At 34.9% G+C, this 243793-nt stretch overlaps 3 protein-coding genes and 1 pseudogene across 6 annotated transcripts in view; 2 read left to right on the forward strand and 2 right to left on the reverse strand.

Moving 5' to 3' along the window:
• Window positions 1-31758, reverse strand: part of STPG2 (sperm tail PG-rich repeat containing 2) — a 444557-nt gene extending 412799 nt beyond the window's left edge. Inside the window, exons 1-5 of the mRNA XM_033106649.1 lie at window positions 31650-31758; window positions 25379-25491; window positions 19501-19665; window positions 8848-8960; window positions 5922-6033 (exon numbers count right to left, since the gene is read on the reverse strand). Of these exons, the coding sequence (XP_032962540.1) occupies window positions 5922-6033; window positions 8848-8960; window positions 19501-19665; window positions 25379-25491; window positions 31650-31758 (612 nt within the window). The remainder of the gene's footprint in view (window positions 1-5921; window positions 6034-8847; window positions 8961-19500; window positions 19666-25378; window positions 25492-31649) is intronic.
• Window positions 31759-36297: 4539 nt separating this feature from the next.
• LOC117022094 (PCI domain-containing protein 2-like) lies at window positions 36298-37724 on the forward strand (annotated as a pseudogene).
• A 57025-nt stretch (window positions 37725-94749) lies between these two features.
• On the reverse strand, window positions 94750-112875 carry LOC117022095 (myosin heavy chain IB). The gene is made up of 3 exons (XM_033105758.1): window positions 112827-112875; window positions 112213-112771; window positions 94750-95002 (listed from the first exon to the last, which is right to left on the reverse strand). Exons 1-3 carry the CDS (start codon window positions 112873-112875, stop codon window positions 94993-94995), a joined length of 618 nt encoding a protein of 205 aa, XP_032961649.1. The 3' UTR covers window positions 94750-94992.
• RAP1GDS1 (Rap1 GTPase-GDP dissociation stimulator 1) lies at window positions 112665-241804 on the forward strand. Of its 4 annotated transcripts, none has more exons than XM_033106321.1 (15): window positions 112665-112877; window positions 141534-141641; window positions 162443-162565; window positions 167580-167705; window positions 194714-194860; window positions 207474-207602; window positions 213306-213431; window positions 221002-221145; window positions 221617-221748; window positions 222924-223058; window positions 224011-224136; window positions 224905-225044; window positions 227915-228041; window positions 232065-232193; window positions 241125-241804. In XM_033106321.1, exons 1-15 carry the CDS (start codon window positions 112874-112876, stop codon window positions 241250-241252), a joined length of 1824 nt encoding a protein of 607 aa, XP_032962212.1. In that variant the 5' UTR covers window positions 112665-112873; the 3' UTR covers window positions 241253-241804. The 4 variants fall into 4 exon arrangements, with proteins under 4 accessions (XP_032962212.1, XP_032962213.1, XP_032962214.1 ...); XM_033106322.1 differs by having other exon boundaries at window positions 224908-225044; XM_033106323.1 differs by lacking the exon at window positions 194714-194860 and having other exon boundaries at window positions 112684-112877.
• Window positions 241805-243793: the final 1989 nt, after the last annotated feature.

A 243793-nucleotide genomic window follows, 5' to 3' on the forward strand; every position in this document is an offset into this window, starting at 1 on the left:
AGAATTACTGGATGCTCAGTACAGACAAGTCTGATTGTTAAACACTCTAAGGGCCTAGTCATAGGGGAGGACTCCACAGTGCTGATTTATCTCCAAGAGCTCAACGAGGTTCTCACAGTAAATACTGGAGAAAAATTCCCTCATGCTTCTTGCAGGGATAGAGAGAAAGGAACCATTTTTAAATACACTAGAACAATCTATTTCTTTTAGCAAGTTCTGCTTTCAGGAGAATCTAACTAACCAGAGCCTGCCCTGCTGGAATATTATCAGTTCCTAAAAGATCTGAGGAAGGGAAATACTCAACTCCAGTCACCTCTAGCCTTCCATATAGTATAAAGAAAATACTCAACTCCAAGCCACACCAGCCATCCTGTCTTCCCCAACAGGAGAGAAAAAAACTGAAAAACACTTATGAAGTTCACAGTACAGAGGCAAGAGCTATCTAAAAGACTGAGAACTAATCATAAGACTGTAGAATGCTGCCATCCCCACACAACTGACCACCACATTTTAAGAAATATTTAAAACTTTTTTCTTTACCTCATGTATCATATCAATTGCTATAGATTAAATATTTGTGTTTCCCCAAAATTCATGTTTAAACCTATTCCCCCAATGTGATGGTATTTGGAGGTGGGTGCCTTTGGGAGTTGTGTTAACTCAGGAAGGCAGAGTTCTCATGAATGGGATTAGTGCCCCTATTAAAAGAAAAAACAAAAAATAAAACAAAAACAAAACAAAGCCAAAATACAAGACAGCTTCCTTGCCCCTATTACCATGTGAAAACACACCAAAAATATAAACATCTACCAACCAGGAAGTGGGACTGCAACAGACACTGAATCTGCTGATGCCTTGATTTTTGGACTTCCCAGACTCCTAAAACTAAAGGAATAAATTTCTCATGATTATAAGCCACTCAGCATATGGTATTCTATTATAGCAACCTGAGCAGACTAATATATCCAGTTATGAAGAAAAATTACAAAGAATATTAAAAGGCAAAAAAACTAGAAGAGACAGTGCAAGCATCAGAATCTGGTATAGCAGGGATGATACAATCATCAGACTGGAAATTTAAAACAAGCATAATTAATATGCTAAGGGCTCTAATGAATAAAGAAGACAGAATGCAAGAACAGATGAGCAATGTAAGCAGAGAGATGGAAATCCTGAAAAAGAATAAAAAAGAAATGCTACGGGACAAACACATCATAAAAGATATGAAGAAAGCCTTTGTAGGTTTATTAGTAGACTGGACATGGCTGAGGAAAGAATCTCTGAGCTTGAGGAAATATCAATAACAACCTCCAAAAGTGAAAAGCAAAGTGAACAAAGACTTCAGAAAGCAAAACAGATTATCCAAAGACTGTGGGACAACTACAAAAGTGTAACATACACATAGTGGGAATACCAGAAGGAGGAAAAAAGAGAGAAAGGATCAAAAGAAATATTTGAAACAATAATAACTGAGAATTTCCCAAAATTAATGTCAGATATCAAACTACAGATCCAGAAAGATCAGAGAGCACCAATGGCCCAAAATAAGGATAAATACCCAAAAACTTACACCTAGGCATAACATCTTCAAACTATAAAAAATAAAAAATAAAGAAAAAATCCTGAAAGACGTCAGAGGAAAAACACCTCCTTGCCTAAAGAGAAACAAAGAATTATATCTGCAAATAAAAACAGAATGGAGTGAAATATTTAAAGTACAAAAAGAAAATAAACAACCTAGAATTCCATAGCCTGTGAAACTGTCCTTTAAAAGTGAAAGAGAAATAAAGACTTTCTCAAACAAAAAATGAGAGAATTTCTTTCCAGTAGCCCTGCCTTGAAAGAAATGTTAAAAGAAATTCCTTAGCGAGAAGGAAAATAACAGGACAGAAACTTAGATCTGCATCAAAGCAGTTATAAGTGAAGGTAAAATAAAAATTCTTAGTTTTCTTATTCTTAATTGATCCAACAGATAACAGATAATATGCTCAAAATAATAATAGCAACAATATATTTGATTATGTATTTCTATATATATATCACATATAGGCTTATGTATGCTTATATATAAGTGAAATGAATGACAGCAATGATACAAGTGACAACAGAAAAGAATTAGTATTATTTCATTATTACAAAATTCTCATACTACCTGTGAAGTAGTATAGTATTACTTAAAAGTGGATTAGGATTAGTTGTACATCAATATTAAAAACTCTAGGACAAATTCTTAAAAGTAAAAAAAAAAGTATAGCTATATGCTAAGGAAGGAGGAAAAATGGAATCATATAAAATGCTGAATTAAAACCACAAAAGGCAGAAAAAGAGTGGACAAAAAAAATAGTAACAAAGAAAAAGGTCATCAAATAGAAGACAGTAAGGAATATGGTAGATATTATTACAACTGTATCAATAATTATTGAATGTCAATGGTCTAAATACACCAGTTAAAAGACAGATTGTCAGAGTGGATCAAAAGACAAAATGCACAATACAAGACTTATATATTACAAACCGCAATTATCTCTGCACCAACCTAATAGTAGTCTTATTATCTATAAGAATCCCACTTTAGCTTATGTCGACATTTGCCATAGTGCAGCAAGATTCCAAAGAAGCCCATCCAGGACCACCCTGTGGAGCTGGACTTGGTGCAATGTACAAGCAAGGGCCCACTGTGCCCCACTGGTTCCCACTTTGCATCATGGTTCCAGGGATGTCTGATAAGCTCTTGCTGACCCTTGCTCAAATATTCTTAGGTATCTAAGAATCTTTGTGGGATTTTCTAAGGAAAAATTTCCTTTAGGGGATGAAGCAGTCCTATACGGAAACCCACTGCATTTGGCTTGTCCAGAGACATGCGTACAAAAATGGGTTTCCCCTAAAAGTTTGAGACCACATTATCTGACCAAAAGTTTCGTTGTCAGTGCATCCTTTGGATTGATTTATGACCAAAAGGGGGAACTCTGGACAAAAATGGGAGTTCTATGGAAAGTAACCTCACAGTGTGATCTAATCATAAATTCCTAATTGGGCAGGTCATGGTAGGTAGTCACACCCTAGGCATATAACTTTTTTAGTAAAATGTTTATCTTTGTCTTAAGCAAGCCCTTTTTTGTACATCTAGGTTAACACACCTTTGAAATGCCTCTTTCAGACTCCTCCTTCTAATGTGTGAACCACCCTTTCACTCCCCTCCTTCTATGACGTAATCACCCTCAAGAGAGCAAATATTCTTAACTATCCAGTGATCCAACCCCCCACCTTGCTTTCCTCCACGTTCATGTAATCTTCCTTACACCCATCTTTTTTCAAATGCATGAAAGAAACTGAAAAACAGTTCTTCTCCAGAGCATTTGAGATCTTGCTCTCTGGCATATGTCATCAGTTTGACTCAAATAAACTCTTATAAAAATTTTAAAAAAAGAATAATCCCACTTTAGATATAGACACATACAGATAAAAAGTAAATGGATGTAGAGAAGCATACCATACTAACAGTAATCAAAAGAAAGCAAGAGTGATTACATTAATTTTAGACCACAGCAGACATCAAAAAGTTATCAGGGATAAAAAAGTCATTACAAAATGATAAAAGGGTCAATTCTCCAAGAAGACATAACAATTCTTAATGTATATGTGCATAACAACAGAGCAGCAAACTATGAGGCAAAAACTAATAGAATTGCAAGGAGAAATACATGAATCCACTATCACAGTTGGGGATTTCAAAACCTCTCAGAAGTGGACGGACCAGCAGACATAAGGCCATCGTTAAACTCAGTATAGCACCAGTAACGTTGATATAATTGATATCATTTATAGCATTAAAAGCATATATAATCTAAGTTTCCACCTTAGGAAAATTAAACAAAGAATAATTAAGGAGAATAAAAGAAATAATAAGAATTAGTACCGGGCCAGCCCGGTGGTTCAGGTGGTTGGAGCGAAGTGCTCCTAACGCGGAGGTCACCGGTCCAATTTCCATATACGCCAGTGATCTGCAACCTCTACAGCTAAGATTGTGAACAACAGCTCTCCCTGGAGCTGGGCTACCGTGAGCAGTCAGAGCTTGGTGTAAGTTGCTGTGAGCTGCTGTGTGCCACCGCAGGCTGCTGTGTGCTACCGTGTGCTGCCATGAGCAGCTGGTGGCAAGCGTGAATGGCTAGCTGCCAGTGTGAGCGGCCGGCAACCATCAAGAGCGACCAGCAGCTGGCGAAAGCTGCTATGAGCGGCCGACCAACGACTGGAAACCGACTGCCTCAGCGGAGGGAGGGGGAGTGCAAGGCTCATAAAACAGCATGGGCCAGGGAGCTGTCCCCTACACAACTAGACTGAGAAACAGCAGCTTGAATAAGAGTGGAGTGGGCGAGGGGGGAAAAAGAATTAGGGCCTAAGTCAATGAAATTGAAAATAAGAAATGAATAGAGACAATCAATAAAACCATGAGCTAGTTCTTTGAACAGATCAATAAAATCTATAAACCTCTAGCAAGGCAAACTAAGAAAAAAAGATAGAGGACACAAATTACTAGTATCAGAAATGAAAGAAGGGACATCACTACAGATCTAATAGACATTAAAAGGATAATAAATGAACACTATGAACAACTCTATACCCATACATTTGATAGCCTAGATTAAATGAACAAATTCCTTAAATGAGTTCAAGGTACCAAACTCACATAAAAAGCAACAGATTATCTGAATAAGCCTATATCTGTTAAAGAAATTGAATCAATAATCTTCCCAAACAGAGAGCACCAGGCCCAGATGGTTTACTGGCAAATTCTACCAAATACTTAAAAAAGAAATATAAATGCTCTACAATCTTTTTCTGAGGGATACAAGCAGAGGGAACACTTCCTAACTCATTCTATGAGGCCAGCACTACCATAATACCAAAACAAGACAAATACATTACAAGTCAACTATAAACCAGTATCTCTCGTAATTCTAAATTAACACTTTTTCATCCTGTTTGAGATTTATAATTGTTATTCTGTGAAACCAACTGTACTATATTATTCTGTTATTGTGTGCTTTTCTAATATTTCCATAAACAATATTTTTCATTGCTGATTAATATTCAGGAGACGACCAAGGAAATCAAATGCAGAAAAAATTCTTAATGAAATAGTATTGATTTTTCAACCAAATATCATTTATCCTTACTCTTAATGGGTCCATTTTTAAAATGTTATCCTAGAATCTTCAAGTTTTTAACTTCAAATATAATATACTCAAAGGAATTAAAATCCTGGGCTTTATTTGCCTACAAATTCTAAATAAGTAAACTGAAACATAAACACACAAAAAAATTTAATGGAAGAGTGGGCCTTATATTAATAAATACACACTATCCAGAACAAGGAAGATGAAAAATCTTACTAGGTACTACACCAAGAATATTATGCTTGGTTCTGGTATCGTATTTTTTGTTTTGTTTTGCTTTTTTGTTTGTTTTTGTTTTTGTTTTGTTTTTTTTAAAGAGAGAGATTCACAAACTGAAGAGATCCCTGTTCAGTTAAATAATGAGAACAGTCAAAGATATTTTGAACATATTTATCCATACTAGAAAGGATTTACAAGGAGATTAAAAAGTCGTAGGAAAAGAAAGAATAAGTAGGCAACAGACAGGTAAATTTAAGTCAGTTTAAGAAGGAAAATTGTAAGAAACAGAGTTGCCCACTACTGAAATAAGAAACTGTAGGATTAGTGAGTTCTTTATCACAAGAGGTGTTTAAGCAGAGACGGTAATCACTTGATGGGGATTTTAAGCAGAGTTTCTTCCACAATATTCATTGAATGACAACTAGCTAGTTACCAGGCACAGTAGATCTAGGAGTACTTTAACCTTGTCGTAAGATTCAATGATCTTAAAATTTAAAAAGCAAATGAAATAGTTACTTTTCAACTTACCTTTTTTTCCTCCTGTAATATTATTACTTCGTAAAATCGTGGTAGATGTGAGAAATAAGTTTTCTGTTGATCTTTCTTGATGTTAATATTTTCATAATGTGGTGTCTTTTTCCTTTAGAAAATTAAAAAGAAATTGAGTTCTCAATTTCAAATGCATAAATATTTAAACAAACCAACAAAATATTTTTACACCAATATTTTCTGCTTAAAAAATATGCAACAAAAACATTATCTGGATGTATTAGGCCAATGTATTCTAAATTTTATAGAATATATTCATTTATCTTGGTTAGTTCTGCATTTTCCAATTTAGAGCATTATAATGAACACATTCTAATAACGACTCCAAAAAGAAAAGAAAATAGAAGATTTATGTCATGAGTTTACATAAAAAGCTACCAAAAGTTTCCTGTATATTCTATTTATAATAAAAAGTCTTTAAAATTTCAAATTGTTTAGTATTTCAATTATTACTAATATAATAGGGAAAATAGCTCTATGCTATTTATATCATAAAATAATCAGGAAAAGAGCATAAAGCAAGATCTTTGAAAATGAAGGGGAAGCTTCATTGAAATTCATACAACCTCAAGAAAGAATAAGAAACTAAATAAACAGTAATTAAGAGCCCAAGCTTTGGAGTCAGACAGCCTGATATGAATCCCAGCATTGCCACCTACTAGCTGTGTAATGTTACACAAATTACCTAACTTCTCTAAGCATCAGATTAGATTCCTCACCTGATTGGAAACAGTAATAAACAGTTCTCAAGGTAGTAATGATTAAAGCAGATAATAAGTGTTTAGTGCCATACATGGCCCATAATAAGTTCACAATAACTGTTAGCTATTATTATTATAAGACTTATATTTAAATCGGCTATACTGATTATCTACTATTTTCTTCTATTTCTTAAAGAAAAATTTTTTTTAAATCTCACATTAAACATTTCCAGTGAACTATCCTGAACATAAGCAGACTAAAAAGCAAATAATATTAAAGAAAAATATAAAGACAAATGCTCAAGTTGCATAATTGCAATTATTTTCTTTGACATTGCCATGATTTACATACTCATTTAACATCTTACTTCACTGTTAAACACTAATTTCACTGATTTTTTTTCACACAAAATTCAACAAATAAATTTGTTTTCAAAACCTCGAATAGTTCTACGGATAACAAATTTATATTTGGGACATCAGAAAGGTCATATATCATTTAGGTTAATCTTTCCCAGAGATCTGTAAGCTCATCTTTCCATTTACAATGGGCAAGTATCTCTACTTTACACTATATCAAATCTCCAAGAATAATTCTGACTTGACCCAATAAAACAAAAGTCAAAAATTTTTAAAAAGGGGTAGAAAATGTCAGCTGCCAGAAGAAACCAAGACAACTCCAAATAAAAGATACAAGACAGCAAAGCCAAAGAGCAGAGAAATAATGGAAATGGTAATAACTGAAGTAGTCTGGAATGCAATTCATATGGATAGATTCCTAGAAGCAAAAATAAAAATACAAATAAAAGAAGGCAAAACACAGGGAAAATGACAAAGATCAAAAAGAAAATAATATTAAAAAATAGCAGAAGAACGGGAATGGGACAGGGTTGAAAAAGTAAAGGTGCTTTAGAAAAAAAAAATACCACGTAAAATCAGAGCAACATGATTAGATAGAGTCCTGGTTATGCCTGAGGTACTCAGTGAGAAGTATTGTAGAATGGATGGAAAACAATCATCATCAGAACTACATACATTAAAAAACATTAATTTTGCTTTATGTCAATTAAACCTCAATAAAACTGGCAGGCAGACAGACAGACAGATAGATAAGCAAACCAGCGCAACTGAAAGACAAGAAGGATAAAATTTGAATCCTGTATAACAAAAGCATATGTCAAGGGGATGAGTAGAGTTAGCACATTTAACAGACTTTGTTTTGTTTGGAAGAATGACAAAGATATTAAGTTTAGACCCCATTAAGCTAAATATATATTTAAAGTTCCAGTATAACTACCAAAAGAATAAAAATACAAGGTGGCTATCCCATATTAGGAGAATAAAAAAATGAAAGGACAATAGAATAGTATATAAACTCTCCAAAACAAAGGCCATGTTTTACTCTTTTTATTCTAAGTTACTAAGTTTAGCACTAGCACATAGCAAGAATTCAAACAATGTTTGTTCAATGAATGAACAGTAGCAGGGGAGTCCAACAAGAGTCTACTCATAAGTCATATCTACCACTGGTATGTAGATATTTCTGAATCTGTCTAACAAACTACTTGGATAGGTAATCACTATGGGACTTCTTGTGAGAAAACTCATTCTGTGAGAGAGAAAGAATCAGGCAGACAACCTGGACCTTGATCAAAAAGAAAAAAAGAAAATTAATGATGAAATGGATTGGTAGTCTAAGAACAACATGGTATTTGTTACTCAATTTTGTCTTCAATGGACCCAAATCTAAGGCCTTACTGTATGAGTAGGAGAAACTAAAGACATAGTTATTTTAGCAGAAATGTATTTCCTAGTTAAATTTCATTAATATTACCTCCAATCTAATGTTACAGCTCTGATGCACACCAAGAATGACTTCTAAGTCTAGCCCTGCCACTTAATAGCCACATGATCTGGAATATGTTATTTATTCTCTTTGACCCTTGCATTTTTCACTAATAAAATAGGTACAACAATAGTAACTACACAGAGACTTGTGGTGATTAAATGAGGTAATATATGTAAAGCAGGTAGCATAGGATCTAGCTCACAAAAAACAATAGTTTTCATATAGGTTACTCCAAAACATACTACTTCTTGGAGATTTTATACTGATTTTTCCTTTCATATAGCATAGATTAGTCTAAATTGTTAGAATATAGTCAAGAATTATATTAAAGGCATACTTTTTATTTTTTACTTACCGAACTATATCATACTGTCCAGGACCAGGCCCTGACTTTATAGGTAACTCTAGTCTTCCCAAAGAGTTGCCAAAATGTATTCCCTTGTATTTCAAAGTTGCATTAGAAAAATCCTATAGAAAAAAAAAAGTGAAGATGAGAGATAACTTAAATAAGCTATGAAACTGTTTAATTATATTTAAGTCTAAATCTAAAGCAAGGATAACCTTAGGTAAGGAGTTCCACTAGTAAATGCTAGTCTTCCTTGAAAGATCTCAAGGTAAGTTATTATTGCTATGCCCCATTTCACTCCTATGTCTGCCAGAATTCCTAGAGAAGTACCTCTAGTTTTAGCATTTCCTCTCCCGGCAGTCCACTTAGCAATCTAAAACCTTAAGGGCAAAGAAAATGAGCTACTCAACATTTTTTTAAAAAGAGGGGGACAAATTTTATGATTTAGGGAATGGGAAAGCCTACTAAAGATGACTTAAATTAAACAGAAATTATATTAATTTCAAGAAGTTAAATTAAATTTCAAACATCATCAACAGATATTAGATAACTTCTAATTACCTGATATTTAAAACTATAACATTTCAAAGAGTAACAAATATATGACAATAAATTAAATACTACCATTTCATTTTATTACTAATGTTGAGGTCAAGATCAGTCTTTTAATGCCAAAGAAATTACTCATGACATGAGAAATCAATCATCTTTCCTTTACATCCACTATATAGATATCAAAATTAAGCATGATCCATTAAAAAGTTCACTTTAGAGAAGTTAGAGCACCTGGTTTTATTAAAAACCCATAAAATACATTAATATAATTTAGTAAAATAAATTAGTATAAGAACAGTAGCTTCCCTTACAAAAGTTCTCTTCTGTTGACCCAACTACATTCTAAATTGAGCAATCATTTAAGAATGTTTTAAAATAAATTCATCTTTTAACTGATGGTAAAAGGTAAACTCTGGTCTATTTAATTCATTTTTAATTCATATTTGTAAAAATACACTTTTAAAATAAGTTTTAAAATAAGTTTGAATTATTAAAACAATTAATATGATACTGAATAAAATCCCCATAACATAAATTTATAGTTTAACTGCATAAGTGTGTTAGTTGTTCTAAGTAACCATTACTATTCAAGAACAGTGGAACCAACCTCTCTCTATTACTATTATAAACTATAATAAAGCAAATAGCAATATTTGTCATAAAAAGTATAATTCCAGTTTAAAATGGTTAATTAAACCTGTATCTGCCCCACTCCCACCAAAATATAAAAAGTGTATAAAATAGACACAAATAATCAGTGCTAGAAACTAAGACAAAGTGTCATTCACATTCCAAAACTTTGAGGAATTTCTGAAAAACAGAGCACAGCAGAAACTAGAACCAGAAAAACACTTCACTGCATGTAAAAAGAACCTCAGCTGAACCTTATTAATGTCCCCAGAAAGACAAAAATAGGAAATCGGATGGACTCTTGGTAATGAGTAGGGAGCAATCTCGAAACTACTAATACCCTTAAATATTTGCACCAGTGCTTTGACATGAAGTGGTAAAAGAGAATACTAACACCCACTCTCTTCTTGGCATGGGTGACCGGAAATGAATGAAGCACTGCCATTAGCTCCTAATGAGGACAGACTTTCTAATTAGAAATGCACCACTCCAGAAAGCTTTGGGATGCCACAACAAAACACAAAAAGAAGCTAGCACAGCACTAAAATTCCCTACTATGTGAAAATGTGTGTTACTTCCTAGAACTTACCACTAACAACTAACTAGCCCTCGGATGTTATCAAATGCAAACACAATAAAACTAAACTTTCTCTTCCACACCACCTGATCTTAGAGAATTAAACAGAGGCCAACACAATCTGTCAGAACTTAGATGTTTGCATAGAGTGAAGAGAGACCTTTGTTGATTCTTTTTTTCATAGATGCAATCTCATAGAGAAATGGAATTATAATTTCTCTGAAGATTTCTCGTGTTTTGATTTTAGTAAATCTCCTTGCTTGTTCCTTGCTTTGGATGGTGGAGAATGTTAGAGCTGAGAGAAACAGGGAGTTACCAGCTATGTCCAAGTAAGATTCAGACATATTTTGGAATGTCTGGTGAACTAATAGAGCAAACTGCCCGACAGTGAATGTGAAAACTAATCCTATGGAAAGCAGCTAACCATGACCCTCGCCCAGTAAAAAAATCTTAGTGTCAGTGCTAAATACTATTTTCTGCTGACTGAATTTGTCTCCTAACAGACAGTCCCCAGTGGATTTCTGCCTGTGTCCTGCAAAGTGCAAACAGGCTATGATAAAAATCTAAAAGACCTGTTTCATTAAAACACTGGTAAAAATCAGCACCAGTTTTAGAGTCCTCTAAAGGAATATAACAAAAGGAAGGAAGAGTATTGTTCTCCGGGCTTCACTCAGCTCAGCATGCAGCGTTAGCTGTGATGAGTACACTGGTGGAAATGCCCAGCAGAGAGCACCATCTGGCAAGAGACTGAGATGACTGGTGGAGGAGCAGCTGTCTCAGTGGAAACAAATTTGTTCAGGAGCCTGGTTGTGACAGCCTCTGGGGGCTTCTAGAAACTCGGAAAAGGGAACTTTGCAGAAGGTGGTGGTGCTCTACCACAATAAGAGGAGACAAAATACATATTTGTGTTATTAACATAACTGTGACTCTCTTTATACCCACAATTTAATGAAGCCTGCGAAAACTTGTTAGATAAATAAAAAGTATTAATCCTTATTTCCACTAGGAATATGTCCAGCACTGTAAGTGGTCTCAATATGCTTATATTAATTGATATGCAGATCTTTTCTAATGAATTGCACCACAAAGAGCAGAGGGGTATTTTCCTCTCTTCACTATGGACGTTTAGGTTTAACACACTATGAAACTACAATACTATCAAACACTATATCAAAGTAAGATATTAGTAGCAGTAGTGGTAGTAGTATTAATACTATTATAAGGAGATTGTCTGTCTAGTGGATACAGGATTCCCAAACCCAGACCTCTGTCAGTCCTAGAACAGAGCTATGAATAAAAATTAAAAGAGCTATCCTACCAGGCTCTATCACACATAGAGCATACACTACTTTGGCACTCTTGAGTTCAACACAAAAGGAAATAAGGCAATAGGCTCATCCAAAGGCTTTGGGTCTGGAGTGCAGAGAGAAATGCTATAATACCTAGCAGAGTAGCGTAGAAAAATGGCACAGTCTGACATGTCCAGCAGAGCAGCAGATGGTAGTAGAAGAGTACTGGAAGAAACCATGGCACCCACTAGAGTAGCTGAAAAGCCTCCTGTTCCTTTGGGTCAGTGGCAACTCCAAAGACGGCTGCACCCTGTAGAGCCTCAGGAAAAGAAAGAACAATACTTTCTCTTGCTAAACTAAGTGTTCTAGACTACCTTTCAAATGGAATTACCTAATATAGCCGTGGATTTTAAAGTACACATACAGTTTTGATGGAAGAAAGAACAAAATTTCTCATTTGTGTTGTACTTTATTTTACTTAGAAATGAAGCAGAATTTTATAATCGTGCAGATTTTAAGTATAATCACTAGTGAAGTACACAGATGTAGAACTCTGTTCTAATATAGCCATGTTAGATATTTTATATATTTCAGGCAGAAGCATATCTAATATATTGACTTACTATTATAGCCTATAGGTTTGTAAAAAAAGAAAATCAATATTTAAAACAGAGCATTTTTATAAGTCATCTTTTACATCATTCTTTTATAGCCAAAAAAATACATGTTAAGGTTTTATATTAATTCTTTTAACACAGCATTTCAGGACCGTGAACAGAATTATGTCCAGGAAGCTCTCTTTGGGTTAATTTACATTATTGCAATTTTGCTATTTAATTTACATTATTTAACAATTCTTAAGGTAACCCAGTAGAAGGAAAGATTATGCATATACATACACACACACCATTCAAGACATTAGCAAAATCTTTTTCCTGTGTACACACTAAAATTTGTTTTATTTAAGTCATGAGAATTGAAAAGCACTTAACTCGCTAACCTCTGCAGTACTCAGGTAAATGTTCCATCTGAAATTTAAAAGTCTTTAAAAAATACAGACAGAAAATGAATAAATTGATGCACTCTTAGCTCTAAATCACACTCTTTATGTCAAGAAGTGTTGACAATATCAACTTCAAGGTCATTGTCAACTTGGAAAATCATTAGCAAATAAAATATGACTTAATTGAAGCAAACTCAGCATGGATCTGCATTATTTTAAGTGAATGTTGGAATATACCTTGAAGAAGAATTACTAACTGTCACTCCCAGTGACAATAAAATGAATGAAGAAACAACTATGCAACTTTTCCCCCAAGTCTTTTCCATAATTAAATATGAAAGTAGAATTTATGAAGAATTAAAAGTCGCAAAGTGCATCAATTTAAACACTAATGGACTGCTTTCCAGTGTGGCAGCACACAGGTAATTCTCAGCATGTTATCATTAGCAAACATGTCAGTGTCATAATTCCAACTGCAAACTTTGCTCTGAAAAGTAAATGTATAATGATACTGCTAAAGCACTAGGGCTCTTCTAAAAAGAGAGAGACAAGCTAGATTCTACAAATCAAAATGTTATACAAAATAACTTATAAATATAATTTCTTTTTACAGATTAAGTACAGCTAAAACTTATTATTTGTTGGTTAGAGTCTTATACAACTCTTAATTTCAGAGTTGCTTCTATATTTAAGCTATATAACTTCAGCAGATGTTATTCACCAGTTCAGGGAAGAACCACAATAATTATCCATGTATTAGATTATTTTCTTAATTTTCTATTAATATTCACATCTGGAATCTGAGCACACATATAGTATTATCTCAAAAAGCATCTAGAGAAAACAGAATTATCAGAGGTTTGCATGAGGTATGAATTAACATTACTACAGTATCAACTTCACAGTAGTCAGTGAGGAAACTGTTTTTTGCTGTAGGGAAAACAAGAAAATAAGCTTTTGGCTACTGAGCTTTACTTAGTTCTCTCAAATTCAAAAAGGAGATTTCAAAAAATATCACAGTTCAATTCAAATTGAACTTTGTGGGATCTTCTTGAATATTAACAACTATGTTTTTAATTTACATATAAATCTATGTTTTTAAATGTTTTTTTAAATTAGATGTAGATTTTTATTCCAATAAATACAAGTTGGATTGACTCAATAATTACTGAATTAAGTCATCAAATAAATTAACCTATTAAAATTATGGAATAAATTTTCTTCTTGTTTCTATCTTCTATGTATAATAGTTTACCCAAAAAGAAATCAAATTTTATATGTCAAAGTAATGCTTATTCACATGTGAAAAGGTTTTGTACATCTAGGGAAGATTGGAGGAATTATTCTGGCTTTCTAATAGGTGACATATTATTCCAAAATTAAGAAATGGTATATATCAAAATATAATTTTAAAGCAAGAATACCATTTTGATATAAGTTAACAGTAATGAGAGAATTATTTAAGCCATATCTTTTCATTCTTTGCATGTATCATAATTTTTGTTCAATATTAGACCTTTAAAATGATATAATGTGGCAACTCTGGAAATAAGACTCTCCCCCACCCCAAGAGCGTTTTTTGTTTGTTTGTTTGTTTGTTTATTTAGTGATTTTTCCTACACTAATGCATTAAATTCTGTATTCTTTGTCACGTGTGTCCACTGAAGTCTCAGGCTGGTTAGCTGAATAGTCAGGTAATGGTTGGATAGAGGTTTCCTTAAATGCCTGAACCAATAAATCTCCAACCTTCGCAGAGGAGCTCTGTGCATGTGTTGAGGCACACCTTCCACACACAAATAGGTAGTTTAAAGTCTGCCTTAGCCTTCACTTCCTGCTTGTGTGGAGCCTCAAAGTCACCTAGAAATAAGAGCTTTGTACCTTCTTAAGTCTGTTTTCCACAGTGATGGGTTAGCAATTCTGCAACTGCTCTCAGTGTTTTATAAGATTAAGCAAATAAGTAAACATGTTGAGGATAATGAGAACCAGGTTTTTCACTGTGGGAGAAGAGAGTTCAAATATGGAAAAGGAAAAGCTAGAATAAACCTGTACTGTTCAATTGAAATTGGAGGTATTAGTATAAACTCAAAGTGTTTAATAGACAGACAGAGAAGAAACAAATATAGATTTCTAACTCTGTCCATTGAGATGGCCTAGAACCAGTGACACCCAGGTAGCAATGCATGTACCTAGTACACTGATCTTTTTTTTTTTTACTTAAAATTTATTGGATTGACAATGGTCAACAAAAGTACATAGGTTTCAAGTATACAATTCTATAATACATCATTTATATATTGCATTATGTGTTCACCACCCAGAGTCAGTTCTCCTTCTATCACCATATATTTGACTCCCTTTACCCTCTTCTACCATCCTCCTCCCTGCTTTCCCTCTAGTAACCAAAGACCTAAACATAAGGCCTGAAACAATAAACCACATAGAAGAAAGTATAGGTACTAAACTTATGGACATTGGGTTCAAAGAAGATTTTATGAATTTGACCTCAATGGCAAGGGAAGTAAAAGCTAAAATAAATGAATGGGACTATATCAAACTAAAAAGCTTCTGCACAGCAAAAGAAACCATCAACAAAACAAAGAGACAGCCAATTGCATGGGAGAAGATATTTGCAAACACTGCCTCCAATAAGGAGTTAATATCCAAAATATATAAGGAACTCATACAACTCAGTGACAGAAGTCAAACAATCCAATTAAAAAATGGGCAAATTGCTTAATAAAAATAATAATATATACCAGATAAGAAAAAACTATAGGAGTTCATCATCACCAAACCAGTATTACAAGAATGGTAAAGGGATTTCTTTAAGAAGGGGAAAAAGAACATAAATATAGACAATAAAATCACAATAACTAGGTACCTATCAATAATCACTTTAAATTTAAATGGATTAAATACTCCAATCAAAAGACATAGTGTAGCTGAATGGATAAGAAAACAAGACATGCAATCTACAAGAGACCCACTTCAGATAGAAAGACACACACAAACTGAAAGTAAAGGGATAGAAGAAGATATTTCATGCAAATAGAAATGAAAAAAATAGCTGGGGCAACAATACTTGTATCAGACAAAACAGACCTTACAACAAAGGTCATAATAAGACACAAAAAAGGACATTTCATAATGATAAAGGGATCAATCCAACAAGAGGATATAACTCTTATAAACATTTATGCACCCAACAAAGAAGCACCTAAATATATAAAACAAATACTGATGGACATAAAGGAAGAACTTGACGGTAATACAGTCATAGTAGGGGACTTTAACACCCCACTGACACCAATGGACAGATCTTCCAGACAGAAAATCAACAAGGAAATAGCAGCCTTAAATGACACATTAGGCCAGATGGAATTAATTGATATTTTTAGAGCATTTCACCCCAAAGCACCAGAATATGTTTTCTTTCAAATGCACATGGAACATTTTCCAAAATGACCACATTAGTCAACAAACGAGTCTCAATAAATTTCAGAAGACTGAAATCATATCAAATGCCTTCTCCAAACACAATGGTATGAAACTAGAGATCAATTACAAAACAAAAAAAAAAAAAAAACTGAAACTGAAAAACACACAAACACATAGAGGCTAAATAACATGCTACTAAACAATGGATGGATTAACAATGAGGTCAAGGAAGAAATCAAAAGATACCTTGAGACACACAAAAACGAAAACACTATAATCTATGAGAAACAGAGAAAGCAGTCCTAAGAGGGAAATTCATAGCAATGCAGGCCTACCTAAGGAAACAAGAAAAATCTCAAATAAATAACCTAACCTTACCCTTAAAGGGACTAGAAAAAGAACAGCAAACAAAGACCAAAGTGAGTAGAAAAAAATAATAAAGATCAGATCAGAAATAAATGAAATAATAGAGTTTTAAAAAAATACAAAATATCAATGAAACCAAAACCTTGTTCTTTGAAAAGATAAACAAAATTGATAAACCTTTAATCCATTTCATCAAGAAACATAGAGAGAAGACCCAAATAAATAAAATCAGAAATGAAAGAGGAGATGTGGCAACTGACACCACTGAAATACAAAGGATTATAGGAAAGTACTATGAACAATTATATCAACAAATTGGACAATCTGAAGGAAATGATAAATTCCTAGAAACATACAATTTTCCAAGACTAAATCAAGAGGAAACAGAAATTCTGAACAAACTGATTACAACTAATGAAACCGAATCAGTAAACAAAAAACTGTGCTGGCATGGACGTGGAGGAAAGGGAATCCTCATGCACTGTTTACGGGATTGCAATGTGGTAGTCACTATGGAAAACAATATGGAGGTTCCTCAAAAAATTAAAAATAGAACTACCTTATGACCCAGTAATTCCACTTCTATGTATTTATCTGAAAAAATCCAAAACACTAATTCAAAAAGATGTATGCATTTCTATATTCATTGCAGCACTATTTACAACAGCCAAGATATGGAAGCAGCCTACGCATCCACAATAGACGATTGGATAAAGAAGATGTGGTACATATATATTATACAATACACTATCACTAGGCCATAAAAGAGATTGAAATATTACCATTTGCAACTACATGGGTGGACCTATAAGATATTATACGAAGTGAAATAAGTCAGACTGAGAAAGACAATTACCATACGATTTCACTTATATGTGGAATCTAGAGAACAAAATAAACAAACAAAACAGAAACAACTCATAAATACAGAGAGCAAACTGATGGTTGCCAGATAGGACGTAGGATCGGAGGCTGGATGAAAAAGTTGAAGGGATTAAGAAATACAAATTGGTAGTTACAAAATAGTCATGGGGTGTAAAGTACAGCATAAGGAATATAGTCAGTAATATTGTAATAATTATGTATGGTGCCAGGTGGTTACTAGACAAATCAGGGAGATCTCTTCATAAATTATATAAATGCCTAACCACTATGCTATGAACTACTACACCTGAAACTAATACTGAATGTCATAATAATAATAATGTAAATGTATAGGGAGAAAAAAAGATAAAGCAAATGTGATAAAGTGTTAACTGCAGGATCTGAATGAATGGTATCTAAGAATTCTTTGTATTATTCTTATAACTTTTCTGAAATAGTCTGAAACTATTTCAAAATTTAAAAATTATTTTTAAGAAAGAAACTTACTAACTAGAAGCAATGGATGAATTAGATTTAATATATTTATATGGTTAAATCTAGAAAATACAACAAATGAAACAGTAAGCAATCTACATACCAGACGACACCATTTACTCATATTTTTTAAATCATACAACAATATATATATTGTTATTCATGTATATAATAAAGATTAAAGTTTACTTTGGCAAAAGGAGAAGAATGAAGGGAGGAAATTGAGTACAGTAATAATTAATAATATATTTATTTTAAAACATAGCTAATTCAAGATTGACAAAAGTTTATTTGTGTTATATGTAATGGAGGGTACATGGGTATGTTATTATGTTTGTACTATTAAATGTGTAACTATGAGTATATAAATTACAGTAAAAATATTTTAAGAAAAGAAACTTCACAATTCAATAGATCTAAGATCCAAAAATGCTTCGGTATACCTACTGCCTCAAATCAAAGGGTTTTGGAAAGTGCTTAAGCCAAAGCCCAAAAATGGAGACATGTACAAACAAAAACACTGTAGAGTATTGAGAATGAAGGTCAAGGCAAATCCTGAGAGCACCTATTCTTATTCTTTGCCTAATGTGTCTCATCAGCCTCTCCTTAAACCTATGCTTACTTTTTGCCATTTTTCTCACTTAGGATTACTTCTTCCAGATCTCATAAAAACATAAAAACAAACAAGTTCAAAGCACTGTGTACTTCAGTCTTGTAATTAAGTAAAACCAGATATATTATCTATCTATGTTTATTGTCTGTATTCATGGATAACTCATGTATTTCAACTAGCTGAATAAAATCTTGGTTCAGCTCTGGCCAGGTTTAAAATTTAAAGCCTGGATGAGATGGATTTGATGGATTGTGTTTGATATTTTAATAAGAGAGAAGCTCCTTATGTTTTTTATAATCATTTGTGAAATAAATAATACACTATCAGACCCAAATTCTTTTATAAATAAAATGTTCTCTTTCACTTTCCAATTCAGGAAAAGAATATCTGTGTACTGAGTATGATTACACAGTAAAGCAGAGACTTCTACTAAGTTAAACCTGTTTCCTCTTTTTCCTAGACAGAGTTGGACTATATTTCCCAGCCTCTTTGCACTTGTGTATCCATGTGACAACATTAACTCCCAGGCTTGGCCTACAAAAATCCCCCACTAGCAGTCCTCCATCCTCTTTCCCCTTCTGCCAGCTGGAAGCAGATGACACCCCAGTCCTGGGGGATGACAGTAACACAAATAGAGTGAGCTTGAATCTCTACATGGAGAAAAAGTCTCTTAACAAGGAATGTCCAAATGAATGAGGAAAAACTAATTTCTGTTGCATTAAGCCACTAAGATTTGGGGGTCTATTTGTTACTGCAGTTAGTGTTCCATTAACTAAACACACATAATCATAAGCAACCTTTCAATTGCCAATATAAAATGAAGTCTACTTACAAATTGAGGTTTATAGTATGCTGGACCGAGTGTGCTGTCACTAGCAGGTGGAAAACATTTCATAATACTGTCATCCTCATTAATATGATAACCACATGACCGTCCACAAGAAGGAATTGAAGGAACATCAACACTTCTGGAAGCTGAAGGTGTCCTTGAAATTTTCTGTAAGAAAACACATTATTTATTCAAAGGCAAGAGGAGAAAAAATAAAGAATCAAATATTAAAATTTACTAAAAAGCAACTATTAAATATTGACTTAATGAGTTTCATAACATAAGCCAAAAATGTTTGTTCTATAAAAGTAATTTAAGGGAATAATTTAAGAATTCAAGTCTTACCTTATCATATAACCAAGATAATATACACCAGTACTATTATAGCTACCTTATGAGCCAATATAAATAACTAAGCCAAGTGAGAGAGATTCCAAGTGAGGAATCTCTCTCACTTGGCTTAGTTATTTATATTGCTTAGTAAAACTAGTATCACTGATTCTGAAAACAGGCATTCATTCCTATAATCACATCAAAAATCAACAGTCCAAACTAGTTACTTGTGCTATACCATCATAGTATCTGCCAGGCAAAAACAAACTTTACATTTCCTGTAATATTTCCTGGCTTCATTTCTTCCCAGCTCCTGACCTATTTCCATATTACTGTTGCCCTTTATAAATATCCTAATTATGCACACTATGTGGCGAGGAAAATGTCTGTGATATAATGCTGAATGGAAATAAAAAAAATAAAACATAAAATTGAATTTAGGGCTATGGCTATGTAAGTTATGTGAATGTATATATAAGTATATAAAGTCATATACATATGTGATTTAATACTGAAAGAAGCTAAGCAAAAATTAATTCAATATCAGTGTTAGAGTCAGGAGTTTAGGGAAATTTTTTCAAAATTTCCTTTAGTGAAAAATATTTTATAATTTAAATAAAAACAGGAAGGAGTACCATATATAAGAAATACTAGAATAAAATATATCAAATAAAATACAAACAAATAAATTAGTTATCTGGAAAATTCTTTATTAAAAATACATTGATCCTCTACAGTTTCTAAATAAATAGATAGATAAATGCTATAGTTGAGTTCACACATGCCCAATTAATAGCATAATATTATGCTATTAGCATATTATCATTAGCTGAAAATGTTTCTATCATTAGAGACAATTATTAAGTACTGTCCCTAATACTTATTGAGACTGATTACCAAATTAAAACAGGAAAGTATCGAATGGCTTCCCCTCCACTCACTACTTTCAAAAATTATTTGCATGATGTCAAGACTTTCCAAAATGTACCCCTATCTTCTTCTCCAGCTTCTATGTCTACTACTCTCCCTTAGATCCTATACTCCAAGTATTCCAAAGAACTTTGTTCTTCTCTGAACATACCACACCATTAAATACTACAACATCGTTATTCTTGTGGTTTCTCTGCCAGAGTGTTTTGTTCTGTGTTTTTCCATTTTTTCTAACTACTTAGTGAATCCTTCTTCAAGAGCCAGCTCAACTGTGCTATCTCTAACCCCTTCTAAAACTCTCTTGTTTGGGCTACTAGTGACCACTTTATTATGATGTATGTTTATTAAGATATCATTTCATCAACTTTTTGGTATTGAATTTCATTCATTACTTTCCCATTAAAATTATAGATCCCAGGGAGCAGTGATTTGTCCTCTACATATTATCAGTGCCTAGCATTGTCTGGTACACAGTCACTCAAAAAAATGTCCGATAAACCCTTGCATTAGTAAATAAATATTTACTTTGTCCCTACATATGAAATAGCTATTAAATACACTTATAAAACTTAACCTCACTGTCATTGCACTGACATTATTCAACTGAGTACTGAACCCTAAATTATGTCATCCTAAACACAAAACTAATCCAAATTTAATTAATATGAGCTATGTGAAGGAGTTATGGCAAGAGAAGACAAAACCACTCAAAATAAAGCATGACCAAAATCTGCTAGATTATATTATTTATTTCAAAAGAGTAGGCCTTTGGTGCAAAAATTATTCATTTATATAACACCAGTATAACTTTCCAAACAAATTACCTGCTAGTTCCCTATACAAGTTCTTCTTTCCAGTCAAAATAATCTCCTCATTGTCCTCTGTGAGATCCCACTTCTCTATCTTCACTCGTGTAGCTCTCTATGCCCAAAATGCATATACTTCAAAGCCAACTTCCGCTATAAATCCTCTACAAATTATACTTCCCCATAACACAGTAATGCTCCTTTAAATTCCTATGGCATTTAATTACACAGTCATTCATTTAGCACCTATTTCATTTTGCAACTGTCACATATCATCTCGGTAGCTATCTATGTATTTTTCCCATCTAAAATTCAAGCTCTTTTTATTTCAGGAATCATGTTTTAAATTTCACTGTTTTATTAATAGTGCTTAAACAGAGTTTCCTGTCTATCTATATACATATACAGGTAAACCATGTAGGTGGTTTGTAAAATCTCCCTTACTTTCTGTTCACCATGGACATTGGAAGTGACTATAGATTTATCAAAAGCAAAAAATAAGTCAGATGGTAATACACTTAAAAGCTAAAGTTTATAAAAATGAATATTCAATTTATTATAAAATAACTACAATATGGACACTAACAAACCTACGAATTTTTATATTAAGGCTTTTTAAATGTACTTAACATCATATAAAACATTGAGCCTTTTCTCTTATTTTATTTTAACTAAAAGAAGTGTCATTAGAAGAATACTTTAAAATTGTAACATACTGATTGAACATGCGCTTTAGCCTTTAGTACTTTTCTCTTCGTGATACCTAATGTTCCAGTACAAGACTGATCATAGCTTCCTGGTCCTGGACTATTGGAAATAAACTTCGTGAAACGTTTCTCCCGGTTTTGGAGACTCTGGCCTCCTTTTATAGTATACTAAATTGGAGAGAAAAAAAAATACAAAATAATTAAAAGTACTTAATAATACCTATTTAATAAACATTATATATTAATATGAACAAAAAGTTTTAAAACCCAGCCTGAGAAAGTTAAGGCTCTTGATTGAAGATATAGCTTTAGTAAAAGAGGGTAAGAGAAAATGACGATAGCTGTCAATTTTAACTCCAAACTCAAACTAAAATTGAGTGTACTTAGAACACTGTAAGGGAATGCAAAACAGTTTTAAAACAGGAATCAGTGGCATAGGAATCTCCAAGGCTGTGGAACAAGAACAAAGAGTGCATGTTTACAGGCCCCTGGGGAATTTATACCTCTGAGATGAGCTAAAAATGCTGATACTCATATTGCAAAGAAAAAAAGCCAAACTTCTAAGCTTGGTTAGGATTAATTATTTTCATGAATAACATTCTGGTCATTTCTAGGGATGTAGGCCTATTGGCAACAGCTGGTTTTATGCTCAGATTAGTTTTGAACATTGTTTATTGCAGAAGAGGCACTGGAAAAAATCTTCCATGGCTCTCCTCCATGCCACATATCTGGATTCTCCAGAATCAGAAAATTATCAACTGGCTAGTAGCCAGTTAATTCAGATAAAAATCCATCATACTAGTTTCTATAAACAGTCATAGTGCAATCATTCTAAAGATGATACATAATAACAGTGGTTGGCATTTGATTGATCAGATAAGATTTTTTTGTCATTATTTACCAATAGACCTTTCACATGGTGTGCACCTGTCAGTTGTTCACAATCACTATTAACTGAGCCTGTCTCTAATATGCATCTTATTCGGCTTCATTCAGCTTTTAAGACATACACAAAAGAGGTTTTCTTTTTAAAAATGAGTGAAATTACATTCATAGATAGCCAATTCACTACTTGATTACTATTTAAATAAGATCAGAATTCCTGTGTTTAAAGAGATTGCATCTATAATAATAGACTTTAATGATTTTGCAAAAACAATTAACATTACAAGTTATGTAAATAGTTCAATCGTGAAAAAAAAAAGGCTTCCTCAATTTTTCAGTCTTTGAAAAGCCATTACTGTGGTCTCTATGATCTTACAATTCAAATTACAATTTGAATTTATATTAAATACTTTAACAGAAGATAATAAAATTAATCTAATGTAGGTGATTTTTTTAAAACTGTGGAACTAACCAGAAGTTTTTTTCAGATTTTCATTTCATAATTACCAATTATTCTCATTTTATAAGCGGTTACAAAAGGAACTGCATATGTATCAGATAAGTGACCCAAAATAATATTAACAAGTAATTATACACTTTATATGAAAACCAATGAGAAAATGGTCTAACTACCTCTTGAGTATTGTGCTTTTGTCTATATACTATAGTTATTTGATGAATTATTATATTGTCAGCAACCCCTCCAACACTACAGGGTCAGAGTCTCACCTGAAGCATGAGACCAGATACTGTATCACATATGATATCCTATCATTCAGCTCTAAGGAGGGGTATCTCTTGGATCAAAAATCAAACCTAATTTGGACACCTTTTCCTAGGCCTAGGTAATAAAAAATATGAAAGAAACTACTTGTCTACACCCAGAAAAGAGATTCCCAGGTAATAAAAATTATGAAAGAAAACAGGATCAGAAAACATAACTAAAATTTGTACTGACCCTTTGCAGCAGGAATCATCCTAGGAAACAGGAGAACAGAACAAATTCTGATTTAATAACCTAATTATATAACTATCAAAGGATCAGAAGCCTGCACTTTGTAAACTTGATTCTTTTGTTTCTTTTATTTTTTTAATTCCTTTATGATGCTTTCTACTAAGCAAACTTCCTTTCGAAAAAAGTTAATATGTTTCAGATATGCTAAAAGAAACAAAGAAAAAGTGAATTTGCCCTAACTGGGCAAGAGTGGCAAAAGCAAAAAGTATACCCCAATCCCACCACTGACTTTGGAATGGTGGTGGCAACCATAATCAAAGTGAAGTAACCGTAAGAGGTACAGAGAAATAGAGAAGACCAAATTGGGGTACACAGTTTCAACTCCTAAATGTTCTGCTTTATAAAGTTTCAACTATTTTGTATTTTACCATGTCGGAAGGCTCTTGCAACTACAACCCACATTTAGGTTTTTTGGAATTTTGTTTGAAGTTTCTAAATAATATTTACTAAGTCTTTGCTGATAGAAAGCAACATTTCAACCTATGCTTCCAAAAATAAATACATACATACATACATACATACATACTTGCATTAATTTCCAGTGTTATCCCTTTAATTATTATCCATATTAATTATTTACAGAATATGTAAACTATGTAACATTATAAACATGTTTCCTAATTCATCTATTGAAAATGAAATGGACTGTATTTTTTAAACAGTGTAATAAATTCACTGGAAAGGGTAGAAGATGATATTCATAGTTATGAAGATATTAGAGTTACATCCACTATTCTGAACATGAATGGACCATTGAAGATATTCTGATAACAGATTCCTGAGACTGTATAGATTAGGAGACACATAGGTTAATAGCAATAGCTCTATCTATAGAGTGTAGTACACAAACCAATGCCTTCACTCTATGTCCATCTCTCTTCTATATACCTTGACCAACCGGACAATTTTCATGAGCCGTAATTCATTTAGTAGTCTTATTCTCCCATTCAAGAGTCTCAAGGACCATGAAGCATGTAATAATATTTTATGTATTACAGAATATGTAGAATAATGAAAAATACCCAATGAGGCAACCAACATTGAACACATTTATTTTCTCTTATTCTAATTACAAAATATAGATTAAAAGGAAAAAGATGATGTGAAGGGAAAATAAAATATGAAAATGGACATGATAGTCTATTAAAGGAAGAAAGCATGACTTTTATTAACTTAGATAATTATAATAACTATTATAAATTTACCTGTGCATCTGAAACATTATAGTATCCTGGACCTGGAACAGCTTTCTCAGTGTTAGAAGCAACTGTAAAAGTACTTTCTCTGGCAGCCAAAGAAAGGAATGGTGCATAGCCACCTATAAAAGTAAAATCATGTCACTGGCAGATAAGATTCCAATGATTTCAAAGGAAAAGCATTCAAAATATATAAAATCAATTTAGTAACCTCAATTGATGAGACTATACTATCAGAACTAATGGCTAGACACAGAAATTGTTGCATTTTTAAAATTCTGATGTAAGAATGGAATGTATATTAAAATATATTAAATATAAGAAGTTATAGAACTGGATTTACTAAACAACAGAAAAAATACCTAAAGAAAATAAAAACAAAATAAAAGTTATTTTTCTTCTAAGCATATTTGGTTAAGATGAAAATGGCAATTATAGTATTTCACTGATAAAATATTTTCATCTTCAGAGAACCACTGTTTTATATTTTGGAATAGCATCTATTATTTGCAGGCAATAGCATATGTAAATTATTTCTATCTAGGCTGTCTCAACTCACTCAATGAAGGCAGGGAAAGAAGAGAAACAAAGAACAAACAAGATAAATAGAAAACAAATAGCAAGAGAGTATATGTAAACACAATATTGATAATTAAATTAAATGGAAAAGTTCTAAACACCCCAATTAAAAGGCAGAGATTGTCAGATTGGATAAAAAAGCAAGACCCAAATTTATGCTCTCTACAGGAAACCCTCTTAAAACAAAAGACACAGAGGTTAAAATAAAAGGATGACAAAGATATACCATACATCCATGAATCAAAGAAAGCTGTTGTGACCATATAAAAAAATCATACAAAGTAGATTTTAGAACAAGGAATACCAGAGATAAGAGAGACATTTCATTACTATAAAGGGGTCATTTCATCAAGAGGATTTAATAATCCACAAAGAAAAGCAAGGAAATAACTGGCATAAAAATCAAAATAGTGCTTACCTATAAGGGAAATGGATAGGGTTATGACTGAAAAGGAAAATTTGGCAATGTTATATTTCTTGACTCGAGTACTTACTTCTTAAGTCATAAATTTATATTTTATGTAATTTTATGTGTATTTCATGTCACAATTAAAGATATATATACATCTATATATTTTTTTTTAATTTAGGTTCATAGTGACACTGAGGTAGTATGTAATACGAGAATGAATAAAGCTAAGCTCAGGCTAGTTTTGAGGCTGCTGTTATCAGAACATAGCAGAGATTCTAACTGAATCTACCCACCTAAACAAATGGAAAATTAATTGCAAAATACTGAAATTTATTTTTTGAAAAAAAACTACATAATAGCCACATGTATTCGGAAAGCTGGTACTCATAAAATCTTCATTGAAGTTTTCCAAAATTAATTATATGGAATCTTTCATCAATAGGCTAAAAATTTATATGAGATATTGAGCTCAAGTAAAACCATAAGAAAAGTAAGGATTTATAGTGATAAGCTCCATGAGAGAAGAAAATTTTCTGTTTTATTCATGGCTGTATACCCAATATTTACACTTAGGGTGACACCCTGTCCTAATCACCCAGGAAACAAGACTTTTAGTGCTAAAACCAGGACATTCCCAGATAAACCAAGATGGTTGGTAACCCTATCATACTGCCATGGCTATTAAATAATAAATATAGAATTAATAGACAATATTCTAAAATACACCTTGTCGTGCAAGACAGCATGCGGGGTCTCTGGTCCCGCTTCCCACATAAGAACGCAGGATATGGTGAGGCCAAAAAGGAACACCCATGGAGCCATAGGTAGGGGAGTCACACCACTATATTCTCGCTGGCGGCTGGGTTGGAGACAAAGGAAACAGGAGCCACACAATTCTCAACCCTCACTGCGCCGCTTGCAGGCTCAGCCACCATCTTCTTGCTAGCCCCCATTTTCTGCTAGCGTAGCCATGGCAGTTATATTCGTGGCCAATGGCTCACTGGTTATAGCTGATGGCTAACTAGCCACAGCTGATGGCCATTTGATCCCAGTCGATGGCCATTTACTACCTGAGCCAGCACCTTTCTATGTGAGGCCGAGAGCCTGGAAACTGCTTTCTGGGGCTCTGTCCCCACACACCTTTAGTCATTCATTCACTAATATCGAATGCTTTATTATGTGTCAGACAGAGGCAGTGAGGGTACAATAATGAATAAGCTAAAACCCTGGCCTTGAATAGTGGGGAAGCCAGACAAATACACAAATAATTACACTATAAACAGTGCTAATAATTAGTAAGATAAAAAAATATATCTTTTTTTTTTTCTGGGGAATTAGGATTGAAGGAGTGTAAAACAAAAAGCTTTATTTGGGATTTATGGATATGTTGACATGTAGAGTGCCAAATACAAATGATAAACTGTCGGGTAGAAAGAAATTAAGACTACACGAGAGGAAAAAATTTGAGAAGAAAGAAGTAAGTTCAGTTTGGAATATATTGAGCTTGAGGTGCCAACAGCAGTAGATAAATCAAACTGGGATAAAGTAATAAAAGTCAATTCTGAGAAAGAAGGGTGGGCAGCATGTGATTAAAAGATAAGTTTCATAGCCACAAAACAAAGAAAAGAGCATTCTTTGTATAAAAGCAATAACTAGATTTTTAAAACATATGCTCATCTTCAGGAACATCAACATACAGAACAATTATATATATATTATTTAAACTTAAATAAAGATAGACTGCATTCCGAGGTGATCTCCCTAAGTTCTGATTGGCTAATAAGATAAAATCATTATTTTTGGCATAAGTACAAGACCAGAGACAGCTCATGCCTCTGTGGCAGATAAAGCTAACTGCTCTCCAATCAGAGAAGAAATCTGGGAAAGAATATATTTAGGAGCTGGTGTCACTGAGCTTAGATAACTAATATAGAACCAAGATAACTAACGTACAGCTAATGTGGGATATCACTTATTATGAAAATCAAGCTCAAAAATCAATGAAATATTCTTTAGCCCAGTAATGCCACGAGTAGTCACATTATTAAAAGGATTATGTTTTTATCATATTTTACCAGGCTGTTGTCTCTGGAGAAAACTTGCTTTGATGAGATAAGACATACTTGCTGCTCAGATAATTATGAGAATATTAGCAACAGCTCTCACTAATCTGTAATTGGAATATCCATTATCCTTCCCACTCAGGAAACCAAGGCAGCTCAGTTCTGTCCCTTTCAGGCTGCAAATCCTAGGAAAAAAGGAGTCTCCCTGACCCAATGGCCAAAAGCCACGGCAATGAAGTTTGCAAATTAGGTGGAAAGAATTTCCTGAGGAAAATGTGAAGATAATACAATGCAGGATTGACGAAGTATGTCATAGTAAGAGAGGAGTGGTAATTAGGGAAAAGAAAGGCTGGGAATAAAGATTATTTGTTTCTTTCTTTTGAAGATCTAAGAAATTAAGTTCCTCTCCTCTTGTGTAATTCAAGGTAACAACTAAGTTATACAAAGTCCCAACATCTGCTCTTTCTACATCATACTCTATAAAATCTACCTGACCCTTAATTGAAATAACTGTGTGTACCTCTAAATAGTCCAGTGTGTTACTGATTTAAAGAGAGGTAAGGCGGAATATACCTACAAGAGAGATAACAGCTACTTTTAAACTATCTTGCCAGGGAACGCAGTAGGGAAATGACTAGAGACACCTGTACCTTTCATCAGTTATCAGCATGTTATCACAGAGTATTGCTAAAAACAGGGATCTATAGGATGCAGCTGCTCAAAGTTCTCAAGCTTGGAATTTTCTAGTTTCCTTCATACAAGGGAGAGTTCGATAAAACAGTAAAAGAAGGGCCTTGCAATATCCTATTTACTGCTCCCTAAACAGAGTTCACACAAGTCATGTTGTAAAAGTTTTTATTCTGTTATGTGTTGCTCATTAAAATTTTTAAACTTTATTTCCAGAATTACTGTGTTTTTGTTTTATTTAAGTAAGTACTCATCTGTTATGGCATTGAGCTAAAAACAGAATAATTGAGTAAAGATCCTAGTTATTGCCCTCAAGAAACTCATTTTAGTGGGGCAGCCAGATGAGTTAACAGATAATTACAATATAGAATCAAAGTGCTATGAAAGAGTCATTAAGGAATCAAAGAAGAAAGACTTGAGAAAGAACAGTGAGAGAACAACTTCATTTTACCTGAGTTTTGAAGAATAAGTAGGAATTAGTCAGGTGAGGAAGGAACAGAGAGCAAACTGAGCAAAGGCATCAGCAGGTACAAAGGCCTAGAGGTGGTTAAGCATGAACTTACAGAAGATGCAAAGTTGGAATTGCTGGTATATAGATAAAGTCTTGGTGGAGGTGTGACTGCCTGGAAAGATGAGATAAAGCAGGAGACCATGTCAGGAACAGATAATGAAGAATCGTATACACCATGTCAAGGAGTTCAGATGTTAACCTTAGTGTTAAAGGGAAATTTTTAAACAAATGACATCATTATATCTTAGAAAGATCACATTAGCCATAAGATAGAAGTTGGATTGGAGACTGAAATAGAGAGAAACCAGAGCATTTTATTGGTTTATTTCAGAATAGACATAATGAGGACTCAACTAAGACAAGGGCAGTTAAATGAAGAAAGGGAACTAATGTGAGAGATAATGAGAAGATAGAATCAATAGGTCTTAAAGATCAATGGGAGTGGTCAATCAGAGAAGGAGTTGAGAATAATTCCAAAGCTTAAAGTTTATAATTGAGTGATATAATTTCAAAGGAGCCAGTAACAGTGGGGAAAATGATGGGTTCAGACACTTGGAATTTCAGATGCCAGAGGTGGAGAAGTGCAAAAAAGTAATTGATAATGCAGAGGACTTAAGATAAGGAGAAAGCTCACCCTAGAGATATAAATTACCCATATCTTTAAAGACTTTTTTCTGGGAGTCTTCAGAGTCAGAATATGGACAGTAGTTGAAGCTATAGATTTGAATGAGCAAGTACAGAAGCAACAAATAAATAATGGAAAGTACAATATATAAACATTTAATAGATGTTTAGGAAAATTAAAACTTTTAAAGAAAACTATGAAGGGTTGGGTTGGAGAGGGGGGAAAAATGATTCCCTGATTCAGCATTTAACAAATGTTTATTTGGTCCTAACCATATATCAGGCATTGTTCCAAGACAATAGTTGGGAAAAGAACCAGGAAAAAATTATGTTACAAATAAGAGGGGGAGAAATATTTCTAAAAAGAGAGTGCTACAATAAAATAAGGATTGAAAAGTATCATAAGTGGAAGCATTTGGGTGGTCATTGGTAACTAATAAATTATTAGGGAGTTAATGCTTATAACAACTCAGCTGCATTAAATAAGCTCCAAGAGTACTGATATTGATGTCAGATGCTGAAAAGCCATAAAACTGAAGATTAAAATAATAACAAATGACAAATTTGTACTCCACCCATAGAAAACTAAATCAATCTAATACCCAAATCTGATCAGTCGGTCAACAGTAATGGATCCTGGCATTTGTCTAAAAATACAGACATAGCATAGAAATAGGGAAAATGCAAAGGAAAAACTAATTTGGATGATATTAAACTCCACGAAATCATCAGATTAGACCAAGCAGAAAGCAAATTGGAAGTATTTATTCAATTTCCCCTAAGTCAGTAACTGCAAACAAATGAGAACAAATAATTATTTAAAGTATCCATTTCCATTCCATCTCCCAAGAGTATAGCTTTTCTTTACAGAATGTGGGATGAAGGGGCACTTATTATGTTCAAAGAGAACATGGGTTTGGTCACATAGCAGGCATCTATTTGGAAAAATACATGGCACTATCTTCAAATGATGTTGCAAAATAGAAATATAAAAGTTACATTTTAGTAAATAAATGTGTCTCTGGCGAATGGTAGGAAAGGTGTTTGCAGCAGCCAGGATTACAATGAAGAGACAGCAGGCGGTAAGAAGTACACAGGATTTGGAGACTCATAGTCAACAAAGCCAGGAAATCAAAATCTTAGATCTGATCTATAGAACTGAAAGTATGATGTAGACAACCATTGTAGAATCAGAAGTCCAAGTCATATGCTTTCTGGCCTTGTGATACGGGACAAATGATTTTACCAGTTCCTACCTGTAAAATAAGAATTTTCCTTGCCTGCTTCATGTTTTGTTATACATACGAAGTGGTACTATTATGTTTAACCCACAAGCACAAGGAAGCGGTGCAGGATGAAAGTGAGGTGCCTGTCACAGAGGGCTTGCCTTTCATGACATCTTACCTGTTGCCTGCTGCTTCAGGAAAGGTACCTGGTAAGATCCAGGACCCACATGATCCTCAGTACTGCCACCTTCAGCCAATTTGAGCGAGCGGGGAGCCCGATCATACATAACGGCCGGAGGGGCTGGGGCGGGGTGGGGCGGAGCGACTGGAAAGGAATAAAAGCACTGCGGCTAGAGGAGGTGGGCAGCAAAAGGAAGCCGGTGACAGTCTGTGGAGGCGCGGGCAGAACCGGGGGACTGTCTCCCCACCTACTTATGGGTGTCAGGTTTACCCCAGATCGAGTTATAGCCCTGTGGTAAAGGGGAAGAAAGCGCAACCAGAGTTAAGACATCCCAAACATCTGTTCCCCAGCGGAGACCCATGGCGCTCTTCCCAGACAGGACATTAAAGAATAGGCGCCATCACTCTGCTTCCGGCCCTGACTCCGCCCATTTCTCTACGCCACGGAAGTTTCCGGGAGAGAACCAGGAGGGCTCGTCCCCCGCCCAGCCCTTGGAGCATGCGCATCGAGCCCTCGGGGCGTGCGCTCCAAGTCGTGAGCGCTCCTGCTTGCTGCACCTTGCACTCGCTAAACAGCAGGTCCTGGACTCGTCAGAAAAGCTCATTTAAACGAGTTAAAAGAGTTATGGCTAACTTGACTCCAAAAAATGAATTAGGGCGACTGGGAAGAGACTAGCAAAACCTGAAAGAAAAGAAAAGCCTTCGCGCGAAGCAGAGCCTGGGTTGTGCCAGCTCACCCCCTACTCCTACTACAGCTACACTCGTATAGAGTATCCCACAGATAGTCCAAACTGTGTAAGAGGAACTCAGAATGTGCTAGTGACAAGCATCTGGGAACGAAGAAAGGAGAGTAGAAGTTCACCAAAGAAGCGATGCAAGTGCAGGTAACTGAAAGCTGCTTCTGTTGTTAGATGCCAGGCTACAGCAACATTGATTCATCACTGTTTATAAAGCCCAGTGAAGGTCCTGTGAAAGCCTAGACCACCCCACTAAACCAATGAGTCTCCTAACCTTAGGCAAAAGGAACCTGGCTTCCGCATAGGTCTTAAGGAGTCTGTCGGAATCCCTGTCAGAATTGTTTCAGGCTGTTTTTTCAGCAAGAATCCTATCCAGATTCTAATCATCCTTTGAAGGATTTAAACACATCCCGTCTTAACCATACCTTGCCCCAAATGAACAACAGTACTTGAATTTGTCCCTACTACAAATTTTTATAGTATTTGTAGAACTCTAGAACACGATTTGCTACTCAGTTCTCATTACTCAGTGAGTCATTAATTGTGGTTTAATTGTTCCTTTATGTGTTAGAATGCTCTCCATACAAAAGCTGTATATACAGAGGGTGCCCAAAAAAATGTATATACATTTTTAAGAAAGGAAAAATCTGTATTAATATATACTGATAACAAAAAAAATGAATAAAAGTCATGTTTGACTTCTGCAATTACAAGAGGTGCTCGAAGTGGTTACCATCAGCGTCCAGACACTTGTGATTACGGCGAATTACTGCTTGAGCAAAGCTGACCAAAGTGTTAACATCTCTTAAAATGTGTATACATTTTTTATAGAAATGAAAATTAATGGTAATAAATCATTTTGCATGTAGCAAAATCAACTAAAAATACCTTTTCAGCGTTATTAGCTGTCACATAAAATGATAGGCATTCAAGCTAAAATGGTAAAAAAATTATTTTTACATAGTAATTTGAAGCTTAAAGTATATTTTACATTCAGTATTTTATTTAATATAAATTTATGTTTCTCTAAACTGTAGAGACTTTAATATGACTGTAAGATCACCAAATTTCATGAAATGTGTTCAAAAACAATACCATGTTATCAGTAACCATCCTTTTTTTATTTACATTTATTGAACACCTGTTATGTGCTAGCTCTGTGTGAAGTACTCTACATGAATAATCTAAATCACTTCTCACATAACCCATAAGGTAAATTATCTATTACCATAAGGTAAATCTATCTATTTACATGATGAGGTTCAGAGCTATTAAATTTCTGTCCAGTGTCACATAACTAATGAATGATGGAGCTTATTTAAAGCTAATCAGTTTAACTCTAGAACCTGCTTTCATGTGCATTATGAGGGAAGTGCCCCAACTATGTTCTACTCCCACATTCAGCGATTTTTTTTTCAGTTCTTATTTAAGCTTGACTGCATTTTTTTATGCATCTAAAAATTAACTTCTAGAGGTAGTCCTTCAGATGTGGTGGCCCCTTGATGACAGGAAACAAGAATGCTGTACCCTTCTGCTCCACATCTTTATCTTTGGCTTTTATTCCTTAGATCACTCCATGGTCCAAAAAGTATCTGCTGGAGTTCCAGCCATTATAGGCAGCAGGAAGGAGAAATAAAAGTATGCCCCCTTCCCTTTCAAGGAGACTTCCTGGAAGTAATGCACAAAAATATGTTTACATTTCATTGACCCAAACTGTGTCAATAAGCACACCTAGCTTTAAAGGAGGCAGGGAAACACAGCCCATTTTGTGGTACCAGATTCTATTTGTAAAGAGAAGGGAGTCAGTTTAAAGAAAAGCACCCTTTGGTTTCTTCTACAATCACCCCTTTGGAAAACCTTCCCCTCTCTGGTTTCCAAAACTATACCCTACTCTCCAGGGTCTCATTATACTTTCTGACACCTGCTAATTTGGGCAGGTCATGGTGGGTAGTCACACCCTAAGCCCATTACTTCTTTAGGGAAAGGTTTTTATGCAAGCCCTGTCCATTATTCTTGTGCATTTAGGTTAACACACCTTTGAAGTACCAGAAGTAATACCTTCAAAGGTATAACAACCCTCAAGAGAGCACATAATCTTGTTAACTATCCTGTAATTCAATTCCTGACTTCCTTTCTCTCACCTTCATGTAATCTTCTTTAAGTTCTTTCCTCAATTTCAAATGCATAAAAGAAGCTGCCAATTGCCACTCTGGGAAGCATTTGAGATCTTGATTCCTGACAATTGTTGTCAATTTTGGCTAAAATAAACTCATAAAAATTCTCTACAGGTTTGGACGTTTCTTATATTGTCATGTACTTGGCATCGTATGGCCAGATTCCAAAGACGCCCATCCAGGACTACCCTGCACATGTGGTGCTACATACAAGCAAGGGCCCACTGTGCATCACTGGCTGGCTCCCCGCTTCACACTGGGTGAATCTGGGTGAGCTTTCTCTTGGAATTCCAGTCCTCCTTGCTTTAAGTAGCAGGCTATGACTTTATTTGAGCTGTTCTTAGAAAATCCTTGAGGTGGATAAGGGTTGAGATGACCTAGGCAAAAAGGGGGGGAAATGGGTGGCTACTATTTTTTATACTATTTTTTATAATTACAGCTTTTTAACTGGATTACTTACTGAGTCTGAATAAAATCTTTGCTGGTTAAATGAGAGACTGAACTCTCTTTAGCTTTGAAAGAGACAGTTTCCCCAAGCCAAACAGCCAACGGGGCGACAATAGTTGTTACAGATCCCTGAATCTGGAGTGACAGAGATAAGTACCACGAGGTGTCCAGTGTGGTAATGCAGCTAACTCCAGAGAAGCTGGTGAGAACCCCAGGGAGAAGGGCAGGATGCCCCGGAATAGGTTTATCACGAGAGAGTGGCCTATACCTTGGAAAGCATCACAGTTCCGGTGAAGTCTGCTAAGCTCTCACTGGCCCTTGCTCAGGTATTCTTAAGTGACTAAGAATCTTTGTGGGGTTTCTTGAGGAAAAATTTCCTCAAGGGCATGAAGCAGTCCTATAGGGATATCCACCGCATTTGGCTCGTCTAAAGACATGTATGTAAAGGATGGTTCTCCCTAGAAGTCTGTTCAGACTCTACAGATCGCAAAATTAACATGGGAAATTGTGCCTCTGAGGTCAACAATACCCACAGCAGTCAGCCTTCCATTAATACTAAGATGGCCAAGATGAGGATCCTTTGATACTTCTAAATTAATCTTTTGCACGCATAATTAGAAAAAGCTAGCTATAATATTAGATAGAATAAATGGAAAACATATTTAGCTGGTCTCTCAAAGCTTCAAAAATAGGATTGCAGTAAATGGATCAACCTATAATGTCATTTAGGTGTTCACCCAATTCTTTGAGGTATTAAAAATGGCTGTCCTCGTGTGCTCCAATGTTCATTGCAGCTTTGTTTACAGTGGCCAAGACATGGAAACAACCAAAATGTCCTTCGATAGATGAATGGATAAAGAAGTTGTGGTATATATACACAATGGAATACTATTCAGCAGTAAGAAAAGATGATATAGGAACATTTGTGACAACATGGATGGATCTTGAGAGTATGATGCTAAGCGAAATAAGTCAGACAGAAAAAGCAGAGAACCATATGGTTTCACTGATATGTGGTATATAAACCAAAAACAACAAAAGAACAAGACAAACAAATGAGAAACAAAAACTCATAGACACAGACAATAGTTTAGTGGTTACCAGAGGGTAAGAGGGGTGGGGGGTGCGAGATGAGGGTAAGGAGGATCAAATATATGGTGATGGAAGGAGAACTGACTCTGGGTGGTGAACACACAATGGGATTTATAGATGATGTAATACCGAATTGTACACCTGAAATCTATGTAATTTTACTAACAATTGTCACCCCAATAAATTTTTTTAAAAAATGGCTGTCCTGCCAGCAGTGGGTGCCATGGTGGCTCACGTCACTATAAACCAATTCCTGCAGCCGGTCTATGAAACAATAGACACCAGAGATGGCGCATTCTGGGCAGAGCTGGTGTCTTTCCAGCATGCTCATGTTGCCAACCCACCCACGGCTTCAGTTGGCCTCTCCAGAAGAGAAATGTCAACAGGTTTTGGAACCCACTTGCGATGAAATGTTGCAGCTCATTTATGGTGCACTTACATGGTGAGGATCCACAACTTTGTAGAGGCATACAAATCCCAGACTGTCATCATGCAATCATTCCTGCGGGCATTTCAGATCCACAGGGAAGAAAACTGGGCTCTGCCTGTCATGTATGCAGTAGCACTTGACCTTTGAGTATTTACCAATAATGCAGGTCTGCAGTTAATAAAGAAAGGAAAAAGCAAAGTCAGGGACATGTTGGAAAAAGCAGCTGAATTGTTGATTAGCTGTTTCCACGTCTCTGCCAGTGACATTTGCACTGGTATAGAGGATTCTGAGAAGTGGGGGATGCTGTTTCTGGTGAATCAGTTATTCAACATTTACTTTAAGATCAACAGACTCCATTTGTCTAAACCCCTAATCAACCATTGACAGCTCAAACCTGAAAGATGATTACAGCACTGTACAGAGGGTGACACACAAGTACTATGTTGGATGAAAGGCCATGTTCAATAATGACTAAGCAAGCCAAGGAGTACTTGTCCTTTGCCTTTGAGCACTGTCGTTGTTTAAGTCAGAAGAACAAAAGAAAGATTCTGATATAGTTACTTCCAGTAAAAATGATATTGGATCATATGCCAACCATTGAATTTTTGAAAAAGTATCATCTCATGCAGTTTGCAGAAGTAACCAAAGCTGTAAGGCAATCTCCTTCTATTAAACAAAGCTCTGACAAAGCCCAAGACCTTTTTTATTCACTGTAGTATCTTCCTTATCCTTGAAAAGCTGAAGATCATCACCTACAGGAATATTATGAAGAAAGTATACTTGTTACTCAAAACACACCAGTTATCTCTGGATGCTTTTCTAGTTACCTTGAAATTCATTCAAGTGGAAGACACGGACATTGATGAAGTCTGGTGTTTTCTGGCCAACCTGATATACGTGGGTTGCGTTAGAGGCTGTATATCATATCAGCATCAGAAGCTAGTCGTCAGCAAGCAAAACCCATTCCCTCAGCTGTTTACAGTGTGTTGAACATATAAACAGTCCTGAGAAGTGTGTTCCTCTAGTTTTGCATCGTGCTGATGAAATCAGTCCTGTGCTGTGATTTTATTCTCTGCAGCCGGAATCTCTTTAGGGCTCTTTTCCCAGGGAGGCACACATGGACACCTCGAAATCTCCGTCATCACTCATAACTAAATGTTGACCTCACAGAGACCTGAAATTCCTTTCTCAGACTTTCCCTTCTTTGGCTCTGGAGTGTTGATGAAACATCTGTGAAGGAGACTTTGTCTCTCAGGCAGCTATAGTTTACTTGTTCATAAATGCATCTTTGTAACTTTCTATAAAACTATATAAAAAAGGCATCCTGAATTTTTTAAAAAATAGCTGTCCTTATTTTAAAAGGGAAAAGATCATTTGGAACTTGACTTGTCAATGACAGATATAAATTACAAATGCCTCTAAAACAAAATTTGGATCCAACTATTTTTTTACAAACTAGTGCATTTCTTCATGGCTAAAAGGTCTCTGTGTCTGTCTGTGCATGTCTATATACATATGTTGTAAATGTGAGGTAATTTTCTACCTCCAGATGGTATTATTAAAATTAATATAAAGGTAAGTGCTTGTGAAGATTGACTATTCTAAAATTTTCAGAAAAATAGAAACTAACTCCAATTCTTTTTAAATTCACATGATCTAAGATTAATCCTTAGTACATAAAAGCTAGTTCAAGTTTGTTGATTTAAGTAGAATAGACATATTTTTTGAGTTATTGGTATTATATTTTACCCAGGTTTTACAAAAATATGTCCATGTTTATAATTAACTTTTATGTCTAGGAAAAAATGTTTCTAGGTGTTATAAAATGTCCAAGCGAAAGAATGCTAATTGGTTACTTCTTAGTTTTCATTAGAAATTGAGGTTTTAAGTGTTAAAATCTCAATATATGTAAGAATAACTTTGCAGTGTTTCAGAAGGGCCCCTGTAAAACCCCAAAAGATTTGTCTTTGGGGCGGACGGGTGGCTCAGTTGGTTAGAGCGCAAGCCCTGGGCAACAGGGCTGCCAATTTGATTCCCACGTGGGCCAGCGAGCTGCGCCCTCCAGAACTAGAATAAAGTCAGTGAGCTGCCACTCAGCTCACGCGTGGCCAGATGGCTCGGTTGGAGTGCGTCCTCTCAACCACAAGGTTGCCAGTTCGACTCCCGCAAGGTAAGGTGGGTTGCACCCCCTGCAACTAACAACGGCAACTGGACCTGGAGCTGAGCTGCGCACTCCACAACTAAGATTGAAAGGACAACAACTTGACTTGGAAAAGCCCTGGAAGTACACACTATTCCCCCAATAAAGTCCTGTTCCCCTTCCCCAATAAAATCTTAAAAACAAACAAACAAACAAACAAAACGATTTGTCTTTTATGTTAAATTGCATGAGAAATATTGTAAAATAAGTGATGAAAGACTTCAGGGTGTACTGTATGGGTAAACAGTGATTGTAAATTAAACAAATAGTGGGACTATGAGAAACTCAAGACAGCTGCTTGGTTCTTCCAGGCTCCCTGGCATATGCCATTTTTCAGTTTTTATGTTCCTTCATGCATCACTGAAGGAGAGGTTAGTCATTGTTGAGACCCAAATTACCTTGAAGACCAAATGGAAGAAATACATCAAAACAGAGAACAAAAAATGTGAAAACACAGAAATCAAGAGGAAGAGATCAGAGATCTGGAAGATAGATCCACAAGAACTAATGTGAAAATAATTCTAGAAGCAGAAAAAGTAAGAGAGAGAGGAGAGGAGACAGGAGAGGGGAGGGCAGGGGAAGGGAGGGGAGAGGAAAGGGAAAAGAGAAAGAAAGCAGAAAAATCCTGAGAACAAGACCTGAATCTTCAGATTAAAAGAATTAAGATTGAGTTGAGATTAATGAGAAATAACATACGTGTAGATATATCTGATCCAAAAATTTCTTGTGGAAGAGACAGAATAAGTTATCTATAAAGGGAAAGGATTAGAATGAAGTCAGCGTTCTCATCTTCAACACTAAGTTGGTATAAAAAGCAAAAACATATGCACACTACTAAAAATAAATAGTGGATGGAAACCAAAGGAGCCTATACCCAGTAATAATTTCGTTCATCTGTCAAGGCATAAGTAAGATATGTGTGGATATGTGAGATTTAGAAAGTACTACTTACTGTTCACATATATACCAAATTAAAAAGATTCAAATTAAAAGATTCATGAAGTGGCTCTAAAAATGTACCAAAAAAGAAATGATCTACACGAAAAGCCTCAAGGTAGGACACAATAAAGAAGAGAAGAAATTGTGTTGGTCAATGAAAGTTTTCTAACCAATATACCATTGTTTATATTTAAATATAATAATATGCAAAAAAATGGCCAAATATATATAAAATATGTTCTAAGTAAGGACCCTAGAAACTAAGAAGATGTAGTAAATAAAAAACTAATAATAGTCTGACAAATTATATAGAAAAAAGTAGGAATTGGGGAAGCTGGAGGAAGAGGTGACACAGTGTTCCAAAGGTCATGGCTGATGAGGAAGAGAAGAAAAGAATAAAGAAAATGAAAATATTCTAAAGTCTTACCTTGAAGAGTTACTAAAAGAGAAACACAATGTTCCTTTGTAAGAAAAATATCTTATTTTCAAGTAATGATAAAGAAATGTGTCTCAGTTGCAGCACAGGAAAAAGTGGTAACCAATAACAAAATAAAAATCTTGCAATAGGACTTCCACATTAACAACAAAAGAAAATGGAATGAGTAATTACTAGATCAAGCCAGCATAAATGAGGGGGGAAGAAAGAACAACGTAATATAAGGACCAAAAGTTAAGTTAAATAAAATCAAGCATATGAGTTACTGCATTAAGTGTGAAGCATTAAATCCACCCATTAAAGACAGAGACTGTAATTACACATGAACTTCATTTCCTTAGCATGCATTCTGCTTTAATCCAATCTATAATAGTTTTGTGTAGCCTCACAGAGCTGTGACTCACTTGTATTCTTTTCCTAGACCTTCCTACCTGTATATATACTGTATGTCCACCCCTTTTAAAAATGGAAAGTATGTGGGTATTGAGGTCCAAGTCTCATGTGGCTCAACTTATAAATTGTTGATAAAACTGTTAAGAACGTATTTATTTACATTTTTAAAAATGCATTGTCTTGCATAATGTCCCAAAGGAGTGAGCTTATTATAGTTTTAAAAGATTCTCAATTGTTGGAATTCTGTCTCAGCATTGTACAGTATTTTACTAAGTATATGTGGCTATATTTTTTCTGATATATATGTAGACCACATTAAACTGATTTGTAGTTCACATTGATTAAATAAGTCTTCTGACTACAATCTAAGTACATTAAAAAATTAAATATTTATTCAGCCTTAACAAAGGAAATACTGGCATATGCTATATGGGTGAAACGTGCGGGCATTATGTTAAGTGAAATAAGCCAGCCACAAAAGGACAAGTACTGTACGATACCACATATCTGAGATATCTAAATGAGTCACATTTATAGAAACAATGTAGAATGATCGTTGCCAGGACCTGGCAGAGGGGGAAATGGAGAGTTGTTTAATAGATGTAAAGTTTCAGTTTGGCAAGATGGAAAACTTCTGGAGATCCATTGTACAATAATGTGGATGTACTTAACACTACTGAACTGTACTAAATGGTTACGATGTAAAATTTTGTGTTATGTGTTTTTTACAATCAAAAATAAATAAATTAATTATCTTAAGTTACATGAGTGTTTGAAATCTCAAATGCACTTAATGAAATATACTTTTTTTCATGGTTGTAATATAAATGATTTGTTGATAACCTGTCTTTACCTATGTAAAGGAAATTTCCACTGAAGCCCAGTAAAAAATGTAATAAGTATTTATTAATTGTCTACTATGACCAAGACATAAGAAGTATACAAAACATTTTTATATGTAGATATAGAGTTGTTGACACAAATCCTAAAAATATAAATTAAATAGCAACTCAACATACAAAATATTTTCAAGAAAAGGATAGAAGTCACAAGATCCAGACAATTATTTTATGAGGTACCTGATTGTACCTTTCTTTGTTTCCACCTCCACTTTTTTAAAAAATATGAAAATTAAGTCTTCAAAAGTAATCAGGTAATTCCAAACTCACACAAACCCAAACCTGGGTAAATGTAACTCCATAACTTTCTGTCAATTAATTTCAGCGGCCAGAACACTAAAATATAATTTTTCATTTTCTCTACCTTCTCCTTCACATTTCTGCCATTTATCCCAATGCAGATCATGACTCCTATCTTCTTCCTCTTGTCAAAATACACACCCTCTGCTTCCCTCAGTTCTCAGAATAGAGCCTGTGGTGGTGATACAGTAGACAGGGAAAAATAAAGAAGGGGGGAAGAATCCTGAAGCCCCAGTCTTCAAGATGCTCCCTTCCTTCCATCACCAATCACCAAGAACCTCATTATTTAGTAGTTTTCAGTCTCACGCTCTTCTTATTCCTACTCCCCACTAATACACACACTCTACAAAGAATGTTATATTAGATATAGTAAACAAATCTTAGGAAATTGTTGGAATGACCACACCGATTCCTAGGGATCAGCTAGTATTTTCTTCTGTAGCTGGAATACACTCATCCAGTAACATGTGTCCTAACTTTATTTTCATTTATGTACTCATATTTCTTATCTTTAATATTTAAAAGTTGGAAAAGTAGTTTTCTAGACTCATTTTTAATCTGTAGCTTTTAAGATTCTGGGAACTAAAAAAATCTTTTTAAAAAACACAATTTTTTTAAAGGGCACTAGATGGCACAATTTCACCAATTTATGCAAATTCATCCTCATTAATTGACAAATAATACAATTTGTCTTTATAGTTCACCTAAATAATTGAACAGGAAACCTGTATAACAATAAAGAAATGTTTTTGGAAATATAATAATTCTAATATACCATGTTTCATGTTCTTATTTATGAACATAATAACCAGAATTCCAGTGTTGGATGAATAACTTAAGTAACCCAAAGAAAATAGTCTCTCTACAGTGAAATACATCAAATTCTTAGAGATATTAAACATTAACATCTATCAAATGTACATTTTTAATATACATAAAACTATAATATAACAAAGTGGACTGGTGATTCCATTCACTATGAATGCTTAAAATGAGTTAACTAGACAAAGAAATCAAAAATCTGAATTTTTCTTACTTCACTGTTTGACTTTAATTATACACAATTAGTTATACACAATTAGGACCTTAATTTCCTCATACATAAAAATAGAAAAAAAATATGATCTAGAAACAATAGAAAATGAGGTCTACCTGATTTACAATCCAGTTGACCTTTTGTCTACTAACATTACTGTATTTACAGCCAAAGTTTCAGATCTATCCAGTGTTTTTACTATCACTTCATTTTCTGGAATAATTTATAGTTCAGAAAGTTTATCAGCTCTTGAGCTATATCTTCACATACAAAACAGCACATCAGCCAAACAGAATATACACCTCACATGGACCTCCTAGACGTGGTTTGGGCTCTTGGAAAAGTCTTGCCTAATTACATAGTGAACAATCCTATCAGATGGTACAATCAACTCTGATAGATCCTTGCCTAAGACATTTTAATAGGGAAATGTCTCCCCTTAGATATTCTTGCCTGATGAAAAGTCCTCTTAGAGGAAAGTCATCATCTTGGGCAAAGGGAAGAGCTTCTGCAGGTCCACATATGTAGAAGGGGGTAGGGAAAATGACATCTCCTTTGTTAGCTAGACTGTCCCAAGCTACACTAGATATTCATGGAGTGACATGCTATACAGCCATATTGCCCTTATATTTCAACAGATTAGACAGAGCAGGGCAGTGGATGGGCTGAGAGAGTTAGAGAGGTTGGACAATTCCTGGAGAGGAATTTTTTTTTATGCTTTATTCTTTCCTTTTATTTACCGATTTTCTTTTTTTTAAGGTTTTTATTGAAAATATAGTTAGCATATATTAGTTTCAGATGTACACAATAGTTATCCAACATTTATATACCAAAAGAAGTGATCGCCGTGGTAAGTCCGGCAACCACCTGACACCGTACCACCCTATCACAATATTATTGACCATATTTCCTATGCTGTACATTACATCCCCATGACATTTATTTTATACCTGGGTATTTGGACTACTTATTGCCTTCCACCTTTCCCTCCACCTTTTTTTAAGGTTTTAGTTATAGTTGACATTCAATATTATATTGATTTCAGGTATACAGGATATGATTAGACATTTATATAATTTAAGAAGTGATCCCCTGACTAGTCTAGTACTCACCTGACACTATACATAGTTATTACCAATATTATTGACTATATTCCCTATACTTTACTTTGCATCCCATGACTATTTTGTAACTACCAATTTGTAATTCTTAATCCCTTCACCTTTTTCACCCTGTCCCCCAACCCCTTCCCATCTATCACCCCCAAAAATCTAGTAACCATCTGACACCATATGTAGATATATTACAATATTATTGACTATATTCCTTATGCTATACCCTACATTCCCATGACTACTTTGTAACAACCAATTTGTAATTCTTAATCCCTTCCCCTTTTTCACCCATCCTTTAAACCCCCCTCCCATCTGCCAACCATCAAAATGTTCTCTATATCTGAGTCTGTTTCTGTTTTGTTTTTTAGTTTGTTCGTTAGATTCCACATATAAGCGAAATCACATTGCATCTGTCTGTCTATGTCTGACACTCCACTCAGCACAATACTCCATGTCCATCCATGCCGCCGCGGATGGCGAGAACCCACTCCTTTCCCTGGCCAAGCAATATTCCACTTTCTTCTCCTGGTACCTCTATGTAGCAAATGTCGTTACACTTTATGTTGTCCCTGAGATCTCTTAAACTATCCTCAATTTTTGGATTCTTTTTTCTTTTTACTGTTCTGGTTGGGTGTTTTCTGCTACTTTATCTTCTAAATCGCTGATTTGATCCCCTGCTTCATCTAATCTGTTGGTGATTCCTTCTAGTGCATTCTTCACTTCAGTTATTATATTCTTCACTTTTGACTGGTTCTTTTTTATGGTTTCTATGTCTTTTTTTATGCATGCTATCTCTTTGTTGAAGTGTTCACTAAGTTCCTTGAGCATCCTTATAACCATTGTTTTGAAATCTGTCTGTGGTAGGTTGCTTGCCTCCATTTTATTTAGTTCTTTTCCTGGAGTTTTCTTCTGTTCTTTTATTTGGGACATATTTCTTTATCTCCTCATTTTGGCTGCCTCTCTGTGTTTATTTCTATGTATTAGGTAGGGATTCTATGTCTCCCAGTCTTGCCAGGTGGCCTTATGTAGTAGGGGTTCTACAGGGCTTAGGGGCACAGTCTCCCTGGTCACCTGTGCCAGGTGCTCCAGGAGTGTCCCTTGTGTGGATTCTGTGTGCCCTTCTGTTATAGTTGAATCTTGATTGCTGTTGGCATGTCAGTATGTGGGCTTCACCCTCAGAGTGATGGGCTATGGGGCTTGTTCATATCCACAGCTTATGCCCTGCTATGCGGAGCTGCTTACCCCACAGAGCAGGGTTCATCCCAGTGGACTCTGGTACCTGTTGAGACCACCCTTTGTGTGTGCCATTTGTGGGGCTAACTGTGTGCTGCTCTGTTATGGTCTGAAGCCAGCCTCCAAGTATGTTGGTTCTGGGACTTCTTGGGAGGGACTCCAGTGCAGGCCCAGGTCAGCCACTGCCTGTGACTGCCGAGGGAGTACCTGGTAGGAGCTACAAAGTGATCCAGTTGATCGCTGCCTGCGCTGTACCTGGAGGCATATGGAGAGGCCATGCTGTGAACCAAGGACAGTTGCCACCAGTACTGGGTCTGGGGTAGCTCTGCAAAAAGCCAGTACACTCCGAGGCCTATGACCACCTGCCAGCTCCCATAAGGTTTAGCCTCTGATAAAGCCTCCTGTGGTAGTGCAAGTTGGGTGAGGCAATGTCTCAGTAAGTCAGCAGGGTGGAGCAGCAGAGCTCACCAAGCCAATCAGGTTCAGATTTGGCCTGTGAGTGTGGGCTCAACACAGGAAAAATGGTGCCTGCCTGCTGGCTGCATGGGAGGAAGTCTCCAGACAGGGAAAATGGGGATGTTCCTCCAGTCTTCGTTCCAAAGTTACACAATTCAGTCTCTCCCCATATGTCTCTGACGCCCTCAGAGTCACGGACCCTTTGGTAGAGCCTGGTGAGTGCCTGTGCAGGCCCTTTAAGAGGATGTCTGGATTTTCTGCAGCCTTCCATCCCACGGGGTGGTCGGAATCCCCACTGTTTTTCACAGCCATAAGTTGTGGGTGCTCCTCTTCCTGGCACCAATACTCTGGGCTGGGGAGCCTGGTGTGGGGGTTAGTGTCCCTCGCTCCTTCATGGAAAACCTCTGTGGCTGAGACATCTCTCCTGGTTTTTAACCACTACACGTGGGTGCGGGACCAGCTCGTTTCGTGTCTTCACGCCTCCTACCAGTCTCAACATGGCTTCTTCTTTATATCCTTAGTTATAAAAATTCTGTTCAGACTTCAGATTGATTGTTCTATAATTTAGTTACAATTTTGATCTGTTCACGGAATAAGGTGAGCACAGCATTTATCTACTCAGCCATCTTGGATCTGGTCTCCTGGAGAGGAAATCTTAAAGCAATTCCAGAGATCTTTGAAAGTTAATGAGTCCATAAATAGGTCATCAATGGTAATGCTAAGTGGGCAATGAGTGCTTATAGAAAGCTGTTCCCAGACATCTCAGGTGACTTACTGATGACAGCTGAACCAATATCAGCTCTGTATTTGCCATAATTCTACTACATGTTTTACGTAAAGATTTGTAAGAAACTCCAAATTTGTTAACTTAACTTAGACAGCTAAGTTAATTACCTGTCTCTTTAAGATAGTTTACATAATAGGGTAGGAGAAACATATTCTGTTCTTTTTGTTCTCGAATTCTAGGCTTCACTTCAAAAAGTCTCCTTTTTTCCCCCTCTTCAAAAATAAAGCTTAACTGCTATCCTAACCAACATGTACTCTGCATCATGAGAAAAAGGAGGAAAATAGAGTACGAACAAGATGATAATGTTCTTTGTAAGAAAAATATGTATGTATTGGAGAGAGAATACATAAACCCATTTGGCACTTCTCAAGAGAAGCATAGTAATGTGAGTTCGTAATGAATACTGTGTTTTTTTCCCCAATGTATCTCAGAAAACTATCTGAGCAAATTCATTCCCCTTAACAATTGTTGGTTCAGGAAAGAGCATGTGACACAACTGTGGCTGCTGTAGGCATAATTTTAAAATGCATCTCCCCAAAGATGTCCCACCCTAATCCTTGAAACCCATGAATATGATGAGCTATCACCTCATGATTGTGTTATGTGATTTGGCATGGTTGGTCTTAAAATAGGGAAATTATCTGGATGGGTCTAATCTAATCACACAAGCCCTTAAAAGCAGAGATGTTTCTTCAACTGATAGCAGAAAGGAAATTCAGAGAGATTAGAAGCACAAAAAGGATTCAAGGGAACCCCTTGATAAGGAACGTAGTAAGCCCCAAGGAGCTGAGATCAATCCCCCAGTTGAGAGCCAGCAAGGAAACAGGGACCTGAGTCTTACAAACACAGGGAAGCGGATTTGTGAACAACCTGAATGAGCAGAAAGTGATTCTTCCTCAAATCATCCAGAAAGAAGACCAACCCAGCCTACCTTGATTTTAGCCTTGTGAAACCCTGAGCAGAGGACCCAGTAGAGCCCACCTGGACTTCTGTCCTGTAGATCTGTGAGATAATATATGGGAGTTGCGGTAAGCTGTTAGATTTGTGGTAATTTGTTAGAGAATAATAGAAAACTTGATTCTGAGGAAATTTTACTTCTATGGAATAACCCCAGAACAAAATGGTGTCTCTTCTTTCCTTGGATATTTTTGTGTCTTGACCTAATGGCTACAACTGACATGTAGGTATATACAATTATATTGACAGGTATATACAATTATATTGACGGCGTTCCTAAAACTAAGTCACCCTGACGATCACAGAATAATTCTACTTTGTAAAAATGTATAGGACAGAAGTATATTAGAAGATGGAGCAAACCTAGATCTTCATGCCACTAAAGAAATTAACCGTGGAGTCCACCCTACCTCTGGAATTACTGATATGTGAGAAAATAAATTTCTTTATTGTTTAAACCAATTTGAGTAAGGGTGTCTTATGTTATAGATGAAATATTTTAACTGATAGGTGTATCAATATAAAACTACAGACTGTACTTGATTTATGATCACTTGACTTAGGATTTTTTGACTTCACAGTAGTGCTAAAATGATATCCATTCAGTAAAAATTGTACTTTGAAGTTTGCTCTTTTCCTGGGCTAGCGATAATGCAGCATGATATTCTCGGGATGGTGGGCAGTGGCACCAAGCCACAGGTCCCACTCAGCCACAGAATCACAAGAGTAAACAACTGATACCCTACAGTGTACTATGCTGTCAGTGTTTTTTTGGATATTGTATTTTGAGTTTTCATATCCTGTCATGTATACAAAATGCCTATATGTGTTTCCTGCTTCTGGTAAGAAGATGAAACTCAAGGTAATTGCCCAACTGTAGGCTAATAAGTGTTCTGAGCACATTTAAGGCAGGCTCGGCTAAGTTGTGATGTTCATTCAGTAGGTTAGGTGTATTAAATGCATTTTTGACTTAAGATATTTTCAACTTATGATGGCTTTATTGGTACATAACCCCAAACTTAATTTGAGGAGCATCTGTAATATATTTACATCTAGAAACACAGCATTAGGTAAAAGAACACGGGACATTAAATGAGAGACTTGAGATAACATACATCCAGCTGCAATTGTACATTTATTTAATTTCTCACATGTTTAAGAAAGTATCTAATTTTCTTCGCTTTTTAATCTACATATCTAATAAAATAGAAAAAATCAAAACAAGATTACATGGAAGCTATCTCTGTGGTGACATGAAAAGTTTCTACCTAAAGCCAATATATGTGGTTGAGAAATTTAAAGTTCGGTCAACAAACGTGATGCTTTATTTTCATAGTATGAAACACCAAAACATCACCGATACTTGGGAATTTGTATATAGTTAATTATATAAGTGAATACAGGAGATATCAGGATTGATATAGAGATTCGAAAGTCAGCATACAACAGATAATTAAAACTATGAGTATTTTAATGATAACCCAATATGAGGGGACAAAGAGAGAAAAGCAGTGCCTGAAGACAGGAAGAACCCTCAGAAACAAGCAAAATTAAAGATTTGTAGGCAAAACAAGGAGAACCAAGCCTGGGAAGCAAAATGAAATTGGTTAGGAATATGTGATTAGAATCAGAATGAATAAACAATGTCAAAGAAGCCAAGAGAACAAAGGCTAGAGTTTTGAGAAGAGCTTGTCCAACAATCAGACGTAGAGGAGACTCAGTGAGATAAAGATGAAAAGGATCCACTGAATTTGGTAATTATAATTTAGCATTATTTTATTTCAGCAAAGATAATTTCAGTCATGGGGTGAAGAGGGTGGAGCATAGACAGAAGCCAGATTGCTGTGGGTTGAGCGGTAGGAGGGACACTTCATATTCTGAGACAGGAAGGAAGAAAATAAAGATGAATGCAGATGTTTATGACAATGAAAATATGCAAATATGGGCACATGGAAATAATACAGCAGCAGGGTAGCTAAGCTCAAGAGAAATAATTGCAACGAGGAACAATGCCTAAGAGAGTTCCTTAAACATCATCTTACGCAATCAGAATAGCTATTGATGTCCAGGAAATGACACCAATCTCAACTGCCACTATAAATGAAACATTAATTTACTTTCTACAATTGTCAGTACAAAGTGCTGCAGTGGGTGATGCAGCAAGAATCCGGATATTGGGTAAATAACATTGTCCTCAAAGAGTTAAAATGTGTGCTTACATATAATTGATTTATGTGCAAAGTCCCCTGAAAGACAGAATTCCTGCCAAGTCAAATCCATAAGATTTGACTGTACTTTATTGAATATATTAGCATAGCTAATGCAAGAATGGAGCCATAAAAAAGGGACATTGATTGGCTATAGAAGTAGGGCAAAAGGGGAATCACCCAGGCAAACCCACCCAAACACAGGGATGAATATGTTTGTTCTGCTGGCGGGGCTATTTCTATTGGGAAAATCATTAGAGAAAATGTACACACAGAAATTATTATGACTCAATCTATAGACAGAATACCATATGAATTAACAGAAAGAGGAGATGACTTCTAATTGATTAATGACATATGAGCCTGTGGCAAGGAAGATGAAAATAAAGGTTGGCAAGTATATGGAAGAATATAATTTTTTCATTTCTGTGTTTTGTTTTCCAACCAAGTTACCAAGCGCTTTCTGGTCAGGAACTCACAATAAGATTGTTATGAAAAAGAAACTCTCAACATCACTTGCTCTCGAAAGATTACAACTAAAATCCAACAGGTTTAACAGCAAATAGACAGATTATGTTCTTTCTCATGACCTCATGGGAATTTCTGTCAATTGACTGTTCACATGGAATAGTATCAAAGCTCTTCAGATTTTCACAGCAGGCTGACAAAGTAGTCACAGCTGATGTCACTAGTACTAATTAAGGGTGAGAACTTGAGGCAATGGAAAGAAATAGCAAGTGATTTGGTCAAAATTACATAACCTGTGAGAAACAAAAACCCAACGCCAAGGTAGGGAAGGACCATCTTCATTTTCTTGACAAATATTTGTTGAGGATGGCCTGAGTGCTAGGACTTATTCTGGGCAGCAGAGAAACAGAAAGAAATAAGAAGACACCGTCCTTAGTGTCAAAAACATGACGATCTAGTAGGGGTGGGCAAACTATGGCCCCTAGGCCAAATTGAGTCCACTGCCTCTTTTGTAAATAAAATTTTATTGTAGCACAGCCACATTCATTCATTTTTATTTTGTCAATGACTGCTTTCCAGCTACCAGAGCAGAGCTGAATAGTTGCAACAGAGACCATACAGCCTGCAAAGACTTAAATATTTACTATTTCGCTCTTTGTAGAAAAGGTCTGATAATCCCTAGTTTAATAACTTCTTGCATTCTTGCTCCCTTCATGGCTATTCTGTTTTGTCTTTTTTGTTGTTTTTTTAAGTTATAATGGTGTTATTAACTTTAGTGATACATTTTTAACTTTTTAACAAATCATGTCAATGTACAGAAAAATTATAGCACCAGTACAAAAATCTTCCTTATACCCTTCACTCAGATATAATTATTAATATTTTGTGCCATTTGTTTTATCTCTATAATATTATAATTTTTAAAAATTTTTCTTTTAATTAAAGTTTATTGGGGTGACAATTGTTAGTAAAGTTACATAGATTTCAGGTGTACAATTCTGTATTACATCATGTATAAATCACATTGTGTGTTCACCACCCAGAGTCAGTTCTCTTTCCCTCACCATATACTGGATCCCCTTCACCCTCATCTGTCACACCCCTCCCCCCTAACCCTCTGATAACCACTAAACTATTCGGCAGTATTAAAAGATGAAATAGGACCATTTGTGACAACGTGGATGGATCTTGAGATTATAATGCTAAGCGAAATAAGTCAGACTGAAAAAGCAGAGAACCATATGATTTCACTGATATGTGGTGTATAAACCAAAAACAACAAAAGAACAAGACAAACAAATGAGAAACAAAATATTACAATTTTTATATTATAAAATTTTATATATATATATTACATATATATTATAATTTTTCTGAATCATTTGAAATAAAGTTGCAGATATCATGACCCTTTACCCCTAAATACTTCAGTGTATATTTCCAAGCAAGAGACTTCATTTACATAAGCACAATAAAATGATCAAAGTCAGGAATTTTAACCTTGAGCAATATTATCTAACCTACAGAACTTTATTTAAATTTTACCAATATTTTAATATCTTTAATAGCAAAAAAAAAAAAAAATCTAGTTCAGGAGCCAGTCTGGGTGACACTTTACATTTAGTGTTTATGTATCTTTTGTCTCCTTTAATCTGGAACAATTTTTTAGTCTTTCATGATCTTGGTATTTTTGAAGAGTAGAAGCCCATAATATGTCCCTCTCTTTAGATTCATCTGATGATTATTCATGGTTAGATTCAGGTTCTGCGTTTTGGGCTGGAATGCTACATAAGTGTTATTGTATTCCTACCAGTATTTCACAACAGAAGGCACATGATGTTGATTTTTTCCATAATCGGTGATGTTAACTTTAATTACTTGATTAAGGTGATATCTGCCAAGTTCCTCCATTGTAAGTTACTACCAGTAGTTCTTTTGTAATTAATTGGTAATTTGTGATTAGATACTTTGAGGCTATGTAGATATTCTATTCTTCATCAATGAGATAGTTTGGCATCCAGTGATAATTCCTACCTGAATTCATTGTCAGCTGATAACAGATTTTTGACTTTCTATTGGAAAGGAATGAGTCAAAGAGGCAGTTGACAGGGGCTCCTTGGACTCACAGTATATCATTTGTCTCTTATAGACAATTGAGCTGAAAACTCCAGGAATCCTTCAGGCCAAAAGTAAGATTTAAGTTGTACACTTTACAGGAAGTAAAATTACAAATGTAGAGAAACCTGCTGCTATTATAGCTATATAGCCATTATTGAGAAGAGGCCTACACATTAGTTGGGAATAATTCATTAAATAGTTGAATCTATCTGAAAGAACTTGTACATACATCTTTGTCTAGTGAATTGTTCCTCAGGCAAATGAAAGAACAGAAAGAAATGTTAGGACCAAGCATTTAGCCCAAGCTGCTCTGAGCCTTAAACTTTATCAAAAAGAAAAAAACAAGGCAACCACAGAGCCAGCATGAGCTCAACCCAGGTTGAGAAGGGACCCATCTGTAGTTTGTGCTCAGAGAGAAAAGGAGGGCATTGTAGGTAAGGAAAAATCTTTTCCTCTGCTCATCTTAGTTTCTCCAGTTGAAGCCCTGTACATTAGACTGGCCAAAGACAGGGTAACAAGAAAATAACAAACAGAAGATTATTAATATGTGCTCCCCACGTGTATGCATTGGAGTACTCATTAATGAGTAGCCCAAAGAGGTAATTATAATAAAACTTGAGTTTAAATGCCAGCAAAAGAAAAGAAGTTTTGGCTTTTGGGCCGAGGAGGCAAGTTATGTGAAGATGACCAGGAAAAGTATGGTAAACGGGTTGTTTAATAGGGTTTGTTATGCAGAATTAAAATTGGTGCTGTCTCTGTTGATAAGAGCTGCTAAGAGTCCTCCTCCCTGGTAAGGCAAATGGAGACATCTCTACAAATGAAAATTTTCTTTATAAATGTAAATTTCCTTTATGAAAAGAAAACTTGTGTCTGTTTTTAGGGCTTTTCCTGAATCTTCTGGTTTTCAATAGCCTTTAGCTCAAAAATCATCCAAATGCTCAAAGGGGCATATTTTGGGGTGGCATATTCTGGTACCCCGTCAATATCTGGAAAGTACTAGGGATTCTACTGGTTCTTGCAGCAGTGAGAACCAGAACCCTTTTCAAGCTGTCAGAACCTAGTTTGGCAGAGTGTTGGATGTTCTTCACCCTTTTCTTTCATGAGATGGGCAGCAAAGAGCAAGCCTACAGGACTTCTTCCGGTCATACCCAGCATGTTAGGCAGAACATGATGTCAGAAAACAAGAAAAGTTCAAGAAATTTTAGGGATAATTATTACTTGTAGTGGGTTTGCTTTCTTTTCTTTCTTTCTTTCTTTTTTTTTTTTGTACTGTGGTAAAATATACATAACAAAATTTACCATCTTAATATTTTTCAGTGTACGGTTCAGTGGTATTAAATACATTCATAATGTTGTGCAACCATCACCATCAACCATCTCCATAAATATTTTTATCCTGTAAAACTGAAATTGTATACCCATTAAACAATAATTGCCAATTCCCCACTTTCCCCAGTCCCTGGAAAACACCATTCTACTTTCTGTTTCTATGATTTTTGACTCTTCTAAGTACCTCATATAAGTGTTATCATTCATTATTTGTATTTTTATGATTGGTCTATTTCATTGAGCATAATGTCTTCAGAGTTTATCCATGTTGTAGCATGTGTCAGGATTTTCTCCCTTTTTAAGACTAAATAACATTTCATTGCATGTATATTCCACCTTTTGCTTATCTGTTTATCAGTTAACGGACATCTGGGTTGCTTCCATGTTTTAGCTAATGTAAATAATGCTGCTAGGGCATAGGTATACAAATATATCATTGAGACTCTGCTTTCAGTTTTGGGGGGTATATACCTAGAAGTGAAATTGTTGGATCATATGGTAGCTCTAGTTTTAATTTTTTGAGGAACCACCATACTGTTGCAACACAGTTTTCATTCCCACCAACAGTGCACAAAGATTCAATTTCTTCACATTCTAGTAGCAATCATAATGGGTATGAGATATATCTCACTGTAGTTTTGATTTATATCGAATGATTCATGATGTTGAGGATCTTTTCATGTGCTTATTGGCCATTTGTGTATCTTTCTTGGAGAAATGTCTATCTGAGTCCTTTGCCCATTTTTGAATTAGGTTGTTTGGCTTTTTATTGTTTCGTTTTAGTTCTTTATATATTCTAGACTTTAATCCCTTATCAACTTTATGATTTACAAATGTTTTTCCCATTCTGTGGGTTGCCTTTTTATCCTGTTGACAGTGTCTTTTGATTTACAATTTTTTTTAATTTTCATAAAGTCCTATGTGTCTATTATTTCTTTTGTTGCCTATACTTTTGATATCATATCCAAGAAATCATTACTAAATCTAATGTCATGAAGCTTTTGTCATATGTTTACTTCTAAGAGTTTTATAGTTGTTAAGTTTTAACGTTTAGGTCTTTGACCAGTTTCGTTAACTTTTGTATATGGTGTTAGGTCAGAGTCCAACTTCATTTTTTTCCATGTGAATATCCAGTTTTCCCAGAGCCATTTGTTGGAAAAAACCGTCCTTTCCCCCACTATAGGTCTTGATATCCTTGTCAAAAATCATTTGACGATATATATAAAAGGATTTCTTTCTGGGCTCTCTATTCTTTTCTATTGGTCAATATGTCTGTCTTTATACTAGTACCACACTGTTTTGATTACTCCCACTTTATAGTATGTTTTGAAATCGGGAATTGTGATTCCTCCAGCTTTGTTCTTTATTCTCAAGATAGTGTTGGCTATTTGGGATATCTTGAGATTTCATATAAATTTTAGAATGCGTTTTTCTAGTTCTGCAAAAAATATTGCTAGGATTTTGATAGGAATTGAGTCTATAGATTGCTTTGGGATATCAATCTTAACAATATGCAACTTCCAATCCATGAACATGAAATATATTTCCATTTATTTGTCTTTAATTTCTTCCAGCAAAACTCCAGTTTTGGAGTTTTAATTGTATAATTTTTTTTACCTTTTTCATGAATTCCTAAGTATTTTTGATACTATTGGAAATGGAATTTGTCTTGTAATATCATTTTCATATTGTTTATTGTTACTGTGTAGAAATTCAGCTGATTTTTTTGTGTTGACATCTTATCCTGACACTTGTTAATTCTAATAGGTTTTTTTGTGGCATCTGTAGAGTTTTCTACTATATATACAAGATCATATAATGTATGAACAGAGGTTATTTTACTTCTTCCTCTAAATTTGGATGCCTTTTATTTCTTTTGCTAGACTAATTGCTCTGGCTAGAACTTTCAATACAATTACTGATAGCTTTAAAGAATTTTTGTAAATTCATAAATTCCCTATTGCTTGTTATAAAGCTTACGTTGGGTTTTGCTTGTTGTTTTGTTTTTCAGTCTTTGCAGTTTATCAAGCAATCTTAAGAGTTGAAGGCAGTCCCAGAGGGGTGAGGTAAATGTATTTCAGATGATAGCCATTAATGGAAGGACACTCGCACATGTGCTCAGGAAAGCTCAAGTAATCATAGATTTTTTTTCTGCATTGATCTTTTGCACCACACACATAAAGTCAGCTCATAATTCAGTTTGAAGTAGCAATATATTTAAAAACAACTCGTAGAATGAAAGTGAACATTCATTGAGTGCATAATCTATAATTTGGCATCATATATTCCTTAGAAGAATTGTGTAAATTTTTTGATTTACAGAAGAGAAAACTAAAGTTCAAAGATTAGTGATGAATGTGTGACGTAAGTTACACAGGGCTAAGATACTTTTCACATGTTACAGTACATATATATGTATATTACTTTCATACTAATTAATATTTGTTTGAAAGCAACAGAAAAAAAGAAATGACTAAGGGCAAAATGATTGTAACATGATTTTTAAATGCCATTTACACATCTTTGAAATTTGAGTCTGGATTGTAAGAATTTTTGGTCAATGGAAAAAAATTATTAGGTACATCACTGCAGTAATATCAAATAGCTGTTAGATACTACTAATAATAATGTCTAGTTATTATTGCTCTAGAAAAATGTAGTAGCTTCTCTAAAGACATTGAAAAGGAAATAAATTCAAGTGAATTCCCAAACACTATAGAGATATCAAACTCACACCAACTACACAGATACAGAAACTGAAGAATAAAAATAAAATAAAATGTGATATGGTCATGGGTTTATGGATGATTTTACTTTCTTTTAACAAATAAGAGTCCTTTGTTGTTCTTATCTTTGCTAATTTTACAATATATAAACATCAGGAAGAAAACGTTACCATTACAGTGGAATTTGCTTTTTGATTGCACTTCTAGCCTCATTTTATTTTATTTTATTTTTAACATTTTTTAATTAGTTTCAGGTGCACAAAACAATGTAATAGTTAGACATTTATCGTTTATATCCCTCACACAGTGACAACCCCCTCCCCCCTTCTACTACCCCTCTGACATCGCACACAGCCATTACATTTCCACTGTCTCTATTCCTAATGCTGTTCTCCACTTCTTATAACTATATATGTATATAATATATTATATATAATATACAATATATATTATATATATATATATATATATACACATATATATATTTATATAAAATTGAGTTGACATTCATTATTGTTCAACTTCAGCTTCAGGTGTACAGTGCCCTGATCAGTCTAGCCTCATTTTTAAAAATATCTTCCTGAGCCTTGGAACTGTTAAATTCTGGATGAACTTACTCCATTTCTTAGAATTAGCTTTTTGGACTCTTTTAGAACACAAATCCTTTGGTCTATTCAGAGTAAGTAAATTCTATCTCCCAGGCAACTTTGTGTAAATCAAAGCTGAAGGTCAGAACAAAGTTAATGCATTACATTAAAGTAAAGTAAGGTTGCTTTGCATTTCAATTAGTGCTATTTAGTTTTATATACTTAAATGTCCCTATTACCATTGTTGGTTAATGCTAAGTAGTTTGAATCTCTTATACATCTAAAGTCTAAAGCATTTTATGAAAGAAAATTTAAAAAAATTAAACAGTAGTTAAACAAAAGAATTAAGTGATAAAATTTTATCTTTATTAGTAATGAAAGACTTTGAAATCCAAATCATGAGGTAACATTGCTCACCTATCAAATGAGGAGGTTTAGAAAATAACACCCAGTACCAGTAAGGGTGCAGAGAACTATTTCCTGTTTTGGCTCCACTTTTCTATAGCCTCCTAATTCAGATTTTTCATTATCCTGACTGAACAGTCTCAATTATTCCCTTCTAACTCCTCTGCCTGGTCCAGTCTTGTATTTCTTAAATCCCACACTGCAGCCTGAGAAATCCATCTAAAACCTAATTCTAAACATATTACTATACGTGTGTTTCTCAGTCTCTTAATTTCCAAGGTGCAACAGTTAATAATGTGTCTGTAAAGAAATAGCTCAATGCATGGCTGCAGTTCAATTTGTCATGGTTAGTACAGACAGTACAAAACTCCCTAAATCCAAGGTTTGTTCCTCTGATAGTCACAGGAAGCCATATTAGAATTAAAATGTTGCTTAGAATAGAAACATGAGTTATATAATTCAAGCGTTTAAAGAAATCAGGTTAAAGCGTGGAGCTCTCACCTCCCCAGCCATTTTCATCAGTCTGCACACTGTCTGCCTGGACAGCGCTTATATGGAGATTAGCACCTTTTCATTTGGGGGTTCCATGGTCTCTACTCCAAACAGAACTAACCTTTTTGTTTATACAGGGGAGCCAAAACTTTTCCTCTACCATCTTAGGGTTTCCAGCTGGGCATAAAGTAACAGAAGAAAAGCATACCAATTTTATTTTCATATGCATATGGGAGTCTTCACTAGAAAATGAAGACCCAAAAAGTAATTCAACCTAAATGCTTATCTACTAGGTTGAAAAAAGTGTAGTAATTGTGGAAGGAAAAGTACCTAAAATATATGGGAGAATAAAAAGAAGATAAGGGTTATTTTAACAGGGTTTATGGGTACAGATTGTTCCAAGCCTCAACTGCCTGTCTCTGATGATAAGATTGTTCTTTTCCTCTAGGTGCACGAAGAGCATATTTTGCATGAGAATTTTCTCCTGCTTTCAGTAGAAAAGGGAAATCAGAGTACCTTTCTGTCACCTGTTGTTCTTCGAGTGTCTTTAGCTCAAAATGGTCAATATGCCAGATCAGCATACTTTGGGTGATGTTTCTGAACTACTTCATTTATATCGTCTTTCTAAGTAAGGTATAATACCACTGCTGAGGCTTTTACTTATTAAACTTTAACTACATTCCAGACTTGCCTCACAAGATTGCACCTAACTTGTTTTAATTAGATTTTGAGGTACTCCAAAACTCTTTAGTCCTACAATTCTACAGTTTCCAAGTTTATCCTTACAAAGTCACTAGCTTAAGCAAATATTTGAGTACCTACTCTATGCAAAGCACTATTTGATGTTCTAGGTATAATCTATGACCTAAACAAACACTGAAACAGCTTTTTTGGAAAATGCCATAAAGAGTAGCTGTCCTAGAGGGCGATGTTATTTTTCTTATTGTTAAGTCCTTGGGTAGCCTCTCACTATTGACACTATCTCCAAAAATGGATTATTGGGAAGCTTGTTAAAAACTTCAAGTAATCATTTTATAGCATAAATGATCACCTCACAATTATCAATCACACATTGGCTTTTCTTAAAATGTAGCACTGAGGATGATCCTAATTTTCCATTCTCCTTAAATTTAACAGTAAATAATTTTAGATGCAAAGAATAATTACATTAATTCGTGTTAAAGGTTTGATCAGAGACATAGAATTTAAAAGTTGCCATTAAACTGTTTTCTACATTCATAAACTTCTCTCATTCTTCTGTCACCTGACAGTGTTGGACTTTGAGCTGAGCTGTCTTTGAGCATCAATGGCTAAGAAATCTTTGTACCCTTTTGTGTTCCAGGAAATGGCTAACCAACAAAGCACAACCCTGACCTCTCACATTCTAAGATGCCTCCATCCTTCCTCGTGACTCCTATATGGCACATGACTCCCTTGTTTATCTGCCTGTATAAAAAAAAAAATCCCAAGCCCCTCCCTTTTCTTTGAGGGTTCCTCATTAATCAACATTTTCTCTATTGCAATTGTTTAAACAAATTAATCTCCTTAATTGTCCAATGTAGTTTGTTCTTCACACACCAAATCGTACTGTTCAATGCTGCCTCAACACAAAGTTGATTGGGTTTTTATGAGGATTAAACATGTTAATACTTAGGGTGGCTGGTTAGCTCAGTTGTTTAGAGCATGGTGCTGGTAGCACCAAGATTGCTGGTTCGATCCCTGCATGGGCCACTGCGAGCTGCGCCCTCCTTAAAAAAACAAACAAACAAACAAAAACACCACATAACATGTGTTAATATTTGTATATTACTTTGAATGGTTTCAGATATCCAGTATGTGTTCAATATTGTATTATCTGTAATATCTATATTATCTATAATAATAATTATTTAATTATTGTTAAGCCCTAATCAGTGTTAGAGAAAAAAATAGTATTCAAAGTCTCAGAGAAAACATTATTCATGACACTTGTTGAAGATGGTTATACAGACTTTATTCAAAAGGGATCATTGCAATGGTCATAGAGAAATCTCAGTGGGGTCTTGCAGTGGGAGCGAGTATAGACTCAACAGGAAATACAACATAGTCAAATGAGAATTTACAGCCAAGGGACGCAGAATAGCGTCATTACTAAGAGGAAACCAGAGGGGAGTCTGTCCAGAACAACCTGTCAGTATTCTTGCTGAAGGCAGGACGGGGTGGTCACACATCACCTGGGGCGGGCGGCGGGGGGCAGAGGAGAAACCAAATTAGACGTTGATAATGATAAGATATGGAGGATGGGAGTTCCAGTTAAACTGACTTATGAAGATTTTTGCTAAAATTGGACAATACTGAGAGGAACACCAGAGTCCAAAAGTCAGGCCTCGTTGAAAAAAGGTCAGCAGAGACTGAGTAGAGTTTGGTGAAGGAGAGAATCTTTGTCATCAGGGAAGGTGGCTTGGAAAAATATACTCATCTATATATTATATTTGCAGTGCACAATCTGACCTAAATTGCCCAAAGGAGGAGAAGCAGGAAAGGGTTAAGGGGAAGGGATGGGAGTGAGAGGACGACAAGGCTGAGAAAAGGAGAAAATATAGGGTTTGTTTGTTAGAACTGGTTTTCTCCTACATTCCTAATACTACTGCTAAAATACAGAGTGAGCACCTTCCCTTCCAATCTCATCGTTGCAAAAGTATGTCCTCAGTCTAAATCCCCTTTCCTACTTCACAGCATGACAGCTCTCATCTAGCAGAGACCTCTTCCTTCCCTTTCAATACCTTCGACCTACAACAGTACATTCTTCCTCTACACCTGCTTGTATCTCATTGGCCAGGACCACGTCACATAACCACTTTAGTTTCAAGAGAGGCTGAGGAATTGAATTTTTGGGTTTTATAGCTGCTATAATAGAGTCGAATAAGAAAAAGACATGAAGGTGTATGGAATGGCTGTTATATGGGCCAATCTATTGTATCTGAGACACGGAGATTCAAGATGACAATATTGGACACAGCCATCTCTAGCAGAAGTTCAGTACCCTAGATTTTCCTCACCATGCCATGCACCTATGGTGTCTCACTCAGCCCTGAATCTTCCCCAGTGTGTGCTTCTCTCTTGATGCTGGAGGAAGAATGAGACGAATCCAATTATAAGTCCTGACTCTCCAGTTGAAATTTCATCTTATTGCAGCTCAGCTTTTCCAATACAATCCTACTTGTGGTTGTTACCTACTTGTGGTCTTTCTTTTAAATGCCCATCCCTTTTCTTCATAGGAATAAAAATCATACCAAAACCATCTTGTGTCATATAGTCAGTCAGACTCCCCTTTATGCTATTGATAGCAATAGCAAGAGCAGAAAGAGGAGTGGGGCCAGGTCAGGAACCTAGTCAAGAGGCAAAAGCACCAAGGGCTATTGTGAAAACTTAATTTGAAAGGAACTGATCAAGATTGCAGCTGTTATTTGGCAACAATATGAAGAGGCAGGGCAAGAGATTTGGAGGGCTTGCACTACAGTCAGATAGAGTTATGTGGCCTGCAGTGGGTTCTAACCTACATGACGGTCTAAACTGGTCTCCTGAAGGCTTCTGAAGAAAGTGACACAGGTGTTAGTCACCATCACTCTGAACCAACCACATGACAGATTAATTCAACCAACTACCTCCACTGTAGTTTCTCCTACATTTCTATTACTTTCCTTGGCATTTTCCTTGTACCAGTCCTACATGTCTAACTACTCACAGAACAACCCCACTCAGATGTTTATGCCCTGCACAGGAACATCAGCGTAATATTGGGAACAAAACGGAAAAGAATGTCACCTGCGTTACCATCCCCATGGGTGAAGTTCTAATTTCTAGGGCATAAGCTGTGAAAAGCTTCTTCTTGCACAGGCTCCTAGGAGGAAAGAAGGACTGGGGTACCTTGAGGTAGGTGTGGGGTACCTTGAATTTTTGCCACCTTGGTTGAGAAGGGTAGGAGCTGGAAATTTGCCATTTCAAAACTGTGGATGGTTTTTTTGTTCCATAAAAACATGGAAATACATTTCAGACAAACCCCTTTGTTCTGATTAAACCTCTTGAATTTTTTGTGTGATGTAAGTATACAGCAAAGACTACTATTATAAAATGGGGTTTTGTTTAACTATGTAAAAGACTGTTCACTTGGTAGACAAGAGTTGAATTTCCACAGATTTGGTTCCTTTGAGTGAATGTCTCCCCTGAGAGTGACACTCCTTTATACCTGAAAAGGGATGCTTTTCCTGGGACATGTGAGTTGAGGACATTGCTGATGGAAGATAAGGACCTGGGGCTAGAGGTTGAAGGCCTGTTTATGTAAGACACATTCTGAACAGTGCTGCTTTCAGCTCCAGATTGTGAAGTGAGATACAGAGCTGAAGAGGCTGACGCCTCTGCCCAGAATCTTTCATCAACTAACACGCTGAAGAATGTCAGCTTTTAGAACCTCAGACCTAGAAACAGCATTCAGTGCTTCCTGGTGTTCTCTCTCTCTCTCTCTCTCTCTCTCTCTCTCTCTCTCTCTCTCTCTCTCTCTCGCCTCCCCCACCCCTCCTTCTCTCCTTCCCTCCCCCCATCTGTCTCTCTCTCTTTTCCTTTCTCTCCCTCTATCTTTCTGTATCTTTAATCTGTGCTGTGTCTGGTGGTTTCCTTATCTCCTACTACAAATAAGCATTCTTCACAAGACAAGAAATAGGAGCACTGGTGTCTCTTTTCAAAAACTTCTAACCTCAGTATTGAAAGGCAAGGCCTTCCTTGCTATCCCCACCTGGTGAAGTAGTATGACTTATATCACATGACTTACCTCACCAGAGGGAGAAGTACTGTGACTGACCTGGGCTGAGCCACATGACCAGGGATATAAGCTTTGCCACAAGAAGAAGGTGTGACGGGAATTGGCAAGTAATCTGACTGGTGTCCTTGGCAGCTAAAAACAATAGCTAGCATTTTCATTATATGAAAAGCTGAGTAAGATTTATTTCTCAACTCTGGGCACATATCCACTGCTTCAGAGTCCCATCTGTGCTGCCTTGTATTCTTAGGCAAGCCCTTAAGGACAGAGAGAAAAGACATGTTTTCCAAAGCTTGAACACTAGCACTAAGTGGGGCACCCAAACATTTGTGAATGAGGGAATAAACGAAAATCCTGAATGCGTTATTTCCTGAGCCTTGCCCATCACCTACTTTGTTTACCTTGCTCCTTTTCTTCATGTGATGAAAAAAAAATGTGTTACCTATAGCAGGGGATACAGGTAAAAGGGGTGGTCTTATCTGCCCTGATTCCTAACTGGGTAATAGGAGAAGAGGATACAATTCAACAACATGAATTTGAGCCATTCAATCCCCATAAATTTGTGAAGTAGGAATCCAAGATCTTAGATTTTTAAATGTGTTAACATAAATGTAATCAACTTAAACTGCTTATACGATTAGAGTAAACTTCTAATATTTACCATTTTATTGAAAAAAATCAAGAAAATTAATTTTTAAAAGAGGGAAAATAGTTTGTAGTAGTACTATAATTGCAATTATTAAAAGAATTGCTTACCACAGAATTCCTAACTACCATTCACGGCAATAATAATTATGCTTTATCATTAAATATGTGTCAAATTAATTTTGCAAATTCTTTTCTTTCCAGTTTTGTTGAGATATAATTGACATGTAACGTTCTATTAGTTTAAGGTGTACAGCATAATGATTTGATATATGTATGTATTGTGAAATGATTACCGTAATAGTTTACTAACATCCATCACCTCACATAGATACAAAATTTTTCTTGTGATAACTTTTAAGATCTCTCTCAGCAACTTTCAAATATACAATCCTATATTCTTAACGTTAGTCACCATACTGTACATCACGTTCCCAGAACTTGTAACTGAGAGTTAGTACTTTTGACCACTTTCACCCATCTGCCTACCCCTTAATAGGGATATTGGCCTGTAATTGTCTTTTCTTGTGATCTCCTTGTCTGGTTTTGGTATCAGGATAATGCTGCTTCATAAGATGAATTTGGAAGTGTTCCTTCCTCTTCTATTTTTTGGAAGAGTTTAAAACGGATTAGTATTAATTCTTCTTTAAATGTTTGGTAGAATGCACCAGTGAAGCCATCTGGTCCTAACTCCTTCGTTGGGAGATTTTTGATTACTGATTCAATCACCTTATTAGTAATTGGTCTGTTCAAATGTTCTATTTCTTCATAATTTAGTCTTTGTAGGTTTTTTGTTTTTAGAAATGTATCCATTTTTTCTAGTATGTCCAATTTGTTGGTGTATAATTGTTCACAGTACTATCTTATGATCTTCTGTATTTCAGTGGTAATGTGTCCTCTTTCATTTCTGATTTTATTTATTAAAGTTCTCTTTTTTCTTAGTGAGTCTAGCTAAAGGTTTGTCAATGTTGCTTATATTTAAAAACAAAAACAAACAAATAAACAAACAAAAAACAGCCCTTAGTTTTATGGAGACTTTCTATTGTCTTTTTAGTCTTTATTTCATTTATTTTTGCTCTGATCTTTGTTATTTTCTTCCATCTACTAACTTTGGATTCTGTTTGTTCTTCTTTTTCTAGTTTCTTGAGATATAAAGTTAGTTTGCTTATCTGAGATATTTCTTATTTCTTAATGTAGGTGTTTATCACTATGAAGTTCCCTCTTAGAACTGCTTTTGCTGCATCCTATACATTCTAGTATGTTGTATTTACATTTTCATTTGTCTCAAGATATATTTTTATTTCTCTTTTGATTTCTTCTTTGACCCATTGGTTGTTCAGTAGCAAGTTGTTTAATCTCCACATATTTGTGCACTTTCAAGTTTTCTTCTTGTAATTGAATCTGAGACAAGAAAGGAAAACCAGTGTATATTTATATCAATGTTATATTAACTTTTTAGTTACCGTTTCTTGTTCTCTTTATTTGTTCTTGTGTATTCATGTTACCGTTTAGTATCATTCCTTTCTCCAGTACAGCTTGCTCTCACAATCTCCTTTGCCTTGCTTTTGACAAATATATGAAATATCTATATGCCACATGCCTAATAATACAACTATATACATTTACATACTTGCTTTTAATATTTATTATGAGAATAAATGTACATTTATTCTGTCTTTTTTAATTACATAATTATCTTCAACATAATTGGTTTATCATGTGGATTAGAATTGCAGTCAGGGTTACTTTATTCAGCCTGAAAATTTTTCTTCAGTTTTTCTTGTAAGGCAGATTTCCTAACAATAAAGTCTTTCTCTCGCTCTCTCATGCTCCCGCTCTCTTTTTTTTTTTTTTTTTTTTTTTTTTTTTTTGGTGGTGGTAGTGGGATAGATAGCTGTATGCTCTCATGTTTTGAAAGATAGTTTTGCTGGATATAGAATTTTTGGTTGATGGTTTTCTATTTCAGAACTTTGAATATGTCGTCCCACTACCATATAGCATTCATTGTTTCTGATTAGAAACCAGTTGAATCTTATTGGAGTTTCCTTGTATTGATGAATTATTTTCCTCTCAGTGCTTCAAGATTTTCTGTCCTTAGCTTTCAGCACTTCACTATATAGTGTCTATGTATGGATCTCCTTGTTTTTATCCTTCTTGGAATTGGTTCAATTACTGGGATGTAGAGATGTGTTAATTAATATTTTTTTATCATATTTAAGATGTTTTCAGGAATTATTTTTTGAATATTTTTCTCTGTTTCTTTTTTTTCTTCTGGCACTCCCATTTTGTACATATTGATCGGCTTAATCGTGTCCCACAATTCTCTAAGCCTCTGTTCATCTTTGTTCATTCTTTTTTTTTTTTCCATTCTTTGGATTATATTAACTCTATTGAACTACCTTCAAGTTTGCTGGCTTTTCCATCTACTCCTTCAAATCTACTGTTGATTCCCTCTAGCGAATTTTTTCATTTTAGTTATTATAATTTACAACTCCAAATTTATCCATTTGGTACTTTTTAGAAATATGGTTTCTATCTCATTTTATATACTATATTAGATGGGACATTGTTATTATATCTTCCTTTACTTCTTTAAGCCTGGTTTCCTGAAGGTAGGTCGTATACTTCTAAGAATTTATTTCTTCCAGGTTGTCCAATTTGTTGGGTGTATAATGATTCATCATAGTCTCTTATGATTTTTATTTTTGTGGCATAATATCATTTTTTACTTCTCATTTTCTGTATTTGAGTATTTTGCCATTTTTCATAGTTTCCTCTAGGTCTTTAAACATATTTACAATAGCTAACTTGAATTAAATTTAATTTGTTAAATCCAACAACTTGTCCCTCTCACAAGCAGTTTCTATTGCCTGCTTTTTTCCCTATGTAGGTCACATTTTCCTGTTTCTTTATGTCTTGTAAAATTTTTGTTAAAAACTGTAAAATTTAGATAACAGATTGTAGCAACTCTGGACACCTAGCCTCTCCTCCCCCACCCCCCAGTTCCATGTATTGTTGTTATTTGTTTGTTTAACAACTAAAAGGGCTATTTTAGTGAAGTCTTTTTCCCCTACAGTGTGAAGCCTCTGATGTTGTTATTCAGAGGATTCAGCCTTGGGCATATTCACATTCCCTGGGATGACAGTGGTTTTAATAGGGCACTCCCTTTGACTGTCTCTTTTCCTGCTGTTAGCTTTCACCAGTTTCTGGGTGATTGCGCTATAGTTTTTGATAATGCCTTGGGGGCATAAATGGCTTCACAGTCTGACTCAACAAAATTCAGGTTCTTTTTCAGGAATACTTTTTCAAGTCAGTATTCAAGGTTTGTTCTGACCCTAAGAAGGCTCTTCTTAGCCATGTCTTTCTTCGGTTTTCTCTGATAAACTAGCTTGCCTATGGTTTAGCTTGTATCACTCATGTGGCAACCAGCTTCTTCTTAACTGCTTACCAACAAATCTTCTAATTTTGAGAGCATTCTTAGGCTTGAACTTCCCATAGTCTGTTTCAAATGAAGTGAATTCCCTTGGGAATAACTTTGGAGGTTTTGTTTTATGTCCTGAATTTCCCTGTAGTCAAAATCTCTGAACCTCAGTTTCCGAAGCTGGGGTAGGAAGTGACATACTTCTTCCTGAGTGACATCCCTGCTTTAGGAGTAAAAGCAGGCAGTAGCCTCTATTTTCAGTTTGCCACTTCCATGCTATGAATGAGCTGGGGCAATGACTATTTGGGATTCAGTATTTACAATGTTCTGTGCCTGATTAGAACCTCCTTTCCTGTGAATGGGGCTGGGTGAAAGAAGAGAGAACCTTTTTGGCCACACTTGTATGGAAGTTAGCCTCTGTAACACATAGCTAGGTTTTGTGTGTGTGATATATATTCAAGTAGTCTGATCTTTCTAAGAAGATACCATAATACTCAAATGGGAGCTGTGGGGAGTGGGAACCCTGTGTTCTCTCTGAACCTAGTTGGAATGGAATCTCTCATTCCAAGTAAGGAGAGTGGGAGAGGGAGCATTTTGTGGTTTAAATGCCACAGCTCTCATTGATTTTACTTTTAGTATATTTTCTTGAATAAATGTGCCTTTATTTGCTTATGTTTTAGGGATAATTCCTAGACAATTTAAAGGTTATATTAAAAAATAATTTTGACTACTTATGCTTGTTTTCCATGAAAGCTGACTTATGGAACATGTCGTGCTGCCTTGCAGAAAATGGGAGGTTCAAGGTGTTCTTGTAAAATGCTCTCTACAGTCTGCTGTTTGTGCTTGCATAAAATAAAAGAAAAATCATGGTAGTAACCACAAGTGAGTACTTGAAATTCATCTAGTCCAAATTGAAATGTGCTCTAAGGGTAAAATACTCACCAGATTTTGAAGACTTAATATGATTTTTTAAAACCTCATTAACAATTTTTATTGATTTATAAAACATTAGATGTATTTGATTAGAAAATATAGCATTAAAATTATTTAACCTGTTTCTTCTTACTTTTTAAAGATATGCCTGCTAAAAATTGAAGACTTACATCTGTGGTTCTCATTTGTGGCTTGCATTACATTTCTATTGAACAGTATTTCTCCAGAGATTACAGCATACCTCCTTCACTTACTAGAGTCTACTATAGATTAGTACTTTTGCAAATTACTAGACATTGCAAAAATTTTAGAGTACTTTCACTCTGTTAACTGCTCCTTTCCTCCTTTTGTGCTATTGCTATCAAGTGTTTTAATGATAGATATTATAAATGTCATTTGACATTACTATTATTGCTTTACACACTTAATATTAACCCACACTTGACCCTTTCTGTTGCTATTTACTGCCTCCTGCCTGTCCATGCTTCCATCTAGTTTCACTTCACACTATAGAAGCATTTCCAGCACTCCAAGAGGCTCCATTATGCCTTTCCTAATCAGTATTTCACTGAAGGTAATACCATCCTGACCTTTACAACCATAAATTAGGTTTGCCTACTTTTGATCTCCATATATATGGACTTATGCAATATGTACTGGGGTTTTGGGGTATTTTTTGTTTTTGTTTTTTTGTTTTTGTTTTTTTTGTTTTGCATGTAGCAGTTTTCTGAGTAACATTGCCTTGTATGAATATGCCACAGTTGGTTTATCCATTATCATATTGATGTAGATTTGGGTTGTTTCCAGATTATTGAGATTATGAATAAAGCTGTAATGACCATTTTTATACATGTACTTGATGAATGAAATTGCTGAGTCATATGGAAGACTCTTTTTTTTTTTTTTTTTTTTAAAGATTTTATTGGGGAAGGGGAACAGGACTTTATTGGGGAACAGTGTGTACTTCCAGGCCTGTTTTCCAAGTCAAGTTGTTGTCCTTTCAATCTTAGTTGTGGGTGGTGCTGTTCAGCTTCAAGTTGTTGTCTTTTCAGTCTTAGTTGTGGAGGGCGGAGCCCAGCTCCAGGTCCAGGTGCCGTTGCTAGTTGCAGGGGGCAGCTCAGCTCAAGGTGCTGTGTTCAATCTTTGTTGCAGGGGGCGAAGCCCACCATCCCTTGAGGGAGTTGAGGAATCGAACTGGCAACCTTGTGGTTGAGAGCCCGTGCTCCAACCAACTGAGCCATTTGGGAGGCAGCTCAGCTCAAGGTGCTGTGTTCAATCTTAGTTCAGGGGGCGGAGCCCACCATCCCTTGCAGGACTTGAGGAATTGGACTGGCAACCTTGTGGTTGAGAGCCCACTGGCCCATGTGGGAATCGAACCGGCAGCCTTCGGAGTTAGGAGCATGGAGCTCTAACCGCCTGAGCCACCGGGTCGGCCCTGGAAGACTCTTTAGTAGATACCACCAAACAAATTTCAAAACCTTTTTATTCCAATTATTTCATGACAAATCATTTCTTCCAAATGTTAGGTTCTTTATAACTTTCCTCCTATAGTTCTAAATTAACAAAACTAGCATTTTGGTAGGTCCAAAGGGAAGCTGTTAGTCATGTATTTCCATAAAGACTTACATATCTGGAACATAGACAGCATAAACACCAGAAGGATATAAATGAAATAAAAGTAGCATATATAATTTGAAGCTGGAGTCGATCTGGTATTACTAGTTTAAAAAATAGGCTCCTAAGTATGACTACAGTGATAGAATCTGCCCACCAAATTTGTATTCTGCCTTTTCCAGTTACTAGTTGTGTGAGTTTGGGAAAGATGCTGAAAGCCTCAGTTTTCTTCTTGATAAAATGAAAATAACAGCAGTACCTACCTATTTCATTGGGTTGCTATGACAATGGAATGAAATAATGTTTGTAAAGTGCTTAACACAGTGTCATACATATAACAAACTCTACTTAAATATGAAGAAGTATATAACTTCAGATCAATTAAATTACATGATGGTAAAATGGATATGAACATTCAAGCCACTTTGGATTCAAGTTTAAAACACCTTTTACCTCTGTCTAAATGCCAGGGGAAATCAAGTTGCAATGTTTTTCACTCCTTTTATTACCAAAACAAATTCAACTTTGAATGTTTCCTTTTTTCATATGTCTCTCCCCAAAATGAAAAGATGAATTTCCCACATAGAATGACCATGTTTTTGTCAAAGTATATGAGTGACTATGTTCCTTGTTTAACTTCCTTTGCACATGTAACTGAAGTAATATGTGCTTTCCAAACTAGGGGAAAGTTATATTGTCTAAAATGACTTATATAAAAGTGTATGCTATATTTTATCAGGCAATGGGTTGTAATCAATCATACTGCCAAAAGATGTAGATGTAGGTACTGTTCCTTTTAAATTCCGCAGAACTAGAATACTTCTGGGGAATTAATTCATCTAAACTAAGAACAAAATTTGCGTTTGGCCAAAATGAACAACTTCACTCTTGAAACGATTGAAATTTAATGATTCAAAGGCTAAATGCTTGCTATTTTGTCCAAAAGTAAGAAGTTTATATTCAGTGTTGAATAACTGAAAAATTGACTTTAGTTTCTTTTACTTTCAGGTTTTTTGAAATTTTTCCCCCACCTTATATTATCTCTATCTGAATGTGTTTTGTAAATGTGCACTAATGCATTCAGAAAACATTCTTCTTTCCTCAAGAAGTCTACTTGACCTCTGTGCATGGAAGAGAAGAAATTTGTTTGCTCTACATTCTCATTTTCCTTATATTTTACAAATTGCAAATTTTGAAGATAAGATAGCCACATGGTATTCTGAAGGCTCAGCTGTAGGTGCAGAAGAAAAAAAAACAAATTATTTGGTGCTCAAAACAAACGTTGGCCAAGTAAGTACAGTGCACAGGCGTGGTGCTGGCTTTGACACAAGTCAGGGTTTCAAACCGCATCATTACAGCCATCACCTGTATCATCTTCATTGATCGCTCTCTGTCTCTTTCTCTATTTCTCTCATCTCTCTTATCCCTCTGCAGGGGCAGTGGGGAGGTGCACTGGTTTTTTTTTGTTGTTGTTGTTTTTTTGGTGCTGTTTTAACAAATTACTACAACTTAAATGGTTTAAAACAACTTAAATTTATTTGGGGGAAGGTCTGGAAGTCAGAAGTGCAAAATAAGTATTGCAGGGCTAAAATCAAGGTGTGGGCAGGGCTAATTCATTCTGGAGGTTCCAGGAGAGATTCTGCTTCTTGCTGTGATGGTTAATTTTATGTGTCAACATGATTGAGCCACAGGGTGCCCAGATATTTGATTAAACATTATTTAGGGTACATCTGGATGGGTGTTTCTAGATGAGATTAACATTTGAATCTGTAGACTGAGTAAAGCACATTACTCTCACCCATGTGTGTGGGCCTCATCCAATACTTTGAGGGCTTGAATAGAATAAAAAGGTCAAAGTAAGGAAGAATTCATTCTCTCTGCCTATCTTTGAGGTGGACACAAGTCTTCTGACTTCAGACTTGAACTCAAATTGGGTCTCTCCAGCTTGCCGACTGAAGATCTTGGGACTTTTCAGCCTTCATAATCACACGAGCCAATTCCTTAGAATAAATCTCTTTATATATTTTTTTCTGTTTCTCTGGAGAACAGAAAAATGTACATGACTCCTCCAGCTTCCAGAGGCTGCCAACATTCCTTGGCTTGTGACCACACCACGCTACTCTCGACTTCCATGGGCATTTTGCCTTCTATTCACTCTGACCTCCTGCCCTTTCTCTTATAACAACTCTTACAATTACAGCAGATCCACCTCCAGATGAAATATCCAGGATAGTCTGCTCATCTCAAGATAACTTAATCATACTGCACAATCTCTTTTACTGTGTAACATAATCACAGGTTCCAGAGATTTAGATGTCAGCATCTTTAGGCAGTCATTATTTAGCCAAACACAGTGGGTGTCTTTTTCACCAACTCTAGCAGAAAAGTCCTAGAAAGAACTCTTATTGGCCCAGCTTGGGTTACAAACCCATCCCTAAGCCAATTACCATGGCCAAAAGGATATCAAGACTTGGTCAGCCAAATCTGTATGTCCACTCCTTCTGAGGGATGGAATAAGAATGTTGTGACAATGTTCCTGCCAGGGCCATAGGAATTGGAGAGGAATAGTTCCCCACAGGAAGTGCTGCCATTAACCAGAAGAAGAGAGAAGGGATGGCAAAAACAAACAAAAAAATAGATGCTCACTACATATTACCATATGAACCGCACTGTCAACCCTCTTTGATAACAGCAGCAGGACTTATTTAAAAATTCTATGAATGAGAATGTGTACTTGTTTGTATGTTTTAATTTTGGACAGAAAAAAAACAGTGAATAAGGGCATGGGATTTAGAGTCAGAAAAATCAGTATTTATAGCCTGACTCCACTCTTTCTGGCTGTGTAATATTAGACATGTTATTGAAATTCCCTGATTCGCAGTTTCCTCACAGGTAAGATAAAGTTGATTATAATATTGGAGATGAATACTTTTCATGTTTTCTGACTACCCAGCACATTTGAAAACATCTTTACCATACTGGAATTTCCCCAGTTTTAAGAGTCCCATTTCCAAAAGGTAGAATACAAAAATTAAATTCCCAGCCTCTCGTGCAGCTGGGCCTAGGGATATGACAGCAGCTTTGACTTCTCCAATCAGACTCACACACACCCAAATTTGACCAGTAAGTGAGCAACAAGAGGAAGGAAACTCCAGTTAGAATCCACTTTTGCTGGCATGGGTGGAGGGGAGGGAACGACAATTCTGCTTCTTCTAATGGTAGTAGCAATAGGGTACGCAGTTACTCAGCGGTTTCAAGGTCCCGTCCCTGGAACAGCAATGGCCTAGGTGGGAGCTGGAAGTTGGCAGCACCTGCCCTAATGCTCTGCAAGACAGCACGAAAAGCAGCAGCTTCCTATTTGGGCCAACTGTGCCGTGTGGTTTTCAGAATTGTTCCTAAGAGCTTAACTTCAGGTTTAGTTTTCCAGACCTCCCGACAATTCTATGAGCCAACCAATATCCTTTTAATAAGCTCCCTTTTCTGCTTAATCAGCTAAAGAAAGTCTGCTTCAGTTGTTTGAAATTACAGGTGATGACTGATATATCCACTAAATAGCATACGTTGTCACAGTTTGGCTTCCTCGATTTGCCTGCACCTAGGATTGTTTCCCAAATACATTACCTGCACCCAAGCTCTTGTTTCAAGATTGGCTTTTGAGGGAACCCAATGAACACAGACCCTATTAACAGAAGCCCAATCTCAGGAAAATAGCTACACATTGACTTTGAGCATTTTAAATAAAAATAGGCATTTAAAATTAAAACTCTAAGGTGAATGCCCTCACCATTGTTTCCTTCAAAGAAAAGTGCTGAAACACTGAATTTTATTTTTTGAGTTTTGATGTCATTCCCATGACTTTCTATACCATTACTGTACTGGCATACATTATTTATTTTCCACAAATATGTTGGCAAATTTTCTAAAGAGAACAGTCTTTCTAATATATCATCTTTTTGTTTATTCCAGAGGTAAAGGTTTAATATGCGTGTAACTGAAAAAGTGCTGAAATTTGAGAATGCATTTAAAAGAATAAGATTAACATTCTGTAATTTTCTACTGACTGGAATGTAGTTTACAAGAAAAACTGATTACTTTTACAGAGAAGTTCAAAACCTTAAACCAACAATACGTGAATGATTTCATTTGAATAAATTAGAAGAATTGATTCATCTTTGTTGCAAAGTGATCCAGTTACATTTAGTCAGGGAGCATTCACAATGTTTGGGCTCAGTGTTTCTGAAAATCTAAAATGAAAAAAACTAGAGCACATTTTCCCTTCAGGCTCTAATTTGAAAATTCAATTAAGATTTATTGATAAAAGACTGCACCAGCTAAAATATATTATCCTAATTTAGGATATCAATAAGCATTTCTGTGATTTTTTATGCACCATAAATTATATACTTTAATTTATGACTATCTGATGTCCAAATGTGTTGGTAAATTAGATGCCTAAAGCAACGTGTGGGAATAGAATATAATTCTGTTAATTTTGAAAAAAAGTGGCACTTGTATTCTAATCATAACAGAGCTCACAACTTGCATACGAGACTCATTATATTTATATGATGGCTCTGCTGTTCTCCAGTCTTCTACCCCTGGCTGGTCTACCCACACACCATAAAGACAAACTGAAAGCACCAAGAAAGTTTTAGGCAATTGCCTCCACACTTTCCTATTTGTCTCTCCCAAAACTCATACCTCGGGCGGCCCGGTGGCTTAGGCGGTTAGAGCTCCATGCTCCTAACGCCAAAGTCTGGTGGTTCAATTCCTACATAGGCCAGTGAGCTCTCAACCACAAGGTTGCCAGTGCAACTCCTCGAGTCCCCTAAGGGATGGTGGGCTCCGCCCCCTGCAACTAAGATTGAACACGGCACCTTGAGCTGAGCTGCCGCTAAGCTCCTGGATGGCTCAGTTGGTTGGAGTGCATCCTCTCAACCACAAGGTTGCCAGTTTGACTCCCGCAAGGAATGGTGGGCTGTACCCCGTGCAACTAGAAAACAGCAACTGGACCTGGAGCTGAGCTGCACCCTCCACAACTAAGACTGAAATGACAACAACTTGAAGCTGAACCACAACTAGGATTGAAAGGACAACAACTTGACTTGGAAAAAAGGCCTGGAAGTACACACTGTTCCCCAATAAAGTCCTGATCCCCTTCCCCAATAAAAAAAATCTAAAAAAAAAAAAAGCTCATACCTCGTCGGGCCTGCTCTGATTTTTGGTAGACTGCATGTGTAACAGATTTCCAGAGGAAGCTGAACTTAGAACACTGAGTGACAAGTTGGCAGCATTCTGGGTTTAGGTACCTGAAGCCAATCCCCTTGGAGATCTCTGTTTCGTTCTTAGTCATGTTAGATATTCAGGCATCTGTTCTCTTGGGGGTAAGTCTTATAACCTCGGCATACAGAGCTTGCTTCTAGGGTAAGAAGTGGGGAAATCAGCATACTGATGGAGGAGCCACTTGGGATAAAATAAAACAGAATCTGAACAACTTCCTTTTTGAGGCTCAGCATTGTTAGCAATTTTCTGACACATTAAGGTGGTTCAGTTCAAGATTTATCATTGGAAAATAGCACCAAGGTTTTGGAAGTAGAACTTTCTCTGTCAGTGGTTTGTGCTCAGGACCCACAGCCAAACAAGAACGTACATGTCCAAAACAAGCAGCTTTGACCAAAGTACATAGGAGAAGCAGGAAGACACTCCAGGATCTTCTAGTAATGGCCTAGCATGTTATCCGGTTAGGGGATGAATGGCTGGATGTGGGCAAGTTTAAGTTTGAAGCCTAACCATGATAAAACTGTGCAGGGCTGAAGAGATCTGGAGAAGAGAATTATTGTAGCAGTAGATAGGTGTTCCTCTGCCTGGGCAGTATAGGTGCTCAGTAGAGATGCCAAGTGTAATAACAAAAAACTGGTGCTGAAGACCTCAATAGACTTTTGGTTCTCTCTCCTCACTTCTTTTGGGAAGCTAAACTGACCATTGTGGACCGCATGTTGTGGGGAGGCCACAAGAGGCAGACATCGGTGTTTCTGCAAAGATGAGAATTAGGCATGCCAAGATGACAAATTAAGTTGTGGTTGCCAGCTCTGCTCACTGCTCGAGCTTTGGCCGTTTCCCTTGTACTCCTGTGTTTCTGGGTATAAGCTACATGTATTGCAAAATCTAGATAAAAGTTCTATTGTTTTCCTATGGAAGATAAAAATTGAGCAGAAAAATATTGTTGAAAATTTATTTTTTAAATACCCAAGTAACTCAAGATATTATGAAAGATTAAAAAAAGAAAAGAAAACAATATGTAGATTTATAACAGCCTGTTTTACAAATCTCAAAGTGTTTAGGAGAACAGTAAGGATCTGGCTAACTGAGAAAGATCCTGAGACACAAGATTGATTGAATATTAAGAGAAGGCCATTTTCAGGTTTAGAAAGGATAGGTGGTAAATAGGAGAAGGCTTAGACAAAAACAACACCAAATATAGCCCAGATATTGAAATTGTTTCATAACTCTGTGCTTTAAAAGCAGATTCACCCTTCTACTCCTTATGTGGCTGATAACCCAACAAAAAAACTTTTGGACAAAAATGTGTTGGAAAACAATATAAAAGAAAGCATCCTATTATGAAATATTTTTAAAATAAAATATTTAGTAGTAAACTTTTAAAAAATTAAGATAGAGTTGAGGGAAGTAGTGGATTAGAAAATAAATAAATGGAGATATAGTTTGGTCTGGTATTCAATAAAATAAACATAAAAATTCTCCCAAAATTTAATAGGTTAATTCAATGTCATCTCCAAAAAAAATCCAAAGAAGTTTCTTCTTTTCTCTTTGAACTTGCAAAAATAATACTAAAATTCACCTCTAAAAATAAATGTATGAGTAGAGCCAGAAAATTTCTGAAAAAAGAAGGTTAATATGGAGGGAATAATACCAGGAGTAAAGGTGTGTAAAGCTTCAATGTTAAGGAATGTTATTACTAGCCAAAAAATGAACAGGTCTGTGAAACAAGAGAATTCAGAAATAAACCACCAAACAAATAGGAATTTAGTACATAATAAATATATCTCTTCAAATTATAGAAGGAAAAATGGATTATTTAATAAATGATGTTGGAACAAATAAGCTAGCAATTTAGAAAGATCTCAAAATAAATTCCAGATATGGAAATACTTAATTGTAAGATTGAAATCATAAAAGAACTAAAAGAAAAGAATTTTTTTTTTTTACATTTTAGTGTAGGAGACTTTTTACAGGAAGACTGAAAATCCAGAAGTCATTAAGAAATAAATTAATACATAGGAATACATAAAAACTGCTGCAAGACAAAAGCAAATACTACAATTAAAGACAAAATACAACTACCTGGAGAAAAAAACTATTTGCAACAAATGATAATAAAGTCCTAATTTCTTTAATATAATATTAACACTTGCTAACCAATAAGAAAAAAGGGAACAGAATAAACAAAAATTGACATAGGGTATAGACCTGCAAATTAATTTAAAATAGTTTATTTAACAAAGAAATAATGCAGGCACAAAACAAAGTCTTCTTTATGAGTCTTAATTCTGGTAGTCAGGCCTGATTCTCATCTGGTAAACTCTTCTTGTATGGCAATACTAGTTGCTTATGACTTGTGCCCAATCTGGTCAGTACCAATGCCCCTTTCACTTGTTAAATAGTTTAAATATCATCCCTGATAGTAGGGGATTTATGGACACTAAATCAACAAAAATATACAGCAGAGTTTCTCAACCTCTGCAGTATTGACATTTTGGACCAGATAGTTCTTTGTGTTGGGGGCTGTCCTGTAAACTGTAGGACATTTAAAACACCTCTGGCAGCTACCCAGTAGATGGTGGTAGTAGCAATTCCTCCTCTCTGGCAGCTACCCAGTAGATGGTGGTAGTAGCAATTCCTCCTCCCCAGCGGTGATAACCAAAATTGTTCCTAGACATTATCTAATGCCCCTTTCCCTGTCTACAATCACAAATAATACACCAGATAAAGTGTTATCAAGTTGGGTGGAGAGAGAAAGAAGAAGAGATGTACTTTCAATAGAGTGGTAAGGTAAGAGCTCTGAAAAGACTCCACTGAAGCAGAAACCTGAAGGGAGTGAGCCATGCTCTGATAAAGTGGAAACTGAATTCCAGGCCGAGGGAATAGCAGTTGCAAAGGCATTGAAACATAAGCCTGTCTGGCATGCTTAAGGAAGAGCAAGAAAACCACAGTAGTTGGAGGAGGGAGAGATAGAGAGAGAGAGACAGAGAGAGAGAGAGACAGAGAGAGAGAGAGAGGGAGGGAGAGATTGGTTCATGAGGTCAGAGAGGAAGCGAGGAGGTCGATATTTTAGGGTCTTGTAGGCCATGGTAAGAAATTTGAATTTTAAGTTGGATGAAATGGAAAAACCACAGGAGCGTTTTGAGAGAAGACTGATATGATCTGTCTCATGTTAACAGACAAAAAGGAGTAAAAATAGCTACGAGGCTTATGAAAAAAATAATCAACTTCCGTCATAATTAATTCAAAGGACTTTTAAAAAATTGATATACCACTTTTTTCACCTAGGATATTAGCAAAGATGAATAAGCTGAAGCATTCAGTGATGGTGAATCTTTAAAGAAACAGGTGTTCCTCTGTTTTTAATGGATGTAAATTGGTATAATTTCTTTGGAGGACAATTTGTCAATACCTATTAAAAATTTTAAATTGATGCAATAATTGTATTTAAAAGGAATTTAACATACAAATATGTTTATACAAATGTGTAAAAACGTATTATAAAATTACTTCTTGTCACATTGTTTGAAATAGCAAAACTCAGCATTTTGCTCAGTGTTCACCAACATTGGACTGGTTATATAAATTACAACAAATCCATATATAATAGAAACTGCAGTAATCAAAAAGTTTAACGTAAATCTATACAGGCTGATATAGAAATACCTCCAAAAAATATTGTTAGTTTAGAAAAATGAAAAACTAAGTACAAAAGCAGTTTATAGTATAATTCCATTGTTATTCAAAAGAATGAAAAGGCACATGTGTGAATACTCTAAGGATATTTATTTTCTTTGTATCTGGTTCAGATTTGTTCCCTATAATTTTCACTAAACATGATAAAAGATGATTCCCAATGAATGGTTCCTTTTGCTTGGGTGCTTGATTTTTAGAACTTTGCTTATTCTGTAGATTTATATCAGAGAACTTTGCTTTTTTAAGGTATTACATTCCTTACATTTATATTTTTATGTAATTTTGTAACAAATATAATTATTGTAAAAGTAGAAATTCTGTACTAGCCCATGGGCAGAAATTTCCTGGAAGGATACCTAAGAAACTGTTATGTAATAATGGTTATCTCTGGAGAGTGAAAGTAGAAGTGAGTGGGATGGGAGACTTTATTTACATTTCTTTTTACACCTTCATGTATTTATTAAATTTTGAATCATGTGTATGTTTTCTATAATATTAATAATAATTTAAAGTGAAACAAGAAAATAAAGTCTTCTAGAATAATCAGTGCCATTCCATGAGCAGTCGCTATATCAGTGGCTTTGAACTCCTGTCTCCTGGGCATGTCTCCCCTTCCTGGCCTAGGATTACCTCTTGGAAACGATAACAGATTTTGTTTTCCTGGGTTTTATTCTCGATCCTCTGACTCCACTGGCACTTGCTCTGGTTCCTGTTCTTTCTAGCACTCCAGGTAACCACCTCAAGTGATTTAACCTGTGGTCCATCTGCTTGCTTAACTGGGATCCAAACTTGGCCTCCTATGAAAGAGGGTCAGACCGAAGTTTCATAAACTTCCAAGTGCAAGCAAGCAACTCTATGACTTAGGATATGCTGTTGTAAAAAGATGGTAACATTTAATAGAACTGACTTCATTAAGATGCTCAATAACTGCATCACATCCAATTTAGAGTTAAAGATTAAAAAACTGGTTGCTGTTGTCCTCATACTTTTATTAGGAAACTGTAAGATTATTATGGACTTTATATGGTTTAGTGCTGTGTGAGCAGATGCATGGATCAGCGGGCATTTTGTCCTTCCAAAATGTCCATGGAAATTTGATCCTTGATGTTTGGCCCTGTCCAAAACATCCATGGAGATATTTGGTCCTTATAGTTAATATATATTTTGTTTTTCTCAAAGATCCAATCCCCAACCCATCTACCTAATCCTGTGTGATTTCACCAACTGGCTAGAGGCAAGAGGGTTGTTACTGGCGATACAGCCCCAAAACAATTATCAGGCCAACGAAACATGATGGTATTCTTTATATATTAATCCTGTAAACCAAAAGTATAAATAAATGTTATGGTCTATTTGAACCCTGGTATACTTTCTAAGCCTGGACATTTTTGACAGGACCAAATATCAAGAACCATTTGGCATGGACCAAATGTCTCCATGGACGTTTCAGACAGGACCAAATGTCCTACAATGGATACATGCCTTACTCAGGAGATTTACTCAACCATGAAACAAACATTACAATTACAAAATAGTAGATGAAACTGGTAATTTTTTTTCTTACTTGCCTTCAATGGGCCCATTTTTGGTGCCACACAGGCCAGAGAATATATGGGAATGTTGTTTCAGGTTGTGTCGGGATCATATGTAGTTGGCAAGGGAGAATTTCTTATTCTTCTGCTAACCCTCCTTCACCCCATGATTGATGTCCTCTCCCCATTCTTAAACACCACTTTCCTAGCCATGACTCCCACCTCTCTAGTCTAACCTGAGTACTTTTCATCTCTGCTGCTATGATATGTTACCCTGAGCTGTTAACAAGTAGCCAACAATAAATGATGGCATTCTTGACATTTTCACAAGGAATAAAACAATGTATATAGGTGTACATGTCAATTATTTGATGTCCAAACTCATTTCACGCTTTTCCTAACCTTTATTTTTTCCCTTTATATCTAAACATCTATTTCTAAACAGAATGTTCTAGATTAAAATGTCCTGATTTGTTGACATCTTCTAGCTAAATAACTGTCAGATTCCCATTTGGCCTTTATGCTTTCTTCAGCTCTAAGTGGATAAACACTAAGGGGGAAAAAAAACCCAGATACTCAGAACCAGCCTAAATAGCATATGTTTTTTTCATACTCTGCCAGTGTTGGTGGCATTGCAGCTCCAATTAATAAATGTGGTTTGCTGCAGCCAAAAAGAGTTACTATTTTTCAGTAACTATGTTAAGACAATATTAAAATGATTATCCAGGTCCCCTTCTCTTTAAGGACAGATGAGATTCTATAAAACTGTCTGAAAAGCTAATTTGATGAAATCATATTTTATATTTTTAATTACAGAATTGGAGTATTACCATGAAAAACAAATTCTCCAGTGCATGAGCCAAAAGCTTTCAGGACAGAAAAGATTGCTATGGTGATCATTACTATGGTTTGCTCGGTTCTGTCAGATAATAGCTTTCCAGACCATCACTGCACCCAGCAATTGGCTGTTTTTGCCTTCAGAAATTGAACGTTTGGACAGATTTTAGCAATGCCTGCCCTACTTCATGATCTGCTCTTTCATTATTTCCTTCCATTATAAAACCTTAGGCATTTCTGTTTTGCCGGAGTATGTCCAGGTACTACTACATATAATCCTCCTACTTCCTATACTTGTAAAATGTGTTTAATTGAATAAATAAATAAATACATTTATTAAAAATGTGCTTATGTAAAAGTAGGCTCTAAAATTGAAGGTACATGCATTTACAATATGGATTGAAAGTTTCTTGAAATCTAATTTTAATTACCTGCTTTGTAACCTGTATATTTTGCAAACAAATACCACAATTGACAATTACTGATAATGAGGTAACTCATCAATTTTTTTGTTTATTTAGTAGATATATTATCCGCTCTGGCAAAGAATAATTAACTTACAATTATTACATTACACTTGGTTTTTTTCTTTTCAAGTATCTTCATAAAACAGTTTCTCTAAAACTAAAAACAAAAGCTACAACATAATTTTGAGCCAGATCTTTTTCCTGTATATGCCTCATGTATGTTCTCCTTCTAGAACTTCCTTTGACATGGCGACAGGCCAAAAGATGGAAGAGGGAAACGATAGAGAGAAATCAAAATTTCACGGCAGCTCTTTATATTATAAACTCAATTTACCAATCTTAAAAGAACAGTGATAGGAAGCAGTGAGAAAAGAGATCAGACAGAGGAAGAAAACGGAGGTTTGAAAGAAAGGCTGAGAAACTTAGATTCAATTCTACAAGGAGAAAGTAATCAGTGAAATTTCCTGATCAGGGGGTTGACATAATTAAAAATTATCTTTGCAAAGATTACCTGCAACTCTGTCACAAATTAAAGGAGTCAAAAGAGACAGGAAAGAAAATTATGTAGGGACCTGGTTATAGTCACCCTCACCAGAGCTCCTGACCACCGGGAGTAAAGTAGTTGCCAGGCAAAGGCAGAGAGCGTTTATGAAATGTTATGAAGGGCAGAATTTGGGGACAGATTGTTATGGGTGACAAATAAGAGGAAAAGATAAAAGAGACTCTCAGGCAATGGACGTATATTAGTGCAGCAAAATTACATTTTTTTATGTAAGGATATCTTTTTTCATTATTAAAGTTTATTGGGGTGACAATGGTTAGTAAAGTTACATAGGTTTCAGGTGTACAATTCTGGAATACATTGTCTATATATCACATTGTGTATTCACTACCCAGAGTCAGTTCTCCTTCCATCACCATATATTTGACCCTCTTTACCCTCTTCTACGATCCACCTCCCCGGATATCTTTTTAAGAAAGCCATAGCCACTTACAGAGTAGTATTTGCAATTTAAAAATCCAAGGATGGAGAGAAAGGCATAATAACAAACAGATGCCATTAACTCAATAATGCTTTTAGATGAAGTTGTATTTTATGGATCAAGCAGCCGTATGTCTGCTCACATCGTGCTGTGTTTGACTCTTCCACATGTTGACATTGATATAAATGCTACCCTAGAAGTCGTGGACTCCTTGATTACCCAGGGGACAGTACCCATAGACTTGCTACCAACTGGAGAAGACACAGAAGGATTATATTGTTATGAACAGTGAAGGCAAAGTTCATGGAAGGAAGGACTCTGTTTTCCCACCAAATCCCTTGTCTTTCTGCTTTCTAAGTAAGATAAAGGTTGGGCAGAGAATTATCTACTATACAATATTGGTTCCCTAGGTCTGCTGTCATGCGGGGTGTCAGGCGGGGTCTCTGGTCCCACTCCCCACATAAGAACGCAGGACATGGTGAGGCCAAAAAGGAACACCCACGGAGTCATAGGTAGGGGAGTCACACCACTATACTCTCACTGGCAGCTGGGTTGGAGACACAGGAACCAGGAGCAACACAATTCTCAACCCTCACTGTGCCGCTTGCAGACTCAGCCACCATCTTCTTGCTAGCTCCCCCCTTTTTCTTTTTCGCTACTAGCCTAGCCACGGCAGTTATATTCATGGCTAATGGCTCACTGGTTACAGCTGACGGCCAACTAGCCACAGCTGCTGGCCATTTGATCACAGTCGATGGCCATTTACTACCTGAGCCAGCACCTTTCTATGTGAGGCCGAGAGCCTGGAAACTGCTTTCTGGGGCTCTGTCCCCACAGCTGCTATAAAAAATTACCACAAACTTGGTGACTTAAAACAACAGAAATGTTTTCTCACATAGTATTGGAGGTCAGAAGCCCCAGTCAAGGTATCAACAGAGTTACGCTCCCTCTGAAGGCCCTAAGAATCCTTGCTTGCCTTTTCCAGCTTCTGGTGACTCCCAGCAATCCTTGGTATTCCTTGGCTTGTCATGACATCCTTCCAATATCTGTCTCCATCTTCACAGTCTTCTCTGTGAGTCTCTGTGTGTCCTCACCTCTCCTATGAGGACACATGTCATTGAATTTAGAGCCCACTCTAATCCAATCTGACCTGATCTCAAGATCCTTAACTAATTACATCTGCAAAAAACCCTGTTTTCAACTAAGGTTACATTCTGAGTTTCTGGATGGACGTGAATTTTGGGAGAAGACCATTTAACCCACTACATATACCTAAGTAAAAACCTAAATAGTTCACAAGCATGCTCTCACATCTCTACAATAAAACGTTACATTTTTTATAGTTGCTGAGTTTTGCAAAGGTAAAAAAGCAATATGCTCTGATTCTGAAGCTCAGATAGGAAAATAATAGCCACAGGCTACACTGGGACTGGGTTAAAAAAAAAAAAATGTTTTGTTTGAACAAAACCATGCAGAGCATTAAAGAAACAGCACAGAGCAAGGTCTCCAAGCTCCTACTTTACCTCTTGAGAATACAGCTTTCCCTTGAGTGGAGACTTTTACACATATACCTTTCATTACTTCTAATAGACAAGTCCTGCTCTTATTTCACTGTGAAAAAAAGGAAATGAAGGAAAGAAGATAGGACATAATTCTGCAGGGTTGTTATCTGTCTTTCTTTTCATAAAAACAAAACCCTTTATTTTGTTGTTAATTGATGTTTAAATTGCATAATTAGTTACTATCTTGATCTTTCATTTCTCTAGTTTAGCATATTCATTCATTGAAGCCTGATTGGAATATTTTATCTGAGACACTCTGATTATTTACTAATGTAGAATAGAATGTAGGGCTTTTTAAAATATTAGGTTCTAATTCTTTTTGAAATTTAAGCAAAATTGTGAATTTATTTTAATTTCATCACTAAAATGAATTTTTATCCTTTCCATAAAGAAATATGGAGGTAATATGAGAAAAGAGGTAATATGAGAAAGGAGTTTACATTTTAAAACTATGTTCTTTCTTCCTCATCATTGCATTTTCATGTAGCAAATTAAAGGGATAATTACATCATTGTTGGGATTCAGTAACCTTTTCCTATGTAAGGCTAAATTTGTTCTCCTGTCTAAATTAAATAAGAACAGAAGAAATAGGTTTAGCCAAAATAATAGATGCTGATGATAAAGAGATGATAGAGAGATAAAACACTGCCCCTGCTACTGAAGTGCTGAACAAAATAGTGGTAAAAAAATAATTATAATATGATGCATGCCTCAGTGGTGATATTTACATATTGACGTAACATAATGAAAGACAAGTTGGTCAGAAAGGGCTTCACTGGGAGATGACATTGGAGCTAAATCTGGAAGGATAAAGACTTTGCCAGGCAAAGAATAAGTTGCAGACGGATATTCTCCGCAAAATAAACAACTGTTCTAATTCATGGAGTACGCTGTGTTCAGAAAATGGTAAGAGATTTACTGTGCCTAAAGAATAGGGTTTGTGTAGCAGATGGAGAATTGCAGGGAATGAGCATAGGATGATAAAGCAGAATGGGATCAGGTTATGATGTGCTTTGTCCATGTAGTAGGGATAATATTTTGCAAATACTAAATCAATGCATTTTAATATCTCCATCAATGCATGTTCCTTTGAATTCTTATGCTTGCAAAGTCAAGCCATGTGGCTTACTTATCATGTGAAGGTAGGAGAAATACTATAAAGTGGACTTTGATGAGCTTTGAGTCTCAAAGCAGATTTTTCTTGACCTCTTGAGGAAGATAGCAATTGAGAGAGCTAGGTTTGTGAAAGAGAGAAAGGGATTTACTAAATTCTTTGCTCTCTCCCCTGTATTATTTCCAAAGGCAGCCTATATAGTTTGTGTAAGGGAGAGCCAATCCAGAAAGGAAGTTTAAGTTGGAAAAGTATGTATGCCCCTTTCAGTCTTGTGGATTTTAGTAGAAAGACAAGAGATAGGAAGAGTGAGACCAGGAACATACGAGTATCGTCTCTCTCCTCGCGGTTTCTGCTTTGAGACAGCAAAGGAATTGCAGGTTGAGGGTGGGGCATGAGAGGGAAGGGCATTGAAAACATTGAAACCAAAATTGTCAAGACTGAGGTCACTGGATCTAGAGACTCACAGCTGAGGAGCAGCCACAGGCCTAGGAAACGCCCCTTTCACTCAGTGCAATGTCCAACACGGCATGGGAACCATGACATGGAGCTGAGGATAGATAAGGGTCCCATGAATCACCTGAGGCACATCTCCTGGCTGCTCATGGCCTGTGCGTGTTCCTGAATGCTTTACAGAGGAAACCTGAAGGTTCTGAGAGTGCCAGTAGACCGGCATAGCCTGAGGTCATAGAAAGGACACTCTGTAAAAGAACTTTAAGGCCCAGAACAAATGGCCAGGCGTCAGCAGTGGGTGCCACCACAGCACCCGAGAAGTTGCACATCACTGCTCACCAGTCCAAAGAGAAGGCTCATCCAGCCTCTTCACTGCAGAGGTTAGCCAACAGCCAGCTAACGTATGTGTGCCCTATTGTATGGACATAGAGATGAATAAGACAAGGAGAACTTTATGATGATTTTTGACTTGAGCATGAAAAGGAGGCAGCATGAAAAGGAAGCAGCACATGTACATCTGGGGAAGATGTGATGTGGGCTAGAGCACTGTGAACGAGGCAGTGGTAGGAGATGAAGTCAGAGAGGGAGGCAGAGGCAGAAGATACTTGTATAAGGCCTTTAAGGCCATGGTGGAGAGTTTGGATTTTATTCTGATTAAAGTGGGGAATCACTAAAAGGTTGCATGAAGGAGAGTGACAGGATCTGATTTCCCATTAGAAAGATAATTTTACGTGCTGTGTGAAGGGTGGATTGTAAGGGACAAAAGTGGAAATGGGGAGGCTAGTCAGGAAGTGATGTTGGTAGCAGATCAAATGAGAGAAGACAGAAGCTTAGACAAGTTGTAACAGCAGAGATAGTGAACTTTGTTGGCTTTGGCATATATTTTGGAAGTAGAGCCAACAGGTGTTGCTGATGGATCTGATTGGGGTGTGAGGTGAAGAGAGTAATGGAGGTTGTTGGCAACTGGGGTACAGAAGCCAGCACGGACATGGGGAAGGTTTGGTGTGAGATGAGTGAATTAGAGGAGAGGTGGAATCAAGAGTTTGTCTTGGCCACATTAATTTTGAAATGCCAATTAGACATCCAAGTGAAGATATCAAGTTGGGAGATGGATATATGAGTCCAGAGCAAGACCATGTATGGTTAGAAATGAAAAATCAGTCTAGGGTCATCTGCAGCATATAGACGGTATTTAAAGCCATGGGGCAGGATGACGTCACCTCGACAGGGAGGGAGGAACCCTTCTCCTCACCATCACAGGGCTGTGTGAGCTGTACCACCCTCTTGCCCTAGCCCAGAGACTCTTGGAGAATAATAGTAGAGGGGGAAGAAATTTGAGAGACTGAGCAACCTGTAAGAAACTACACCTTTATGGATTACATTTATAGGTTTAAAGTGAAATTTAGATTTTCTTTTACCCACTACGTAGTAAAGGAGGGCTTATCAGATCAGCCTTAGAGAAAATAAATTCCATTTTTTTAATTTAGCAGAGGATACTGTGAATAAATCTTGCTCCAACAATTCTTACTATAAATAAATATTTTCCCCTCTTGAAATTAAATTCATAGATAATAAAACTGACCTATGCATAGTTTCAAAAAATTAATATGATATTTAATGTCATATGTATATGAGAAATAAATGGAAAGTAATTTATTATAAAATATGTGTTTCAATATGTCAATGCTTGGGCACAGCTACACCAGAGAACATGAAATAGTCAGATGCTTGAATCTATATATAGACTCACCACAAATGTGACAGACACAAATGCAGATGCATTTTTGGTAACTCAAATACCCTAAGCAGCATCCACCATCAATAACGTGATTCTCTAAAATGGCAAGCTTTTGTAAAGTTCTGAACAAAACTAAGGAACATACTTCCCTCAATTTATACAATACAGTTGACCCTGGAACCACATGAGGGTTAGGGGTGCCAATCACCCCCCACCCCATTGTGTATAACTTTTGACTCCTCCAAAACTTAACTATTAATAAATAGCTTGCTGTTGACCAGAAGCCTTACAGATAGGATGAACAGCTGATTAACACATATTTTGTATGTTATATGTATTATATACAGTATTTGTACAATAAAGTAAGCTAGAGAAAAGAAAATGTTAATAAGAAAATCATAAAGAAGAGAAAATACAGTATTAAAAAAATTCATGTATAAGTGGACCACACAGTTTAAACCTGTGTTGTTCAGGGTCACTGTACTTCCATTCCTGTAAAATTTCTGTTTAAATATGTATATAGGTTTCTCACTTACATGAATTTCTTGGGAGTCATTTTATGTGAAGTAATTTTTCATTAATCAAGACTGCTCAGGCGTTGTAGGATATCTGACCTCCTTGGCCCCTGCCCAATAAAAGCCAATAGTACTCCCAATTTCTGTGACAACCACAAATGCAGCCGCAAATTTGCAAATATCCCTAGGAAGTAGTACTACCCACATTGAGGACCACTATTTAAGTGATATAAGACTATTTTTTTGTTAACAGAGAGCCAATGAAAAATTATAAAAAAGGTGTTCACATACCAATGTTTTGAAGACACCACCAATGGCATTTTATAGGTTGAAATGGATGGAAATTAGTGGCTGAGAGTTTCATTAAGTTGCAATGTTTTAGATAATAGATAATAGATAATAAAAATCTAGATCAAGACGATGGAATGCTGGAGGGAAAAGAAGAATCAGAATCTAGAAAAAGTCTAAAGCAAAATAAAATAATTTGAAGGTCAATTACACACATACATAGATTGGGAAAGAGAAAGGAATGCAGGATGGCTCTGAGCTTTCTAATTTGGGAGACCAGATAAGTGATAACGCCATTAACTACCCTAATGAATACAGGAAGAAAAGCAGATTTGCAGGACAAGAGAATAGAAGGTAAGTTAAATTCCATTTCATGAATATACAGCTTGAAGAAGCTGTAGGGCATTTTTGCTTTCACCGAATTTTCTACCATTAATTCATTCAACCGTATGTATTGACTATCAACAGTATGTATTTGCCTGTCACTAGGTTTGTAGCAGTGAGTAAGACAGTCATACTTATTCAAGGAATTTACCATCTAATGAGAAAGACATTTCAACCAATAATCATACACATAATTAATTATAATTATAATGAGTGAAGTTGTGATAAATGCAATAAAGAGTCTGGCATCCAATGCAAGTTGACCTAATTTGTCTGGGCAATAAGGAAATGGCCCTGCCTGAGAGGCTCCCACAAATTTTATGCCCTCCAGTCTCTGAATCATACTTCTTTACATCGCTCTGCATCACTAGCTTATGACACTGGTTTAGAATCATTGAGATGACCTATTGTTCAATTTCCTCAGCCATTGTCTTCTTGTGTTCTCTGAGCCAGGCCTGAAACCTTTATTATCCATCATGGCTTTCCCGTGAGAATGCCCTCAATTAAATTCACTGGAAAATAAAATAAATAAATACGTAAATTTTCCCTATCCAAATCCAGACCTTTTCTTACCAAACCCTTCTAACATTTGCAGAAGCTGTAAGAGCAACTGACCTTTTTGAAGCCTCACCTACATCCATGGAGCTGGTTTCTCTCTGGTGTCCCTGTGTCAGAGAATTGTCAGGTGCCATTGGAAGTATCTACCTGCCTCTTAATGTCACCACTCCCACCATCCTTATAAAATTCCACTTTCCTGATTCACATGGTCAGCCTACAAGAAAGCTGTTCTTTCAGAAAATGTCGGAGACCAATAATCTTTATGAGACTAGTAAAACAAAAAGTCAATCTAACAGAATTGCAGAGCAGTTTTGGCAAAATCAGCATGTCCTCAGCCAGAATCCTTGTAAGTATCTGTGGCAGCACACTGTAACAGTGAGGTTACACGACAGACACTCCCAGAACCCAAAAGGAGACTCGATCCTAAGGGAATCCCTCCTTCACATCTTTTAAAGAAAAGCTGGTGCAGCAATTTCTCAAATGACATAAAGTTCCAGTTATTATCACAATAAAAAAGGGGAGGTGTTACATAAAATGGACTTTGAACTATAAGACGCTGTGGATGAAATAAGTTTCTTTTTAAAATCTGGCCAAATGATGTTCATAACATCTGTCTTCAAATCACTCAATATTGAATTGGCCAGAAGTCATAACAGCAACGCGGGAAATATGAAAGATTTTTCATGTTTTAAAATTTTCATTGCAAAACTTTTTAAAATATAATTTTCATAAATAAGTCCCTACTACTTCCTAATTCAGTTTCAAAAATCAACATTTGTGTGAACTTCTGAATGTTACCCCTAGACCCAAACCATAACACACACACACACACACACACACACACACACACACACACACCATACTTTTTTCAATAGAACGAATCCAAAACATTAAAATCCAGGCTACAGTGAAAATAAAAATATATAACATTTTCTATTTAAAAACATCATCTCAGATCAAAAAAAATCATGAATTCATAAAGCCCCAGCCATCCTCCAAACACATGGTAGCTCTGTTAAGTAAACCTAAGTGATTAGAAAATTTATGGAATCTTAATTAAATAGGAGTGCTTCCAGAGGTGAAGAGGACAGTTTTGCTTTTGCAATATGCTCTTTTACAATTATCACTGAAGATTTTCAGGCTCCAGAAATAGGCATCTCTTTGTAGGGCAGAATTTATGGAATATCTATAGGAAAGTAGTTCATTTGTCCTGATTTCTAATTAGAAAATTGTGAAAAATGATGTGCTAAAATACTCCCACTATTTTAAGAAATAAAAATAATATAATGTGTATGTGATTGCATAAAATAGATAATCACAAGTCATTATTATTGTATTTTAATTACACTTCCAATGAAGATAGAATCAGTTGTATTTCTGATATGACAGTTAAGTGTGTCTTTTTAAAAATGTTTCTCTTTCAGTTACTAAAAATGATGACTGTGGAAAATATTGAACTATCTTAATAATTGGGACTAGAAAAGGGATGATGATAAACAGATTCAAATCCTAGGGCGTATGCTCAAACAAAATATATATAAATAATGAGGTCTCACTTAGCTATAATCTCCTTGGGAGCCTTTTTCAAATTCAGATATGAGAACCTGGGAAACACAAGCTGATGCAATATTCTGAAAAATCCTCCAGGGAAAAGAACATCTACAAAACAAGCATATCAAATGAATTGTGTTCAAGAATTTAAGCCAACGTGTTAACACTAAAAGAGCAATATAGAATCATGAAAGTAAATTTGCATTATCATTTTAAAGCATCCTCTGTTTGGGGACTGCAGTAATTACTTTCAAGAATATATTGCTTATATGAAATTGAACACTATAGTTATCTTGTCTATCTTTGTTTAAAACATATTGTTTTTATGATAACATTTGACTTAATAAAAGTAATATAACTAAAAACTTCCCCCCAAAAGCATGCTGTTATTTACATAAATTCCTCTTTGGCCACATCAGTCTGAAAAATATTAAGGCAAGTTTAATGTTTATAATAAACCCCATGGGATTTGAGAATATCTTTATGACTGTGAATACAAAAGTTTCTATTGCAAGAAAAGTTTCTAAATGCAAGAAACACTTGCATTTTGCCACTGCATTAAAAAAAACAAAGCAAATTGCAGATGAGGTAGGAAAAACTTAACACATTTCACCAAATTTTAATTCTTGAGTACCTACCAAACTGTGTGATACCAAGTCATTTTCATTAACTAGTTAACATGTAAAAAATTAATTTGTAATTTTAAGTAGTTTTCTAAAAGTATAAACCATCCTCACCCTAATCTTGGTTTATAGTTTAAAATGTTAATATGTGATAATTAAGCTACCTTCTGCATTACTAGTAGAAAGTAATCACTGCGATTTTTGTTTTTATATTTTAATATATATCCGAGGGAAAAAATAGTTCTGTGAATTTAGCAAGATATAAAACTTGTGATAATTTCTGTGGTTAAAATTCTTATGCATTATTCAGTACTTGTATATTATCTTGTTGCACTGGTATGAATAGCAATCTCACAGAGGATTTACAAAATTTAGAATCCTTGATAGAACAGGAAGGACTCTTACAATTTACCTAATATGAACCTACATTAGAAATTTGTTTTTGAATTATAAAATCAAACAGGCTCAAAGTAAAAGAAAAATATACTTTTTTGGTATCCAGTCATATTTCTTTTGACTGTTTCATGTCTTTGCCCATTTCTATTTTTCTGTTGGGTTGGTTGCTCTTTTTGCATTGATTTAAGAGTTCTTTGTATATTAGACACTGTCCCTTTGTTTAGGAAATGTATCACAATTTTTTTTTCTACTTTGCAGTTTATTAATTGTCATTTACTGTATTTGACATGATGTATTTGAGAAAGCAATTAAGTAATAGCTTTAAAGCACTGAGGAAAAATAATTGTTAACCTGAAATTTTATATCCAGTTGAACTATCATTCAAGAATGAGGCAAAATAATTACATTTTCAGGTATACAAAGATCCAGAGATTACTACTTATGAAGTCTCAATAAAAGAACTAATAAAGGATCTTTCAGGAATAAGTAAAATAAAATCAGCAGGGCAAGGATGCATGATATTTTTAAGTGGGGTATTAAAAATTAATTAAAAATGTTAATTACTGATGTCTATAAAAAGCAAACAAACAAAGAATTGTATTTTAAAAAGTCAATCATACAATGATAGAATAGAATAATGGAAAATTGAAGCATGCTAAGATCATTTTTATGTTTGGAGAAGAATAGAAACACCACATAATTTAAAATCTGTAAGAAAAATTTATAGTTAAATATTATGCTGAAAAAACATAGATTACAACTAAAAGACAGAACATATAATCAGGTAAATTGCTCAGCAGATGAAAAGTGGAGAACAGAAAAGTATGGATCAAGAGAAGGCAGGAAAAATATTTAAAACAACAGATATAAAATGGTAAGTATAAAGTATAAAATAAGATGGTAAAAATCAGTGGAGATATACCAAAAAATGAGATCATCTATTTGAGGTTATCATATAGCTTGGATAAAACAACAAAATACTGCTCTATGCTAACAATATACTAAACTAAAAGACCACACACAACAGTTGAAAATAAAAGATAAAGATATCTGATCTCTTATGCAAACATTAACCAAATTAGCAGCATAATATTTGTAAAAAATCAAATAAAAAAAAACAATTCAAGTGAATAAAAATATAAGCCACAGACTCATAGAAAATATTTGCAAAAGACACATCTGATAAAAGACTGTTATCCAAAATATTAAAAAAAAAACTCTTAAAACTCAACAATAAGAAAACAAATAACCTGATCAAAACATGGGCCAAAGAGTTGAACGGACACCTTACCAAAGAAGATTTACAGATGACAAACATGCATATGAAAAGATGCTCTTTCTCATATGTCATTAAGGAATTGCAAATTAAAATGACGATTTACAACTACACACCTATTAGAATGGCCAAAATCCGAAACTAATAACACCAAATGCTGAAGAGAATATGGAGCAACAGGAAGTCTCATACATTGCTGATGGAAATGCAAAATGGTACCAGCACTTTGGAAGACTTTTTGAAGTTTGGCAATTTCTGACAAAGCTATCGTATTCTTCCATATGATCCAGCTATTGTGCTCCTGGTATTTACACAAAAACATACACATGGATGCTTATAGCAGCTTTACTCATAATTGTCAAATCTTGGATGCAACAAAAATGTCCTTCAGCAGGGAAATGGATAAATTGTGGTACATCCAGACAGTGGAATATATTACCTATTCAACACTAAAAAGAAATGAGCTGTACAGCATGAAAAGACAGAGAGAAAACTTAAATGCATATTTCTAAGTGAAAGAAAACAATCTAAAAAGACTACATATTGTATGGTTCCAATTATATGACTTTCTTGAAAAGGAAAAACTATAAAGACAATAAAAAGGTCAGTGATTGCTGGAAATCATAGGGGCAGAGCTGAATATGCAGAGCACAGAGGATTTTTAAGATAATGAAAATACTCTGTATGCATATGATTTTATAATAATGGATAGATGTCACTATACATTATGTTCTCAATAATAGCAAGCAACAGAGGCAATAAAATAATAACTTTAAAACATTGAAGGAAAATAATTTTTAACCTGAAATTTTATATCTAGTAGAACTAACATTCAAGAATGAGTATTATATATTTGTCCAAACCCACAGAATGTACAACACCGAGAATGAACCCTAAATTAAAATATGGATTTTGGTTGATTATGATATGACAATGTCGGTTCATCCTTGGTAAAAAATGTACTATTCTAATGAGTAATGTTGACAATCGGGGAGGCTCTGCATGTGTAGGGAAGTGGGTATATGAGAAATCTTTATATCTTCCTCTCGATTTTGTTGTAAACCTAAAACTTCTCTAAATGAAAAACAAAGTCTTAAAAAAAAAACAGATGCAATGTCTGGGCTGTGGTGTCTTTATAGGACTAGCTTGGCTTCAGACTTCTGACTTAGTTGCTATTTGTATAGCTGCCAAGAATGATTCTCCTTTGTTTCCAGAGATTCTGAGAGGTATCCAATATCCTTTACTAAAATCCTCTTCTGTTGATGCCTAGCAGAGCTGGTTTTATTGTTTACAGCTAAGAACCCTTACTGATACAGCTGTGAGGTCCAACCCACCTGGAAAGTAAAGAAATTTCATCACTTAACCTCTGTTGAGAAACTAAGACTGTGCCCTTGGGCTGCATTGTTGGGAATCTGAGCATGGTAACATAGATAAGAGTTTGAAAAATCCAAGAGTGTGTCCACTTACACTGTTACTCTTCTGAAACTGCTCTATGATTTATTATTATTATTATTATTATTATTATTATTATTGCTAAATGCAGTGGCCTGTGTTCTCCGCTCAAGGTTGAACTTTATACCGTATTTGACACTGTTGATGACTCCCTCCCTCTGGAAACTCTGTTATAATTGACAGAGAGCATGTTAAGGGCAGAGATTGAGTCAGATTATTTCTGTATTCCCAGCACATTGCGTTCTGCTTGACACATGGCACTCAATGAGATTTCAATGAATAAATCAATGAATGAATACATATTGAATTTTTAACTAGAACAAAGGAGAGAGCATAATTGAATAAAGCACACAGAAAATTTTAGTTGAATAGTGAAAAAGTAACAGTAACTCATTTTGAGTGTTTTAAGCCCATTTTCATTATAGTGATCAATTTGCACGTAAGCAAATTGAGGATTAATGTAACAAGTAAGACAGATAATTGTCTTATAACTAAAATATATCAATGGGATTGGTCTATTTGTTAATATATATTGATTTATCAATTAAATTGAAGAGTAAAAAGATAATAAAGGAGCTACGGAAATGGCATGCAGTTGCAAAGATCACAAGGAACATTAGATGTGGATATTCTGTTACTCATATAGGTATTTATCTCAGAAAAACCAAAAGTGCCTTTACTGATTTAACAATACCATCTCATTTTTTGGATCTTGAATGATCATCAGATTAATGTGTACCATACCTAGATTAAAATCTGAAGATAAAAGTGATTTTTACCTGAACAAAACTGAATCCGCCCTGCAGGAGCTTATAGTAAAATACTACTTATACCAAGATCAAGCATGCCCAACCTAACCAGATATCAATTTCACAGGCATTAATTGATCGGGAACAGGGGTCAGAACACGGCAACCTACAGAACAAGTCCAGCCCCTCATCTATTTTTGTAAATTAAATTTCATTGGAACACAGACGTGCCTGTTAGGCACAGCTGGAGGAATGAGTCGCAGGAGACCAAAATTTGTCTATCAGAATTTATTTGGCTTGTTTGAGCTGCGGGAGGTCAGGCGAGAGCAGAGGGAGAAGATCATAACTTCCCAGAGCAAAGAGGGGTGTGGAGTTTTATAGGAGGGGGGTAAACGAGGCTGTTCCCCCTTCCATGTGTCAGGGGGGTTTCGTTGACAAAGGATTTCAGGGCATGACCAAGCCTTCCAGCTCCACACTCTGGCCCCAGGTCACCATCCGGACTGGACTGCCCAGGCCAGCTGATCACAGGCCCCTAGGAGATAAAGCAAGACAGTATCAAGACAAGATGGCTTTTAAGATAAGGTTTCTGCTCCTGGCCTAAATATGGCTTAACAGTGCCCATTTTTTAATGGATTAGCTATGGCTGCTTTTGCGCTACAATGGCGAATTTAAGTACTTGGGACAGAGAGTATGGGCCACAAAAACCTGAAATATTTACTATCTGGCCCTTTATCGAAAAAGTTACCAACCCCTGATCAAGGTCTAATTTAGATTTCTAGACTTGTACAAAAAGGTTCTGAAATGGGAATTCTTTCTATCCTAACGTCACAGCCGACATTTCTCCCTCAGTCCTCTCCTTATCACCCTCCCACTGCCCCCACTTCACTATAATCAGGCCTTACAACTGTGAACAGTTTATTGTAACGAAACTTTGTGATTAAAAACCTATGGTATATCAGAATTCCACATCCACTTGTAAATTATCCGAATTCTTTTCCCTAAACTCTCACATTGTTCTCACTGTTCAAAATGAAGTCTTCGTTTGATCTACAGTCCTTCTCCTCTGACAACCTTTGATCAATCTGTTTTTCTGCTCCTATTTTCCCACAAATTTCTTTAAAACACTTTCTTCTGTACATGTTCCTAGCAGTATTTTCTTCCAGCTCCATACTTGCTCATGCATCATTTATCTGCTTCCACGGCTTTCATCATCACTCTGTACAGCTAATTCCCTCTCGCTCTGACCTTTCCTTGAAACCTCACACCCGCATTTCCAAGCCATACATCTTTGTGTGGGTGTATTGCTTTCCTACTCACGTTGGTCCAGTTTGACATCTAAATCATTATCTCTGCCTGCAAGAACAAAGCATAAATGCACTTAAAAATGGTAGTTATTCATTGTTTACATTCCCTAACTCAGTTAATTGCAACACTTTCCAACAGTTTCCAAAGCTAGAAACAAGGGAACCCTCTCATCCATCTACATCTGACCTAACTTAAAATTCTGAAGATTCTTGAGTTTTAAATGCACTTAGAAAATGTCTCCTCCATGTCATTTCTATTATTCTATTTTATATCCTCATCATTGAATAACTTTAAAACAGTTGAAATCCGTGTTCCTGTCTTTGGCTGACTATTTCTCTAATTCATTCCTCATATTGTTCCCAGACTCATAATACAAATCCGATCATGAAACAGCTCTGTTCAAGAATCTTCAAGATTCCCCATGGACCTACAAAATGTATGGAGCATCATTCAAGGCTAATCATACCCTGAGCTACCTTTTTTTCAGTTTTATTTCCAAATACACCCTATTGTGAAACTTAAACTCTAATAACATCTGACTATTTTCCATTTTCCAAATATATCTTGGCATAAGAGTTGAGTCACTCTTCCCACCCACACTCACCATGCTAAATGCACCTGAGGAACAATAGATGGTCGTAGTTTTGCTCACAATTGGATTTTGGTTTGCTGAGAATACTATGCAAGCTAGCTCGCGGAAAGAGGAAAAAGAGAACTAAGCACAGTAGTTAGAAAAGCTGCTGAGGAGGTTCTGAGGAAGGAATGAGTCAATTATAAGAAAGAGAGAAACTTTGCAAGAAGAGTTTTAGGCTGTTTCGCTCTATGACTCCTTCCTGTTTTCTCATTAAATCTTTAGTAAGTCTATATTTCTAAGCAATATTCTCACAGTTGGATTTAGTTAAGGGCTAAAACTGAGTGGCCTGGCCTGAAGATATGCATGAGGTGAGTCCAAGAAGACTTGGATTCCATTTAACTGTGTGTATGTTGGCTTCCATCTTTATTTTGTAAATTTCTTTGAAGGCATAAATCATGTTTTACAGTAACTGATCTCTGTTATTGATTTGGATTCTATTCATCTCTAACCTGTATTTCTCCTATAATTTCTTTTTAAATACTATCTCTGTGTTCTATTCTCCCAATCCTTCATTCTATAAGCAGCTCTCTTCCACAATCTTATCTCCTATAGCTTATCACTATTCTATATCTTTTTTTCCTGTAGCCTGTCACTGGCACCAGCAAAGCACATGCTCAGAAGAGCATCTTGAGCCTATTCATTCACTCATTCCTTGAATCAGAAATCCAAAGCTATTAAGATGCTTCAGAAAACAGCTGTTCCATTAGACATCTTACCCACTACCAAACAACTGTTGTTGCGTATGCCCCCTTCTCCCATTAAATAGCATTAGATACGGGACACTTTCAATAAGGCCTGTGATGTTCTATCTTTAAAGCTCTCTTTTCCAATGCACTAAATTAGAGTATGTGACTGATGTTTTTAAAAAAAATAATTATGCCAGACACTGTTCCAACAGTGTCAGTTAACAAAAAAGACAAAATCCTTATCATTGTTGTTACATTCTAGTACAGAGAAAACAAATAAATAAAACAAGAAAATATCAGATAATAATGCGATAAAAGTGCGATTAATTTAGATCTGTTTGTTTGCATACATTATAGAAGTGAGGCCACTGAGTTCCTCTCTGAGATATTTGAGCTGTGACCTGAATGACAAGAAGAAAGCAGTTATGGAAATATCTGAGGAAAGAGCATTCCTGGCTGAGGGAATAGCTTCAATGATAGATCATATCTGTCATCTAGAGGTTCTGACAAACACTAACAGTTTTTATTCTCTCAGATTTGGTGGTTAGAAATTTTGTGTGCAAAAAATAAACTACTAATACTAGCAAAAAATAAACTATTTGTATCAATCTCTTCATCCTTCTCTCTCCTCCCCAATTCCTGCCTTCCAACATAAAAGTCATTGTTATAACCATTGCCTGCATATAGTTGGTGCTTAATAATTATACTACTGTGAGACTTTCCAGTATGAAGCCTCTACTATACCAAGTGTTGCCAGAAGGAGCAGTCTCCCTAAAGTCACTGTTTTACTGTTTTACTTAGGACCGTATTGCTAGGACCAAGTATCCATCTTCTTCATTCTACTCAAAGAATATGGTTTCCAAAATGTGGTGTGCAAAACAAAACAATGAGGAGCAAGAACAAAATATTAGATTTGACACATTTAATTTTGTATCTATAAAAATGAAGGGATTTATGCTTTTCTAACACGTAATGTACTGACTGACACTGCTGCCCTCACTTGTTCACAAGTCAAATGTATAGCATGTATCATAGGCCCAGTAGGGGTGAGAACTGAGGTGCTTGTAAGTTGATTTCCTTTCTATGTACTTACACTGTACTACAATTTATGTGCTACACAGAATGTTTCCAAAGTGGTTAATTTTTATAAAATAAGATCTTTTAATAATATTGGAACCTTTGTAATACTTCATAATAGGGTTGATTATGAAATTTTTTTTACCACATAGTAACCTGTTTATGGTCTTTCTGTAGAAAGGATTATCCAATTAAAAGCTGAGTAACACTTACCTATAAAAAAAATCTTGACAAGTGTTCCCAATTTGCTGACCTTTTCTCTGAATACAAGTGACTGTCAGATATTTTTGGAAAAAAAAAATTCTCTTGATCAGTTTCTTCAAGGTTAAGGTGACATTTTTAATAATGAAGGAGAAAGTAACTGCTGCACAAAAGACATTTGTGCTTCAGGGAGAGCATTTTTAAAAATAAACACTTGGAAAAGTTCCATTGTTGTCTTAGGTTGGTGCAAAAGTAATTGTGGTTTTTGCAATTGTTTTTAACATTTTAAACCTCAATTACTTTTGCACCAACCTAATATAATTTTGTTGCTGAATAAAAAACACGTAAATATAAAACTTAATATATGTATACTTAAAAACTTGGAAATAGAGTTTTTAAGACTTTAAACAATTTTTTCAAATGAGTAGTTTCAATGGGTTTTGAAGACATTTCCTAAAAATAAAAAAAAATGCAGTAACTTCTGATTAGTTTGTAAGAACAACTGACTGATATTGGGAATGATATGCTTGTTAGCTGAATTTGAATAAAACCCTGCACATAATTGGGGATGGGATTGAAAAATGAGTATCATGATTTAGCAAGCACAGCTAATGGTGTACTTTTTCCATCTGGCTGTACTTATTTTTGTGAGATAACTCTTTCAGCTAAAATAGCCATTAAAACCAACATGCGAATTAACTGAACTTAGAACCAGACCTCTGAGCCACTATATCACAAGGTATTAAACCAAGATTCTTTTAAATTGTTGAGGCATTCTGACCAGGACAAAGAGGTCATTGAACCATTGATAAATAGAATAAAATATGAAAACTATTATTTAGTTTATCTTTTTGATCTCATCAGTCTTTTTAAAATAATTGTTTTACTTTTCAATTACAGTTGACATACAGTATTGTATTAGTTTCAAGTATACAACATAGTGATTACACGTTCATATAACTTACGAAGTGATCACCCCAATAAATCTAGCACCCATTTGACACCATACAGTTATTATAATATTATTGACTATATTCCTTAGGCTGTATCCTACATCCCCATGAATATTTTGTAACTATCAATTTGTACTTTTTAATCCCTTCCCTTTTTTCACTCCCTCCAGCTCCTCTCCCAGCTGGCAACATTAAGACATTTTCTGTATCTATGAATTTGTTTCTGTTTTGTTGGTTTGTACATTTTGTTCTTTAGACTCCGCATATAAGTAAAATCATATGGTATTTGTCTTTCTCTGTCTGACTTAGTCCACTAAGCACAATACCATCTAGGTCCATCCATGTTGTTGCAGATGGCAGATTTTATTATTTTTTATGGCTCAGTAATATTCCATTGTATATATGTAACACCTCTTCTTCATCCATTCATCCACTGATAAACACCTAAGTTGCCTCCAAATCTTGACGACTGTAAATAATGTTGCAATGAACATATGGATGTACATGTCCCTTAGAAGTAGTATTTTGGATTTCTTTGGATAAATATCCAAAAGTGGGATTAGTGGGTCCTTCTTTGTCTCTTGTTACAGACTTTGTTTTAGAGTCTGTTTTGTTTGGTGTAAGTATTGCCAGCCCAGAATTTTTTTTTTTCCCATTTTCATGAAATATCTTTTTCCATCTCTTTACTTCCATTCTGTGTGTCTTTTGATCTGAAGTAAGTCTCTTGTACTCACCATATGTAAGGGTCTTGTTTTTATCAATGCAGCCACCCTATCTTTTGATTGGAGTATTTAATCCATTTACATTTGAAGTAATTATAGGTAGGTACGTAGTTATTGTCATTTTATTATTTATATTGATTTTTCCCCTTTTTAAAGACCCTTTAAAATTTCTATTTTATATTCATTCTACAAAGTATGTATTACAGTAAAACATTACATATAACTAATAATTATACAGTTATAATGTATGAGGAATGTTTGAATCTTTTTAGAGTGCATAATAAAAAGAAATCTGGAGATCACTTCTTTAGTAGAACTAGTCTCACCATGTCTCAGATTCCTGTTTACCTTAGTCATTTTTGGAAGTTTAAGTCCTTCCGTCTGCTGTTACACCTCCGTCTTTCCTTCTCATATCGCTCTGTAATCTTCTATTCTGACTAAATCCCACTTCCATCTCAACCTGTCCACTCTGCCCTCTAAAAAGCCTGGGTCAGAATCAACAAGTTTCTTGTGGTAGCTATTCTCACTGATGGCTCCCAATGGATCACATCTCCTGGTAGTGACATCATTGTGAGTCCCCTCTTTTGAATCTGGACTGGACCTGTGACTCATTTTAATAAATAGAATGTGGCAGAAGTGATGCTGAGCCAGTTCTTGGTTTAAGCCTCAAGAAGTTCTGGCAGTTTTCACTTTCATGCTTTTGGGAGCCCTGGTCTGCCATGTTAGAATTTCAACTATACTGCTTGAAAGTTCATGTGGAGAGGGAGAAACCCTGAGATGAAAGAGAGAGACACCCTGAGATGAGAGAGAGAGCATGAGAGAAAGATAGATAGCTAGATGATAGATAGATAGATAGATAGATAGATAGATAGATAGATAGATAGATAGACAGGCCTAGGCCTCCTGCTGTGCCCAGCTTTTCAGTCATCTCCATGAAGGCACCAGATATGTAAATGAGACAACTTGGATTTCCAGCACAATCAAAGCCAAAGATAACTTCAGCCCCTTCCAACATCATGTGAATCCGGAGAATCACCCAGCTGGGCCCAGTCAACCAACAGTATCTTGAGAGATTATAAAATTGTTATTTTAAGTCACTGAGTTTTGGTGTGGTTTATTAAGCAACAATCGATAACAAAACCCTCTATTACAGTCTCAATCTTCTGGAAACTTCCCATTCTATCTTTGACTCAAAACTGACTTTCCAGTTGAGGACACTTTACCCTCTCAAATGACATCTGCTTTTTCCTTCACACTCCATCTTCCACAGGGACAATAAGTGGGGTACATATTCTCCTTGCTCCCTGCTGTCCTTCTGCAGAGACCTCTGCTCCCTTGAAGATCATGCCATCTGGTTATATCCTTCTCTAAACCATGTTGCTGCCATCTTCTGATCTCTTGGCCATTCCTCTTCACTCATAGGCAACTTAGTCCCTGGCTCACACTCCACTCCTATTTTTGTCATCGTGCTCTGTGGTTTCAGTACCTATGTGGATGACTCAGCCTATAACCTTCCTCTCAGTTCCTTGATTTCTTAACTTTTCCTCTACTCTTCAGCCACCTGCTCCCATGGTCATACCCTAGACCTTATAAACTGAACTACCTCTGAAATATAAATTTCAAATATCTTACCCTTTTAGTCCACCTGTGCTATTATTAACTGCACTGCAACTGTTCTTTGACCACATCAGAATCTCTAAAAAACAATGTTGAAGAAAAATACAACCAGGCTGACATATTACATTTTTCATTGATAATTACAAACCTCACATGGACATTCAACACTCCCGCAATACTACTTAATTTCAACTACTTCATGTTGTCTTTTCTCTTCACACATCTCCTATCTGCCCTGCCCCTCCCTTGTTTCATAAATAAAACAGACATTATTCAATGGGGAGTCTCCATCTTCCTGGCATAAAATCTACCAACCCATCTGTACCGGTATCTTCACTTCTGTTACAGAGATTCACTGCTGGTGTTCGTCTCTCAGACGTATCGCCCCATTACAGCACTGGGTCCCATCCCCTCTTGCCTTTCCAAAGGTTTTGTACCTTCAGTTAGTCTGTCTACTTTGCATCACCAATGGATCATTCACTTCAGTGTGAAGAAAACAAATCTCTTAAAATCCCGTATCCCCCTTCTTATGTCATTTCTCTGCTCACCTCTAGTCAAAAGTCTTTTAAAAATGTACACAAGCAATCAACTGTTGGTCCTTCTTCAAACTCTAAATCTGGCTTTGCTTTCCAGAATTCACATAAACAATTCTTGCAGAATCACTACCAATCTTCTCGCTGCCAAATCCAAGGAATATGTTTGTGCTGCCATCATTTTTTCTCTCCCAGTTTTTCCCATTTGAGTACATGGCACCACTAACCATCCACTCACTTAAACCAGACGTCTCAGCCTCAATTATCCTTAATCACCTAGCCTGAATTCCTCCTTGACTCTTTCCCCTAAATCTAATTCATCAGCAAGTCCAGCCTTTCTACCTCTGGACCTCTAATCCTCTTCCTTTTCTCCTTCTCCATTAGAGCCACCCTGGTGCAAGCCACATCATCTCTCACAGGTCTCTCATCATCATCTCTCCTTATTTCCACTCATTTGCACAGCAGCCAATAGGATCTTTCCAAACTGTAAATCAGTGTGTAACTCCACTGCTAAAAACCTTTCACTGCTTTTTGTTTGTACTTAGAATAAAATTCAGACTCTGTACCATGGCCTAAAGACCCACCTGATGCGAGTAGAAGAGTCATATTTATCCCCCTCCCTCCTTCATACATTCCATAGAGAGAACTTTCTCTCTGCAGGAAGAAAATCATGCAAATAGTCCTGGTTTCTCTCAGCAACTGCTCCTCCAGTCTCACTCCTTAGTACCCCCTTTTTCCCCTGAGAGGAAGAGGGAACTATCTCTGATAAAACAGGGAATTCGGACTGAGAAAGTGTGGCTCAGACTTCTCCGGTTTCTTCTTTCTGAATGGCTTAATTTTCCTTTGCCCTTTAGCAAATAGCTTCCCCTGGGGGGAAGCCTGCAGTTCAGTCTGCTTAGGACAGCAGGGAAAGTAAATTTATTCAGGATGATGGCAGTGGGAGCAGTACTAGCAGAAGCCCATTTTATGCTGTTCTCCAATGAGCAGAATCAGTAATACAGCTATTTTGATCTCCATCAAATCTGACTCCTGAATCCTATTTCCCACTTGGTTTTAAATTCTGGAATAATGTAGAGGGCTTAAATCCCCAAATTCTATTTTATTGGACTTTTTGCTACTTCTGCAACTTCATTTTTTTTGCCCCTCTCCCCTGCTTACTAGGCTTCAGTTACTTTGGCCTTCTTTCATTTCCCAAAACACAGCCGCAGTTTTCCTGCCTCAAGATCTTTGCACTTGCAGCTCCCTCTGCCTTAAAAGTTCCTCCTCTGGCTATGCCTGATTTCCTTATCTTCAGGTCTCAGATTAGTTATCAGGTTCCAAAAGTGTCCTTCCCATGAATGTTACATAAAGTTACTTCCCCACTGCCATTTTCGTCTGTTCCAGCTCCTTATCTGCTTCCTTCACAGTACTTATCTTTATGTTTGTTTGTTTATTTGCTTGTTTGTCCTTCTTACTCAAATGTGCTCAATGAAGGAGTAAGTCTTATTGTTGTTCAGTTATATCCCCAAGGATTAGACCATAGATCAATAGATAGTATTAAGTATTTGTTGAATAAATGCATGACTACATGGAAATAACAACTTAGAATTAATACCTGGCTTGCTGACTTGATAATTACAAAGTGTTTATTCCAATTAATTTCCATGTGAAATTTTCACATTCCTGTAATTGTTTTGTACCCAGAAAACCAGGAATTGGTTTGTTTACTAAAAAAAAACAAACAAAAAAACTAGGTTCTGAATGTGCAAATGCCTTGGAGAGGTGATTACTTCAAGAATACAGAGTCAACTTAATCAACAATGTTTATTGAAAACTTATACATGTAGAACTATTACTAGGTTCTAGGAAGGAAAAAAGGACATTAAAAAGTGGATCTGGATCATGGATCTCGACAGATGAAAATGTACATCCATGAAATGATTAAAGTACACATATAAAATGAAAAGCTTGTTGTTCAGCATGAGTAGATAACTAGTTAATACATTTATCAAGTATAGTCATACTTGATATGCACATTATATATGTATCATCAATACATACAGATTCTAATTTTCATACATTTACCAGAATAAAATAAATATTAACTACTGAGGTAGGCAGGATAATGTCCCTCCACTCCACCTCCAACATATCCACCCCAGGTACCTGTGAATATGTTACTGTACATGGCAAAAGGGACTTTGCAGCTGTGATTGAAGGGTCATGAGATGGGGCGATTATCCTGGATTATCTTAGTGGCCCTAACATAATCACAAGGGTCCTTCTTATAGGGAAAGAGTGAGGCAGGAGAGTGAGAGGAGGCGATGTGATTGCTGGCTGGAAAGGGCACACGAGCCAGGGAATGTGAGCAGCCCTGAGGTGTTAGAAAAGGCTAGGACATTGATTCTCCTCTAGAGCAGCCAGAAAGGCATGCAGCCCTGCTCACACCTTGATTTTAGCCTCGTGAGCTCCATGTTGGACTTCTGATTTCCAGAACTGTAAGGTAGTAAATCTGTGTGAAGCCAATAATTTTGTGGTAATTTGTTACAGCAGCCATAGGACTCTAAGACAAGTACATTAAGCAAACTTTGTTCCGTCTATAATACTTCAGAATCTGGTAGCCCCTCAGGATCATCATTATGAGAATTAATTACTAGTGAACTCTAAGTAGACGTGCTGATTAATGAGGCTTTTCAGTTCAGAAGTCTGAGCTAGTTTTTTTATTATAAAAGCTTTATAAACACTAAGCATTGCTTAATTGGAGTTGGATGAGATTAAATTAGAACATGTCTCCTTAAGGAAGTCTTTAGGTGAATTTTTAAGTATATAAAAGAGGACTCTTGAAAAGGAGACAGTGGAACATTCAAGAGGATCTCGAAAAAACTTAAGAGTAGGAAAAAGGACAATTACTGGTGATTTGAGTAATGCATACATAGATGAAGCAAGATAATCTAATCAGAACTCTTCCTTTGAATTGCTTTTTTTAATGTAAAAGGTCACTCTTAAAATGAAAATGCTTTTTTCACAAGCGAAACAATGGTTATACATCCATTGGCATAGATTACTGATTAATTTCCTATCATCTGGAAAGCATTCCTAGGTAGAAACCAGCCAGGTAATCTTGCCAGTGTAGGGAAGTAGCTAAGATAAAGTATAGGTGTCTCTTTCTCATGCAGTGTCATAGTGGGGATGAGGTTAGGGGTGAGGAAACAAGTTTTATACAAGGCAGCGTGATGAAATGGAAGGAGCAGGGACTTGGAAATCAAACAGACTTGGTTCAAATTCCACTCTACCTTCTATTGGTTGCATGACATTAGGCAAACGAATTAAAATATTTTGATTCTCCATTTCCTTATATGTAAAATACCTAACTCATGTGGTTAGCATTAGATGTTAGTATTACAGGAGTTTCTGACACATAAGTGATCCTAAGAGCATCTGACTAATTTCAATTAGTGCTTCCCAGTGTTGCCTCAGGCCAGTCCAGAGTAGGAGCAGTAGAACGTTTTAAGACTAACAAGTATTTCTGTAGCGAGTCTGTGAGGATGTGTACATTAGAGTAGGTGGGGTGGACAGTAGAGGTAATTTTAGGCAATACAACTAAATGCTTCTATCAGAACCAAGCACAGTGAGAAAAATATTCAATTTGAAAGACAGTTCATGGTTTCGGCCCTTGACAGATGTATTACCACTCACAGGTTTTAAAAAGAAGAAATTTGAGAGATAGCTACAAAGTGAACTGTTCCCGAAGACAGAATTAACTGCCAAAGAGGTAGTTAGAGATAGAATTGGACTCAGCATTCTTGTATCTTGCACTTTCTTTCCCTCTACGATAATAGTCTCATTCTTTACGTCTCTTGATGTCAAGACACCTATTATTTTACTTTGGTACAATTTCCTCATTACATTGAAATGTGGTAAGAAAACATGGTCAGGCATCAGTAACCCGAGATCTCATTCTTTTCTGAGCTGATATCTCACTAATGAACTCTTTAAAAACTGAGTTAAATTTGAAGTTTTGAGAAAGAAGAGGAAACAAAGTTTACCCTTATTAGTCAAGTGACCTAAAAACATACACGTATAATTTATTCCTGCATGTTATGATTCAGAACCTTAGAGGCACAGCAAGCTTCTAACACCCCTTTTAGTGCAATAGAATGGCAAAGCCAACTGAAATTAAAATAGGCTGAATCTTATTTCAAGAATAACTGAGACTAATCAAAAGTAGCTGTTAAATATTCATAAATAAAATATTATAGTAGTATATATAGTCTCTTTTATGCTTGTAAATTTCAGAGAAGCAGGAGAAAAAAATACATAAGAAACTCTTGCTTCAAATAAAGATATTTCACAAACTAGTACTATTTTTTAGTCTGTTGAGGTCACACAAAATATAAAGTGAGGGTTTGAATTCGAGAGACTTAGATTTTAATTCTGTCTCCTTTATTAATTAGTTATAGATCCTAAGTTAAATTATTTAAACTTTCTGAGTATGTTTTATAATTTGTATAGCTGTATGTTTTATAATTTATCATACCTCCCACACAGTGCTGTTATATAGTGTAACTACACATCTAATCAATCTTCAATCCAATACCAATTCGTTAATATGTCTCAAGACTGTTCACTGCTGTCTATCCCCACTGTTTCTATTTTAGTTCAAGTCACACCTGAAATATTACAACAGTCTCCTAACAGTCTCCTGGTCTCCGGTCTAGACCTCATTCTTAGCCACTTTCCCCTCTGCAACTACTAAAATATAAATTTAATTATGTCATTTTCAAAATTAAAACCCTCCCAGAGCGCCCTGCTGCCCTCAGGATAATGTCCAACACCTCACCTCAGCCACTGAGGCCCTATCGGATTTGATGCCTCTTGTCCACTTTTGTCCCATGACCTTTTCTCTTTTCCCACATCTTTGCATACTTCACACTATGCATGAACTGACTACATGTTTATCAAAGATTCAAACCCTTGTCTCTAGGCTCATATACATAAAGCCTTCTGCTTGATTCACTTCTATTCATCCTTCAGGTCTTTGCTTAAATGGCCTCTTCTCCAGGAGGCTTTCCATGACAGGATTAAATGTCCTACCTATATTCTCCCACACTAACGCATCTTGGTAGTTACAGCGTTACTGCGTTTTCACTGTTTACTTGTCTGTCTCTACCACTGTACTCCTTGAGGGCTGAAACTGTGTCTTAATCACCCCGTGTACCTAATTCCTAGACGGAATGGTACACACTCTACATAAATATCACTTTCTTTCATCTACTTCTTCTGCCCCTATACAGTTTTACCATGTTATTCCATTTCTCAGAAACTTTCAATGGGTCCCTTTTCCTACCTTAACAAGTTTAAATTCTTTTGCTTGTTTTTTAACCCCACACACTGTTATACTGAATTTCCAATCTTATTTCTCAACATGCCCTAATATGTACCCTTTTTTATGGTCTTATGAATAGGAATACCTGTGCCATAGCTCATGCTCTTTCTCTCTCTTGGACTAGATTCCTTACTTCCCATTATCTTTCCTAAAAAATTTCTGTCCATGCATAGCCTCTCCTTTTGAAACCATCTTTGACTTCTTTGACTAATTTTCTTTACATGTTAGCACTGAGAGGCTCAGGAGATTTTCTATTAGGAAGAAACTTTAAAAATAGACTGATTCTACTCTTGTTTTGCATGATACATACCCGTAGCTATCTCTTATACCATGTTTCCCCAAAAATAAGACCTAGCCAGACCATCAACTCTAACATGTCTTTTGGAGAAAAAAATTAATATAAGACCCGGTCTTATATAAAAATTAATATAAGATCTGGTCTTATTTTAATATAATAATCTTATATAAGACCCAGTCTTACATTAATTTTTGCTCCAAAAGACACATTAGAGCTGATGGTCCGGCTAGGTCTTATTTTATCACCTAGCGCAGTGCTAGGCTCAGAAGAGATGCTGAATAACTACTCAATTAATTGTAAAGTGTTTATATTTTATCTAAAAATATACATACAATTTACGTATATATTTATTTGCAATATGCAGACATTAGTCAGTTTGACGTAATACGACTGTAAAAGAAATTTATATTTCATAAGATTTGGGAAATGGTTAATATATTAAGTAAATGAGAAGTGACGGGAGAGGGTTACAGTTACAACATTTCAGGGATTAATACATTTCAATTGTTCAGCCTGGATTACCCTAATCTCACTGAGGCTTTTTAAAAATAAAGTGTTTAGGCAGAAAACTATTCACTGCCAAATCAGTTTTTATCACTGCAAAGTTCAGTTAACTACTCCAGTGAGAGTCCCTTAAATGATATTCAGAGCATCATGGTGAAGGCAATCAATTCCCTATTTTCTTTGAAGAAACTCTCTTTTTACTTCCTTTAGCTCTGCCCCTACCATTTCCTTTAAATAGTTTAAATCACCTTTTAACCTCTGTTAGAAGTTATGTTATAAGGGAATGAGGTTATGAGGGAAGATATGTTATAAACATTGCCAAAATGTAGTGCTTCTGATCCTTTCTAATAAACATTTTCCTTGATACTCCCCATACTACCAAACGCTATTGAATAATTACAAACCAATTTTCAACAATAAATTGATATTCAGATAAATCTGTGATACTTTACGAATATGGATTTTTAGATAGAATTTGAAAATGTCTGCATTGGGCCAGAATGCCCTCCTTTATTTTGTAGCAAGTCTAATCAAATTGTGACCATTGCCTAACATGGAGCATGGGCACTAATCGATTTATTTCTGGAAAACTCTTTTGATATCAGGTGAATATTTCCTAGCTATTTATATGATCAATGACGAGAGTTATCATCAAAGAAAATTTTCTAACATAAGCTTTTTGAGAACAGACCATAGTTTTTTATCCCAAGTTCCCATCATAGAGCCTCATACATACTAAGCACTCAATACATCTCTATGGAGTACATGGGTGCATAAATTAGTACAAAGACTATATTCCACCCAGTGAAGGACTTGTTGTTTAAGACGGAAACAACACAGCAGCTGTCATCATCATCATGATCGTCATCCATATAAACCTTTACTGAATAAGTTTACTTGGTGAAATGCTAGAGTTTACAAAAAGAATATTAACAATAGTCTTGCTCTTTCAGAATAAAAACTCTAAAAGAAAGAATAAAAAGACTTTCATTCACACGACAAATTTTTATTGACCACTTGTTATGTGTTAGCATTCTTCTGGCCTTGGCAATATAATGGCAAATAAGGCAGACAAAAATTTCTGTCCTTGGGGAGCTCAAATTAAAATTGGGGTGACAGGCAATAAGCAAAATAAACCTTAATGATAAGTGCGAAGGAAAAAATAAAGTATGGAAATGGGCATAAGAAGTAGGAGAGAGTACTGAAATTTTAGGTAAAATGGCTAAGGAAGGCCTCATGCAGGTAACTTTTGAACAAAAACGTGAAGTAAAGGTATGAGAAAAATGTTATATTCCTAAAATAGAAAGGGAGGGGAACTAACGTTATGTGTGAAAGGGGTAAGCATTCCACCAGTCCACTTCTGCATGTAGCAGGCAGTACTGCAGTGCCTCCTTAGCCGAGGTTTCACTTTCCTAGGCTTCCGTTAACCGTGGGCAACAAGAGTACAAAAATATTATATGGGGAATTCCAGAAATAAACAATTCATGTTTTAAGTTATGCGCTACTCTGATTAGTGTGATGAATTCTCATGCCATCCTGTCCAGGATGTAAATCTTCTCTGTCCGGCATATCCACTCCCCAACAGTTAGTTACTTAGCCATCTCAGTTATTAGATTGGTTATGAGAGAGAGAGAGAGAGAGAGAGAGAGAGAGAGAGAGAGAGAGACACTACATTCACATCACTTTCATTCCAGTATTGTTATATTTGTCCTATTTACTATTGTTAACCTCTTGCTGTGCCTAATTTATAAACTGTATCATAGGCATGTATGTACAGATGTATGGGAAAAACATAGGACATATTGGGTTCAGTGGTATCTGTGGTTTCAGGCATCCACTGGGGGCTTGGAATGTAGTCAGTGTGGATAAGGGAGGCGACCGTATTGGGTCTCACCATGGTTACACATCAGTGTTGGGACTGACTCATTGTGTGCAATGTGCCTGAACAATCCTGTGGTTTAAATTGGTAAAAGGGCTGAGGGGATGGCTTGTGGCTTCAAGCAAAACAAAAAGGCACTCAAACTAGCATCCGGTGGGAGGTCACAAAGCTGCATCAACTATTTTTGCTGCTAGTTTCAATTTATATATCCAAACGAAAGACAGAAGATGCTCTTAGACATTATTGTAATTAAATTATTGTAGTTAATTACAAAAAGAAGCAGCAGGAAAAGTGAAACAAGTGAACTAGAGAATCTGGAAGAGATTAATGAAGGTCAAGGAAAGACCAAGGTACAAAAAATGAGCAATACAAATGCGCCAGGGTGGTCTTCTGGAGAGGTCCAAAATGAATGTGGAACATGGTATGGGTGTGTGTCGGGGGACAAAGGGGGGTGGAGGCTGGAGCTTGCATTGGTGTATGTTATGGATTGAATCGTGTCCCCCGCAAATTCGTATGTTGAGGTCCTAACCTCCAGTATCTCGAAATATGACCGTTTTGGAAATAGGGTCATTGCAGATATAATTAAAGATGAGGTCATACTTGAGTAGTTGGGACCCTAATCGGATTGGTGATGTCCTTATGAATGGAAAATTGAAGGCTGGAGTTATGCTACAAGTCAAGGACGTACCAGAAGCTAGGAAGAAATCCTTCCTTGGTGCCTTCAAGAGTGAGCATGGCCCTGCCACCACTTTGATTTCAGACATCTGGCCTCTAGAACTGAGAGAACCCGTTCCTCTTGTTCTAAGCCACCCAGTTTTTGGTACTTTGTTACACCAGCTGGAAACTAATTCAACCTTGTAAGATTACTTTGAGGCAAACAGAAAGATCATCCTAAAAATCACAGCAAGGGAAGGAGTGTAACACAAGAGTGAGGTGCCTCATTGTCTTGTGCATCAGAAGTTTTATAGCTGTGCCTTCTGCACTTACATTGTATTTTGTTTCACTAAACCTCTCTTTTTAACGGTTTCATTTTTGTTTTAGAAAAGTCACATAAAATCTGCTCTCTGCTGAACAAATTACAAGGCCCATTCTGACTTCTGTGCTTGCAGGAACTTCTGTCATACAAACGGAAATTTGATCTGATCTAAGAAGGGGCCACCGATGAAAGGAGTAAAATGCACCTTTTCTCAACATTGGATTGAAAGAGTAAAATTTGAAAGGGGGAAAGAAACCTCCATTCAGCTATTCAGCATCTCCCTCCCACAGATTATGCTGCTGACTGCTCCCCTCTTCCTGGCGACCTGACTCCTCAACTCCAAAAACAGACGGGTCAGGGCAAGACCAGGTGCGGAGAAAGGGAAGAGTCCCTGCAGCCTCCTCTCCCAGGGCAGAAACCGAAAACCGGCCCGCACCTGGCGCGCATGCCCAGCCGGGAGAAGCCCTCAAGAGAGAGCGCCCGGCCCCGGTTCCCGGCGCACCTGGGAGGTGCCGGGAGCCATCCGCGGCCCAGGTGACCGATCCAGCCAGCCCCGCCGGGCCGCAGCCAACGCAGCCGGACTTTTCTCTTCCTGCCGCGTTCCTAGGGAGCGGGGCGGAGCTGGGTGCAGCCCGAAGGCGAGGGCACCCCCTGTTAAATGGCTTCTCAGGCGTCCTCCGGGGGATGAGGAATGGAAGCCCGCCCTCTTGAGGAAGGAGAGAGACATATTCCCGGAGGAAATCCTGGGCGGTCACTCTCCTCGGCTGTCCGGAACTCTCTGTTTCTAAACGAGCCACAGCCAGGACCGCCTGGAGCCGTCCCACTGATAAGCCCGCTAACCTGCAACGCCCTCCCAGCGGCCACCTCCCCGCTCGCTGCCCCGCGGGCCCACCGGCTGCTCGGCACACGGGCGTCCCCAGGTACCCAGCCCCTGGCCACGTCGCTCTACGTCCATCCCGCTTCGTTTCAGGACGTCCGCTTGGTTTCCTCACCGTCCTGCCCTGACTGAGGCGGCCCAGCGTCTCCTCCTTCGGGCACCTCCCGCCTGTGCAGCCGGGGAGCCCCGTTTGCCGGGTGTGGGGGTGGCGGGGGCCCCGTAGCAAGCCTGGGGCGAGCCGGACGGCAGCAGCTCGGGCTCAGTACCCCAGCGCGAGGCCTGCTCGCGGCCCACCCCCCGCCCCCCAGGCGGTCGCCACCAAGGTCCTCCGCGGCGGCGGCTGCAGCGGGTCCGCAGACACACGCCCACCCGCACGCCGAGATTCCCTCGCCACGGGGAGAAAAGGAGGGCGGCACTGAGCATGCTCGCTGGGGAGGGCGGGGCGCTCCGGGCCGCGCGTCGGGGCGGGCGGTCTCCAGGCCGCCCCGGCGCCTCCGCCGCCCGCCCGCCCGCCCGCTCCGAGCCGCGCCCGCCGCAGGCTGCGCCCGCCGCCCCGCCCCGCCCCGCCCCGCCCCCCGCCGCTCGTCCCCGCCGCGGCCGCGCCGCCTGCAGCAGCAGCAGCCCCAGCAGCAGCAGCTGCTCCTCCCCGGCGGCCACCCCCCGCGGGTCCTTCCCTGGCAGCGGGCGAGAGCGAGGCAGAGGGAGGACACAGCGCCGCGACGCCTGCACCGGAGACCTTCGCCTCGCCCTGCTGGCTCCTCACCCTCGGGAGGAACATGGGTAAGTCACCCTTCCTCCCCCGTCATCGCCTGACATTTTCCTCTTTCTCGGCGTGTTGCAGGGTGGGAAGCGTTCTCGGCGCAAAGTTGCCGGATTTCTCAGATCCCCGGGTGTGAACCGGCGGCTCTGCCTCGGGGGAGTCAGGGCGCGAGGAACGCTCGCCGGGTCCGCGGCCGGGAGGGTCCCGAGCGTGGGGTGGGGTCGGGCCGCGGGGCCGGACCGCCGCGCCGCTCGCGGGCACCGCGCCGCCGCGCCTCCCCTCCTCCATTCTTCCTGCCCGAGCCGGTGCCGGGGCACCGCGGAGCCTGCCTCGCGGGCTCGCATCCTCTGCCCACCCGCCGTTCTCCCGAGGCCGCCTGCCGCCTTTCCCCAGCGTCTGCGGGGCTGCAGGCTCGGGGTCGACCCCGAGAAAGACCACTTCACGTAACTTCCCTGGCTGGGCGACCTTTTCCCCATCGTGGGGACGGCGCATCCCGAGGCGGGGAAGTGGGAGCAAGTAGTTTGTGAGGGCGATTTTACTACCTGCACGGAAATTATTTTCGATGAGCGAGAGCGGACAGCCTCATAGGTTGAAAGGATGACTTGTCAGAGGCCACGAGGAATGTAGGAAGGATGGATAGAGCCACTAGCTGTTGAATTACTGTTGGGTGACTACAGTGTGCAGGATTCCTGTACTCAACCCGTGTACGGGGTTCCCTCGCCTGTCTACTGTAGCAGACAACTGCACCGTGTGACATGTTACCGAACTTATATTAGTTATCCGTTCCCAGCGTCCCCTGCCTAAATCTACATAATCTGATTTGGGTTCTTTTGTATTTACGTAGTTAATCCCAAGAGGTTGGTTTGAATGAGATATTGAAATGCAAATGTAGTTTTGTAAAACTACATATCATTTATCCTAACCGTTTTTCATATGTTGTGGGACTGTTAAGTTCAGTAATTACAAAAACGTCTGATGAATTCTGTAATGTAATTAAAAGCCAAAGATTTTTTTGTTGTTGTTTTTAATAGTAGCTATTTGGAATAACATACTTCTGTGTGTTCCCCAGTTTGTTTCACTCCTTCCTGTGGTATAATTTCCTCTTTTTAAAATGTGCTCCGTTGTCATCTGTCAACTCGGACTTTTCCCACCCCTTCTGTGCAAGTTATTTTAAGCTTGAAATGAGTGTGATCCTTTCATCTGTCCCCAGTGTTCAGCATGTCCAGAGTTAGGTCATGGCAACTCAGAATCTACAAGGAAGTTATCTAAATCTAGAAATGGTGTCGTGAGAGCCTACTTGAAAAGCAAATTCTTCAAGGTCTGATTTAGACCTTTGACCATATATCTGGAAGAAGCCAGTGTTGGAGGAAGAGGTGGTGTGAATGAAAAATGAATTTAGGGCCTTGAATTTCATTTTCAGTTGTTCAGTTTTTTCCCTTTTAATGTACTATTGATATGCTGAACAAACACTTGTAAAAACAGAGAGGCCCATTTATATGTACCTAGCCTTTCTCTGGGAGTAGAATTTTAAGTAAATATTAAGATTATTGGACACATTGTATCTTTTTCTTGAACATAAAAAATTTTCTTCTTAATTATATACCACAAGAGTGGTCTGTAAAATACATCTTCCAATGTTTTCTTTCAAGGTGAACTTTAAAAAAATCTATTTAACTAAAATTTTAACTAACATGTCAAATCAGTACCTTTTCAATGGAAAAACTCCCAATTCTTCAATATTAGTGAATAAAAATACTTGAAACGAAATTATTTACTCAAAAATAATTAATCCTGGAAATCTGGAATGTTATTGCTTGATTTTTTTTTTAAAAAAAAAAAGCCAAATAGAAATCCATCTCTTATTTGAAGCTTCTCAGAAACTCTTTAATTAAATTCGTCTCTCCTCATAGCACTCTGTCTGTACCTTGTTGGAAGCTTTTTAGAACTTACATAATCTGCTTTATAATGGAACTGTTTATGTGTGTCTGTTGTGCATTTAATAGTGAGTTCTAGAAGATGAAAATTATGTCTTACTAATTTTTGTGTCCCCAACAGTGCTTTCCACATAGTAGGTATTAAGGAAATTTTTGGTGAATTAACTGTTGAATTTAAAACCCATCTATTATTTTTAACTTGTGAACCTGAAAGTATGGTCTCTGAAAAACATTTGGGTTGGTAGATGTTATTGGAGGTGTGGAGAAAGTGGGAATAGAGATGTATAATTATACTACAACTGCTCCTCTCTGAAAAAAACAACAAAAAAAGTTGGGTTGTCTGAGAGGTATGGGTTTGGGGGCAGCCTCCAGCAAGCCATTTCCTTCTACAAGGTTGTTTTCAACGGTAAGGTGATTTAGTGTGTCATCAGTAGGTACGTGCAATAATGTAAAATTTAAACCGTGGAAAGCCGTTTTATATTCTGAGCCAAGGAAGTTATTATAATAATTCATGTACATGTAAGAGGTAGAAGGTATACTGATTAATGCTAGGGGGGAAAACACTTTTTTATCTGTCTTTTCAAGAAGTAAATAAGGCAACTTTTAAAAAAATATATTCTCATGGCAGTAATTTTTCTACATAAGAACTGAAGGAAACTTCCTATATAATTTTATGAACTATGCTATTATTTTATGTATGTATTTTATTATAAACTCAACATGTACTTAATATTTATTGAATGTCAATCATGTGCAGTGTATTGTGGGAGGACAAAGGTATATAAGACATTTAATTTCAAGTTGCTTATAATATTAACAGGAAGAGTATGACATACACAGATAATTATAGTAGAAATAAAGTATAAATGATATTTAAAAATAGCCTTTACATGTATAATAGCGTTAGAGGGTGGAAAAAGATTTTAGAAAAATGATGTTATTTGAACCAAAGTGTAGTTAGACTTCTTAAAGGTACAAATGATTGGAGATTGTTAATCAGGTTGGGGATGGGAGGAAAGAAATGAGAAATGAAGACAGAGAGATAGGCAGTATTCAAGGGGTTTCCAATTATATTAAATAGCCATATTTGGCAGGAGCAAAAGGTGAGGAAATAGTAGGTGGCAGAGATGAAAAAGTATCAATAGATAAAGACCAGATAATGGAGGACCATAAATGCCAAGCTGAAGAAGTGTTTGGACTTGACTTGTCTATTGAAGGACCATTAAACATTTTTATGTACTTAAGTGATGGATCACATGTGTGGTTTAGGAAAATTAATCTGTCAGTTGAGTGCAGGATAAACTAGATGAGAAAATAGAGAATGCTTCAGAAGGTGGTGGTTGCAGTTTGGGTGAAAATATGTAATGGCCTGAAGTGGGCTCTAGCAATAGGAATAGAATATTGCAAATAAAGAACAGGATTTACTTGGCAACTGATTGAATATGGAATTGAAAAAAGAGTCACATATTATTATTGCCTTGGCTGTAATGAGAATGCAGAATCTATTAATATATATTTAATCCGTTGGAAGAGGGAACATGAAAACTCAATTTTGGATCTGTTGAGTTGGACTTTTTGGTCTGCCATTTAGATTTTCTGCTCCTTAATGACGGGAACTTTTCATATTAAGTTTTGGATACATTTCTAACACTAGTGTCTGACACATAGTAGCTATGCAGTAAAAACATTGTTGACTGACTGAAACTTGGTACAAAGTATCTAACAGACAGTTATTTAAACTCTCAAAAAGGATCCAAACTAGAGATCAGAAAATTATCCACAAATATCCAGAGATGATATTTGAAGTTAGGTAGGAGTAGGAGAGTCAACAAAGAAAAAGAAAATTTGTCCAAGGTAAGAATCTTGAGGAATAGTTAGGACCCCATAGTTAGGGAAAAGGAATGAAAGGAGTTGACACTGAAAAAAAGACAGAAGTAGGTAGGAGTGATTAGAATTGGCCTATAGTTGGTTTCAAGAAAGAGTGAATGGTCAAAAAAGCCTGTTGCTTCAGAACAATCTGAGTGATAGGAACTGAGAAAAGGCTCCAAGTTGATGAGGTTTGGTTAGTATGATACCCAGTATATTTTCCAAAAAGCAGCTTTAAGAGGTGTGGTAGATAGGGGAAGTCAGTTGTAAAGGCTAAGTGATAAATGAGTAAGTGGAAACAGTTTACTATGTATAGTCACAATATAGTCAGTCATATAGTCATGTTATAGTCCTTTACTATGTATAGTCATGTTATATTCCTTGCTATGTATAGTCACGTTATATTCCATGCTAATTAAATAAATTAGCATGGATTTACTTAAACATTTTTAACATGTTGCACTTTACATGGAGTGATGGAATGACACATTATTTTCTTGCCTGAGATTACAATAATTTGTAATCTCACCACAGTGCCTCACATATTTTTGCCATTCCGTTTTTTTTTTTTAATGTCTTTGTGACTTAGTATAATAACTTTTATTTTTGCAGTGTCTGTCATGCAGAGTAAGTTTAGGAATGGTTTTATAATTTTACATGGCATTTTGCATAAAGGATATTTTTTTTACTGGTGAATGGTTTTATCCCTTTTTATTTACTATTAGTCTTTGTGAATTTGGGATTTCTCTAGGTATATTATGCCTCTAGTTTTAAGTTCTAGAGTTTTGTTTGTGAATATGTTATTTAGCAATATAGATATATTTTTGTATTTTTAAGTCCAGGAATGATTTCATTGATAAACAGTAAAAAATAATACTTTTACTTCTCTTTGCAAGTCAAGGTAGAGTGATAAAATATTTTTGTAAGCTGTTAATCACTAAAATTAATTTTTTGAAAATATATTGAAATAGTCAATATATTTTTTATGATAGCATTATATTTATTTTGCATATGCCCATTGTTTTCATATGGGAGAAAGGCTAAATTCACTATCCTTGGAAAAGTCCTATTCTGAAGTCTCTAATACCACTATTTGGAAAGTGATATTAACCTTAATTTTTTTTTTAAGAAAAATAGTGTTAACTTTCACAGTGGAATGTTGGAGCTTCCAGGTACCTTTGGGGAAACATTTTGGTTGCTTTCTCCAGAGATTCCAGACCACCTGAATTTGAACTTGGCGATTCTGGAGTTGTATAGGTGGCACCACAATAATCATATGAATTACCTAAATTTTTAATACCCACTCATGGAACGTCAGGAAGACTGGAGAAGGAAATTTCACTCCTTTGGGAACCCCATGTTACTGTGTTTTCCCGAAAATAAGACCTAACTGGAAAATGCATGATTTTTCAGGATGACATCCCCTGAACATAAGCCTTAATGCGTCTTTTGGAGCAAAAATTACTATAAGTATCGGTCTTATTTTCGGGGAAATGTGGTAATTTTAGATAACCAAATGAATGGATAACAGTAAGGAAAAATTTAATTTAAAATACTTTCCTAGACATTTGTCTTGACAAATAGCTCTTCTTGTGGAGAGAAAAACAATAATAAATTAAGATAAAAAGTCTATTTTGGTTCTAAAATTCTATGAGTCTTTGCAACTAAACTTTGAAATATATCCAGTATCATTGATGTTTGAAATATGTTATAATCATCCTATATAACTTGTTTTTCTTTAGTTTTTAAAGCATAATATGTACTTGAGGCAGCAATTTCAGAGTTTGAACCATCTAGTTAGTTTTGTCTAAATAGGTGGCCTGGAATACCATTACCTATGCTGGCCGAGATATGGATGCTGGATTCAAATTGCAGAGTAATCTAATTTTCCCATTGCCCTCTGTCTATACAACTTTTGTTACAAGAAGCATCCTTGGAGTTAAAACTGAGAATCAGGATAGTGGTAAATGGAAGTAGTTAAATTGAGCTGCTAGCCATGATTGGCTGTATACTTATAAACTCCAAAGTCTTTCTGACGTTTTGTTCACAAAATGAATTTTTTTCATATGTGCTCAGTATCTGGCCTTCTCTCTAAAGGCTGTTTTTGCTCAATTTTGTCCATGTTTATGGCTTCCACTATTATTTATATACTGTTGGTGCCTAAATATGTCTATATATCTGGGCCACATCTTTGTATCTAGTTGTTTACTAGACATCTGTACATGCATAGTTAATTCAAACTCATTGAGTTCAAAACTGAATTCATTGTATGATTTTTGATAATTGTCACCAGATGTAATGGTTAATGTTGAACCAAAAGCACTTCTCCAAAAAACTCAGATTTATGCTCGTTGTTGATTTCTTGTGAATGCATAGTTGGGAAGAGATGAGATGCAGCACACCGTTATATAGAATATCTACCATATAGACACAACAACCTCATGAGCACAGATAATAGTAAAAGGTAATAATTAAGTAGTGAGGTGTTTTGAGTATCAATACCTCTGTTTTAATATAACTGATTTAGTTTAAGTTTATACAATTTCATTTTCAATAATGGCTATTTTAATAACTGCCTCATAAAGTTTCTGAAAATTTAATAATCATATCTCATGTGCTGGTACAAAGGGGCTCTCCAGCACACCATTGGATTAATAATTACCACTTATTAAGAATGATTGATACCAGTTTATATTTAGCTTTACTTCCTTTTTCATATTTTTAAAATTTAATTTTAATCCCGTCAACAGTTGTATAAAGTGGGTAACACTGTCACTATTTTACTGACTCATAGGATTAAATAATTTATCCAAGGGGATGGAACTCAGTCTCTAAAATCCTGTTTAAGAGCAGTGGTTTTCAAACTGCAGCTTTCATAAGAATCATCTAGAGAGCTTATTTTTTAAAAATTACTGGGCCCACCCTCAGAAGTTCTGATTCAGTGGGTGTGGGGTGGGTCGATAATTTGCTTTGTCAAGACTTTCCCAGATGCTGCTGCACTTTGAATAGCATCACCTTAGAGCAGAAGCATGCAAACTTTTTACATAAAGGGACAAATGATAAGCATTTTAGGCTTTCTGCAGGCCAACAGGCAAAATCAAAGATACTCCATAGATAAAAGAGAAAATATATATGATGAGAGAAAACAACTGTTTACAAAATTTTTATTGATGAATTTCAAAATATAACATTAATTGAGCACAAATTATGGTAATACAGGTCTACTGAAAAGACTAATTTTTTTTTGAGATAGCATTTTACTTAATTGAGATTCAAAGTTAGCCTATCATCAGAATTGATTGCAGATTTTTATGTGTTAATGCAGATCCTTAATGTGACTTTTATGGACTTTGTTGTTGAAGTGTGCTTTCATACAGATAAGAATTGCTATTAATCCATAGGCATATGATTTTAATGAGCATATTCATTGTATGGAAGGCATTTATAGAATTCTTTTAGATGCTTCTCTTAATATTTGTCCTTTAGCATACTCTTACATTGCAGATTAACCACTTCCAATTGAAAGTTAGGTGGATGTTCCTCAATTGCACAGCTAAATGCATTTTGATATGTGGAAGTTTCCTTTGCACTTGAAATGAGATCTGAAAAACACTGCTGGAACTGTAGTTGAGCTTGCAAAATATATCTGTTGCAAATTTGTATATGCATGGATATTTTGCTTCTTGTTTTAACTTTAGATAGCACAAGAAGTATATAAAGCAGGTTGATTATTTCTTGTGATACAAAAAATGTTGTCAAAATGGTAACATAGTATGAGTTTCCATACAAGCATGGTTTTGCCTTGATTTTCAGGTCAAATTCCAGGAAACATCAAATCTGCCACAAAATCTCATTTCCAAAGCCATTCATTATTTGATAATAGGGGTTGAAGGCTTTTTTTGTTCAGAAATTTCATTCTCACCATTGAGCTAAAAAAAAAAATCACAGTAAAACTCTACAACTGCTAAGCCATTAAGCTACTGTGTGATAAGGCAAGTCAGGATATTCAGCTTCTATTTCTTATCAAACTGACGATGGTTATATCTGTGAGAGTGAATGAAATTGATGCTACTGGTTTCGTAATACATGGTAGTTTAAAATATTTTCCCCATAAAAATACTTGCTGATGAATAATGTAATGAAGAACCATAAGCTTTAAACACCTTACATTTTCACAAACTTTGTCAGTTTATTCAACTAAGCCTTTTTCTATCCTTCACATATTCACAATCAGTTGTAAGATATCTTAGCGGTTTCCACTTAAAGTTGTACTGAATTGATGTTTTCTCAATTTTGAAAATATTCTTGCTATGCAGACACTTTATAGAGGCTAATTCTTCAGTCACTTCATGCTCAGCATTGACTTCTTGAAAAAAGAACAAAACTAAGCAGTATCAGTCATATTTGTCAACTCATCAAGCACCAAAATTCATTTACCTTGTATTTTAGTTGAAAATTGATAGTCCCCCCAGTGTCCTCACCACTTCAAGTAGCTGTTCTCATTGAAAGGCTATTCTTAAACAAGTCTCTCCCTTTCTCCCCCCAGGAAATATTTCTTTGGTTGCTGTAGTTTAAACACAATATAATTAAATCATCATGAGTAAGCACCTTTCCTTGTTTGGCTAACAAATGAGCCACACAGAAACTTACTTTGCAGCTTCATTTTCATTTTTTATTTTTGTGAAGAAATTTTGCTGTGAGCAATACTTTGTTTATATTTTCTAATTTATCTGATGATAATTTTCCTATGAATTGTGACTATGTGAATGCTTAGTCTGGTAATATAGGTGTGTGTTGTATTTTTCTAGCATAACTATAATGTCATTGCATAAAATAGTGGTTTTCCATCTAATTCAATAGCAAAATAATCCATATACCACTTTAAATGCATAACATTAGAAGTACACTTTTCTTGTTTTGACATGATAGTGAAAATGAACTGTTGTGGTATGACAACACTAGACAGTCATAACTTTGTCACTGCAATTTGTAGTGCATCAAGCAGCTGTGTACAGTTATGAGAATGCCACCTATGGTTTCTGTCTCAGCTACTTAATTGTCATCATAGTGTGGACACAGGTATAGACAATAAAGGAATGAATTTGTTCCAGTAAAACTTTATCTATAGACACAGAAATTTGAATTGCATATAATTTGCACATCATGGAATATTCTCCTTTTGATTTTATTCAACCATTTACAAATGTAAAACCATTTTCACCTGTGGGCTGTCCAAAACACAGGTAATGGGCTATACTGTACCAATTCCTGCTGTAGAGTAATGCTACACTCCCTCACCTTTCCGCAAGACACAATTTCTCTGAATTTCCTGGCTCCGTGAATAGTATCACCATCCATCCAGTCAACCATTCCTAAAATCCAAAGTCATTCTACTTCTAATATCCATTGGGTTCCTGAAATTCTAACAGTTCTACCCCTTGAATCAGTCCTCTTCTTTTTTCTCCACTATAAACATGTCATTCAGGACTTTGTCGCCTCTTCTTGAGACCATTTCTGTACTATGTAACAGACATTCTTTCTCCCAGCATTCATCCTCTTCACTAGTTTTCACATGCTGCTAGACTACTCTTTCTATAATGTGGATCTGATCATTTCTTCCTTAGATATTTTTTCAATGGCTTTCTAGTGTGTATAGCAGGGTTTCCAATCCCAAATGAAACTATATGATTAAAGAGGGTTAAATGTTTATCTTTTGAACAGAAATATACCTTTTTGCATGTTAAATCTAAAGGAATATTTTTTATTTCCAAAAAGATATTTACTTACTCTCATTTTCCTTGGAAAAAAATGTGTCTTTCATTTTCTCACCTTTGATAAAAGACAAAGCTTAAAAAATACTTCTCTACTACACTGAAAACACGATGAATGACAGCTAACAATGGACCTCAAGGTAGGGACGCAACAGGAAATGGTGGAACTATGGCAAACTAGAAAGCATGTGCCCAGTCTAAAGAGGAATTCTCTGTTCAACTCCAGTCAGTTTTGCCATGTGGAGTGTGAGTCCAAGGAAGTCAGAGTTTCAAAAGAAATCAGAAATTAGATTTATATATGATTACTTCAAATTATCGGGTTTGGGAATTTTGAGATCCAGGGTCTCAAACAATGACATCATGGCTCTGTTTCTGTCTAGATTAAGGAGCTGAGGGTCAGTGAGGTTGAGAGACAGGCCCAAATTTACACATTTAGTTAGGGGTAGTGTGTCAGGTCTAGAATCTTGATTTCCTACCTCATATGCTAGGGTTCTCTTCATCATACCAGGCCGTCCCCAATTTGTCATGAAAGAAAGAGCAAGCAAGCAAGCGTGCATGCACATGTACACACATACACATGTGAACAGCTAATGCCAAGGATTTATTCAAGTAAATAGGTTAGTGGAAAACTCTTTTACTACTAGAGTCTAGGACCTCATCTCCTCACTCCTGTTCTATTGAGACCATTTCTTAGTTGGCCTCTCTGATACTAGACTCTGCTCTCCAGTCTTCTTAGCATACTAGGACCAGACTAATTCTTTTTAAAATGATGTAGCACTGATTACATCGCTGTCCTATTCAAGAATCTAGTATTGCTTCAGCTTGCTATCATATGAAGTGTAAACTCTGCTTAGCTTTCAAGATCCATAGAAATCTGCTACCTCCCTGTATTTCTCACTGCCCTGTAGTACGTCTTCCCTTGATAATCTCACTGTCCCCTATATATTCTTCATCAGTGATAGGACCCGTACTCCTTTGTTCATGTTATTCCTCCTTCCAAAATAACTTCTTTTCTCCTCTTCATCATTCTCTATGAACACTACTTCTGACCTCTCATACTGACATCTTATTTCTCAGGATACTTCTCACTTCTTGGACTCCCATAACACATCCAGTAATATAATTTTAGTCACTCAGTGTTTCATATTTCTTGTTGGATTTCAGTAAATACTTATTTGTTCGTGTCATAGAGTCACTACAGATTTAAGTCATTCTTCTACTCCTAATTTAACAACATTATTCTGAACCAGGAATTCACAAAGGACACACTGAGGATGGCTCGTCTCTGCGCCACTGGGTCTGGAGGATCGATGCGAGTTTCCACGTCTAGGGGTGGCTCTGGGAGTGATTCAGTGGCCGGGGCTGGCATCATCTGAATCATCTGATGGTTCATTCACTCACACGTTTGGTGAACGGCCTGGAAGGACCTGAAGGCTAGGACTGTCCACCTGAGACCTGAGGCCCCCAAAAATAGAATTCAAATAAAGCGGAAGGGGGGGAGATGGGGAGACCCCATTTCATAGGGAATTAATATAATTCAGGCTCAGTTACCTGTTAAGACTTACAAGCCGCCAAACCAGTATCTATTGTATTTTTCCTTTCTGTTTTTTTTTTTTGGGGGGGGCCCTCAAGCATTAAATATACTTTTAAGGGAAAATGATGGCATGGCATTTAAAAAAGTCATCAAGGTGCAGTAGGGCTGCTGGATTGTTTGTATAAAATTTTATTGTATATTACAAAGCATTTTTTTTCCCTTTTTTTAAAATTAAAGTTTATTGGGGTGACAATTGTTAGTAAAGTTACATAGATTTCAGGTGTACAATTCTGTAAAAGCATTTTCTAACATATAAGAATTATATAAAATTATTTAAAAGAATTATATAAAAAGAATTATATAAGTCCTATAATTTCAATTATTTAAAACACAAAATTATTTTAAAAATTAAAAAGAATCATATAAAATTTATAAAATAATTTCAAATAACTAGTAAGTTCCCCAGTTTATGGGTGGAGGTTTTGTTTTTCATAGTCAGAAAATACAAACAAATTAGGAATCGTTATACTTTAACAAAAAATTGCTTTCAAAACTGAGAAACTCCCACCATCTAAGATTGTTTTGAAAAGAAATTTGTCAAGTTTTATTAAAAACTGTTTTTTTTAACTCTTCTGAGAAATATTCCCCTTGAAGATTCCTCAGGTAAATCCAATATAAAAGATGAGACTGATCATTACAAAAAAACAAAACTTACATTGATATATTAATGCTCCACAGAAATACAGATTTTGGTTTATCTTTGAAACTGTAAGATATTTGGCCTCAAAAATGAAATTATTTAGAGCAAAGACAAAAAATTTATATGAGCTGGTTAACTTCCTTTTAGTTGCAAGAATGCATTTTGGGAAAGGGTGATGCTAAGCTCCAAGAAACAATAACTGTCCACTGTGTCACGTTTCTGGCTTTCATGTAGTTTGTACAAAGCATCATCCGTCAAATCAAACATAAGACTACCATATTAGGCATCACAGAAAGTGAAAAAATAAGTAGTGCAAGTAGTCACATTTTTTGCTTTTGAAAAGCTTAACCTCTAACTGGTAGATAAATACATAATGTAAAATAAAATAAATGAATAATAGAAACAGATAAGGCCATAATTCTCGAAAGAGAAAATACAGACCTTTAAGAATTTAAATGAGAGGATAGATTATATTTATTTTTTCAGTACCTAGTGTAGCTTCTCTGAAGTATACGAGTGCTTATAACATATAGTGATCTAGAAAATTTCCTTAGAATTCATTTACTTAATTAAACACTTACTGAAGCTAGGGTATGTACCTAGCATTGTACTACCCTTGAGACACTATGGCAGAGACTGCTCCCTGGTACATTTCACTGTGATTTTTTTTTTGTTGGGGTGGGTAACATATTCAGATCTATAGACCATTGTTAAGCTAGTACAACTGTCTAACGTGGTTGGGTTATAAATTCATTCTTGAAGAGCTTATATCTATATAAAGCAAGATACAGGCAGTCCTTGCTTTGCGCAGTTCTGATATGCATGAGATCGGCAGGAGTTTTATTTAAGACGGTACCGTGCAGACTGCCTGTTCAGTGGAAACAGCCTGGACTTTGAAGACACACATGTCTGGATTTATCCTAACTTTGGAACTTATCTTTCTGGGTAAGTTATTCAACTTTCTCATCTATTAAAATACAGGTAATAATAGCACTTGTTTTACAAGGTAGGTATAAATATTACATAAAATAATATCCATATAAATTTTAGTTTCTATTTCCAAGGCTAAAAGGACAATCATTTTGGAGAAACTTATCCTGTATTCAGGGTTTAAAACCAATCAAAGGATATAGTGCTATTTGTTATATTATTTTAAACAAATCAGGTAGTGAGTGTGAAGTTATAGCAGATTATATTGTCCAAAGATGGCCACAGCAATAACTCCTGCCCCACATATTCTTCTAGGACTTGCTACTTCCCATTGAGAGTTGGGGAGTTGTCTTCCTGTTGAATCTGAGCACACTTAAGACTTACTGGTAACCAATAGAATGCCACAGAAGTGATGCTGTGTGATTTCTTAGACTCAGTCTTAAAAGGCAATGCTGCTTCCACCCTGTTTGTTGGAACACTGGTCTGGTTGGAGCACTGAGAAGCCTGAGACCTGCAGCTGCCATGCTGTGAGGAAAGCGAGCCACGTGGAGAGGCCTCAGGTCTCAGGTGGACAGTCCTAGCCTTCAGGTCCTTCCAGGCCGTTCACCAAACGTGTGAGTGAATGAACCATCAGATGATTCAGATGATGCCAGCCCCGGCCATTGAATCACTCCCAGAGCCACCCCTAGACGTGGAAACTCAGCATCGATCCTCCAGACCTGGTGGTGCAGAGACGAGCCATCCTCAGTGTGTCCTTTGTGAATTCCTGGTTCAGAGAATGTGAGCACAATAAAATGGCTTTTGTTTTGTGTCAGTAAGTTTGGGGTGGTTTGTTATACAACAATAATAATTGGAACAGTTATAAGACCTGAAGGATACATTGTCTCACTAAGAAACAGATAACTATTAAAACTCATCAAAGTGGGAACTACCTGCGGAATAAATGTTTACAGAATTTTTCTTTCATTTCAAATGAAGATAGCCTAACCGAGAATTTTGTAGCATTCTCCTATGGTTTCTTTAGTTGTTCTTCACTTGACATTAATTCCCTTGAAGAAATATTCATTGACTGTCTTAGCTGCCAGAAAAGAAATAAGCATGTTTAAACAAGGCTAAGGCTGTAGGTTTCACTATAGCTGTGTGGTAAACTTTACCTGTTTGACTAATAAAAAATGGCAATCAGTATAATAATAACAATAATAATACTAATATAAGTATGATTATAAGGACAGTTACCATTAAAATTAACGTATTTTTAAAAACACAGTAGCCCAATAAAACCTCTAGTCAGAAAGGAATACCTGTTCTAGTCTCTCCAGTAACTGTTATTCCTGATATTCCTAAATTTTAATATTAATCTTATAAATAATAACCTCATATAAGAATATTTGGCAAAATTATTTTGTATATCTCTCCTATCACTTTTTGGAAGACAGTGGGTTTTCTAAGTTTATTACCACTGAATGATATAGTACTTTGTCATACAATTACCATGGGATTTCAGTTATATAGTGGTTATTATGATTTTCTAAAATAATATAATAATTCTAATAATAATGGGTACTTTTTATCAAGGTTATTACCATGAGAAAATTAGTATTGTAGTAACATTTGGATTGCTTATGTTTTAGTGTGTCTATGTATGTGTGTGTGTAAATATAATCAATCACATATAGTCACACAATGCTTTAGGAAGAATACACAAGAAAATATTAACATTTATTGCTTATGAGAATGAACTAGGATATGTAAAGTTAATTCCGACTGAAGTAAAATTAAATCTAAAAAATGTTTTCCATACTTTGAGAATTGCATTGTGTTCATCTTTGTATCTGTAGCACCTAGTATAGTGTTTGGTGCTCAGTAGGTATTCAGTTTGTGTTGTTGGATGAATAGGAGTTTGAGATTATCTTCTTAACCTATTATTCACCTTATACATAGCATTCATGATCTGAGAGTTTGTGATATTGTTCAATAAAAGAGCTAATATTTTTAGTATTTTCTTATGTAACTCCTCATTTTTCTAAGAAGGCTGTTTATGTATCTGTATCTGTCTAGGTCCAATCAGAAGACCAGCCAAGTTTGTATGTGTACGTAGATATTCTGACAGGCAGCATGAAGTCCATAGATCATAGAGCAGAGTTTACTACTCATAGTACATTTTAATGCTGGTTACCCTGCACTGTAACAGGGTTGCACCACAGGAGAGAAACCTTAAAATTATGACACTGAGAGCTAATAAAAGGTTGCTGGCACAACTGCCATCCAAGATACACGTGCACACACACCCATTATCTTTACTCTGGAATTAAATGTATCCTCCCTGGGGAGCAGGGAAAGTCATATCTAGGTTTGCTACCCTAGATGTAAGCTAAAAGCAAATCTCTAGAAAGAAGAGGGGATTTTTTTTACCATCTTAGAAATGTCTCGAGGGAGGGAGACTTACATTTATCATAGCTTTTCAATTTTCTTTGCTCAGAAGGCCCCAACTATGCAGGAACACCAAGAAATCTAGGAAGAATTGTTTCCCAACACACAATAATTTAAATAGGGGACGTTTGATGTAAAAAATTATTAAGCAATAGTAGGAGAGTAACTTTAAAGGTAGACAGCAAACTGTAAAGGGTACTATTGTCCTAAGGGAGTGAGAATTCCCAAGAAAGGAGAAACTTCCTGGGAAAGGTGGGTTCTCATGCAAAGATACAGTTTCAGCCGTCTGGATGGCATAGAAGTTCACTGGGTTGCCTTGGCCAGAGCTGATGCACAATCACGGACCTGCAGGAACAACTCTTTAGAGAGCGACAAGCTGTGGGGGATAGGTGGGCACACAGACAGGTGTGCGTGCAGAGGAACGTGGGGCACCACTGCAGGCACTGCCATGGCTGGGAGCTGGCGAGGCCCCCTTCTGCAGGAACTCAGCACACTTCCGTGTACAGTTTGGAGTAGAGTGGCTCTGGGTGGCCAGCTCCACAGGACCTCCTGCACATGCACTTCCAGGGCTGAGGAGATGTGTGGGAAGCAGTGACCTGAGCTGGGGTGCAGACTGAAGTTGCCTGGGGCTCTTGGACACACTGCTGCTGTGTGAGTTGAGAGCTGGAGAAAATATGTGGTGAAAACTATGACTTGGAGACACTTGGCGTTGGAGACAATCATGCAGGCAGAGCAGGAAGGAGAGCATCTTCCTTTTCAGTGCTACCCATTGTTCTCCACACAGCTTCTATCATAGCACCTGGCAGAGAACAAGTATGGAAAGGATCCAGATTCATTTTTATAGATCAGGCAAGAAGGGTGAATTTGGAGTTGAGAGACAAATAAGTTAATAAATGAGTTAATGTTTCTTTGTCCTATTGCTTAAATTTTATTTCTTTTAAACTCAGGGTGCCATCATAGCTTTAAGTAAGGATATTATTATGCTTTCTGTTTCATTTATTTAATTTCTATCTAAATTCTCTTTTGTTTTATCTTCACCCTAAAGCCTCTTTTTGCTCTCTGTAGCAGTGTCCTGGAAAAATATTTCCTTTGTGGGTTCATAAATGATAGTTCAGGCAATATATTTATTAGAATTTAAAACTTCTTAATGTATTCCTTAATATTCATGTAAGTTGGTTGTTGCCACGCAGCTGCCTACCCGTCTGTCCCCTCGTACCTGCCGCTAAAGAAAGGAGAGTCTGTGAGACAGATCCTTTCAGGGACTTTGCTTCACCTTTGTGCTTACACCTTATGTCTCCCTGTTTGGCCCTGAAGGATGGCTGGTTAGTCAATGACGGGTAAGACTCCTCAAGGAAGGAGCAACCTAAGCCAGGCACAGTCACTTTGGGGCCATCTGGAGAACTCACGGGGTTGATAGAGGTGGGCACAGACCCCCACCTTCCCCCGGCTAAGGAGAGCTTCTGCCTCTGTGGCTGCATTCCTTCCCACATCCTGCTTGGGAAGAGATTCAATGATGTGATAACATCAGCTCTCCATGTTTTCATACGCATAAAGGTTTTGTCCCTTGGGGAAGTGCATACATCCGAGACTTATGGTTCCACTGCCTGCAGGCAAGGGTGATTGGTTTGGATCAGTTTCCTATTATAATTTATGATATTCACAGATCTTGAGATTAACAAACTTTACTTACTCATTTGTTAATAAAAGCTATGCATTTCCCCAATTCGGGGCTCAGTCCTTTGAGGCTGGAGTCCCTTGGCCCCACTTGCCCTCTATTCTTGGCTATTGTGTTTCTTAACCCTGCGCCGCCCTCCTCGCTTCCTACAACTTTTGTTGTGCAGGACGTGACAGTTGGTTTGCCGGTACATACTAGGTATAGTGAGCTGGAGCAGGGCAAATACATTTCAAATAGTTATTTTTATGATTATAGAGTTTCTCTTCTGTTAAGACTCAATTAGCTTACCTGTACAGAAGTGAAGTTTCAAAGTATATAGTTTCCATTTTCCAGTGTCTTCTGGAACTCTTGTTTATAGAGATCATTCCAACAATTCTTCCATACACAAGCTGTTTATGTGCAGATTACACATTTTCACCAACATTGTTCTGGCATAATTGTTGGGTTTCTTTAAAATTCTTTGACAAATGCCATCAAACTTTGTTGTTTTATCTAAATTAATTTTCTAAGTTGGCCTAATATATGCTGGGTGTTGACCACTATTTGGTATTAGTGTCTTAAATCTTTCCATTAGAGGATTGTTGAGAAAAAAAAAATCACCTTAATTGTTTTCTTGGTCAGTTTTAGGACAAAGAATTAATTCAGCCTGGATCTCAGTTTGAATCGCTATCTAATAAAAAGGCCGATGTATTAACTTATTAGCAATCTGTGTTATTCAATGTTAAAGCTATATTTGACAACTATAAAACAGTGAAATAATTCTTGGATTCTAAGTGAAAAGGGCTTTTGGCATTGTGTGAAATAAAATTACAAACTGTCTTGCTCTTATCCATTATGGTTTAATACTGTAATTGTGAAGATCATCTGTCAGACTCTTGACCCTCTAATGAAACATGACAAGCAAGACTACAGTGTTGCTGGTTCAAACTAAAGTAGACGTTAGCTCCACTTAAGAATGAATGGAAAAAAATGACCAGTCCAAAAGTTTTTATCCAAATTCTGAAATAATAAAAGAGAAAACACAGTAAAGCACAGTCATTGTTTTTCGTATAGCCTATCTTAATAAAAATATTTCTTAATCATGGCAGTTTGCACCATAATTTGTAATAAAAGATGCAAACGCAAATAACTCAGAAAGTAAGATAGGTTTCCAGGATTTATTAAATTTTCTCTATAGAGAACAGTATGAGTATTCAGAAGAATTTCCTTTCCTACAAGAATTTCCCATCTAACAGTAGAAATAAACTGAAAGATTTTTATGAATCTGGGACAACTATAAAACTAGCAAAATGAAAAACACACAAAAATAGAAGATTTAGAAGATTATAAAGTTTAATTTTGGAATTCAATCCCTTGACTTATAGTTCAAACTATTTGACATATAGAAGGGGCTGTTTAAATTCAGCTAAGCCTTTATATTTTTATGAACTCTTAAGTTAGTATTCTTTTTTCAAGTGAAGGGGGAAGTAATGTGAGATGCAATTATAATCATCTTATGGAGTGAAAGAGGTGTACCTAGTTAATAGATGTATGCATCTAATTAACTGGCAAATTATCACAGAGGTTTTAGTGTCAGTGCCACCTGGAGACTCATACTGGGAGGGAAGCCCATGTATATGTATGAATAGGTATGACTACATGTTAAAGTACTTAATGAACTAAGATGGAGCATAAAATTTACGAAATTTATTTTGGAGTTCTTTCATCAAATAAAACAGTTTATATGTGTTTATTTTATTTCTTTAAAAGTTACAAATATTTCTAATTCTGTAAGTATTGCCTGAATTGCCCTTGAAAATAAATATTGGAACACATACACTTTGAACAGTTACATTTTTGCTCAGGTATCTCTTTTCCAAGTCAAGTGTGTATGTGTTCACTAAACATTTAGTATGTAGGTAGATTCCTGTTAGACTGTGCTTCTTTGGAACTTAATGTTGGAAACTAATTTAAAGAAAATGGCCCATTTACATTAGCTTCATGTTCCCTTTAATTTTCAAGCTCTTTATTCTGTGACTAAATAGTAATTATGAAGATAATAGTAAATAATTCAATTTTAAATCTTTTTCTAAGTTCTCAGTTTGTTTTTTGTTTTGTTTGGCAGGGGTTGCAGGGATATTGTCTAGTTGATATTTTGATCCCCGGGGATTTGTAGTAGCAGCAGTAGTGATTGAGAGAGTCATGAACTTTTCTACTTAACCTTTTTTAGCTTGCCAAGAAATAGCCCCGTTTCTTCTGGTTTGGGGTTTTGTGTGTGTGTGTGTGTGTGTGTGTGTGTGTTTATAGTATATCTCTTCACCTTCAGAGAGTCATAGAGGATGCAACAATATTACGAGCAGAGGAGAAAGTTTTCTATATTGTATTTTAACCTAAGACAATTAACTTAATTGGCTATGAATTAATAGAGTTTGAAACTATTTTCTCATTTCACCTTGACTTGGAAATGGGTAACGTGATCTGTATTTGCTTATCATATAATTGTATGTGTAGAAAACTCAGGAGACTTGAAAATCACTTTTTAATAATCTCATTAATAAGAGAATGACTAAATATTTAATAAGTATACAAAATAGCTCTTTTCTACTCTAGGCATAAACACCTACACATGGTAATGGGAAAAATTATTCAGTTCTCACTAATGACAAAAATCTTAAAATTTGTTGAAATAAATTTAACAGTAAACCACAAGATCTATATAAAATAGGAAATTTTACTGAGAGACCTAAAACAAGATCAGAACAAAGTTAAATACATACATTTAGTGAAAAGGAACACTTCATAGTGCAAAAATTCAAATTGTTCCAAAATTAAAATATTAATATAATTCCAATTATAAGCCCAGAAGTGTTTTTATTCATTTGTTCATTCATTCACTTTGAAGTGATTAGATGAAATGATATTAAAGATCTCATGGAAGAAAGAAATCTGGGAGAGTAGCTAAAAAGGTTGAAAAAGAGCATACGTGGTAGCAGAACCAGCCTTATCAGAAACCAGGATATTAGATGGAGCCAGTGTAATTACATCGATATGGTGTTAGTATAACAATACACAAAGCTCATTGGAAACAAAAGTGACTTCAGAAACGCATTTCGGTGTATAAGAGACAAAGGTGGTATCATAGTTTAATTCCGTGGGGAAAAGGTAGAGTATTAGAAACTACTCCTGACACAAGAAAATAAAAGTAAACCCTAACCTTAGGCCACATATAATTTTAGTGACTTAAATAAAAACTAAATGAATCATAATATTATAAGAAAACTGAGGCATTTGCTGAATGCTCAAGAGATTCTTAACCATGGATGGAAATCCAGATGCTGTAAAGAAAATAAGGATAAAATACATAAACAAAATCAGTAGATGACTCATAAATTTGGGGAAACAAAGTTACGTAGATGACAGACAAACGGCTAATGCCTCTATCATACAATGTTTGAACACTAGGCAAAGGATGTGAATAAATACTTTACAGGAAAGCAAATCCAAATGGCCAATAAACATGAAGAAATGCTGATATTTATAGTGTTAAAACAATTACATATTACTCTAATAAACCTATCAGTCTATTAGGAAATAGAGAGTGATCTGTATTTTTTAGTCAGGTTACTGGGAAAAGAATACTCTTAACTCATAGCTGGAGGAAAAGTGAAATCTTTTATCTTTTTTGGAAAGCTTTAGGCAACATCTATTAAAATGAAAATAGTCCCATTCCTGGGAGCCTATCTCATAAAACTAAAAGAGCTGTTTACATGTACAAAGCCATTTATTGCACTATTGTTATCAATGGCCAAAATGAAATTACAGCAAAAGAAAGTGAAAATATATGTGTACAGGAATGGTTGAGTAAATTGTAGTGTATCTACACTATGGAACATGTCTCAGTTATTTAAAAGCATGAGTTAAAGCTATCCAGGTTGACTTGCAGTAATTTACAAGAGTTATTAAGAAAATCAAGATGCAAAAATGTGTATTTTATGATCCCATTTTAGTTAAAAACAGGTTCCAAAACTTGATGCATGTATCTACACATGATCATTTGAGTATGGAAAAAAAAGATGAAAGGTTAAGCAACTTAGGTCATTGACATATGAATGGAGAGATTGATATGAGGGAAAACCAAGCAAAAAAGGAGAAGATAGTCTTACATTTATGCATTTTAGTTAAATGTTGTGTGTGGGTGTAAAGAAATTAAATAACATTGAAAAAATAAAATTGAAAATAGTTGTTTGTTTAATGGGTCACAACTAGTGAGCACCATTGAATTCTATTTCATAGTTGTTTGTTGGATGCTTACTGTGTGCAAGCCGATGTGGATGTTGTGAGTGATACAACTATGGCAGAGTTACCAATAGTTACTATATCAGCAATCGTCAACAGTGGTTTATTGCTCATTGTGTGCTAGGGCCTGTTCTAAGAGCATTACATGTGTCACTTCATTTAATTCTCACAACAACCTGATGAGCTAGGTGTCATTATCATCTTCATTTTACATATGAGAAGAGAAAGAAAACAAGAAGGTTGTATGGCTTATACAGTTTAAGTGGTGGAACCAGGAATTGAACCCCAATGGAGTAACTCCAGAGGCTGCACTGTTAATCGTTAAAATACGCTACTTTCTCTGTCCATGAATTACTTGGTTATGGTGAAACAGCAGCAGTATAGAAAACAGTGAAATCAGTGTCATTGCTGAGGTATGAACAAAATATGGGAGCCTAAAAAAGGAAGGAGTTGATCTGACTGCAAGAATACAGAAAATTTCACGTAAGAATCGGTATGTTAGTTGGCTTTTCAGAGTAAGAAGTCATTCTGTAGATGAAGAATGCACAGAAAGACATTTTAGATGGGAAGAATCTGATTAGCACAGTTGTTAAAATGGAGGTTTGTGTAGGAAAAAAGCCAGTAATCTAGTGGGACTGACTCGCACGTTGTGTGAGAAAGTAGTGGGACAGGAGGGCATACTATTGGCTGAGGCTCTTGGTTTTCATGCAAGGTACTCTGGACTATAGGCAATAATAAATCACCGAATATTTTTGAAAGAGTAGTGATATGCTCTGGGAAGAACATGTTTCTGAAGTTTCTAGCCCGGATAAATAGAAACTGGAAAGTTGGATCTAGGTTCTGTAAGATTCTGAAACAATCTTCACGTACTCATTTTAGCATTGTAAGAAAATTAGAGAATTTAAGATGTATTTGAAAAGGAGGAAGGATAATAACCAGAGGAGACTTAAATCTTTTGTTGGTCTTTGAGTTCTCAGCTAGAAGAAATGCATTAAAAGAATAAAACAAATATATAATAAATAAAAGTTTTTTTCTCTCTCACATATAGTATAGTTTAATGGAAGACTCAATAGACTACTTTGTGAAATGTTCTGGGTTTTAGACCTGGTTCAGTACTAAGTCTATAAAGATACATTAAACAAAACAATAAGAGAGAAAACTGGATTACAATATACTGTTATAATTTTTAAATACAATTCTTTCCATTGTCATGCTAGCCAAAATAATTTATTCCTACACTACTAGACAAGCTTTTAAAATAGTTTCATCTGTCAAATACGAAACCATTTAGATAAGTGAAATATAATATTCAGGAGAGATTGTTGTTATTTCCAGCTCCCTAAGCCAGTTGCCTCAAATTGACTTAATGACATTCATTTTGAGATGAATTTGAAATGCTTCCAGTTAATGTATTGGCTACATTCTAGGTGCTCGAAAAGCATGTTAGTATAAAAATAATTTTTCATTTGATTTGGTATGTATAATCATGTTATTAAAGCTTTGCTACTAGGTATTTACATGAAAATTATATTCGCTTCAATGGCAAGAAATTCTTAATCTCTTTTTTAGAGTATTGCTATTATTTAGTGGCTATATATTTAGAAAATATTGAGTGACATTTGAAGGAGGATGAACAGATCTTAGCAGTACTTGTTTCCAGATGAGTTTTATCATCAATAATGGTATAATTGTCAAGAGATATTAAACATCTGTCTGTCTTCCATCCATCTACTAAAGTGACAGAATTAATTACTATTTTAAAGTTTATACTATATTTTTAGATCCGATAACCTTGAAACTAAAAGTACCATTTCTAGATAATACCTGCAAGGAAGAGAAACTCTTAAAATTGGGCTGCCATGCATAGCATAAGGGATTTTAGGACTTGCTCTCTGAACATGACACTGTGTTTATATTCAGACTGGCCCTTTGGGACAGTTTTTGCTCTCAGTCAAGTATATTTTTTTGATGATGGTGATTATCTGAAGCACTTTTATAGTCTCGTTATTTCAATATAAAAATAGGCTTACCCTTTTTCATTATTTTTCTTAGATTGATATTAAGAAAAGAGGAGAACTAATAGCTATAAACTTTTAGGTCTTACCAAAAGTCTTCAATTGTAGTGTACACTTAGACCAGTAAATGGATTTTCTGGCTTATGGAACAGAGAGATTAGAGCATAAAGAGCCTCTGGTACCTAATGGTGAACAGGATTCTAAGAGAAAAGGGGCTTGGTGAGCGTGTTTGAAAGTTCCAGCAGGAAAATACAGCTGTCTTTATATCTTTAACAAGGGCTTCCAAGAGGAAATTCTTGGAATGAGAGCTGGCGTGCTGACTGGGGTCATCAGAAGTTGCAGTCAGATTCTATCTAAATGTAACAAGGCCTAAAAAGTGGCAATTCTTTACATTGATAGGTAGATAGCTGGATAGATAAAGGAAGTTATCTGTCCAGCTGTAAAAAGGAAAGAAGGACAGAAGGAAAGCCAGAATACCATTCTAAGACTCTGCTGGACATGTGTGTGTTATGCAGGAAGAGAAGAGGCTTTGGGCAAGACCAAGGTCCGATGACACTAACGGGCCAGGTAGAGAAGGCCAAGAACAGATGTTTGAAGTTAAGAGAAAGTGTATCAAAAAAGGAAGAAATCTGTTTCTACAAAGATAAACAAGTAAGGGGATTGAGAAAAATCATTTAAGACCTTTGCCAGAGTAATTTTTAGAGACTTTTGGAGGACTTGGTTAGATTGTGGTTTGAAGAGTGATGAAATGGTTAAGTTGGAGACGCAGAATTAATGACCAATTCTATTTTACTTTAACTCTTTGAAGACGTCATATTTTCTTTAACAAGGCCAACTAGAGCATACGCTGTCATATAGGGAAGAGTATTCATTTAAGAAAAAAATTTATTTTGGTTATTAATGCTTCTTAGTACTAGAACCTCTCATGAAAATGATCATTGTATACTTACTGCCCCCCACTACCAGCCAGAAGCTGACACATTTTCTATTAGAAGAATTTCAATGTCTTAAATCATAAGTAAATATAAATGTAGAAATCTAGATTTACATAAAAAATTTGGATGATAAAGATTCAATATTGAGGTACACTGTCATGGTTTGAGGGATATAATACCTTCTGTATTTTACCCAAAAATAATACCCTCTGCATTTTACCCCAAAATAATACCCTCTGTATTTTACCCAAGTTCAGAATCACTGAAGATATAAACAAATGAGTCTTCAGATTGAATTAAAAATAACTGCTTTGAAATTGATAAGGTGTAAAATGAACGACAGGGCTCATTTGTAGTCACAAGGGGACTGCTAATACTTCAACACTGAGTTAGATATATTTACTAATCTTGCACTGGTGCAACTGGACAGCCAAAGATATGGAAGAACAGAGAATTCTTTACTCTTCAAAAAGATTCGGAACCCAAGAGGGGCTGAGCCATGCATATCCAGTTCTTCTTTCTCAATTTCTTAATCAGATAAATCATTCTTCTCCTGTAAAATGGAGGTGGTTGGTGGGCAGTTGCCAACTAAGGAGGCAGAAATGACCAGAAGTGTCACTGTAATAGAATTCCTCCATAAGGAGGCTTGAGGCCAATGGGAAAGGAGTTCCCTCCCCAGTCATTTTATTTACCAACATACTCTTTTAAAATTGAGGTATAATTCACATAAACTAAATGTACAAGATTTAAAATGTACAGTTTGATGAGCTTTGACAAATGTATATACTCATGTAATCACTATTCCAATTAACACAAAGAACATTATAACACTTTATAAACTGATTCACAGTAAGAATTCTTTTAAGTACTAACCTGTTAGTTCATTTAAAATACTTAAAATCATATTAAATTTGTAATAATCATGCTGATAGCTTTGGTTGTCTCTAAATAAAGAATTTAAAAAACTTTCCCTAAAAAGATATCACATCATTAATAGGCATATAATTATTCCCATGGAGAGACTGAATGATTTTTTACTGATTACAAATCTTTTAAAAGTGGAATGTTCTATGTAGTTTTTAGTTATGTACTATATAGTCTTAAATAGTTTAATTGGCTTCACTGATCTCTTCCTATCTTTAAATGTAAGATCCTGTATTTATACTTTTAATAATATAGAAGACATAGAAGGTGCTTAACAGGTAACATTTACCTTCCTTTCCCTATTGCTACACTTGGGCTCTTAAGTTGTATGATACAAAGGATGGTAACTAGACAGCTTTCTGCAAATGAGAAATTCATTCCCTTATTTAGTCAGTTAATGAATACTTACTGTGTACCTCCTATATGCCAAGGGATAGGTATAATGCAGTGACTATACAGTATACATCTGAGGGGGATATATTCCAAGACCACCAGTGGATGCATAAACCAAGGATAGTACTGAACCCTATATATATATTACTATGTTTTTTTCCTATACATGCGTATCTATGATAAAGTTTAATTTATAAAGTAGATATATACAACAGTAACTAATAATGAAATAGAAAATTATAACAATATACTCCAATGTAGTTATATGGATGTGATCTCTCTCAAAACATCTTACTGTACTGTACTCACCTTTTCACTTAAAGGAAGCACTTTATGTCTTCTCTTTGGCATATCTCAGCTTTGGGACAATTATTAAGTAAAATAAGGGTTACTTGAGCACAAAAACACTGTGATGCCATGAAAGTTGATCTGATAACCAAGGTGGCTACTAAGTGACTAATGGACAGGGAGCATACAGTGTGGACAGCTGGACAAAGGGATGATTCATGTCCAGGGTGGGACGGAGTGGGAAGGTGAAAGATTTCATCAGGCTATTCAGAAAAATTGCAGTTTAAAATTTATGAATGGTTTATTTTGGGAATTTTCCATTTAATGTTTTTGGACTGCAGTTGACCATGAGTAAATGAACCGAAAAGTGAAACTGCAGGTAAGGGGGAGACTACTGGAGCTGACAAGGTGCTCCATACAGTATAGTGGCGCAGCATATATGAAAAGTTGAACAAAAAATATAATTACAAATTGTGAATAGTGCCGTGAAGATGAGTGCAGTGATGGAGAATGACCCTGGAGTGTTAAGGAAGAGGAGAAGACTTAGAATGGGCAAGGATGGTCTCTGGAGTGGTGACCTCTAGGCTGAGACTCGAGGAGGGGATGGCAAGAAGGGAGCACTGCGGATGAGAGAGAGGAAAGAATAGAAAAGGCCTAGATGCCAGTATAGGTCGTACTAAATAAGTCCTAACTGCTTTTATTACCTGTTGACTGGTAGTTTTGATAAATTGCTATAATTTGACTAACATTATAAATGTTATTTTTTTCTCAGTGTGGTGATGATTACTTTTTATTACTTTTAGTAATATGAACTTAGATATTACACATTATTTACACTTTATTTCAGAAAAATCAACTAATATCTATTTAATAAGATTTAACAAGCATACCTGACGTACGATGCCGACAAGTTATTTTTAGCTTATAGAGGGATACATATATAGTTTCCTTTTTCTTTAGAAAAAAATAAATTTCTCAAAACTGTCTAGTTCCTCTTAAGGAGATAAGTACTAACTTTGGTTGTGAATGATAACCTGAGAGTTTTAATAAAATGTAGGTATAGGATTACTAGATTAGTCATAGTTTATACTAGAGCATGTGTTAGTGTTTGATGTACATTTTTAAGGCTACATTTTCCTGGGTTAACACAGAAAATAATTTCTCATTTTATAACAGGGGATTGCATTATATGTTTAGAAGTATTATGAGCTGGTAATGCACAAAAGTCTATTAAAATGTATACCTTACTTTGAAGTGAGAAAATGCTTGAAATTCTAATATAAGAGAAGCAATCCTGGGGAATGGGGGGGGGCGGTCCTTAGTATCCTATTCGGCTGTCAATGAAGTCAAAACTATTTGCATAGTACATCATTTGTCTTTTTCACAGTGTTGACATTTGCAGTGACAGTGGTGCAAAAGCAGTTGTGGGTAAAAAAATGGTCTGTGTGAATTAGGGTAGTAGGAGCACCAAACTGTGCTAGTAGTTATGGTATTCTTCACCATCATATGCTTGAAGTGAAAAACACCAGTTTCACTTAAGAATGTCTATGACAAAGCAGGAAGTAAATATTTTTAAAAATCCTAACCTTTATGTACATATTAAAAATATGCTATTTGATGAAATGGTAAGTACCTATAAAACTCTTTCATTACATTGCAAAATCTGGTGGTGGTTTTAATTAAAAGCACTTGTTCAGGTATTTGAGTTGTAAGCTGACTGAGGTACTTTTTGTTAATGGAGTAACATTTTTTTTCAGAAGAACTAACATTTTTCATATTTGGCACACATTTTCTCAGAAATGAATGAAGTTAATTTGTCTTTTAAGAAAAAGAACTGACAGTATTTGTTGCTGGTGATAAAATTGGAGTTTTTAAGAAAAAATTAGAAATTTGGAAGACTTGTATCACCTTGAGCTTGACCACTTCCCATTACTTAAAGAGTCTTTTAATAAGATTAGTGATGATATTAACAAATTACAATTTTAATAGGTTTTTCCTTTCTTAAAATGTGTATATATTTTTTTGGCACCATCTGTATGTGATGAGGCTGAATGTTCTTCATCTACTCAACCAAAACAACAAATTACAAAAGATTGAGTGTAGAACCAGATACAAGAATCCACTTATCTTCTGTTAAGGCAGATATGATGAATATTTGTAGAATAAACCATCCTTTTCAATAAATATTTTTGTTTTTGAAATAGTTATTTTTCATTAAAATATTGTTATCAGATAATAGTTTTATAATTGTTAGATTTAAATGAATTACTAAAATCTTAAAAAGTCTCACTTTTAAATTTTAGTATGTTAAATATCAGTAGAAATAATTGATGTAAAAAAAAAAAACCCTTTGGGATCCTGAATAATTTTTAATAGTGTAAAGAGATTTTGATAATCTGTGGCCTAGAGGAATCCCCATAAATTTAGGAGGAGAGCATAGTTTTATAATCCAAAATGTACATATTTTGGCTTAAAGCAATACTTTGATTTGAAGTGTTTTTCAGTTGGTAGTGTTGAAGTAGGTTTTACAGTTATCTGACTTTGTATTATTTTAATTCTTATTATTCTGAGACTTTTGTAAACCTTCATTGTTATTTTATGTCTTTAAACTACAACAGAGGGAGCATAAAATGAAACAAAATACTATTTGCAAAGTATCCAGTTTTTTTGGTGGACTTTAGTTTTTTTCAGTTAACTATGAGTGGTTTCCTGAACAAGCTAAATAAGGTATAAGAATGCTGAAAAAGATGTTCTGTGACAATCTGTGGAATATTCCTGGTATCTTACATATACAGAATGAATATTTCATATCTGAATTAAATGGATAAAATTTCATTTTAAAAATGTGTAATAGTACCCAGTCCATTGCCATTTTGGAATGCATGTGAAAGTTAACTCAATATAATGAGTTCCCTTTGCCTGTTAGTCGTAACCTTGTGTCATGTAACATATGATGGCCATATGGTTAGTGAGGTTTCTGATTTCTTCTTTTAATTCTATAAACAGATAATCTCAGTGATACCTTGAAGAAGCTGAAGATAACAGCTGTTGACAGAACTGAGGATAGTTTAGAAGGATGCTTGGATTGTCTGCTTCAAGCCCTGGCTCAAAATAGTAAGTTTCATTATATTTACTCAAATGCCAAACAACAAAATCAGCAGTCATTCTGAAATTGGTATGGAGTTTATCACATAACTAGAATTCTTTTGAATTCTATCCCTGAATACTGAAGTTGTTTTACATGTTCTACCCTCCTACCCCGCATATCCACCCCCAAGGTACTGAAAGTCAAGTTGATAAGCAGAAGAAAGGAGGAATTGATTGTTAGTGATGACATTAATACCAGTCCCAGAGAGATGCCGTTATTTTATTCCTAACAGATAAGCGCCATAGTGGTGCTCAACACCTATTTTCTTAATACCTATTCTTCATAAAAAGACTGTGTGTTTATTTGTGGGGAGATTGGGGAGGAGAAACAAAGGGGAGCTCAAAACACTTAAAAAAATTTTTTTATGACCTTTTATGGCCACCTTTTTAATAATTTTATTTTAAAATAATGTGTGTGCTTAGTTTTAATTGGAAAGAATCATTAGCAGTCTTCAAAAATCCCTTAAAATTTAAGTAAGTCTTGATCTTTGGTGGTATGGTAAATAATGCTACAGATGATTATACATGCGACTCATTGACAAACACATTGTATTGCATTTGATCCATCATATTTCTGTTCATTAATTTCTGTATTATGACAGTGAATAGACAGATACAGAATGGTTTTCATTCGTTCCCTTAATTCTGCTTGGTCTTGCTATGGTTTGTACTGCACGTGTTTTTCATTACTCCATCATCTTATCCTGGGACTACTTATGTGGGTGACAAAGAATTCAGGAGAAAGTATACATATTATTAAAAGTTTCAGTTTCAAGCACTCAAGAGATACATGTGTTATTTTTTGTTGTTGTTATTTTTTAGTAAACTGATTAGAAAATCTAGAATAATTGATTATAGCACTTTTCATCATAAAGCACATTTTAAAGCCAGCTTTGAAATTCTTTTTTAGTGATTTTCTTTGCTTTTGAGATTGTAACTCTGTCAGGCTATTTAATCTTAGGAATAACAGAGAAGAGTTGTTTAAAACAGGAATTCAGTAAGAGCTTCTGAATAAGGCTCATGGTGGTAAAGAAAAAGAACAGGAATGGAGAATGTCCAAGGCTGTGTTATCTATTGTAGTAGATACATTTGGTTATTTAAGTCTAAAAATTAAATTAAATTAAAAATTAAGTTCCTTAGTCTTTTCAATATCCCTATTTGGCTATTGACTGCCTTATTGAGGATTACAGATATAAACCATTTCTGTGATCACAGAAACTTCCTTTGGATAGCACTGGTCTAAAGGATTAGAAAGCACCATGTGATGACCTGATTTTCACACATGCCTACATAGGTAGATATACCTAATCACGTAATTAGTCTAAGTAAATTGAGTATCTCAAAAGTTCATTGTTTTTTTTAATAAAGACACATGACTTTATCCAACCAGTCTTGTTTTTTTTTGTTTTTGTTTTCTTTAATTTTATGGGGAATATTGGGGAACATTGTGTTTCTCCAGGGCCCATCAATTTCACGTCATTGTCCTTTAATCTAGTTGTGGAGGGCGCAGCCCACTGACCCATGTGGGAATTGAACCGGCAATTCTGTTGTTCAGAGTTCATGCTGTAACCAACTGAGCCATCCGGCCGCCTCCTCAAGTTCATTTTTTTTTGAAGAGTTGTTTTATTATAACCTTTGTTTTTAACGGCCCAGTTTTTTTTCTCTATTCAGAAAGAAGTAGAATTTTCTAAGTGGACCATTTGTTCAGGAACTAAAGGACTGGCGGAGATGTCCTTGGTGGAGGGTTGCTCAGTCCTCTCCTGGTAGACAGAGAGATGAAGAAGATAAGTGGAAAAAGGAAGCAAAAGGTTATTAACTTTTTAAAGAAGATTGAAGAAATATTGCAAAGTATGTAGTTGTTGGATTAAATTTCAGACCCATTGCAGACTTACTCATTGAACTCATTTATTGAAAATGGTCTTGAAGTTATGTGTCATGAACTACTCAGACTAAATAACTAAAAGATATTAATAAACGCAATAAACTCTACCATTATAGCTGTTGACTCCCCTGGAAGATAATGAAAGGAATGTCTTTTTAAGAATCTATATCAAAATTTGTGTCCTTACGTCTAAGACGATTGACACAAAATATTTGACATAGGAGGAGAGAGTTCATGCAGATGTCCAGTCTTTTACTTAAGAGTGATATCTGTCATTGATGGAGCACCTACTGTGTTCTCAGCACTGGACTTGGGTCTGTTATCTTAATCTTTCCTATATGCTCAAGAGGAGGTATTATCATCACCATTTAAAGGATAAGGAAATATCCTATGACATTACTTGCTTTGCTGTGGCAGAATCAGAGTTTTGATTTAATAAATTACATTCTACGTAAAGTGCAACTTTTTTGCTGAGTTTATAGAATGTGTAAGTGTGTGCAGAAGCTAGGTTTTAATATTGTCTTAAATTTTTGCTTTTTTTTGGAAATGGTTTCAAATTGTTAGTATTAAAGAAGAAGGTTATATAAAAATCTTTTTTTTCCCCTTGAGCTGTAGACTGGTATATTTATTTTATAGGTATTTATTGATATATTTTATAAAATTAGCATCTGGCTTTTAAACAAGAAAAAAGTAAAACTACCAGTAAAGTGTTTATTTTCCATAGTTCTTCCCTGAATAAAGTGATTGTTTCATTGCTATTTTTGTCCTCTTAAAGGTAAAATTATAAAACACTTAACTTAGGTGAATCTGTACTAGTTTTTGTTTTTCTTTTTTAAACAGAGACCCTTTAGTTTCATAATTTTTCCTTAGTGTCAGATGTTTTAACTAGAAATACCGCTGCACCAGAATTGCGCCTCATCAAGAAACAATTCTCCAATCTGAACAAGATAAGATGGTAATGTGTGTCATGGGAATCTAAACTTTAATTTTTATTTTATAATCTACTAAGCTGTCATTAGAAAGGACATTTCTGAAAGGAAAGAAGTTATGCTTTATAAATTTTTATACTGTGAGAATTTAGTATATTCGAATTGTATATTACAAATCATTATAATGTGAAATTAGAATATTTACTTTGATGAAAAGTATTTAGTGTCTAGATCCACATTCCTAACTTTATGTCATAATACTCACCTACCTGTTGAATTCTTATTTCTTAGCCCTTGTTCTTTATTTTGTTCATTATATTAATTTTTGGCTCCCTTCTAGGCTATACTCCTAAGCACAACTATGTACACAAACTGCTAATATCAGTTACTCTATGAAGCTTCTCTAACAGTAAGAATTATGTGTTGTCATTTGCTTTTAGTCTGCTTTATGCCTTTAAAATTTCTGAATAGACTTATCATCAGGTACCAAAGTTATTTCTTTAGTAAGAGACTTTGAAACTTATTATCAACTATTTTTATGTTCAATCTGCAATCACTGAACATGAAAGCCTGGTGCTGTGTAAGTGAAAATGAAAAATTATTTCACTTAATCCTTTCATAGTAATACCTACATTTCACTTTTTTATCCTAAGTTATCAAATGCACCACAGAAGTGACATGTTTCCTTTGCAAGCTGAATTCATTATGTTGCTCACTTCCTTTATATATTTTTTTGTATCATGTGGCTCTTTTAGTTATTGTATTTATTGCCCATGAGGATTTATGAGTGGTGCTAATCATAAATTACCAAAGGTTTAGTTTTTACTAAATAAATGTAGTATTTGAAGAATAGAAGAGACTAGAGAAATATTTAACTAAGACTACATTGACAATTCTTGATGAATTAAGACTCCTGGATTGCCATAGAATAGTGGCGTCCACCTAAATCTTGATTTTTTTCTCACACATTCTCTAAAAATTCATACATATATCAACAAAGAGGTCATGTAAAACCAACTAACCATAACCTATTCCTTCAGCCTACCTAGGAGACAGATTAGGAACTTCAAATTATTCAGTGGAGAAATAAATATACAAATCTAGCCTACTCAGCTTCAGAGCCCATTATTGAGAGTGTTCAGTGAAGACTGCAGTGAGTAACATTTAAAACGTGAGAAGCGAATGGATTGAAGCAGGAGCCCAGGAGTGATAGTACACAGTTACAATTGCCTTTAGAAATAAAAAGACCTACGAGTACTTTGGTGAGAAAATGCTAAGATTTGGTCTTCGATTCTATTAGAACATTGGCTGTTGGGAAATCAAAAGGAAGAGACTTAAAAAGTACATGAGACCCTAGGCAACAGATCAAGGGAGTGCCCATTTGGGGATGAAATTGTTCTCTCTTATGGATTTGATGGTAAAGAGAAAGAAGGAAGCCAGAGGGGGAAATTAAATGTTCTGTAGAAACAAAACTGTAAAATTAGAATACACACTGAATCTCCTTGGTTTAAGTTCAAAAGAGGGAGCTTTTGAACTTAGAAACCTAGCTACTCATCCCAAATGTTTACTTTTACTGCATACAACTCTCATTGCTTAGTAAGCAAAAGAAAAACTATGCACTGAATAGGAAATTGCAGGTGATACACATACAAAGATGCTACAAGAAACAAAGCAGAAAATAAGAGTCAAAACATTTTACCTATTAAAAGTTTTTCTCCTAAACCAACCACACAGCAGTTATTACTAACAAAGCATCATGACCTATATTAAGCATCCTTAAGCCTTTGCAGATACGCAAAGAAAAACCCTCAAGTAAGAAATTCAGAAACTTGGAACCCAAGTGGATATATACCAGGAAGGTGTGAACTAAGAGTTGACTAGAAGAAATTGAAGAAAAAAGCTGGATCATTTTAGAAATTAAAACTAAATTACAAGGTACCAAGGAAGAACAGAATTGACTGAAAATTTAATAAGAAACATTGAGGAAAATGGCTAGACGAATGAAAATAAAGGATCAGAGAGAAATTGATTGATATAGATGGTAGGCAGAAAGATCCAGCTTGCCTATAATTGGAGTCTTTAAGAGGAAAAACAAACAAACAATGAAACAGCTAATATTTAGAGCTAGGAAGACCAGAATTTACACGTTGAAAGGGCCTACCATGTACTTGTAAAAATTGACATGGAATTGTCAACTCAAAGACGTAGTCTAGAAAAATTTTAGGTTTAAAGGTAAAAATAAGTACAAAGGAAAAATCCTCAGGGTCTATATACAAAAAAATCAAGATATATAAAAAGGAAAGAAAAATCAGATTAGCGTCAGACTTCTCAATAGCTATATACAAAATAATTCAGTATTGGAGCAGTATTTTCAGAAAACTCAAGGAATAAGAATTTTATGTAGAGCCAAGGTGCTCAGTGTAGGTATCAAGACTATAAAAAACACTGTTAAACTTGGAAGAACCCACAGAACACTATACTCATTAGCCTTCCAGAGGAATTTTCCAGACTCGTGCTGTCCTATGCAGCATTCATTTTCTTGATAGCTGTTGAACCTTTTGAAATGCGGCTCATCTAAATTTAGATACACTGCAAGTGTAAAATACATTAGAGTTCAAAGACCTAGTACCAAAAAATGAAAAATACCTCATTAAGTTTTTAAAATATTGATTACATATAGAATCTAATTTTTAAAATTTTGTAAAATATTTCTTGATTTCTATTGCAGCTTTATAGGCCATTATCTCTTGAATTGTGGGTGTTGACTGATCAAAGCAGGTTTAAGGGTTGGGCCAACCAGTATGATATGATGGAAAATGCAGCTTAGAAAGAAAATCATCATCGTCACCAATAAAATATAATCGGGTTATTCAGTGTGGAAGAGGACATTTTAAAAATAGAACACTTAAAATAATGAACCTTAAATTTAGTAATATTACTGTAGGTTTAGATTCTAAGAAAGAAGCAGCATATAGGTTCCCAGCTATGTTCTGTGTGCTTAGTCAAAAGCAGAAAGGAGAGTATATCCAAATATATTCATATTTAGGAGTTTGTAGAAAAGGGATCATGGAAAGGCTTGATTGAATCTGATTTAAAGAATGAGAAAGACCATCTTTAAGTCTCTTATAGGACATGAGATTAATAACAGAAGCAAGATATAACTGCGATATTGGGTGCTCTTTGCCCTCTGATATGCTTCTAAGCACTATACTTCATAAGAGGCGAAAAAGAAAAAACTCTCATTATGTGCAGTCTCCAGAAGGAGATAAACCTCCATTGGTATTTGTAGTATGTGATTGAAACACTGGCAGAGGATCTGGGTTTTCTAACATTAGCGAATAAATGTTACTATTTTTTTAAGTTTGCTAAATTTGAAAAACTTATGTTCCTAACAGAGTAAAATAGGTAAGAGAAATGTGATTTGAAGTAATGCTATATGCCAAATATACATTGAAAAAGATCTGCCACCCTCAATATTTGTAGTACCAGTGTTGACTTAACTATCACTGAGGACTATACTTTAAGTTATTGTTGAGGGAGAAGTGATGGGTTCGTGCCGCTGTGTCTTCCTAACATTATTTTCAACAGGTTCCGTGTTAACTGCATTAATAGCTAGCTGTTGGTCTTCTGTGGCCATATATATATGATTGATGTTAACTGCTTCTCCAATCAAGGAAACACTAACCCAGTGTCCTGAATGTGCCTAAGAATACGAGGCTTGTAAATGGGACTTTCAATTGGTATGATTAATTGGAAATGAGTTAAGAAGTATCTGAATAAGAATTATTTTCAACAGAAATCTATAGTTTGGTATTTAAAGGAAAACAGTATAACTAATAATTAGATTACTTAAATTAGCCTGTTTTTAGTGTCTTCGATGTTTGAACCTGATGTTTATTAAAGGTATGGGCAATTATCATACTCCTTTTTATCTCCGATAGCACTTGATCGTCCATGACGATTGTTTCCTCTGGAAAGCTTTCTTACATGATCTAAATGCTTTCATTTTTACCTCTTGTAATTCAGATTTCCTGATTACCCATTTGGCATTGTAAAAGAAAGATTAAAGTTTCACCATTAAGTAGACTTTGGAATCTATAAATGAATCATTTTTCCTAATAGAGGCTCCTACATAAAATATATATATCTTGTTATTATAATTATTTGATTTTATTATGTTCAGTAATTTATTTTGGCACATCGTATAAGGTGAAAATCTAATTTTATTTTTCTCTAGACAGTCAATTTTTCCAGCACCTTGTATCCTTTAGTCTATTCCTTATTGATTGACGATGCTCCTTTTATCAGATAATAACCACTTAATATAATTGGGCGAGTTTGGGGGCTTTATTCTATTCCATTAATCTGTGTCTATTATTGTGTTATAACCATGCTATTTTAACTATAGCAGTTCTGTAGAGGAAGTTTCTCTTTATAAATCTGTCTGTCAAATATTTTTATTTTCATGGACTTGTTGTATCAGAGAAGTTTTAGAAATATTTTGTCACATTGCTGAAAAATCCTGTTGAAATTGGAATAAGCTATAAATTAATTTGGAAAGAACTAAAAACTTCTTAATATTTTGTCTGTCAATCTAAGAACATTTATCTTTTTTCAAGTTTTCTTTTTATGTCTCAGATTGTGTAGTTTGGTTCATATGCTTTCTATACATTCTTCTTTAAAGTATTCCTATGTATTTTACATTTTTTGGTGGTTGTTGCAAATGGATTTTATTCCCATTATGATTTTTAAGTGGTTGTTGTTGGAGATCAACTTATAAAGCTATATTGATTTTTCTATTTTTATTTGTTTCCAACTACCTTCTGAACTCACTTACTAGTTAAAATATATTTTTTAGCTAGTCCTCTTAGGTTTTGCAATCAGAACATATAAAAAGTAGTATTTTTGTTTCCTTTCCCTTGTGATTATAGTTGACTGTTGTGTTGGCTTGAACTTCCAGCAAAATAATAAATAACAGTAATATGAGTAGTATCTTATATTAGCTTCTGATATTATTGGCAGCCCTTCTAATGCTTCATCAATTCAATATAGCACCTCTGATTTAATGTAAAAGTCCTTTTTGTGTTAAGAAAATAGTCTTAATTAAAGAATAATTTTTAAAAAATCAAGAGTGGGTACCTTTAAAACATAAATCCTTAGCCTAATCAATTAATATTAAAAACAGTAAATATCAACCATTTTTTATTATTTTAAGGTTTGTTTATAATAAAATTATTTGGGGGAAGCATTAATACTAGAGGAAGTTTTTTTAAGGACAGAAAGTTCAACATAGTTTTTACTCTCTCAGAGTCAAGGTCATTTAGTCTGTTACTAAGGTTCAGTATAATTTATATCTTCCTCTGTGTTATTCAAGGATGGATATTTACCTAGTGAGAATTAGTACCTAAAGAATAACTAAAATTAATAATATGAATTATATATTTTAGAATGATTATCAAATGGTCCAATAAACACGACAGGATATTTCTTAATTTAGTAATATATAGCCCCCATAGATTCAAAACTACAGTTAGTAAGGCATTAATTTTTCTCCCAGAAAATTATTTGTTTACAATTACAAAGTCATATCATATTAGCCTTCTAATTATGTCTATAGCTATAAATTTAAGTATTTCATGTTTTGTTCATTTGTTTATATTATTCAATCCTGAAAATGTAAACTGATTTTTTATGATTTTTTTTCCACTTTATTTTAATTTAGCTTTACATGGATTCCTCTTAGTGAATTTGTAATGTCATGTGAATTTTGGTATTTCAGGATTTAATGAAATATGAATATAAACTTTTATAAATTAAAAAATTGTTTTAACTACTTGGTGTTAAAGACCATTTTAAAAGTTTGTAACATTTGACTTAGGGGGGAAAAAAAAACACCAGCCAGGAAAGTAGGTAAATGAAGTAAATTTTGGTGGTTTTTTTTGAGGTTTGATTTTGTGTGAATTTTAATTCACACAAATCTATAATTTATCCATTATTTTAAAACTAGGAGAGATATCATACAATGGGAATGTTTTATACTGAGGTAATAAAAGCAAAATTACTTCATTTTTCATTGTTACTTATTGTTTACTGTGATTTTCATTTTTTGAGTTATGAATGTATGTGAATATCAATGACCATCTGCAAAATTGTTGAAATAGGGAAAATAGTCATAATATTAAAGACAAAATAGAGAGTAAAAGATGAATCTTTGCTTGAAGCAGTCAAAGAGAAGAACAGACAAGAAATGGAAAAGGCCCCTAATTAAGAAACACTTTTTAGAAGGACATTAAAAAGAAATTGAAGAAATGTATGCTAAGTCAGAAATATATCTTCCTAACTGAATATAAGATATTATTTTCTATATTCTATACAGTAAATCTTAATGAAAAATACTAAGGCCAAAACTATTATGTGCCATATTCAGTGCTATTCAGTTGAGTCAATACTGCCATGATATGTCATACTGCTTTGGTTAAATGGCAAATGCCTAGTTTAAAGTTAGATTTGGAACATTTTGTATAGTAATGTCACACTTTGTTGAGGTGAAGATTTAGACGGCGCATCTCCCCATCTTCAGGCCTCCTTCATTCATGTATTCAACACTGAGTATTTATTTTGTATGTCCCAAACTGTCTCCTAATAATGGCAGAAATTTAGTCCCTGCCCTCAGAAGCTCATTATTTTGTGTTGGAAACTGAAATGTAAAATTTTAATTTATCATAATAAGTGCTGTAATAGAGAGATGTTCAATGTCTGATAGGAGTACATGTATTTTATTTATTGTCAAATTAAAAGAAATAATCATAAAAGAATAAAAGGCAATAGGAAATTACGAGTCCAGTACTTCAACGTTTTAAAATTATCCTCTTCAGTTGTTGACTGAATTATTTTAAAAATTACAGCTGGCAAACACTATTATATTAGTTTTAGGTACACAACATAGTGAGTAGACACTTATATACCTTATTACATAGCTATCACCATGATGCGTTATATATTTCTAAGTCTAGTAACCAGTACATCGTTATTTTATTACTAACTATACACATACACACACTAGAGAGAGATTTTAAGGAGGTGGCTCACTCAATTACGGAGCCTGGCAAGTCCAAACTCTGCAGGGTGGCCTGGCAGGTTGGAAACCAAGGGAAGAGCTGATGTTGCTGTCAAGATTGAAGGTGATCTGCTAACAGAATTGCCTCTTGCTCTTGGGGAGGGCATGGTGGGGGTGGCTTTGTTTGTTAAGGATGTCAGCCTTTTGTTCCACTCATGCCTTCAGCTGATTTGCTGAGGTCCATGCTCATTGTGGAGGGCAATCTGCTGTACTCAGATTCTGTGGATTTAAATGTTAAATGTTAATCTCATGCAAAATTACCCTCACAGAAACATCCAGAATAATGACCAAATATCTGAGCACCTTGGCCCAGCCAGGTTGACACGTAAAAGTAACTATCACAAATGGAATATCTATTCTACTAACGTATCAAAGTGGATTGTGTGGCATAATAGTTGGAATAACTGGGAATGAGGAATGATGCCATTGGTATCAGTACTTTATACACAAGAATCTATCATTGATTTTACTGAGGTTTTTCATGACCTACTTTTTAACATTCGTGGTGATAAACCCCAAACTGAGGCTCGAAAAGGCAAAGTAATGGCATTTTTTTAATAGAAACATAAGGATTCAAAGTCTAGGTTTTAGCACACAATGTTCTGTGAAGTGAGTTCATTTTAGATGCTTGTAATTTTCATTCCATAGTTAAGTGATACACATCTTTTCTTATTGTACTAAAGGAGCAAACAGAATGTTTTCATTTGGCTCATAACTTAGTTGTAGATTATTCATCTTTCTGATATGTGCATGTGGGAGGGATAACATAAAGGCAAGGTAATTTTCTACAGTGATTTCTGAAGGTTTAAAGAACATTTTTGCATATGTTTGCTTTGAAAAAACAATCTAAGGCTTGATTAGCTTAATGCAAAGTGAAAAGTTTAGTCTCTGCATGAGCTTGTAATTGGAAATTCTACAAAAGATTTTCATTCTTGATGAGACTATTTTTAAAATATAAGGCCATCTTCTTATAAGCTCAGTTCTTTTTTTTCTGTTAGAAGTAATTATAACTACTACAACATCAATAAATGTAACTCAGTTGCTCCAGCTTTAGTATTCTATAACAGTTTATACATTCCTCTATTTGAACTTATTTCAATGTGTATTATTTGTATATTCCTTTTTCATTTATTTAGTTATAAAGTTCTTAAGTGCAGGGCAATTCTATTCAACTAGCATTAATTGGGTATCACCATGAATTAGTAGTTACCTTGCCCTGGATTGTCTGGATAGACAAGTAATAGATACATTTTAAAACAGTATAATACAATATATAATAGTGGTGATTACAAAGTTTTGGAGAAACAGAGCTGGATTCTGAGTTTCAAAGTGTCATAGAAGAACTGACATTTCACTTGGGCCCTGATGGTTAAATAAGTGTTTTACAGATACACCATTCTTCTCCTTTTCCTCAAACTTTGGATAATACCAACCATCTACCTTTTCCACTCTCAATTTTGATAGCCTTCAGCTGCTGGCAAGAAAAAACAAAAACAAAACAGACAAACAAAAACCATCCAGTAGTGTAGAATGTTGCTATTACAAATTTAGGGTCTCTACCCTCAGCTAGTAATGCTTTTACATATTCTTTCTTTGTAGAATATATTTTTCTCCTTTACTGCTTAGAATGTTCTTTATTATCTTTCAAAACTCAGCTCAAATGTTATTTTGTTTATGAAAATTTCCCTGATCTTCTCAGAGCTGTGTTAGGTTATGTACATTGTACATAACCCCCATGATGGTATCAGTCACATTGAGTTGTGATCATTTATTATACTCTTTCTCTTTCTAGACAGCTCTCTGAGGATATGATTTGTATCTTCTTTATCTTATATTCCCAGCATAGTAGGGACCTAGTAAAAATACATTTTCCTTGTATGACCTTATCTACTTCCAAATCTTCAACCACTAAATAGGTTCTAACAACTTGAAAACAATTCAGCATTGTGTGTGAGTATTTGGGGAGGGAGTGAGTTTGATGAGCAGGATCAGGGAATACTGGAGTTTGAAAATACAGTGTACTTTACCCAGGTAATGTAAGGAAGGACCCAAGGATTGTGGTGAGTATTCTAGTGATATTAACAGACTTCATGCTCCATGCTGTTACTTCTACCCCGATAGCTGATTATACACTTGAACCCCAATTCAAGCCACCCTGGGTAAATATCTTACCCAGTCTAGCTTCCATCCTAGTATGGACCTACAAAGGAACGGAGTACAGAAAATCATAATTCTCTGTAAGATATGAGAGTCTAGAATAATGAATGACCAAGAAGATGAGGCAGATGGAAGTCTACACTGGATTCAGTGTCTCTACATTATGTCTGTTGTGGGATTTTATCAAAAATCCTTCACTAAGTTATAAACTTCACGAAGTCACAAACTCCTTCACTAAGTTAAAACTCTTTGAGGCCAAGGTATGTATCTTGTTAGCCATTTGCCTAGCACATTGTAGATACTAAGTATTTAATGCTGAGTCAGTGCATTAAATGAATCCAGTAACTTTCTTTTGAATAGTTATGAAACCTCTCAAAAGTTAACAATGTACTTTAATGTATGGGTAATGATGATACCATGCTCCCTCATTAGCATGTATGTTTCTTAAGGAAAGAAGTTTCTCAATAAATATGGTATACATTTCCTCACAGCTTTCATTTCATGATTTAATGTCTGTTGGTTTACTGATAGGTTTTCAACATAATGTATATTTTAAGAACCATTGTTTAGTTATTGTTTTATCAGCAATAATTAAATTCAACACATATACTTACTCCGTTTTTTGGTAGATTATGGTTTTAGTTTAGGGTTGATGGGTTTTGTTGTTGTACATTGAGAAGAGCTGTTTTGAAAAGTTTATACTTGATTCCCTCTTTTCAGAATGATTCAGTGGAGTTGTAGTGCGAGACATTTTTTTTAATAGAATTACCAGCTTTTTACCAACTGGCTCTTTTGCCATCCATACTCTTGATATCTTCAAACAAAAATAAAGTAGTCATTTATTATCACTTCAAAGTCTTTCATGACTTATTCTGTAACAATTACTATTTCATCTGACAATCTTCTTATTTTTCTTGAAGTGCTTTGGTTTGATATTTCTTCCATTCGTTTCTCAGAATAGGAGTTTATTCTTCAGTCTCCCAAACACACACTTTCTAAAATATTCAATTTTTCTAATAATCTCTTATAGTCAATAATTCCAGTGTCACAGCCTATAACTTAGTCATTCTCCCTGTTAAAAACTTCTACCAAAAGCTTACATAAAATTATTGATTCTTTATCATTTCAGCATTAAGTCATGTGTTCTGAAGTGTTTCGTTTTTTTCTTAACCTTTGGGAAATTAACATCAAATTCATTCTTGATTAATTATATCTGTTTTTTGCTTCCCCGTTCTTAACCCTTTCTTGAGCCTCACTTGATAGCTTTGAATTTCTGTTCTCTAGGATTATACTTGAAAGGAAATTGTAATGTACTTCCACAAAACAAAACTTTTCAGCTTCCACAAAATTTAAAACTTAAGCCAACATGGTTTTACTTGGATTTGCTTTCTCTTTCATTGAGTTTTTTTAATAAAGCAAATTACTACAGATCTTGATCTGTTCTTTGCTGCTTTTATGCTCTGTGTTTCTATAATATTTATTTTCTTTGTTTCTTTACTGTTACTTGAGAGTCTCTGCCCACCCCCGCCTTTTGTTTTTTGTTTTTTGTTTTTAAGCGAAATGAACCTCATCTCCATTCCCTAGGTTGCCAGGTCCATTCACTGAGATTTGTTTAGGCCTAACCCAATCAATACATGGTGTGGCATTCATCTCACCATCTGACCAAACTCAGTAATTCAGATGGTTCAGTTGGTGTGAACCATGCACTTTTGGCCTTTTCTATGTGTGTGTGGGGAGGTGTGGAGAGAGAAAAGGTGTCTGTGATGCTTGCCTACAATACTTAGAATTTAAGCCATTTTTCTACCATGATATGAACTAGTCTGATAATGCCAACACACAGAAGAGTGAGGAAACTTCAGAGAAATGGAGTAGGAGCCCTGATGAAAGCATTCATGATGCTCACTCTTCTTATAGACTTTACAATTATGTGAATTGTGAGCTAATAAATTCCTCTATTGGAGTATAATACAGTAATTTCTATTACTTGTGGTATGTCCTGATATGTAGTGGTTTAAAATAGATTTTCTTTTTATAAAATCAAGCATATTGTATACAATTTTGAAAATAAAAACATTTTTATTATAATTGTTTTATTTTATAAAATTTGAGTCATGCCATGTAAACGTAGGTTCCGTTTTTTAAAAACATTTTTGAGCATTTACCCATGATATTAAATATTTTTTTAATGATGTTTTACTGATTATATAATGTTTTTTTGGCTAGACCACAATAGGTGTCATCTATTGTTGGACATTTCTTAATTACGTCTTAATTTAAGATGATACTGTGAGCTCTTTAACTATTTCCTTTGGCCAAGATTACAGCAATGTTGAGTTTAAGTGACTCCTTAACTTATTTTCCTTTTCTATATATCTATTTGTTGTCTGTTTTTGTTTTCCTAGAAAGGTAGAGTAAATTTTGCATCATGTTGACTTGTTTGTATAGTGTAGTATTTCCTTACATTGATTCCTTGGATCGCTCTTTTTTTTTTTTTTTTAAGATGCTCCATTAGGAAATAATTTGTTTATTTGAAAAACAGTATATAATCCTGTAGGCTTATGGTAAACATTAACAAATTAAGGACTTCAAAGAACCCTACAGATGCCAGATCTCTTTAGCTTTGTTTACTTCATATTTTCCCCCAAGGTATTTCACAGTAGGATGAAGATGGGTCTTTTACTGAAAATATTCCTTACTATGTGTGTTTTACTATGTCCGCATTCTTTTAGTATGAAGTGAGCAAATCCACATTTACTACAGGGACCATATTTTCAGTAATTATTTTAACTTCTACCAGGTGAATGATTCTAGTTATATACTCTGCTTTTACCACAATCATGAACACAATTCCTCCTGGTGTTTATTTTCTCAGTAAATATCTTTCTTTTATTTTTTTAACCATACAACACTTAATTTTTTAGCAACTACTTTATGACCTAGTTACTGGTAATTTTAAAGAAAATAGTCAAACAAGCAGGTTTAGTCTAGTGTGATGATTTCCAAACACGTAACTTCTCCAACTCCCACAGCTCACGTTGTCTCTGGAAGTGAAATGACTGCAAGACTGTCAAAATCATTTATTGTAATTTTATAAAATGACTCTCACAACTTAATCTTTTAGTATGACCTGTTTCTGATAGTGAGTCATTGTGTAAAATGGGTCTTTGTTCTGCCCTCTTTTTTTTCATGACTGTATACATCTTTTTCTTTCCTGCATCTCATGTTCCTTTGATATGCTTAAAATCCTTAACGGGTTAAAAAGGGTCTCATCGGTGAAAGAAATATTATTTTATTAATTTCCCCCTGCCCTACTTCATATACTTCCATTTTCTTTTACAAACAATTTCTCATTTGTCAGGCCCTTAACTTTAATCTTAGCATATTCCTCTTACGTGTTTTAATTTTTTTTTTAAACCTGCTTCACTTTGACTATACTCAGTTGCCTTTCTCTTCTTCAATCACTGCCTTAATTTATGTATCTCAAAACACTGTACATCCCTTTATCACTCAGTTGTCCCACTGTAGTTCTTACTCCTGTAAAATACGTGAAATGAAAAATTATTTTACATAATAACTTGGCAAATCTGGTCAAGATAGTTCCATCACCATATATCTTCTAAGTAACAGTTATGATAGGAAAAGCAGTGGACTAGGAATTCAGAAAAACTGGATTCTTGTTCCTTTTCCAATATAATTTTATCTTATGGCCTTTTTTGTGATACGAAGAAAACAGAATCTATCAGGCCTATCTCACATGACCTGTTTTAAAAATTAAGAGATAATATGTTTAAGAATGCTTTGCAATTAAAAAAATCCTTTCAATATAAATCTAACATAGCATTTTTATGGTAGTCAGATATCAGTCAGGTACCTTTAAATGAGGACACTGTGAGTCTGAATAGGAATCAGCTGAGGTGGTAGGGGGGCGTGTGACATTTCCGAGAGGGAACATATGCGGTAAGGAAGTATGAATTACTCTAAGGAATTTAATGTGGCTAGTGTGTAGGATGTCAGTGGAGGAGTATCAGGAGATAGGGTGGGGAAATATTATGAATGTGCTTGAATGTTTAGTTAAAAGCAATCATGGAGGATTAGAGATTTAAAATGGGAGAGTAACACAAAATTTGCATTTCCAGAAGTTCATTTGGTAGCTTTGTAGATGATAGGCATGCTGGAAGGGGTGCGTGGCTAGACTTAGGGAGATTCTTGAGGAGATTGCATTTAACAAAGGTCAGACCTAAGAACGTGAAATAGCATAAATGTAGAAAGGAAAGGATAGATGTGTAAGATGGTAGTGAGATGGAATCTGTGGAACTTACATTCTGATTAAATGTGGGTGGTAGAAAGGCATTTACTGAAAGAGAAAAATTTGTGATCATTCTAGGGCTTCTGGCTTAGATGGGTTTCCTACCTTTCATTAAGATAGAGACTAGAATGAATTTAAAGAAAAGAGGATAAATTGGATTTGGGGAATGTTAAATTTGAGGTATTTATGGTATATGAAAACAAATGTTTTCAGTAGGATGAAATGAGAGAAGATTTGGGACTTGTCTCTGTGGTAGTAAACGCAGCTTTGGGTTTGAATCAGATTGCCTGGGCACAGGACCAGGTCTCTAGTTATACCTTATTCTAAAAATTTACCCTCTGCATAGTTCCCCAGAAACAAGGGTACACGTGGCCCTTTGAGTCATAGCCCTGGTGCTTGCAATCAATCCCAAATCTGAATCTGTCAGTAGGTCCCTTGGACGTGTAATATAAGGATACCAATTCTTTACTGTTCCCATCTATAACTAAACAACACTTCAAACATTTTTTATTACTTTAAAGCAATACTGTCAATCTGTCTAAATACATTTTTAATCTAAGAGAGTCATAGTAATAGCAGTCATTATTTTTGTTTTTCTAACTTGGAGCTTGTAATCAAGTGGTTATCAAGTGCTTTTCATTACTTTATCCTGATGAAGTCTGTATGTTAACATAACATCAAAAATTCTGCTTATTGTAGTAGTATACCTGAAAACCCCCTATTGGTATTTAAAGTCAGTTATTTTAATGTATTTATTTGGCAGCTTTGTTGGGAACTTGAGCCTTTCTCAAGCCATATCTTAAATTATGAGTTCCTTCTCATTCTGCCTACTCCTTCCCTTCTACCAGGGTATTGGCTTTGAGAAGTTCTGAGTCATGCTTTAGCTTCTCCCCATATGGCATTGTAGTCTAGCTTCTTGATTTAGTCTTGTTTCAAGTTCTTCTGACCCAATTGGCCACTTTTTTCTTTCTGTTACTGGCAGTTTCATAACTAAGCTGCCTGTTGCCATTGGGAGGTCAGGTGGAGTGTGGACATAGGGCAGCAGGGACAGAATGAGTGCCAGCAGCACTGCAAGGGCTACTGTGATGGATGTGACTCCTGTAGTAGCTCCTACAGACACTATTTTAGAATAGCAATTGCCCGTCATATATGGGTCTTTCAAAATTCAAGGACTGCCAGCTGCCTGTAATTTGTGGGCACACTCAAACAGTTTTATGACCGCACCTAAATGTGAAGGGGGAAAAGGTATTGAATTGAGTCCTGAAGACATTTAAGAGGAGTGTAGTTAAATGTCAATAGCAGTCTGGCTAAATATAATGAAAAACCTATCTTTTTTAAAGACTCCCTGAGCACAGTGCATGATTTTTTTTTTTACAAGTGGCCCTTCATTTGGACCTGCAAACACTTAACCTCTTACTCTCAGTCCTCTTTTAAAATCATTTCAAGGATAATCACAGATATCTGAGAACATCTTTTAGTTTTACAGATAAATATGCATTTGAGATGCAATATAATGCCAGTGCAGAAATTATATATGAAATGAGGCTGAAACTTTGTAATTATTTATTGGACAGTGGTGTTTTAGTGATAAGCAGTATTTGGTTCTTGGTTTTTATGCTAAAGGAAAGAAGGTAATTCCCAGATGTTTAATTTAAATTCTGAATCTATAGAAATCCACATGCTAACAGGTAAATAGAAGTCCTGTTAGGTTTTTCTAAATTGTAGATCAGTTTTATATGAAAAACCAGATTATATTTATTCCTTTTATTTCTCTGACAATAGCATTTTAAAAATACTATTCCCAAATTATTGATTTACCTAAATATAGCTATTCTCCCAATTTCTTGGATTGTAATCTATAGAAAGTCTCATTAGAGTACAAGAGTTTTGTACTGTTTTCCTTTTTTCCCTTGCCCCTGACATTCAGCCCTGATGTTTAGCCATTCTTTCAGTTACATTTGAAATGAGACACGCATGGGTGATTTGCAGTTAGCTGCTTACCTCCACACACCAAATGCCTCCGCTTCACATCTAATCATGATGCATGCCTTATGCCACATACTTTTGCTCTCATTCCTGCACCAGCAGATGGTGGGAGAAGACCCCTGGGGCACTCTGGCCCAGCATTCTAAGGTTGTACATCTTCTGGTAGCAATGGTCAGAAAAGGAAGGATTTTAATACGGCAAATTGGGCTCAGTTATTTTTGGCTTTTTGTTTTTTTTAAAAAAATTAATTAATAGAAATTTGGTGTCAGAATTTCAGTTGGTACCTTAAAAACTTATTTTTTAGTCCATGAAACAAAATAAAAGCAAAAAGGCACATTATGTTTTATAAATGGGCTTGCTGAAAAGACTGCTGTGTTTATTATGTCCCATCGTGGTACATTATGTTTGTAATAATCTGAATTGTAAGACATGTAAGTGACAGCGTACAGAAGGACAGGTTTCACCTGTTTATGCTGAAGTAAGTTTTCTATTCTACAAAATAACACCAGTGGTTGCCAGGTGCTGCATATATTGATTTGGTAGTTTTAGTAGAATCTGAAGTTGCTATTTATGCTCTGTGATTAGTACGACTGGTGACGTTAGGCAAGTTTACTTCATATTTCTGGGCTTCTATTTCTTCACTTAATAAATAAGATTGTTTTAAAGTATCTCCTTTTTATTATAGTACACAAAATGTAAGAAGCTGAAATAGTACTAGCTATGTGAAAATGCACTAGGCTTATGGTAGGAAAAGGAAATGCATGGATGAAGTTTCAACATTGAACAATCTTGGTTACTTGATGTGTAGTACTAATGTCATGGATAAACATATATACACGCACACACATATACACACACATATACAAACTAATTGCAAATGACTTTTTTAAAGTAATAAATCCATGGAAGTATAATTTTCTGTATAATTTTCTATTGCTTCAACCATTTGACAACTGTAGATTTTCCTGATGATGTTAAGAGTGTTGTCGTTCTTTGCAGAATCCTGGGTAATCAAGCGGTACACAGAGCACTGGTTTTCAATTTTTTGGTTTTTTAACCAAAACCTATAATTAGAAATACATTTTATATCCAGCAGGTATATACATACAGTTACATATGCATGTGCATACACATAATTCAACTACTCTTTCACTAATTGTGTTTTATCTTCCTGTGGGCAAAATATTTTTCTATTTATTTGTTGTTACAGGTGTTGTTAATTCTCTTTTCAAGAAATTGCTGATCCTTATTCACCAATCCATTTCTGATTTTCTAATAGATTGGGACCCACAGTTTGAAAAACAGTGCACTGATCAGCACTTTCTATAAAGAAATACATTATTTTTGTAGACTTTCTCAGATTATTCTATTAATAATGATTTTCCTATTCTCTTTATCACATCAGCTACTATTTACGTAACAAGAAATCTTTAGAATTCTTTCTTGTTTTTATGTAGATCCAAAGGATGTAAAAGATACAGAGGAGCAATACATAGAAACAAATTTAAATAGAATATTTAATGAGCCATAAATAGAATATTTAATAAGACACACTATTTTTAAACACATGCAATTCCTCTTCATTGGTCAGTGTCAAATAGTAATTTTAGGTTTTATTTCCTTGAGCTTTTCTTTATTTGCATCATCATTCCAGGTGTTTTTATATCTTTTATTTTAATACGTCATACTTTTACTAACAGATACATGAAGTGGCTTGGTTTCATTGAAAGTTTCTTTATTTGTACTTTAACAAAGAAGAAAAGGAAAGAAGTAGAAACCTTAAATTTCTATATCACCAAATAGAGTTCTGAGTACCATGGCCGTGTTGCTGTTTACTATTTCCCTCCTTCATTAGTGGTGGTTTGAACAGCTCTGTGGAAAACATAGTAATCATATGGAACTATATACTTTCTTTTGTCACTCCATATAAAATGATATAAGTGAGTTTTTGCTCATTGCCATTTTAAAAAATTGTAGTAGCAATTTTTTTAGTAGTAGGAAACCATAATTTACACACACACACACACACACACACACACACACCATTAAAGAATTCAGAAGGGAAGTAGGAAAAACATTCCTACTCTGAATAGGCAATGTTGGAATTAACAATGAAAAGTAAGTTTGGTATACAAATGGTACATTCAGAAAGGATTCCTTCGTAATCTGACTATAGATAGACAAAAGATTGCATTGTAAAGTGTTTTGTGCAGATAAATCAAAAGCAGCTGCAGAACTGAAGGTAATTTTATGTTAAATACATACATTTGAATGTATACTGGGCAAATTCCTATTATGGATGGTGAAAATTCTTAAAGAGTATACTATATATAAACTTGTCCGTGTTAGTTTTAAAGATTTTCATTGAAGCTCTTTGCATGTATCTTTCAGATTTGGAAACAAGTGAAAAAATCCAAGGAAGTGGAATACTTCAACTGTTTGCAAGTCTGTTGATTCCCCAGTCTTCGTGCACAGCCAAAGTAGCTAACGTCATAGCAGAAGTAGCCAAAAATGGTGAGGTTTTCCTCAAGAACTTTTCTGCTGGGAACATCTTCAGTTTTACACCTTACTTGTCAGTATGTTTTATTAATTTATGTTTTAATTTTGTAGATTAGACATTTTTTATTTCTTTCTATTTCTCTTTACTTTGACTTTTTTCATGCAATTGTTGCAAATGACTGTTTATAGTCATTCTATTCATGTGTTTCCCATTTGCTATTCCATTCCTTCACAGTAGAATTAAAGGAAAGCAATGCTAGTCCTTGTGGCACCTGTATTGTTTATTACTTTGGTTATAGGATTGTTGAGCTTGCCACTGACTTATCCATCTTACTGTCACAGGAGAGCTTACCTTTTTCAATGTATATATTGCTTTGTGTTATACCCAGGTATACTATTTATTTTTAGTCTGGCAATCCTCCTGACACTGGAATGTGACTGCAACAGAGCAGTTGGACTGCATGTTCTGTTTTCTGCATTCACCTTCATAGAAAATAGATTTTAAGTTTCCATGTAAGAATACCCTGGACAAACAATGATGACAGCAAAGCTTAGATTATGTAACAGCTAATCCACCTCGTTACACAGAGAAGTTCTATCTAATGAGAGAGTCTTTGGAAGAATTCTTAGGTAGTAGAAATATTTGCACATGATTTTGGTTCAATCAGTTTGAGAAATCCTTCTTAAAGCAGTTTCTAAATATAAGGGAAGATTATCCTAAATGTAATATCTTTAATGTGCCTCAACTTACCTGTTTGATATTATTTTTAGGCCTTTTATTTTAGTAAGTTGCATATGTCATACCTTAAAGAGAAGAAATTTTAAAATTCTGGCCTCATTTGTGTAATCATTATGGCAGGTGGCATTGTAAAGTACCAGTAAAACAACTTGTTCATATGTGTATTGCCAAAAAAGAAATTGCCATGAAATTTTTTCATTTGTGTAGAGATTCTCAAAATATCTTTCAGGTATCAATGAGGTTTTCTATATTGGTAAATCATTGTTTGGTTAACTGAAAACTGGCTACTGTTTGTAGGTCACAACTAAGCTATTGTAATTATATTTTCACTATGCTATGCTTTGGATTCGAGCTGCTCATAAACACTCAGAGGTCTTGGAGTGTTTAGTGTACCTCAAGCAAATTTGAACTGCTCTGAATAGATAGTGATTTCCTTGGGACAACAGAGAACTCCTAAAGCAGATAATGTTTCAAAATGGAACCCCTCCAGACATGGTTTGTTACCCTAGAACAACCACTATCTGAATCTTCTTCCATGCAAAGCAACTTTATTTTTAAGATCAAGTGTTTTATTTTCAATTTCATTAGAATCACAGTATAGATTTCTAGAAATCAATATTTATCGTAAAGCCTTTTTTCTTAAAAATGAGCACACACTATAACACAGATTCAGAAATTTTGTGTAGTAGATATTTGTGAAATGAATTGCCATTCCGTGATCTTACTTAATATCAATTGTCATAATACTTTGTCAGAGTTTCATGATAACTTTGCTGATAGAGGTTGGTTCTAGTAATAATCTAAGCAGAGGACAGCTATGTTCTAAAACATAATATAATTTTTAACATTTATACTTTATACTCAGAAGATTTTTAAAGGCATTTCACTAACCTCTACTGGTTAAAATAAATGGGATACATTTAAATGGTTCTTTACTGCTTATTCACCACATTGTTTTTTTTTAAGTGACTGAGAAAGTGGATTAGAGTCTTCTTTTTAAAACATATATCTTCAGAAATACAACAGAGTATATTAATTGGGCTTGTATTTCTTCTTGTTAGAAACTTCACAGTGTAAAAAAATTTTATGAACCAAAGGACAAAATAGATTGGAAGTTGATTTGTTCATCTTCACTCTACTGTACACTTTATATTTCTACAGAGGAAAAATATTAGAATACACTTCTTAGACGAATTAATCATAAAATATAATTGCGTTTAAATTTTCACATAACCCCCCAAAAAAAACTCTATAAAAATTAACATACCTGACTGTGCGCTGATGTTCAAATCTAGAGCATTAGTAAGAAGTTCCATGGGCTACTTTAATGTGGGAGCATAGCTGTGACCATAAATGACAGTAAGAAGTTTTGATAGCTTTTAAGTAAAATATTCCCCGATGTAATAGTTTTAAGACAGATTTGAGGCAAAGGAAAAATAAGCAAGACAGGAAGTATCCTATTTTCTTGTTTTCAGAATTGTACTCTCAAGTTATCTAATATTAATAATAATGATAAATTCCTAAAATTAGGTGATGTTATGTGCCTACATTGTGCCAGGTGTTATGTACAGTATTTCAAATTCTCGTAACAACCCCATATGAGAGAGTGTTATTTTATACACATGAGAAAACAGACGTTAAGTATTTTGCCTATTTTCACACAGCTAGTATGTGGTACAGTTGGATTCAGACACTTCAGTGATAATAGTTGGAATTTATGCTTCACCTTGTTTCCTCTTCTTTCACTTCTCTTCAGTAAAGGAGATTTTATGCTAGCAGTGGACAGTGTACCAGTGGTCTGGGTACAGGGATAGCAGCATATGACCTGAAAAATTAGGCTAATAACTGAAGTTGAAAATGTATAAAAGCAAACAAAAGTTGAGCCACTTTCTATTTATTCCTCTAGTCCTCCAAAGCACTGGTTCCCTGCCTTGGACTAGGAGCATCAAATCCCTGGGAATTTGTTAGATGCAAAATCTTGGACCCTCTCACGCTGACCTACATAATGGGGAACTCAAGGAGTAGAGTCCAGCGGTCTGTTTTAACAAGTCCTCCGGATGATTCAGATGCCTGTAAAGCTTGAGAACCAAATCTCTGTCTAAAGTAATACAGAATCATTAGTTTGGGTCAAGAGTATGCTTTCCCCCCATCTGTACTTTATCAGATTGCAAAAGTGTGTTTATCAGTCTTTTCCACTTGAATGCCCTCAACAAAAGAGTGAAAGTCTGCACCTAGGATGGGCTAGGGAGGGCACCACCAGAAACACGAAGGAGCCCGTTTTGTCTTGTAAGTTGAGTTATTTTAATTTTGCCCTCTGCTCCATAGCTAGTGTATGTTTAGTTTTGTATAAAATATATGTATGCTCTAGAAAAATTGTTCAGTAATAAATTGAGATGTGAAAAAAAAATGCACCGTGTTATCAGGTAGCTTCAAGTATATCTTGACACTTCAGTGTTGGAAGCTGAACCTCAGTCATTTTGTAAGAATTAGTTAAACACTTAACTAGTATTCTTTTTAAAAACGCAGTACAAAGCATGAATGAAAAATGTCAATTCTGTAACCCACATATAAAAGTCACTTATTCTTTTGTATACATTTCTCATAGTTTTCTTTGTTTTTCTAAAGAAAAATAATTTTCCTAAATAAAAAATTAATTATAGGAAGGTTCTTAGAGAAATATATACATTACCACTGAATATACATTACTAGTTTACCAAACATTAAAGTATACTCTAGCACTCAGTGTTTTTACTCAGCTTATAGAGTTAAAAGGAGTTCTAATAAAATACATTTTGTTCTTTCAGGTAGACGAAAATGGCAAAGGTTCATATATATCAGCTTTTTAAATATTTGACAAGTAGATATGTAAAAAGCAGATTTTATAAATCTCAGTGTAATAAAAGGAAAAAATTTTTGTGGTTTTTATCACAGCTTGTACTTTGTGATGCTACTGAATGAATATGTAATTTAAGTACGTTTGGGAAAGGAAAAGCAAAAAAGAAGGGAATTAACACTGGATTTAGAAAGAAAAAGAAATATTCAATCAAAAGCAATTATTGAATAATTTGATTGAAGTCCACATATTATACAAAAACATGAATTCCATCTCGTATAGAAAGGCATATACATATACAAAGAATTAATGGTCTCTTGCCTTCTATTGCCTAATGGCTTCCACTGACTTTGATTTCTACTCACTGTCATTCTTTATACCGTGTTTTCCCGAAAATAAGACCTAGCCAGACCATCAGCTCTAATGCGTCTTTTGGAGCAAAAATTAATGTAAGACCCGGTCTTATATTATGCAAGACCCGGTCTTATTTTACTATAAGAGCGGGTCTTACATTACTTTTTGCTCCAAAAGACGCATTAGAGCTGATGGTCCGGCTAGGTCTTATTTTCAGGGAAACACGGTATATTTTTGTTTCAGCCTCTTCCTAATAGTCCTCCACCCTTCCAGAACTTGTCAGTTCTCTGGAGTTTAAATTACCAAGAGAGGATCTGAGTTTTATTTTCGGTTTGTCACCATTGCCCGTTTAGCAGACCTTTCAAACTACACCATCTGATCGGCTCTTGGTCAGCCTGTATATAGGCTGAACTCGAGTCATTGTTCACCCAGCTGTGATCAGGTAACAACAGGTTCACGTGGTGTGAACTAGGGATGTATGTAATGGGAACTCCTTTGAACAAGGATGACCGCGACAGCCATTCTGTAGCCTCTCCAATATATTTTAGATAGATAGACAGAATATATATATATTATTTTAAACATATTCCTGATAAATATAATAAAACCAATTTACCATAGGCTAATTTTATATAAAAAGAATTAAGTTCCTACTGTATCTTATCAACATTAAAACAAAACAGTGTTGATCGAAATGATGTTACTCGAGGACCTGTTGTACTTTATTATCAGGCTCATGGAAAGACCATTACCAGTGTTTCCATCATCACATGCTGCTTCCTAAGGACATCCAGTTCCTATAAGAAGATGGTGATAAATTAGGTATAATGAAGGTTAATTAAAATCCTTTCAGTTTATGGCAGAGGCTATCAACAAAGGAAAATATGACCTCACTCATTTTTGTGTATTTATTTCATGAAGTACGTAGTAGTATATATTATATATATATTGATTTAAACAATGGAACTTTTGAACAGAAATGTACTCTTCAGTAGTAACCCACCTCAAGCATTTTAATTGTAGGTATTTATTTTATTAAGGAACATGATTTATGTAAATTGTGAGTCTTTAGGTTTTTAATTAAATATGTCACTTGTTTTCAGAATTTATGCGAACTCCATGTGTGGATGCTGGATTGATTTCACCACTGGTGCAGCTGCTACATAGCAAAGACCAGGAAGTGCTGCTTCAAACGGGCAGGGCTCTAGGAAACATATGCTACGATAGCCGTAAGTGTCCAAATATCAATAGTACACTTACAAGCTTTTTTTTTTAGAATGATCATTTTCAGACTAATTCCCTTTTAGTGTTAGCGCTGTCTCTTCTAGGCTAAGACACTAACATGGGCTGGTATGACTTAGCTCTGCTTGTTTAGCAGAACCGATGGAAATTTGGGCCATAGTGTTCTTATCTAAGAAGTTACAGGAAATGAATTCTTTTCCTCTGCTATCTGAAAATTGTATTTTTCAAGAAAAGTAAGTCAATTTCTAAGAAATTTGGGCTCTTGATTAAATACATGTGTATATCTTTTCTATTAGGTTTTATTCAAGTACTATTGCTGAATGAGAACATAGTTTTTTAAAGTTTTCTAAGTCTGTCCAAATACATTTTTAATTACTTGCGATTCAGTAAAACCATTCATAGAAACCATGATCTTCTCAAAAGCTAGATTGGCCTACTGCATCTGCATTGACTCCATTCCTCTTTGTCATAATGTCATTGTCATCGTCACCGCTTTCTATAACATATTGTTCTTGTAGGCAAAGAGAAAGCAAGAACTTGGCTGTGGGTATGTTGCAAAATTTTTATGTTTTCCACTTCTCCTTCACCACATATATGTAAGCAAAATACAGAAAAATCTTGAGGATATTCAGTTTAATTAGGCTTATCCTGATTTTCCGAGTCAAAACCACATATTTTAAATTTTACCTTTAAAGTCTCTTAGGAATTTAGTTCCATTTATATAACCAAGGTAATTTATTGCTTATTTTCCCCACTGAGTTTGTAACTCACCACTAAGTGAATTATATTTTGTTATAAACACAGAAGATTAGGCCCTTTTATAATAGGCAATGCTTCCAAAGTGATTTGCGCATTATAAGCCAGATGTTAAAAAAGGTCATAAACATACTCATTTATGATAAAAGAAAGAAATAGAAAAAATATTGAAACTACACCTTTCACTTTTAACTTGTCTGCAGCAGCAGTGGTAAGGCTAACCTCACTTGTTCTCCTTTCTTTCCTTTTTCTGAAACATTAACTATTATGTCTGAGGACATGGATGTCTTAATATAAATTTTAACTTAGTTTCCAGTCACTAATACTGCTTATAAATTTACCTGTTTCTTCATTCCTGTTGTTTTTATCCAAGGACATTAGCTTTATTTACCAAATTCTAATGCTTTATGTTTATAACTTTGCTTATCATATTTAGGATTTTTATTAAACACCATAGTTTGTAATGTTAGCTTTCAAGAATGAACTATTTAATGTATATTTTATATATATTGATTTAAACAATATATATCATGAAGACCTCTGCAGAGTAATGTCAAAAATTCATGACATGTGCTGGGAGAGCATTGTACGTTATTGTTTTGATTCGTATCCTTGTTCTGTGATAATTACTAGAATTTAAAGCTATCAAAAGTATTCTTTAATCCTTGTTCACTTTAATTATTCTTGAAGTGCACATTGTTTGAACATAGGAAATATTATCTGTTTTGTGTACCTTTGTTCTAGAGTTTCAAGTAATATTGGTAAAATAGAAGAAACATTCATGGTAATCTGTATTTCATATTGCTATGGTTTTTATGGGCACAGAGTAATTTTATTTCCTGTGTACTCTAAAGAACCTTGGAGTTAGAATAATAAATGTCTAGTTAATATGATTATTATTTTGATGAAACTGCAGTCCATTATTGTAGTGTTTATCATATCCATTTACTCTATTCTTATGAGGTATAGAGTATAAAATCTGTAGATATGCTTTAGGTTATGAAATTAATTTTCTTTCATTTATTTATAAACTCTTCATTTTCATTTAATTCAGTGAAAATTATAGTTAAGTGGAAAATTAAGCATAGTGAATACAGGCTATTTTTTATACTTTTAAACCTTATTTAAAGAAAAGGAAGTTAGTCTTAAAAATGAAGAAGTGATTTATTACTGTAAATCATGTGATGAAATGTGTTCTTTGTGCCCGATTGTATGACTTCTTACCCTTTTATTTGAAAGTAAAGCTCTATGAATTTCTTAGTGATTTCTCCAGAATAATCGTTGGAAAAATATGTCTATGTTTGAATTACAAGAATAACATAAAAGTCTGTAAATGTGATGCTGTGTGGTTGATTTGTGAATTTACTTGAAATGCATTTCTCATTGTATTTTATGACAATTGGGGATTCGAAAGAACCCAGAAATTAGATTTCTTTTTAAAAAATATTGAATGGCTTCTATTTTAATTAATTAATTAATTAACCTTCTTCCTTCTTAATTAACCTTCTCGAGAATGTTATGCTTCATTCTTAAAAGGATAATAGAAAACTATACATGAGATAGCCTTGTAAATACAAGAAATATTTTTCTAATGAATAACATGTTTTAAAATTCACATTTGTGTTTTATTAAACTTATCCATTGGAGTAATCAGTTTACTTACATTTTATAAACGTACTCCAAATGGATAATTTTTTAGTGTGGGTTTATTCAGAATGATACTGCGCTTAACAATAGGTAGTAAAGCCAATGTATACAGAAAGTACCATTAAGGAATTCACTACTAGAGATAAAAGTTTGAGAAATGTGTGCATATATTACAGGTTTTACTTTGACACTTATGAAGTATTTGCTAGCATATTCAGTTAAATCTGTGGAAATCTTTTGAAAAAGTTAGGTCAGATTTCAGTTTACCTGCTTTGATAGTGCCATTTTAGGAACTCTTCCTAATAAAAGGAAACTGTCTTATATAATCCTAACATCAGGTAACAGACTTGATATGATATAACTGCTAAATTGGACAGATTTTTTAAGGCATTGTTGCTAATGAACTTTTTAAATCCCAGTCTCTCTCTTACATAGAGAGATGAAACAAATCACTGAGGGGGAATATTTGTTTTGTTTAAAATGCCTGGTCTTTTTCTGTTCCTCCAGAGAGTGTTTAAGGCACTTCAGTTACGGATTTCTCTTTAGAAGTAGCCAAACAGACTTCTGATATAAGCAACATTTTAAAACTCTAATTCTGTAGCTTTGCCAAAATAACTTTTTATGAGAAGTTTGACGTCTTTTAGATTAAAGAAGAGAAAAAAAAATTGTATTTCAATTTGGAAAGAAATCAGCAAAGCTCTGATGGGATACCGTGTTTCCCTGAAAATACAATCTAGCCGGACACTCAGCTCTAATGCATCTTTTGGAGCAAAAATTAATATAGACCCAGTCGTATTTTGCTATAATATAGGGCCGGGTCTTATATAACATAATGTATTGTAACGTAACATAACATAACATAGCATAACATAACACTGGCTCTTACATTAATTTTTATAATAACATAACGGCTAGGTCTTATTTTCAGGGAAACTTGGTATGCTAGGAAATACGATTTTAAGTAAAGAAAAATAGTATTAAATTTCAGAAATGAATACCTTTGGCCTGTTTAATTCTCCTTATATGGTCATCTTTGTGGAATTCCTCTCTTTCAGTGATTAGTTCTCTTTATATAGCTGTGCACATTTTAAATTGCTGATATATTTAAATGGCCTTATAGTACTTAAGAACTTCATGTTAAATTCCCAACGATTATTTATAATTCATAGGGATTAAATGATGATGGGAGACTGAGTTTTTTTCTGTTTACAGATGTTACTACTTGAGATTAGGAGATAATTGATATTGAATATACTGGTTAAGTGTTATATAGTAGAGGCTAGAAGAAAATGATGACATGAGGTTAAATATGTGCGCCTTTTTATATATCAGAAAGAATAATATGCAATTCAAATTAATACATGTTAACATTAAATAAGTATGCCTCTTTACAGAAATAAAATGAATACTTGTCCTTATATAATTAGTCCTGTTATTGGAAAGATGCATACTTAAAGGAACATGATATACTGTCTTATGAAGTGTGATAAAAAAATACGGTGAATGTTTAAATAAAAATTTATTACAGTAGAAGACACATTGCCATTAATCCCCCTCAAAGTACTCCCCCTCGCTTCAAACACACTTATCCCATCATTCTTGCCACTTTCAGAAGCAGTTCTGGAAGTCTTCTTTTATGAGTGTCTTTAGTTGCACTGCCATGGCTGCCTTGATGTCCTGAATCATTTTGACTTTGGGGAAGAACCAGAAGTCGCACAGTGCCAGATCCAGTGAATAAAGTGGATGAAGACACACCTTAATGTTTTTATTTGACAGACATTGCCCTACCAGAAGTGATATGTGAGGTGGAGCCTTTCCTTTGTGATCAAAACATACGGTGAATGCTGCTGCCTAGTGCCATCCAACGGAAAGGCCGGGATCTTCAACATGGGAAGTGGCCCGTCAAACCTTAGTAACAGTGTGTGTGACAAGTTTCAGCTTGTTCGGTGCAGTCAGTCGGGTGTGAGCTACAGTTGGGAGAAGGTGTGTTTTAAAGTGTGCCATAAATCATGGATCATGAACAACGCATTAACATGAAATGGGCAAATGGTTTCAGTTTCATCCTCTATCATGACAATGCTCTGTGTCACACATTGCTTCTGGTACAGCAATTTCTGTCAAATAAAAACATTACAGTGCGTCCTCGTCCAACTTATTCACCGCATCTGGCATTTCTGACTTCCCCAAAGTCAAAATGACCATGAAAAGAAACGTTTTGAATCGATTTAGGCCATCGAGGCAGCCTTGATGAGGGGGATTAATGGCAATGTGTCTTTTACTGTAATAATTTTTTTTAATTTAAACATTCACCATATTGTTTGATCATACCTTGTATATCATAGAAAGAAAATTGGATTCTTGCTCACTGATGAATAAATATTCAAAATGAGGTTGTAATCAGGCTTGCCAAAGCCAGTATTTATAAAGTGAAATAAATATTGCTTATTTCATTGACTTCAAGTATAAATAAAAAGGATGCCCAAATACATGAGTGGATCTATTTGTATATTAGTGATTCTAACTGTGCTACACTATTTTTACGTAATGGATGCAGAAAGGTTTATTGTTCTGACTGCAAATGCTGAAAAAGAATTAGCAATAATTCTATAATGTTTTGTGATGTTAAGTATGTATTATGTAATACACACATGTTTTGAAATTGCTTAAGTAATCAAAGTATATTTACAGTTATAGTCAACAGGGAACTATTTCTGGCATTTAAAATAAATGTTTGTTTCAGTGATATAAATTAGATTAAGCATTTGAGTAATTATATTAAAATGTTTTGTGGGTCTATATATTTACTCTTACGTTTTTCAGTATTCAGTTTTAGAATTATCAGCCACTAAGTATATAAATAAGATTCTTCCACTCTCATCAGTTAATCTGTTGTATTTTATGAATGAGTTTATTATCAAAGTACCTCATGTATATGAGAATAAACAACTACATAAAATTTACTTTTAGAGAGAATAATTATGGCTATTATCACATGAAAATTCTCCATTGTAAAGATGTCCTGCATACATAGTTGGAAATAGATGTTCTTCTGTAACACTATTATAAGCTCTAAAAAAGGTTTGTAACACTATCATAAGCTCTTAAAGAGCTTTTAATATGGTGGAGAAGATAAAATGCACAAAGGGACACATCTTGTGGACATTTAATCTTTCTGAATTTTAGTTTCCTCATTGGTAAAGTGAATTTGTATGGATTAAAGAAGGTTTATATATAGGTGTACAATACAAATTATGAACTGCTATACAAAGGAAATATATAGCATTTATGTATGATCATTTGTCTTAGTTCATACTGCTAAAACAAAATACCATAGACTAGGTGGCTTAAACCACCATTTATTTCTCACAGTTCTGGAGGCTGAGAAATCCAACCAAAATCAAGGCACCAACAGATTCAGTGTCTGGTGAGGGCGCCCTTTCTGCTTTGCCCATGTCCTTCTCATTGTATCCTCACATAGCAGAGAGAGAAGAAGCAAGCTCCTCTCCTGTCTCTTCTTGTAAAGACATTAACCCCATTCATGAGGGTTCTACCCGCATGTTCTAATTTCCTTGTAATGCCATCACAGGAGTTAGGATATCAACATACGTATTTGGAAGGGACACAAACATTCAGTCCATAACATTTATTATGTCTAAGAAGTATGCTATGACATAATGTAATACATACACTAACGAATGTAAGATATTTTAAATAATTATATTCAGGCCAAAGCCATATAAGGAGAGACAAAAATAAATCTAGTAAGAATCAAGGATGATATGATAACATAGTTACTCTAATGAACACTAATTTAACTTGTGCTTCTAGATAGCCAAGGTTTAAAAACAAAACAAAAAGCTTTGGTATGCTATGTGATTTTTACTTGATGCTAAAGGGAAATATTCTAGTTCTTCAAACAAAAAAAACTGTTGAAATAAATTCTAAGAGATTTATCATCAGGATGTCATTAGCTCCTTAGATGATTTAGTACACATCCCTCTTAAAATATGCAAAAAATATGCAAAGTCTGGCAGAAGAGGCAGCGTCCTCAATAATGGTTCTGTAAAAATTGCCCAAATATTCTCCATATAGTTTCTTGTACTAATCTTCAAAGGAATCCAAGAAATAATACTGAGTACTTTGGGGCACTGTAGCTCAAATGTGTTTTTTGGAAGTTCAACTTGCTTCAAGCATAAAACTTAAAAACTTGAAGTTTTGACTTGAATATATTTCATAGTTTATTTTAAACCAAAATGCAACTCTACTTAGTGTTCATTATACCTGCTCAGTTTTTGTGTTATACAATATATTCGAGTTCTGTTTTCTGAGACTGAAAAAATGCTTATCTTTGATTTGCATGAAAGTGAATAAAAATACCACATATTGATGGTGGTTACATTAATCTAGGCAATAAAATTACTTAGAACCATACATACCCACATACATACACAGTGTATATAAAAACTGATGAAATCTGAATAAGGTCTGTAGATTGTATCAATGTCAGCTTCCTGGTTTGGCTATTGTATTATAACTGTGTCAATGTTACCATTGGAGCAAGCTGAATGGAGGGTCCATGGGAACTTTCTGTATGATATATATTTTATATATATTTGCAATTTCCTGCAAGCCTCTAATTATTTCAAAATAAAAAGTTTAAAAAACTCCACATATCCAAGAAACATATACATTCTCTCTTCTACTTGAGGAGATGGGGAGAACAAACACATATATAATATAAATACATACTTATATACATATACATATAAAAATTGTAAAGTATGACCCACAACAGTAATTGTTTTATTTACTGATTTTGTGCAATTAAAGTGGAGGACAAAATTGCCTCTATGTTTTCCTCCCTGCAAATTTGACTTTTAGGGAAAAAAAATCAACAAGAAATTGACAACCCCAAAATAAGATTTAGGGGGAGGGAATTCATACTTTTGGGACCTTGATCAGAACAGGTAATCAACAGGTAGTAACTTACTAACTTCTGCTTTCTGCCTTCTACAAGTCTTTATTGTAATAGAATACAATAGCATTCCTAGTCATTAGCATTGCTAGTCTCAGGAGAATTTCTGTGTTGGCCTCAAGCTTCTATTTCAGGTGAGATTTCTGGTTAGTCAGAATCAGCCTGTACGTAGTTTATAATTTACCTTTGTTCTAGAAAACCAGTGCAAATATGTGAGGGGAAAAATGGTTTTGCTGATAATCACTTCTGTTTCATTGTCCAAGTTTGTCACCTGTATGTAAGAAAGTTACAGTGAATTAAAGGTAATGAAGCGTGTATATCAATAAGTAAAAAATAAGATACTATGTGATAAATGCTGTAAGAGGATACACAATGTGGTTCTTGGAGTGAGGTCAGTTTTGTTTGAGTTCATCTAGTGATGTTCATGGAGAAGGAAACATTTAATCTTCATAGGATTTGGACCAGTGGAGAGGTTCAAAGATTGTTCAGGAGCACAGAAAAGCATTTTAAAAGGTGTATAATATAGTGAAGAGGTATGTCTGGAACCCATATTGGAGAAGGGGTTGTACAATGGGAAGCCATTGAAGGTATCTGAGCACGAGTTAAGTGCTCAAATTGATACCATACAAAAAGTTAACCTGAAAGAGATGTACATTATAAGGTTGACAGACATTCATAATAAGTAGTATGCATCTGAAACACTTAGAGAACTTTTTCAAAATATTTTTTTGGCCACAGCCTAGAACCAATAAATTAGGATCTCTGAGGTTAGAATCCAACCTACCATGTATATTCTGTAAAAGCTCCCTAAGTGATTTTAACACACATTCCTACTTAAAAACCATTGGACAGTGGACTAAATGAAGAATAACCAATTAAGAAAGTTTTTCCCCCAGCATACTTGAAGAACAAATGAAAGAGAACAGGAAGGAAGAGGGTTTTTGTGCTTGTGTGTGTGTGTGTGTGTGTGTGTGTGTGTGTGTGTGTGTGTGAATTCAAGAATTTAATCAGGTAAGAGGAAGGAGTCCTGGAGTCCAGAATTTAAATACGGATAATACCAACAATAGACATACTGAGATTTCAACCAAGTGGATATGTTTGGCAGCATGCTGAACTTTTAAGTGCTGTTATCATATTGGGATTCATGCGCTTAAAATGATGGTTGATCCATGGGAATAGAAGAAATGTTTAAAGGAAGGCATGAGGAAAACAGCCACATAGAGGGTTTAGAAGAAATGAAGGAGCTTGTGAAGAAGCACTGAAAGTGTTAAGGAAGACAAATTTATTGTCTCGGGTTCGGAAGAGTGGAGTGGAAAACAGTGTCAAGTTCTGCCAAGAACAAAGAGATGCTGAATTTTGATTATTTGATTAGACATTCACGTTTTAAAAACATCTTTGAGTCTGGTGGAGAAAAAGGTCAACTTTTCAAGAGCTATGGTCTGTAATGAGGAAATGAAGGGCAAGTATTAATTTTCTAGAAGTTTAATGAGAAAAGAAGAGACAGTAGTGGTTTGAGGGAAGCCTAGCAGTGTAGGAGTAATACAGAATAGTGGAGATGGGAACATACTAGTTGGGCTAGGACCTTGTCGACAAGGAGAGAGTATATTTCCTAGAGGGAATAATTGATGGAAAAAGATGATAGATGAAAAAAGAATGAAATCAGGAACCCAAGTGAACAGGTTTGTAATGGGAAAAGATATTTTTGCCTAAAAGGTAAATAACAGAAGATAGGTGAGTGTATAAAAAAAAAAAATTAAGGTATTGTGTTTCCCCGAAAATATCTAGCTGGACAATCAGCTCTAATGCATCTTTTGGAGCAAAAATTAATGTAAGACACAGTATTATATTATAGTATATTACATTATACTATATTATACCCGGTATTGGATTATATCATATTGTATTATGTTATGTTATTATATTACATTACATTACATTACATTACTTTACATTATATTATATTATATGAGACCCGGTCTTATAATAAAATAAGACCTGGTCTTATATTAATTTTTGCTCCAAAAGACGCGTTAGAACTGATTGTCCAGCTAGGTCTTATTTTCGGGAAAACACGGTGGTAGAGAGTGCAGTCAAGAGTTTCCGGGAAGACGGCGCCAACAGTGAAGGAGGAAGCCTCTGCCCCTCCCAAAGCCAAAGCCAAATCAAAGTCTTTGAAGGCAAAGAAAGCAGTGTGGAAAGGCATCCACAGCCACACAAAAAAAGAACATCTGCACGTCACCCACCTTCCGAAAGCCCAAGATACTGTGGCTCCGAAAGGCAGCCCAAATATCCTCAGAAGAGCTCCCCCAGGGGAAACAAGCTTGACCACTATGCCATCAGCAAGTTCCCCTAACTACTGAGTCATCCATGAAGAAGATAGAAGACAACAATACACTTGGGTTCATTGTGGATGTCAAGGCCAACAAGCACCAGATCAAACAGGCTGTGAAGAAGCTCCATGACATTGACGTGGCCAAGGTCAACACCTTGATCAGGCCTGATGGAGAGAAGGCATATGTTCTACTGGCTCCTGACTATGATGCTTTGGATGTTGCCAACAAAATTGGGATCATCTAAATTGAGTGCAGCTGGCTAATTCTAAATACAAAATTTTTTCACTGTAAAAAAAAAAGGTTTCTGGTATGGCCTCCATTTTCCCAATAAACTAGAAGTCAGCAGCAGGGTGAGAGAAGTCTGAAGTGTGGGGGAGAAGTTCAGAATTGGGGCTGTGGAGTATGTTATGAACAGTCATGAAGATACATTTTTATAAACAACCAAATGCAGTTGGAAGCTTACTGTGGTTACTGTGATTAGATCTTGTGGTGTGCACTTAGAATGCATGTAGGCTAAGGAGTTATTTTGTACTGTGATGGGTGGACAGGAAAGAGCCACTGAAAATTATTTGCAAGTGATATTTTCAGTTCCATAGAAGCACATAGCTTGGATTAGAATGGGAAGAGCAATGGGGCAGAGATATCAGGAAGCCATTATAGTAGGCCAAGTGTGATGTGGTAAATACTTACTGGAGCAGAGAGAATGAAATTAAAATATGAAGTGAGATTGGATTGTTTATTATCAATTTGGTTGGTTCTTCCAAAGTACTGCACCAGGTTTAAGCAATGTTAAATATTTCAACCCTTCAGATGTTTACACTTTGAGGAACTATTATCTTTCCATGTTTGTACTTGATACCACATTGAAGTCCCTCTTATTTACTAAAATTGTGTTTTAAAATCTAAGGCTGTATAAATTTTTAACTTAATAAAAATTGTAGAGCAAAGAACACGTTTCCAAGATGTGTTCCAAAGAACACATTTTATAGATGTGAAAGTAGAGGCAACATGTGAGGGAGCATTGCACATTGGAAAATATTAGATATTTCTTGAGTTCAATAAGAAGTCATTTATGGTTACCAAATTAAATTTTTTTTTTTTTGGTCCCTTGGATACCAGATTTCCTCCTTATCTCTGCATAAAAAGCCTTTGGAATTTTCCTGATTAACAAGTCTTAGAGTGGGGAGAGTCAAATTATAAAACTCTGCGAAAATAAGATTTTTATTTTTGTTGTTTAAATCTGTTTTTTCCCCTTACCTTTATTATCCTGATTTCACCTGTTAAAGATGAAGTCAAAGTTTAGACCCCTGAAACATAAAACTAGTCTGCTTATTGAAACCCTGTCAATACATATTATCCTCTGCTCTTAATTATGTTGTTTTTATTTTTCTATTTTTATTCTTTGTAATCAAGCTGAAGTACTAAGAATTTTCTTTGTTTTTAATCAAAGCTGTCCATTATAACTAGGGGGTATTTTTCTTGGCTGGGAGGAAATATGAAAAATAAAAAAAGTGAATAATTCACATTCTTCCTGCTGAGTGGAATAAATGAGGTACAAATGTTTGTACCTTTCAAGTTAAATTCTAAATTTTAACTATATATGCATGTATGGAAATATATACACACATATACACAGTCTAGCATGATTTCTTTCAAGTATGAAATACTTTAATATAAAGCATCTCTTATATTTAAAACAATTGGAAGAAGATTTAATTTTTATCTTGAGTAACTGGACTAATAAATTGTTTCAATAAATTATTTATATTGTTACCTGAATGCTGTTCAGAAGTAATTTGAGGTAATTTTATGGAAATAATTGAGTTCAGTAATTTACTTGTTTATAACTGCAGATACTCAAAGTTCTGCTAATAAAAGGATAATATAAAAATATAAGGTATAGAGTACCTTTCATGATTTTTTTAGCAAATGTGTGGTGGTTTATGAATGCTCTGTTATATAAGAGCTTTTTGAAAACAGAATTGTGAAACCATTTTGACTGGTGTGAGAAATCTATTGGATTACAGAAATTAATACTACTGTCAGCAGGTACACCAAAGCTGTGCCCACCAAATGCCATTCTGTGACCTAATTTGAAAGTGTGTCTGTGGCTCTAGTCCTTTCCTCTCCTGATCCTGCATTATAAATGTAAATACATAAATACATTTGGAGTTTTCCTGCATAAAGGCAAAACCTGAGTATAATACAATGCCACAAATTTGTAAGATTTATGCTTCTCTTTTGAATTATGAGTATTTAACAGTCATGGTGTTTTTTTCCTTCATGACTCATTTCTGTAATTTCACTGATGTATTATTTATAGCGTTTGCTTTTGTGTCTAGTCTTTCATGCATTTTACCTGCACCTGGATCATGAATAACTTGTTTTTTGAATTTCAGTAAAGATGTTGATGGGTTCAAATTTTTCTCTTGAATGCTTAAAACATTTGAATATGTCTATGGTACACAATAGAAATTCATTATTTTGACAGAATTATAATGGGGAAATGTAAGTACCGTTTTCCCTGAAAATAAGACCTAGCCGGACAATCAGCTCTAATGCGTCTTTCGGAGCAAAAATTAATGTAAGATCCAGTCTTATATAAGACACAGTCTTATATTATAGCAAAATAAGACCGGAATTTATATTAATTTTTGCTCCAAAAGATGCGTTAGAGCTGATTGTGCGGCTAGGACTTATTTTTAGGGAAATACGGTATCAGAATTTAATTTTCTTCCCCAGTAGATTTCATATATATCTTTTGACTTCATCTTGAAAAACAATGTAGGTATGTCTATTTGCAGTGGCTCCAGAAAAATAAAATAGTACTTGGTAAAATTAAAAGGCAGTGTATTTATTAAGAATATTTATATTATCTACATCAGAATAGCCAATATGTCTTACTTACAAACATATGATACTATTCTTAATGATTTAGGTCATTGTCTACCAACGTTTTTTTTTCATGCACCCACAACACAAATAGGACTATAGTGTTTGCAGAATACCTACTTTTGAGCGTATGAAGACCGTCTTTCTAAAATCAAAAATAATTGTGCCCTTCCGAAGCTATGGCTCACAGACAGTAATGATGGTACTTATAAAACTTATTTATTAAGAAATTACATTTATACCATATAGATTCAAAGACCAGAATTTCTGTATTGGAGGATAAATTTTTTATCATTTGCAATGTTAATTTTATATCCAGTATTATGCTGAGGATTGCAAATCAAAATCAAAAGAGACATGCCACCATAGTAAAACAATAAACTAACAAATATTTAACCAGTTGAATCTTCCTTTTAATCAGCCTTCTATACGACGTAGGAAAAAATCTATCTCTACTAAGTAATGTTAGAATTAGAAACATACTTTTATGTCATTGAAGATGTGTATTTATGTTCCCGCCTACAGAAAGTCTCTGTATCTACACCATGGGTCATATGGTTTGAGTGTTTTTTTCCAGCAGTGATGGTGATTAAATCCCAGGAAATTCTCAGTCTGTGTGTTCATATTCTTTGGTGGGGGTGTGTGTGTGTGTGTGTGTGTGTGTGTGTGTGTGTGTGTAATATTTTAATCAACAAATACTGTTGAGGCCATTGTGTTCAGGACACTGCCAGGTGACAGGGATAATAGAGGGGAAAAAGCAAGTCCTTATCTTTATGGAGCTTATACAGGAAGAGACAGATAATAAATAAATACTTTACAGGTTGTGATCATTGATATCAAGGAAATAAACAAGGTGATGTAATGGAGAGTATCTGAAGGTGAAGAAGTTTCTCTCAAGATATTGTTGGAATTGAAGTCTGAGAAATGAGAATGAACTATTTAAATAGGAGAAAAATACTCCTTTTAGAAGTGTAGCTGTTACAAAGCCCTGAGTAAGGAAAGAACTTGGTATATTCAAGGAACAGAAAGGAAACTAAGCTATATGAGATGCAGTGAACAGGGAGAATGTTGTGCAATAAAGTGGAAAAACTCAACAAGACCTAAATCATAGCGTGCCTTGTGGACCATCCTAGAGTAAAGAGAAGTCATCAAAAGGGTATCGAATTTAGATTTTAAAAACATCACTCTTGGAGCTTCATGGAAAGTGAGTTGAGAATAGTGGAAGTTAAGAGTTAGAAATGGAAGAATGGAGAGCAATTCTAAGATAAGTAATGCAGACAAGAGGTTATGGTGACTTGGATTATGGTTATGGTAGTGAGGATGGAGGGCATCAGAAGAATTTGGAAAGTGTTTAGAGTTGTTGATGAAGCAGAAATAGGGATAAGGGAGAAACCAAGAGTGATTAGATTTGGGGCTTAAATAACTGGGCAAAGGATAGGACAGTTTACTGATATAGGGACGAACAGAGGTTGTTCTGTTATGTTTTTCTGAGTTTTGTTATTGCTGCCTGTTTTTGTTTTGTTTGTTGGGGTCAGTAGTAAGTCTGAGATTTTCAATGGAGATATGTAAAAGGAATGGCAGGTGAGTAATTTCTATATCTTTATATTATACATTTTGGGGATAGACTTACAAAAAGTTTAAATAATTTTACTCGTTTAGCAAAATGTTCAGATGTTACTTGGATAATGTATATAGATTCAAGGAACCATGAGAAATTAGAAAGCTTAAAGGAATAAAGCCACCTAGAAGTCATAAAAATTTTTTTAAAAAGGGATTTTTAGAAGTCATCTAATCCACCCCTTCCAAACTTTACAGATAAGGAAACAGGCCTGAGAGTTTGAGTGACTTCAGGATCCACAGCTAAACTGGTGATAGTGTTGAACTAAAATCCATGTCTCTGGTTCACAGTCTGTGTGAGTACTATATTTGAGGAAGTTAACACTTTTCATAAATACATAAATACTTCATTAAATATGTTTATGCTTTAATATTAATAGTTCAGCTTTTAGAATTGCAGATAGAAGAATATGTTCTAATTTACTGAAAGCTAATCCTAAACCAACATTTTGTTTAATCTGTTAAAAATCACAAAAATAAATGTCACCTAATTGAAAGAAGATGAAGCAGAACCAAGTGATGAGGGAAAAGTGTTTTATATTTTCCAAATTTTAAACTTATAAAGTATATGTGTGTATAAACATGCTTTACCATGTTTGATTTTTTTTTTTATTCTTGTCAGTTTTTCTAAATGTAGAGGAATGTAAGAAATATTGACTTAACCTTTTTGTTCTTTGGGAAATACAGGACATTTTTATTTGATCAGGATTCTTAGTAAAACTTAGGAAATCCAGATAAAAATCTGAGAATTTTACTATTCTCAATAAACCACATAAACCAACACAGGGATACATTGGTTATACAGACAAATATCTAGTTCTTTGTACTGTTTCTCCTGCATGCAAGGTATAGTAAAAATTAAAAGTATACTGTCCTTACTATTGTCTTTAATTAATTCTTCCTTTCTGGGGATAAAGAGTGATAGAAAGGAATTATACACATCTTACATATTTTAATGAATATTTAAAATTCAGTTTTGTTCAACTTTTACTGATTAATACATTTGTTAAAATTTCTCTAATTTATTGAAATAGTAAAGTGAACTTTTCTATTTAGTAGTGCTCTAACAAAATTTTTTTCTCATGCTGGGCTTTAAATGAAATAACTTGGGGTTTAAAGCAACAAAATGACAGTAACGTGTCAAATACACAGCAGAAAAAAATTCCCCCGTGACCTGGAAAACTATCTTAAAATAAGCAGTGATAAGAAACAGGTTTTTTCCTTCAGACAGCTTGTCACTTAAGTGAACACTAGGTGATTTTTGTTTTCTTTCTCTTCCACATAATGGATCAGTTAATAAGCGTTTAATATGCATTATTCGTATCACCTAATCTTTGTCATTAGATCAGATCAATGTTATATAGTGCTTTATAATAAAGAAAAGAAAAATAGAAATATGCCAAATTATGTTTGTTCATTTTGGTATATATTTCAAGAAGCCATAGCTGAATGAAAATCATAGGCAATTTTTAAAAAAGTAATTTGATGTTAAAATTGACTAACAACCAAGCCTCCAAGTGAAAATATTTCATGATTTCTGAGAGTGGGGTAAATTGCATCATTCTTTCATAGTCTGGTTGCCTTTTTTCTCTTCATAGTTCTGAATCATTGTGACATAATTTCTTAATAGCCATTTCTAGAATTTTATCTATCACACCTTATTTCTTTCAGCCCTAATTTTTTTTTTCATTTTGTGATTTGGATGATTAATTATAAAATTAATTAGAAAAGTTACACATTAAAACCCGCTTAATAGAGTGGGGCTGGTGCTTGCTATAATGGCCTAATTGATTTTGGAGAAAGAGAAGTCTGATACTTACCTAGATATGAAACAGGCAAGATTTTACTTCTATTCGATATGCATTTATTTAAGTACCTCTGATATGCTCAATAATGCATACATTGCCCTTTGTTTTAAGAATTGTCCATTTTTACAGTATTTGAGAACTTCTTAAATATAACTTTTCAGTGGTACCTAACATTCGTTTAATTGTAATAGTGCTCAATAACCATATATTCATAAATGTTCTCTTAACATAAATAAGATCCAGCTATTCCATTCCTAGATATTCACCCAAAGACTTGCACATCCATCTCCAGTGCAGCTGTGTTCACAGTGCCCCAAACTAGAAATATCCCAAATGTCTGTAAATACAGGTAAATGAAATTAAACTAAAAATAGTCATATACCCATACAATGGCTTACTATTCAGCAATAAAGAAGAAAAAACCATTTACATACCTGACAAATTTTAAGAAAGAAAAAAAACTATTAAAAAATTACACTGATGGTAACCACTTTGAGCACCTCTTGTAGTTGCGGAAGTCAAATGTGACTTGTCATCTTTTGTTATCGATTAATGTTGAGTATTACAATTTTTAATACTTTTTTTCCTTTCTTAAAAAGTGTATACATTTTTTGGCACCCTCTGTATTTCTGGGTTTCTTTTCCCCCCCTCTGACTGCCTTCAAGAGATTCTCTTTTTTTCTTAGATTTTTCAACAGCTTTGATATATGATGTGTATTTTTGTTTTGTTTTCTTTGGTAGGGTTCCCTAAACTTCATAGATTTGTGGCATGGTGCCTTCCATTATTTTTGGAAAATTTTCAGCAATTACTTTTTAAATATTTCTTCTACCCTGTTCTCTATGTCTTCTTTTTCTGGGATTCCAGTTACACTTAGGTTAGAGCATTTGCTATTTTTCCTCAGCTCTTAGGTGCTCTGCGTTTACTCCCCAACTCTTTTTGTCTCTTTGTGTTGTGATTTTTATAATATATGTTGAGCTACAAGTTCACTGAGTTTTCCCTTGGTTTTGTTGAGTCTACTTATTCAACCTGTTAAAATAATTCTTCTTTGACATTGTGTTTTCGTTTCTAGCATTTCCATTTAACTCTTTATAGTTTCCAGTTTGCTGCAAAATTCCACATCTGCTCATAGATATTATTCACCTTGTCCACTAAATCCCTTAATAGTATGAAGTTATTTTCAAGTCCCTGTCTGATAGTTCTAACATCTGGGTCACCTGTGAGTCTTGTTCTAATGATTGATTTATTTTTTGACAGTGGGTTATTTTTTTCCTCCCTATTTAAAATTCATCTCTTAATTTTTTATTGAATACTGGACATTGTGTATAGAAAAACAGTAGAGATTGAGATTAACAGTATTTAATCTCTGGAAATAAGCACACTTCCTTTTATTTCAGACAGTTAGTATGGGGTGGAGGTCAGCCAATTTAATCAGAAGTTAAGCTCGATTCACACTTGCTATTGCTAACTTTACTTCAGTGCAGTGGTCTTCAAAATCCTTCAGTAGTAGGCTCTTCTTACCTTATGCTTAGAATAGGGGTGCTGGAGGACTTTTTTTAGTGTTCTTACTTTCTCTTCAGCTTTTAATCATCCATGCATGCCAGTAGCACAAAGGGATTCTCTCCATATCCTTCTTTTCTCCCAACAGTAGATTACTGTTGACAAATGCCATGTATAACATCCATAACTTACTATTGGTCTGTGGCTCAGAAACCCATTTCTAAATATTTTGATGCTAACTAGAAAAAACTCAAATATGGTAAATTAAGTGATGATGGAAAAAAACGGTAGTTTTCCATTGGCTATGCCTGTGTCACAGTTTGCTACATGTGATTAATTTATTGATTAATTTGTCCTATATTAATTATACTTGAAATATATTATTGTTAGTGATCTGAGAACCATAATTTCTGTGAGATGCATAAAATCTGAATATGTAGTAAAGGCTTACTTAAATGTCAAATGCTGATTTTTATTTTTAAAAATTGATGAAGCTTCAATATTTCACATTGTTTGTGTGAAGGAGTGTATTCATTTCCTAGGGATGTTATAACAACATTCCACAAACTGCATGGCTTAAAACACCAGAAATATATTGTTTTACAGTTGTGGAGGCTGTAAGTCCAAAATCAAGGTGCCAGCAGGGCCATGCTTTCTCTGAAGCCTGTAGATGAGGAGACATTTTTTTTTTTTTTTTTTTGCTTCTTCCTAGCTTACTCTGGCCTCAGGAATTCCTTTGTTTTTGACAGCAAACTCTAATTTCTAATTTCTGCCTCTGTCTTTACATGGCTGTCTTGTCCCTTGTTCTTACATCTTCACATGACATTCTCCTCTTTGCATCTCTCCTTATAGGGAAAGAATACCAGTCATATTAGCTTCAGGACCCAGGCCTACTTTATTATGAACTCATCTTAACTACAGTCATTCACCACTCAACTATGGGGATACGTTCTGAGAAATGCGTCATTAGGCAATTTTGTTGTTGTGCTAACATCAAAGAAGTGTACTTATACAAACCTAGATGGTATAGCCTACCACTGTAATTAATTGCATGTGCTCTATTTTTATGCGATTTGCAGCACAGTAGGTTTGTTTCCACCAGCATTACCACGAACACATGAGTAATGCATTGCACTATAATGTTACATCACTAGGTGATAGGAATTTTTCAGCTCCATTATACACTTCTGGGACCACCATCATATATGTGGTCTGTTGTTGACCAAAACATCATTATGTGGCACATGACTATAATCACCTCTCCAGTTACCCTGTTTCCAAGTAAGGTCACATACTACGGTTAGGACTTGAACATATATTTTGGGGGAACACAGTTTGACCCATAATGATCAGGGATAATGCCGATGTCTCAAAAGCATACTCCTATATTAGTAACATCTCAAACAGATAATTAAACTACTGAATCCGAAAGACAGGCGATGAATATACTCATAAATAAAATCTCTATGTCATGAATTTGTGCTTTAACTTATTAGGAAGAATTTTGATATTTGATTCTTTTCCAATTCAGGTAACTTTAAAGATAGCAATTTTTTAAATCACATTTTAATGAAAATAGTTACAAACTCTATTCTACTTGCTGCTTACTTGGAGCATTATTCACACAAAATTCTGGCAAAATTAATCCAATCATTTCCTTTACTCAGTAATTAGATAGTTTGGGAATTGTCAATAATATTTTTCATTTGACATTCTAAGACATCTGAATTTCATAAGACATGAGGCTGGCCTACACTAAGAACTAATGGGCTATTTGAAGTTTAAAATGTAGGATTCTACTCCCAGGTATAGTTTGGGATGGACTGAAAAGACTCAGTAGTATTTGTGTCCCTACATTTAAAATGAGTCTAATTTATGTTTCATATTGTTTTGAAATCCTTGCTCAGAATATATTAAATACATGTTCAAATTCTATCATAATACAGTATTTGTTCTTAGAGGTTTAAAAGTGGCAGAGTAGTGGAGACTAAAGGAAAAACCATGAGGAACTTGATTAAAATACATTTTATCATGGCATCTTTGTAATGCTATCTCACTTTTTACAAACTAATACTAATAAGGACTTAAGTTATAATTGTTTTGACTTTAAGCATCTATTCTGAATCATCTTTCTGTTCACTAAGAAAAAGCACATCAAAATTATTATTTCTAGATAGTATTAATATAATTTTTTAGAACTCAGCAGGAAAGTATTAGGAACTCAGCTTTACAGCTTAGCTTGTAAAAAGAATCTCTGACTTATTTGCTGTTAGTTTTTATTGTCTCTAGTAATAGTTACTTGGGAAAAATAAAAATCAGTACCTGAATTATAATGATGAATGACTGGAAAGCTAAAACAGCAAAATTTAAAACGCTTTCTTTTCTTTAATTTTTTTCTTTTGAAAGATTTTATTGGGGAAGGGGAACAGGACTTTATTGGGGAACAGTGTGTACTTCCAGGACTTTTTCCAAGTCAAGTTGTTGTTCTTTCAATCTTAGTTGTGGAGGACGCAGCTCAGCTCCAGGTCCAGTTGCCGTTGTTAGTTGCAGGGGGCTCAGCCCACCATCCCTTGTGGAAGTCGAACCTGCAACCTTGTGGTTGAGAGGACGCGCTCCAACCAGCTGAGCCTCCTGGGAGCTCAGCGGCAGCTCAGCTCAAGGTGCTGTGTTCAATCTTAGTTGCAGGGGGCAGAGCCCACCATCCCTTGCGGGAGTCAGGGGGTTGAACCAGCAACCTTGGGGTTGAGAGCCCACTAGCCCATGTGGGAATCGAACCGTGCTCTTCATTGGGAGCACGGAGCTCTAACCGCCTGAGCCACCGGGCTGGCCCCAAAAAGTTTTTTTTTTAATGTGTAAAAAAACACATGCAGCATATATTAAGTACTTCCTATATGCACAACACAGACACAGTATAAATGAATAAGAGAGTGTCAGATCTAAAAAGACAGGCAGTCTCTGCTTCTCCTTTCCCCTTTTCTAGATCAGGTAACTATCATCCAGAGAGGTTAAAAGCTCTCTCATGGTCAAACTTAACAAAACCCAAAATTTAGACACCATATTATAGTTATTTTATAAGTTATTACCTCAGTGATACTACATTTTTTTCTAATATTAAAATCTACCTTACCTTATTGAAATTCTTAAGTTAACATTTCAAATTTTAGGTAACAAAGTGGGAAATTCTATTTCCCGCTCCAACAACCAAGACTAGTCCCAGAATTGCATCATTAAATGGTCTTTCCATTCAGGTCTTCAGAGACCTTAACTTACATTTCTACAACTTTACTTGAAGAGAAATATCTTACTTACCTTCTGTTGAAAATAAATCTCCCTTTTTTTCTTTACCCTTAATTATCTATAACTGAACTTAAATTACAGTAGGAGATACTGAAAGTGATTGGGAAAAGATGCATGTATAAGTCTACGTCAAATAGTGGAGAGGGTGAAAAAATGAGGAAGATTGTATCTTCTATAGATGTCTTCTGTTGTCTCTTTGAGGTGGGAATCATGGTTTCAGTTAAGAAGACAGAGATTAGGAAAAGGAGGAGCTTTAGAAAGTTGTGACTATTTGGATGGGTCATCATGGGCAATGTGATGGGGACATGTGAAAAGATTGTGCAGCACAGTTTAAGTGCTTGTTCATGCTTACAAAGCCTACAATTTTATAAAATAAAAAGTTATATAAATTTGTTCATTCTTTACTGCGCTTTTAAATATTGTTCTTTAAAGCACATCTTCTAGGAATTTTAGAAATTTTTCATCTCAAAATGGATCTCAATGAATAGATGCGTGCCTCACCATGAATTTTGATATGGATTTGAAAATTGTTATTGTTGTATACCTCATGAAGCTCTTATCCAATTATATATGAAATAGATTTTGTCTAATGACTTCTGTTTAGTTGCATTTTAGACAGCTATTGTATAATATAGATTGATCTTAATGTTTAAGTTCATGGATACTCTCAAAAGATTTTTGGGGGGAAAGCTACCAAAGAATTCTTCAGAGATGAATCTTTTAAAATAGATTCTCGTTTGACACCAATACCATGCTATTGTCTTGCTAAACTTAATGGCACAGGTATTTTAATATACCTTTTTTAGTGTTGAAAGAGGGATCATGGAATTAGAATTCAGATTTCCCAAGTTTTCGTTCACAGTGCTGATTATTTAATCATAATTACTTTAAGCTGAGTTGAAATATAAGGAAAAAAATACGGTTTATAATTTATCTTTTTAATTCACTTATCAGAGTATTATTTCTAAAGTACATTTACAATAAAAGTCATTTGTATCTATCTGCTCAGTGCCCTAGCCTTCATTTTGGCCTTTGGTAACCTTAAAAAGCCTTTGTACCTTATGTTCCTTACCATCTTTAATTATGCCAGACACTGTAGCACTTACTGTAGTGTATGTATGCATGTAGCCTATGTACAGCCAACATTGTTAATTAACACTTGCAGAGCATTATGTGCAGAATGCTTTTATAGAAATCAGAGAGAGTGAGGCAGTGCAGAAATCCATGACACTTTAGAATGTTAAGGGTAAAAGGGATCAAGTATATGGTGATGGAAGGAGAACTGACCCTGGTTGGTGAACACACAATGTGATATGTAGATGATGTGTTACAGAATTGTACACTTGAAACCTATGTAACTTTACTAACAACTGTCACCCCAATAGACTTTAATTAAAAAAGGTGAACTCTTTCTTTGCTTAAACTTCTTTGAAAACACAAAAGATAGTTAATTCAAAAGTATCTTTACACACACATACTTTTCTCCTGTTTCTCAGTATTATTTTTTAACAAAATTTGGATGAAAGCTTATTAGTATGATCAGCTCCAGATGTTTATTTCTCTCATGTAGTCATAATTTTCTGGGATGCTACATCATAATTATCACCACAGTAACCATTCCTGATGTCACAAAGGATTATTACTTTTGGTGTAAATAAGTTGTTTGACCAGATGAATACATAAGGAACCAAGATCCTGTTATTATACAAATAATTAAAGGGTGGGAGGAAAACTCATATCAAATATGTATTTAAACATAATTCTTTTAAAATAGATTTTTAAAATTTATATTTTATACTGAGTATTTCTGAGAAGAAATATGAAAAAGGTGATATTTAAGCCACATAAGTGGAAGGTAGCATGTAAGTTAGAGACTTAAATTGTAAAAATAGTATTTTGAAAATTTTATCATCAGGTAAAATTTACTATTGCAGATTATGGGCCTCTTTTACATCCAAAACCATTCTGCCTCTCCAATTTTCCTCTGTAGTCTTTTCAAAGATTTGAGCCTTCTAATTTCTCTTTGGAGAGAACTGGCGATGATAGAAATGATAAAAACAAAATGTATTTGCTGATGCTGCTATAAGGCTTTTCTATAAGCATGAATATAAAAAAGTTCCAGAATTGTGCTCCAGTCATACTATTGCATAGGTTTTATAACCAGTTTCTAATAGCTACTTGGCTCTTTTTACATTTTTTTCTTTCGAATTCTAGTATCTATATATGTATCTGTTTCTCTCTTTCCCTCCTTAAATTGGACTGTTGTGGGGTTTTCTGGTTTTGTTTTGTCTTTTTTTCATATGCATGCTTTATACTTTTGATACTCAATTAGCTGCTTTATTGAACAGAACAGTGACTGTCATCAAAGACCTGCTCCTGTATATTCTGGTATATTTTCCTGTATAAATAGGTTCAGCCTCACCTATCAGATAGCCTAAACTTTAAAAATAAAATTATACCCAAGTGGTAGTGAAGAGGTGAGCAGCAGGAGCTCACACATTACTGGAAATGTATACTGGATTTGGAGACCTGTCATTATCTAGAAAGTGGAAGAAGTACAGATCCAACGAACCAATAAGAGATCTGTCATTATCTAGAAAGTGGAAGTACAGATTCAATGAATGAATAATACTGTCTATGAATTATAAATAATAGCCCAAACCTAGGAACAATTCAAATAATAATCAGCAAAAGAACAAACAATTGTGATGTGTTTATACAAGTAATATTATTATACAGCAAGGAAGCATATAACAGAGTGGATGAATTTTACAAACATAATGTTGAATGTAAGAAAATAGACACAAAAGAATAAATATGACATGATTTCCTTCAAATAAACTTCAAAAACAAACAAAGCTAAACCTTATTCTGGTGGTTAAAACATAAAGAAAAGCACGCGCATCCACAAATGCTCACATTCATCCTCAAAGTGAATGGTAATTTACCAAAATCTAGCCAAAGACCCCATTCATTCAATAAATACTGCACGCTTTATATGTACTAGGCATTTGCTGCCCACGAGGAGGGACAGCCTATTTGGAAAAACATACAAGAAAATCTGAAATTAATATACACTAACAGGTCACAATAGTTGTATGCAGTGGTGTTTTTACGTCTGCTCTTCAGCCTTAATGCATAACATGTACCTGATAATAAAATGCCCACTTGGTTACTTAGAAGTTTTACTGCTTCCTGCTTTTGGCTACTGAAGAAGTATGGAAGTGCAGTATCTGTAGATGTAAAGCCCTCTTCTTACCCAGTGTGAAGAAAGGCCATACTTGTGTTGGAAACTGTGTGGCAGGTCATCATCAAAGAATGTAGCAGGGCTTAAACAGTTGGTGGGCTAGACTTTCTCCAGTGATTGGATACCTCATAATTATGGAAAATTACGATACGAATTATATTTCTAGAGGTGACAACTTAGGATGCTTCAAAAGTTAGAAGTTACTTACTTTGAGAAGAGTTAAAAGTGAGCCTACATTCAGGGATATGAACGTTTTGGATAAGGAAACTTTCGGAAATTATTTTTAAGTGAACAATAATATTACTCATGTTAATATAACATAAATCTATAGAACTACCTTTACTGTGGAAAACAATTTATTTGAACTTGTGCAATGACAGATGTCCTGGTGTATATTGCAAATAATTTGTAAGATATCTTTAAAGACCTACTCTTTAGCTGGTTTTGGTAGAGTAAAAGAAGACAGCATTACCATTTATTCTGTTGCTCCTTTGCATCCTCAGATTCTTTATCTTAATAAAATTCTCTTTGACCTTATTTCCCTATCTGATTTGTCAAAAGGGGAAGAGGGAGCGAGGGAGAAAGGAGGGAATAAACATTCCTATTGTAGTGGTTAATATTTTTTCAATTCACATATCTATTATTATATATGCTTTGGTTTTCTTCTCAAAGTTGATAATAATGTAGTTTCTAATATAGAGCTTGAATTTATGTTCTGCATCCAACCCTTCAGAACACGTGAGTGAAGAGTTATGCTGTAGATAATCCAAACAAGGAAGGAAGAGAGGAAGGGAATGGGAAAAGGAAGCAAAGAAAGGGAAGGAAAACACTATCTCTAAAACAAACAAATAGGTAATTTGCCTTCTAATTTTAGTTGTATGCTTATTGCATTTTTTAAATTTGATGAACAAATTTGTTGAATAAATTTTTATTAAAAATTTATTGAATTGAATTTTTTGAATATTGAATAGCTGAGTATTAATAGGAAGACAGCTTAGCACACTGCAAATAGGCTCCACATAGTTTCTAAGACTCAGTTTCCTCGTTCATGAAATTAAGGCTTAGCTAGCTCTTCTGTAAGATTTCTAAATTCAAAGCATGCACAGTTTATATTTTGAAAGCCCATAGTTAGCAATTAGAATCACGTAGTATTTAAGCTTTGCAGTTTAGGGATGGGATATACTGTATACTCATATTATTGAAGGTCCAATCATTTAGATTTGTAATCCTAGTGTTCAGTTTTCTCTGACATCATACACATACAAATTGCTCAACAATTTAGATAATTCACAATTGTGTTATTGGAAAATAAAACTTTGGAAATTAGATTTCTAAATGAGCTATGACCAACATTCTTGGCTGAGTCATCTGACTAGTACCCTGGCAATTAAGAATTTTCTGTGATCTTATTAGCTGATTAGCATAAGGTCCTGTTCTGCATCTGTATAACAATATAATAAGCTAAGAGGATATGGTACAGAACTAAGTGGACAAAAACTATGTTCATCTTAGAATGGATTTTCTTAAAGTTTATCAAAATGATGAAGCAAGTATTTATGAGGCACTGCTATATAAGTTGTGTGTATGTGTGTGTGCTTACCACAAGAAATGATACATTTCATTGTCTAATATGATTTGGCAATGATTATATAAAGATGTGACCTTAGTTTCAGTTCTTTTATTAGGAAAATGAAAATCTTTTCTTTACTAACTTTATAGCTATATTTCCTTTGTGAGCCATTTCCTTTGCTGATCCTTTCTTTATTCTCCTATAGCTACACTGTCCAGTATGACAGCCACTAGCCAGACTTGACTGTTAAGCAATTAAAATGTGACTAGTCTGAACTGACATGGAACTGTAAGTGTAAAATACACTTGGATTTCAACGATTTATTACCAAAGAGAGAATGTAAAACATTTCATTAATGATTTGTATATTGATTGCATTTGGGATGATCCTATTTTAGATATATTAGATTGGATAAACTATATGACTAAAATTAATTTTTCACTTATTTATTTTTATTGTGTCTACTAGTATATTTAAATTGCATACATGGCTCACATTTGTGGCTCTCATATTTCTATTGGGCAGCACTGTCCCAGAGTCTATCATATTTTATGAAAGGAAATCAGATTTAGAAAGACAGATATTCTTTCTTTCATCTCTTTCCATTTCTATGTTTAAAGGTGAGAAAGTATTCTAAAGCTATTTATATGTTCCAGTAGTTAAATGATATCTGTTCAATGTAATGTAGATGTAAATATAACAGAATGTATGTTTGACCATCATTTGACCATTGGTTATAATGTTTTATACTGCTGTATTCTCGAATGGAGAGAATAAGGAAAGTGAAACACAAACTCCCAAGAATTGGAAAAGGGAACATGCTTATGGACTATAGAAAATGCCATTAAAAAGACTCTAGTCCTAATATTTAGGAGTTACATATTATGGTCTAGAAATATACTGTGCCACAGACAGTTTTCTTTAATAATAGCTGACTTTGAAAACCACCAAAAGAAAGATACATTTAGTGGTTTCCAAGCTGAGGGAGAAAAAATTCCACCAGAATAATAGTTCCAATTTTTTTCTCTTACATAGAATTGTCATTTGTGAATGAGGAGACAAAAAATTTCATGTTATAGTCATGAACTCCTAAGACAGAGACGTTCTTTAAGTTCCTATATGATGCCAATGCAAATAATCTTTTCTTCTCTTAAAAAGTGATTGTCTCTTTTCCCCATCCCATTCCCATTTCCATGTTTATTTGTTTTGTTCTGTTTTTCCAAAAAGACATATTTAACGCCCTTAGGTTTATTTTCTACTTACTAACTAAGGAATAACACTGTTATGTTTTGTATTTGAAATTGTAAGGTACATTTCTTTTTTCTTTTATTTTTAATTTAACTCTTTGTTTTACAGATGAGGGCAGAAGTGCAGTTGACCAAGCAGGTGGTGCACAGGTTGTAATTGACCGTTTAAGGTCACTGTGCAGTAGAACAGACCCCGCCAGTGAGAAGCTCTTGACTGTCTTTTGTGGCATGCTGATGAACTATAGCAATGAGAATGGTAAACAAAATTGAAAACTTGCTTTATCTCTGGGGGAAAAATTTAAAAATCATCATTACTATAGTACAAGCATATTTAGAAAAATTATGAACCAAGAATTCATAAATGGCATATAAAATTAATAATTAGCCAACATTAAATTGCAGTGTTTTAAACAGTACAAAATGGTCTAATTTACTAAATGGGACTAGTTTTTGACATGTTACTACCAAAAACAAAAAAAAAATAACATATGGTTTAAGATTTCTTGCTATGAACATTTTAAAAATAAACAGTTTTAAAATAGCTTCGTGTTTATATTAGTACTAGGAGTATCTTTAAAACATAAACACTATCTATGTAAGTAAAATGATTTTATCTAGATACTAGATTTACTTGTAAGAATGAAAAAATCTTTTAATTAAATCTGGCCTTATAAAAATAAAGTTCAGAGCAATTGCAGTTAACTGATTTTAGAAATTTAATAAATATTTGTAAACAGAAGTTTCTTTCCTCTGTAAAACATTCTTAGAATCTAACAACAAATTTCATGTCCATAATTTTCAGATAGCCTACATGGTTGTTAATTAAATGAACATAGAAGCAGTTGTATGAAGGCTTCACTATACTTTTAAATGTCACAAAAAATTCATTTATTATTATTTTATATGAATTATTTCGTGGATCAAGTGTTCAGACTCTCGTAGCTTCCTATAAATAAGGCCTTTCAGTGGTTTCTTTCATAATGGCATTTTCATTAGTAGTCTTTGACGGAGATATTTTGTTTGCATATTGAACATGTAATATTATTCTTTATTTTCATTGATCTAGAAATACAAGGCCCTTTAGGCATATTTTTCATTTTTTTTACTTTTGGTAGTCATGGGTCCAAAGAAATATTCTCAATTAAAAAAAAAAAAGATAAACATATATGACAAATGACTACTGACATTTTGCCTGGGGTTAGAGACAATAGCAAATGTTGGGACTGCAGCCGTTGTCCCATTGAAAGGGGAGAGCCACTGCTTTCCTGTAGCCGGTTGTTTCTGTGTGGCAGTTTGGTTCAATACTGCCAAAACTTTTCATCTTGGGATGGGAGAAGCTGAAAATCTAGCTTTTCATGTGACATATAATTTTTAAATGTTGGATTACATTTATTTTTTTAGCACTGTACAGGCTTAACAGAATGTTTCCTCTGGTCACATCTATCCAAGATACACAAGTTTTAAACTTCTGAGTTAAAATTTTCCATAATAATAATTTTTAAGTTTTCATTCATTAAAAGGTTGCCTGTTAAACTCGAGCTAATAATAATTGATAGTTTTTATAGGGTCAATTCCATCTTTTTTCCCCCTCTGATCATTTTGAAGAGAAAATGTGCTAAATATGAATGGGAGAAACAGAAACTACAGAGTCTGGGTAATCTACAAAATGAATAGTTTCTAAATAATTGAAATTTGACCATAAAACACGGATATCTGGATTACATTAAGAAATCATTGGCCAGTTGTTCATGTTGCTTCCTTTCTCCTCAACTTCATTCAGGCTTAGACACCTGAGAAAGTGGGACAAGTGCTAAGTGGGAGAATGGTTTAGAAAGATAAATGAAAGAAACTAGTCATGAAGTTATAGCAGCTTTGGATATAAAAGAATTTGTCTTGTTTTGCATCTAAACTAGTTGTTTGTCCTTTAAGGAAGCTGTTGCTCAAAAATCTACAAAAGCTTATCAAATGGCTAAATGGTCTTTAGAAACATCCCTAATTCCTATCCAAAGGAGACGATGATTGAGTCCCTGTAATAGGATATCACAATGTGCAGAGAAGTGTTCTCAGAAGACAATGATTAAAAACATGAGAGTGCACAGTCCAAATGCATAATATGTTTGTTTTGTAAGAGTAGGTTTTTTTCCGGTGTGCAAATATTCCCAGGAAATAACTTAGATACTTTGGAAAGCTGTATTAGCTCTTCTCAGAACATTATTGGAGCAGTGGTGTTTTTGTTCCATAATTCTAAAAGCTACAATTTGAAAACCTTTTAAATTTTACTAGATAAAATAGAAGTAAAGTTATCTTTAGTATTTTAAAGGAATAAATGCCAGATTAATAACTATCTTCTTTCCTCTGCTTCCTTTTATATTTGTCTTGCATGGGGATCTTAGTTTGTGAAGTTATTGTTTTTCTCCATAATACTCTTTAACTTAAATTATATGTTTTTTTTGTTTTGCATAATAATTTGACATCTTTGTTTTGTGTGTCAATTATTTTTTCTTTAAAATGTGTGTTTAATGACTTTCCAACTTAAATACTAAGTCTTCTTGGCTAACTTAAGATCATTTGGTATTGATTCTGTTCCCTAGATGAATCACTGAGACAAAAAAAAAATGGAGCTTTTGAAACTTAGGAGACACTTTTTATTAGCATTGATAAAGTTCCTTTTTATGTATATTTACTATTGAATTTCAGTATACAAACCTCGGCTACTTTGTGAGTAGGATAGTTGAGTGATAAATACCTTCTTGTTACTCTAACAGAAAAATTAATTCTACCCTTGAACCCAATAACTTGAGCTTCTTTATAGGGAGTTACTTTTAGTTCAATTGATAAGTTTTATTAAATAAAAAAGTGACTACTGAAAATGGTTACAAAGACCCAGTAAATTAGTTTCTCTGACAAGAACGTTTTCAAATTGTTTATTAATCCTGAAAGTGGATTCACAATACCAGACTGAAACTTAGGATATATTAATTTCTGTCCATACAGTGGACAACCTGAGCATATCCAATTTTATATCCATTAAATATGGAATCAAACAAGTGTCCTAAACACATGCAAGACAGATATATTATGAAAATTCTTACTCAATAAAGACATTTTTGTACCCTTCAGTAAAGCTGTGTAAAACTCAAGGTTCATGAGTTTTAAAACTTTCAACCCAGCTTAAGACTAGACACTCTTAAACTATTAGTTGAATATATCCTTTTGTTTCCTTAATTGGTTAAGCAATTGGAACTTTTGATAGGTAAATAGGGAATGTCTGAATAGAAAAAGTTATAATTGCTTAGTCAGAAAAGTTGTATCAATATTGTATAAATAATATATTTAAATAGAATAAGAAAAATGAAACTTTTTATTTAGTAAAAATCGTTTCAAATTTATCCTTTTGGGGAAAATAAGACCTGTTTTTCACATGGCAAAAAGACACTCTTCACTTCTTTGACCCTCGAGAATTGTCCGAGTATTTGACAGTTGTGGTTAAGGAAAAGCATGTTGATGATTTGACATCCAATTTGAAGAAAATGTGCTGAGCTTCCTATATTATTTTCATCTAATTGCAATTTTAAAGTTTTAGTTATTTTATAAACAAGGAACTCAAACCTATTATTGTAGATATTTTTATCTCATTCGTTTCTTGGATGTCTTTTTTCCTAGCTTTGGTTACCCAATGCCAAAGCATTGCAGTGAAGACTGAAAATTTTGTTCAGATCGCCAACTGTTTCCATATATAACACCATTTTAACATAAAGTAGGAGTTTGGAAAATATTTATTGGTTGACTTTTCTGGATACTTAGTATTGTCTATAATTTTATTATTGACAAAATCAAAACTTGGAAGAAAGATGTCTTTAGAATGAATTTGCTTCATTAAATAAGTTAGACGTATTATAAACTCTATATGAGTTGATATTCCCTATTCATATACCTGGCAGCAGCTGAAAGTGGCAGTGAAATCATGCTGATAATAACAGTACTGGACCTGTGGTTTTTTAAATCTACCATAGGTGATCCACAGACTTGATCATGTGCATGTGTGTACTTGAAAGTTGGTAGCAGTTTGAATAGAAACAAATCAGTAATCTAAAGCAAAGCACCAGCATAATTTAACACCTTGTTAAGGAATCTGTTGGTGGTCACTATTTTTATTATATTATAGATGACCATGATTAATCAATACGTATTCCTGGAAAACTATAATTGAGAGTAATATTTTTTTAATACATTTAATGCTAGAGACACAAAATACAGGGAGAAGTCTGTTCTAACGCTAAAGCAAATTAATAATGATATAAGCATTAAAGCAAAAACTGTAGTTGTTTTGCATAAACCATGCCGTAAGAGGAAATAAACATTCAACCAGGAAAGGAAAACTTAGTTTCCTTCTAAAAATGAGTAACGTAATATACAATCTGTGACTGACTTCTTCATATGACCTATATCATATATATATATATGATATAAATGTATATGTATATGTGGGATTTTTACATATAGAGCTGATTTTTCTCTAATATCTTAATAACTCCCTGTTACTGAATTTCTTTTGTGTGTGTGGTCCTGAAGTCTCTCCAGGATACCCTCATGATAATTCTCACATTTATTTGCTCCATGGACTTAAGATAACTAAACTATGGTTGAAAGGAGGCCATCTGTGTGATTTAGGAAATGCAGCTCATGGGATATGTTATTGGAGCAAAACGATTGAATTTAAGTATTAAGTCTGGTAATTAAATTCAGTTGCTGAAAATAGACCTGTAAAACATGTTCTCTCCTTTAATTTAAAGGTCACTTAATATGTAATTAATTTTAGCTGCTTTCATTTTTAAACAATAGCAACAACTTCAGAATTCTAATCACACTGTTCATTTTTCTAGTGAACTCAGTCCAATAACTTTGCTGACTTGTTTTTTTCCTTTATACTTAAAATAAGAAGAATTGAAATTAACAAGGAATAATCCTGATTTAAAACTAAAAAGCACTTTGGCCCTGAGTATATGCTTATGTTTTGGTATTACTTTATTACAGGTAAGAAAGAACATAGCCTAGATGTTAGAAAATGATTAAAAAATGATTTGCTTTGCATAAGTGAGGAACTATATTCTAAATTTATTTACTGTGGGTATATATTTCCTAAATACTAATAACTTTTTGCCTAATGCTAAGGGAAACAAACAAAAAATTCAAAATGTAAAATTTTATCTTTTCATTGTCTTTTTAAAATTATATTAAATTTCTGGTATACTCTTTTCAGTGTACTTTCTGTTCATTGTTCTATTTATAAAAGCATTGGAGATGTACATCTCCAGTTCACATCTTTTGAAGCCCAGTTTGTCAAATTAAAGTACTGTGTGTGAAAGTAAAGTATAGTGTGTGAAAGTGTGTAAAAGTTTTATTGTGCAGCTGAGAAGTTTTTAGGTTTTTAAAAAATATATCAGAATTCTTTATTTACTAATTGTTGTTCTCTTTGTAAACAGTTTTTGAATTTTCACTGTTCATCCAACAGAGCTTTCTAATCATTTTACTGAAGCAGATTGCATTCATGGAATTCTGCTACAAATGTCATTTTCAATATATTGTTTTACTGAAGCAATTAGTAGTTAGTCGTTCTTGTGCCTTTTGCTAATAATGCGTATTAAATTTGACCAATTTGACAAGGTTAGCTTTTCATCATAATCCTCCTAAACAATTACTATAATAATGCTGTTACTTAGTGCACAGACTAAGAACTTGGTTTTTAGTAGAGATGTAGGTACCAAATGCATATTTTGGATTAATTCCACATGGTCAAATAGTGGCATTAATATTCAGCTTTGGTCATCATAGAATGAACTTCTGAATGAAAGAATCTGAAATTTTTTCAAAAAAATGAAATGTTTATAGTTTTTCTTGTTAATGATTTAAAGTTTGCAGTTATATTACACAAATAATACTTTCCCAGATTGTCAGCTATTAGATGTTCCTGATTATGATAGTGCATTTATACATGATAGTGCATTTAACACATTAGTATCAAAGTTGATACTAAATAGATACTCAGTTTTAACTGAGAGCAGTAGATGACAAAGTGTGTTTGGGGTTCTTCATTCTCTACATGTTTTTCTTTTTTTATTTGCTTTATATCTGGACTAGAGATGATTAATCATAGATGTTATTAAATATTATTTTCGAGATTTTCCTCAGAGTGAAAATTTGAGGTGGCAGAGTTGGCTTTCTGATTTTAACTCATCCTCACAAGATGTAAAGAATTCCCAAATTGGACTTTTTCTTGAAAGACTGAAGGCCTGAATTAAATTAAGTAACTAAAAATTCAAAACAGCTTCTAACATTTATTTTATGTTGTAAATTCTAAGGAAAGTGTATAATCTAATCTCTTATTCTGCCTTGATTTTATTTTTATATTTATATAGTTTTCACCATCATTAGTTATTGCCACATTTTAATATTGAAATATAAATATACATTTACATTTCAACTGCTTGATAGGATTTCAGCATACGAAGATAGGGAGATTTTCTCTGTACGTGGAATGTTTACCTATATTCAAAAATGAATATTTAGATAGTAACGGTAAAACTGAAAGCCCAGGCCTTGTTTTTATTATTTATGTTACTACTCTATCAAAATATGATGGTATCAAAGCACAGAAGTATTGACCATACACAAGTTTTAAAGCCAGAGATGAATAATGGATTGTGGCCACATATCAGTGTATCTGTAATTTAGATCACTTAAAATATCTATTCAGAGAGAAGGCAGAAAAGTATCATATGTAAATTAACTAGTATAAAAATTAGTAATCCTGTTTTCTAACTACAAGTAAAATCCAGTTAACATCAAACTGCCTATATTTTATTTATGAAAAAATTTTTCATAAAATTATGTTTGGAAATGAGTATTTCCAGAAATCTTTTGGTTATGTAGCAGTATCTTGTTAACACAGTTTGTGTGTTACATATAACTTCTGTGTAATTTTAAAGGGTAAAACTTAATCACAGTAATACTCCAGGACAACTAGTAATACTTGGTGTTTTTTTTTTTTTTAAAGCCAATAACTCCTTTTGTAAAACAAAGAATTTTTATGTTTTTAAACACATATGTTTGTAAGATACATATACATGTTATAATGTAAATTAACCTGGTTTTTAGCTTAATTTGCCGTACAAAAATTTAGGCTTAAATTTATACTTACTATAGATGTGGCCTTTCTCTCAGCAATGCCATGTGATGACAGAGATGACTTATTTTTCCCAGTAAGAGCTGCTTAAGAAAACAGCTGGCAGCAGTCCTCTTAAAAAAAAAATCCTGTTTTAACCTTTAAAAGACCAGTTTCTTTCCGAGATGAAAGTATAGAATTTTCTTTAATCAGAGTAGGCATGGCTGTAGAAATTTACTTTGTACTAGTATTCATTATTCATTATGTAGTAGTATTCAACAAGAGTTGATCTATAGTAAATAATTTAACTGGGGGTGAATCTAGAAAAAAGAATTATCTGCTAGATTAAGACATAATCACTCTAGATGTCACTGGATTAAGAACAGTAAATGGGAGTGCCTCTTAAGAATAATAAAACATTTTTTCTTTCTTGTGATTTTTGCTTTGGGGTTTTTTCTTGTTGCTGTTTTTACATTACACTCGCTCGTGTAATTTTGTCTTTTACCTCTAGAACTTTTATGAAAGGGACATTTTGTTCTGTAAAGACTTATTTTCAGAATGCAGAAGAAAACTTGAACTATCTTTTCAATTTTTTTATTGTTAACTATAAGAAAGCAAGAAATAATTTAAATATACTGTTTTAAATCTCCAATATTCTCAATACTAATGAATGTTGATGCTCTTTTTTTTCTCTTTGAAATGTCTATTTGTAATTGAAATGTATAACCTGAGGCTTAAATTATAGAGGTAATCTTGGTGCAAAACATAAAGCATGTTTTGTATAAAGAGGGCTTTTAAAATAATTGATTTGCAATTAAGTTTAATCACATGTAAACATTTTTAGTTTTATATTCTCAACACTAGGTTTAGAATAATAGCTCTCCACTTTCATTATCAATTAAAAAAAAAGATACCTGCACTTGTGTGTGTGTAAAGTTTTTAACCACAAGCATCCTCTTAGTAGCTATATTTAAGTCTGTTTACTTTTCATTGTTATAATAGAGCTACAACTTATTTAAACTTGTAAGTTCTACTTCACTGTTACACTGTTTCTAATTTTTAATTTTTATCTTTTTTTATGGAAATAAACATTTTCTTAAGTCTTGTTTATACCCAAATAGTTTTTATCCAATTTGTATTAGAATTTCTCATCAAGATTTATATTTGCTTTTTTTAATTGTTTCTACTATATATAATTCATTTGACTGTAGATTAGGCTTTTTATGCACACCTGTAAATAGGATGCTTTTTATACTATGACTGACACCATGTGTACATCCCTATATAGAGACTGTTTTAAATTGTGTATTTTATTTTGACACAGTTTCATCATTAAGTCCTATTTACCAATAAGTTTAATAGTCTTATAACATTGTTTTAGGAATAAGATAAACATGTATTATAATCTTCTTAAGAAACCTTTTCAACATGAACATCAATTGAGTTACTGGAATTCTTGACATACTTTTCTGGACCTATAATCTGTCTATACCAATGTTTTAAACATTAAACTTAAAACTCAGGGGGAAAAAGGTTCTTCAACTTGAGATCTTCTCTCCAGATCTCTTTGGAGTTTCCATGAGTGTGACCCGAGGAGCATGGAACCATTGAAATTCAAATGTAGGTAGGTAAGTGTTCACACCAGCGCATGCGTTGATTGCCTTATATCTCTTTGTATATGCATCTGTATTGCACACCCTCAGTGCCTTTCTTCCTCTTCCTCCGCATAGATCATGTAGGGCCTGTGTCACCTCGATATTATGTAATTTTGTAATTCTGTATTTTGTTCAGTATCTGTCTGTGACGTGTCAGGAGCAGTTTTAAACTGTCTTCAGATGTTTATGACATTGTGCTGTCTAGATTGTCACACATAACTGTTTGCTGTGTATGGGCCTGGATTGCATTTTTGTGACTTGTTTGTTGAGCTCTGATAAACATTCCCCTGGAGTTTCTGGTATTCATTGAGGGATGCAAAAAGTCTAAATCGTGCATTGTTTTGCCTGCTCTCTCAAATGTATCTAGAGAATGACCTATTTCTGGTTCTAAGAATTTCTTTCAGTTAGTCTTTGATTTAAAAGTCATACTCCTGATGCCATTCATGATAACATGGGTGTCAGCTACTATCCATTGAAGTCGGTTCACAACCTTTCTTTGGGCAATTAAAAAAAAACAAAAACAATGATTAAACTTAATCATTTGTTTTCAGCAATAGGAATTAATACTAATTTATTCCACACAAACGGGACCCCTTCTTAACCCTCTCCCCAAATTATTTATTGATAACATACTAAGTTGTAGCTGAAATAGGCAAAACAGACTCAATCATGGAATATTCTCCTAGGCTTAAGCATAGTTTCTACTCAAATAAGCAAAATGAGATGGGTGCTTAATTAATGTAATTTTGTTCAACATATCTGAGCACCAAAGTCTAGGATTCCTAGCATGTTTTTAGATATATATATTTTTTATTATCACATATGCCAAGCACATCACTGAAATTCAGAATCTCTTTTCTATTTTTTACCCCCCATTTCTTATAAAAGTTAGGTAATCCTTTGGCAGTGGTTCTTAAACCTTTGGTCTCAGGACACTTTTAGACACTTAAAAATTACTGAAAACCTCAAAGAACTTTTGTTTATGTGGGTTATATCTGTCAATATTTATTGTATTAGAAATTAAAATGGAGTATTGGCATTTTTAAATAATAAAAACCCATATGTTAACATAAATAACATTCTCAAAATTTACTTTGTAAAAAGTTAAAATAACATTTGAAAAATAACTTTTCAAAATTAAAAAAAATGCTAAGAATAGAATTTATTTTACTTCGTGTGTAATGGTTAAAAATATAATGATTACTAATACCATTTGGTGCCACTGACTGGGTTCATGCTAAAACCCCAGCAGTTTTTCCCACCATTATTTTCCTACCATCATTGCAAATGTGAATACTGAAAAGGGCGAATAAAATCCTGGCATTTTTATGAAGGTAGTTTTGACTTTTGATCCTCTGAAAGGGTTTTGAGGATCCCACTTTGAGAACCATGTATTAGGATGCCTGCTTATCTCGAAATGAGAATTTGTATCAACCTATGAGTCAAGTTTTATTTTCTCTTCTGGGCATTCATTATCCCAGAAATACAACTGCTTACAATTAGTATGAACAGACTTTAGAATTATTTGAGTATAAATTTTGTTTTGTTAACATCATAGAATTAGATATTAAAGAAAGCACCCAAGTGCTCTAAAATGAGTCCGTCCGTTGGATGACTATTTTTCTCTTTATACTCGTGTGTGGTATGTGTGTTGTATGTGAATATACTATTAATTTGCCTCCTGGGTAGCTTTAAAACACATTTTCATGAAGCAACATTATTTTCATGAATTATGGCTATTCACACCATATGCCATCATGCTATGCTATTTTTTTCCTGATCTACCACAATTTCAGATATTACTGCTTTAATTTGTATGCCAAAGATGCCAAATTTGTATGCTTTAATTTGTATGAAACTCTGCAACATTTCTTAACTTTTCGTCCCTCTTTTCCCTGGAACCAAAATTCATAATATTGTAAAAGCAGTCCAAGAAAGTTGTAGAGATGCCAAGTTAGGAGAACATAAAGAACATCATCTTCTAAGTGGCATTCTCCTGTTGAGTTATCTCCTTCATAAAATTTATTATTCCTCTGATGTCCCTGGACTGTTGGATTTTTATAGTTTGTGCCAACAGTACTGAGGGGGTGTGTGATGCTTACATATATGCAGACATATAGTGGAGTTTAACTCACACTCAATGCATGCGCTAGTGCTCACGCTTACATACCTGAAATTTAATGATTCAGCAGTTGTGCCGTATTTGAAGAGGTAGCCAAAATGAATAAACAAATGAAAGTTTAAAATACTGCTAAAGAACAAAGAACTGCAGAGGTGATCCAATAGTAAGGAACTCTATTTACTGGTAAGTAATCGAAATAATTTCTAACATGGAAAGCTTCTTGGTGCATGATCATTATAAATACTATAACCATTATACAAGTATTCTGCCAGTATAACACATAAATTATACTATACCATATAACATAAATAATTTGCCTATAAGATACGTATTGTGAATCATTCATTAATTGCTGAATTGTATAGTTAGAAAAAATTATTTAACATCAAAAGCATAAAAAACATAGTTGAATATATTTTTTATTTCTATCTCTTTTTAGAACGGATTTCGTAATTCATTTATAAAATTTGAAATTGTTTTAGACTATTTGAACTCTAGGTGTAAATTTCCTTTTTCTCAGGCCTGTTTTCTACTATTGTTTTGATAATAGTACGCTTTCTGGTAGAGATGGGCCCCCACAACTGAACCAGATAATACCTGTAATTACCCATTCATCAGTTTTCAGGGGCATAAGCCTTTTCTGGCTATTTCTTCATACTTCACTCTAAAAGCGGGAAAAATTAACTACAAAGATCATCAGGCAGGTAACCAGCTGGCATGTGAGACAGCTCAACCCTGTCTTTATGTTCTTTTCTGATAATCACCCAACCACCTCCTTATCTCTAGGTTAAGAACTATGAAGAGTGATAAAGAGATTAGTAGGCAAACTCTGTCAAGGGATGCATGCATGCTATGAGGAAAATGTATTTTGTAAGAAACAGATTTTTATCTTTCTATTCTCAATAGCTAACTTAATAGAATTTGGACAAAAATATTTGCTTCAAAATGGCATATTATTTTTAAAAGAAAGCAAATTTTGAGAGCGTTTCTATATCTTTGGATGAACCAGTTATTAACAGTAACTTAGTATCTTACATAGCCATATGAGTGTTTATATCTTCCTTCTTAGCTTATTCTAAGAGGCAGTACTTTTGGTTTGCATTTTGGTTTATTTACCTTCAACTTTGTTACAGGTATTCTATTATCACTGTTCATGAAGAACCATTGTGGAAATCCGAGGCATATTAAGTACTTTAAAACCAATTTATTTCTTAGAAACTGAAGACAAGGAATGATGACAAAGCCATTTGACCTCGCTCTCTTCACTTTTCAAACCAAATTTTCCTTTCTTTACTAAGATGACTGTCACTATTATTAAATAAAAATATGAAAAGGAAAATATTTTAAGTAACCCATTTTTTGCTTTGTTAAAACTGCTTTTCTTCCTAGTCATCAAAGAATGCTCTGCTGCAATTAATCAAACAATTCATTTTGTGTATTACATACCTTTCTTTTTTTTTTTAATTAAGGGATTGTAAGATTTTTTGTCTTCCCTCTTGGTCTTTATTAAACTCACTATTTTTTTCTTATGCTTTCATATACTGTGGTGTCCTTTAATGCAAATGTTACTTTGTCTAACTTTTCACTTAAAAACCAATGGTAATGTCTATTTATACATCTTTAAAGTCAATGCTGTAAGGTGTATATATATAAGACCTTCTTTAAAAAAAAAACGAAAGCTGATGTTTGATATATTTAAATTATTTTTATTTCTAAATTTCTTTTAATCACTGAAAAGATTCAAAACTCAACTCTTCTGAACTAATGTCTTAAAAATTTTCAAGACAGTTTCATATAACTGTCTGGACTTAATCTTCCTTTACTGTAATTGAAATAGTATTGAGTTTGCAATAGAGAGAATGAAGGGTGTTTTCTTCTTACTAATGTCTGTTTGGTGCATGAACACTTTTTTGTTTATTTGTTTTTGCAGATTCCCTTCAAGCTCAGCTTATCAATATGGGTGTTATTCCTACCTTAGTGAAATTACTGGGTATCCACTGCCAAAATTCGGCTCTCACAGAAATGTGTCTTGTTGCATTTGGCAATTTAGCAGAACTTGGTAAGTCCTAGTCATGAACCACTAATGTAATTAACTTATTAATGTGCTTACAGTAAATTTTTCTTTAGATGTTAACAAGCTGGGTATCCATTTAGATTATATTAGTTTATACATATTTTTGAAGCATTGTAGATATTGTTTCAATGTTTACAAAACAGATCCAATTATATCTTATGATTGTATTATTTATAATTGAGAGCTACTTTGCTTTCCTAATTATTAAGATTTAAAGTTTACACTTATATGTTATTTAATAGAGTTGAATATTTAAAATGATCTCTCCTTGACTTTAGTATTTTTTACATGAGGGATGGTCTTGAAAACAAGTATTGTATTTCCAGGGCAAAAATAAAAGACTAAATAATTTATTACATTATCAGGTGAAAAGGAATCTATCAGACTATGATTCTTCCTCCTTTTTTTACAAAATCCCTGAAAATGATAGGTGCCTTTTTCATAAGAATATATTTGTAGCAGCATTAGAAAAACCTATGAGAAACCCTTGAACATCAGAAAGCAAGCGAAAAAAAGACCAGCGCTGGAAATAGCTCTGTCATAACAGAGGACTAATGTCCCCAGCACTCCCATCTCTTTTCTCTGTTTTATTTTTCCTCTATGTCAATTATAGCATCCTTTCTTTTCTCCTTCCTTCCCATGATTCTTGATAGGAAGTTATAACTCCGTCTGAATCTACCACCCATCCGTGTTCATAATAAATTGTTTGTTATGGGGAAAGTGAAGCCAAATGATGTTTTGTCATAGCAAAATATAATAGCTACAACAACAAAAACATCTATTAATTATCCCAATTTTATAATAAACAGAAACAACAGGACTCTAACCTGGGATTTTCTAACTAAAAGCTCATGTCCTTATACACTACAGATTAAAATTTTGACTTCAGTACTTACTTTTGCTTTGACTTCAAGTTAGAGGAATAGAGATTATTTATCAGAGTTAATTTTTAAAAGTCATTTCTTTTTCTGTGAGTCATCTGCTGGTATTTGGGAATGCTTCTTCTCTCCTCCTCTGCTTTTCTTCTTTTTCATACTGTCTTCTTATTTGCATCATTCAAATAAGACCAAGAATGAAAGAACATTTATTTACTGCTTCACAAGTTACTATTTCCTATTATTAAAATGGGATGTAGGATTTTGTGTTCAGTATAGGTTGTAGAAATAAAACAAATTATGTCATAATCCCTGATAATGTCAAATCTTTGTAACGGAAACATAAACCCCATTTAGTATGAGTTGTACATACATATTAAGGTATCAGGATTTATTTGGGAGATTCCATAGACCACATAAATTCAGCCTCATATCCCTGGTCTATATTAAAAGATGGATATGTAACCAGTTTAGTTTAACCCAATTTCATACTCTGTTCCCAGCTGTTACTGCCCTTTCTCCTTTTGGAGGAAGAGAAGGTAAAAGAGAACTATTCCTTTATTTACTTAGATTTGTATCGTGAGCCTGTATGCTCATGTAATAGCTAGGTTATAAATCAATACTGAAGTAGAACATGTATGCCCCAGAATACTTTTTCTCTTTTTAGTGGCCTTTATTGCCCATGACTTAACACCTCACGTAGTATTATTTTTATTGACACAAGTACATATCAAGTCCATATCACTCTTCTGAATATGGCATATTACTAAATGCTAGTGTTACTTTTTGTCAATTTTTTAAATAAAAATGTTAAATAGCAGAAATTTGTGTGGTTTTTCTCACTAAAGATATATAAAAACAAAATATAAATAACAAGTGCAATCTTTCAAAACTGGAGCAGAAAAGGAAAATGTAGCTCTGCGTTTTTGTTGTTCTCTTTGAGTACTAGTTTAAGAGTTCTAGAAAGAGAAAAACAGGAGGAATTGCCAAATAACTAAAGTATCACAGAACTAATGTATATAATTTTCACGATCGGAAGGGTCTGGCAAATGCCTAGCCTCGTGAATGAAAAGAGACCCAGACCATTTCATTATCAATGTGAAGTTTTAGAATAATGGGTATAAAGAGAACATCTTACAAACTTTGAGAGAGAAGCGGGGAGAGAGGTTGTTTACAAAAAAATTGTGAATTGATAGCTATCACATGTCTCAAAACAACACTGGGAGACAGAAGAAAATGGAGTATTGCCTTCAAAAATTTGAGGGAAAATTATTTTCAATATAGAATTCTATATCCAGTCAAACTGTCAATCGTAAGGTTACAATAAAGACATTGTCAAACATAAACATCTCAGAAAAGTGATATACTATGTACCTTTCCCCTGAAACCACTGCAAGATGTGTTCCAACAAAACAAGGAATTCAAATTAAGAAAGAAGACAACATAGGAAACAGGAAACAAGAGATCCAACATTAAAACAGGAATTCCTAATATGTGACGTGAGAGCCCAGCCCCAAATAGTCTGGTTTCAAAAAGCAACCAATCCTTGTTGGAACGAGTCAGAAGGCTCCTGGAGTTAGGGTTGAGGAAGTTCTTACAGGAGATGAAATTGATTGAACACCTAAAATGAATAAGCTTGATGATTAGACAACTGATGGAGAGTTTGAAGAATTAGTGATACGTAAATAGAAAACTAAGCAAATAAGAAAAAAAATAATTCCAGGGAAAATGAAATAGTATATTATTAAAACATTCATAATTGATATAACAAAAATTACCATAAAATTACATTGATAATGTGGAGGGTATGTAGAGACAGGAAAAAAAGTATGCTAAAGCTTCATCTTTCAGAGTGGAGAGGCAATCAAAAATACCTAAAACTAAAAAATCAGTAAGTAGCAATTCAAATATGTTATTTAAAGATGTGGAGGTTAAGTACCAATGAATTAGCTAAAAACTTTATGTGCTTGCTTCTAGGGAGAAGAAATGGGGGAGGGGTGTTGCATTCTCTGCGTAATATAAGTGTTAGGACTAACTCTTTAAACTCATGTATGATTTTTAAAAATGAGGCTTCTGCCTAAAAGTCTGTTAAAGATCCATGACATTTAATTCAGATATAAGGTCCAAATCATACATCATGCTGCTTTTTTTCTGTATCCATCTGCAGGATAAGTACAGATTTTGTTCTTTAATTTCTGTATTAATCATAGTGCATTGTTTCCTTGTGCTGGCAAATGGCCTGCATTACTTAGCTACAATGATTTGGTTTCGGTTTAATAAGCGTTTGGAGGAATAGAATATAAATTGGAAATAAGAGGGCTAATGCTATGTTTAAAGCGAGTAAGAGTACAAAACTAGATAAATGATGATGTCTGTCTACTTCACCTGTGATTTTATGTTTCTGGACTCCATTTGAAGCATTGTTTGAAGCAAAGGAGAAACCAACAATGTTCAGGAGTTGAAGCATCCCTATTTAAATCAAACGAACCTTCTTTTAGGGTGAGGTGTGCTGCTTTTGTAGAATATGATCTCTAAGCGTTTAGGTAGCTAATTGGACAGTCCACCCCTACTCCTTTTATGTGGCTGTAAGCAGTCGTACTGCAAGTCTTGGAGTGGATTTTCATCATTTTTGCCCAGATCTGGTGCACACACCAAAAGCAGTAGAACAGTGCATCAAAACTGTATTAAGCCATAGTGAGATTTGTGTTTCTCCTTTCTCTTTTAAATTTGAATTTGCAATATTTTTATTTGATATTGACAGATTTACTAGAGACTAGAGAGCACAACCTAACCCTTCAGTTAATTTACTTGTTCAATCACACATTCAATCAGTAAATTTCTTTTGAATGCCTGCTATGTACTGGGCACTGTACTGTATACTGTTCTTCAGACTTAAAATAATATGCAGTGTCCCTGCCCTCGAGCTTATGCAGTTAGTGAAATGGAATTGTTTAAATTAATTTACAAATAAATAAGCATATCATCATAAATTATGATAATTGCTAGTATGAGGAAGTAATGGGATGAGGTGTGGGACTAAATTAAAGGCGTAGAGTCTAGATGGGAAAGGGCATTTTCAGACAGTCAAGATTTCAAAATGTTTACCTCCTATACTCTGTATACAGTAGTTTTCTCAGGAAGCTGCTAGAACATGCCCCCACCAAAACAAAACAAGAGAAGGCAAAAGGACATATATAATAGAGTAGCTAATACAGGAAGGAAAAGAAAGGATCCATTAAAATAATGATTAAGAGAAATTACAGGATGTCACTTGTGCCCACAAAAGAGAGAGCAACCAATCTATATTGAATTTGGTCAGAATTTTCTGAGAGCAACGTCCAGATAAGTTAATAGGATTTTGGATGCAGCAAGAGAAGTTGAGAAGAGAAATGGGGGAGAAATAGAATAGATTCTGGTTGTATTTTGGAAGCAGATTGATAGCCCTTGGTAATCCAAGGTTGTAAGGTTGAGTGAGAACAAGTGAGCATGACTCCCTTCTATCTGCATAAATGGATAGATGGAGCGTTCATTTACCAAGTTAAGGAAGTCTGGAGGAAGAACAGAAATCAGGGTAATATTCAAATGGAGATGTCAAATGGCCAGTTAAACAGCCTGGAAACCAGAAGAGGGCTAGAGATATGATTGTATAAGTGTCATATAGGTGCTGTTTTGATACTATGGAAGAGAAGTAGATTGCCTAGGGTGAAAAATAAAGACCAAAAGGTTAGAAAGCAAAGTCAGACGGAAAAGGACCATGTGATTTCACTCATATGTGGGATATAAAATAGAAAGCAACAAACAAACTCAAGAGACACAGACAACAGCGGGGTGGTCACCAGAGGGGAAGAAGGGTGGAGGGAGAATAAAGACGGTAAAGGGGGTCAAATATTTGGTGACTAGACTTTGGGTGGTGAGCACACAATGCAACATACAGAAGTTGTATTATACAATTATAGACTTGAAACTGATATAATGTTATTCGCCAATGCCACCCCAATAAATTTTTTTAAAACCTTAAAAGACAAGTAAGAAAGCAAAAGATCAAGTCCCAAGGAACTGGAATTATAGAGGTCTGGTAGAATAGGAAGGGCGAGCAAAAGAGACAGCGGAATGTAGGGGTGGGCCAAAACTAGTCTGAAGTGCATTTAGTTACGCATGTGAGCTGAGGAAGTATGTAAACAGGCTGTCAGTAAACTTGTTTGTGAAAGTGAACAGAGATCGGGTGGTATCTGAAGAAAAGTAGAGTAGAGGGAAGGTGTTTGTTTTTAATATTGCTTTTTTATACGAGAAATATTAAAGCATAAATGCTGAGGGTGAGGTGGAGACTGGAGATGCTGAAGAGACAAGAAAGAATGGAGAATGGGCCTTTCATAGTAGGCAAGTCAGGACCAGTGCGAAAGCACACCACTGTAATGACGTAAAGATAAGATGATAAGTCACCTTTAGTTCAGCCGCGTAAAGTACAGTCTGTTTTGAGTAACTTTTCTTTTTTGACTAAAAGCCTTGAAACTATGAATTTATAACAGTAATTGTATTGTTGCTATGGTTACCTATATGTAATGCTAGTGAACATATTTTTGTAGCCTTGAATATAATTGGGTTAGAACATTTTCTTTAAAGCCTTAGACATTTTTTTTCCTTTTCAAGGGCATTAAAAAATGGATTTGAGTGTTTCTGTATTTAAAGAGTGTTTGTATTTATCAGTAATAGTACAAAATGACCACGTACTGAAAGTAATAGAAAACAATTTCTGGGTTTAATTTGTTTGCTTACCCTAAATTTTCCTCCTTTCTTTCTTTTCTTTTTTTTTTAGAGTCAAGTAAAGAACAGTTTGCCAGTACAAACATTGCTGAAGAGCTGGTAAAACTCTTCAAGAAGCAAATAGAACATGATAAGAAGGAAATGATTTTTGAAGTTCTTGCTCCATTGGCAGAAAATGGTGAGAAAATAAATACATTTCTTGGGTTTTTTTTAATCTTGCAGGCTTTTTCCATTTTTTCTAACATTATTTAATTGCAGCTGTTTAATTCAAAGTCCTTTGTTTTATTAATGATATGATAAATCTTATTTTGGATATCTCTAACGTCAGCTACATTATCTACTCTGTACCTGTATCTGCATTGGCCAAAGCTACTTTCCAAGTTCTTTTGTCTTTAAAATCTTGGCAAAGATGATTCTGTAGCTTACACATTCTTATGCCATTTGGGAAAAGCAGCTGAGAGGCTGAACTCCATTTATATACGCTGGCAGAAAAAAACGGGATAAAAGTTGGAGTCCTAGGCCTGCCAGCAGTGTGGACACTGATAAACTACTTCTGTCTTTGGGCAAAATACCTTAAGGGATACACCCTAGGAATAAGAGGAACCAGAGTAATCAAAGCATCCCATATAAATAATTTTTCAAATACAGTGTCTAGCACATAATCAAAGAGGACCAGGCACATGAGGAGACAAGACATTGTAAGCAAGAACTAGCACAAAGAACAGGCAACAGCAGCAAATCTCCAGATACTGGAATTACTAGACATTGACTCAAAACAGGTATGCTTATTATGTTCAAAGAGTTAAAAGCAAGCTTAAAAAATGTAGGAGGAAACTAGACATTATAGAAAGTGACCTAGCATATTTGAAAAAGAAACAATTGGAAATTCCTAAATTGAAATATGCGGTCCAAATTAAGAACCTAATGGATGGGTTGAATGACAGATTAAATATAGTTGAATTACCATAGAGAGCCAGCGAGCTAGAAGATAGATTGAAAGGAAATCCAGAAAGGAAAAAAAAACAACATACATAAAACAAAAGAAGCACAGGGGATAAAATGAGCAGCCCTCATGTATATTGTTTGGAGTCCCAAAAAGAATGAAGTCAGATAATGCCAGCAGCCAAAGGGGTACAATGGTCTGTGACGTTACCCTGTCCAGAGCTTGGAGGTACACGAGGGACATCGGAGCAATTTACACTGACACGGTTGCTGCATCAGTAAAATGAGGCTTTGCCAGCTTGTAGCACCTACTATACAACACACTCTGTCAATGGCCATGCATCTTCCATCCAAATTTATATACAAACACATGCACACATTCCTTGAGTGGATATAATTTAGAACTAAATCCTTATGGTTAGATGAAATACCGGAAATAAGAGGAAAATCACACTGCCATGGAATAGCTCGGCCTGAACAGTGGTGATCCCAGCTAATACATCAGATGTGGTTTCTTTGCTCCCTTATGTCCTTTGGTGATAGCATTTGTAATCTTGGTGGTAAAGACATAAAGATAACTGGTGCTGGATAGTGGAGCCTTATTTTTGATTCTGGCAGCTTGCTATTTTTGTAACATGGTAATTGAGTTGAACACAATCAAAGTACAGTAACTGATCTGCCTTCATGAATGAGTGAGCAGATGATGAAATAGTGATGTCAGCATCCATGAACATATCCAAGTGGACAGTGTTTGGCTACTGCTTCTGTTTGAAATGATGCTGTGTTTTGGTTGTGGCCTGAAGTTTTGAAGTGCTGCTTGGCATCTCTTTTTTTTCATGGACCTCTTACCATTCAAACACAACAGATTTGGTAAAACACTATTTAAGGTTGATTGAGTCTTGCTTGCCTCTGCTCTGTCATCTTTGTATGAATCTGATGGTAGTTTCTTTGGATTTTTGTTATTGTTGCTGTTGTCTTTTTTAAACAGTTTTTAGCTGATATTCATGAAGATCAGTGAGTACTTAGCCACTAATGAAAAGAAATCCTATCAAAAAAATTGCATTTTTTTACCAGAGCTGAGTCATACTATCCCTTGGACCTTCTGCTGGAAAAATAGAATCAAGTCTCACATAATGCTTTTCTAAATTGTATCCTCTAGTATTACAGTTTAGGACAGTACTATATCATTCTGTGAATGTAAAATATCTTATGCCTGCTTTATGTAGTAGTAGAGATATGTAATAGTTACCGTGCTTTACCAGAGCTATTTTTAATGATGTTATTCTAGAATGTTTGCTTTCCAGATTATGATTAAGAAGCTAATTTTTGTAAATTGTGCCAAGTACCACAACAGCAACAGAACTTTGCTATTTTCTGGGGGTTTGTTTTTCACTTTTTTGGTTTTTAATGGAGTGTGCTGGATGTCTCTATTATTTTGTCCAGATGACTGCAGAGCCTGGAAAACCTTGTTGTTATTATTGACACATAACATATTGCTATTGGTCTTTATACACACACACACACACACACACATACACACACACACACACTCAGTTTAAGAAAGGAAAAAAATATTAAAATTGTAATACTCAATATATGCCAATAACAAAAGATGAATACAAGTCACATTTGAATTCTGCAATTACAAGAGGTGCTCAAAGTGGTTACTGTCAGGGTCCAGACACTTCTGATTATAGCAAACTACTGCTTGAGCAACATTGACCAGCATGTCCACTTGTATACATTTTTGTGGCACCCCGGTATATATGCATACAAAAAAAAGGGTGAGTGAGGAGGGAGAACAGAGGAAATATTTAAAGAAATCTTGGCAGAGAATTTACCAGAACTAATGAAAGATATCAAAGATCCAAATGAATCTAAACATGATAAAAAGAGATCTACATCTAGGTACATTACATTGAAATTGCAGAAAACCAATGACAAAAGTCTTATAAGTAGCCAGGAAACAAATAGATTATGTTAAAAGGGGCAGTAGTTACACCGTCAGCTAACTTCAAACAGCAACCATGAAAGCCAGATTACAGTGAAATAACATATTCTGTGCACTGAAAGAAAAAAAATGCCAACCTAGAATTCTAAACCCAATGAAAATACTCCTCAAAACTGAAGGCAAACTAAAGTTATTTTCTGATGAAAAACTGAGAAAATTCACCACCAGTACACCTCAGAGGTCAAAGAAGAATCATGATGGAATTAGGAAATTTTCTAATAATGAAAATGAAAATACTGTTTCAAATTTTACATTATATAGGTGAAGACACACTTAGAGGGAATTTTTTACTTTAAATTAATATATTAGAAAGAAAAAAAGTAAAATAAGCTCAGTATTCATCTCAGAAATTTAAGGGAAAGAAAACATAAATGAAGCTCAGAGAATGTAAAAGAAAGGAAACCTTAAAGAGCTGAAATTAATAAAATAGGAAATACATAAGGCAACACAAGCATATAACCACCAAAGTTTAGTCTGAAGAGTTAATAAAACTGATAAATCCCTAGTAAGATTAATCAGGAAAAAAAGAGAGAAGGCACAAATATCGAAAATCAAGAATGCAAAAGGAGATCTCACTACAGACCTTACAGTAAGATGTTATGAACAAGTTGAAGCCAATACATTTTCAAGTATGGATGACACAAGAAGAAATGGAAAAGCTGAATAATCTTATCTTAAATTTTCCCAGAGAGTAGGAACAGCAGATATACTCACCAATTTATTTTATGAGGCTAATACAACCTTTATACCAAATACAAACAAACACAATACAAGAATGAAAATTAAAGACTAGTCTCACCATGAACATAGATCCACATTTCTCCTTAAAATTTTAGCAGGCGAAATCCAGTAATATATTTGAAATTCATCATCATAGCAAATAGGACTTATTCTGAAAATGCAAAGCATTTTAATATTCAAAATGCAATCAATTTATTTTATCACCTTAAAACTTATTAAAGGGAGATACCATATCTTCTTAGATTCTGAAAAGCATTTGATACGATTATCCATTCATGATTTTTAAAAATTCTGCAAACCAGCACTAGAAGAGAATGAAAAGGGTATATACTAGAAGCCTACGGAAAACATCACACTAAACAAACAAATCAAAACATTTTATTTCTGTATGCCAGCAAAAAAAAGTTAGAAAATACATTTTTAAAAATACATTGCGTACCGTAATATATCACATACTGTCAGAATGGATCAATGAAAGATGTGCAAGATCTCTGGTAGAAAACTAGAAAATCATCAAGAGAAATTAAAGAAAATCTAAATAAATGGAGAGCTATATCACTTTCATAAATTGGAAACTTCAAGGTTATGATGTTATATATCTCTCCATATTGACCTGTAGACTCGATGCAATTCTAACCAGAATCGCAATAGCCAAGATACTGTGAAAGACAAGGTATAGCAGAACTGTTTTTAGTGCATAACAATAACTAAAGTTTTATTCTGATAAAACTACGTAATTAAAGGACATTTAGTGCTAGTGCAAGGGTGGATAAGAAGACCGGTAGAACAGGACAGCCCAGAAACAAATGGGTGCAGTAATAGATGTTTGTTTTATTGGGGGAAAAGGAAGTCACTGTAAAACTGTAGCAAGTACAGTCTTTTCAATAAACAGTGCTGGGAATATGGGGGAAAAATAAAATCGGAGAGACACATACACACCCCCACTTCATACTATATTTTTTAAAAAATTAATTTCAGATAGATAGTTGACCTAAATGTGAAAGTTAAAACCAGAAAGTTTATCTTAAAATATAAGGTAGGAGACTGTCACCATGGCCTTGAAGTACAGAAAGATTTCTCAGGTCATAAAAAGCTCTAACCATAAAGGGAAAGACTAATAAATGTAGTTCTTTTAAAAGTAAAAACTTACATTTCTCAAGACACCATTAAGAGTGGAAAGGAAGGCAGTGGGTGAAAGATAATTACAACATACATAACCAAGAGAAAGCTTATGTGTACAATATGTAGAAACTCCCACAAATCATTAAGAAAAATGTAGAAAACCCAGTGGGAAAAATTGTAAAAGATTGGAGTAACCACCTGACAAAAGATAAAATCCAATTGGCTAATAAACATAAAAATATGCTCAACTCATTAATAATCAGAGAATGCAAAATAAAGTACTACTATATACCCACTGGAAAGTCTGAAGATACCAAGCACTAAAGAAGGTATGGAGCAGTGGAAACTCATTAAGTGCTGGTAGGAGTGCAAATTGGTACACTTTAGAAAACAGTATCTCCTGAGTTTTACATTCCCTATTCAGCAATTCCACTCTTAGGAATATACCCAGAAACATGTGCACAGGAGCCATTACAGGAATGTTCTTAGCAGCATGATTTATAATAATGAAAAATTGTAAACAACTCATATCCGTTAAGTCAACGTATATGCATATAATGGAAAAATATGTAGTTAAGGAAAGGAATGAAGACATTTAAAACCAATAGTGTAGATGAATCTTACAAACACATGAAAAGGAAAAAGCCAACACTGATAACAAGATAAAATTAAATTGTAGTTTTTAGGAATTATTATTTATTTGGTGAAGCAATAAAGAAAAGTATGGATGTCATCACCATAAAAATCAGGGGTAGTGCTTTGAGAGGGATGGTGGGAGAGATTTGTGAGATAGGAAAAGAATGCACAGGGGCTTCCTGGGTTGTTGGCAATGGATTTCTTGATCTAGAAGGTAGTTACGTGGTTGTTTGCTTATTAATAGTAAGTGCATAGTTCATGCACTTTTCTGCATTTGGGCTTTTTTCACCACTTACAAAAAGATTTTTAAATATATACACTTAATTACATATACATACATGTATGTATATGATGCATATCTGTGTATGCATACATACATATATATGTGAACTGTGGTGATAAAAATAGATGTCCTTGGGCAGAATGGTGTTGATTAGTGTGTGCTGGACTATCTACTTTGGCCGAATGCCTTACTAACCCTGCTTACTAAGGCTGTCTAAGCCTCCCACGTATATCTGTGATTACAGTCAAACTGTGACAGGAGAGATCTGTCAACTTTACTCTTGACATATTTTTAATTTTCTAAATTCCTTAGATCTTATTCTTTAGGGAGAAATTTGTTTTTTATCTTATTTGGTGGTTTAGCCCAATTTTTGTTGTGACCTTCAGTCAATTTTTTATCCTAGAGAATTACCTGTAACCTTTCTTACAGTGTTTCAAATAACAATCTTTATTTCTTATTTTTCTTCCATCACCTTCATTTCTGCTTTATAATTATACAGTGAATTGAATAATACCTTTGAAAACTTATTTCTGGCCTATCTTTAGCATATCATCCTTGGTTTTTCCTATATGCAAAGGAAAGTGATTCCAACATTTAAATTGGAATTTTGTATACTTTAAGGTTTCTTAGTATTTTCAAGGCATTTTCATCATGGCTTTCAATTCTAGTTGCCAAACATTTCTAGCCCTAGTATTCTGTAACCAAGGAAACGCCCTACTTTCAGCATGGCATGGTGCAAGTGTACCTTTTTAAAAATATTCCAGGTTGAATATTCTGTGTATTCTGAGATAATATTCTAAAGAAGATCAGTGGCCCTGGTAGTAGGAAAAAAAATACTAAATTTTTACACATTAAAATTGCTTGAAAGAAAAGGTCTTAAGTATAAAAAGAAAAAAAGTATTTTCTCCCAAATGACAAGCTAAAACTGCCATTGCTGTATATGTGTGCATATACACCTTAGGGAAACCAATGACTGAAATAAAATCCAACTGAAAAATAAAGTTTAAGTTTAAAAATTTCTGTGTAGCAAATGTATTTCTAAGTTCAGTTGATCAGCATTTATCTTAAGTGTTATCAGATATTCCCAAAGCATTTCGATAGGCTAGTTTAGGGTAAAATACGAAGATTAATGAGGTATAATATCTGCTCTAATGGAAGAGACAGATATGGATGCGAATTAAAAATCTTCAATGAAATAAGTTCTATAATGAAAATTATTTAAGTTATTAGGGTGATGCAAACAAAATTGATATGAAAGTAGAATTTGCTATGAAGATAATTTCTAAAAATATAATTGGTATGTAAGTTCTCTCTAAAAATCCTTATTTTGTTGGTTATCCATTATTTTTCTTTCACCTTTTATTATGGAAATTTTAAAACTTATTCAGATATAGAGAGAATATATAGTATAACGAACCACCATATATTCATCACCCAAGAAAGTTTCAAACTAATGAAAACCTGTAGCTTTTTTAAAAACATGACCTTTAAAATTCAGAAATTTATGGATTTATTAACTGCCCTACAAAGATACTATCTGTACAAATACGAACCCAAATATACTTGTGATATAGTTTATAATTTACTAATAGCACTTTACTTTTCAATAACTTTGTATTCAAACTCCATTAGTAGATATTTTAACTTTATATAATAGTTAAATGTGTGTTTTATTTTAAACAGTGTGGGATATTTTATAGTATTGCCTTTGAAACATGAGCATAATACCTAGAATAACAGTAGAGTAATATTACTTCAGAGCTAAGAATCAGTTTGTTTAGGTACTGCCAGACGTTACGAAATGTAACAATTTCAAATGGAAAAATGAGATAAAGCTTTTTCTGTATTTAGGCGCCATTGTCAGATATTTCCTTTTGAAACTCAAATATTTGAAGGTATGTTAAGTAAATCGTGCATTTTCTTGGTTTCTTATAATTCTTCATAATGGACTGCTTATAACAGAATTCTTATTTCATCTCAAGTTTTCATTATTTTGTTCACATTATTGTTTAGATGCTATTAAACTGCAGCTGGTTGAAGCAGGCCTGGTAGAATGTCTGCTAGAGATTGTTCAGCAGAAAGTGGATAGTGACAAAGAAGATGATATTGCTGAGCTCAAAACCGCTTCAGATCTAATGGTTTTATTACTTCTTGGAGGTGAGTTGTAGTTTATGCCAACCAAAGAACATGTTGTCCAATTTTTGTAAATGTATTGTCTCTTTTGTAAGTACTATTATTAGGCATTTTCTCATTTTCCTATCTCATTTAATCCTGTTGATGTCATGATTTTGAAAACTTAAACATATCGTGGAGAGGATTAGAGATCATGAACCTGAAAAAGAAGAGCCTTCATTATGTTTCAGTATTTAGAGAGCTGTCACATAGAAGAGACAGCTGTGGCACCGAAGAAGTAAAAGTCAGATGGCTACTTGGGATTGAGACTGGGCAAATTCTAAACTCTCGTCTCGTCTCCTCTAAAAGTTTATTATAAAAAGAGTCATTACTTTTCCCTTTATGAATTTTAGTTTCTGAAGATTGTAGTTTCCTACTTGGATATTAACACACACTTAGGAATATGGATTTGTTACTTCTAATTATTTTTCTCTTACCTGTTTCCTTTACCTTCAGATGAATCCATGCAGAAATTATTCGAAGGAGGAAAAGGTAATGTGTTTCAAAGGGTGCTGTCCTGGATTCCATCAAATAACCACCAGCTACAACTTGCTGGAGCATTGGCAATTGCAAATTTTGCCAGAAATGGTAAGCATATTATTTCATTTTTCAAAAGCACATGTTCTATATTTTTTTAATTTTTGCTTTGCCATTACATGCACTGAAACTGGAACAGTTCGTAATTATACATAGTATGTTTGTGTATTGCTATTTTAACTTTTAAGAGAGCTGAAATATTTATAGTGATTTTCCTAACAATTTACCTATTTTATACAATTCACCTAAGTTCTAGTAGTTTAAAGATCATGAACAGTGATCATGAAGTCCTCTGAGTCCTCTGCACTTCGGAGATTAGTAAACGAGCCCCATTCTGATAAACATCTGATCTGAGAGGGTATGCCCTCTTGCTTGGTGATTTTATTTTGCATTTAATAATCTGAGTATTCATTGTATGGTAATTGTGCCTCAATGTATACTTTTATGCCTACAGAACTTAATTGTTGCTATTTCTCTGGTTTAGGATAGAATATTTAATTTAGTCTAATAATATTTCAGAGGCACCAGATCTCCGTGTTAATGTCTGAAGTCTGGCACTCCTGCTATAATAGCCTAGAAACTCATACTGTGTCTAGGAAATATGGGTTACTTTTGTGTTTAGTTTGATTTTATTCCAATATGAACTGTTGTTATAATGGATGACTTAATTCCATTTTCATTTTCTTCTTTTTGGGGACCATCATTTACTCCTTAATGATGGAATTAAGACTGGCAAAATAGTTGATAATTGTTGAAGCTAAATGTGAGGTAAATAGGGCTTATTATAATATTCTCTCTGCTTTATAAATGTTTCAAAAATTCTGTCACTGAAAAACAATGTAACAGCTATGTTAACAAAATGTAGAATGCTGTCTCTGTAACACTGGCAGAACTCAGGCACACTTCACTATAAATGAAACCTATTGAGGGACATTTTTTAAGCATGGATTTCATGCTCATTATTCTCGTCTTCTGATATAGTATTAATTTAAGCTAGAGAGTTTTCTGATTTTTAAATTTTTATCTATTTTAAGAATCTTATTGGACTTTTCACACAGTAAAAAAAAAAGAGTAGAAAAAGCTACAAACCTATTGGAAGAGTTAGAATTCATTTTATTTTCCTATGGATCCATTTTAACTAATGTAGGTAATGGACAGGCATCGTATCACAAAATATTTATAGATGTTTGTATGGAGGAAGAAAAAAATGCTTTTGTTTTCTTCAGATGGAAATTGTATCCATATGGTAGACAATGGAATTGTAGAAAAACTTATGGATTTATTGGACAGACATGTAGAAGATGGAAATGTAACAGTACAGCATGCAGCACTAAGTGCTCTCAGAAACCTGGCCATTCCAGGTAAGACCTAAAAATGGGAGGCCACTATGTAAGCAATAAAATCTATTGTTTTGGGAACATATTTACTTTATGTGATTTGTGGACCTGCCTTGACCAAGAAAAGAGAAAAAAAAAAGTCTTCAAATCGTTTACCTTTTTTTTACTAATAAATGGAGATCATATGTTAAATAAGTTTTCTGAGACTGTGCAAGCATAATCTTTGCTTTTGTTCAGCAAATATTTCATTCTATTACCTTTTGTGAACAAAGATTTTCATTATATTGTATAAGTAAGCTTTTTAAATCATCTTCAGTTGAGGTAAGACAATGGCATCAATTAAAGAGGCCCCTAAAGAATGATTTTTAAGGTTGGTTTGTTTTCCCTACAAGCAGATATACAGTTTTTAAAAATAGCCTTTAGTGTGTCTTTTTGGATTAAAGGCTATTGAGCCATGAAATCATATTATCATGGGAAATAATACAGGAGATGATTTAAACTATTCTTTTATTGTACTTTCTAAAAGTAAATTTCTGATTCGGAGAAATAATATAACTATATGAATTCAGTTTGGTTCATACAGTGGATTAATGTTGTGTATTAATGTCTATAACAGCTATAACACAGCTGGGTTAAGAACAGAGGTAAAAAATATTTAGTCAAGTTAAAGAATTGTGCTTTTTATAAATAAGAAGGTAACATTGTCAGATTTCCTTTACAAATTATTTAAGGAAGATTTTGGAAGTTAGGTTTAAAAAGCTAGTAAGTATGATTTTGTATGTTATGCTCTTACAGACAAACAGGATACAAGATTTTCTTTTTTAAATAGAAAAGTATATAAGAAAGAAAAGTATATATTAATAAATGTGTGCATGTGTAATGTATTGAATTGAATGATTCACGTCATCAAGAATGCTAATACAATTTTAACTATAGTCTCCTCTCACTCCCTCCCGCCCTCCCTTTCTCTCTCCAGTTGTAAATAAAGCAAAGATGTTATCAGCTGGGGTCACAGAGGCAGTTTTGAAATTCCTTAAATCCGAAATGCCGCCGGTTCAGTTCAAACTTCTGGGAACGTTAAGAATGTTAATAGATGCACAAGGTAAAAGAAATGCTTTCTTTCCCAAGGTGCATTTTTGGTATGATAGTCTCAGTGTGCCTCTAGTTGAAATAGGACTTGTTTTAGCTTTCAGAATTGTGTAATCATAAAGATAAATAGCAAATAAAAGGCAGAAAGAGATTGGTTTTACAACCTATTCATTAATTCCCATGCTTGTTATAACTGACTTTAAATAGAAATATATTGAATCTCTCTTTATTAGTGTATATAATCCTGTTTTTAAGTTGATTTGTTAGCATTTCCTTAGGGTTTTTAATTTTTAGCATTTCATACTCATTTTTTACCGTGTCTTCAAAATCATCATATTTCAATACAGTGACAGTCAAAAATTTTAAAAATTTGTTCTGCAAACAAGATCATTTTTCTGTTTATATAAACAGTAATCAAAACCACTCCATGGAATGAGTTATGTATGTTTACTTATTTCTAAACTCTAAACCTTTTTCTATATTGATTCCTTAGAGTCCTTCTAAAAAATCTTCGTTACAGTTTGCCAGAGTACCAACAGACTACCAGGTTGACCCGAAAGAATATGAAATTGTTTATTTTTGTATTTTGTATGAAAGTCCACAACTTTATATAAAAGGACAAATAGTCCATCAGACATGGAATACTTACTGTATTTGCAGTTATTGCTTTAATACTATCATTTTATATCATTTTCTTTCATAGTGTTAATTCTTTACCAGTTATTTCAGTTGATTGCCTATCAGTGATTCATTGCTTTGTGGTTTGCCTTCTTTCCTATAGCAGAAGCTGCTGAACAACTGGGAAAGAATGTTAAATTAGTGGAGCGTTTGGTGGAATGGTGTGAAGCCAAAGATCACGCTGGAGTCATGGGGGAGTCAAACAGATTGCTCTCTGCCCTCATACGACACAGTAAATCAAAAGTAAGTTCCAGAGGAAATGTTCACTAAAATACACTTGAGTGGTCTTTTTGGAAACACAATATTGTAGATCCTATATCGTAAGTTTGCATTTTTATGTATTTATGTATAAGTACATTAATTAATCAAAAATTCTGGAAAAAAAATTGAAGACTGAGCCTTTTTATTTAGTTCTATTTCGTAATTGTTAAGAGTATCGCTTTGGAATCAAACAGAGATGAGTTCAAATTTTATATCCACTGTTTACTTGGTCAAGTGTCTTCACATCTCAGTATATTAATATATAAAAACTGGGTTAACACCTACTTGAAAGTGTGAGGATGACTCTGTGAGATCACATATACAAAGTGCTAAGCTGGGACCTGGGACACAGCACGCAGTAAATGGAGGTTGCTGCTGTTGCTGTTATTATTTTTATCACCACCAGCACCAGCATCAGTGTCAGACATCTGTGTACTAGGCACTGACCAAGCTTAGCTTCTGATATTTAGAAACTAAATGATATCTCGATAGTATATGATGCTCAGAATTCAGAAAGTTGGACCAAGTCCATTCTCATGGCAGTATCCAGCTTATTATGTGTCTGGCATATGCTTGATAACCTATAATAAATGAACAAATGAACTGTTTTAAAGATCACAATGGTGACAGCCCAGGCCAGCGGTTCAGCAGCTGATTTAGTATCTCGATTACATACCTTTTGGTTTTTTGTAACCCCTTTTCTAAGGTGAGCCTTTTGACCATTTCACATGTGTGCAACTGCAGAGAAGCCAGCTTTGTCAGGTTTCACAGAAGAGGTGATGTTTCAGAGGTTAACTTGGAATCTCTCAGGAGGAGAAGGGGAGGACTCACGGTGATGAATTCAGTACATACATTTTGGCATAGACTACGAATGGTTAAGAACAAGGACCTAGCCGTCATACTGCCAGATTTGAATCTTGGCGTGTTAACCATTTAATCACTGACTTTGCACAAATGTCAAGACTTAATCTGAGCTTCAGTTTCTTCATCTACAGAGATAATATCTAGCTAATGGGATTTTCTCTGAGGATAAAAATGAACTAAAATCTATAAGCTACCCAGTACAATGTCCAGTGTATAGTTGTTACTCCATAAAGAGTAGCTGTCAGATTATTCTCTTTTGTCATATGATATAAGCACAACGTTTCATTTATCTTTTATCCCCCATTCTATCAGGCAAAGCAACTCCATAGAGCTATTCAGTAAGCATTTATTGAAGTAGGAGGAGAGAGAGCAGGCATTTTAAAAGGAAATACTTTTTACTTTGTCTTGTGCACCTGAAACTAATGAAAAAAAAAAAAAAGGAAATACTTAGATATCTGTTCCAGAAAAGTATGATGAAAAGAAGCTATGCTTGGACTTAGGGGGAGGTCTGTTTATTTCTGATGTACAGATTTCCTTTATTCATTCCCTACCCTTCCTTCTACTACAGTGATTTCAGGATGAATCACAAAATAGAGGATAAAGTGACAGTCCAGGAACCTTCGCTAGGTGACTGTATATGTACCTAGGAATCTCTGTGGTCTTCTTCACTCAATAAGTTTCTTAGTGATTTTTATAAAAATCTTGACTAATTTTAAGATTTCTATATCAGTTTCAAATAAACTGTCCCTGAGTAAGCAGTATATTAGGAGACTTTCTTTTCATTAGAAAAGGCTTTAAAATAAAGATAGTTTTTCACTTTCTAAAAGAGATTGTTGGGAAAAGACTTAGATGCTAGAATACAGCTACCATTAAAAACTCAGTACTGAATCAGTGGATTCCGTAGAACGTTTGATTACAAAACAGTTTTCGGCAAAGATATTTTTCTATAGTTTTCTTAAAAATTCACATAAGATGGAAACATAAAGGAAACCCTTTTTCAAATACTTTACCAAATTAATTTGAAAAATATTTCTAATTGCAGTTAGTTTTGTACCATTGAAGCTAACATGGACAGGCGACTTAAAATATCCACCTTCAAATTACTAAAAATAGTGAAAAGTAGCAAAATTACTTTAAAAATATTCTGTAATTGAGATTTTCCACTAAATCATATTTATTCCAAGATTTTTTAGGCAATAAAACCCAGAGATGAAAACAAAAGTGGGTATTAGAAATAAATGTGAACTTTTTTTCATCTAACCTTTGCTATATGTGCTTTTTATGTAATAACTTTATAATTATCACAGAAACCTATGAGATATGCACTTCTATTATCCCAACATTATAGCTAAAGTCACTGAGATGCAGAGCAGTTCTGTAATTTGCTCCAAGTCAATGTTGGTCGTGAGATTTGTTCAGTCCGGAGCCCACTGCCTCCTCTGCCATTGGAGAGGACAGATCTGTAGGCAGCATGAGAAATGAGGGAGACGGAGAATTTTGATTTAAGTTCTGCTCAAGTCCTTTTGTGTGTAACCCCGTTTTGTCAGATACAACAAAGGATAAAAGCTACCAAAAAAAAAAAATGCTTTACCTAGAACATCTGTAGAACAATAACTATAATAAAAATTTGGAACAAAAAAAGAATTTATTCGTTATTACAAGTTTTATTCTATTTTGCTGATCCTGCAGTAAGTCAACATTTGAGTCAATGGCACTTGTATTTCTTTGACTTTGGAAGCTTCTGGGACTCTGTATTCCTTATTATGAACTGCAGTGGTCTTTTTCACTTAGGTAATTTAAATTGTCGTCTTTTGATGGATTTATTTAAAGCTTAAAGCTTTTTCCTTTTCTTCTGTGAAGATAAAATTATTAAATGTAATGATTCATACAGGACACTGTTAGAAAGCCACTCAACAATGAATTGACTGATTATAATCTGGCTTCTTGATGTTTAAAGTTTATAATTCAGTGATATTTATTTATTGTAGGATGTAATTAAAACCATTGTACAGAGTGGTGGCATCAAGCATCTAGTTACCATGGCAACTAGTGAACATGTAATAATGCAGAATGAAGCCCTTGTTGCTTTGGCATTAATTGCAGCTTTAGAACTGGGTAAGTACCTCAGTGACAAACGTCTTTTCTCCTATTTTTATCTTGGATGAAAAGAAGCACAGAAGTGGAAAAGAAGTCAGACAACCTTGACCAGAAGTGTTTTGCCAGTGTGTATCTATACCTATATCTAAGTAAATGGAAAATCATATTCTATAGGTTGTCACCACAACTGTTCCCTTTAGTTGTGCTTTTTGGTAATATTTTTAGGGCAATGCTTTAAGGTTAGTTTGACTCTTAAATGTTATCTCAAGTTATAGGCACTTAGGGAATCATTTTCCAGCAGGCCTCACAGAGAAATGAAACAGTATATGGAATACAACAGCAAGTTCAGAGTTTGCTACTTTTCCAGGGACCCAAACCTTCTGTTCCATCTCTGCTACGAAATGCTCTATCTTGCTAATCTCCTTGTCTCTATCACCAAGATTTCTGTTGCTTGTAGCATTGCTTTCATTCTGAATTCTCAGCTTCTGTGTCACTCTTCTGTTTTACATTCAGAATTCCCCACAAGCAGAGTTTAAATAATTCAGATGGTTTCTGTCTAGTATATAGCACCCCTACTGGTCATAATTCTCCATGAGAAGCTAGCTCATCGGCATCTAGCGTATGGGTAGCAACCTTTGTCTCAGGAACCAATCTCTGATATAATGACCTGGGGACAGTCAGAATCACGTGGCCTGTGGTTAAGGCCTGAGGCTGCCTTACACAAAGGAGGGCTATAGACTTACTGTTCTGTCCGGTTCACAGCATTTTGGGTAAATACTGGTTAACTAATCACCTATTAATTTCCACTGGTGATTTATGTCCATAATTCTCATACTGGGGCAAGTGGATCCCCCCACCCCTATCCCAAGAAGGAGAAGCCAAAAGTTAAATATGGTGTACCTTGCTCCAGTGTCAGCTTTACTCATATTTGGGGTTTGAGAGATTTTGAATTTTGTCCTCTTAAAGGGTTGTGAATCTTACAATTTATAATTCTTTAAAAATCTAAGGTGTAAGTAGGATGTCAAATTTTCTTGAATTTTAAAGATGAAATAAAAGACTTCAGGAAAGCATATGCCTACCCTCAGTGACTTTGGTCCGTAGTTAGAGATTCTTGTGGAGGTCAGTTCGAGTCTGGCCTAGCCTGTGATTTTCCACATGGTTTGGATAGATTATGTGATCAGTCGAGAAGTCCAGACACCTTGAAGAGGTGGAAGCTATGATGACAGGATGGGAGTCGGTGAACCAGACTGGATTCATAGCCTGATTTTAAATGGCTTAAAGTAATGGAGCATTTTCAGAATATCCTTGACCTCCCAGCCTGGGGTGAGTCTGGTTTTGTGCCTTCCAAGCAAATATCTTCCAAACAACTATAATTTTGTCAGCTTCCTAATAGCTGGACATTTGCCTGGGTCTGGTCACCTTACCATAGAGCTATATACAATGACAATACTTTTTTTATTGTTATTTAGTGTTTCCTAGGCTCCTTGAGCTTAAGTTATAAAGTAAACCCATACTGATATAAAAGACAGTTTGGGAGATGTAATCAATAATGTAAAGATTTTGTAGGGTATCTGATGGACATCTGTCTTATTAGGGAGACCACCTCACGGATGGTGTAGGTGACTATATACACTATCTGTGAAGTGGTCTCCCTAATAAGACAGATGTCCATCAGATATATATGTATATATAAATATATATAAAAAAAAAAAAATATATATATATATATATATATATATATATATATATATATATATATGAGGATGTGGAGTACAGCATAAAGAATAGTCAGTGGAACTGTAACAGCTATGTACGATATCAGAGAGGTAGTAGATTGGGGGAGGAGGGTTATCACTTTGTGTGGGGTGTAAATGTCTATTACATTGTTTTGTACACCTGAAACTAATAAAAAACAAATAAAAAAAAACAAACAGTAAACCCATACTACCTTTTTAATACACAAGACACTTTGAAAACCATATTTTTCCAGCCTTGTTTCCTTATAGGTTATTTATTAAGTAATTATCAACTATTTGTATGACAGTAGTATTAAAGCAACATTTTTAAGAGTCCTTAACTTTTTTTTTGTAGATAAGTGTTGATTCATGTGCAAATGTAAAAAAAAAAAATACTACAGAGAGAGCCCTTGTATACTTTACTCAGTTTCTCACAATGGTAACATTTTGCAAAACTATAAGTAGTATAATATAATAGTCCAACCATTGATATAATTTATCTTATTCAGATTTTCTCAGTTTTACTTGTACTCATTTGTATGTATGTTAAGTTCTATACAGTTACATAGTTGACATGTGTAGGTTTGTGTATCTACTACCACAGTTAAGATATTAAAACTGTCCTACCACCACAAATATCCATCCACTACTTACAACTACACTCACCTATCTCCTACCCCTACTTCCCACCTTGCTCCTAATCTCTGGAAACCACTAATCTGCCCTTCATTTCTAAAATATTTTCATTTCAAAAATGTTATATAAATGGTATTACATAGCATGTGACTTTTTGGTATTGGCTGTTTGAGCTCAGCATAATTTCCTAAAGGCATCCAGTTTGTTCTGTACAGCAATAGTTTTTGTTGCTCAATAGTATTCCGTGGTATATATGTGCCACAATTTGTTTAACCATTCACCTGTTGAAGGACATCTAGGCTGATGCCAATTTGAGGCTTTTAAAAATAAAGTTGCTATGAACATTCATGTATAGGTTTGTATGTGAACATAAATTTTTATTTCTCTGGATAAATGCCTAGGAGTGCAGTTGCTGGGTTATATGGTAACTGTATATTTAACTTTTTAAAGAAACTGTCAAACTGTCTTCCAGAGTAGCTATCCCATTTTTCCTTCCCATCAGCATTGTACAAGGGATTAGTTTTCTCCACATCCTCACCAACATTTGGTGGTGTCATTATTTTTTATTTTAGCCATTTGATAACTATGTAGATATTTCATTGTGGTTTTAATTTACATTTTTCTAATGGTAATGAATGTTGAATATCTTTCTGTGTGCTTATTTGCCATCTTATATAGTCTTTGGTGAAATGCCTATTTGTTGCTCATTTTCTAATTTTTTTTCACTCTTAACTTTTGAAAATTCTTCACATTTTCTAAAAGTTTGTGATCCACTTTGAGTTAATATGTGTAGAAGGGAGGTGGTTTAGGTCAGGGCTCCTTTTTTTGCCTGTGGCTGCCTAATTGCCAGCATCATTTGGTGAAAAGGCTGTCTTTCCTCTATTGAATTGATTTTGGACCTTTGTCAAACATCAGTTGAGGCTATTTGTTTTGAGTCTATTTTTTTGGTCCTGTATTTGGTTCCTATAATCTACATGTCTGTCAACCATCCACAATGTCTTAATAACTGTGCTTGCTATATAGTGAGCCTTAATATTGGGTAGAAGAATTCCTCCCACTTATTCTTTTTTATTAAGACTGTTTACCTCTTCTAGGGCCTGTAGCTTTTCATATAAATTTTAGTATAAGCTTATCTATTTTTGATAGAAAGCCTTGCTGGAATTTTGATAGGAATTAAGATTCTTTATCTCTTAAAGATACATATTGAAATATATATGGAGGAAATTTTGTGATTTATAGGATTTGCTCCAAAATAATTTGGGATGGATGAGAGTAGGTGAGTGAGACTAGAGATAGATGAAACGAGATTGGCCATGATAATTTATGAAGAATGATGATAGTACATAGTGTGCCATTATACCATCTTTTCAGTTTTTTATATGTTTAACATTTTTCATAATAAAGGTTTTTAATTGCCTCATATTTAAAGGAATGTTCTAATTCTAAATTTTAAGCCTACACTCTTCAAATGTCTGCTGAAATTTAGCTTTATCTACTTTTTTTTAATAAGGTCTGAATTTAATATTATATAACTAGGTCATTATTTATCGGTCCCTTTGGCAGTTTTCACATGGTCAGTTTCTAGAAAGGAAAGCAGTATTTAGCCAGACTGTACTGGGGTACAATACACAGTGGATATAACTGATACTTTAATTATTTCATGTTCTAGTCACTGCTGAGAAAGATCTAGAAAGTGCTAAACTTGTACAGATTTTACATAGACTGCTAGCAGATGACAGAAGTGCTCCTGAAATCAAATATAATTCCATGGTCCTGATCTGTGCTCTCATGGGATCTGGTAAGTATTTCTTCTATCATTTGATGTCTGTCCACCAACATATGTTTGACTTTATTAAATACTCCCAAAAGATTCTTACTATAATAATAAAAAGTATAATGTAGCAAATATAGGCAAAATCAGTGTTAAAAATCAATACTTCTAAGTTTCATCAACCCTAAAATATTATTTTATATGAAGAACAAGTTCTGATTTTGTACGCTATGGTATTAGCTAAAGAATTTGTTCAAGAAATCATTGGCATATCTTGGTTTATGTTTTATGGACAATTGAAAAGAATGTGTATTCTGCTGTTATTGAGTGGAATGTTCTTTAAGTGTCAATTACACCCTTTTGGTTGGTAGTGGTGGTGTTTTCTATACTTATGCTGGTTTTCTGATTAAATGTTCTATCAGTTGTTGAGAGAGGGGTGTTGAAGTCTTCAACTATAATGGTGGATTTACCCATTTCTCCTTTAAGTTCTATCAGTTTTTGCTTCACGTATTTTGTAGTTCTGTTGGTAGGTATTAATATCTACAACTTTAAGATCGCTGTACCTTCTTGGTGGATTGACCTTTCTATCATTAGGTACAGTTCCGCTCTGTCTCTGGTAATTTTCTTTGCTTTGAAGTCTACTTTATCTGATATTAAAACAACTACTCCTACTTTCTTTTGAATAACAGTCACATGATCTTTTTCCACCCTTTTAGTTTCAGTCTGCTATATCATTATATTTGATATGTGGACAGCATATTGTTGGGTCATGTGTTTTGTTTTGGTTTTTAAGTATAGTTGATGTACAACATATTAGTTATACTAATTCAGGTGTACGATATAGCAGTTCAACATTTTTATACGTCACACTGTGATCACCCCACTAATTCTCGTCACCTCTGTCACCATGTAAATTTATTACACTATTATTTACCATACTCCCCTTCACCTTTCTCACCCATCCCCTCAGCCCCTCCCTTCTGGTAACTGTCCCTTTGGTCCCTGTTTCTGTGAGTCAATTTTTGTTTTATTTGTTCGTTTGTTTTGTTTGTTTTTTTTTTAATTCCACATATAAGTGAAACCATACAGTACTTGTCCAACTTATTACACTTAATATAATACCCTCTAGGTCTATCCATGTTGTAGCAAATGGCAAGATTTCATTCTTTTTTATTGCTGTGTAATATTCCATTTTGTGTAAGTGGGTGTGTGTGTGTGTGTGTGTATGTATGTACACAGAGGGTGCCAAAAAATGTGTACACATTTTAAGAAAGGAAAAAACTGTATTAAAATTGTAATACTCAATATATACCAATAACAAAAAATGAGTACAAGTCATGTGTACACATCTTTTTGGCACCTCGAGCATATACCACGTTCTTTATCCTTTCATCTGTCATTGGACACCAAGGTTGCTTCCATATCTTGCCTATTATAAATAATGCTGCACTGAGTAAAGGGGTACATTTTTCTTTCTGAATTAATATTTTAATTTTCTTCAAATAAATACACAGAAGTAGAATTCCTGGTTTGTATGGTAGATCTATTTTTAGTTTTTTGAGGAATCTCCATACTGTATTCCACAGTGGCTGCACCAATTTGAAGTCCCACCAACAGTGCACAAGGGTTCCCTTTGCTCCACGTCCTTGCCAACACGTTATTTGTTGACTTTTTGGTAATAGCCATTCTGACTGGTGTGAGGTGGTATCTCATTGTGGTTTTGATTTGCATTTCTCTGATGATTAGTGATGTTGAGCATCTTTTCCTGTGTCTGTTGGCCATCTGTATGTCGTCTTTGGAGAAATGTATTTTCATGTGCTCTGCCCATTTTTTGATTGGATGATTTTTTTTTTTATTGAGTTGTGTGCGTTTCTTAGATATTTTGGATGTCAACTCTTTACCAGATACATCATTTGCAAATATATTCTCCCATTCAATAGGGTGTCTTTTTGTTTTTATAGATGGTTTCCTTCACTGTGCAGAAGCTTTTTAGTTTGACGACGTTCCATTTATTTATCTTTGCTTTTGTTTCCCTTGCTCAAGGGGACATAGCCAAAGAGATATTACTCAGACTACTGTCAAATAGTTCATTTTTTCTTCTAAGAGGTTTATGGTTTCAGGTCTTACATTTAAGTCTTTAAACCATTTTGAGTTTATTTCTGTATATGGTATAAAGTGGTCCGATTTTGTTTTACTGCATGTATCTGTCCAGTTTTCCCAACACCACTTGTAGAGACTGTCATTATTCCATTGTATGTTCTCACCTCCTTTGTTGAAGATTAGTTGACCATATAAGCGAGGGTTTGTTTCTGGGCTCTCTGTTTTGTTCCATTGATCTATGTGTCTCTTTTTGTGCCAGTACCATATTGTTGATCATTATAGCTTTGTAGTATAGTTTGAAATCTGGTAGCACGATACCTCCAACTTTGTTCTTCTTTCTCAAGATTGCTTTGGCTATTATTTGTGGTCTTTGATGGTTCCATATAAATTTTAGGATTATTTGTTCTAGTTCTGAGAAGAATGTCATTGGTATTTTGATAGGAATTGCATTGAATCTATAGATTACTTTGAGTAGTATGGTCATTTTAATGGTATTAATCCTTCTAGTCATGAACATGGTATATCCTTCAATTTATTTGTGTCCTCTTCAGTTTTTTCCCTTGTTGTCTTATAGTTTTCAGAGTAAAGGTCTTTCACCTTCTTAGTTAAAATCATTCCCAGGTATTTTATTCTTTTTGATACAATTGTAAATGGGATTGTTTTCTTAATTCCTCCTTCTGATTGTTCATTGTTAGTATATAGAAATGTGATGGATTTCTGTATATTAATTTCATAAACTGCTACTTTACTGAATTCTTCTATTATTTTTTGGTGGATTGTTTAGGGTTTATATATATACTATCATATTATCTACAAACAGTGACAGTTTTACTTCTTCCTTTCCAATTTGGATGCCTTTTATTTCTTTTCCGTGTGTGATTGCTGTGGATATACTGAGTGATAGTGGTGAGATTGGGCATCCTTGTCTTGTTCTTGATCTTAGAGGAAAAGCTTTCAGCTTTTCACCACTGAGTGTGATGTGAGCTGTGGGTTTTTCATATGTGGCCTTTATCAAATTGAGGTAAGTTCCTTTTATACCTATTTAGTCCATTTACATTGAAAGTAGTTATTGGTAAGTATATACTTATTGCCATTTTGTTTATTGGTTTTTGGTTATTTTGTTCTTCGCTGTTTCTCCTCTTGATCTCTTTACTTTTGATTTCTTGGTTTTCTTTAGTGTTTTGATTGGATTCCTTTCTCTTTTCTTGTGTGTATTTTTTGTATGTTGTTGGTTTATGTTACCATGAGGTTCATGTATATCCATCTATATCTATAGCATTCTATTTTAAGCTGATAGGTATTTAAGTTCAATCACATTCTAAAAGTACAGCATTTTTACTCCCCTGTTCACTCTTTATTTTTGACATCATGTTTTATATATTTTTGTTCTGTGTATCCCCTGATTAATTATTGTAGTTATGATTAGTTGCTATTGTTTTTTAACCTTCATATTAGCTTTTTAAATGGTTGATTCACTGTGATTATTGTATATTTGCCTTTATCGTTGAGATTTTATTTTACTTTCCTTTATTTTCTTATTTCTGTTTATGGCCTTTTCTGCATAAAGAAGACTCTAACATTTCGTGTAAGCCTGGTTTAGTGGTTATGAACTCCTTTAGTTTGTGCTTGTCTGGGAAACTCTATATCTCTTTCAATTCTAAATAATCTTGCTGGATATAGTATCCTACGTTGTAGATTCCTTTTATTCAGCACTTTAAATATCTCCTGCCACTCCCTTCTGGCCTGTAAAGTTGCTTCTGAGAAATCCCTTGTATGTGACTTGTTTCATTCTCGCTGCCTTTAAGGCTGTCTCTTTATCCTTAACTTTCGCCATTTTAATTACCTTATGTCTTAGTGTGGGTCTCTTTGGGTTCATCTTGTTTGGAATTCTCTGTGCTTCCTGGACATGGATTTCTGTTTCCTCCCACTGATTAGGCAAGTTTTCAGACATTGTTTCTTCAGATACTCTTTCTGCCCCTTTCTCTCTCTCTTCTCCTTCTGAAATTCCTATAATGAGAAAGTTAGGGCACTTGATGTTATCCCAGAGATCTCTTACACTATCTTCATTTTTTTTTTTAATTCTTTTTTAATTTTGCTTTTCTGATTGGGTGAGTCCCACTATTCTGTCTTCCAGGCACTAACCGGTTTTTCTGTACTAACTAATCTGCTTTCAGTCCCTTCTAATGTATTCTTCATTTCAGTCATTGTATTCTTCATCTCTGATTGTTCTTTATTACATTTTCTATCTCTTTGTTGAAGTGCTCTCTGAGTTCCTCTGTTGTACTCTCAAGTTCGTTGAGCATCTTTATGAGCATTTCTTTCAATTCTTTATCAGGCAAATTATCTCTGTTTCATTAGGGTTTTTCTCTGGAGTTTTTTTTTTTTTTCCCTCATTGATTTGGGGCATTCTTCTGTCTTCCTATTTTGTTTGACGACTTTCTGTGTTTGTTCCTATGAGTTTGATAGAATAACTCACTCTACTAGTCCTGAGAGAGTGATCTCTGTGTATACTGTGTGTTGAATAGTTTTGGCAGGCCGGTTGTAGTCGGGGCAAACACGTGCGGTGCCTGGTGTGTTGCCCAGCCAGAAGGAGTGGGTTCTGGGTGGGGCACCCTCATGTGTGCATGCTTCCTTGCCCTTCTAATCTGGTTGGGGCTCACCAGGGTGGCTTGGTGAGCTCTTGGCATGCTCTATTGCTTTAACTGTTTGTGATCAGAACAGGATCTGGGCAGGCTGCTTTGCATCCTTGCGTCTCCACACCCCACCAACTCTGTCCCCTCTCCAGGTGGTGCAGGCCTGCATGCGCAGCTGTACTTTGCTAATTCTGCTCCTCCACTGAGCTAATACTTTGCTAGTTCTGCTCCTCCTCTGAGCAATCCAGCTTCTCAGGCGCTCAGCCACACCCCTTTCACTCAGCATGGACAACCCTATGTATATGCCTTGTTGCTTTAATTGTCCAGTCAGAGGAAGGTCTGGATTGGGCCATTCTGTGTGCCTACATCTCAACACCCTACTAGCTCTGCATTTTTCCGGGTGGGACAGCCTTGCATGCGCACACAGCCATACTTTGGTAGTTCTACACGCTCTCCTAGCGGTGCATCTCCTCTCATACTCAGCCACACCCCACATGTTCTGCGTCTCAACGCCCTACTAGCTCTGCCCTTTTTCTGGATGGGACAGTCCTGCACACACAGCAGCACCCCACTCACTCTTCATGCAGCACCCCACATGTGGGTACTGCAAAGTTTTGCTAGCTCTGAACTCTCTTTGAGTGGGGCCGTCCTGTGTGTGGGTACCACAGAATTTCGCTAGCTCCACCTTCTCCCCAGAAGGGCCAGCCCCTCGTGAGCACACAATAGCGCCCCACTGTCTCCACACTTTGCTTGCAGGGCTACCTCAGCTTTTTCTAGCTCCACACTCTCTCCCGGTGGGGGAGCCCCCCTCCCACATGTGCACAGCCCCTTAGGTGCACAAAGCAGCACCATGCTATATCTACTGGGTCTAGATCCAGGAAGGGTATGAGGACGCACTGCAGCACCCTGAAGGTCAGCAGAGAACCTGGATGGAGCTTCTGCCCATGTTCAGGGAAAACGTAAACAATGGCCCTCACCAGTTCTTCCATTCCCAGATTGTTCCCTCGGCTCCTGGAGAGCACCCGTGCGGCCCCAACCTTCTCTATGCTTGTGCAGAAGCTGTTCAATTGGCTCAGTTGTCTTTCAGGAGGAATTGCTCTAAATATACATTTGATGTGTTCTTGGGAGAGAGTGAGCTCAGTGTCTACCTTGGGCCCTCCTTTTGTCATGTGTTTTAATTTCTCTTAATTGGTTTCGTTAGACCATTTACACTTAATGTAATGACGGATATGGCTTAAGTCTGCAGTTTCATTTTTTGTTTTGTTTCTTGTTTCTGTTTTTTTTTTTTTCCTGATTTCCTGTGGATAACTTGAACTCTTTTTTAGTCCTGTCACTCTCCTTCATTTATAATACAATTGTCTCAGATATTTTCTCTGTATACATTTAGAACCACTTTAGACACTAATTTTTGTTTTCAATCATCAAAACATAATTCAGAAAACTCTCTCAAGAGAAAGGAAAGTCTGTTGTATTTATCTACATTTTTGCAATATGTGCTCTTCCTTCCTGATGTTCCAAGATTTCTTTTTTTAAATATTCCCTTTTAGTTTTGAGAACTTCCTTTAGCCATTCTTTTAGGTTACTCTGGTAGTAACAAATTCTCTTAACTTTTCCTCTATTTGAGAATGTCTTGATTTTCCTTCATTTCTGAAAAAAAAAAAAAAAATTCCTCTAGTTATAAACTCCTGAGTTGATAATTCTTTTCTTTCAACACTTGAAAAATGTGCCACTTTCTTCTGGCCTCCATAGTTTCTTATAAGAAATCCACTGTCTTCCTATTTGGGTTTTGTTCCCCCTATAAGGTGTCATTTCTGTCTTTCTTTCAAGATTTTTGTCTTTGTTTCAGTTTTCAAAAGGTTGACTATAATGTGCCTTGGCATGGATTTCTTTGGGTTTATCCTGTTTAAGATTTGCTGAGCTTCTTCAATTTGTAGGCTTATGTCTTTTGCTAAAATTGGAAAGGTTTTAACCATATTTTTTAAGTTTCTTTTTCAGCCCCATCCTATTTCTCCTCTCCTTTCAGGTCTGTAATGACACAAATGTGAGATCTTTAATTGTATCACACAGGTGCCTGAGGCTTTGTTCATTTTTTGTTTTTCCTCTAGTTTGTTATTTCTCTGTTGTTCAGATTTGGTAATTGCTATTATTCATTTCAAGCATCTTTGTAATTGTTGAGACTTTTTAAAATATAAAATATACATAAAATTTGCCATTTTAACCATTGTTAAGTGCACAGTTCAGTGACATTATACATTGACATTGCCATGCAACCATCACCACCATCCATCTCCAGACCTTTTTCTTTTTCCCAAATTGAAAGTCCATAGTCCTTACTAGTAACTCTGCAATCACACATCTCCTCAGCTTTTGGCAACTACCATTCTATTTTCTGTATCTGAATTTGACTATTCTAAGTACCTCAGATAAGTGGAATCATACAGTATTTGTACTTTTGTTATCTGGCTTACTTCATTTAGCATAATGTCTTCAAGGTTCATCCATGTTGTAGTATGTGTCAGAATTTCATTCCTTCTTAAGGTTGAATGTTCCATTGCATGTATATATCACATTTTGTTTATTCATCCATCAGTGGACATTTGGATTTTTTTCACTTTTTGGCTATTGTGTATAATTCCTCTATGAAAACATGGGTGCACAAATATCTGTTTGAGTCCCTTCTTTCAGTTATTTTGGGTATATATATATACAGAAGGGGAATTGCTGGATCATATAGTAATTCTATGTTTAATTTTTTGAGGAACCACCATACTGTTTTCCACAGTGACTGTTCCATTTTACATTACCACTAGCAGTGCACATGGGTTCCAATTTCTCTGCATCCTCATAACATTTGTTATTTTCTGTTTTTTTGATAATACCATGTTTCCCCAAAAATAAGACCTAGCCGGACAATCAGCTTTAATGCATCTTTTGAAGCAAAACTTAATATAAGACCCGGTCTTATTTTACTATAAGACCAGGTATATAATATAATACAATATAATATAATATAATACCAGTCTTATATTAATTTTTGTTCCAAAAGACGCATTAGAGCTGATTGTCCAGCTAGGTCTTATTTTCGGGGAAACACAGTATAAGACCGGGTCTTATACAACACAGTACAATACAATACAATACATCACATCACATCATTGCTAAATCCAATGTCATGAAGTCTTACCCTTATGTTTTCTTTAAAGAGTCTCATTATTTAAGCTCTTACATTTAATATTTGTATATGATGTAAGTAAGGGTCCACCATCATTCTTTTGCATGTGGATATTCAGTTTTTTCCATACCACTTATTAAAAAGACTATCCTTTCCTCGTCGAATGGTATTGACATCCTTGTCAAAAATTATTTGACACATAAATGAGGGTTTATTTCTGGGCTCTGTTCTATTCTGTTGGTCTATATATCTGTCTTTATACCAGCACCATACTCTTGATTATTGTGGCATTTTAGTAAGTTTTGAAATTAGGAAGTGTGAGACCTTTAACTCTGTTTTTCTTTTTTAAGATTATTTTGGATATTCAGAATCCCTTGAGATTCCATCTGAATTTTAGAATGGATTTTTCTATTTCTACTAAAAACATTGGTTCTAGTTTTATACCACAATCTTATTAAAATAAATACATCAGTTTGAAGAATGCTAATTGCATTAAACTTACTGGACTTCAGTCTTCCCCATGTAGCAGTTCTCAGAGTCTTCAGAAGAGTCTTGTATTTTCCTGTAATTGAGGTTAAATAGAGCAAGAAAGCCAGGAAGAAGAAGATAGGAAACTTAAAAGGCAGCCTAGTGTCACAGAAATTTGTTAAAGGACATGAAGTATAACCTTTTTATTTGCCACAAAATTAATTTGAAACAGATCTAAGATTTTTCTGTAAGTCATTGACCTTCATATTTGAATTTATGATGGGCGCTTATAACTGAACCCTGAGATCCTACAATGAGCTGTGTTTAATTATAACTCATTACCTTAATCAACCTTAGACTGTAGAACTTGACATCTGATTTATCTTTATATTAATGTGGCAAGTAAAGGTTCTCTGATTTTTTTTTATTATTATTATTATAGGCTACTGCTATGTCTTTTTCCAGAATTGTTTCTAGTTTTATGGTATCATCCCAGTAAACATTTTGGGTATATGTATTATACTATGTAGTAAGATTAGGACAGCCTAACAGAAGCATATCTGTTATCTTGTTTTTGTCTTCCAGAATCTCTACACAAGGAAGTACAAGATTTGTCCTTTCTAGATGTTGTATCCAAACTTCGCAGTCATGAGAACAAAAGTGTTGCCCAACAGGCCTCTCTCACAGAGCAGAGACTTACTGTGGAAAGCTGAAAACTGCCCCTCGCTGATACGTGGCATCATCCCATCTCTGGTTTTCCCTTTGTCCTCCATCCAGCTGCCTCTTCTGCTTCATTCTCTTCCATATCACCTGTGCATGCGTGTAATGTTCCAATACCAACTGAAGAACTGCTATAGGTACCTGCCCAATAAGATTTCTAAACCATAGTTAGTGTGAACACAAATTTGTCAAAAACAAGTCTCCATCCATAACTGTTCTCTTGTATTCCTGTTGCTTGAGCTACATTAAGTAGAACGTGCATGTTGTAGTCCTATGATGATGTAAACTTGGTACTACATAATGACTTGCTCCTCACACTCGGTAAACTACATAATGTACTGGTAAATTAGAAACAAACAAGAATGCAGCAGGATCTGTCTAGCTTATTAAAAATGGAATTGAATAGTAAAAATGGCTCCATTTTTTTGGTGCTTGGGAAGCACAGTGACCAAAAAACTGTATGGCTGCTCATTCATTAGTCTTACCCACCATTGTCAAACCCACGGTACCTAGAGTTAAATAAAATCCAATGCTCTCATTCTTTACCCTATGGTTTCTCCTTCTTTCTAACTATGTAGACTCTTGAAACTGACAAAAACTTGGCAAGACTTCCTGAGGTTTTTTTTTTGTTTATTTCAAATGTAATTGGCTGTCATCAGTTGCCTGATGTTGAAAACATTTGTAGTTTTCAGCGTGAAACTAAAGGGTTAAGGATCTCTGTTACACTAGTACATCTTGTTTTGGGGCTATATTTTAGATTCTGATATATGTACAATTTCACCTCAGGACTTCTTCCATCAATTAATCAGCGTTGTCCAACAACTTGTCTTTAAAAGGCACTTTGGCATGTGTTTTCCACTAAGGAAATTGGGTATAGCTCATTGAAGAATGGATTTTTCCCCCCGTTTTTCATCATTCAGCTGAAAAGAAGTTTCCTCATATTGTCCTTTTAAGTCTTACATTAGAACTAGCAGGACATAGGGGGAGAAATTTTAAAATAACTTTGTCTAGACTAAAGAAAGGAAACGGGTTATAAAGCCATAGTAGCCAGTCCAGTTCATTCTACAGATCGTCTCATACCAGTAGCTGTTAGGGTTTCTCACCTCCACTTTCCACAGAGAACTACAATAGATCTTAAAGGCTAGCAGAAAAGGTGACAGAACCAAAACTCAAGAGATGAGAAGACCCTCTTGGCGAAATACACTGTACTCGTCACTGCCACTCCCACCACCAAATGGGTTTTTAGAGCTCTGAATCACTTTGTAAATTCATCAAAATATCCCTGTGACATACCTGCCTTCTCCCCAAGTTTGACAAATACTGGCTGAAAGGCAGAATAGGCTCCAACGTGGAAGGACTGCAGGACAGTAGAATGGGCGTCCAGGCTGACAGGAGCGCCTTCCTCTCCAGCATGAGATGGTGTACATCTCTAGGGTGATCAAAGTTAGACGTTTGACCCTGAAACTGCTATCATTCAAGAAAGTTAAAACCCCGTGGAGGTAAAGAACCTTTTGATGGATTGTACCCTTTGATGTCCAAGAAAGGGACTGCTGTTACGAGTGCTTACGCTATGTTCACTGTAAGAATGATCTGGTTTATTGTCGTCTGGGCTGGATAGTGGACTAACTGTATTTCGTTACAGTTTTGAAAGCTATCTGTAATATTGCATAATAGGCTGTCCATGTTAATAATTCAGTAAATAAACAGTATATCAACCTGTAATGGCATCATTTGGTCTGTTTATATATTTTACCTCTATTTCCAGCTCCTAGAACAGTGGGGGCTCAGGTGAGAAGTGACTTGAATCAGATTACTCTCTACAACCTAACAAGCAAACTTGGTGTCCGCCTTACCCCGCAAGCCCAGAACACACTCTTGGAACTTGTCCATGCTCAGAGATCCGTGGTTTTGCCGGTAGGCATGTGTGCAATTTTATTTTAATCTGCTGAGCCATATGGAATTAAAACCACATTCAGTGGTATGTGGAACTTCATAGTGCCTAGTCGGTTTGGGTCACATACGAGTATATGGAAAATTTTCCATTTCAGGATTAAGTTTTAAGAAAAGTAACCAGAATTTTTTTTATCTTCAAGAAAGTATAAGGCCTAATCCTGTCATACTGTGAAGCTTCTTGGTTTCAGGTTTGTGGTTTTTTAAATTAAATAATTTAAAGGTCTTTATTAGATTTCTGTTATCAGAAGATAAAAAGTTTTAAAGCTATAACCCAGATTTCCAGTATATAAATTTTAAATGTAACCATAGAGCTTTTAAATATATATGTATAATCTATTTTCAAGTATAATTGAGAGATTATTATTTATTTTTTATAATTAATTATTGCAATAATTAATTAATTAATAATTTATCAATCAATTAATTATTTAATAAATAAATTAATTAATAAATAATTAAGAAATAATTAATTAATTATTGCAGTAGTTACTTTGTCATTTGTTGATTCCCAGAAATCCTGAAGAATCCTGGAGGAAAGAAACTCTGGGCGTATTCTCAGATTACTGTCAAAAATAAATTCC

The sequence above is a fragment of the Rhinolophus ferrumequinum genome, chromosome 5 (genome assembly GCF_004115265.2).
Source record: "Rhinolophus ferrumequinum isolate MPI-CBG mRhiFer1 chromosome 5, mRhiFer1_v1.p, whole genome shotgun sequence".
Classification (NCBI taxonomy): Eukaryota; Metazoa; Chordata; class Mammalia; order Chiroptera; family Rhinolophidae; genus Rhinolophus; species Rhinolophus ferrumequinum.

Excerpts from the sequence above, each read along its gene's own strand:
- RAP1GDS1 (XM_033106321.1), top strand. Across the intron at positions 141,642-162,442 it reads TCAAGCCCTGGCTCAAAATA|ATTTGGAAACAAGTGAAAAA; the intron begins GTAAGTTTCATT and ends TGTATCTTTCAG. Across the intron at positions 228,042-232,064 it reads AATTGCAGCTTTAGAACTGG|TCACTGCTGAGAAAGATCTA; the intron begins GTAAGTACCTCA and ends TTCATGTTCTAG.
- LOC117022095 (XM_033105758.1), bottom strand. The coding sequence starts at position 112,875 with ATGTTCCTCCCGAGGGTGAGGAGCCAGCAGGGCGAGGCGAAGGTCTCC. Across the intron at positions 112,772-112,826 it reads GGGCGAGGCGAAGGTCTCCG|GGAAGGACCCGCGGGGGGTG; the intron begins GTGCAGGCGTCG and ends GCCCGCTGCCAG.